Source organism: Siphateles boraxobius, unplaced genomic scaffold, assembly GCF_051911475.1.
Source record: "Siphateles boraxobius isolate OS27281-9 unplaced genomic scaffold, OSU_SipBor_1 1, whole genome shotgun sequence".
NCBI classification, from domain to species: Eukaryota; Metazoa; Chordata; class Actinopteri; order Cypriniformes; family Leuciscidae; genus Siphateles; species Siphateles boraxobius.
In genome coordinates, this window is record NW_027508699.1 from 13,315,777 (window position 1) to 13,604,134 (window position 288,358).

Here is a 288,358-nt window from a genome sequence, read left to right on the forward strand (position 1 = left end):
CTAGCTAAAGCTCCGGTGGAAAATTATTAGCTAACGCTACGGAGGCCATAATATTTTTGACTCATGGCTGAAGTTAAGTTTCTCCAGCTCTCCGCAGGTAGGCAAAAATGCATCTCAAAATGCATCAGATTGATGCTTTAAAATATGGAATTTTTAAAATTTTCTTCCGGGGGAGCATGCCCCCGAACCCCCCTAGAGGTGTAATATCCTTCTCACCTTTTAAAGCCCTGACCCGTTTTAATGCCTGCTATAGTTCCTTTTCCAGACTTATACAAGCAGACTGTTGGAGTGATTTATGTGTGTGTGTGTGTGTGTGTGTGTGTGTGTGTGTCTATAAATAGATAAATAGATATAGATAAATATAGATTGATAAATATCTATATACACAGTATATATATATATATAATTTTATATTCATTTTTTTAAATATTATTCAATATTCATGTATTATTTATTTGTGTTTCTGTGAATACCTGTTACAGTTCTACAAATAAAGCATTGTATCTCTTTACCTATAATTTAGAATGCTACAAAAAATGCACCTGAATGCAGGAAATGAAGTGTTTAATGCCCAACGTTCCCGGGGGGAGGTCCAGACCCCCCATTTATATTATTATTGCTTATTATTATATGCCTCTGAGTAGAAGTAGTAGTTACCAAAAGCGGGGGTGGGTGGTGGGTACTGGGCTAAGCCCCCAATGTATGAAGACCCTAGCAACGCCCCTGGTCCACGAGACCGAAAGTCCGCATGACGTGCGCCACACACACACACACACACACACACAATTATTACTAAAATATAATATATTTCTAAAATATGTGTCGATTACGTTACATTGCATTTATCTATGTAGTACTCTACTGTTATGTTAAATAAAAATTACAAATAAATAAAAACAAAAAATGTATTTAAATAAATAAATGTTTTATTTTTGTTTTTTATTTTTAAATAAATTTATATTTATAAATGCCATTTATTTTAAACAAATGCTTTTGTTTAGGCCTTGCTATTTATTTATTTAAATCAAAATGTATTAATTTTAATCAAATTATTATTGTAATCAAATTATTTGTTTATTTGTCTTTTTAATTTTTTAAATTTCAGATTTTTTAAACTGTTTTTCTCTAAGTTTTCCACGCACCCTTGTGGCTCCCTGTGATATTATCAGTTCAGGAACAGTGTTGAATATTTAGGCTAACTCCAGGGTCCGATATGCCAAAATGTTAAATTTTAAGCCGTCACTCAGTATGGCTATCTAGTTAGTTTGTATCTATTACTTAAATTGAATGTCCCATAAACTAAAGAAAAATATTTGTTTTATATTTTTTTAATAACAGGGTTGAATGGTTGAGTACATGACACGTGCTTTGGCCAAGAGCTCGCTTCCCACGTAGTTCTAGTGTTTTCGTTCGTTGGAACTGTTTTAATTGTAAACATGCGCAAAGATCTCTGGCCGATGCATTAATGTTTATAAGCGCTGAATTTTCGGATGTAGGCTAGTGACAACGAAATCGCACATGAGAAGAAGCTGATGCTGAGGGGAAGCCGCTGACAGATAATGACATCAATTTGTAGTCATTGGGTCTGTCTATCAGTCACACCAGATGTGAGCGTTTACCCTCGTGAGGGAACTCAGGGAAGAGAGACAAAGGCAGCGAAACAAGAATCGCACTTTGACATTATTTTGCAGCTGGACAATTAGAAAAAGTCAAAGACAAAAAAAAAAAAAAAAACCTGTGGGCTTGTATGACGTTGTCGTGATCTTGTAAGGATTTTTTTTTAGATTTTGGAGAAACATGGCTGATGATGACAACGAAGTGGCATCCCTTCCCCTTAAACACAGATTCAGGGATTTATTACTTCGAGAGCAGACACGGCAAAACGATGCCAAGTAAGTGAATAAACTGTCCTTATATGTTTTAAGACCATTTGAACCAACATCCAAAACAAGCATTAGTGTTGGCTAATTTAGTTTGGACCTTACGGTAGGCTACTGCCTTGTAACAGTTGTGGTATATGACAATTACTCTAACTTATATTTAAATTAGTTATTGATGGTGTGCATAAACAGTATACTAACAATTAGTAACAACTCCAGTGTGGTAGAGTGCAACCATTGCTGGAAATGTGTGAAATTCATTGGGGGTAACGTTACTCAAGTTGGGGTCTTGTAATTTTTAAACCAAAGATGGCGAAAATCCCACTATGTGTATGATATTTGCATTACGTTTGGACTGGATTTCCTCCTGGACGGATCTTATTTCTAAAATAATTTTATAGATGAAAAACATTCATTTCTTTTGTTAAATCAGTCTTTCTCGTCCATGTGTTTTGCCGCATAGGATGCAGGTTGACGTATCCAGTAAGGATAGTTTCAAAGAACGCCTCCAGTTTTACTTCATCAAAAACCAACGGTCAAGTATGTCTGTTTTTTATTTTCCTGTTACAATTACAAATGCTAAAATGAATTATTTCTGGTTTACATGCTCATATAAATTCAACACATTATGAAAAAAATAGATACTTTGAAAATGAATATATTTTTAAGAACATTTATTAGTCCAGAAAAATGCGTTCGAATTTCATACTGGTTTAAAAGTAAAATTAGTTCTACTTGTTAGTTTTAAATGTGTGGTATGTTCCATATTTATGTGACAAAACTTTGTCTCACTTGTTGAGTGCATTAAACCTCATTTGTACTACTATGTCTAAACTGTTTTATAAAAACTATTTTATTCCTCAGGTCTCAGGATGCGAGTGTTTTATCTTTCGCTAAATGTGTTAAGCTGCATTTTGTATATATCCAGAGTGCTGACTGACTCAAAAGAACAACACACATGGTACTGTAGATATTTTTCATTGTTTGGTGGACAGAAACTTTGGCAGGAAGCCTCATCCTTTGCCAAATGAGATGGTTCCCTTAAGATAATTACTATATTTATCATTTACAGTGTCCTTGTTACATGTTACAGGTACTTAACAATAACATAGTAGTAACAGTAAATTATGCATAATTACACGTAACTAACCCTCAACCAAACCCTAATCTTACCCTAACCCTATAGTACATGTAGTTACTTAATATTACTCAGTTCTTAAACACACAATTACACTGTAACAATGACACCTTAAAATAAAGTGTAACCCAAAATAATGTAATTCTATTCACAGCTTGGGCTGCACATACAAAAATTATACCCAGTTTCAAATCAACTGGTATGTATTTCCAAACAAACCAAAAACAAGACAGAAATTCAATATAAAATTGCTCTGATTTATTAATTTGCACCATGTTAATAATCCTTTATTGTTACCAGGGCCTCAATTATTTGGGTTGAACGAAATCACACGCTTTGGGCTGTACAGGTAGTTCTGCAGATAAATCTCATAATATCCACAATTTTGAGAATTTATTTTATTTATTTTGTGAAAGGTTTGTGTTATGGAACCAATATAACGTTATTGATGTATTTTAACAAATAACTATTTTCTTTAGGTGTCTGTTGCAGTCATATGTTTATTCATAAGAATCCTGCTGACATATCTACGATACAAGGTAAACATTTTTAGTATTATCCATACCAGTTTACAAGAACATCGAGCATCAACATCAAAACAATGGCCCTAAAGAAACAATCTACCGATATATTTTTCATGCAGCTATTGATACCATCCGTGTTAATTCTGTTTGTTTATCCCAATCTAGGGTAACATATGGCAGCAGGTGCTTAAAATAGCGTTTATCTTGGAAATGATTGACACAGTGCCCTTTGTGATTGGAGTAAGTATATAATTGAAAAACTGTTGACATACAACTGAAAATAATAGTCCTGTGATGTCGGGTCTGCCACACCTGAACACAATTGTTTTCCTATCTAAAAAAGATGTAGGCCTATTCGATTTAATGCACAATCCATTGATATGTTTATCTGGTCTTTTATTATTAGTGTTGTTTACAAGCATCTCTTGTACTATAGCTTTTTTTGAAGTATTAATATTTGGTTCATAACTCATAACCTACCAGACTACACAATCACCCTCAACACCATAGCATAACACCCTAAAAACCAAATACCATTTTAGAGCACATATAGCAACTTATTTACAACTTTTTTGTAAACACAGTGAAATTTCATTTACGATATTTATGTTGTAGAAACAATTGCATAAAACATTAAATTTGAAAGATTTGACCTTCTGTCTTCCCTTTTGGCTGATATGTGTTTAGAGCTTACTTTGGCATTTTAAAAACCAGTTGAGCATTCTTATAAGATTATTTATTATTATGTATTAAATGTCTGTTTTGGTGAAAAGCTTCAGTTTTCTGTGAAAGTTTAATGGGTGGTCTTTTTGTAACAGATTTTTTATCCTCCTCTACGCAACCTCTTCATCCCTGTGTTTCTGAACTGCTGGCTGGCAAAACGTGCCTTGGAAAACATGGTTGTGAGTATATGTTTTGAAGAAAGTATAGACATGCATTTGTTATACTGTAGGCATACTGTAGGAAATTGATCAGACTATTTATCTGCCTACTGTAGACGGCATTTAAAGGAAAGTTCATAATTGTGTAATTCCATCATTGTTTTCTCTCTGGCTCTCAGTATGATCTTCATCGTGCTATTCACTGGACACAGTCAGCCATGTCCAATCAGGTCCTCATCCTCATCTCCACCATTGTCTGCTTCATTTTCACTTTGTGAGTCAGCTCATGTACACACTCACATACAAGGCACACGCACATAAACAGTCTAGATTTAGCCTAATTCGACCACAAACTGCTTGTCAAACAGGATTTCTCAACAACTCTGCTGAAAAATCCAGCATTGCTGTTCACCAGCATAAGGTATGTTTTGCAATCTGGGAACAGCATGGGATGCTGGTTGCTGGTTTGCTGGATCCCATTATGGGATGCTGGTGTGCTGGTGGTATGTTGTCTTTTGGGTACTGGAATGATCCCAGCAATATCACTACAAATGTGTTACATATCACTTTTCTTAGTGTGTTTGTAGTTAGAACACGACCAAGACAATTTTCCAAATTAATTTGAATGAATTATTTGATAAGGAAAGGAAAAAAATGCGTTTTGCTGGTATTATATTTACTTGTACACAGTAAAATCCTCAGTGTTATACAAACACTTCAGTTTTCATATGGTCCCAATCTATAGCGAGTAAAAGTAATACTTAAGCAATGTAACAGTTAGTCAAATAAAGTAGATTTTCTCAACAAGTTATGATTGAGCATTAGTGATGAACACCTTCTGTTAACAAGCAGAATCACTGAAGATAAGAGGAACAACAAGAACATAAAAAAGAGAAGAGATAAGCAGAAACACAACAACTACAACTGACTCTGTTTTTGTTTTGCAGTGTACACAAGCTATTTTTACCTGATTAATGTACAGATCTTTTGAAACAGGAGACAGCACTATACTGGGCCAGCACTATACCAACACTAACCAGCATAAACCAGCCTGGGGTGCGTTTCCCGTACAATGACATAACTCGCTGGTTCACTACCATAGTATGATGCATCGCTGAAAAAATCAACTAGCCAGTCACGACTGTTTCCCGAAACCATACTGTCGCAAATTGGTCGTTCAACCACGTTGGTTAATGATTTCACGCAGGTGGTGGAGTAATAACTTTCTTTAATGAATTTGTTTGAGATCGAATTAATGCTGGATCTTTTGCTATAAATTACAAACATGGCATCTGAGGACTATTTCTCATTTCTCTCAGTTATTTTGCTTTATTTCCAGATTCAATCATTGGCTCGTTCTTACGTACTAGAGCACGTTCGCACATGCGCACTCTTCAAAAACGGTGCTTTAAAATCTCTTGACAAACTAAAAGCCTTAAATGACATTTGTATGTATTCTAAATAAAAGATACAGATTGCACTTAATGTCAGCTTCCTTTTTTGCTAAAGACAAAGATTAATTAAGTCCACATGTCATGCAAATAAGAAACTCTGCTTTTAACCACAGGTCAAGAGCTGTCGTTCAAACCACACAACTTTGCGATGCTGTTTGCAAATGTTCGTTAGAGCGATGGTTTCGGGGAACAATGCTAATAACTAACGACGGAACTTGCGACCATAGTTGGCTAACGATGCTTTTGTGAAACGCACCCCTGGTTTATGCTGGATTTTTCAGCAGGGAACTGTGTCTCCTGGTCTTAATCAGTGTTTGCCTGTTTGCTCTCATTTGACTGAGACTGAAGCATTAGATGTGCAGCTCTGTTCAGGGTAAGAAACAGATTGAATTGCAGCTCATTTTTGCATTTTCTGCTTTTAGAGGCAGGAGCACTTACTCACCACAAATGTGCTTGTCCATCTGTGTTCACATCCTTATTAATCCCTGGTGTGTTGCCAGACTAATTGTAAAATACCCTTGTACATAGAGGGGCCTAAAATGTGATGGGAAAGGCATTACAAGTTAAAACATACAGTCATGTGCGTTACATAATCAGATTGCTTTAAAGTAACACCAGGTAACTTTTGCTCTCGGGGTCCCCATACAGTTGGGTAACAGTATTGTCCTCTACTACTGTCGTAAACTCTGTCATCGTGCATTTGTTGACAACCATGATAGCCCTGAACACTGTAGGAGGAGGTCACATGCAGGTGTTCTGCTTGCGTCCCGTGTGAAATGTCTTCATCCCAGGTACAGTGGCATATATTTCAGCATGTCATATGAATATAATTCATATGAATTTCATGGGTTTTATTTTTTTTCTAACGACAAATGATCGCGATGATCACGTTTACAAGCCAGTGTCATTATAGTAGCCTAGTCTATTGGTTACCTTTTTAGTGAATCTATATGATACTTCAATGCAATGTTTGAGTGGTAGATAATAACCATATATCGTCAATATTATAATATCAAGCTACCATAAATAAATCTGCAAATTTTACAAAAGGATTTGCATTATAGCTTGAGGCAAGACAAATAATCATTACCTGATTCATGAAGATAAACGGAGGATAAGATAGCTTCCGTAACATAGTCAGGCAGACAAAAAAACACCCCAGACTACGGGGTGTCATTGGTTGTTGCGTTAAATGTTACCCAGATACAATAGTGCTATTTTATGATTGGCTAACAACACCAGACGAAAAACACCAGGGGAGACGCGCTTGAATTCATGCCTGTTCCACAGTGAGAGCGGCGCGGCCAGAGTTTTGGGCACTGCGGCATATTAAATATATTACAAATAGTTTATCAGCGTGAGAAATACAATGTGTGGCGGGAGAGCGTGACAAAAGACCGAAATGAGTGACTGTCACGCTCTTTGTTTAAAAGTTTAAAAGTACGATTAAAAACGCTACAGACCCCGTCAGGCTATGGCAGACGTGTTATTCAACCTATTGTAAGTCAATGTACCATCACAAGAGACTTGGAAATATATTATGAAGGTTGAAAAGTTACCTGGTGTTACTTTAAGTAACGCATTTAAATTTACAACAGTTGTTTTTTCAAACAAGTAATGCATGTTACTTTGTTTTCCCATTTATTTACTGATACCTCTCCTGTCCCCATGTTGAGAGAAATCGTGTGTAAGTGCAGAGGTGTTGTGTTGTGTGCGCTGTGTAAAATGATGGCTATTGTACTTCTAGACTTAATGTCAGAAAGCATTTACTCATCTCACTTGCACAAAAAACAGATTCAGAATTCCTCAAAATGAATAAAAAACAGTTAAATAACACAAATATATTTTATGTATTTAATCTCACTTTATTATTGACCAATTGTCACAACCTGCTCTGAGACACAAAGGTTGAGGATCCAAATGCAGTTTATTAGAGTAATCCAGAATCTTAATCAAACACAGGCAAAGGGTCAAGCACAGGAAGGCAGTCCAAACAAACAAACAAGCAGGAGTCAGAGGTAAAAAGGGAATCCAAGAAAAAATGCAGTATAAACACTACACAAGACTTCTCAGGGAGTGACAAAAAGAACCAGGCTTGTATTGGGTGAGCAAACAAGATGATAAGAGACAGGTGAAAACAATGAGTGCTAATGAGTCCAGGCATAGAATTATTGGAGATGTAGTTTGTGAGGGAATGACAATAGTCGGTTGTAGAGTGCCCTCTGGTGGCTCTCAAGGGCACTCGGTCTGGTGACCATAACATAGCCTGCCCTCAAAGGAGTGGCTTCCAGACGCTCCTAAAATTGTCTCTCAAGGGCACTCCAGCTGGTGACTGTTACACCAATGTCTTTTCTGTGAAATCTGTCAATTCCGACTGCCCAAAATCTGCAGTTTGATCTACAAATCTCTGACTTTCGGCAAGTAGCACTGACACATCAAGACAAAAAATTGGGGCAAATATCAGGGTAAAAGTCATGTAGTGTATTTATTTCAGAGAGAAGCTCTAGCATCCTTTGTTTTTCAGATAACGTAGCTGCAGATTATCTCCTGTAGACCTCAGCTACATTACGTTTTTTCTTTTATCTCAGAACTAAATCAATATACTAATTGCTCTGTGGTCAAGTGTTCATCGTTAGAAAAACCACATAAAGCATTACATGATCACCATTACACTGCCAGTAAGTGCAGCGCAACGCTTTTAGAGGAGATTTTCACAAGCTGTTTGCTCATAGACTTGGTGTCATTTAAAGAGCTAATGCAGACAGAGAGTCAGAGCAAAATATGAGTTCTCTGGCATTTCCTGATCCCATCACTTCATGACCATTTGCCACAATAGTCAATGTGTGGTGGTTTTACCCAGAAAATGAGCTTGCATATCTCACATCCTTCTATAAAGCATTTGCTCAAAAATATTTTTTCTGTGTATCATGCATGTAAAATGCAACATGCTCATGCTGTTCAAAAAAGAATCAACTTTGGCTGATTTTGTCTCTTTTTTAATGCTCATAAATAACCGTGAAACATCAAATTGTGTGATTCATTCACACAAAAGCAAAACCATGAATGCAATGCAAAAAGTTGCATCATTCAGTTTGAACTTCAGCAGATCGTCTGTACTGATAAAACGTTGTCGGGATAATTCCGATTCACGTGGCTACGCGGAAGCGATAAAAAATTCTCAGAGCCACCAGGCACTGTTTTATGCAAATGAGCACCCGGATCGCATTAAAGAATTTTCTGTTAGAACGGTGTCGTGTTAGAGGCCCCTAAGTTAATAACTAATGATCGTTGCGACGCAAGTGAATCAATCAAAACTAACTTTAGCTGGACAACAACTTTATTCTAGAGCTGCTGGAAAGCCAAACAATCTCTGCTACTTTAATTTCCTATTATCACTGTAAAGCTGCTTTGAAACAGTCCATATTGTTAAAAGCACTATATAAATGAAGGTGACTTGACTTGACTTGACCATGGCTGTGTCTGCAATCGCCCACTATACCCTTAGGACACTATTTGAGGGAGCAGCCATTTGTAGTGGTTTGTGAAACCATAGTGGGCGTTATCGAGTGCACTCATTCAATCTCACAATGCACCTCAACAACATGTGTACTACTGATGTCAATGGCTAGAGAATATCCATAATGCACTGTGAGGGTCGCTTCAACTAAATTCCCATGTCTCGCCAGAAAATGGCACCCGCAGGTGAATTATCCATACATCCATTTTCCAAACCGTGGGTACAGCGTAATATCATACATGCATAAATTGCTTTTTAATTGATAATTAAATCATTTAATTAAGGTTTATACATGCTAGTTTCCATGACAGGGTTCAAGATAAATCTTCTTTTTTATTACTACTGGAACTGCTGGTTTGCTAAGATTCAGATGGTCATTAAAAGGCAAGGACAAACTATGCAAAAGCTGAAGCCCTTCCGAGGCACTCAGTGTCTGAATTCACTCATTCATTTTCATTTACTCCTTCAAGTGGATTATATAAGTGGAGAAAGGTGTGGAATAGTGAATAAGGGGAAAAGGGGCGATTTTGAACCCAGCTAACGCGTCTACATGCCTAAATGCATTGATTTCCTGTTATGTGATTGGTTGATTAGATATTTATGTTAACAAGCAGTTGAACAGGTGTACCTAATAATGTGGCGAGTGAGTATATATTAATAGTTTGACAATAATTGATATATTAATACATATATTACTGTAGTATATAGTCCCCCATTTTCTGCAAACTTAACACGGACTCCTTTGTTTTGTTTACTTTTGTTGGATTTGTTTCAAAACTTTTCCACTTCTCCAGCATTTGGGGAGTTGAGCATTTGCAGCGTGCTGGAACCAAACTCACAGTTTTTGACTCATTCTACTTCTGCATCGTGACCTTCTCTACAGTGGGGTTTGGAGATGTTGTTCCTAATATCTGGCCCACCAAGTTGCTGGTGGTTATTATGATAATTTTCGCTTTAATGGTCCTACCTATACAGGTAAGCTTGTCTTTTATACTAAACTTTAAGATTTTTATTAACAAAGATCGGGAGGAACATTTTCAAAATGGAGCCCTCCCCTCGGACAGCATGCCAAATATGCATGCTCTTTTACTCTACCTGATTATTTGTAAGTGTAAACAAACATTTGATGCCATTATGGAGATCCCCTTGCTTTGCATGGTAATTAAAATAGAACTATAAAATATAATGGCAGAAACTGTATATACTTTTACTGGATAAAAACTAATTTATCTTATTTTGAAACATAAAAGCTGGTGCGTCCATTTATAAAAGTTATTTTATTAGTACAAAAACAGCAGATTTTTTTTGCAAACTTATATTTGTTATCATATTATCTTAATTGATTACCGTTATTACAAACACACTGGTTGTTGCTCAAAAAATAAAGTGGATACTGGTGATATTTTAAAAGTATGATTTTATAAAAACTAGACAATTATTAAAAAAGTTACTATTTCCATTCTTTAATAATTGGCATTTATCTTGTCATTGTACTAAAGCAAGTTGTAAAAATATTATAAAACAAAAAATTGTAATTAAATATACATATATATATATATATATATATATTTTATATATTTTTTAATATATACATATATATAACTATGCACATTTTCTTACTGTTAAAATCTAATGCTCCTAATATTATAAAATAATCACAATGAATCTCATGATTTTTTTGAAATTGGCATGAAATAGGGCAGTCCTCACAAAAGGCTTCACAATATTAATGCACTCAACAATTCCTAGATCCCATGAGGGACATATCAGAGCAATAATCTACAGGCAATGTCATTCAAAAATTAGAGATAATAATATGCATTATGGTTTTCTTTGTGGTGTGATGACATTAGATTGAGGATCTAGTCTACTTGTGGATGGAGCGGCAGAAATCAGGAGGAGATTACAGCAGACAGAGAGCAGAAACCGAGAGACATGTGGTGCTGTGCGTCAGTTCAATCAAAATCGACCTGCTGATGGATTTCCTAAATGAATTTTATGCCCACCCCAGACTTCAGGTACAACAAAAGCAAATGATTAAACAGAATTATCTTTACAGTTCAAAGGTAACACTCAGTTGCAATGGATGGTCTTTTGCCAGCTATTCAAATACTTAAAGGCCCCCAGAAATCAAAATGTAAGTTTTTTAGCTTTTAGTATGAATATATTAGCCTTAAGGTTATGAATAAGCTGGTGTGTTCCAAAACAATAACAAAATCACTAATTCAAAACTTAGTCTCTCACTTCTGCTAAAATGGATCACAGATTTTTATGACATCACTCTGCACTTCTCATCACATCTTCTGTCCAATCAATTGCTCTCTAGAATCTAAAGCGTCCCGCCCCCTATGCTATAAATTAATATAAAGCATTGCTGGCCCAATATGGGTTGGAGATGTGTGTTCGGTTGCTCAAACGCTTGAGTTTTATTCCGTTTTCCAACTGTATGTTAGTTAAGAATGAAATGGCTAGAATTTATTCATACCTCTACCATTGAATCCAACGTATCATCAGTGCTCAGTTTCGGATTAGGACTTGCAGTCTGTGAGTTAAACTAAATGCTATTGGCTATTTGAAAAGGGGGAGGGGCCACCCAATATGTCCCGCCTTAGCTTCTAGTGGAAATTACGTCAAAGCATCAAAGCTGCGCGTTCCAAGGCACCTCAGTGGGGCTTTAATTGCTATTGTCACTATTCTTACTGATATCATGGACCTGAAATATAGTCGGCTTTATATGCGTATATATAGTTTCAGTTTGCTTCATTTAATCAATTCAGCAACAGTTCAAAGGGTCACTTTATCACTTACATTATAACTTTATGATTTTGCGGGTATTGTAGTAATTGGACAGCTTACATTTAAGTTTAAATAATAAGTAAAGTATTCAATTTAGGGACTTACTTTAGCCTGCAATCTGTTCGTTCACTTTATAAATTAAAGCATGTGTATGTTTTTATTTTGGAATACATTCTCCTAACCCAGTTTATTGTTTATTGACTACTATTTGTATGCCATTAATGGGGTTAACTCCCCAAAAAGTGTAAACTTTGAGTCCCCCTGGCACCATCCAAACAAATTTTTTCAGTCTCTTTCTAGCTCAAACGATAGACAGAATTTAAGTCGTGCCTACTGTATCAGGAGGAGCCAGAGGGTGTTTAGTTGGTGTGGGACCATGACTGACGTGTTACATGCGAAAAGACATTCAGCTTCGGTTACAGAAGAGCAAGCTAAAATTCACAGTTAGACCTTCAAAGATTCAACAGGTCATACGGTACAATGGACACTTCAATATAACATCATCAGGTCCGCATTAGGACAATTAGAGGCCCTTGGGCTTTACACCTCTTGTCTTCAATCTTCTTAACCAGCCTTTTATTTTGCAGGAATAAATGCCATTAACAAAACATCCAAACCTAGGTCTGTCATATAAAATATACACAAATATCACTGCATGAACTGAACTACATATTGAACATACAGTACATACCTTTGTCTTTCAGGGACTAAAGATTGTAGCCTATGCTTTGTATAGAGAGCTATAATAATAAATAATAATTTGATGTCTTCCAGGAGTACTATGTCATCATCCTTTGCCCAACAGAACTGGATGCGTCCGTGAGACGGGTACTGCGGATCCCAATGTGGTCACATAGAGTCATATATCTGCAGGGCTCTGCTCTCAAAGAACAAGATTTGGACAGAGCAAAGTGAGTTTAAAGAGACTTATATTTATCTGTTGCAATATCTTCGGCCTGTTTCACACATCCCACATCTACATTGGGTTTCAGCTGGAAAACTGCTGCCATAATAATAGAAAAAATATCATGATTTCTGGCTTATCACACTGAGTATTTCTATTAAAAAGGGCCATAAATTATATCTTAAAAGATTTTTTTGAGTTAGCAAACTGCAAGCTAGCAAACCTGATCGAGGTGAAATCTAATTTTCACTGGGAATCACATATACATGGAACAGAATCCAAATGCCACAGTTTTGCTATAAAGTGCTTAATCGTCATTAAAAAAAAAAAGAAGCAAATTTGTGTAAGATATGAAGACATAAATCAGTAACACTTTACAATGAGGTTTCATTTGTTACCGAACTAACAATGAGCAATACTTCTAAAGCATGTAATAATCTCAGTTAAAGGACAATTTCGGCCAAAAATGAACCTAGGGCTAAATAACACATGGGTACCGAGTCGACCGTTCTCTGGGATGCGTTTTCATGATAATCGAATGTACCCAGTTTTAACGTTAGTTTTAGTTAAAATCGCTAGTTAATACCACTAACAAGGCTCAAAATAGCCCCACACTAACATGGTAGCATAATGAGGGTTTCTACCTGCAAACCGAAGCATTGAGAACTTTATAAAGTATCTTCTTATTAAACTGTCTGTACACTTTCAAAGACAGTACACTTCGCGTATAAAGAGCATTTTGCAAGATGTAAACAACTCTGGTCCAGAAACACTTCCTGTTTCAATTTGTAACTGGTTTCTTTATTTCACATGTAAAGAAAACATCTTAAAGATGTTTGTTTAACTTTTTGATTCAGTTGTATTTGTTCTGTTGGTTGTATTTTATCCCAACGTTTATGTAGTGTTAAAAAACTGAAACAGGAAGTGCTTCTGGACCAGTGTTGTTTACATCTTGCAAAATGGTCTATACCCTCCCTCTGTCCGCTTCACCTTGGTGTCGCTCTCCTTCCACAGTTAGACTAGTTCTGGCACGGGAGGGGAGAGTACTGTAATGATTATGTTCTGCTTGTGGACTCTTATGTTGTGTTTCCTTTGGTTCCTGTGTTTCCTTCCTGTTTTTAGTTCCTGTATGCTTGATTTCCTTGGTTTCTGATTATCTCCTTTGTTACTATGCTTAATCATTGGTTAATTGATTATATTCACCTGTGTCTTGTTTGGTTCCTCCTTTAGCCTGTGTATTTAACTCAGTTAAGTCCTCAATTTCAGTTCTTTGTCCCGTATTGTCTGTGTTGTTTGCTTAGCTGTTACATTTGGAATACCGTGTTTGTATTGTTTAGTTTGTGGAATAGAAGTTTAAAAGTGCTGCAGTTGGATCCACCTCTCTCTCCTTTATCTTCCTAGCATAATGCATGTACAGTACTTAATATAAAGCTTAAATATAACTACATTTAGAGAGGATTACACTTAAAACATTTTTAAAAAATGGCAATGGTGTATGAAACCCCCCCAAGAATTCAAGATACATTCTCTTTCTATACAGGCTGGATAATGCTGAGGCTTGTTTCATTCTGACCTGTCGCTGTGAGGCTGATCGCAATGCAGCAGTATGTATTCTTGAGCTTCAAAAAGTGAAGAATTAGTATAAAAAATGTTAAAGCTTTGTCTTTAATTATCTGTGAAGGAATGGGACATATATAATATATTTTGCAGAGCTTTATTTATGTCATTACTATGAAATTCCAGCTTTAAATTATTATTATTTTTTTTTCAGGATTACCAGACCATCCTGAGGGCTTGGGCAGTAAAAGACTTTGCTCCAAGCTGTACTCTTTTTGTTCAGATTCTCAAACCAGAAAACAAATTTCATGTAAAATTTGCAGGTATTGTTAAATCTGTCTCAATTAATTTATTACAGAACATTTCAATTTAAACAATGACTAAATGCAGAGAAATAGCCAGGAAACTTTAATGCATAACTTTCCAACACAATTGTGCTGTGATGTTCCCTTTCAGATCATATTGTTTGTGAGGAAGAGTTTAAATATGCCATGCTGGCCCTGAACTGCATCTGTCCTGCCACGTCCACCTTCATCACCCTGCTGGTGCACACCTCACAAGGCCTGTGGGTACACCAGCCTGATGTCATATCAAAAACCCTTAAAGTCAGCATGAAACGAAAGTTTCTATATTAGTTCCTTCCATATTGTGAAGTATATCCGAGTCAAAGGGAATTGTATAAATTGTTGGATGGTTGTGGTTTGCTATTGCTGTGATGTTATGTGAGTGACAGGTTGTCCCACCCTTGCGCCAGTAAACGCACCATCAGAGAAGAGATGAGGTGCAAGAGAGAGGGGAAATTATTGTGATTAAAGATTCCGATGGCACATTAATATTTTAGAAATAAAGAAGGTGCATTTACAAATCCTTTATAGTAATTACCGCAATATTCCATTAAAAAAACAAACAAGAAAAGTCCATTTTGATTTCATGGTGACTTTAAAGGGATAATTAATCCAAAAATGCATTTTGTTATTTACTCACCCCCATGTTTTCGATCACAAAATCATAATTATATATGATATTATATGATATGATATGATGTTATGTATGTAACTCTGCAGAGAAGGTCAACACTCTCCTCAGGACTGGCACAGAGTTTATGGAAAATGCTCAGGAAATGAAGTGTACAGCATTGTTCTGAAAGAAAGCGTCTTCTTTTCTGAGTATGATGGAAAGAGCTTCCCTTATGCCTCCTTAAATGCATATCATAAGTGAGTATGTGAAATAAGCATGCAGTATTTGAGAAATGCAATAAATGTCAATACAGAGAAAATGACACTTGATTCCACAATTTCTCTCCTCTGGACCTTCAATTCATGTCATATATATTTTTTTAGAAATATAATTTGTGTAACTATCACTCTCATGTCTAGGTATGGCATCTGTCTTATTGGAGTGTGCCCTGAGTACACTAAGAGTATCCTGCTGAACCCTGGTCCTCAGCACACCATGAAACCCTTGGACGTGTGCTTCTATATCAGTCTCACCAAAGAGGAGGAATCCTGCTTTAAGACCCAGGCAGCGTGTAAAAACAGCCCCAAGACTCAACCCCCAACAAACAGTGCCATGACTAGCATGGGTCAGACAAATGCATTTGATAATAATTCAAACAAAGATACTGTTCATATCACAGCAGTGCCATACACTACTGTTTAAAAGTTTGGAGTCTGTAAGATAGTTTTATGTTTATGAAAGAAGTCTGTCATGCTCATCAAGACTGCGTTTCTTTGGTCAAAAGTAGTGAGAATAGTAATATTGTCAAATATTATTTTAATGAATATTCATTTTTTGATGATAGAAAGTTAACATTTATTTGAAACAATTCTTTTAACAATATAAAAGTTTTTACTTTTAATCAATTTAAAGGGTTAGTTCATCCAAAAATTCTGTCATTAATTACTCACCTTGATGTCGTTCCAAACTCGTACGACTTTTGTTCATCTTTGGAACAAAAAATATTTTTAATGAAATCTGAGAGGATTCTGTCCGTCCATTGACAGCCTATGCAACTACTACTTTCAAGCCACAGAAAGGTAAAAACATCATTAAAGTAATCCATGTGACCCAAGAAGTTAAACCGCAATTTTATGGAGCAACGCGAGTGCTTTGTTTGAGGAAAAAAACAACAACACAATTTACCACTTTATTGACAAAATATCTCCAACAAGCGTTCACGAGAGCACCACAACACATGCATTTTGTGTTGACGCGAGAGCAGATGTTGCGTGATCGCTCATTGGAGATTAATATTTTGTCAGTAAAGTGGTAAATTAAGTTGTTGTTGTTTTTTTGCGCAAACAAAGTACTCGCATCGTTTCATTAAATTGAGGTTAAACCACTTTGGTCACATTATTTTAATCTCTTTAGTAAATTTCTGTGGCTTGAAAATGGTTGTTGCGTAACTGACAGAAAGCTCTCAGATTTTATTAAAAAGATCTTCTTTTGTGTTCTGAAGATGAATGAAATCTTACGGGTTTTGAACGACATGAGGGTGAGTAATTAATAACAGAATTTTCTGAATAAAATAAAAAAATCGTTTGACACCAAAAGAATTTTGGCAGGACTTTACAATAAGGTTCCATTTGTTAACATTAGTTAACATGAATTAACAATGAAAAATACTTTTAATGTATTTATTAATCTTAGTTGATGTTAATTTGGACATTTACTTGTACATTGCTACAAACAAAAGTTGTGTCAGTTAATAGTATTTGATAGACCTGAGCTAAATTGAACTAACAATTGTATTTTTATTAAATAACATTAGTAAATACTAATAAATAGTAATACTGTAACAAATGTATTGCTCATTGTTACTTAATGTTAGTTAATGCATTAACCCAATGGAACCTTATTGTAAAGTTACCAGAATTCTACTATAACTTTTGAACAGATGCGTATGTACTGTGTGTTAAGTTTTAAAAAAGTTCACCATAAAATTACAGTTTTTCTATAAAATACAATGTAATGTCAATCCCGATTTTTGCCTAAAGGTTTTTGTTTGTATTTCCTAAAGGCACCATGGCCATAGATGTGCAGGAAATAAGCATTCCATCCAGTTTAGGTCCATCTCTTTCAACTGAAACAAATATATCTGAGACCAGAGGAGCAAACATGGTTCCTGTTCTAGAAGTGCCTGATTCACCTTCCTTTCAGACTGGCAATCTGCTCAGAGATCAGTCAAAGAGTCCATATCAGCCCTTCAGTGGAGATGAATGTAACGATGGGTAATTTGTTCTTTTTCTGAGAGAGAAAATCCTCTGTTTACGAAAGTTGTTTTGGTAACACTTTATGTTAAGTTGATAGCATAACAGTAAGTTGTGCATACTTTAAAGTAACTAACCCTAAACCAAGGCCTTAACCCTTACCGTAACCCTATAGTAAGTGCATGTGGATCAATCAATATTACAATATTACTTTTTTGAAATAAGTACAATGTAACTACGTCACCTTTAAATAAAGTGTAACCGTTGGTTTTAGTTTGATTAAATGTCATGACAGAAACATTGAATAATGTCAAGACAGCTGCTATTGGAACGAAATTTCCTGAACTTAATTTGTTTTATCTTTAGTTACATTAAGGGATATCCCCCAAATTTACCCTACATCGGAAGCTCACTGATACTTTGCCATTTACGGAAAGAGAAAACGCCCAAATGTTGTATGCGGCTGGAAAAGGTAATAAATGTCTTTATTACATTTTGGTGGACAATAATATGAACAACAGTTTACATATATATATGCATTAACATACTGTATGTATGTGTTCCCTCAGGTATTTGAGTTTGAAGTGGATTGAGTTTAAATATTGCAAGTCAAAAAATTGTCTAAAATTATGTTGCAGAATATACTACGGTTCAAAAGTTTGGGGGCAGTACGATTTTCTGTTGTTGTTGAAAGAACTGAATACTTTTGTTCAGCAAGGATTCATTAAATTGATCAAAAGTTACAGTAAATACTTTTATAATGTTCAAAAGAATTCTATTTCAAATAAATGCTGTTCTTTTGAACTTTCTTTTAATAAAAAAATCTAGAAAAAACATTACAGCATTGAGCAAAAATGAAAAAAAAACTTTTTAACATTGATAATAATTAGAAATGTTTCTTGAGCAGGAAAACTTTATATTAGAATGATTTCTGAAAGATCATGTGACACTAACGATTAATGATGCTGAAAATTCAGCTTTGCATCACAGAAATAAATTACATTTTTAAATATATTCAAATAGAAAACAATTATGAAGAGTTATGTTTTTACTGTATTAAAATAAATGATTAAATAAATGCATCCTTGGTGAGCATACGAGACTTCCTTCAATAACATAAAAAAAATTGATCGGTAGTGTATGTTTTATGAATATGCTTTAAGTAGTCAGTGTATGTACCTTGGGATGATTGGTTTCATGTTGAATTGTAATTTTACATTGCTTAATTATCTTATTGTGATGTCAGTTTTTTTCTAAGACCTGCAACCACAAAGACTATGATGATGTCAGAGCGTATGGTTTAAAGAATAAGCTCATCATTGTGTCCGCTGAGACAGCAGGAAATAGTCTGTACAACTTCATCCTCCCGTTACGAGCCTCATACAGACCACAGAATGAACTATGGCCCATCGTGCTGCTCTTGGAAAAAGAGTAAAAATCCTTATTTTACCCATCACTCTCTTTTACCTTGTTCATTGAGCTTTACTAACTTTTTAGTTGCCAATGTCTTATAGTTATGTCTGCATTATGTTGTTTCTGTGTGGACTGTCTGTCTTTTAGGCCAGATGCAGAACTTCTTGAGACTGTCTGTTGGTTCCCAATGATCTATTACTTGCTTGGATCAATCGACAGGCAAGAGACATTATTATGAAACATTATAACGTTTGTTTGTAACCTGCCCTCAAATAATACATTTATTTTTTTAGGACAGGAAGGAGATAAGCCCGCTGCTGTACATTGAGAGTCACCTTCTTGAGATAACATAAAAACATTCAATTAGCTCAAGACTTTTTGAGAATAGATTGAGAATATGTGCTGTCTAAAAACCTGGAAACAAATTAATATTTTGAGCTAATGAATCTTACTGAAGGCAATGTTTTTTTGAATGGGTTTTTGGTTAAATGCCTGAAGTAAGGTCTGTGGTGCACACAAACTCAAGATTTTTTCATGTTTTATTCTACGACACAGAATACATCAGTAATAACCCCCTTGTAATTTAATAGCTTTTACTTAACTTGTTGTTAACAAATGGCTAAATGCGACTACAGAGGTTGTTGGGGACAGTCATTATACCCACCAGATATACTTTTCTACTTTGTAGTCTGCTTTTACAGCCTTGTTTTGTTTAAATACGCACGCTTTTGCAAATTATCCTAACTCAATTTTAAATAAAGTGTGAAAGAATTGACGGAAGTTAAATTAGCTAAATACAAAACTCAAATAAGTCTATGACAGCATGATTATTTGAAGTTGCATCAAACATTGCTGCTAAAATCGATCTGTCTGTCTGTCTGTGTGTGTATCTTCTTACAGCCTGGATGACCTGTTGCGTTGTGGTGTCTCATTTGCTGCCAATATGGTGGTTGTTGACAGGGAGAGCACCATGAGCGCTAAGGAAGACTATATGGCTGATGCAAAAACCATTGTCAATGTCCAAACACTGTTCAGGTCAGAGACTGTTTGAGATTTTCTTTACTTTCTCAAGAGAGTAATCACTTATGTGCATTTAAAATGAAAAAACATCCCACTATTGAATATCAACTAGAATACAGCCATGTGCAGTAATAAATGCATATTTGTTGAACAAACCCTTGTGATAAAGAAGTCCAATTTAGCATACTTTTAAAAAGAGCTCTTATAAAAATAATTTAAGTAAGTCCAAACTGAATGCAGTGTTTTCAGTATGGAATTTGCGATATTATTGGCAATTAAATGAAAATGTATTATTGTTTAAATTTATATTAAATGTAATTAGTTGAACTTAAAGAGCGCTTTTTGACATACTTTCATAAGTAGGACTTAAGTACATCTTTATGTCAGCTTCGGTTTAAAAATGTCAAGGTAATCGATGTAAATGCAGCAGTTATATTTAACAAAAAACTCAGAACACGCGGAAACTATAAGGAACAGAACAACCGATTAGGGATGCACCGATCCGATACTCAGTATCGTTATCGGCTCCGATACTGCCATTTTTGCCGGATCGGGTATCGGTCAGACGAGGCCGATCCAAATCCGATATTGTGCGTCTACTATTCTGTGTTATAGGTAACCCACAAAAGGCACAAAAACATTATAAAGCACCATAAAGTTTTCGTGCACTATCTTATAAGTGTTCTGAAGCCATTATATAGTATAATGTGAGATATAAATTAATATTTAAGTCATTAAATTCGAGATCACGTAAACTTTTTCCCTCTGCTGCGGCTGTCAGTCATTCTCCATTCAGCATCAAACAGCGCGTCACGTTCGGGTACGACAGTCAACATGATGAAACTCTCTCCAAGATGATTCAATGTTAATATTATTATACTTGATCTGTAGATAAAGGTCTATGGTTTCGCATAAAACAACTTTATATTGCTGGACTTTATTGCTGTAACTAAATCATGTTACTTTCTACCGTGTGTCTGTTAGATCACAACACTGGAGTCAGAGCACTATAATTGTTCTTCACGCGCACAGTAACTGATATTTAAAACTGTTAAAAGAAAAGGCTCAATAAACTATTGCATGGAGATAGATACTGTATAATACACTACGCATCAATATGTATTTCCTTTGTGCTTTGAACTTTTCAATGCGGACTCGACGTGCTGCGCGCTGTGACTCCGTGTTGCTTCAAGCGCATCATTCTGCGCTTGGGATGTGCATAAGCGCTTTGTGCCGTACTGTATTGGAGCCTTTTGCGCAATGAAGGATTATTAATAGCCTTTCTTGTTCTGTCCTATATATCATATGTTGCTGCCTCATTAAACAGCTGTGCTATACATTTAAAACATGTCTCAAATTACATAGCCTAGGCTACTATAAAAAATTATCTTTTTGTTTTTTGTTATCTTGTTTTTCATGAATGTATTTTACAACAATATAAAGAGCAATGTGTAACGTTTTACCAGAGGTGGAAAGTAACGAATTACATTTACTCGCGTTACGTAATTGAGTAATTTTTTTGTGTACTTCTACTTTTTAAAGTAGTTTTTAAAATCTGTACCTTTACTTTTACTTAAGTACGTTTTCTTTGAAGTATTGTACTTCGCTACATTTGAAATCATATCCGTTACTGAGTAAAAAATAATAATACAAGGGGGGGGGGAAATCACACACTCCGGAAACTACTGAATTGATTGAAGGGCGGGAGAACAAACGCGCAAAAAAGGTGACGCCCAGCTGAAGCTGAAAGCTAAGCGCCAAGCGAATTATGGCCAGTATGAAAAGTAGAAAAAAAGCGTGGTTGTCCTCGAGGATAGATATCCAATTTGCAAAAAATGTGGACACAAAGTGGCTGCAAAAAGAGGATACAGGACACCATCCCTCCTGCAGATAAAGGTATGTCCCGATTTACGTGATGCAAAGGGAATCCCGGAATCCAGTCATGAAAATGGAATTCACTTAATGCAGATGTCACGTAAAACATGCAAAATAATGGATGGATGAATACATGGAAAGTAGAACTGTGCAATAAATCCAATCGCGACATGGTCTGTGGATATTTAAGCTAAGCACAAAAATACTGCAAGTAAATATATAACCCTATTTGTTCTGCTGAGCTGCGTTTGTCTACTACATATGTATGAAATACATATGTACATTGTACATTACATTGTATGAAAACATGTAAACTGAACATAAGGCAGTTTTTGCATTAACTTTACTCTAATTTGTTATTGAAATATAATAATTTACACAGTTGCTGTCATATTCATTAAAGATATTTTAAACGTACTTTAAATAATCAAGATATAATTATCAGGTTAAGTAAAATATAATATGTAGGATAATATTGTGCATTTATTTAGTGCAAGAGTTAATTTCTCTAGGAACCAACAAGTTGTGGACACTTAATCACTAGCCTGCTGAGGTAAATATAATGCTAGTGACAAGCTATGCAGTTTTATTGACGTCTTTGCGCTGATGAAACACTGATTGAGCGATTACACGAGTTATGATGCCTTTTAGTAAGTATACTGTATTTTTCAACATACCTTCAGGTGTCCATTCATGTTTATTCTGTAACTGAGGAAGAGATGATCGCGTTTACTCGCGTTTACTCCGCGCTGCCGCTACTGTTACAATCCGTGGTGACAGATAGTTTTAAACTGTGGGTACAGATTGTCAATTTACATCCATGTGGACAGATTGGTAAACTGTGCCTAGTTTTGTAAAACTGTGCACACGGTAGTTTATTTTTCTTCTGTAATGAAGCTTGGCTGTCCATCTAGTGAAAAATGTTGGTACTGCGGCCAAATAAAATCTTACTGAAAGCTCATTTTTTGAGATATCAACCTAAAATTTGGAACACAACTTCTTCAGATTTTTGGCTTACATTTTCTGGCAGTTTTAGAGTAAAATATATTTTGTAATATATATATTTTATATAAAATATTAATAATTATATTTTTACATTGTTCATTTTCATAAACTCAAACTTGTATAACTTTTTTTCTGTTTCACTTTCATAACTTCATAATACTTCACTTCAACATTAATCTGGCAAATGTCTTCTTTAAAACAAGACCAACCATAGGTCTATATTCCAAAGCATTCTTGAATTACAACCATTTAAGTTTGAATAGTGATTTTCATGTCTATGCGAAAAAAGGGGGAGTGACAGTTAAAGGGTTAAACAATATTAAACTATAATATCTATATCTATAATATCTAAAATATAATTTATATATAAAAACTCTCTTACAGTCCAGTCACCATCAGTCGCGATGGTCGCGACTCGCACGTATTTTCATTTAAACGTCACTCACTGACGTTTTCCTAACCAGAAAAAAAACCGATTGCCCTGCTCTGCCTCTGATTGGCTGGTACTCATTGCCATCTGGGTCAGAGCCAATTAGAAGCAGGATGTGGGTGGGAAAAAACTCTGTGTATAGGGAAAGGGGAGAGACAGAGGGAACAGGCAAGACAAACTCCTACGTTTAAATAACATATAGAAAATATCTGCTTGACAACGAGCTGAGAACAAGCCCAAATAAGCAAGTACACTTTAGAAACAAGCCCAAAAAAAGCCGCGACTACCAATATTTGTAAGCGACTTTACAGAAAAACAAGCCCAAAGTCGCTTATAATAAGCGGACTTGGCAACACTGATTCCAGGTCCAATCAATGAGCCGGGCTGGGCGGGGCCGGGGTAGCTTGCAGGGCGGAGCGTGTTCGTTACGCCATGAGAGTATCGCGATTCGAATCGTGGGTTCTGTATCGCGGTTCTTCGGTTTGGTTCGAATATCGTTACACCCCTAATAAAAAGAAACATCAATTTTCTGAATAAAATACATTTCATAGGACAATATTATACTTAAACATTTTAATAAATTATTAATGTTAAAAATAAGTTGTTAATCTAATTCATTATTAATTATCAAATTTAATTGATTAGACATGTTTTATTGAAATTTTAATAAACAAACAAATTATTTCAAGTTTGTTATAATAAAAGCATTTGTTCAACCAAAAAAAAATCCTGTTTTCATTAATTTATCTGTCATTTTAACTGATGATAATAATAATAATACCCATAATTTAATAATACAATTGATTAATACTGTAAACCGTGATATTTTCTGAGACGTTACCATACTGTGAAAATCTTATACCATTACAACCCTACACGGTGGGGTCCCCACCCCACCCCCGCTGTTAAAAAAGTAACTCAGTAACTTTTACTCTGAGTCAGTTTTAAATTAGCTACTTTTTACTTTTACTTGAGTAGATTTTTAGACCGGTACTTTTACTTGTACTTAAGTAAAATTTCATTGAAGTAGTAGTACTTTTACTTGAGTAGAATATTTTATTACTCTTTCCACCTCTGCGTTTTACAAGATTTAGTGTTACACTTATTGTCTCTTATTTGTTCCCCACTAAATGTTTTTTTTTTCACTAAATGTTCAGATTTTATACAATTATTGTGCACTCGTGATATTTCTAGACTAGATTTTACTGCTGAACTATCCACTAATCTAGTTTATAATAGCATTTTTGACATATATTATGATCATATATTTTTTGGATTTGTTGTTTTTCTTTATAATGAAGTTGTCTGTATTAAGTAGATTGTGTTTAACACACAAAAGAGTGATTATCAGTTCAACACACAGAGTTATAGAAATTCTACTTGATTTAAAAAAAAAAAAACTGCGCTGGTATCGGATTGGTATCGGTATCGGCCGATACTCAGAATTTTGGTATCGGATCGGATCGGTTTTGAAAAAGCGGTATCGTTGCATCCCTACAACCGATTATAACGTGACAAGAACAGACCATGAACTGAAAGAAACAGACAAACTATTCAACAAAGTAAATGACAGGTGTAACTGATAATCCAACAATGAAAAACAATGGAAACAAACTGAGAAACAGGAACCTGAACTAAAACAAGTGCAAACCCCACCCAAACAGACATAAGACACAGATAAGGCTACATACCCCTCCATCCAGAATGCGTGCTTATGGGTCTTATAACAACAATAAAAAAAAGTCCAACAGGAGGGCTGGACGGGGTTTGGGTCCCAGGCACAACACATGATCCAAGTAACTAGGACCGAGCAAACAACAGGAAAAGCCAGGGAGGAGACGACGGCGGTAGAAGCCAGGAGGAGTTGGCAGTAGGAGGAGCCAGGGTGGAATCCCATGATGAATGCCCACGGTGGAGTCGAGGGAGGGAGGACCCATGGCTGAGACTAGGCAGACGGAACTAGGGGGACGACCAACTGAGGCAGAGGTGTGGGTGGTGGAGACCCAGGCAGAGCCGAAGATCCAACGAGACTGGGCGACACTGAAGGTCCTGGAGACCAAGGGGGAGCTGTGGGGATGAGCGGCCGAGGTGAAGCCAAGGTCCGGGGGACTGAGGCAAAGCCGGTATGCCTGAGGACTGATGTGGAGCTGGAGGGAAGATGGAGACAAATGGGTGCAGGGACGAGTTATAAACAAAGGCCCGCAAGTCCATGGTGATGACAGAGTGACGCCTGACCAAGGCAGAACCAGAAGGACTAGGAAACCCAGGTGGTGCCGAGGTGGAAGGACGGGCACGGAGGTCCTAAGGTGAGCAAACAGGTCGACAGTCCAGGGAAGTCCAGTATTGCCTCTAGGACAAATGATATTAACCGCCCACGCACCTGGTCAAACTTGTACGGCTTGGAATCCAGTGTGATAAATGGTTCTGGCGTTGACTCTGGAATCGCGGCAGGCTTGGGCTCTTTGTCTGCTGTGGGCTCTGGCTTGTCTGTTGGGACAATGGCGGCAGGTGGCACAAAGTGCGCGGTGTGGACTGTGATGTGGTGATCCTCCTCCATCTCACTGATGGTAAAGAGGGTTCTGCAGTGATATAGTGATTTAGTCCATGTACTCCTGGAAGCTCCCTCAAGGGACAAAAACACATGGAAAAACACACAAGTGCAAAAAGACATAAAGCAGACATTCAAAGTATTCATTCATATTGATAGCGGCTGCCTGATGCCCGCAAATTAGTTCAAATCTCCCGGAATCTAGAGCTTGCAAGCTCCACACCGTGTAGCGCGCTCGAGAGAGAGGGAGAGAACGAGAGACCTTGCGTGTGTGTGCAAATGTGCGTGTGTGCCTCATGAAGCGCATGAAACCACCCCCTCCCCCCAACAAAACTGAACAAATACACCCCCCCCCCTCTTCAACAAAACTGAACAACCTCCACACAACGGAGGAATTACACAATTATAATGATGAAGTGGCAATTTAGTACATTTAACATATTAACTTTAAATGTTATCAAATAACAAACTACAGTTAAAATTATAATCTAGGTTTTTACATGTGATTTAAAAATGTATGTTGATGTGTTGAATAACACATAAGAATGACAAAAGAAATTGAACATGATTTAATACTTTAAATTTGACTATTAGAAAATGTATTTTTAAGTGTGTTAACTCTCTTTAAGTACACTTGTGACCTTTTATATCGCTAATATTACATCTCCTTTTTTTAAATACTTTTAAGATTTAAGTACACTATAAGTGCATATTCAATACATTTAAGCACACTTCTTTTTCACAAGGACACTGAAGATCTTGTGAAGTCATTGAAATAGTCTCCTGTGAATGACTCGTTTGTAGGCTGTTCTCTGGTCTCAACATCATTACAGAGTTAACTCATCCCGCTAACATGAGATTCATGCAGTTCTGCGCAAAGGACTGTCACTCACTGGAATTCTCCAAACTGGAGAAGGTCAGCAGAGCAGAAATTCATAACATGCTTTTGTCACTCTTATTACATTAAATCATAAAAATATTGATTTTGGCTTGATTATTCTGTTTGGTCCTAACCCTTCTTTTCCATATTTATCTGCATGGATTTATGGAGCAGAAAGAAAAAGAGAAAGGCTCAAACTTATCCTTCATATTTCGCCTGCCTTTTGCAGCTGGTAAGGTGTTCAGCATTAGCATGCTGGACACACTCCTCTACCAGGTAACTAACACCCCTCTGCTAAAAGAAATGTGCTGCCTGTTGGCCAGAAATCATAATGCCTGCTAATACCCACTAGATGGCAACCTGACGATAAAAAAATCTGGATTAGCTGAACAGCAATACATACTATATCTGTACTACTGTTCAAAATTTTGGGGTCATTATATTTTTTTAAAGAATAAATACTTTTATTAAGCAAGGATTTACCTTTCAATAGAAATGTCTATTTCTGTTTTATTTTCAACTTTCCCTTATCATGGTTTCCACATAAATATTAAAGGAATAGTTCACTTCAGAATAAAATCCTGTCATAATTTAGCCTACTCTCCCTCAAGTTTTTCCAAACCTGTATGAATTTCTTTCTTCTGCTGAACACAATAGAAGATATTTTGAAGAATGTCGGTAACCAAACTGTTGATGGACCCCATTGACTTCCATAGTATTTTATTTCCCTATAAGCAGCACAGATGATAATAATATGTTTCTTGAGAAGCAAATCGTCTTATCAGAATGATTTCTGAAGGATAATGTGACACTGAAGGCTGGAGTACCCCAGACTTTTGAACAGTACTGTGTGCTCTTGCTGCTGGAAATTGTAAATGTTCAGACCTTCAAAATTGTCCATAATTGTGTTATAAGTGCTTCTGTTGTTTCAGAGTTTTGTTAAGGATTATATTATAACCATCACCAGACTACTGCTTGGACTGGAAACTACACCTGAATCTGGTTTCCTGTGCGCTGTAAGTGTGACTTTTACAACATTAGCCAGTCCACATATCCTAATTCTGTTCAATGCTTTTATTTTATGTTGTTTCAGCAGTGTTAAAATGTGGTACGTTACATTTCAGTTGAAAATCAAAGAGGAGGACTTGTGCATCCAGACGTACGGCACACTGTACCAAGTGCTGTCCTCCACTGTAGGAGACATTCCCATCGGCATCTACAGGACAGACTCTCAGAAAGTTCAACATCCCGAGGTTTCATTATGTTCAGTGCAAAACATACTTACACACTTTTAGGTCAGGAGAAACAGTTCAATTAGAACAGAAGGGAAGGAGCCAGCTTTACTTGTTACTTAATTATCAGTTCAATCAGGACCACTTTCGTCAAATGTATATTTTATTATAATAATAATAATGCATACAGTTAGTGTTGGCGGTATGGTTCTGTTCGGGGAAAACTCCAGCTGGGGATGGAGGGGGGAGTTAGATAGAAGAGAGGCTGAATGAATGTGCATTTAAATGAAACGCTGTGATAAGTGTCAAAACTGGATTAGTACACATCAGAAACCGCTGTCAGCTGATGCAAGCTTGACTGATGTGGCCTGCCTGAACTAACATGATGCTTGGTTTCTTTTCACCAATTAATATAATTTAGGCTATACCATGGTCTGTCTGAATAAGCGATTCTGATTAGCTGGAAGGTGTGCACTATTTAAAACCATTTAATTTACAGGTAGTTCCAGTCAGTTCAATCACCGTTCTATATTAATGCGCTGCTTTTATTAAAGCACACACTCACACCGAGATGGGAGATCACGCTGCTCATTCATCGCTGCCCAGCGACATATATTAATGAATTAGTGTAACGCAGCTCAGACGTTATGGGAAGAAGGAGGCGGGAACCGGCGAACATTCAATAAACTTCAATTCTCAAATAAAACAAATACAAAAACGAAAGTAAAGACGGCATTCCCTCATGATCGACTGCCGCCACACATAATAAAACAAAACATCAAATAATGTCTCCACTGTCGTCGCTCCACCCTTTATGCTTCCGCTCCTCCGTGAGAGATACGAGACCGGTGCGTTGCACAGGTGTCGCTCATCATCAATCACGCCACCGGCCTCGTGCCGCTCTCTCACGGCCCTCTGCCTTGTCGTGCTCGCCACAATTAGCTTTGCTACTTAATTTCTACATTACAGACGAGGGGGTAACATCGCTGTTTTGGAAGTAATTAAACTCACAGCTTCATTGTTTTTAGAAAGAGATGCTGCACAGACGCAGGTAATTCCCACACTCATCTCTCTCTCGCTCTCTCTTGATATTTAGTTAAAATAAACGCTATAAGGGGCGGAAATTACCGAAATTTACTTGGGGGACCCAAGTTGGGATCATACTTTATATTTTTAAACCTTAGATGCAGAAAATCCCACTGTATTTCTGAATGTAATTTGAGCATTTGAAGGCTATTATGTGGATAAAAGATGGGAATCCTCTACATTTTAAACTGGAACTCCATCCCCCCTTGAAATTGACTTCCTGGACTTAGTGGCTAAAATTCATTCATTCAAATAAATGTAATCTTACACAATACTTTATCTTTGTGTCTGATTTAAAGCGGCCAGAATAGTAGATCTACCGAGCAACTAACAAAGTTAACCCTCATTTTTACCCTTCCGCTCAAATATTGCACGCTTTAACTTGTCAATGCAGGTAAATGACCATGATATAAGCGGGATAATCCAAGGCTTCGCGTCGGGGTGTTCTTTGCCTCCACATTGTGCATTTAAAATCATTTAATGCACAGATAGCCCTGGATTATCATTAAGTGATAATTATCATGCAAACAACTGAATATGCAATAACACAATTAGATCAATTCAGTCAACATCCTTTTTATCAATGGATTTACCCTAGACTGTTAAAATTTAACAGGTAACTAGTGAAATGTTTTTATACTGAGTAGTTCTAGCACTTTACTCATGTACACTATAGAGTGGAACAACTTTTTGAGCGGCGCTGGTTCCGGAAGTATTTTTTCCATTCATTTCTCCCATAGGGATTTAAAAAAAGTTTCATTAAAGAGTTATAAGCCATGAAACAAGCCAACCAGCTATGAGGTGAATCATAACATTACAAACTCTGATTTGAAGTAAAAAGTATTTGAAAACCAGACAAAAATAATAGGGTACAAGACTGTAGTCTTAACGGCTTTAGTGATAGAAAGAACTACAATCCCATGAAACAACTCATATTAAAATGTTGATTATATATATATACAGGTCCTTCTCAAAAAAATAGCATATTGTGATAAAGTTCATTATTTTCCAAAATGTAATGATAAAAATTAAACTTTCATATATTTTAGATTCATTGCACACCAACTGAAATATTTCAGGTCTTTTTTTGTTGTAATACTGATGATTTTGGCATACAGCTCATGAAAACCCCAAATTCCTATCTCAAAAAATTAGCATATTTCATCCGACCAATAAAATAAGTGTTTTTAATACAAAAAAAGTCAACCTTCAAATATTTATGTTCAGTTATGCACTCAATACTTGGTCGGGAATCCTTTTGCAGAAATGACTGCTTCAATGCGGCGTGGCATGAGCAATCAGCCTGTGGCACTGCTGAGGTGTTATGGAGGCCCAGGATGCTTCGATAGCGGCCTTAAGCTCATCCAGAGTGTTGGGTCTTGCGTCTCTCAACTTTCTCTTCTCAATATCCCACAGATTCTCTATGGGGTTCAGGTCAGGAGAGTTGGCAGGCCAATTGAGCACAGTAATACCATTGTCAGTAAACCATTTACCAGTGGTTTTGGCACTGTGAGCAGGTGCCAGGTCGTGCTGAAAAATGAAATCTTCATCTCCATAAAGCTTTTCAGCAGATGGAAGCATGAAGTGCTCCAAAATCTCCTGATAGCTAGCTGCATTGACCCTGCCCTTGATAAAACACAGTGGACCAACACCAGCAGCTGACATGGCACCCCAGACCATCACTGACTGTGGGTACTTGACACTGGACTTCAGGCATTTTGGCATTTCCTTCTCCCCAGTCTTCCTCCAGACTCTGGCACCTTGATTTCCGAATGACATGCAAAATTTGCTTTCGTCCGAAAAAAGTACTTTGGAGCACTGAGCAACAGTCCAGTGCTGCTTCTCTGTAGCCCAGGTCAGGCGCTTCTGCCGCTGTTTCTGGTTCAAAAGTGGCTTGACCTGGGGAATGCGGCACCTGTAGCCCATTTCCTGCACACGCCTGTGCACGGTGGCTCTGGATGTTTCTACGCCAGACTCAGTCCACTGCTTCCGCAGGTCCCCCAAGGTCTGGAATCGGTCCTTCTCCACAATCTTCCTCAGGGTCCGGTCACCTCTTCTCGTTGTGCAGCGTTTTTTGCCACACTTTTTCCTTCCCACAGACTTCCCACTGAGGTGCCTTGATACAGCACTCTGGGAACAGCCTATTTGTTCAGAAATGTCTTTCTGTGTCTTACCCTCTTGCTTGAGGGTGTCAATGATGGCCTTCTGGACAGCAGTCAGGTCGGCAGTCTTACCCATGATTGCGGTTTTGAGTAATGAAACAGGCTGGGAGTTTTTAAAAGCCTCAGGAATCTTTTGCAGGTGTTTAGAGTTAATTAGTTGATTCAGATGATTAGGTTAATAAACCCTTTTCATGATATGCTAATTCTTTGAGATAGGAATTTGGGGTTTTCATGAGCTGTATGCCAAAATCATCAGTATTAAAACAATAAAAGACCTGAAATATTTCAGTTGGTGTGCAATGATTCTAAAATATATGAAAGTTTAATTTTTATCATTACATTATGGAAAATAATTAACTTTATCACAATATGCTAATTTTTTAGAAGGACCTGTGTATATATATATATTAGGTTTATTGCAAAATATGTATGTATATTCAAATTATTTTGTATTTTGAGAGCATAGGGAGGCCGAGTCTTTTTCCAAGCTTCATGGGAGCTGGCAGAGCTAATGAAATCTTTTGCCATTGTTTTGAACATCTGATTGGTGTAATTTACTGTACAGCATCATGGCTAATGTCAGTTTTAGTTATTAATGTAATAATGCGCGCTGGCGGCCTAAATAACAGCAAATACTATCAATTAACAAAGTAGCTCACAGGGCTGTCTTTAAAGGTTTATAGGTTATTGTTTATAATCAATTTTTACTTCCAGAACCCGACTGTTGCACTGTATTGTTTAAAAGTTTGGGGTCTGTAAGGTTTTAAAAAATGTTTTTGAAAGAAATTAATAGGCTACTTCTATTCAGAAATGGTGTCTTAAATTGATCTAAAGTGACAGTTAAGGCATCTAAAGATTTATATTTCAAATAAAGGCAAATTTCAAATTCTTTTGAACTAATTATTCATCAAAGAAAAATAATGTATTACGGTTTCCAAAAAAATATTAAGCAGCATGGAAATTTAATATTCAGAAAATTAGGGGCTCGGGACCAAATGTTGGTATTTTCTAAACTTTTTTTCTCATAATTCAAAATTCAAATTGTAACTCTAATAGCAAGAGAGATTGGAAAACAATTTATGTAAAAGTTTGTTAAAAAGACGATTTTTTTTTGGAATATTCCTTTTGAAAAGCGAAAAACATGCAATAACAGGGCTTTTTTTACTTCCCGTTTTAAAGGAATCAGTCTTTCTTTCTTCTAGTCTCCTAAATCCCAAACGTCAGACAAAGTGTCAGTCTTCGAAGAGGAGGAACAACCTCAGGTTCTTCAGCCTGAATTCCCAGACAGCAACGTACACTCTCATTCTCTGCGCCGAAAGAGCCTGCAGTGGGCTTCGAATCTTCTGGGGCCGTGGCACGCGGAGCGTGATGCAGGCAGATCGAGCCAGCAGCGGGACGTCCTGCCCTCATGCTCAGAAAGACGTGAGCTTACTGAGCTGGTCAAGATGCGCATGAAAAACCTGGGGCTCTCCACCAGGGGATTCAGTGAGACACCAGACACCAACTTCGGTGAGACACCATCTTAGGAGTCCAATTTTACAATGAAATCGTGTGCAGAATGAATTAGTAAGTTTCTATGCATTATTTGAAATACATTTTTTTTAAATTTGATTTTGAGAACTGTGTAACCAGATTTGAGAAATGTGTAACCACTTGTCCACACACTAATAATAATTGTGCCAAGCAGTATGAAAAGAACAAATGTGAAACTTGACAAATTGTATTATGCAAAATTTCATTTCAAAATATAGAACTAAGTAACATACTGTGGTGACAAATCAGCTTTTTATTTTCAGTTGAGTGGCTCATTACTACTAGGGCATGATTGTGGAGAATAACTCATTTTTGTGACTGACATGACTTTTTATTCTGTTAACATTTGTGTCTCAATCCAGATGAGCTGAATATTAACCAGAGTAGCCAGTCTTATGCCTTAATCAACCCGTCACCAGATACACAGCTGGAGCTAAATGACATTGTGTAAGTGAAGCTAAATCTTTTGTACTTCATAGGGAAGAAAAATGTAAGAACTTATGATTTGCTAAAAGAAACGGTTTTATTTTTTATAGACCTGTATATTTTAGGAATTGTTTTGGATTGTAATTTTTTATATATATATATATTTTATATAATGATTTAAAATCATACTAAAATTAAATCCAGTAAAGCCAATACTACATACACTGCCTGGCCAAAAAAAGGTGACCACCTGGATTTAACTAAGTAACTAGGTAAGAGTCTTCATTGGATAATTGCTGCAATTATTAATGTTACAGCTGGCAATGAGTAATTTAACCCTGATGCAGTGCGTAGCTTCTCATTTTTAAACAACCATGTCGGAAAACGTATCCTGTGGTCATGGAAAAGATGTTACTCTGTTTGAGAAGGGGCAAATTATCGTCTTTCATCAAGCAAAGAAAACAAATATTGCTGAAACTACTAAAAGTGGTTTAAGAACTGTCCAACGCATTGTTTAAACCTGGAAGGATAGTGGTGAAACGTCATCTCTGAGGAAGAAATGTGATCAAAAAGAAAAATCGGAGTTCATTTAAACGTTTGGTGAAATCAAATCAACAGTTGAACTCACGGCTATGTTTAATAGTGAAAGTAAGAGCATTTCCACACGCACAATTTGAAGATAACACAGGGGATTGGGATAAACAGCTGTGTAGCCTTAAGAAGAACACTTATCCAAGACAGCAACATAGTGTCCATTCTATGCGTACCAGATGTGGGCCGGATCTAGGTTGACATGATGTTGCTGTCCGGGATCAGTGGGCTATTTGGGAAAAAATTGCTTCAATTTGCTTGGGAGCATAAAGATAAGACTCTGGAGTAATGGAAAAAGGTCATGTGGTTTGATGAGTCCAGATTTACCCTGTTTCAGAGTGAGGGGCGGATGAAGTGATGCAGACATCATGCCAAGTGCTTACCGTACAAGTTATGATCCGGGGTTGTTTCGGTTGGTCAGGTCTAGGGTCAGCAGTTATGTACCCAAAAAATTTGGTCAGCTGACTACCTGAATATACTGATTGACCAGGTATATGCTGAATGACAACAGTGTAGTCTTTCTTTACAAATTGACCTGCGTATCCATGTGAACTGGAATCATTTTGACAACGTTTTATCTGTACAGAGGTAAAAGGAAGGAGGCCTTCACAGGGGAGAGACTAGTTGACACTTCAGGACTGACTGCATTGTCGTCATGTCCAGGCACAGGTCCTTCATCAGATCTAGATATTTAGATATATTTTTAAGGTGGAAGAATGCGGTTTTATAGATAATAGAAACGTGACTTTCAAATGAAAGATTGGTATCAAAGAGCACACCCAGGTTCCTAACCGACGACGAGGACTTGACAGAGCAGCCATCAAGTGTCAGACAGTATTCTAGGTTATTACGTGTGGAAGTTTTTTGTCCAATAATTAGAATCGCTGTTTTTTTCAGAATTAAGTAGTAGGAAATTACTAGTCATCCAGTTTTTTTTATATCAGCTATGCATTCCGTTAATTTTGTGAATTACTAAGCTCTATATTTGCTGACGCCCTGACGAAACTGATTATCATCAGCGTAAAAGTGAAAACTAATTGTTGACCAAGCTTATCGAAACGATGCCATGGCATTTGGTCAGGCATTGTAAATACTATGCATACATTATTCAAAATATATATTTTTAATTTCCTTTTGCATTACAGTAGTCTTTGAATTTGGCTGGGGGAATTTGCCTTATTGTCATGAAAACAAGATCTCTTTGAAAAAATCTTGAAAAAAAGGTCTGAATTGCATTGTAGTTAATTTAATTGTATTTTTTTTAATTTCTTGTATAAATAAAAGTTTTTCTATAATTTCCTTCTGTTGGTTTTAGGTTGCAATATGAGCAGAATTTATCTTTAATTCTGCTATCTTTTTCTTGAGATTTACCCTAATTGAAGTACATTTTACATGAATCTGTGTTTTTGTGTGTTTTTTTCAGGTACATAATCCGTAAAGATCCCATCTCGATAGAGCTCAATGGTACTGACAACCGTAAAAACAGCATGAGGAGCGGTACACAAATAATAGAGAGGAATCAGCTCTGAATAAAGACCACACTTTTACAACCGCTGTTTATTTACACTGTGATACGAGTAATACTTGTTCTTTAACATCAGTTAAGATCTGAAAGCCTTTTCTGACTAACTGCAAACCTTTAATATATTATTTATGGCTCAGAATAATGCATGTCTCATTCACGTTTTTGCATAATCATATTTATTCCTGCCAGCATGTGCCCACCTCATGTTCATATTTACACATGGAGGTCAAACATCACAAATTGATCTTTCCATGTCTGGCTGGAAGACACATTAGGCATCTGCTGTCTTCTTGCCAAACTCGTGTTAACACTTGGCAGTGATCCTTCTCCTGAAGAATGCAGTAATGCATGATCTGCATTCTCACTTCTCATTTAAAAGACAGGACTTAATGACAACGCATGTAATCAACGCATAAAGACTACAAAAAATATCTACCAACAAAAACTGGATGTAACAATCATATCATTAAAGGAATATTTCACCCAAAAATGCTAATTCTTGCTGTCATTATTTATTTGCTCATATGCTGTTGATCTCTGGAACAAAACCCCCCAAAAAAACAACAAAAAAAACCCCAGAAAGGAACCAAAAATCACTACAACTCAGGCTGTTGTTCAAGCCTATCTTTATGTGCATTTTGGGATATCGCTTAAAGAAATGCTGGATGGAAAAGCCAAGTTGTGCATGGATTCTAAAAATGTGTATTAAAAAAAAGTTAACTAATAAGATAAGCGCATAAACTACTATGGAAACACATTTACTGAATAAATCCCTCGATGAACCAGTGGATCAGTTTCATTGCACAGCATCTCACATGTTGGTTTGAACATTATGTAATGCCTGAGCCAAAGTCTGTCATCAGAATGAATTTGGTTGAATTCCCTCCTAGAAGAATTTCACATGATTATGTTCCCAAACACCAGGCAAGATAACATGACAGCTTCTCCACGCTCTGAGACGGAAGTCATTCTTTACTTTCAAAAATTTCATTTTGATTAATTTTGTGTCAATTTCCCAGGAAGTAAATATTTCGTTCACTTGAACACACGGGATGAAAACAGTGCTTCATTCGCAAATTTTCCAACTTTTCAACTATGGAAACACAGCTACTGACAGCCTCAGTAAAAATCATGTTGAACATTCAATACACAAAAAGGCAGCAATCATGACAACTACAGCATATTTAGGCTCAGGCCTTTTAAATGAGCATGTCTGATCAAGGTCAAGGTTAGGTTCAGTGTGACTGTGTGGATCAGTCTTTCATTTTGCTGGCATGCATCATTTCCTCTTTGAAGCTACACAGACTAAATAAAAGACTAGTAGGAGGATGCAACATGAGGCTGATTCTTTAAAAAGCACAGACAGTAGGGAAGATTTGGGTTCTGCCACACTGCTCATCAGGGGTTAAATATCAACTCTGAGGCTACATCCGAAATCGCATCGTCTTAATAGGTAATTTTTTTGAAAAAGTATGTTAATCTATAGTATGAATGTAATCTGGATGTACTACAATCATTATCATGCGACCTACCAACGACCATTCGCAAATCCTCTCCCATGGCCTCATGCGATAATAAAGTGTCAATCATATGTAATCTGTAGTAATCAAACCTTTGGAACACAGTGAAAATGAGCTTGCATTTCCTGTTCCCGCATTCGCATGCGTATGAATGGAATTCAGAGGAACAAAAAGTGAAGCGTGACCGGGCCTTTAGACCAAGGCTCATTAGCATATTTTTTCTGAAATGTGAATGATGAAATACAGGTCCTTCTCAAAAAATTAGCATATTGTGATAAAGTTCATTATTTTCCATAATGTAATGATAAAAATTAAACTTTCATATATTTTAGATTCATTGCACACCAACTGAAATATTTCAGGTCTTTTATTGTTTTAATACTGATGATTTTGGCATACAGCTCATGAAAACCCAAAATTCCTATCTCAAAAAATTAGCATATCATGAAAAGGTTCCCTAAACGAGCTATTAACCTAATCATCTGAATCAACCAATTAACTCTAAACACTTGGAAAAGATTCCTGAGGCTTTTAAAAACTCCCAGCCTGTTTTATTACTCAAAACCACAATCATGGGTAAGACTGGCGACCTGACTGCTGTCCAGAAGGCCATCATTGACACCCTCAAGCAAGAGGGTAAGACAGAAAGAAATTTCTGAACAAATAGGCTGTTCCCAGAGTGCTGTATCAAGGCACCTCAGTGGGAAGTCTGTGGGAAGGAAAAAGTGTGGCAAAAACGCTGCACAACGAGAAGAGGTGACCGGACCCTGAGGAAGATTGTGGAGAAGGACCGATTCCAGACCTTGGGGGACCTGCGGAAGCAGTTGACTGAGTCTGGAGTAGAAACATCCAGAGCCACCGTGCACAGGCGTGTGCAGGAAATGGGCTACAGGTGCCGCATTCCCCAGGTCAAGCCACTTTTGAACCAGAAACAGCGGCAGAAGCGCCTGACCTGGGCTACAGAGAAGCAGCACTGGACTGTTGCTCAGTGCTCCAAAGTACTTTTTTCGGATGAAAGCTAATTTAGCATGTCATTCGGAAATCAAGGTGCCAGAGTCTGGAGGAAGACTGGGGAGAAGGAAGTGCCAAAATGCCTGAAGTCCAGTGTCAAGTACCCACAGTCAGTGATGGTCTGGGGTGCCATGTCAGCTGCTGGTGTTGGTCCACTGTGTTTTATCAAGGGCAGATCAATGCAGCTAGCTATCAGGAGATTTTGGAGCACTTCATGCTTCCATCTGCTGAAAATCTTTATGGAGATGAAGATTTCATTTTTCAGCACGACCTGGCACCTGCTCACAGTGCCAAAACCACTGGTAAATGGTTTACTGACCATGGTATTACTGTGCTCAAATGGCCTGCCAACTCTCCTGACCTGAACCCCATAGAGAATCTGTGTGATATTGTGAAGAGAAAGTTGAGAGACGCAAGACCCAACACTCTGGATGAGCTTAAGGCCACTATCGAAGCATCCTGGGCCTCCCTAACACCTCAGCAGTGCCACAGGCTGATTGCCTCCATGCTACGCCGCAATTTCTTTCTGTGTCTTACCCTCTTGCTTGAGGGTGTCAATGATGGCCTTCTGGACAGCAGTCAGGTCGGCAGTCTTACCCATGATTGCGGTTTTGAGTAATGAAACAGGCTGGGAGTTTTTAAAAGCCTCAGGAATCTTTTGCAGGTGTTTAGAGTTAATTAGTTGATTCAGATGATAAGGTTAATAGCTCGTTTAGAGAACCTTTTCATGATATGCTAATTTTTTGAGACAGGAATTTTGGGTTTTCATGAGCTGTATGCCAAAATCATCAGTATTAAAACAATAAAAGACCTGAAATATTTTAGTTGGTGTGCAATGGATCTAAAATATATGAAAGTTTAATTTGTATCATTACATTATGGAAAATAATGAACTTTATCACAATATGCTAATTTTTTGAGAAGGACCTGTACTGTGGAAACTCATTTCTGCCATAAAAGAATTTTGTTTTTTAGATACCAATTCAAAATAATCATTGAAACGTCGACTTAAGTTCTATAATTTCCCTAAGTCTAAATTGACATGTCAATTTCAACATGTCAAAATATTGACCATCAAGTGACATCTAAATTGATCTCGTAATTGTGAAAATCCAGTCGTGACCAAGTAATTTTTGTTATAACCATGACTGAAATAATTTCTTATAAATTATAAAATATATAAAAATTATAAAATAATTTATCTTGTAATGACTTTGTATTATTTTTCTTGTTATAATTGTTTTACCAAAGCATTTTTTTTAATCATAATTGTTTTAACCAAAGCATTTTTTGTGGCAGAAATGGGTTCCCATAGACTATTGTTGCAATACGACTAACTACATGTCAAAATGTGCAATATTCTCAACTTGAAAGACCAGACTTTGATAATAGTCTCTCTTCCTTATATCAGTGTTAGATCCAATTTTGTTGTTGTTTTTTTTACAGCTTTAGTCTGGCTTTGCCAGGGCCAATTTAATCCATGCATACGTTGCTCTTCACTACACAAGCATAATATTTCTTCTTCTGATGACGACCACTGTAATGCCAACAAACAGACAAAAATAAACCCTGTCAGTGGACCAGCAAACACAAAATGGCTGTACGCTTGATTTAATCCAACTGCCAGCAGCTGAACTAACTAAACTGGTTAATAAGAGGAGGAAGCTCACATCTTACCACGTAATACCACGTTTGCAAAACTTGATCCATGCAAATAGCATCATTATTGGACTTCTGTTGTGCAAACACCATTCTAGTCAGATGATTAGATGCAAAAAGCTATATTAAAATGAGAAACTACAAAAATATCAATTAAATGTCTTTCATTATGTTAGTGCCGTATGGCAAATCACCATGGGGCAGTTTGAGATGTAGGTATGAAAGCGTGTTTCCACCACGGAATGAAAAGGGTCATTTTTATATCACTATTTGATTTTTTTTCTTGCAATTGAGATTTTATATCTCACAATTCTGACTTCATTTCTTCCAATTGAGAGTTTAAAAGCCAGTTCTGACTTTACTGGTTACTAATAATTTTCATAATCAACAGTAAATGTGACCTCATACTGAGAACAATCTACCTTTTGTACTTCTAAAATGAAAGTCGTATGCATGACTAGTAATAAGTATTGTTTGTAAGTATATTGTAACACCACATCTACAGGCATGAACGTTGTCGAGCTGGAGGCCGTTTACACTTCAATGCAAAAAGTTCCAAATCCATTTCTACTGTTGTCAAAAGTAGCACTGTGCGCAAGTGCATAGAATATGGCAGAAATTGTTTAATGTTGGTGATTTGTCACATCCAGTGTAGAGACAGTGTAAGCCTTGCAAACTTATTACAGGCTCTAATGAAACAGAGGAAAGACATGCATCACCACTTGTTAATACTTTTTAATTTTATTCAATAATAATCCACATTCAACAGAAATGTTTAAAAACAAACATTACTTTTAAATGCATTTATACAAAACAAACCATCAAAAAAAAAAAAAAAAAACCGTGTACCCTTGTAGATAACTGACTTTGCCTTGTGGAAGCAACTGAATTTTCCATTTCAAAAATAGCAATTAAACGCAAGCAGTACTTGGGTTTCAGGGTAAAACTTTCCCAAATTTTCCAACATACTGCAGAATTACAGAGCATATTGACCATGAACAATCTGAAGTACAGATTTTATATAACCGTAGCATCCTAGATATTTATTTTTTGATAATTATTTGTGGTCTTGTTGGTTTTGAACAAGGGTATCTCAACCCTAAACCACAAGGCCTTCTTCTAGTCTGACTTAAATTTACCATTTGCTTTTGTGCAGTAAACTTCAATGCACTACTCTACGCTTCATAGAACAGAAGGCAGAAAAAAGGACAAAAAAAGGGAACAAATTGAGTTGATTATTACAAGAGCTTTTAGACATAGCATTCATTTTATTCATATCAGCGAGTCACCATTTTTAATGGGTCTCCATTATCCAGTTTTAACAAAAAAAAAGAGAGAGAAAAAAAGCATCAATATCTCCTTTTGAATCTGCCTTGATTACCAACTGCTTTACAATTGAAAAATACAAATCTACTGAGAAAACATGACAAGGACCAACCCAAACATCCAAATTTCCTCTTGCTCACCCTGACCTGTTCATCTCCAGGTGGAGGAAGAGACTACAACTCATACTGGTGTCAGCAGAAGGGGAAGCAGATGGAAATCCAAAGTCCAAAGTGCTTACAGGGGGGCTGAGAGGAACGGGGGTCTAGTGGTCCATCTTGAAGATCTCCATGGCCTCGATGAGCTGACAGCTGTCTCAGAACCTCAGATGGGCCTTGTGTTTGACCATGTATCTGGAGCGAAAATAGAGGGATAATTAGCTATAGAATTCTACTGAAATTATTATTTGAGCTGGACAATATGAAGTTTCATTTCTCAAGCATTAAATTAGCCAATTATTTCAAACTGAAATCAAACAATTCTCATTTTCACAACAAGAAACTTCAAAAGACACTATGCAACATTCAAAAACGCCATGTAACATGTTTACATGCACCAAAAACTCAATTATTTGATGTGGACTGTAGGTCAAGAGAAACAGAAATATGATCAGTAAGATGGAAATAAAAACAACTTAACTTCTAAAGTAATGCAATGATTTACAGTACTGTTCAAAAGTTTGTGATCAGTAAGATTAAGACTTATTCTGCAAAGACACTAAAGATAATGTAACAATGTTTTAATGTTACAATGTTATGTTTTGAACTTTCGATTAAAAAAATTATTGGAAAAGCATCACGGTTTACACAAAATGGTAAGCAGCACAACAGTTTCAATATTGATATAATAAATGTTTCTTGATCAGGAAATCATCATATGATTTCTGAAGGATCATGTGACACTGAAGACTGGAGTAATGATGCTGAAAATTCAGCTTGCTGTAGGAATAAATTACATTTTTAAAGAGGTTATGAATTCCATTTGATATGAAATCAAATTTCCCTTGTTCTTTTGGTATATAGCAGGATATTTCTATAGTACAATAACCTCTAAGTTTCAGAAGTCAAAAGTCTTAGAACGTAAAATTAACAGATTGACATGAAAATGTAGTAATCTCATCAAACGCATTTAATTAAATTATACTTAAATTATAAATAAAATTATACTTTTAGCAAAGAACAGCAAAATACCAAAAGCAAAAATAACTGATGCGATCAAAATTAAAATATTTATTTTTTGATACTGTACAGTTTGATATATTAGCCTGTGTGTGCAAGGCCTGTGTGTGCATCTCCACAGAAAGTGTTCATCACGTGACAGGCTGTTGGTCTGAGAACTACAGGGAACAAGGCGGCTGCACAATGATGAAACTCGTTGCTGAAGTGGAGAAACAAAGTTCTGTACGACCTGCGGGACTTTTTATATAAAGATTTAAATGCTAAAGAAAAAAATCAGTCAGCTGTTTTTGCCAAATATAAGTTTTAATGGTAACACTACCTAATGCTAACTAATGAACCTTATTGTAATATTACTCATTGTTCTTTCATGTTAGTTAATACGCGTGTTACAGTATTTATTAATCTTTGTTAACATTAGTTGAACAATAAATGAACAGCTGTATTTATATTATGTTAGTTCACAGTGGGTTAACTAATGTTGACAAATACAACCTTCGATTTTAATAATGTATTAGTAAATGTTGAAACTAATATTAATAAATGCTGTAGAAGTATTGCTCATTCTTAGTTCATGTTAACTAATGAACCTTACTGTAAAGTAAGCCGTTATAATGCCGTTATATGTTACCGTTTTAATTTAATGTTTGTGATTTTAGCATAAGAAAAGTAAATGTTTTTGCCACTTGCTTGAGCAAATTAATATATACATTTATATAGAAGTAATGGATTGAATTATATAGAAGTAATGGATTGAATAATATGTTGTTTAAATTCAGTGTTTAAACGTGAATAAATCTATGAAAGACCGTACAAGTTTACTGTGTACAAAGAGAATTGCAATAATAAATTCTGCAATAAAAAAGAATGAATAAATGTTGTTTGTGGTATGCAAAGGATCAGTTCCGCACTGCAAACACTGCATATATGTGAAAGCACATGAGTGCACTGCAACACACACCACAGGCGCCAGACAGACTCCAGCAACAAAACAATAGAGATGCCTCCGATTACATTTTGAAGTGCAGACTTGTCGAAAAACATTTTCAGGCTTTTCAGAGAGACTGAAAATAAAATACGATGCAGTGCTGACTACATTGGAAAAATGCCGTTCAAGACCCTTTTAATATACACTCACCTAAAGGATTATTAGGAACACCATACTAATACTGTGTTTGACCCCCTTTCGCCTTCAGAACTGCCTTAATTCTACGTGGCATTGATTCAACAAGGTGCTGAAAGCATTCTTTAGAAATGTTCGCCCATATTGATAGGATAGCATCTTGCAGTTGATGGAGATTTGTGGGATGCACATCAAGGGCACGGAGCTCCCGTTCGCAAAGATCCCACCACATCCCAAAGTTGCTCTATTGGGTTGAGATCTGGCGACTGTGGGGGCCATTTTAGTAAAGTGAACTCATTGTCATGTTCAAGAAACCAATTTGAAATGATTCGAGCTTTGTGACATGGTGCATTATCCTGCTGGAAGAAGCCATCAGAGGGGTACATGGTGGCCATAAAGGGATGGACATGGTCAGAAACAATGCTCAGGTAGGCCGTGGCATTTAAACGATGCCCAATTGGCACTAAGGGGCCTAAAGTGTTCCAAGAAAACATCCCCTACACCATTACACCATCACCACCAGCCTGCACAGTGGTAACAAGGGTTACTCATTCTGTTTACACCAAATTTTGACTCTACCTTCTGAATGTCTCAACAGAAATCGAGACTCCTCAGACCAGGCAACATTTTTCCAGTCTTCAACTGTCCAATTTTGGTGAGCTCTTGCAAATTGTAGCCTCTTTTTCCTATTTGTAGTGGAGATGAGTGGTACCCGGTGGGGTCTTCTGCTGTTGTAGCCCATCCACCTCAAGGTTGTGCGTGTTGTAGCTTCACAAATGCTTTGCTGCATACCTCGGTTGTAACGAGTGGTTATTTCAGTCAAAGTTGCTCTTCTATCAGCTAGAATCAGTCGGCCCATTCTCCTCTGACCTCTAGCATCAACAAGGCATTTTCGCCCACAAGACTGCCGCATACTGGATGTTTTTCCCTTTTCACACCATTCTTTGTAAACCCTAGAAATGGTTGTGCGTGAAAATCCCAGTAACTGAGCAGATTGTGAAATACTCAGAGCGGCCCGTCTGGCACCAACAACCATGCCACGCTCAAAATTGCTTAAATCACCTTTCTTTCCCATTCTGACATTCAGTTTGGAGTTCAGGAGATTGTCTTGACCAGGACCACACCCCTAAATGCATTGAAGCAACTGTTATGTGATTGGTTGATTAGATAATTGCATTAATGAGAAATTGAACAGGTGTTCCTAATAATCCTTTAGGTAAGTGTATATTCAAACTGAAAATAGTTATTTTAAATTGAAATACAGGTTTTATACTATTGTTTTTACTGTATTTTGATCAAATAAATTCAGTCTTGAATAAAATAATCATACCAACCCTCAACATCTGAACAGTGGTATATACATCAAAACAAGTCTTTGAATTAATAAATCTTTTAAATCACTCATAGAAATACAATTTTGTCAGAATTCATTTCTGTCCTCACTGCACCTCATACATGTTTTTGGCAGACACGTGAAGGCCTTAGACATCGTTCATGACTCCACACTAGGGATGCACGAAATATCGGTCACCATACCGGTATTGAACGATATATGTTCATTTTTAATGTTATTGTCATCAGCCTGATAAAAAAAAATTTGCCTGATATATTAAAGCCGATAAATGGATTATTTCCTTCATCTGAGACACTTCAGAGCACGGAGGAAGAGACTGTGTCATTGTGTGAGGAGCTGCTTCACTGTGAAAAGTGCTTTGGAGTACAGGAGAATATTGCAGAATGGCTCGCTTCCCACAAGATCTTTTCTAAAGAGGAATGATCAGATGATATTTTTTAACAAGACAATGCTCCTGCCCAAATTGCAAAGACAACCAAGTGGCAGTTTGAGCACAAGTCCATCAAGCTCATGTTTTGGCCAGGTAAGAGTCCAGATTTAAACCCTATAGTGAGTATTTGGTCTGACATTAAACTTAAACTGGGAGACATTTTTAACAACTCATTAACTGTTTGAAGCCATCAACATTGAGTGGAACAACTCACTCTTCGTTCTGTAAAAGCCTTCTGCAAGTTTACCCACACAGTTTAAACATTAAAAAAAAACAAAGGGGAAGGCTATTCCATGCTCAGCTAATTTATCTTCAGTATTTTTGCAATTTTTGCCAATTTCCCAACCAGAGTTTTGGGATTAAAATGGTCAAAATTATTAAAAGACCACTAAATATTTTGCAATTTATGTCTTGGACCATTTTTTTGCCCAGGAGCGTGTGTACCAAAAAGATTGCCACGTTGGTAGTGCATGTGTGACAACAGTACACTGTCAGAAGCCATTCCTCTCCAGTGTGTGCTATGCTAAATGTAGGTGAAAGGACATCAATTGATGGACACGGAGTTGCAATCCTGACCTGTCCAGTGTTTCCCAAAAGCGGAGGAAGACGGGCCGGTCCAAGTGTCGCTTGTGGTGGCTCAGCTCCAGCACGGTCACGTCCCACTTCTGTACGTTTGGGTCCGTCCGTGCCTCATCGTACTTCAGGTGAAAGGCTCGGACTAAAACAATAGCATTACATAAAACACTTTACCATTACCAATGTGGTGTATTGTGCAGGTTTTGCTCTGTCATGAACACCTGTTTAAAGGACTTTCTAAAGCACCTTTTATTTTATTTCAAAATACTGTTACTGTTAATTTGGACAGTGTCAATATCACTGCAATAATGATCGACACGTACAGTAGCTCTTTAAGTAATACACTGTCTACTAAAATTAAATGTAAGGGGTTTAAAAACCAATGGGGGGAGAGGGAGGGAGGGAGAGAGAGAGAGAGAGAGAGAGAGAGAGAGAGAGAGAGAGAGAGAGAGAACACTTATGGATCCAGTGGATTTTAGGGGTGAACCAGTTTTTTTTTTTTTTGCATATCATCTATGTGTCAGTTAAGTCAGTTGGATATATCAGTTTAGATTATCTCTCCGTCATTCTGGCTTTGGCAGCACATAAAGGCCCATGTTACTCTAACAAAATTTAGTTCTTGTTTAATTCAAGTACTTTCAAAGACCTGTTTGTCTTCAGACTTTCCAATCCTTGTGTGTGAAATTTAAGTAACCCTCGTAAATAATGTGTTGCGTTTCCCCAGAGCAATCTCACTTTTGGCAAATATATCCACAGGAGATCCATCAGGCAGCAGCCATGGCCAGCCCTTAAACTGCCAGGCAGGACCCTGTACGAAGACGGCCACTACACGATCCCTGTGAACAAACAACAGTCTCAAATCAATTCTTAAATCCCAAGATCAATCTTTCAGTTGATGCATGAAAAAAAATTGTAGCACGCCTCCCATCCAATAAATCACAATAAGCTCTATATTTTGATACTTTTTATATTAATAGGAATTTTGATAATTTTACCATGAAATTCAAATTCAAACAATAAATGTTGTTTGAAGCCGTTTACTGTGCCGTGGAAATCAAAAGGTATTTTGAAAGAAACTGTACAATTTACTGAAATGTATCATGTCTCATGTAATCTCTCAGTGTGTCTCATGTAATCTCTCAAAGTGTCTCAACCGTAGTAAGACGTCAACACAACAACTTGTAAACTTTGTCATGTAATGACACATTAACCTCAGGAGAGCCATTCAATGGCCATAGCTTAATAGTTAGCTAGAAAAATAACTAGATAGGAGCATTTTGCTAAATGTATGCACTATTACAGTCATTTTTTACTTAACCTGTTAGTGACATCTGAATTAATTTGTTTGAATAAATCTGTCATAAAAACGAGTTAATGTTTAGATATACATAATTGTTTGTACTCTAATTTATTTAAGTGTGTATATGTATGTATGTATGTATGTATGTGTGTATGTATGTATGTATGTATGTATGTATGTATGCATGCATGCATATATATATATATACACATTTTTTTTTACATTTATTTTGTTTTTATACAACTATTAAGTAGTATTAATAGAGTATTACATTTGATTATTAAATTGTAAAATAGATATAAAGTTTATTTAGCGAAAAAAAAGGCTGTTTGTCTATGAAAAAATAATTTAGTGCATCAGTACTCGAGAAAAGTATAGGCTCTGCTTCTAGATATTGTGAAAGGCCGGCTCACCAGTCCTGTGGGGCCAGTTTGAGCGGCTGGTCGATCACTCTGTAGGGCACAGTGACGCTGAGCGTGGCACCGCCCGGCTGAACCTGATCTTTACGTCTCTGCAGAAGAACCTCGTTGTCCCTCTGGATGCCCTGCTTCTTCTTATCCTCTGATGTGAGAAATCTGTAAAGTAAAACAATTCCAACAGTGATATAAAATACATTTGACCAATTTACAATTTGCAACGGTTCATTCAATTGACATTTGTTCAGAACTCCAGTGCGGACATTGTCTAAAACACAATTGCATCAGGTGCTCAAGACTAACATTAGAGAGCAGTAGCACCAGTGCCACTTAGTTTTACAGATGGTCGGAGGAATTTTAAATCATAAAAATGCAAACCAATAGTTATTTTATGATTAAATTAGTTTTAAGTGCAATACCTAATAATATTGCATATTTATTGGGAAAGCACTGAGCTTAAGTTAAGATTCAGATAAAAGGAACTTTAAAAAGTAAATAAAATTAACAACAGTAACAAATCACAATGCAAAAACATTGAACTTTGTCACAATAGCATGGTTCCGGTTAAGGTCGGGACCAATGTTCCCTCTAATTTTTTTTCTTGCTGAGCAAAACTTTTTTCTATTGGGCGGACATATTTCGCCACCTGAGCAAAAATACAAAACGGAATTACTTTTAATCAAATGAATTAATGATACTGAGTTATAATATCAGCACCACAATGAGAAATCACATGAAATCCAAACAGCAGTCGAATGAGGAAAGACAGCTGTCCATAACTGCATAGACGACTGCAGTAGCACAGCTGAATCCGAGTGAGCGAGATGATTAGGCTTACTTAACTGATAGCAAAATGATTTTGACACATATGCTTCCTTTAAGTTTCATTAAAGAAGCAGTCCTCAACCAAGTTTCTAACAGCACTTCGCGTTTTCTGTTATCGGTCACTGTGTCGCTGCAACGTCTGTCAGCGGCAGCGCGTTTTCTACTAGAGCATGTGAAGATAATTGTTTTTCCTCAACATGAAATTGAAACAATATAAACAAGATAGATATTATGTTGACTCAAGTGTATACCTTCGTTCTGTATGATAAGTGGAACGGTCTGTTTTATTAGCGTTTTTCCCCTTTCGTACTGATTGATCTTAAATGCTTCTTTACATTTTTTTGTTTACACATAGGCCTATTGTTTAATGTTTTCAACTGAAAGAAAACCTTAAGATGCAACTTAAGCTTTTTGCGTATATTTAATTTCCCTACTAGTCAACGAAGTTGTTTAACAACAGTGCGGGACATATGCGCTATCCCGCAGCAGTAAGTCATGAAGCGCAGTTACAGATGACGTCATATCTAGCAGGATTCCATAAACTACACAGAACCCCACTATTCGCCAACGCAATGTTTAAATTCAGGCAAACTTTATACTTTATGGACAAATATACATAACGAAAGATGACACAAAATTTAATACCTTGGAAAATGGCATTTAACACTTAATACTTTTTAAAGGCCTTAATTTTCTCTAAATTGATTTATCAACTTTTAATACTTTTTAAGACCCCGCGGAGACCCTGTGACAACATTCGCGCTTAAAAAAAGCCACAGTTTGCAGACATCCCACGTAAGTCTCGCGTAAGTTCTGGGAGTCTCCTGCATATTGATAGCGGCTCCATGCCCGCAAAATAGTTAAAATCTCCCGGAATCTATTGTGGGCGAGCAAGAGCGCGCATGCGAGACAGAAAAAACTGTGCTCTAAACCATATAGCGTGTGCACGGCAGAGAGGGAGAGAGCGAGAGACCTTGCGTGTGTGCCTCATGAAGCGCATGTAAGACAGAGAGCATCCTGATTGGCCGGTTTCGGCTTTAAAAAAATAAATGTAAAATCGAGAATCGAACCGTTGCAACTCCAAGCAACTTTTCTCAACTATAAATCATCTCCTCAAACCTCAGATCCCCCTACACTCAGAGAACTTGCAGGAGCATTGCAATACCTTCATCTCCTTCAAATCAAAAGTTGAAAAGATTTGTTCCCTTTTCTCCAGCTCCCCTGCCCTCCAGCCCCCCGCTGTATCTGCTCCCTCGCACCTGCCCCCTCTTTTCCCTAGCCCCTCTGTTCCCCCAGTTACATCCACTGACCCTCAATCTGGGACTACACAGCTCCTTTGCTGTTTTACAGATATCACTCAGCATGACATCGAAGACCTTCTAAGGAAGATGAAGCCTTCCACCTGTGATCTGGATCCTTTTCCCTGAGCCTTGATAAAAAGTCATTCCGCTGGAATAAGTCCCTTGATCACCAAAATCATCAATCAGTCTCTCCGATCTGGCCAAGTCCCTAAGTCTCTGAAAACTGCGGTCATTAAGCCAATACTCAAAAAGCCCTGCCTTGTACCCCGAAGTACCAGCCAACTACCGGCCCATCTCCAACCTCCGTTTCCTGTCAAAGGTGCTGGAAAAGGTAGTTTCTGCTCAGCTTCACAATCAGCTCATAACAAACAGTCTTTACGAGAAGCTCCAGTCTGGTTTTCGCTCGGGCCACAGTACGGAAACTGCCTTGGTCAGGGTCACCAATGACCTGCTGATGACGGCTGATGCTGGCTCTCCATCACTTCTCATCCTTCTCGATCTCACCGCAGCATTTGACACCGTGGACCACCATAATCTTCTACACCGCCTTCACTCCTCCATTGGACTCTCTGATACTGCTCTGGCCTGGTTTACATATCTCACGGACAGAACTGAGTAGGTATCCCTGGGTGCTGCTAAATTGGACACACACTCTGTCACTTGTGGTGTCCCTCAAGGATCTGTCCTTGGCCCCACCCTCTTCACGCTGTACATGCTCCCCCTTGGTCATGTCATCAGCCAGCATGGAATATCTTTCAATTGCACCGCTGATGACACCCAAATTTACATCAAAACAAATCCAAACCCCTCTGCAGCACCTTCCACACTTTCCACCTGCCTGGAGGAGATGAAGACGTGGATGGCGGCTAACTTTCTGCAACTCAACAGCTTAAAAACGGAAGCCATTCTTGTTGGCACTCCGCACCAGACCCGGTCATCCACCATAGTGTTGGGGGATATGCTCCATTTTCCTATCGTCAGCCTGTGAGATCGGCGATACACGATAGTATAGTGAGGGGGCGGGGCTCACTTTACACTTTGATTATTAACTTGATTATTTACTCATTAATTTGCTTGTTTTATTACTTCGTTTTATATGAGAATCTTTTTCTATTTTGCTAGCAAAGGTGGAGTGTTTATTAATAGTCTAAATCAGGTTATTTCCCGCTATGGTGAGGTACAAAAAAAGATCCTAATCATTCTTGTATCTTACTCAGAGTATTTCAACATGTTAGCGCGAAATGAAGAATGAGAGGACACACATATCCTCTCATGCGTTACAGATGAAGCATTTTGACGCTATTTTTGCACGAGTAAACGCATGTAAACGCGCTCGTTCCCTGAAAGTGAAAGTAAAAATGGAGTGAGCTTTCGGCATCTCTCAGTGACGACGATGGATATAACGGTAGGCTATAGCAACTATCTTAATTTACTGGCTCAATATTTCTCTTGTTGACTGACTTTAATGACTGAAAAACTAGCCTATATCATTTTAGTGATTTATTATTATTTAGTAATTGTATTGTTTTTAGTGTTATTAGTGCCATTAAACGTTTTGTTAATGTGCTATAGAAACAAAATACTGATGAACAACGACGCCGTTTTCATCTTGGATCTGTATAAGAATGATGCGTCTGTTAAAACAGCTCTTGACAAATTGTGAATGGATCACCTTTAAATTCAGTTTTGATGTGGGATGTAGTTTTTTTAGTCTGTTTTAAAAACATTTTCTTAGAGGAGTCCTCATACGCGCGTGTCGGTGATGTCGCAAGTGTTAGTCTATGGTGATGTCGTTATGAATTTAGGCAAGGCAAATTAATTGTAGGCTAGTTCCCATTATTTATTTTATAATAATATTAGATTTATAATAATAATAATAATTTATTACATTAACGGTAAACTAACCAATTATCGTGTTGATATCGTCAAAGGCATTTGCCATCGGCAAGATCTCGGACCATCGTCGATACACGATACTATCGTCTATCGGCACAACCCTAATCCACCATCACCAGCATCACCTTCTCTGGTCATGACATCCACCTCTCTTCCTCAGTCACAAACCTTGGTGTTAGAATGGACCCTCACTTGACCTTTGAGGCCCACATGAAACATCTTTGTAAAACCTCTTTCTTTCATCTTAGGAACATTGCAAAACTTCGCCCAATGCTCACTTTCCCTGATGCCGAGAAACTTGTCTAGGGCTGCAGCTATCGATTCTTTTTGTAATCGATTAATCTAGCACTTAATCGATCGATTAATCGGATAATTTTTTGTGTGTTTTTAAACAACTGAAACAAATAATGCATAATGAAAATGATGTGGCTGTAAAATGATCAAGCATTTGGCTTTTATTTCTCAAAAAACAAACAAAAAAAACTTATTCCAACTCCAACATTTGGCTCCAAAACTAGGCCTATTTATTGCAATTTTTACCCATTTAGTATAAGTGCCAACAATGTTCTATGCTCAATTACTTTGGTAGCCAATTAAAAAGTCTTCCCCAAAAGTACGAGTGGATTTGGAGAAGCAGGCTGGGGAATTTCATTTTTTGTTGTTGTCTGTAACTATTTGGAAGAGGTGACATACAAACAAGGTCTCGCAAAGACTGCAATACAATATTTGTTCCTCCATCATGTCGCGGTGTATACAGTGAATGCATGCTGAAATTATTGTTGCGTGGCTACATGAAAGTTTAAGCATATGTGATGCATTGCCGCAATTGATCTGACTGGCGCGTGAGAGAGACGAGGGTGCATGTGTTTGTGTGTATGCGTGTGTGTCTGTGTAAGTGAAGGGGTTCACACACCTACTCGCGCAAATAATTAAAGTTGCGTTCGATTACATACAAAGTCAGTGCAAAGACGCTAATGACGCGAACGTGTTCCGCGCACGTTGAAAAATTTCAACTCGAGCGAATGTTTAAGCGTCTAACTAGACGCGATAGACGAGTATTTGACGCTCTATTCGCGTTCGGTGTGAACACACCATTAGGTTATGTTTCAGTGACGCTTGGTGAGAGCATGGAGTGGATGTTTTCGGTTCAGATTCTGAATCATTGAAGTCGTACTGTAGTGGTATGCCAGGTCTACTTCGCAGTAGACACATTGTACCTTGTTCTCTTCCTTTTTAAGTATGTAATGATCCCAAACTTTAGACATTCTCTGCCGTTTATGGACATCTTTACTCTTCGCCATCGTGCCAAATAAATGCAAAATGTATCACGCGCTATAGTATAGATCCGCGTATAGTGAATTACATTTTACATAGGAATTTAACGAGGCTTCGAGGCAGAGTTTTTGCCTCGAGGAATTTTTGTAATCGAGTAACTCGAGGAATCGTTTCAGCCCTAAACTTGTCCATGCCTTTGTTTCCGCCAGGCTGGACTATTGCAATGCCCACCTTATCAGGATCCCAAGCAAGAACATCAAGCAGCCGCAGTACATCCAGAACTGTGCGGCTAGGATCCTGATGGGCGTGCGGAAGTCCCACCACATTACACCCATCCTCAAATCACTCGATTGGCTTCCTGTCCAGTACAGGATTGAATTCAAAATTTCCCTTTTGTCCCATCAGTGCCTCCATGGCACTGCCCCCCTATATCTCAAACAACTCATCACTCCCCTTTCCTAATCACGCCATCTTCGCTCTGGACAGGCCAACCTCCTCCAGCCTTTGAGGACAAGGCTTCGTACTATGGGTGACCGTGCCTTCTGTTCATTTGCACTGTGGACTCTGTTAAAAAAGGTCTTAAACCCCATCTTTTTAGAAAAGCCTTTTAGGGCTAAAAGTGTTATTTTAATGTTTCTGTTTTTATTTATTTTGTATGTGTAGCACTTTGAGGTCATTGAATTGATGTAAAGTGCGTTATAAATAAAATGTATTATTATTATTACCTTAGAATTGAAAATTTAATCGAATCGAGGATTTGGAGAATCGTGACACCCTTAAGTTCTTTGACCTTGTTGTACCAGTTGAGGGAAGCGTCTGCAAGTCTATACACACATTTCTTTAGTTTCCACAACGCATTGTCTACGCCTGCTTCTGGTGGAGCACGAATGTAAATGTCTCTTGAGAGTTCCATTCCCTGCAAAAAGGCAGACCTAATATCCACAGAATTTACTTTCCATTTGTTTTGACAAATAACAGCTAACAGCAGACTCTGAGTGACTCTGATTGCACATGTGGGAGAATCTTTTTGTAATTCATGAATATTGACTTCAAAACCTCTCGCCACAAGGCGAGCTTTGGGAACAATACCATTAGAGGTTTCCTTCAACGTACAGACCCATCTAGTAGAAATACATCTTTGACCCTTGTCTATGACCTCTTCATAAACATAATTATTTTTCCAGTTTTCAATCTCTTGCTGTTTAGCAGCATCAAAAGAGATGTCTTTGGTAATGAGTACATCAGCATTAGTGTTATCACATTCAGTGAGAAGATCAACAACATGTGACATGTCTAAAGCTTCCTTCTGACCCTCGCTGCCATTTGGTTCAAGATACTGCACGTTGTACCAGTTTTTATATTGCCCTTTTGCTTTTCCTGCTCTGCCTAAAACTCTGGCAGTGTGCTTAGTGACATTTACAAACAGAGATGATGGTAATATCTGACCTGTTCTCAGTTTGACACCAGTTACGAGATGGCAACCTGTGACATTCTACCCATTGTTGTTCACGTCCTCAGACTCAGATTTATGCATTTTTTTATATCAACATGATCAATGCTAAAATGAAGCTGCAGCAGACAGATGGTACAAGAGTGAGGTCTGTAAGTTGTTCATGTTCACTATTATTGTAATGTTATGTGATTTGAGACATGGTAATTTAAAGTCTCGCTTTGCAAACTCTACGGTTCATGTTTTGAAGGAGGCGTGTCTTTGGAGACACTCTGAAGGGAGGGTGGGATCTCATGCTTTCAAAGCTAGCTTGCTACTGTTAGTCGCTCTGAAAATTGCCCACCCTATCCTTTTAATTTAACAGCCTTATTTTAGCCTTAATGTAGATTAACTTAACTTTTCTATGAATCAAACATCTAATCAGCACTCACTTGAGGTCCTGCAAGAGATCCTTGGCATTGAGCATTGTGATTAAAGATGTTGTAGCAGCAGGGATGATGATAATGGGAGTTCTAGAACCTGGGAAAAACAAACAGAATCCACCAACTGAATTTTTTTGTAAAACAAACTAGCTCTCTGCAAAGATCCTATGAGAAATCAATTAAATATTTTAGAGCAAAGATAGAAAGAAAGATGTATAGACTATAAAAATGTCCATAAGCTTTCCATGTCTGAAAAAAACATTTTTAATCTTGAGACCTGTAACCATGTCTTGATTTTTTTGTGACTACATAAAGGTGTAAAACCCCATAATTTGATAGACTTAATTATAAAAACATTCTTTGTTCAAAATAGCATGTCCTTTCCTCATCCACATTGTTAAAGACGTACCTTTCTTTTGGTTGGGAGGGGGTCTTGCTTGAGAGACTAAAGTAATGAAAGAAAAAAAAAACAGATTTTTTTTTTATTCTAGACAGAAAATGTGATATCATTCATGCGCATGCTACAACTACGCATTTGTAACATGAGATTAACCGTAACAGGTTCAACATTTCAATTGTGTATCTAAAATGATTTGTGTGAAAATTGTGAAATTTTGTGGCGCGTTGGCATCAAGTTCAAAAGAGAATCAATCCTTTAATCTTTATCCTTGTGCAACAGAACACTCCTCTATATTTAAAGATTTAAATATAGATATTTTTCAAACAAAAACCCAAAACCTCCCTTCACAATGCATTTATTAAACCACTCACTGGAGTCATATGGATTATTTGTATGATAGATGGGTGAGCTTTTAGGATCCTCAAAAAGTCGGGCACTCTTCAATGGCATTACAAAGCTGGGATGAGCCAGGATATTATTTAAATACAAGAAAGTCATATTGACCTAGGATGGCTTTAGGGAGGGTTGGGTTTGGGTTTTAAAAAGTAACAGACAAGTTAAAATAACCGCCTCAGATAATATGCTACATATGCAATAATATAGCTATAAAATTACACAAATTATTCCTTAAATCTTAAAGGGGTTCTTCCATACCTGGTCTGGGAACAGGCTGCATGGCTGGTGTTTGGGCCTTTCTAGCAGATGCTCCTTCCTACACACACAAAGAGAGAAAGAAAATGGACATGAATGTAAAGGTGAGTCAGGTTAATTTAAATTAGCCTGAAGGCCAATCAAGTAACAAAAAAAAAATCCTTGAGAATCCGTTTTCATTAGTTTGACCCAAAAGATGCACACTTAATGTATCTCTTCTTGTCATGGTGCTGAATACTTAAAAAAAAAAAAAAAGAAGCAAAGTCAAAGGGGGTAATTTGGGCTTTCTGTCTTGTACTGAATACCAGTTCAGTCTGTCTTAATTTAATTTCCTGAAGAGAATTTGGTTGAAGCATTTAGACGAGGGGTGTCAAATTCAGCTCCTGACTTAAACGGCCACAATCCTACAAACCTAGTGTTAGGTTTTTCAAATCAGACTGAAGAACTTGATTAGCTGGATACTCCCTGGGCCAATTACATAAACCGCTAAGTCCAGTCTTCAAAGTTAAACGTACCTTTTTCTTCTTTAAACTTTATGTAACTGATTTTAAAAAGATATGATTGACCCAATCTGATACTGAAAACCAAGTCTGATTACCCCTTGACAAACTGTTCGGGGGTCCTACTAGATTTTAAGACTTCATCTTAAATCAGCATAATGGCTATGTTTATGCAACTGGCACCTCAGGTTCATATTCATAAATATTATACATTAAAAAGGTTAAATAAAATAAATATTCTACCCTATTCAACCAGTTGATAAATCTTTCTCTCCAACAACTTAAATTTTAATTAGCCTGTTACATTCAACATTGTTAAATACATTCTAAACAGATTGTCTCAGTTCTCTAATAAATAAACTATATATAAACAACAACGGTTTGTTTTATATTTTTATTTCCAGCACGTTATATTCTGATCATTTTGATTCCAACCCTAAACATTGCAGGTAAACCACTTACATATGCTACAAAATGTTGCACTAGGCAACTAAATGTCTGTCATTAACCACTGGCTAGTACATTTTTAGATTACACTAGCCAGTGATTGAGTTCAAGGTTAATAATAAGTTAAGAACAGATTTTCACCATGTGTCCCATGACGCTTGAGGCATCTACAAACTAGAACACCGAGCATTAGAAGTGGAAATATTTTACAGGAGTATTTGAAGTGGAATTTTCATAATAGATTCTAATACAATGCTAATCGACATAGCCTTTATAATTGTGCAGAATATTATAAAATATATTTTGTGTCCGAATTTTTGATCCGAAGCCACATCAGATTACAGAAGGTTATTTAAAGATGAACTGAAATTTGAGAAAAGGTGATATAACAAATGTATTTTATTTATTCTCATTGGTACAATTATTAAAATGGCAAAAAAAATTAAAAGGGATAAAATGGTACGTTGAAAATGTTTTTGCTACGCGGGCGCAGCCATGTTGGATTTCAACATTCGGTTACGTCACTGGCATGGTAAGGGGGGGGGGGGGGGGGGGGGGGGGTCATACTGTATTGCCCCTGGCTGTAGTAATGAAGTGTATAGGGCTAAGGCAGCTGGGGTTACGATACATTTTCACAGGTGTAAGACTGGAAAAACTTGAAGGACTTTAAGAGAGGGCCACTCTCTGAGAAAACAAAGGAAATTAACATTTGAACTCCCCCTCATGCACTATTGAGACGAAGGTCTCACCTCCCTCATCCTAATCTACATTTCTCTCCCCCATTCTTCATCCTGGCAGAGGTCTCCCAAATTCACACAAGAATCTAAATGGTTTCATGTGAATGATTATCATCTAGTTTTTTTATACATATTTGGTATTATTTGAAATGTCTCGGTACGACTGGTACAAATGTCTCATTCCCAAAGAAGTAAACCCAAAAGGTAATAAAGTTCTTAGGAAGTTTAGAAATATCTTCCACACTGGAGGGTGTGTCTTTGAGATAACACCTTCGACCATTTGACTGAATGCTAATTTTCCACTGCTAGCAAATGGTGACTTACAGGTAAATTTCCACTGTGAATGATGTTTAGATTTGAAATGAGGTCTGGGTATATAATGAAACGCAGCGAGAGCTCAGGGCCTTTTTCTATATCTGAGATTGGCCCGTGAGGCTGAGAGTTGCGAGACTCTCAGCCTCACGCATTTCTTGTCGGGTAAACTTTTTCCTCTTTGTTCTAGAGCATTTGATGTTTTGCACTGATTATCCTTGAATTGATTATGAAATTATAATGCTACATTTACCTGATATATTAAATTGTGACATTTGATTATTCTAATTGACTTTGACATTATTTTCATTCAAGAGTTTAAAAGAATAGTAAAACATTCGCTCACATTTAATGATGCACAGATATAATTGAAAAACCTTTTCATTTTATGGAGTCAGATGAAACGAGTTAATACATAAGATAAAATGTATTGCATTTAACCAAAAATACTTTGCCACGTGAAAAGACAGTAACACGCAAAGACCTTCACCGCTAATTCGAATACCGCCATTGGATCGAGTTAGACGGCCTTACACAGGCTACCTTTGACAAGGAAACCAGCCCTCAAGTCATGGCTAGCTGCCTTAAAACTGTCTAGCCCTCCGACAACCCCTGGATTTCGAGTCTGTAGTGAGCATTTTTTTAGCGACAGACTATTTAGAGATATACTTTCGTCACTGAGTACATGAAGCGTCTGACAATGTCTGCATCAAATCTTGTTAAACATGCCTAGTTTACTTTTTTCAGCTGTAAATGTGTGATTAAATAATGAAGTATCTATGCACTGTGTACACAGAGGCGAACCAACACTGAGTGGGGGCCCCAGGCAAAATTAATCAATGAGGGCCTTTTTTATTTTATATATAAAGTTGCAAGTGCGGTTTTTCCACTCACAGGCACCAGAGGGGGGCGAGACGACCACCATTCAACCCGAAAAGAGTCATAACCATCCCAATAACTCTGAAGCTGTTCAGTTAAGCTAAAAAACTGCATAGTGCTGCTTTAATTTTATTTCAGTTTACAAAATTGTTTTTTGACCAGTAGTTTTAGTCTTAGTTTCAGTTTTCGTTTACGAAAATAACCTTGGTGAGGTGAAAATGACAAAGTTTGGTGTCAAATACAAAGTTTGGTGTCAAAATGTCAAGGCATTGCAGAGATAAAGCCTGAATAGTCATTTTGGCAGCATGCATCAACTTTGATGCTGCAGTATACAGTAAACTAACGCTGCATGTAGGCTCAAGTCGTGCTTGTGATGACATACAATATGATGACATTAAATACAATAAAGCGTTGGGGAGATACAGCCTCACGTTTGTTTTTGCAAGCGCTACATAAAATTAGTTTGTGCGGTTCTATGGGCTGCCATAGACTTCCAGAGAAGAATAATAAGAACTAGGGTTGGGCGGTATTTCGGTAATATCGTATACCGCGGGGTCTTAAAATAGCAACGGTATCAGTTTCAATACCGTCATTACCGGCACTTATATATAATAAATAAATATAATTTATTTAATGCCTAAAAATGCTTATGTAGTTGTCATCAAGTGACAGTGTGGAGGAGAAAGAGAGAGAGAGAGGGGAGAGGCGGTAAATACTGACGAGGCAATTTGTAAATGTTGCAATAAAAAAGGTGAGAGATGGAAACACCTCTAACCTAATGTCGCATCTCCGAAACAACCACCCACTCTGTGCTGCGAGGATGCATTTTGCCCCGAGTTCATTAAATAAGCGCATTCGTTTATATTTGTTAAAATATTATAATGTTATTTTTTTTTACGTTGATAATGAAAACTGAAGAGCACTAGTAAGATGGGATGCATCGGGAGTCAGACATTGACCACTTAATTAAGTTTCATTTTGTAAAAGGCCTTTCTTTAAAGTGAATTTCGTTTTGTATAAATTGTATCCTAATTTTAATTATTTTTTTTTATCAACCAATAATAAATAAGAATCAAATATAGCAGACAACATAATCATGACATGATCGTGCGCTGGCGCGCCACGGTCACTTGCATTGAAATCTCATCATAGATTAACCGAAACTCAGTGTATGTCTCACAGACATGACAGATATCTAAATAAAGCTTGAAATTTCATTAAACGAAACAATTCAAAACGAAAAGAAATAGGCCCCTCGCTGATTATTTAATCCATGATGTGCATTTCTCTCTATGCGCGTTCTATACGGAAATGGCGATCATCAAATTAAACGAAACTATTCCAAACGAAAAGAAATAGGCTAGCCTACTCTCTGATTATGTAATCCATGATGTGCATTTCTCTCTATCGTTCACTATGGAGATGGCGATTCGTCAATTTCTTTAAACGAAACAATTCAAAAGGAAAAGAAATATAGGCAGCATACTCTCTGATTAATCCAGGATGTGCATTTCTCTCTATAGGCGCGTTCACTACAGAGATATCAATCGTCAATTGCTTTAAACTAAACAATTCAAAACGAAAAGAAAAAGGCTAGCCTATACCTTCTGATTATGTAATCCATGATTTGCATTTCTCTCTATATATGCGCGTTCACTAGGAGATGGCGATCGTCAACTTAATCTTTGCAGCACTGACAGAAAAGTTGTATTAATAAAAATCAATGGACGCGTGTCACCGGATTTACAAATGCACTTCTTGCTTGTTGCTTGTTAATTTAATGTAAATGAATTAATAAAATGAATACAATTGTCATAATTAAAATAATTAAATATTATTAATTGTCCCATTTTTGCTCATTTATAAATAGTATTTATATCTACCACCCCTTCAGCACCTGGGTTAAACAATTATTTGGCGCCACTATATTATAACGGCCCACGTATTAAAAATAGTCGAGTCTAAATAGGGCTACGGCTCATATTACATTTAATGCCGTCAGCCGGGATCAGACACAACGTGCACGGGTTGGCCTTGATTTTTTTTGTGTGTTTTTTATGCCCGATCTGGTATTCAGTTTCTGAACGGTGTAGACACAAGCCAAAAGTTTGGTGACGCTGTCTGAGCCTTATGTCATAATTTTTAATTAGTCACGGTAATACCGTATACCCCGGTAAAATAGGGAGGAGGTTTGACGGTATCAAAATTTGGATACCGCCCAAGCCTAATAAGAACGCCAATGATTTCAATGGGTGCCTTCGCACCTTCAGTGCTTGCCAACTAATAATCAGAAGGGACATGCTCACGCATGTCAAAGAAAGCTGGGTGTGGGTGTGATGTCGGCAGAGCCATGCGTTTGCACATTTTCACCTCGCTTCCCCCAGCTTTTCTCCTAATGATCAGAATAGCAGAGCAGCACAGCACAAAAGAGAGCCGCACACAGCATCATCGCTGTACAGGCAAGAGGTATCAGTCTGAGGAATAGGGGGTGGATGCCTGAGCAACATGAGAAAATTCTAAAGTAGCTTCATCCGCGCTGCATTCCATCATGTCTCAGTCAGCATTCGACAAGAGAGAGGCAGTTAATGGTCTTGGGAATTAAACTTATGAATGGGAGAACACCTAAAGCCCCGGCCAATCGCTGACCTCCAAAAATCACACATCATCTGTGAAATCTACAGGAAGACAAGCAGCAAATTGAAGAGATGAGAAGCAAAGGAGTGGCAAATGACAGGAGGAGGAAGAGATTGGAATGGCAGAAGCTTATAAAACGTTCGGGACTGCTGACGCAGACAAAGGACATTTCTCTCAACTATCAAACCAGTTATAAAACATTTCTCTTTACTGTCAAACCAGTTATCTTCTGATGCTGGCCTATCAGACGCTGTGCTCATTGGATTCATTCTTTCAAGCAATCCTGCCTCAACAGAAGTAAGTCAAACTAAGATACCACATTGACATCTGTGTGTGTGATTTTTTTTAAAAATCTGGATGTAAACAATTATTTACTCTCATTTCTGGCTAAACATGAAACATTCAGTCTCTGACTCACAATTAGCTAGTGACAACAGAAAGGCTGTATTGTACACTAAATCTAGAAGTAGGAGAAGGGAAAAGAGATGAAACAACTCAGCCACCTGTGGTCGTATTTACAGCTGGTATTAAACTGACAATTGCACTAAAACACTTGTTTTGTATGTGAATGCTCTTTTGTGAATATTGACACGAGTGAAGCACAAAACGTTAACAAAAAAAACAAAAAAATATGTAAGCAATTAGAGATGCACCGATGTATCGGGCGATTTGAGATCAATTTACAGCCGTCTGCATATAGCATGAATAAGACAGATAACAAATTGATGTTTATTAGTTAACTGCGAAGCCAATGAACGGTTTAATGTCCGTTGCATAATCCAAGATTATAATCTAATATTCCTGCTGCACTGCTGTGTGTGTTTTAATGTTTATAAAAGGAGAAAACTCACTCACTACTTTTGACTAAATAACTTCTGTAACTTCCATAAGGATTACTATGTATTAGGGGTGCGCCGATCCGATACTCAGTATCGGTATTGCTCCGATACTAGCAATATTTGCCGATACTAGCAATACTTCACCCAAGTGCTTCCCTCCGCTGCGGCTGTCAGTCATTCTCAGCACTCAAACAGCGCGTCGCACTCGGGTAAAACAGTCAACACGATGAAACTCTCTCCAAGATGAGTCAATGTTCCTATTATTATACTGTAGATATGTAGATAAAGGTCTATGGTTTGCATAAAAGGACTTTAACGTGCTGGAGTTTCACATGTTACTTTCAACCGGGTGTCTGTTAGATCACAACACAACTCCTCAGTGATCACAACACTGGAGTAGAGAGCGATATAATTGCTCTTCACACGCACATTAACTGAAATTTAAAACTGTTAAAAGGCTCAAACTAATGAATAAATAAAGAAATATATGTATATCTTTTGTGCTTTGAACTTTTCAATGCGAGGCGCTGCGTGCCGTGACTCCTTGTTGCTTCGAGCGCATCGTTCGGCGCACGGGATGCGCATAAGGTTTCGTGCCGCTCTGAAATGGAGCCTTTCATATTACAATACTTTTGCGCAATGGCAGTTTATTGATAGCCTGTTGTTCTGTCCAATCTATGTATCATATGTTGCTGATTCATTAAAAAGTTGCGCTTAAAATTTTAAAATAAATGTATTTTAATTATATAGTATATATTTTGTGTGTATTGTTTTACAAAGTAAGGAAAATAATGTTTAAGTCAAGCTTTGATGCCTTTAACAAAAGAATGATCCCAGTCTCTTCCCCACAGTGAGGCATACAGATACAGTTTATTAGTTAATTTGGCACTGTTTTTCTAATTATTATTTTAGTATTGGATCGGATCGGTATCGGCCAATACTGAGTCCCAGGTATCGGAATCGGTATCGGAGGCAAAAAAAGCGGATCGTGCCACCCCTACTATGTATAGGGCCCTATGATTTCCACGATGTGAAAAACGCAGACAGAATTCAGTCATATAAACGGAATTTACTGTATAAATGCGGAATGTCACAGAATTTGTCAAAGTTTTGATGAATAAATAAAAATGACAAAATAAAAACTGTTAAACCTGCCTAAAAAGCACAGTTTATTCATATGCAGGTGTTTAAAGCAAAACAAAATCTTTTGACAGAATTTCTCGTTCCACAGCCTGTCACACATCCAGATTAACCCTATGAGGTCTAAAGGGTTTTTGGGGTCCTGGAGGTGTTCTGACATGCTCTGACATTTGTGCTTTTTTCAGTTATTTATAAACATGTTAATGGCAAAGGTGTAAATTCACTCTATATAGCACAAACGGGGCTACCGTAATATGTGAGCAACATGTATGTACATGTTTGTATTTTTTAGAGAATAATGTATGTGTCCACAAGACTTTTGAGTAATGAGTGTTGTTGCCTAGAATTTTTGCTTCAAAATGATCTGAAAATCATCCTGCCTAAAGATTTAAATAAAACAATACATTGATTTAAATTTTGTAAGACACCTTTTGTTTACAAAGGCAATATGCGTGGAGGCGTGTTCACACCTGAGAAGACAAAGGCCGGATAATGTGCCACATACATAATGAGCTGCATATTAATTAGCCTTTCAGGTGTGTCACAGGATCCCAAAGAATGCAAGGACAAAATAAATTATCTATATATACATATTTTACAATTAGAAATTGTAACCAATTACAAATAGGTTACAATTACAACAACAATTACAATTTTAACAATATTTCAAGTGTATTTCTTTGTAAAAAGTATACATTTTATCATACGTATTAAAAAAGGTAAGGATTCATTAGTTTGAATATTGGAACAAACACTATAATAACATCTTAGTTGATAATTCAATATACCTACTTTATTTTGACAAAACATCATACTATAGTATATTTAACTATGAGCAGAAATTGGTGAACAAAAGTTACCTATTTAATGTGACAGTAGTCTTTTTACAGACAAAACTTTATAATCTATCCAAAACTAATCACAAAATCTTGTCTAAACATTCATATTTAGTCTGTAACATTATGTATGATATATTAGCGTATACATGTGAATTTGCAGTTTATTGCTTATACAGACATTTTATTTCAACATATTTCAGTCTATTTTTACTCATCTTAGTAGGCTATAGCAATATAGTTTGGATGTGTTCATGTAAAAATAACGTTTACTAATGTAGATGCGAGAGTGAATGAACGGCACAGACACGCGCTCTATAACTGTAGTAAACAAAGCGCGCGCCTGTGCCGTTCATTTATCATTTAGCCTACACACAGACACGCAATTCATATTTAAACAGTCTTTTTGCGGTTTACAGTCAGACACTATTCAATATCGCGATTAGAACAAAGCACTTAAGAATAAATGACTTACTACATCAGCTGGATCCGTTGCTCCTTGAAATAAAACTACCAGCACTTCTGGGACATTTTCCAGGGTTATTAGATAGTATTATTGCTCACAGCGTATGGATATGCTGTGTACACAGCTGTAGTAAGATACTAACTAAACACGATGTGTTTTATAATCCAGCTGGTGGGCGTTGGCATGTTTGAATGGCTTGCCTTAGATCATTTGCGTTTGAATACCGCGCGCTCTCCGTGGGCGTGGCACATTAACGCGTAATGAGGTATAATGAGCTGGAAAGAAAAAGACTGACATCTCTCTTTTCATACAGATTACATAAACTGAGAATATTTGTTCTTTTATATAAATTCATTTAAAAGAAGAGAGTTCAAGCTTCATTATGGAAAAACACTCGTGCCTGTATGACAAGTATTCGCGGAATTAGTTCATTTTCAGAAGGGTTTCAGAATGGACTTAACTGACAGAGAAGGCAGAACGCGCATCATGTTTGTTTTTCTTTATCTGGTGAAAAGCACAAAACTTTGTTTTTATTGTGAGTAACCACAACAAAATAGACACTTATCAGGATCTAATGATGTACAACACTTAATATGTAAGATCAAAATCAGTATTTTGAGTTTCTTTTGCACTGATAAGAAAAAAAGCGAGACTATCGCACGGGCCTCAGAGGGTTTACCCTCTGGGGTCTAAGGGGTTTTTGGGGTTCTTGAGGTGTTCTGACATGCTCTGACATTTGTGCTTTTTTCAGTTGATTATAAACCTATTAATGGCAAAGGTGTAATTACACTATTTAGCACAAACAGGGCTACCATAATATGTGACATTTGTGCTTTTTTCAGTTGATTATAAACATATTAATGGCAAAGGTTTAATTACACTATTTAGCACAAACAGGGCTACCATAATATGTGAGCAACATGTATGTACATGTTTGTATTTTTGAGGGAATATTGTTTATGCATGGTTATTGAATTTTTTTTAAAAAAAATAAAGTTTCTGAAATAAGGCCACAAAACACATATGTGTTTTGTCTAAATATGTGTCAATAAGACTTTTGACTAATGGATGTCGTTGCCTAGAATTTTTTCTTCAAAATGATGTGAAAATTATCCTGCGTAATCATTCACATAAAACAATACATTGATTTCAATTTTGTAAGACACTTTTTCTTTGGAAGTCAATATGCGTCAACGATTTCAACACCATCATGCCTGTTTAGTGTTCACACCTGAGGAGACAATGGGGCCCGCATACTTCATGAGCCATTCATTCTGGTGTGTCACTGAGCCACAAGAAAGAATGCAAGAGCAATATATATATGTCTGTGTGTCTGTCTATATCTCTATCTATATCTCTATATCTAGCTTACATTGGAACAAACACTATAATAACATCTTAGTTGATAGTTTATTTTAGTTTAGCTTAGTTTATTTTTGACAGAACATAGCCTACTATATATTTAACATGAGCAGAAACTGGATTATAAAGTTTTTATTCTAAAATATCAAATAAGCTTTTTTATCTATCCAAAACTACGAAATGTTGTCTTTCATATTTCATCTGTAACATAAACAGCACCCATCTGTCCCGTTAATTCATTCACACACAGAAACTTGATTCAAATTTAAACAGTCTTTTTGAGACTACTATCAGACACTATTCCATATCGCGATTAGAACAACGCACAAGAATAAAAAACTTCCGTCGATAAAAAGAATAAAAAGATCCGTCGCTCTTCGAAATGAAAATAAACCAGCACATGTTCTGAGGTAAATGTCCCAGGATTATTCCTCACAGTCACAGCCTCACAAGAGAAATAGTATATTAATCTGATGATTACATTTGTTGTGTTATCGCGTTTATGAGGGGCGTTGACACGTTTGCATGTGTTCCTAAAGATCATTTGCGTCTGAACAGCGCGCGCTGTCCGTGGGCGTGTCACATTAGCAGAAAAATGAGCTGAGAGAACGATAACGTGATCGGCTGACACCTCTCTCTTTTTTTTTAATTACATAAACAGAGAATATTTATTTTAGTTTTGAATTAGATATTTTAAAAGTACAAACTTAAACGATAATAAAGATATATTGCTCATGCTTGGGTGAATAGTATTCGCTGAGTTTTGTTTAAGTTTAGAGACGTGCTCCAGAAAAAAGGTTAACGGAGACAGAGAGACAAAGCACACCCTGTTTATTTTCTTTATTTTACAAAAGCACAATGTTTCATTTCGATTGTAAGTGGACACAAAAAAAATAGTTATTGAAGAGATTATTTATTTATATTTCTTAAGTCTCTATGACCAAAAATATTTTTGTCCAGTATTTTAAGTCCATCTTCCTGCTATGTGAAAAAAAAAAATCGAACAAAACGCACCGGCGCGCTTGTCGACCACAGAGGGTTAAGAGCAGTTTTCCTTGTAATTAGGAGTGAGTACATGCTTAACCATCACAAATGAAATAGTCAAGAGAACATTTGCATTTAAAGAGAGGCCATTTTGAACTGCATTTCTATTATTTACACACTTTATGAAATTTCAATGTTTTCAATCTAATGCTTTTACAAGACTCGACTCTTTGTTATGTAGTCATACAAAATAACTAACCATTTGCATAACTTTAGAATTATATAAATAGATAAAATAAAAAAATAACATTATATTATTTATGTTGATTATATGAAAAGTGAACAGCATGAACAGGGCCGCAGGATTTAATAAATACCGATGTCTTTGCTATGGGGGTTCGTGGACATTTATGTGTATATTATAATACAGAACCAGTCAAAAGTTTGAACAGACTTTCCCATTCGTGTACAAACTTTTGACTAGTACTGTATATAATACAGTATACATAAACAGAATATATACATATTTTTTTTCCTGTTTATGTCATACACATATATATATACACACATATGCATATATATATATATATATATATATATATACACATGCATATATATACACGCATACATACACATTTTTGCAATGATTACTCAAATGTTGTGATCAAACACTTTTATGACATAGATGTGTAATGGAGGCAGGGTGAATGATACATTTGAGCTGTGACCAAACTAGTTTGCATTGCATGATCCATTCTAAATACGGTTGCATAATCTTCACAAATGACTTTTCATTTAGTCACTCACTTTATATATAAAAAATTGCTTTCATCAATAAATATATCAAAAGTGTCACTGGCAAAACCTTGTTATCTTTTATTACAAGTGAAGGAAGTTTACTGAAGATCTTTTACTGAAGTAAAAGTAACAATACCATAATGAAAACATGTTTAATTACATAAGTACAGTACTTTTACTTAATATTTTAAATAAGTAGTCAGCAAAATGTACTAAACGTGAAACTACTCATTATGCAAAATGGCCCTATATAAAGTTTTATAATTATATAAATTATTGGAATATTACTTGATGTTGTAACGTATAGCGTTATAGGCAGAATGGGCTTTAAAGGGACAGCGTGTAGTTTTTTTTTAGGTATTTTATTATCTAAAATCAATATTTTTATTCATAAATACGTCCTCAATGGTGTACAAATACCTCTGCCAATGATCGGACTTATCCTCATAAACGAAGAATTTATTATCTTTATATACATGTGACGGGTATGTCTACGGAGGCTTCCATGTCGTTCCGCCATCTTGAAAAACTATAATAGCAGAGAGGGTCAAAAAGTACTAGGCCAACGCGTTTCCACAACACATTTTCGTTCAGAGCCAGCGTCACATAACTGAAAGAAGCTGAACCTGGAGGAGCAGAGCAGTGAGAGGCGCTTGTCACTTCCCCGGCAAGTTTAAAAAGCTGCATTGCACTGTTATTATTCGTACTGTAATATTCGCTTGTTCGATGTGTCAAGTTGCAGTTTGTTTGAAATAACAAACCTGTTCACCCGAAGGAAAACTCGACAAAGTGCTATTAGAAGACATCCTGTCATAGCTTTTTGGTACATAACAGCTACCGTAGATGCAACACGCATTGAAAAAGCGAGGCGCTGGAGAGCACAATTCGTTTGAATGCAAAATACAATCATTTGAAAGCTTAAAATCTGAATATGAATATATGAAAATATGAATATTTCATATTCATTAGGTGTTTAGGCCTTTATTTTGAAATGGCAATAAACATGAAAAATCATGAAAGATTGGTAGAAACCTCAGTTTGTTTTCATGCCAAGGTTACAAAAGATAACACCAATTCCATTTTATGAGAAAAAAGGTCTGAAAATGTTTTAAATATAAAGAAAAATATTATGGATTTTCGATTTGTGACGCGGCTGCGAGCTATAATGCACATCTGGTCTTTTTATTCATTTATTTGAGGTTGAATTCAAATCAAACACTGCCAAACCACCCATACTACTTATGAATAGGATGTCTACTTCATAAATCGTATGAAAATTATGAAAATACATGGTTCAGATCACTCAAAACATATATGAAATGAAGGCGCCCTTATATGGGCAGTAATCGAGTCTGGTGTTCACCTAGTGAAAAAGTTTGGAACTGCGCCCAAATAAACTCTTACAGAAAGCTCATTTTTTGAGATATCAACCTAACATTTGGAACAACTTGTTCAGATTTTTGCCTTTAATTGTGTTCAGATTTTTGCCTTTAATTGTCTTGCAGTTTTAGAGTAAAATATATTTTATAATATATATAATTAATTATATTTTTACATTGTACATTTTCATAAACTCAAACTTATATAACTTTTTCTGTTTCACTTTCATAATTTCTACACTTCTACAATAATCTGCCAAATGTTTTCTTTAAAACAAGACCAACCATAGGTCTATATTTCCAAAGCATTCTTGAATTACAACCATTTTTGAATTACAACCATTTAAGTTTGGATAGTGATTTTTATGTCTATGCTAAAAAGGGGGGGGGGGGGGGGGTAACAGTTAAAGGGTTAAAATCTAAGTTACCATTCACTTCCATAATAAATCTTGGAAGAGCCAGAATATTTTCTAAAAGAACTCGAATTGTGTTTGGTGGAAAGAAGAAAATCCTATACACCTAGGATGGCTTGAAGACAAGTAAATTATCTGAATATTTTCATTTAGGTTAAAAGAGAATGTTACAAATTACAAATATGCATTCACACAGACTTAATATTTAAATAGTCTATTTGTGGTTTAATATGCATAGTCACTAGCCCAGTGATTTATCCAAATTCCATAACATTCCAGGGAATACAGCAAACTCCATTTGTATGACTGGACTCCATGATTCTGAGAATATAGTGCACTGAGCTCAGTTTAAAAATTTTCAAATAAACCCATAATATACATATGTAAAATATATTGCAAATTTTGTATAGTAATTAAGCAAATAAAAATCATTTCCCTTTCTTATTTGCAGGTTTCCACATATTTGGACTCGTATGTTATTCGGAGAGGCTTGACAAATCCACAGAACCCAAAGAGATCATGCGATTGAAGCGGATGAAGAGATACTGCAAGGTTTCTCTTTTTCTCATTCTGCTCGTGGGTTTGGGAGGCCTCATTACTCTGGGCCCTTACAATATTCCTTACATTTGGCCCTGTCAAATCCCCCAGGAGATGTTTGCTACTCAATGGCAACAAACCATGAAAACCTTCTACAACTTCACCATGATGAATCCAAACGGGTTGAGAGAGCTAGAAGCGACCCCTACACCACTAATATCACATGAAAATGTAATCTCAGCTTTAGATGTTTTGAACATCAGTTCAAGTGAAGAGATGATAGCGGCAAGGACACTTAAAATTGAGCCTTACGAGTACATCCTTAATGAGCCGAACGCATGTCTCCTGAGAGCACCTTTCTTAGTGTTTTTGATTTCAGTTGAGCCCAAGAAAACAGACGCCAGGGACGCCATCAGAAAAACGTGGGGCAATGAAATTATGGAAGGGGACTTGGGTTTCATCCGGTTGTTCTTCATTGGTGTAAATAATGACACCCAAAGAAATGGCAGCAAACTACAGCACACAATAGAGGATGAAAGTCGACAACATCATGACATCATCCAGCAAGATTACAGGGATACTTACAACAACCTTACCCTCAAAACACTGATGGGGATGTACTGGATCACAAAGTATTGCCCCGAGGCCACATATGTCATGAAGACAGATAGTGACATGTTCGTCAACACCGAATACCTCGTACAGAAATTCCTCAAGCCCATGGGGCACCTAACACAAAAATATTTCACAGGACATCTCATGACGGGCTTCTCTCCAATACGAAACAAAGAGAGTAAATGGTATATGCCCCCGGAAATGTACCATGGTAGGCGATACCCCACCTTTTGTTCAGGAACTGGATATGTCTTCTCAGGTGACGTGGCTCAGAGGATATATGTGGTATCTCTGAGCATACCCAGGCTACATTTAGAAGATGTTTATGTGGGTTTTTGTCTAGCTAAACTGAGGATAGAGCCAGTGCCACCACCAAACAATGAGCTGTTTAATCACTGGCGAGTGCCGTACTCCAGCTGCAAGTACAGCAACCTGATCACTTCCCATGGGTTTCACCCAGATGAGCTGATCCAGAACTGGCAGCACCTGCAGAGCAACAAACACAACCCCTGCTAGACGACAGGGTTAAAGGACAGATTTCGCCATGCTTTTTGTTGTGTTTTTTGGCGGGAAGTTCTTACCAAATATAACATTAGATCGAGTCAGGGTTCTGTACAACTTTACCGGTTTTATTGATTATCAGTTTTTCATTATGTACTATTAATGATGTGTTACCTTCATATATCTGACTGATTAAATGGGTATCAAAATATGCAGTTGTGGGTTTTGAGCATTACTTTTTATATAGGATTGTAAATAAGCAGGAAAAAGATAGTCCTGTAAGATATTTATTTTTATTTTACCTTTATTTAACCAGTTGATCTCATTGAGATTTAAAACCTCTTTTTCAAGAGAGACCTGGTGATATTACAGCTATAAGAAAGAAAATCAGGTCACCTTTTGGTCCACTTGTGGTCTGCAAGTGCTGCATTTATCCCTCAACAGAGCGCAAAATCTTGACATTCATGTTATGGTCAGTACAGTAAAGAGAGACCTCTTCCATCACCTGAAACATCTACCTCTACACATACTTCCAGAGTCCTAAGGTCAAATTCAACAATAAGTTTCAATTAAATATAACTCTCAAACTAATCTAAAATCTAACTTGGTAAATGCAGAGGAAGGGACTAAACTAAAGGTTTTAAAAAACCTTAAAAAGTAAAATCAACATTTCATTTTGAAAATGGGCGGTATTTCAAATTTACAATATACGTCCAGTGAAATTGAGCAAACAATTGACAATTTCAAACTAAAGCGGACCGTAAAGAAGTTTGTATGTTGTTCGTTTCAGAGGTATAAAAGAGCTCATAAGCACAAACTTTCGCCGGCTGTTAAACGCCTTCAAGCTACCATCGGTCCATGATGATTACGTAAGATAGGTGTGCTCTGGGGTTTCACCTTTGCTATGGAAATCTTTTTAGATTTATTTCTTCACTGACCCGTTGAGGTCAGAATGTGAACACACTGCTGCTTTATAGTAGAAATTCTGAGTTCTGAAATTAAAGAACTGACACTTGTTTTATTTAGTGTTTAATACTTAAAGGTGCAGTTTGTAATACTGGCTGCAAGCGTTTAAAATGGGTACTGCAGGCAATATCAATAAAATAGGAAATTCTACAAGAAAGTGGATCTTAAGGGCCAGAGTTGCTCTAAGCTCACACAGGCTGCCAGATGCAGAGACGCAACATAAATGAGCGCAAGTCTCCAAACGAATCTTATTTATTCATGCTTTAGGTAGGGCTGTGTTGAAAAAAATCGATTCACCAATTCTGAATCGATTTTCATATTAATTTCTAAAGATCGATCCGTAACTCAGAGGATGGATTTAATAATAGGCCTACATTTTCCCCGTGAACCTTAACTTGCCACGTCATTGAATTCACGCATGCGCGCGAGGTGGAAGGACATTAAAACAACGAACATGGCGGTCCGTAACGTTAATCAAGCGGTTGCTTTGAAAACTCCAGAAATGCTCAAAGCTGCGATCTGGCACCATTTCGGGTTCAGAACAAGCAATGCAGAGAACGAGCTTGACAAAAGCAAAGCAATTTGCAAAGCCTGCCAAATGGACGTGAAGTATTGTGGAAATACTACTAATCTCAGGAACCACATGATGCGATATCAAGACATCATATCCAAGCCGCCACCGGACCGCAACAGATGACACTGAAACAAACTCTACAACTGCCAACTAATTCTGCACGCTCTGTCAAAATAACTGAGGCGATTGCGGGCTTCATTTGCAAAGATATGCGCCCGTATTCTGTTGTTGAGAACGTGGGATTCAGGCGGCTATGAAGGTAATGGAACCAAATTATGTCATTGTGTCTCACAAACGTCTGTCTGAAGAAGTGATCCCCAACATGTACCAGACAGTAAAAGATGGTGTAATGTGTAAGCTTAAGACCGCAGAGAGGGTGAGCATTACGAGTGACACCTGAACATCCGTAGCTACGGAATCTTACATCACAAGCATCAATACTCCATTCATTTGCAGTTGAATGTCTATAATAATAGTATCAATATGTTGCATAACTACAGTCCTGTAATTCAGGTAACAGCTGGAAAAAATGCTTTTTTCAAAAATACTTATCTAAATCTCAAAGATCGGATCAGATCGAATCGAATAATGATAATTGATTCAAGATCTTGAGAATCGGAAACCAGCCCTAGTTTTAGGTCAAGCAGAATCTGCAGTCTGTGACCCAGTACTTTTGCTGGCTTTAATGGTAGGAGCACAACATTTTCCGCCCACTGGCAACCTAGTATACCAACTTAGAATGTTTCTTAAATCTCTGTAAACATTTTGGTATTTTTAGGCTTAAATAAAGTAAATAAATTACATATTTCACCTAAACTGCTTTGGAGCAATCTGTATTCTATGAAGTGGCATATACAATTTTTTACTTGAATGAATGGAGTGCCAAATTGGAGAGCTGGAGCAAACCCATCCACATCCCTATGATCAGATGCTTTAACTTCACTTCTCTTATCACTTATTTTTGTGGTTGTGTGTTGCGCTATTAGAGGACAATGTCCAGAACATTAGAAATTATTTACATATTCTTACTGCTCCTGGCACTGCAGTGTGGGGGACGTTGGAGCATTTGAAAGCAGTACATTGATCAGGTCTTTAACACTTCTGTTTACCCCGAAGCAAAGGACAAAGAAAAATAAAACTTTGCTGAGAGTACATCTAAGCCTTAAGACCAATTTCAAAACAGTTAAAAACAAACTTTATCTTTGACTACTTTTTTGATTAAATTGACCAACAGTGAATTATAACACGTGCAAATGTACAGTACTGACTGAGCAACCAACTAATTTTTATTTATTTATTCATGTTTGTTTAAGTGCTATGCACCAAGTATCAGTTTCAGCTGAAACAAAACACCTTCCTTTAAATACAGTGTTGCCATACAATGGGGCCATGGTTTAATAACCCCATGCTATTATAGTTAATCCATTCTTACAAGGAAAAACTTACTTGAAATAATGCCAGAAATGTAAAAGATACCTCCACAAAATTAGTCATTCATAGTGTGTAAAGCAAATAGGATGCATAACACATGAACTTACCGTCACTGACTTCAGCGTCATACCGTGATAGGTTCCCATAGTATCAATTTTAAACCCCTCCGTTTCTGAAAAAATAAATTTCATAATTTTCAGTAAGCCTCAATTCCATTTGAGGGCTTCATCATAAATGGATGATACACTTAAGTACCTCTTCGTAAATTTCAGATCAGAGTTTCCTTAACTGTGGGTTATAAAGCTAAAGAGTTCGCTAACAGGTCACCCAGGCAATGATTTAAAAGGTTATTAAAAAAAATGTCAGTGCAGATATTCTATTAAAAATGTTTGCTGCAGCATTACCATTTAGTCAACATATTTGATGCTTCAATGGTCAAAAATAAAGCCGGTGAAAATCAACTTGCCTTCTTTTCCTTTGAATCGCTCCTGATCGTATCTGTTGTACGCAGCTGGGACTGGCTGTTTATTTCTTGTTGCTGGATCCTATAGGATGAAAAAACAAATTAAGAGTGCATACATAAACATACATTGATTAGGTTAGCTACTTCATTAGAGTGCCACTAGACATTTTTTAAATTCAGGTACACTAAGGCTGCATGATAAATAAATAAATATTGCAATATGGCTTTGTCCAAATGAGAATTGCGCAGGCAGTGCTCTGATCGGTTTCAACTGTGTTAATTTACCATAGACTGTAAAGAAATATGAGCGTTGTGTTCACAGAGCACAGCAAAAATGTTGACAGAGGAAAACAACTGAAAAACAACGCTGGTTGTTCTCTCGATCCTCCACAACGACGGAATCCAAAGGCGTGGGCGAAGGTATAATGCGTGTACTAAATTGTATGAAATAATCCCAGAAAAAGCACAAACACGGCAGAGATGGCAAGTTCAGTTGCTGGAATTAGCTGAGGTGACATGACGGCTAACAACAGACAATCCACCCGTCACTCAAATGGCCACCCGCTTATTATGCAGAACTTTAAGGCGTAATATAATTTATAAAAAAAAAAGACACCCCCCTCACAGTTGTCATGAAGGGCAAAATTAGCTATATAATGGGGCCAAAAAAAGTTTTTGCAACAGGCTGTAAAAAAATAAAATAAAATAAAACTGTAAATTTGGGCATTTTAACATAGGGGAGATACAGATTTGATTCCCTTTGGCATGTAGTCTCTAGCGACCAGTCGATGAATTGCAGATTAAGTCACTTCCGTGTTGGTTTCAAGAGAAAGACGGGGAGGTTGCCGCTCATCATTTACATGCATGAGCTTATGATACAATAGGGCTGGGCGATATTATCGTATATCGACAATGTCCCGTAAGTATCAAGATGTCGATTATAACAGACGTTAATCGTCAATATCAAAAAATGACATTTCACATAGCCCTATAGTTATACACATTTATTCACATGAATGAAATATTGTTTATAGGCTAGTAAGTAGATTAGAACACTTCTGCATGCGTGCTGTTTTCTGAGCTGCGCACTCATACAAAGAGCCGCCGCTCATTTATTATATCTCACAATTATCCTTCGTTCATTTATAGCATCAAATAAACATGAATAAACATCAGAAGAATTGTTGTCTCAACCACGGAAGGACGTCAGTACACCTTTTTTCAAGTTCAAATATCAAATAAACAGTCGGTTTTGTCTTAGACATAGGCCTGTTTTAGTTTCTCAACCGTTTATTGAATCAGTGCATTGACAGCCTATGCTCGCTGCCACCATTAATGTTGATCAAAGAACAAAAGAAAAACGAACATGTCTCCTCGCGAATCGAAATTAGTTTCAAACACAGATGCGATAAGAACAGTGAGGAAATTATTAGCAACACTAACATAACAGCAAAGCTAATGTTTTATGCTCGTTTAAGCTCAAACCAACCAAGGTAAAACCTTTAACGTTTCAATCATTAAATTAAACGAACTAAATCGCAGGCTATCATTAGATAAAGTGCAGCCAAACTCAACACGACTTGTGTTAACGGTGTATGTCCGTAGTGTTGTCACCGGCGGGGCGTGTTGGACTTCGCTAGACGATATAATCGGATTTCGCAATATTTTTTTAAGGCGCTTATTGATCAAATATTTTTTACATGTAGCCCACTCCTATGATACAATACTGTGTTTCAGAGCAGCTTGTTTCATGTACTGTGAAGCGATTGGTTCTGAGATGCTGAAAAACTGAACATGGTGACGCACTTCAAATTTGCCGGAAACCCGCGCTGCCAAAATAAGACTGGGTTTAACATTTGAAAATGAAGAAATTAGTATTGTAATTTTACAGTTGTTATATAAATTATTTTAAAATAATAAAATAAAGATAATAATAATTATTATTATAGTAGTCATTTTGAATTGGACAGTTGGAATGAGGCCTATGAAAAGACAATTAGAAAGAGATGGGACCCTTTTCACAGACTGTGATGAAGCGTTTTGACGGTCATCAGCATCGTAAATCTTAAGTTTAATACATTTTTTTAAGTATGTACATTTATAATACTATACTTTGTATTATATTAACTTTGCATTAAATAAAAATAAAAAGCTAGTTAATGCTGCTGTAAGAGTGTTTCTAATACAGCGACTGTGGGATTGAGGGTAAAGTTGACATCTTTCTCTCTTCTGAGATACTTTGGAACGGTTGAACAGTTATTATACTTAGCCATTTTGGACAAATATATTATACATATGTAAAACTTGTGGCCTTCATCAGCTCACGTTCTGCTGTTAAAACAAACAGGGCCAATTTACCAAACACTAAGAAAGCTGTGCTTTTGTAGTGCTATCAAAAGAACATCTTTTGTAAATAAAAGTGAAAAGGAAGCTGTGTGGCCTTTTGTAGTGCTATCAAAAGAACATCTTTTGTAAATAAAGGTGAAAAGGAAGTAGAAACCACAGACAAACATTCTCACGCTATTGAAGGAGCTTGGTTGTGTACTCACCACCTGAGTTTGGTTCTGAGTCTGTCTCTGTTCAGGGGCTCGACCTTCTTCCCGCGCTTTCACTGATTGTAGGATGGCAAATATATTTTTGGAGAAGTTCTACAAAATCAAAAGTTCAACATGTTTAGGAGATTATATTCTTAACTTACACTTGTCTTTCTCTTTTGTGCACAACTCATCGTCAATCACAATGTAACCCCACAAACAACAAACATGACTTTAACCAAGTTATGAGATTGTGACATTAAATTTTTTGACCATACTGTTTTTTTTTAACCCTCTGGGCTTCTTCGTAAATGGGTTACACTTAGCTTCCTCCCGGTCAAAAACGGACGAAGCCTTAAAATTTAACTTTATTTTTTCCCAGGATAACCAATCAAATATATTTTTGTTCTATAATATTTTCTGATTATTATTTAGAATTTTTAAGAGTTTTTTTTATGATACTTTGCATTAATTATATAATTTTTATGAGCCATCTTTCCATTAGAAGTAATATAATAATAATAAAAAAAAGAAATTTCAGTAAAAGAGCGCCATCTAGTGGCTTTAAAAATATATAATTGTGTGAAATGTCCTGTAAGCGCCTGTAGGCTCCCATAGCTTCCTATATAAATACATAAAAGCTTTTTGATTCCTATTGTTGTTTTAGACAGGATTTCTCTCTTATTTGTTTTTTTAAATATATATATATATATATATATATATTCTAAAAGACTACTTTAAAAAATATATATATTTTATATATATATATATATATATATATATATAATATATTTAGATATTCTAAAAGACTACTTTAAAAAAATATATTATATATATAGATGACCAATCAGAATATAGTTTCTACAGAGCCGTGTAATAATCCTTATTTAAAGTTACAATTTAATGTGTACATTTTTTCTATAATATTTGTCCTATTGTTTGTACTCTAATGATTGCAGTGAGCTCAATAGAAATGTTTAAGGCTGTCACCAATGATTATTTCGGTAATCGATCGATTATTTTGACGATTAATCAGGTTTATTTTTATTACCACAAACAAAATACCGAAGCAAACAATAGCATTTAAAATGTTTTTATAATAATACATATAATAACAATGAGAAAACTATATTTGGTTCAATAGTATCAAAATCAAGTAATCATATGGTTTTATTGAACAACAACGTGTTAAAATATTAAAATACAGTAGTCAACATTTGAAGTGGATCAAAAAAGTTCAAAGTTGTTCAACTTTCAAAGTTCAAAGACAAGAACGGGTATTGTTCAAAATTAATGTATAACTTTGATGAAAGGTTTTGATCCACTTCAAATTTTGACTACTGTATATAATATTATATAAAATTATGTAACATTAACATTATGTATTATAACAAATGCCTGCAGAGGGCACCAACGGCCTGGTGTTACGCTTTACAGCAGCTAAAAAAATTTTTTAAAGGGGACATACGAAAATCTGACTTTTTGCATGTTTAATTGCTATAATCAGGTCCCCAGTGCATCTACTAACCCAGAAAACGTGAAAAGTGACACCCCGGTAACGGTTTTGGTAAGCCTTTCCCTGCACGCATGTCAAAAAATAGGGTTAGGATCAGATTTTGCTCCCCTTCTGACGTAGGAAGGAGATCTTTTTATAATATTTCCACCCCTTAATCTGCACGTTTCCACCCACGGTGCCGACATTTGGTTTTCGCAAGCGACAAGTGTAACCAGTTGTAACGCAAAGCAAAATCTCTCGCTCAGGCTTCATCTTTGTGGTATTTTGACCAAAAAAAATTCAGTCTTTTATGGGCTGTTATTTACACCTAGTCACTTCATGCGTTTTTACTGCTCAGATAGCTATCTGATTTATCAAAACGATTCCATTTACACCTGGTCACATAAATGTGTTTACGTAAAACGGATATAAATCCGATCTTCAATTCCCGCACTTTATGCAGATTTAATGGAGTACCACAGATTTAATTTTCGTCACCGAAAGCAACAGATATGAGCTCATCAGCTAATTTTATAAAGTCAAAGAGCAATAGGAGACAACGGCAACAGCACCTGTAAGATCATTTAGTTTCTTTACTTTTAATGAAGCTGATTGTGTGTCAAGCAGCAAGATTCACATTTAATCAGTGGGATTTTTTTCTTTAAGACCCATTAAAATGTCTACCGCAGTCAAATAAAAAAAGTAACAAAACAGTAAACTAGAAGCAAATCTATGCATACGTCGAATCAATTTGATTTAAAATCGAGAATCGCGCGTTTCGTTTATCAGCTCACTCACATCAACTATATTGGCGTAAACATATCATTTGTTTAACATGCTAAACATTTTCTTCATAGACATTTCTCTGATATATTTATTGTGCTCAATGTTTGCTCTGTTGTCGGTATTTGTTTGTCTCAAGCACTGTACACACGCTGCGCTGTATCGGAGCATTTTAATGGGTACACGAGCTAAGTATCGGTGCATCCCTAATTTTCATACACAATGACCAATTTGTTTACATAGATTAACACCTTGGAATATATTTTCCCTATTTTTTGTTGCAACTCAGTTGAATTAATTTGAAATATTACTGTGGCAAAAAGGATAATTATTGAATAGAGATTACAAAATTGAATTGTTCTCACGGAAGGAAAGATGAGGGACGATGATGGCATCTATTTTTTTTAAAAGCTGTTGAAGAGCCCTTGTTTTTTCCCGCTTGTACTCGCTTACCTTGCCGCTGCTCTGTAAAATCGTCGTTCTCGTCCGCCACACTCTTTCTCTGCTCACAATGTCTCTGGTCACGTCTACTTCTGCATCCACAAAGCTTCTCTGTTTCTGGGTGATGTCATCATCCAGGTCAGGCTTGATAGTAGAGCGCTTCTTGGCCATGATTTTAGCCTTGATGGCAGCAATCTTCTCCACAGACATGGCTTCTGACAGAGACCTAAGATCAGCAGAAATAGGATTAGCTAAACTGAGGGACTCGCAGCCTTAATTTAGGAAAACTAAGCAGTTATGGGTCACAAGTAAAGACTAACTTTTTTCATCTTTTACTATATTCAATATACAGCACAGCTTTATTGAGTTTATAAAACCAGAATTACATTTTAAAATATTAACAACAAATGATAAAAAGCTCTTTAGAGAATCCATTAATCACTTGCATTGCATTTTTTACAAACTTGTCTGAAAGATCTACTGTATGTATTAGGAACTCCCATAGTCAGTGATAAACCAACAGGGTTCCCACACCTTGGTTAACTTCAAATTCAAGGACCTTTCAAGGACTTTCCAGGTCCAATATCCTCAAATTCAAGGACTTAATGTAGGGACACATTTCAAGTGAGAGCAAGGTTACATCGTGTAACCTAGTAAGATACATTGTTACAGTTACAGTTAGTTGTGTCAAACGACTATGCAAAAAAGCTTTTTTGGCAATATGACCGAGATCTGATATCCTATTTGTCGTATTTCTGTTGAGCATAAAACTGAGGAATATTCGGTATATTAACTTTTGCATGGATTTTATTGAAAATAGCTTAGGCTCATGCAACCAGAAGTTTTAAAGGTGCACTGTGTAATTTTTAGCGGCATCTAGTGGTGAGGCTGCGAATTGCAACCAACAGAAGTTATGGTCTGAGACAAAGATAAATGAAGAGATTGTTTAATTAATTATTCAGTAAAATAGGTTATTGCAAATATTATTGTTACTTGTTCATCATTGTGTCAGTGTTTTATTCGCTGACTTTAGCTTGCTTCTTTGCACGAAAAACAACAGTGACGAATCAAACGCGTTTGTCCGTTTAGGGCTCCTGTAGAAACATGGTGGCGCAAAATGGGTATTTCAATGTAAGGGGACCCACGATGTATGTAGATAGAAACGGCTCAGTCTATGGTAATAAAAACATAACAGTTCATTGTGTAAGTTCTTTATACACCTCTGAAAATATAGTTATGTATATGATTGCATTTCTGTGCATTTCTGTCACAGATCCTCCTAAATATTACACAAAGCACTTTTAAGATATATGAATATGCTTTTAAGTTTTTCTTGCCTCATGGGTTTACATTATCTTAACAAGCAAAGCAATTCAACATTACATAAAATATTTGGGCAACAGATTATTACAAATGTTTTATGTTTATTGAAAACAATGTACAAGCCCTATTCAGACATTAATTGTTTCTCATGTGTTGTGGAGGTCTGTAAAAATAAATTTGGATCATGCATGGCACCTCAGTGATAAAACTCATGCATTCGGATGGCGATTTATAGACGGTGGTAGAGCGGGTTCTGTAAGTCCACGAACACACGAACGCGCTGCTCACGTGGTCAATCACATGACTGTCTGCTGTACATAAAATGTCATATGCTTGGAATAATACGAATAAATTTGTATTTTATTTAATAAAATAACGTATAATTTTATTATTTAATTCTCATTTATAAAAATAGGAAGCTAGACGCGCGTATGCCATATTCGAATCGAAATGGTTCTTATATTCTTGCATTTTCTCAAAAGGATGTAATTTTTTAAAAAAAAGTGAATGCAGCCTCTTGAGGTTAAAATAAAGATGCATGGTTTGTATTTTTTATGTTGTGCATAATAGCCTACATATTTTAAAATTGGAACATATATTGCTGTCACAATAACAGCGCGTTTCAAATGTTTACATGCTTTTTTCTCTTTCTCCTTTTGGTTCACTGAGGTGGAGCGGGTAATTAAATCTACAACCCCAAATCAAAAAAAGTTAGGAAATTTTGTAAAATGCATTAGAATCAAGAATCTGTGATTTGTTTATTCTATTTAAACTTTTTTTAACTGAAAAAAGTACAAAGAAAAGTTTTCCAATGTTTTCACTGACCAACATAATTGTATTTTGTAAATATGAACAAATTTTGATGGCTGCAACACACCCCAAAAAAGTTGGGACAGAGACATGTTTACCACTGTGTCACTTCACCTTTCCTTTTAATTACACTTTAATCATTTGGGAGTTGAGGTTACTAATTGTTGGGAGTTTTGCTAGTGGAATATTTGCCCAATCTTGTCTGATACAAGACAGCCGCTCAACAGTCTGTGGTCATCGTTGCCTGATTCCCCTTTTCATGATGGGTCATACATTTTCCATAAGAGACATATCTGGACTGCAGTAAACAGGCAGGCACATTCCTTCTATGGTGCAGAGTGTCTAGAAACCACTCAGTTTTAGCATGTGCAGAATGAGGCCTGGCATTGTCTTGCTTCCCAGGAAAGATGTCATCTTGATGGCAGTTTATGTCTCTGTACAATCCAAATACATGCCTCCCCATGTCAATGGTACCTTGACAATAATGCAAGTTACCCATACCGTTTGCAATGATGCACCTCAATACCAGCACAGATGTTTGCTTTTGCACCTGTCGCTGGTGAAAGTCTGGTTGGTCCCTTTCGTCTTTGGGACGGAGAACTCGTGTCCATTTTCTCCCAAAAACAAGCTGAAACATTGACTCATCTGACCACAGCACACATTCCCACTGTCTTCTAGACCATCTGAGATGAGCTCAGGCTCAGAGAACTCGCCGGCATCTCCACATAGAACAGATGTAAAGCTTTCTCCTTGCGTAACAGAGATTCAAGTGGCATTTCTTGATGCAGCTTCAGACTGTGTTCAGTGAAAACGGTTTTCCAAATTACTCCTGAGCACATGTGGCTTTATTTAACGGATTAGCATGATGGTATCTTGTGCAATGCCATCTGAGGGCTCAAAGGTCACGCACATTCAACAGAGCTCTACTGCCTTACCCAACACAGACTGAGATTTCTCTGGATTCCCTGAATCTTGTGACAATATTATGTATGGAAGATGATAAAAGACTTAAATTCTTTGCAATCTTGCATTGAGAAATGTGATTTTTTTTAATTGTTTGACAATTCTCTCATGATATTTGGCACAAAGTGATGAGCCATGACCCATCTTTGCTTAAAAAGACTGAGAAGCACTTTTACACCCAAACACGATACCCTCAACTATTATCAATTCACCTGCTCATTGCGGACTGTTTCAAAAGAGTTGAACAATCTAATTTGGATAATCTTTTCACTTTTATTTTGTCTCTGTCCCAACTTTTTTGGGGTGTGTTGCAGCCATCAAAATCAAAATTTGTTCAAATTTACAAAAAACAATTATGTTGGTCAGTGAAAACATTGGAGAACTTTTCTTTGTACTTTTGTCAGTTAATAAAGTTTTAAATAGAATTAACAAAATCACAGATTCTTGATTTTAATGCATTTTACAAAATGTCACAACTTTTTCTGATTTGGGGTTGTATTTCTTGTAAATACCTTCCAGCATTTCAGTAATAAAGTACATCTTTAAAATTACAGTTTAGCTCAACAGTTATCGTACGTATGGTGATCGGCAGAGATCAAAAAGGATTTAAACAGTTTTTTTTTTTTTTAAGTGATCTCTTCTTGTAAACTCGAGATGTGGATTCGGATGGCAATTAAACCATCACACGAACTTGGTGTTTATCAAAACAAAAAAATGACGCGGGTGATGGGAGACAAACACTGACATTCTGGATTCGGACGGCAATAAAATCACAGACCAACTCCTGTAAGTTAAATTATGAAAATACCTTACGACCCCATGAGAAACCATAACCGTCCGAATAGGGCTATTGACTGAACATATTTGGGTTCGGTGTAAGCACTGCAAACATATCACAACATGATATGCAGATCATTATAAAACATTCCAAATATCTTGAAACTTGCATTTTCCAGGCATCACGTTTCAGCGGTTTCAGCTTATTTTTGCAATGTTTCACGGTGTGTCTATGAAACGCTGAGGTACCATCGTAGAAGTTTCGTGCGAGCGTGAAGTCATGGCACAAAGCACCTCACGCGGGAAACACTTGACGTAATCAATCAATCAATCGTAATGCACAAATGTGCGTAACTAAGGTAAATCAAGCACAAGCCAAGAAGTGTAGGTGAAATAACACATTAGCGGACCGGAAGGAATAAAATGGCATTTTTTTGTCCAGGAGCTCAGGGGCTCCAGTGCGTCATCGAGCCTTGTTTTAGACCCGCCCAAAAATCCGGAAAATAGTGGTGAAAAACTGTTTAACGGTCTAACTCCACAATTCAGTACTTCACAGTTCACAGTCTTTGTAATATGTTTTAGCAATACATTTCTAACATTTATAATGCGTTTAGATAGGGCTGGGCGATAAATCGATTTTATCGATTAAATCGAATGTGTAGATTACGCCGTTTTTTTAAAAATGAAAATCGGTTTTCTCTTTAACAACCACCGACGCTCCCATCTGGGCTCCCGTAGTTCCGACCGGGCTCAGCGCTTGCCATGATAGAGATGCACAAACAACATGGCAAATGAGCAAGACTGCGGCAGCAGAAGCACACCCGCCGAAAACATTTACAAACTGAATCTGCAGGGCCGCCAACTCTCACGAGTTCACTGTGAGACGCAATTTTGTCACTTTTTAAACGCTCTCACGACACGCATCCGTTTTCTCACGCAGAGAAAAATCGCGAGAAAAAAAGAGGACACTGACACCAACAGACAAGACAGAGCAGGTTACTATCGATATGAAACAGATTCTCAGCTCTCAGATTCTGTCAATTTTATTACGAAATTCAAACAAACACCGTTTTGGCGCTTGTAAATGTGACGTGAAAGAACGCTGACAGATCTCAGTTCAAGCGGCACGTGAACCGATCATCTGTTACTCTTTACTACCAACTTACCGAGATGTAATAAAATCGATCGATCAGTGTTTTTCAACCGCAGAAAGATGTCCATAAAACAGCTGGAGAACAACATATGTCACGTAACGTTACATTTACCTCAGGATGCCTTTTAAATGACCCATAGCACGCATGTGGACTTAAAATAATTGCTATAGAGAGGAGTATATATACAATATGATAACTATATTACACATTTATTATAATTTTACCTATATCATTAAAATAGTATAACGTTGTTATTATAAAAAACGCATTATATTTAATTTGAGTTAGTTTTAACCTTTAATAATACCAGCTGACAGGGCTCTCCGTATGTTTACAGCAGGTGATTTTTTTTTTTAGAACAATTAACACATTAACGTATCTACTGTACCTAATATTTATCCAAAGAAATTTATATTGAATAAAGATCAGAATCAAATCACAAGAATTTAAGTGAAATTGTGAATTTTGTGTTAAGCAATAATAAAAACAGTAGCATACCAGTAAACTTAATAAAATTATGTTTAGTTACCAAATAATTTGACAATCACAATACACTTATTGTGATGCAAGTTTTTTGTTTTTTTACACATCCCCCCAATCCCAATCCACCCATTTTATTTTATGTTACATTTTCATTGTTTTCAAAGACAGGGCCTGTCCTCTTGTCTTTTTCGCTTCTTGTTTCTGATTGCACTTTAATCGAGATCAAATCCCAGAAGGGAATATTAAAACAAAATAAAGTTAAAACTTGTTTTGAACAATTTCTTTGTCATCTGCAGATTGATTTTAAGTAGGGAGAGAAAAAAATCGATTTAAATCGTAAATCGTATTTTTTGTGAAAAAAAATGGGATTTTTTTTTAGGCCATATCGCCCAGCCCTATGTTTAGACTTTATTTTTGAATAATATTTTTTTCAAGGATTTCAAGGACCCGTGGGGACCCTGAACCAATTATGCCATTTTAAAGGCTCCTAATTTTGTTTTGGATGTCTCCTACAACAGGTTTACAAAATGGCCAAAATAATTATCAAGATAAACTTTTTCATATCAGTCGATATGGATAACTATCTTAATAAATGTCAAATCTTTTTAAGGCGGATCTTTGCTCCCAAGTGAAAGTTGTAGAAATTAGATCATTAATTGTGGTAATAAACTACTCTTTATTGTCAGAACATGACAAACACTTCAGGAGTTCGGGTTTTCTAATTCTTTACACTTTTTCAGTCATTTTTCCTTAATATAAAATTTTTTTGGGATCAATATTAATTGATTTTTCATAGATTAAGCAAATGTATGTGATCTTAAGGTTTCTTCACAATAAAAAGAACAAAAGAAAATTGACCCTTTGAACCCCCCAACCCTCAAGGCCACTAATCCTTTTTACAAAACTGCAATCAAAACAAATAACCTTTTTTTTATAAACAATAAATACAAAATACAGATACAGACTCCAATATGAAACAAAAACTATAGAAACAATTTCTTAATTTCTGCATGTCCTAACGGGTGATATTGCTTCAAGTTATAAAAAAGGTTTATGTTGCATAACTTTGATGACGCATATCTTTGGTACAGTTTACAGTGCAGGCTGCAATAATAATATTACATGTTTTGTCTCAAATAAATGTACATTTGTCAGTAGCTTGAGTTAGGATGCCGATATAAATTTACTGTATGTTCACTAACAAAAACATTTGTAAAAAATGGTAACAACCACATTTGTTATACATTAAAACTTAAATATTCTGACTAAGTTTTATTAAAATTAACCATTGGTCTTCCATATTGTTCACTGGGCACACATACATTAAGAACAAGATAACCCCCAGTTAAAACCATGGCGATTTGTAGATTTAAAGTCTTCTGAGTGATTGCATTGTTGTGCACTGTGTTTCTCCTTAGGGATGCACGATATATCGGCCACCATATCGGTACTGGCAGATATATGTTCGTTTTTAATATTATTTTTGGCCCGATAAGAAAACATGGGGATATATGTGATAATGAACTGATGAGTTCAATCAGGTGCGTTTGATTAGGGAGACAAAGAAAACGTGCAGTGTTGAGGGTCCTTCAGGAGCAGGGTTGAGAAACACTGATTTAAGCCATTAGTCGACTAATCGCACGTTTATATTAATAAGCCATTAATCATAATAATGTACCTTTAATTGCCTATATAAAATACATAGGCTAAGCAGCACTCAAATGCACACATAAAGCTTGCCTCAGCACACCGGCAAATGTTATGAATGTGTCGTGAAAAAAAAGGACGATGCTGACTCGTCAACTCCTCAGTAGTGGACGTGCCTATATTCACGTTTCATACGGATTATTTAATCTGAGAATATTTATTTTTCATTTGAACCTGTTCATTTAAATGTAGATGTTTCAAGCTTTATATAGATATATTTCTCATGTCTGTGAGGCAAGTATACAATTCAAGAGTTTCGGTTCATTTAAGTGATGCGCTCAAGTTCACTGTGAGTGAATCAAAAGAAAGCCCCATTATTTTACTAAAGCACAACGTTTTGTTATTGTGTGTAAAAAAAAGAAAGAAAAAAAGTAGACCCTTTATAGTTTGCATTACTCTTGTCTGTATGACCAAAAATGACGGAGTATTTTAAGTTAATTGCAAGTAATGGCGCCTGTAGACATGAGCATGACAAACATGAATTTGATTCACATGTCGACAACAGGAACCAAACTCTTCCAGGCATCAGCTACAACTACAACTACAGTGTTTGAGGGTCAAAGTAGACGTTATTCGTGAGCAGCCAATAAAGACCATAGACTGGCAATTTGCGAATTGTTAAAATCCATGCAGGTTCGTGCAGAAAGTAAGACTGGAATTACTGACGACTCGTTTCAGGAATTTCAGAATCATTTTTCTTCTTTTAGGAGACAATAACTCCATTTATCTGCACTTTGATCTTTGAAAGAACTTTTACATTCACAAACAGCTATATTACACACAGCACGGTAATAGGTAATATCCGAAAAAGCATAAAAGGGGCACTTTAAAACACTTGACAGTTTGATCATACCTGATCTGATCCGTCTGCACAATGCTTTCCTTGTGACCCTCGAGACGAGCCGCCAAACGCTCCTTATCCAGACGCACACGCTCTTCATCCTTAAAATCATAAATTAGAATCCTTTATCTTAGCGCTGCTTTTCAGCAATATAAATGCAAGTAACGATTTTAGATGGAAAGCCAAGAAATCCTTGTTTAAATGTTTCTCACCTCTACCCGAGGTTTTTTAGCCTCTGACGACGCTTCATCCGCTGCTCTTTTAACTGTTAAAACAAAACAATTGTAAATTAATGCCAGTAAATGGGTGATTCTTCACTTTTAACTACTTCAAATCTTTAAAGACAAAACTTTTTCAAACTATGTTTCAGACTTTTATCACGTGCCCTGTAATAAACATCCTGATTATGGCCACACACAAAAATCCACACACCTTGTGTCGGCCTTTGAAGACCAATCTCAATGGGCGCACTTCTGTCGATACTCGTTGATGACGCTGTAAAATTAAATTAAATGCCACTTTAATTACAAACAGATAAATAATTATGTTGCTTTACTAATGAGTTGAATACGGTAACGTCTGTGATTTCTCATCACACTTACAGCTTTCTCCATTGAGATAGGATAGCAAGTCTTTTCTGTCGGGTCGTCTTACAACAGGGATGTTCTCTGTCTGCAATCAGAGGAACAGCGTTAACTTTTACTTTCCAATCAACTATGCAAAATGTGAACACATTATACATTATATAAGAAAACCATGGAGACAATTTCTAACAGTGAATGAACTTTAATTAAAACCTGCATTTAAGGATATGGGATCCCTTCCATGAAAATAATCAAATGAAAGTCTGTGGCCTCTAAAAGATTAAAAAACTGTGGTATAAATCATACAGTACATATAATCATTTTACTTACTGCAGCTCTCCGCACATATGACGGATGAGGAAGATGCACATTGTTGAGCAGGAAAAGAATGGAATCAAGAGTGTAGTACTCTTTAGGCTGTCCCTCTTTTCCAGTTCTGTAATGACATTAAATTGCATGTCATATATACATATTTATTTATACATACATGAAACGAGGTTAAAGTCTATTTAGCATTTTTTATTTTATAACATCAGTGAGACTGTAAGGTTATGAATTTTTTTTTTTTAATTGTGGATCAATTTTTCTACCTCTACTGTACATGACAAGTAACACATATTTGACAAGTAGTCTCTCTGGTGACAGCTAAATTTACCAGACACAAAAAAGGAAGAATTAACTGAACCTGCAAGCCAATCATTTTTACCCTTTTTTATTAAGATATACTTTCCACCTAAATACGTTACAAAACGCAATCTTGTATGAACCCTAGATAGGACACAACACATCACATGAGATCAGGAGGCTTTACAAACATAACATGGTCAGCTGTTTTGAAGAACAATAACAACAATAACAGAAGAACCTTACAAAAAAGGATTGTGGTTATTCCATGGTAACTTACAGTGATAGTATTAACATTCTAGTAACGTTGCTTTGAGACATTACATAACGTTACGTCTCAAAAAATATCCATGCTCCATGTTATTTACATGTTACTTCAGGGTATAGCATGCACAAAAAAACATTCTTGGCAATTTTTAGATCCTATTTCGTGATACCAAGTTAGTGATTAGCAATTGATTACAAAGTTTTAAACTCTCACTCAGACTAATGGCAATGGTTCAACAGTAACAAATGAGAAGTTGTCGCGCAGCATCAGTGAAGCCTACGATGTTTTCTAGGATAACAACTCAGTGGGTTTTAAGCAACAGCCAAAATATTAGTTATAATCTATCGGGGTCTATATATGCATTTACACTAGCTTGCAGATACTGTACGGCTTCTCCTTTCCATGAGCATTTCAACACAACAGGAGTTTCTCCACACGAGTCCATCAGTAGCGCATTAGCAGCTAAAGCAGCTCAGCTCAAAACAACACGAACAACTGAGCAGAGCAAGCGCATACATACCCCCAAATGACATAGTTAGTCTTGACATTTTTTGGCCAGGAGAATTCTCCGAAAATAACTTCATCTCCTTTCGCAACGATCTCCTTTTTCTGGATATTGTACTGGCGAAGAACACTCAACACGTCCGCCATGATCGCGCCTCCTCATTACGAGTGTTTTATTTAAGACCCCGCAACTTCTCAGCACATGACTGCTACGAATAGTGCCTATGTAAAATTAATGTATTTATAAGCTTTATAATCTTATTTGTTGAACTTCAACCGCAATAGGGACAATAGAAGCTGATACAGTAAATGGATTATTCACAAGCGAATAGGAGTAATGTATTAAAAAGTAGTTAAGAATCGCATGCACAGGTCAGGCAAATCCGGGGCATCTAAATCGAACAGCCTCTGTCAAGAATTAACTGAAAGCTATTAATTCACTGTCATAAACGTAAAAAAAATACTTTTTAGGTTTTATTGTATTAATACAAACACAAACTCATTTTCACATAACTTCAGAAAGACCTTAATAACTTTGAGTCTATAAAATGTATATTGTGGAAACCAGGAACACTCTGCTATATTCATTGAGTCGTTTGTAATGTCGTTGGGACAAACACTGTCAAGTCTTTCTTTAGTAGGTCATATCCTAATTGTCTTCTATTCTATATTTTTAGCCTATCATGTTTTCTAAAAAATACTATTGACACTAGTACAGTATCTGCTACTAATAATATATTCGGTTTGCTAGACTCGATTAACATGATTGATTGATGTTAAATTATAGATATAGTCTGAATAGTAAAATTTCAGATATAATTAAGGAGCCTCACAAACATATTACTCTCAAAAGGATCTTTATTAATTCAATTAATGTGTTATTAAAAGAAAAAAAATCTCTTTTTTATAGACAGAATCTAATTGGCAAGAGGAGACGTGTGATATCAACTTAAACAGCAATTTTGGCTTTAAAGACTAAAATACTTTCAGTTTTCTATTATTTTATAGTGTTGTGCTAATAAACACTTTAAGGTCACCTTTTGAAATACATGTATTGAACAATACAAACCAAAAAAAATTATAAATAAACTTTGGTAACTTGCTATCATTAACTACATCAACAAATTCAATAAAACCATAGCAAATTAATTTAAATTTGTATCCTCAATTTTTAACATCCAAAGTCTTTCATTATTTGTCATACTTATTTATCCCACACTTCAAGATGTCTTCATCTAAATTAACTTCATAGTATTACACAAATAGAACAAAAGGTACATTCAGTTTTGCATCTCAAAAGTAACAGGTAGTAATTGTCTACAGACCTTGTAGTGTTTGTTAGTTTGTGCCTACATTTCCTTCACATAATTATTACAGCAGCGTTAGCAAACTTAAAACCTTTGTTTGACCTTAAGAGGAACAAAGAGCAACAGAAAATGCAAAAAGGCAACTTTCTACACATAAATGAATTTAGAAGCAAGATCCATTTACAAGCTCTACCATTCAATGCATATACCTCTTTTTCTCTCAAATTTGGAATATCTATATACACTGTATATATGTGTGAGTGTGCATGTGTGTGTATATTAAGTTTAAAAGTGCACCACAGAGTAAACTGCAAAATATTAAGTTAAGTCTTAAGTAGACTGAAGTGTCAAGCCTCTCTTCAATCATAATTAGTTATTTGCGTTCATATATCAAATATCAAGTTAATGGACCACGACCACAAAACAAGAGGTATTTTAACATTAAACATTACCAACAAGTCTAGTAATTAAGGGCTGTTAACACAACACTGTTTTCAACTAAAAAAGGAAACTTTTTATGCGTTTTGGTCATTCATTTACACAATGTCAGGGGCCTGAAAACGCAAACTTTCGAAAACAGGTTTCAAAGTGTAAGTTTTTGAAAACTATACCATTATCATCTCTGCATAAACAAACAAAACAAAAAAAAACGCGAATTTGTGAAAACAGTGATGTCATGCACATGCGTATTATGTGTTAATACAGTAGGTGCATAGTATTTCTTTACGAAGTGACATCGCCAACTACTGGCCTTGCAGCACAATAAAACGTTTCTAATCGTTTTCAAGGATCCGTATGAACGGGGACCATTTTGACAATGTTGTGGTCTGTACAGAAAAAACGCAAAGGAAAAACATTCCCATTTTTAGTACATCATTGTCGTGTAAACATAGGCTACATGGTTTCTGAGAACATCAAATTGCTCGATTCCCAATTCAAAGAACTTGCAAATGTATGTTTGCTTCATATTTCTCAAAGATTTTAGTAGAAAAGCTATCTGTGCACTTTCAGCTCAAAGTGTAATATTATATTATATATAATATTATTATTATATAACAACTCATTCCACAAAACAAATCATGAATGAAGACTACACAAAGAGCAAGGCCTCTAAAAAATAGAACATTACTTCCGATTAAGGTCAGTGACGTACATGAACTTATAACTTAAAAAAAGAAAACTGTGTAAAAGACTTAATGCTTAGTACTTCAATTATGCTCTTCTTGGGAAGAAGCAAACATTTCATTAGACCGGGTTTAGAAAACTAGTTATACTGAATAAAGATCAGTTACTTCATTAATTTGCTCCCCTTGATTTTCCCTTCAACTAATCCAGCCTGCTGGATATTGAATTACACTTGGACTTGATTGCAGACTGTAAAGACAAACTACGTGACTAATTAATGCAAAAACTGTCTTCTTTTTTTTGCATGTTGATGTGGGGTGCATCAATGTCTTGTTGCCGTTCAGAAAACTGGCTGCATGCTACAAAACCAAAAGATTTTAAATGACATCAAGTGCGAAGTTACGGATGACATCGACTGCTTGCGAGTCAAAGCCGCAGATGTCCAGCATGCCACGGTCTTCGGGGTCAGCGATGGACAGCGAGTTGGCAATCATTCCACACACAATCAGTTTGGAAAATAAACCCCTTTTCTAAAAAAAAGAAAAAAAAAAGAAAAAGAAAACACAAACATGACATTTTCACTTTAAAATGAAGAACATCCTATCACTATTACCAAATCAAAGAAAACCATACTAAAAGAAGGACTGTCAATTGATTTAAAAATGTAATTATCACCTGACAAGCCAATTACTCTAATTGTAGATTAATTGTATACAGTTTGTGTCACATGTATGTCCTGTGTTTCCCCCCCTCATTGTTCAATTGGTTTAGTCCTGTGTCCTAGTTTTCCCACTCATCGTTAGTGTTTAGTTCTATCACCTGTCTACCTGTCATTATCAGTTCATTTGCCCCAGCTGTGTCTTGTTTCCCTAATCTGTTCCCTGTGTATTTAAGGCTATGTTTACACATAGCCGGGTGTAACGGCTCAACTGGGGATCATGTAAACTGGGGAAGTGCGCGTGCACGCAGACAGTTTACCTGGATTTCAGGCAGATTTTAAACGGTGACAGATTCGTCACAGCTAATTTTTCACTGAGCAGATTTAAAAGCTTTCCATGTTATTGTTAAATTTTTGTATCACATTAGGACTCTGTTGTTTACTCTGCGCTGCTCCGCTCTATGTTTCAGGCGCCTTTAAGGGAAGTTTTAATGTGCTTTAATTTCGTGACACACAGACCACGCCCACATTATTTTGTTACATTCGTTTCAATAAAATTTGTATCTGATGACAACTGTAAATATATTAAATAAATTATACTATTGTGTTATATTAGAAAATAAATGTCACAGTTGAATTACCTTTTTATCGTAAGAGCAATTTAACACACAATCGCCCTTCATTGTGAAATTTTCACATCTCTTAATATAATGGTGATCCTTTATTGAGCAGCTGGCAGGATATTGGTTATCCTATATAATTTTGATTTGTCTAACTTTAATTGCATCAATTTGCTGTGGTAGTCTATGGCCTAACAATATTTATATTTATATTTCATAGACTTTTTTTAATCTGTTCCTAACAGATAGCACATGACAACAATGAATGCACCTGATGTGATGAATAACAAGTAAAGAGAATATGTTCAAGGATTAGTTCACTTTCAAAAAATTTTTTTGCTGATAATTTACTCACCCCCATGTCATCCAAGATATCCATGTCTTTCTTTCTTCAGTCGAAAAGAAATTAAGGTTTTTGAGGAAAACATTCCTGAGTGAGTAAATTATTAGCAAAAAATTGTTTGAAAGTGAACTGATCCTTTAATGAGTTCCATGGTACCAGTCAAATGAAGAGAACTGGCATAATTTATACTACATAAAAAGAGGCCCAAACACATATTTTATTTATAAAACTCATAGACCATTGTGTAATATTTCTTTTGCTAAAGAGGTCAGCACAAAAGTAAACAATAATGCATTTCCTATTGTTTTAGAGAGGGTCATGCTATTCATGTGAGGTGACAAATGATTAAGAGGTTAGTGATGTAGGTGAAAATTAGACAGAGAATATCAGTAGGCCTATATATTTTTAATAATTCATCATCACTATATCATATGTTCTGCTTATTTCAGTAATACAATTTGTGGTTGCACTTTCCACTCTGTGTTTTTCACAGGACTTTAATCACTAAAGACAAAGTGTTCTCTAAATGTCCAATACAAGACATTAGATACACAACATTCAAGTTCATGCTACTGAGCATAATGTACAATGTTTGAGCGACTTACATTCCATTTCAAGGTACACATTTGAAAGTCTTATCAGTTCTTATCAAATCGAACCCATGACTTTGGCGTCGCAAGCACAACACTCTACTGTTTGAGCTACAGGAATGCTTGATACAATGATTTGATCACTTGGTTGATCAAATGATTATATGCTTCTAAGAAGATGCAGTAGTAAATACAGAATTGTTCTGATAGAAACAAAGAAATTATTTTTTATTTTATAAATTTTTGAAAATGTTACAAGTTCAAGAGATAATTAACTTCATGACCCTATAAGCATTGCTGCTTTATATCCAGGGAAAATGATACGGACACGTCACAGCTGGTTGTTCAAAAAAGAGATCTAAAATATCATAGCAGAGTAAAATAAGCTGATAAGTATTTTTATATAAAAAATAATTTATCCATTATAAAATTAGGCTATATGCAGGTCGATAAATGCAACTTGTTAAAAAAAATCTAAATGACTTTGCAATTTATGTTTCTTTTAGGTAGCCTACTTTAACTTAATCTACATCTGTTGTTATTTGTGATTAGAACCCATAACAACACAAGTGCGCTGACAAGTCTGTTCATCCAATGAAACCGAATGACCCTTGTCATGGGCGTGGTTTCTGAGCTTAACACTAAAGTATGTTAAACTTCTTTGAAAATAGGTCAAATACGAAGGAATATCATACACTGCAAAAACAAAATGCTTTATTCGCATACCATGTATACAACTGGTGAAATATTCGTTTTTAATTGGTGATCCGTAAAATAGGGCATGAATCTGTCGCTGTTAAAGGTGCAATGTGTAAAAATTTTGAGTATCTATTAACAGAAATGCAATATGACATCCATAACTATGTTTTCAGTGGTGTATAAAGAACTTACTTGATAAACCGTAATGTTTTTATTACCTTAGAATGAAACATTTATATCTACATAACCGCGGGAATCCCCTTCTATGAAGGTCGACATATTGTGACGTCATGTTTCTACCGTAGCCGACAGCGAACAAACAGCGCTACAGAGCGCGTTTCATCACTACCTTGAAAGAGAAGCCGCAGAAAGTTAGAAGCTAGCCATAAACACCCTGAGTAGTGACTTGTCCCTTGTCAGTGGTGTAAAATATGTAGTTGGATTGTTTCATGTAACTTAGTTCTCCTCCCTCGCTGTGTTATGGCTTTGCTATGTGGGGATAAATGTGCTGGTTACGTTCGTGAGACAGCTGATTAGTACTCTTGTCATTGACCGTAAAACAGTAACGTTATAGGAGTCACCAACCCGTCGGTCGCGATCGACAAGTCGATCTTGGAAGCATTTTAAGTCGATCGTGAAGAGTTTTCAAAATCAGAGAAAAAAAGCCTATTGTGTGTAGTAAATGGTGACTAGGGGATTCGGAGGCGCGCGCGCTGTTACAATCATGCCATTTTTGCCACACGCACCTTTGGGCTCATGCGGAGGCGTCCAGTATAAACAAGGCTTTACTCTTTAACCAGCTCAGCCACAGTAGCAGCTCATATTAGCCAGCTAAACTTTTACTACCCTGTTAGAAAAAATATGTAGTAGGATAGTTTCATGTGGTTCTTCTCCCTCGCTGTATTATGGGTTTTCTATGTGGGGGGAAATGTGCTGGTTACGTTTGTGAGACAATCAGCTGATTACTATTATTATATTATATATTAAGACCCTTGATCCTCACCTGACTATGGCTTTGTAAACTTTATCCATGTGGTTTATAATGGACTGTGGTACAGAAACAGTGACAATGTTACACACTCTTGGCTTACTCTGGCTATTCTCTGCTGTCTCAGATGACGATATGTTTGTCCCGTTTTAGCCACCGTAGCTTCTTCGAAATGGAGGGGTGAGCAGTGGGCTGAGCCATTAGTGCAACTCGCAGCCGAACCGCTAGATGTCACTAAAAATCACACACTGCACCTTTAACATCTGCTGGAAATCCAGGTGAAACTATCTGTGTGCACGCGCGCATCCCCAGTTGATCAGTAACACTGGGTATTTAGAGAAACAAATATTTCCCCCCTCCGTTTTCAATAATAACATCGTGCAAACAACCCGCATAAATACGCCGCGAGCGCCATCATGACTATGCCAAACCTATGGGTGGCAGTGTAGGGAGAAGGATAAAGCCATGCAAGCCAATCAGAATCCTCAGAATCGTCAAAAGAGAACCTAAAACCCCGTTTCTCCCAGTTGACACGGCAACACATAACCGGTGTTTTCAGAAATCTCCACTTTGGCCGGAGTTTTTAGAAATAATCGTTTTCTGTGATAAAAACTGGGTTTTCGTGTAAATGAGAGGCCAAACCGCAGGGAAATATCTGCGTTTTAAGTCCTGTGTTTCAGTCTGTTCCTGGTCTGTCGTTGTTACTATATGCGTGGTTGTTCTGTTCCCGTTCTACCTGTTTATCCAGATGGTGAAAATTAAAGTCTGCTTCTATTGTGATCCTGACTCCTTGCCTGCTTCAACCAGTCCATGCCGTGACAGTTTGGGGGTCAGAAATAGTTTTTTTTATTATTTAAAAGAAATGAACACTTATTTAGCAAGTATTTAGCATTGAATTTATCAAAAGTGACAGTAAAGCCATTTATAATGTTACAAAATATTTCTATTTCAGATAAATGCGGTTCTTATAAACTTTCTATTCATCAAAGAATCCTGAATAAAATGTATCATGGTTTCCACAAACATATTAAGCAGCACAACTGTTTCCAACACTGATCCGATGTTTCTTGAGCAGCAAATCATTATATTAGAATGATTTCTGAAGGATCATGTGATACTGGAGTAATGATGCTGAGAATTCAGTTTTGACCACATAAATATATTACATTTTAAATTATATTAAAATACAAAACAAACATAATACTTTTTTTTATTAATTGCACTAACTTTGTGTTAAATCGACAGCCTTATTAAAACATATTACAGACCGCAAAGAATATAACAGTGTAATAAGGTAAAACCAAATTGCTTATACATTCCCTTTCAATTTGCACTCACTTGTCTATACGTCTTCAGTGTGTCTGCTGGATTTTCCCTCCCAAGGGTTTGATTATTGGTGAAAATGATGAAGACATCCACAGTTTTCTCATTCTCTGAGGCCCAAGTGATGGGTAAAGCACAGTCTGTACTGCCACCAGGAGTCTAGAGAGAAATCACATGTAGATTATGATTACAGATGTAATCATTTTTTTTATAGCATGAAATGTTTTCTCAAGATGTTCTTACCTGGATGAGCTGTGCTGCTACTTGCATAAGCGTCATATCAGAAGAGACAGTACAGGGAAGAACACTTCCTTCAGAGTAAACCACAATCTGTGCGTTAAGCTCCGTTTGTGCAATTACCTGCACATTAAAAGAGAACCATTAAATATATTCGGTACAGTGTAAAAAAAAACATTTTCATGATACAACATTTAATATTTTGTCAAATTAATGTAGATAATGTGGTTCAGATAACATTATATTTTGAATTTGTATTTATTAAAACAATCTCCTTCATTGTATTAACTCAATTTTTCAATTTCAATGGACTCAATGGCAATGGCAATTCAATTCAATGTAGTGTTTCACGATACACCGGTACTAGAAAGGTATCGCGATACCCAGCTATTAAAATTGGTACGATACTAAATTTTATTAGTAGGCTACCGGTACTTTAAGAGTGACAGCACTCTAAATAATAAGAGCAGTATTTCTTTAATTTGCGTCGATGTGTGACAGCCGGAGTCAGGATGTGTGTGCAGAGCTCTGCTTCCACTGTTTTCATTTACTAAACAACAGAAAGCAGAACAGTAAAATATACACGCACAGCGAAACATGCATGCATGAGAAAATAAAGCGCGGGACGTGCTCGCGCTGCCGGCTCAGACCTGAAGCGCACATACACACACGCCTTTCACACAGCATGCGCTCGCGACTTCAGTTCTCTTTCGTGGATTATTTGGATTGAATAATCAAAATTCTAGGTAAAAAATGTACGTACTGGCAAGTATTCACGTAAACAGAGTCGGGGTATGTCTTTAGTAAACGTAAACCGTTTGTAAAAATAAATCATATGTGTTCCATTGGGTAGACTACGGGCAGGTCTTAAAGGGCCAGCAGCCTAATATTCTGTGTAAGTAATGTTAATGAAACAACAGAAAATAGACAATCACCAATGCTTGGCTGAATAAATGTATCTATTTATTAAGAATCAGTCTATAGTTCATTTATAGAGTGAAGATTTTATTTTTTCAGCTACAGCACTAGATCTATTTGACAGTAGCATTCAAAAAAGAAATGTAGCACTGTTTATTTTATTTGTCTCTTATAGTATTTGTCATATTGTTTGTAATTTGATGTTTGCTTATTTTTAATAACAAAGATACAATTAAAGTAAATATCTATATTGTAATTATAAAATTACATTTAAAAAATATTAAATAACTCGTTTCATGAAATAAGATTTTGGTCATCCCAACCTGTTCAGAATTGTGAAATGTTAGCAAATGTTAACATGATTGATAATAATGTCAATGTTGCAAACATCTTTGTAAGGACGTACACACTGGCACTTGCTAATTATTATTATTTTATGTAATAAAGGGGAGGGAATGGTCAAAAAGCAGGGAAGGAAGTTTTTTTAAATTAATTTATAAAACAATGAATCTGGTATCGTATCGAAGTCATAATTTTGGTATCGTGGCAACACTAGTGTGTTATATGATTAGAATGTTGTGCTGGTTTTAAAATAAAGCTCAGCAATGATATTTGAGAGTGTTTCTCCCTTTTCAGGAAAAGTATCAAAGTATCGAAATCACAATTCTTGACTTGGTATCGGTATCGAAACAATAATTTTGGTATCGTGACAACACTAATTCAACCAGGCTAAAATTTTTATTTTAAGCTCATATTTTATACTTTTTTTTATTAAATAAAAAATATTTTAATGAACACCTTCAGGTGGTGCTTCACGTTTCTCTCCTTACTGATTTTTATAAAGTAAACGTAAGAATAACTTTTATATTGTTAGCAATTTTTCAAGATGAACATTTCCTGGACTGAAGCAACTTCAGGTTTACTTGATTATCCATACACCATTCAAAGAAAAATCATGTTAAAATATGAGTATTAAATATGATACGTCAGAAACGTTTAACTGTCAATCATAATTGTAAATGTATTACAATATATGTTTCGCCCCCCACAATTGAAACTAAAGAGCTTTGATCATAAAACTAAACTAATTTAAATATCGTCTTACTAAGACATAAGCGTGTTATAAAAGGTGTTTTGTTTTATGGAAGTAAAATAATTCCAAATGTTTTTGAAACAAAAAGCATGTTGAATAGTACTACTTGAAAAATAATATGCATTGCATTAACCCTGCTTGTATTTTAATGCATTGTATTTTTAGGGCTTGCATTTTTATGGGCTGAAATTTAGCATGGTTGAATATTTAAGCTGTGAATATTTAAATTCAAAATATTTCAAACAGATTTTCATTAGTAAAATTTCAATAATCCATATTCACCTTTCATATTTCACGTCCAAAATATTCAAACTGATTAAAAATACAACCTATAATATTCAACAGGCGGTTTTCGGTCCATTTTATTTCGCTTTGCAAATTCGCTTCCACAAATTCAGTGGTTCAAATTCGGCAGTAAATTCAACGTTGACGTCCAGGAACTGCAGGAAAAGCAGTAGATTACCGACCATAATCTCCATCTGCTGTTAGTCTTCCTCACCAGCAGGGGGTGCAAGCACGTGTTGTTGACGAAGACCCGAGCAACAGTTTGAGCAAGCCATTCATTCATAAAAACCCATTTACAACAATGTAAGTGTATCTGTGATTATTATGACGTCTGTTTTATGTGAAATTTAGTGTCTTCACGATTACATTTCCTGTGTAGCCTACATGCATCTTTCTCTACCGTGAACGAGATTATAATTTTAACCTTATATACAGTATGTGCTGCATGCAGTACTAGGGTTTCCCTCAATACGTCAGGATTCCCCTGCTGGACATATAAAACGCTTAACGTAGCTTAATGGACTAATACAGTGATATAAAAGACCAAACTCGCAGGCAAGCAGAAGGACTCAGAATATGAACTTAACGCGCAAAGTTTAAAGCTGGGCGTTTCCCTGTGATTCTGGCATTGGCTTGACATTGGACATTCGCACATTAGGGACCGTCTCTGAGGTTATGATGAGGTATTGAGGGAAACCGATTATAATCCCGTTCATGGTAGAAAAAGTTGATAAAATGTAACCTAACACAGGGAAAGTAACAATGAAGTTAATGAATGAAACATAAACAGCTTTTGTGCCTTTATCATCTTTTCTGCATATATACTGACCCAGATAATCACCACAAAAAAACTTAATGCATGCTCAATTGTTGTAAATGAGTTTTGAATGAATGGCTTGCTCAAACTGTTGCTCGGTCTTCATCAACAACACGTGCTTGCACCCCCTGCTGGTGAGGAAGACTAACAGCAGATGGAGATTATGGTCGGTAATCTACTGCTTTTCCTGCAGTTCCTGGACGTCAACGTTGAATTTACTGTCGAATTTGAACCACTGAATTTGTGGAAGTGAATTTGCAAAGCGAAATAAAATGGACCGAAAACCGCCTGTTGAATATTATAGGTTGTACTTTTAATCAGTTTGAATATTTTGGAAGTGAAATATGAAAGGTGAATATGGATTATTGAAATTTTACCAATGAAAATGTGTTTGAAATGTTTTGAATTTAAATATTCACAGCTTAAATATTCAACCATGCTAAATTTTAGCCCATAAAAATGCAAGCCCTAAAAATACAATGCATTAAAATACAAGCAGGGTTAATGCAATGCATATTATTTTTCAAGTAGTACTATTCAACATGCTTTTTGTTTCAAAAACATTTGGCATTATTTTACTTCCATATTGTTTTATCCTCGAGTGAGTATGAGCTTCATATTGTCCTATCCACCTTATTCCTGACGACCTTACTGCGTTTTGAATTATGGGTGGCACTTCCGGTTTGGGGAACTTCCATACAAAAAGGCTGAAACTAATCATTTCAAATCATAAGGTTGCCCTTCAAATAAAGCTGATCCGTCAGTTTGACTGGATGAGCTGTCAATTTTCCTTCAAGATTTATTTTCAGACATCATGAGAATAACGTTATACTTGGTATTTTAACGTGACATGTTATAACAAGAATATCTATGGCAAGAGCTCTTTTCAGTCGCTGCTTTCTTTACCTCATGATGATTTTTATTTTTTCCTTTGCAATCCGCTGTAAAAGTATGAAAAAGTACAACATATACGGCACATTTGTGCTCTGTTCTCCCGAATTTAATTTACGTTAATAATTCACTGGAATGCACGAAGAATCTCTCGTTATTTTCCTCAAATCCTCACGTTTCTTTCCAGGTTTGTTTTCACAGGTAAATGCAATTTATAATCTGTCAAAATGACGGAAATCACTTTGATATAGTGTCACGTAATGCTGAAGTTAATGTACATTTTTGATTAAGGCCTGTTATACTGATCGATATTTGCCTACTACAGTGATATTTACCAAAGACTCGCGCTCTTGGGGCTATTTTTGGTCTGTTGACCTTGTTGATTCTTTTAAACTTTTAAATTTCATTTAATGTTCGATGGTTGAAGGGCGAGTCGATTAATGTCATCTCATTGTGACACTTTTTTAACGTATTGCGTTCATAGAGCGAGCCTTTCACTGATTGTTTACAGCTTAACGGAAGTTACACCCATAATTCGCGCAAAGCGTCATGGGGCATAGGAATAAGGTGGATATAATACAATATGAGCCATAAAAGCCTGATGTATCAAATTTAGAAATTTTGCACATGTGCAAAATTAATTTTTAGAATTCGTTTTATAATTTGTCTTAAACGTTTAATAATTATGTTACATTTAAAAAAAAAAAATCTGATTATTATTTCATTTGTCATCCTTCTTTAAAGGGTTAAAGGTGCATCTGCTAAATGTTCATTTTGTCCACTTTTCGAAGTGAACTAGCATACAGACCACCTCAAAGTGTCTAAAATTTCTTTACATGATTCGCATATGAGATCAGTGCACTGGAGAGGCAATTCATTGATGTTTAGAAGACTAGAGTGTCCCGTCAGAAAAGGAATATGCAAGGAATGTGAAATATGTGCGGGGCGGACCTCAGCAGCCACACACACTTTTTCCAAGGACAAAACATTGGCTTAAAATATGACTGAATGCTCTTCAGTGACGTCACTGTGTTTCTAGAACACAGTTTGCAGAAGTGTAGTCTTACCATGCACATTGCCGCTGCTACTGCCACAGTGCTGATGGAGCTGCCGTGAGTCACGCTGCTCAGAGAAGAACTTACATCAACAGCCACTAAAAAACGCTTGCCTGTGGGCTCCACGGTCTGGAGACATAAAGAGTCACAGGTTAAAGGGATAGTTCACCCAAGAATGAAAATTCTGTCATCATTTACTCACCCTCAAGTTGTTCCAAACCCGTATGAGTTTCGTTCTTCTGCTGAACACTTAAGAAGATATTTTGAAGAATATGGGTAGCCAACTTCCATAGTATATTATTTTCATACTATGGAAGTCAATGGCATTAATTAACTGTTTGGTTACCAACATTCTTCAAAATATCTTCTTTTGTGTTCAGCTGAAGAAAGAAACTTATACAGGTTTGATAAAACTTGAGGGTGAATAAATGATTACAGAATTTTCATTTTTGGGTGAACTATTCCTTCAACGTCATCATTTGATTTCTACAGTATCTCGAAAACAAATGTGTTACACAGCTTACGTCAAGGTGTCACTCACTGAAATAGTTTTGCAGAAGGCGCAGTCCAGGGCTTGAACAATGTCTCCCTCCGGCTCCCATGTCAGTTTGCTACGCTTCCCATGACCTCTCTTATAGTTTTCAGATGCCACAAGAATGTTGAACGGCTGTGTTTTTGCCTGAAATAGCACACAAGTTGAAAATTAACATGTAAAAATTTATATTTTATTATACTCATGTATTTGGACTTTTTATATTTAATTTCAAATGTATGAATTAGAGCTGCACGATTAATCATTTAAAAGATCGCAATCTCTATTCAAACACCCACCCGATCTCATTCATAAATGACAACGATTCTATGAAACCTTTGATAAGATCACACCTGAACAATCAAATCTGCGTTTGAGTTGCCGCTGATCCAGAGAGAGCAGTCATCATATTTAGGTACGAAACAGCTTCACAAACAGTCTTTTCAACCACACATTATTTTTATTTCTATCTTACAATAATTAAGATTATCACATAAGTACTGCGATAAAATGGAGTGGAGTTAAATGCAGCTGAATCATTGATAAATGAATCATTCATTCAAGAGATCCGTTCAAATACACTCATTTATCCAGTAATTAAACAAATTAAGTATTTATGAGTGAGTCATTGAATCATTCATTTAAACCAAATGTATATATATATATATATATATATATATATATAAAAGTTTTGTCAGAACCCCTAGTAAATGTAATAATAATAATATTTATATAATAATATATCTAATAATATTTTATTAGTTTAGTCCATTCAGAATCGTGATCTTGTTTAACACAAAAAACGTGATCCTCAATTAATCCAAAATCGTGCAGCTCTAGTATGAATGTCACTAAATTAGACGTTAAACATATTATTTAATATTATTATTTGTATTACAACAAAATAACAGAGCAAAGCATAATTTATTTTAAAGAAAGATAACACTTTCCCAGCAAACCATTTCACAATTTTAAGTTTGTTGGGTTTGTGATAATAAAACAATAGAAATATTATTACAATAATGATCATAGTTAATGTGATGAACTACACCTGTGGTTACTCTGTTAGGACACCTGTGAGAACTTGCTGACTTCATACATCCACTAAAAATCACCAAAACACCAGTTAATTCAAAGTCATTGGAAAATGGCTCCGGAAACTTAGTTCAAATTTGTTTACAGGTGCCAAATAGTTTGACATTTTTGCTACATAATGCAAAGACATTCATGATTTTTAAGGGTCCCAATGCTATACATAGAATAAATGATAAGATTTCAAAATAACTGAACAAAGGAGCATTACTGGATGCTGCGATTGTATTAAAATGATGATGTTGTTGGTGTAACCTGACCTTTTTCAGTGCAGTCTCATCCTGAATCCTTTCACAGACAGCTGCAACCTCCGGACTTCCTGGTGCCAGAACCTTGTCTGCTGTCAACTTACCCAAATGCTTCAATAAAACAACCACTGGCATCTCTTTTAGCAATGCTTTCCATACCTGAGAGGGACCAATAACAACATTGTCATCAAAAATGAGGAAGACCTTTCAGCCTCATGAGTGCTCGTCATGTGCATTCAGTGCCAAGAAAACTGCATTTACAGAAAAAATTTTTTTATCTTTATTATTACTTTATGCTTTGAATTTCTATGCTCAAACTAGGGCTGTCACAACCAATGTTGGGGATAACTTAATCAGATTCCTTGTTCAAGTAACTATAGTAAAGTAATCCATTACTTTCAATGTATAACAAAATAATTGAGTTACTTTTCAAGGAAGTAACACAAGTTACTTTGCTTTCCCATCTATTGACTGACAGATCTCCTGTCTCCATGTTGAGAGAAATCAGGTGCACTGCGAACACATGATGGATGTTGTAGTTCTAGACTAAATGTGAGCATGCATTTAAACACATTCCGTATTGCTCAAAATGAATAAAAACAGTGAAATATTACGCAAACCTGCAATAAATAAATATGTTAAATAAGGCTGATATACTTTATGCATTTAATCTCACTTTATTAACCAATGTCTTTGCTGCTGACCTTATATGATCCAATTCAACCAAACTAATAAGAGAAAATTACTTTAGTTAAACATTACATTTTATTTGATTGTTTTATTGCTGTAAGTAACTTTCCCCAACACTGGTCTCAACACCACAATTTCAGTAGTTGATACCAATAAAATGTCACAATGCTTGATAGCCATTTAATATTTAATAGCAACTAACATAGTTATTAAAAAATATATAAGAAATTATCAAAATGAAATTTGGTTCAGACCTCTTTGGACTTCAGGTGGTTGGTCGGAACCTGCTCTTTTTCCAGCCTCTGCTCCTCAATAAGACGAATGAGCTCCTGTTCATCAGTCGAGTGTTTGGCTTTCTCCACAGCTTCCAGATATCCAAAAACCTTTTGCAGATCCTCAGAGATCTCTTTATCGCCATACGCTTCCTGAACCCCTTTCCATCCTTTTGTGATGTATTTGCAAACAAGAGCAACAGCTGTAAAGAACAAGAACACGTACTTATCTTTCATCATGTGACTTTTGACACAAGAAGCATTTTTTGCAGTTTACTATAAAACATCTAGTTCTGACTATAAATCCTTTTTTCACAGCTGAAGTAAAAAAAAAAAGCTGATAAATGCAACAACAAAAAAAGATCTGTGATCAGTTAATATTACCACCTACCGTTACTACTAATAAACAATATTACTTGAGCTCATTTTGATCATTTTAATAATAGGACTCAGAATAAATTAAAACTATTTAATCTAATTACATTAAATTATATGAAAAATACATAATTGCATTTGGATTACTTACTTTTTTATCATTTATAATTTCTAAATAACATGATTTATTTATAAAATAATAACCTTTTAAATTATTATGTATTTTGATACTCTATAATTTACACATTTATTTGATCTATATTACGGCAGTTGAAATTATTGAACGGACATTACAAAAATTGCCTTTAGACGTCAATATATGGTTTATTTCCATAGGATTAAACATAAACCCATCGCTGTCCACATTAAACCATTTTGCAAGCACTCACCGTCATTGGTTGGCTTCATGTGGGACAGCCTGAGGAGGTCCTGGTGGGACCAGCCTGCCCTGTGCTTGCACTTGGTCACGGCCCGCGCCAGGCTCACACCGTCCTGGCTGTTGTACCAATCAGTCACGGCCCTCCGCAGAGCCCGTCCCCACATCCCAGAGCCCGCTTTCAGCTCCTTCTTATACTGCACAAATGTGAAGAGCTGCACGGGCGCGCGACACAGTTCCTTCAGCGCCCGTAAGGCGGCCTGCCTGGTCTTGCAGTCTGCATGCTGTGAGCAGACAGCCAGGGCAAAGAGGCTGGGGTTGGGACGGACAGCGCGGCCCTCCACATTCAGGCGTCTGATCTCCTCCACCACCTCACAGCCTCGTCCCCCCTCGATGAACTGCATCAGGGACAGGGCGTTCTCCATACCCAGAGGACACTCTTTAGTGCTGTATGTGGCGCTCTCAGAGCCGTAACAGAGGAAGCGGCGCAGACACACAGCTGCGGTCACTGCTCCGCCCGATGAGTTCAGCACCTGTTCATTAACAACGGACAGTTGTTCTGGAAGAGATGCTGGATCCATAATTAACCGTCCTTCAGTCCTAAAGGCAGATCACAGAGAATAACATTACACTATGAGCACAGAACATCAACACTCACTAGTCTGTTAGAAGACACATGGTTTGCTTTGTGGAAACATAATACCAAGGTTATTTTTAAGAGTACCATGTAAATACCACGGCAAAATGAATATGGTGTGTGTGTTCTGATAAACACTACATTATGGGGACAAGATAACCAAACGTTCCATGAGAGGTGGTGATGGCGCGGTGGATAAGACACACGGCTTTAGTGTGAGAGACCCGGGTTCGAATCCACTGTGAGACACCAATGTGTCCCTGAGCAAGACACTTAACCCCTAGTTGCTCCAGAGGCGTGCGACCTCTGAAATATAGCAATTGTAAGTCGCTTTGGATAAAAGCGTCAGCTAAATGAATAAATGTAAAATGAATAAATGTCCCCACAAAGATGGCAATATCCTAAATCCTTGTGAGGACATTATTGGTCCCCATGAGGAAAACGTAAAAATGCAGAAAGTTGTTAAATTAAAGTACGATAATCCCAATGTAGGACAACAAATTACCAAGTAATGCTGAATTTTGTTCAGTCTGTTGTGTAAAAAGTTTGCATTAGCAATTAAAGAAAAACACTTAAGCAAAACATGATCAGATCAAAGTGTTGGTCCCAAATGTTTATAGATTATACTGGTAGTCCACTGTATGAAGCATTTTGGGGTATAATATGTCACAGTTTACTTTATTTTTCTATCATCACTTACATAAATGAACTTTAGTGTCCTGCACCCATTACTAAAGAAAATCTAAATTGATATCTGGTGTCTCAATAACATAATGAATAATGTTTGGTTTGACTGTATAACAAGTCTGTACTTGTTTTGTACCAAGTGCAAAGTAAAAATAAAGAGTAACGTTAGTGATGAAATTACTTTTTAGTGATGAAAGGACTTTTGAAGTCCAACTTGAGGTAATGTACATCTAAGTAGACTTCACTGTAGCTCTTAACATTTAAATTAAACACTGTATATTTTAAAGGCTCGGTTCTTCAACCCGTTGAGATTGTGCGCGTTATTTCGTTATGTCAGCTTTATGAGGATCAGTTCACTACCGTTAGCGGCTTTAATCCTGTTAGCCAGTTAGCCAGGGCAAGGAAAACCTGCTCAAAATACACTCACCCAGACAATAAAGTTCAGATTGAACAGCTCCATCACACCCATACTACATCACTGATAAACAACATGACGACCACAACCTTTACACCACACACATGATGAAGAAGGGAGGGGTAGACAAAGATCAGTTAGCCCGATGCTACATACATCACTCTACACACAAACTCTTTCTCTGCATAAACAAATACCTCAAAATCCTGCTGGAAAACTTTTTAATAAGCCCAAAAGCTCTCTAACCTGCTGTTATCCTCAGCCAAAGTACCTAACGTTAGATATTCCCGAGAGTTAACCTTACAGCTCCTCCCTTAAAATCAGACTCAATGAAGAAGAGAAGAGCGAAGATTCCTGACTGACTGAGCGCAACACAATGGCCGTGTCTCAAAACCTAGTGACCTTCCTAGATAGACATCATTGGCGCATTTTAATGCCCTAAAAATGTTGTCTATGTTGGCACTTAACTAGGTTTTAACTGTAAAAATAAAGAAAAGTAAAATAAATTTGCTTTCTATTCAATGGCCTAATTTTAATTTATGAATGTGAAATAAAAACGTAAAGAATTGAATCTGATCTCATCGAATCCGATCATTTTAGAGACTTGAAATTCTTGTAAAAAGATGTACAATACTTATAATATACTTGTAATAATAATATAATATCTTTGTATGTAATTTATTTATTTAAAAAAGTGTAATTTTAAATAATTTCATACTGTATACTTTTTAATTTAAATAAATGAATTAAAAAAGCAACATTCATGCACTATCTCGCATGAAACGCGTCATCACAGCTCGGGCTGCGGAGCCTCTATATCCTATTTATTTATTTCTATGATGTAAAGACAGTAAAATAAATTCTTATATACGAACAGTGCAGAGTGATGGAGATATTTCAGTTAGCAGAAAAAAATTAACTGATAAAAGATAACTGACAAGATAGGCAACACAGATCGTTTTGCCTTGACTGAACGCTGTCGTCACTAGAGGGCGCAGCTTTTATGTAGATTTTTATTAAAAACTGGGTTTCGCAAGGTCATCGTTTGCGAGCACTCTAACTCTTTGAAATATGCCTTATTGTTTCACTATAATTAATAAAGTAACAAAAAATCACATTTTATATTACTGCTTTCCAATGTTCTAAACCAGATGTGAAGTCTTATATAGATAGCAGAAACTTAAATGTATTAAAAGTCCTTTACTGGTTTAAGGTCAACAACTAGAAGACACACAAGGGACGACACTCGTGAATATTAATTAGGTTAGACCATGGACTGTAAACGTTGCTTAGTAACCTTCCTTAAGCGTCCACTCACGAGCCATAATTAATATTCATGAGCAAGACGGCAGCATAGTAGGATTCGTACATTCACCACTGAGCCGCATTCAAAAGGCGGGGCATTTTAGCTTTTTTGATTAAATGAATTGTGTTCATTTCAGAACTCCACGGTTCATATCCTGATGTATCAGAGCCTGCTCCTGGCACGCCAATAGAAATTCGCTCAAGCAAGCAGTGCCAGCAAAATGAGCATAGAAAATCTCCAATCAACCAACCCCAAACAATTCTGATTGGTTAGTTTTCTTCTACGTTGCGTAAAGTAACACGTATCACGTTATACTGTAGCTCGCATCACTGCTAGTCAGTCACCAGACATTAAATATACAGGCTTGTTACTCTGAAACTGCTTTACATTTGTTTTGGCTTATTGTTGGTAAATACATATATTTCTTAATGTGGTGTGAAAATGTACCTTTTGGTTTCACAAATTATCCTTAGAAAAACTGTTTTTTTCTTGTTTTGTTTTATCAAATATTGGACACATTGTTCACATGAATTAACCCACTAGTATGGTTTTACAGTGAGACCAGGCAGCATTAGACTATTAGAGACTGTTTAAATGAATAAATAAATCACCAAAGACTTTAAAAATTGTGTGAGTTATATTGAGTTTATGTACTTTATTCGTAACTTTGTTTTCACCCCTGCCTTTCTGTATTTTTATTCTCCCTGCCGTATTTTTTTTTAATAATGTTGTATGATAATTGGCACACAAGAAAACATAGTTGATGTACTTTATTCGGAACTTTGTTTTCACCCCTGCTTTTCTGTATTTTTATTCTCCTTGCCTTATTTTTTTTTTTAATTTTAATTTTTATTGTTGTATGATAATTGGCACACAAAAAAACATAGTTATATAGATGCATGTCGTTTTCAGGCACTGTAGCCTACATCTACTGTGTTACTTTAAATTGACATTGACGCAGTCCAATCATAACAAGAACAAGAAATGGCGAGTCGTAAGCTCCGCCCCCTTGGACTTCCTTCTGTTTCCCATCATGTTCTAGCGCTCATTTCTCTGGGTAGCAGCACTGACTCGCTTCACGGAGCGCCAACCATCTCCCAATTTAAAGTCCTGTCTCCGTTCACCTTTGTATTTGGACGTGCATCCTCATTCAGCAGCAGTCCAAGCGTCTCAATAACATTAGCCGGAACCGTGGGGTTTATAGGGCAATGATCTCACCGGAGCTTAATTTTAATTTATTTTCGAGTGACCTTTCACTTTACCTTAAAAACCAAGTTAAAGTCGAGCTATTCGGCTCTGGGGTTGGACTATCATTAGTGCTCGGATTCAGCGCCGCTTATGCCTGCTACTACCTGATCTCTGTGGCCAAGGTAAGGTGACTGTACATCGGAGCCGGTACCGTTTACATTCATTTATAAATGAATGGCGTGGTCCGGATGCTCATGCACGTGATTGGGTCATATTTGCAGCGGTGTATATTTGCAGCGGTTGACAGGGTCAGTCAGAACACGAGAACTGCCGGCTAATGATGTCATAATGCAATGTGCTGTTACGTCATTTTAGTCCTGTCACTGTCAGAATTCTCTGCACTCAATCCGCATGGTGTAATCCTATACGTGTGCATAGCGTATATTAATGTCATAATGCGCTTTGCAATATGTATTAAAGCTTTAATCTGTCAGGAGAACTCATGTTCACTCTCTCGCATTTTGAAACATGTGTACAGGGGTGAAAATTGCCACAAGAACATCCTTCCCCCTTTTTGCAACAGCAAAATATAGGGAAATAAGTTTTGAGGCAGTCACGTTGCATATTATGTTATGTTACAATAATGCAATCCACTCGTGTTGCAATTTTCAAAACACTGATAAACTATACATATTAAATAATGATGGACGATCAAATGTTTAGAAGGACAAAAATGTCAATTGTTCAGCGAGTTCAGTTCTCTAATAATCAAAGCCCTTAGTAGGCTAAATAAACTGAATAAACTTTTCAATCAAATGTATCTGAATTGTACACATACAAAAATATATAACGTCAAATTATTTTGCAAACTTTTCAAAAACTATGTCGCTTGGGGCTTAAAGGGATAGTTCACCCAGAAATGAAAATTCTGTCATTATTTACTCACCCTCATGTTGTTCCAAACCTGTATGAATTTCCTTTGTTCAGCTGAACACAAAAGAAGATATTTTGAAGAACGTTGGTAACCAAACAGTTAATGGGTCCCATTGACATCCATAGTAGGGAAGAAAAAATACTATGGAAGTCAATGGCTTGATTGATTTAACATTACCAACATTCTTCAAAATATCTTCTTTTGTGTTTAGCTGAAGAAAGAAATTCATGCAGGTTTGGAACAACTTAGGGGGAGTAAATGATGACAGAATTTTTTGGTATTATTTGTATATGTCACAACTTCATTATATTTATTTTATAATAAAACAATACAAAACATTTATAATACTTAATAAAAAAATACTATTATTATTATATTGTTATATTTATCTTATAATATAAAACTGTAATATAAATATGTATTGTATAATATGATTATAACCATAATTGTTATTATACATATCCTAAAAAGTAGTTTAAATTCTCCAAAGGCATCATGTATCAGGATAAAAAATTGGATTAAAAAAAGTAATTATTAGTTATATATTTTAAATGTATAGTATTTTTAATTCCGAGATTAAAAAAAATCAATCCCTTTGCTCTTTGCTTTGCAGAAACCCATACTGATAGCTGGAGGGAAGAAGTTCCATCAGTTTCTGCGAGACCAATGCCCCGTGGTCTCTGAGACGTACTACCCCACGTTCTGGTGCTGGGAGAGTCGAGTTCAAACACTGCTCAGACCCTTTGTGACTGCGAAGCCCTGGGTCAGCTACAGAAAGTGAGCACAGTTCCCTCACGGTCAAAATGTACTTCATGCTGTGAATGTGGCAGGAGGACTGTTTAACTCTACAAAGTCAATAGACGTGTTCTAAGAAATGGACAATTATTGGTAATGGGTGGACTTGATATCAGTGGAAGTGGTTCTTAAGTGTTTCAGTGCCAGGTCCTGGTTTAGGCAGGAAATAAAGATTTGCACTGAACTTTGGTGATTCAAAATCAGTGCAGATTTCACATTTATGCTGAAGTTGCCACTGTTACTCCGCTTGAAGATATGTTTTGCCTTCTTTTACATATACAAGTGCCCTTGGTAGATGATCAGAGAGCTTCTTTCTGCATTCATTTCCTTGATTGTCTGATGCAGTCAGAGAGTAGCTCTTATGTTCAGAGGACGCAGCAATATAAAAAGGGACAAAGAGAGTGTAGCAGCTTATATCAACCTTCCTGTTCTGATGATTGCATGTAATAAACATGCTTTTGTTGCACTTTATTGAAATAAAATGACTGTAGAGGGTCATATATCACCCCATTATCAAAAGATAAAAGAAATTCTATTTGATATAAAGAAAAAAAAATGTTTATAACCATTACTGTGCATTCAGTAAGTAAATTAATAGTACTTAAACATATTTGAATATCATGCAAACTTACATGCCATACTAGGAGCCTAATACAACTTGTATAGTTTATAAAACATTTAGATCACATGACAACTGATTACTATTAGCTTTATCCCTGTGACCATCCTATCATATGCATCTATCAGTTGTAAAATAATAGTATCATGTCTCACTACAAATAATGTCCACGATGGCTGCCATGTCTACCAACACAACATAAAAAATTACAAGGTGCACCCTTTTAAGATTTTTTTTTGCATGTGGACATTATTTTCACAACAATCAAGACATTCTGCCCAATATAAATATATAATAACTACATAAGTTTCTCATAACTCACATTAAATGTCTTTCTAATAACAAAAAATAATTCTCAGTTCTGTGATAATCCATGTCCTTATTACACATTACATATTAACAGTAAATGATGCATAATTACATGCAACTAATCTTTAACCAAACCCTATTCCTAACCTTTATAAGTACATGTTGTTAATTGATATTACTCAGTACTTAAACTTATAATAAAATGTATAAACATTTCTTACTTTTATGTTTTGATTTTTGGAGTGAAATGTAATCCAAATATTTCTTAACAGTTTTTTTTTTGTGAGATTCTTTATTTTATATTTACAGAGACATTTTTTGATCGAAGCATCTGAGATTTGTTGACCATTGATTTCAACATAAACTACTCAACGCTTAAACTCAGTTTGTTGGTGAAGTCTGTTGGTGAAACAGTGTTTTGATGGCGGCATGTTTAAAGTATGGTAGAATCGATACTCGGTTACTAACGTAACCTCGGTTCTCTCTAGAGATGGAACGAGTATTGCGTAAGTTTAGCTTACGCTACGGGAAAGATTCATCTTCTCGAGATATTGAAGCCAAAAAATTATCCTTAATTTTGTATTCATTGTCAACGCAGTGCAGCAGCTAGCAGACCTAGAGCAGGCCATCTTGCGTGCTCATTGGCTGCCCTGCGGGCAACTGCTGCAGCCTACCAGTGAGCCCTACGTGACGTCACGCCCAATGAAGGGCGCCCGCGCCTTCATAGCGTCACAGCCCGCCAGAATGGGATTTGCTTAGCGTATAAAAGTGGGGGCTGTAGGCTGACTTCCCTGATTTTTCGTCGACTGAAGCGAAGTCGCTCGTGGCGCGAGCACGGCCGGTTACGCAATACTCGTTCCCTCTCTAGAGAGAACCGAGGTTACGTTAGTAACCGAGATAGGGACACATAGGGAATACAGAGCTGCGCGCCGGTCTGTATAGGCACATGGCACATACCCTACTAGTGAAGCTCAACCAGGAGAGCTGAGTCACGTGAGAGTGATCTGAGCAGGAAGATCTGGGCAGAATACACCTCTTCTTCAAACTGACAAAAGTTTAGCCTGCAAGGCAGGAACTTCTAGGTTATAAAACCTGACAAAGGTAGACGGAGAGCTCCAGCCCGCAGCTACACATATGTCATGGATAGAAATCCCACTGGACCACGCCCACGACGAGGCCACGCCTCTCGTGGAATGAGCCCTGATGCCCAGAGGGCATTGCAGACCTTTTGACGTAAGCAGCTGCTATAGCGTCCACTATCCATCTGGACAGGCTCTGTTTCGAGGAGGCGAGACCCTTGGTGTGCCCACCAAACGAAACAAAAAGCTGTTCTAAACGCCTGAAGGAGGCGGAGCGCGTAATGTAAAATCTCAGCGCCCTGACAGGGCAGAGGAGATTCACCTCACTTTCGCTGTCAGATGCTGGCAGAGCTGACAGCGAAATAACTTGCGCTCTGAATGGAGTGCCCATCACTTTAGGAACAAAGCCATGTCTAGGTCTGAGGATGACTTAGAGTCATTCGGCCCGAACTCAAGACACGACACGCTGACAGACAGCGCATGCAGGTCCCCCACACGTTTTACTGATTACAGTGCAGTCAGAAAGACGGTTTCCAGTGATAGATATTTCAACCACACGGAGTCTAGTGGTTCAAATGGAAAGGGTTTCAGGGCCTCGAGGACCAATGAAAGATCCCACATAGGAACCGACGGGGAGCGCGGCGGGTTCATCCTTCTACAAGTGACTGAGAAGCACTGTTCTGTGAGATAGCAGTTCTGTCTCTGACTGTGCCAATATCAGCCAATCGTCCAGATAGTTCATTATTCGCAGCCCCTGACTTCTCAGGGGGGCGAGCGCCGCGTCCATGCACTTCGTAAATGTGCGGGGTGCTAGGGACAGAACGAACTGCAGGGCGGTGTATTTATATACCTGACCGTCGAAGACGAATCTCAAAAACTGCCTGTGACGGGGTATTACCTGAATCTGAAAATAGGCATCCATCAGATCTAGAGAAATAAACCAGTCCCTCGGGCAAACGTGCGCGAGTATTTTCCTGGTCGTAAGCATTTTGAACGGTCTTTTCGCAAGCACTTTGTTAAAATGTCTCAGATCTAGGATAGGTCTGAAGGCTCCGTCCTTCTTGGGTACGAGAAAATATCGGCTGTAAAAACCTGACTCGCTCAGAGAAGGCGGTACCTTTTCTATAGCCCCTTTGCACAGCAGCTTTGCTATTTCTGCGTGAAGTAGGTGTGCTACTTCCGCATTCACTATCGTCGCGGTCCGGGCATGAAAGCGCAGGGGACGGCGAATGAATTGAATAGTTTCCCACGCAGCTATGTGAGCCGCTAGGGTTCAGTGGCCTCCGGGTTCAGATCGCCGGCATTTGCGGGCTTGTGAAATTGAACCGGAGCCGAAAGCGCGGTGCGCGCGCTCTCGGTTCTGGGCAATGGCTGCTCACTGAAAGCCGAAACCGGCTGATTTATTGTGAGATGTCCCAATAATAAGGGATGGGGAATATTCTTTTTTCACTTTTTGACACGCGAGCAGCGCTCCGGGCGGAAAAGCTTCCTGTAAGCGTGAACGCGAGGGCACGAGACTTACAAGTGTATTTGACGCCCCGATCATAATGGATGGGGAGCGTCTTATTAATGCCCTACGTTTTGAGATAACACTTAAACGCGCGGGCGTAGCCCGGGGGGAGAATTGTGTTAGCAAGCGTGAACATCTCTGGCTTTTTTGATCGTGTAACAGAGCGGGCAGATAGTGGGCACAGACCTGTGGACACATTTCTTACATTCAACACTCGAGCGGCTTTTCTGCGCTTTATGAGAGTGTGCTCTGTGAGTGACACGAGATTCGACGTGCTTGTGTGTAGGGGTGAACACTGGGGCGTGGGCACTTTCACTACACTTAAAACACAGACGGCGTGAGCCGGACCAGACATTATACTCTTTTTGAGATTTCTCTGGGTCGCAGTGAAAACGGCGTTTGTGTGCAGGCGAGAGGGTGAACAAACCGGCTCGTTGGCTGCTAAATGAACCACTGCAGTAGCCTGTTTGAAGGGGACTGACAGTGAAATAAACTTTGACGGCGGTCCGGCCGCAGCGGGACACGCGCGTCTTTTCGGAGGCGATGTGTCTGTTAGTAAGCGTGAGCGGGCACGTAACTTACATTCTTAACCTGACATGTATGAGGCTGTTCTGGCCATGTGACAGAGCGGGCAGAAAACAGGCGTGAGCACAGAGTTGTGGGCACGTTTCCTACATCTAGCACTCGAGCGGCATTTGCCAGCTTTATGAGAGTGGGGTCTAGGGGAGACACGGGGGGTATCGTGTTTGTGTGTAAGGGTGAACACCGAGATGTGGGCACCTTTTCTACACTCAAGACACCAACGGCGTGAGCCGGATAACCAGACATTATACTCACTTGAGATTTCTCTGGGTCGCAGCGAGAACGGCGGATGTTTGCAGGCGAGCGGGTTGCGTTACCGGCTCGTTGGCTGTCAAATACACCGCTGCAGTATCCTTATCTAAGGGGACTGACAGGGCGAGAAATTTCGACGGCGGCGTGCGTGACGCGTCAACGGGGACGCGAGGGCGGGGTAGCTCTCTTGTAACGTAAAGAAAAAACGTAAAACCGCATGGTCGTTGGTCGAGCAGAACTGTATACAAATATCTGCTCTTACCACGCATCCAGTACGTTGCGTATGTTGATGCCCGTCCGGGTCATGCAGAGAGTTCGAGAGGGCTCTGCATGTCGCGCGAACGGGGACACGAGGGCGGGGTAGCTCTCTTGTAACGTAAAGAGAGCTAGCCGCGTGCTCGTTGGTCGAGCAGAACTGTATAAACATTTCTGCTCTTACCACGCATCCAGTACGTCGCGTATGTTGATGCCCGTCCGGGTCATGCAGAGAGCTCGAGAGGGCTCAGCATTACGCACGAATGGCGACGCGAGGGCGGGGTAGCTCTCTTGTAACGTAAAGAGAGCTAGCCGCGTACTCGTTGGTCGAGCAGAACTGGGAACAGTGTTTGTATGAGGGCGCGCGCACTAGTAGTGGGCACGGGACCTACATGTGACACAGATGATGCCCGTCCGGGTCATGCAGAGAGATCGAGAGGGCTCAGCATGATGCGCGAAACGGGGGCGCGAGGGCGGGGAAACTCTCTTGTAACGTAAAGAGAGCTAGCCGTGCGGCGCTGTGGTTAAAGATTTCGATTCGAGCCCGCAGGGTCGACATCGGAAGTTCCTCGCAGTGTTCGCATCCTCCATCGAGAGGGCGAGGCTGCGTGTTCCTGGCCCAGGCAGAGAGAGCAGATGGGCGGATCTCCAATGCTGAGCGGCTCTGCACGAGCCATAGGAAGTGCGAGACATCTTGAAAAAGACGTCTCGCTGCTCTTTTAGGAAGTGTAGAACACAGAATACAGAGATAAAAGGATATGTCGCCGGATAGCGTAGCTCGCACGAATGGCTGAAGGTGGCGAAGACGGCCGGCTTCCTCAGCGCTGTCCTAAGCTGGCTTTTTTGCTTGTTCGACGGCGGCGGTGGCTGCTCTCAGATATAGCGATGCGAAGAGCTCGCTGAAGAGACGAAAAATCAGGGAAGTCAGCCTACAGCCCCTACTTTTATACGCTAAGCCACGCCCATTCTGGCGGGCTGTGACGCTATGAAGGCGCGGGCGCCCTTCATTGGGCGTGACGTCACGCCGGGCTCACTGGTAGGCTGCAGCAGTTGCCCACAGGGCAGCCAATGAGCACGCGAGATGGCCTGCTCTAGGTCTGCTAGCTGCTGCACTGCGTTGACAATGATACAAAATTAAGGATAATTTTTTGTCTTCAATATCTCGAGAAGATGAATCTTTCCCGTAGCGTAAGCTAAACTTACGCAATACGAGAGAACCTCTGTAAGAGAACTATCAGTTACTGACTCGGTTAAAACCGATTCAGTGCTGCAGTATTTTGCTCAATGAACCAATTTAGAGGATGAATCAGCCGCTGTGCATTTCTGCTCAGTGCTCAGAGAAGATGCATGCTTGCACAAACAATAGCATCCAGTGTTCTGTTCCAGTCACCTGAAAGGCTTTTAACGGGATTTGAATCAATAGCTTATCCGTTTCCTCGGTCTCAATATGAGGCTGGCGTGAGAGACGCACATGTGTTAGAGCGAGCAAATCTGCTTACGGATCCTGCTGTTTTATAAAATGATCAAGGACAGGGTGTTTTAAGTCAAGGGCGTCTGAGTTTGACCGTCCCAGCAGCTGCGCATTCCCATTAGCAAGGAGTGTGTGATGTGTGCTGGGACAAACTGAATGCTCTTGTGTGTGATGTCATCTGCTGAAGCCTGCTGACACCACTGCCATGCTTCAATGCCATGTAGTCAGGTGTGAAATTGGAGCTTCTGTTTTGGAAACAGAATGTCCTGGGAATATAGATCTAAATGGGATATCACCATCAGATACCTGCGATATTTGAGGATTCTATTCAGATTCATTATCTAAATAAAGGAAACTGGGCTTAAAGAAGCCATATTATGCCCTTTTACAAAGTCTTGATTTAGTTTTTAGGGTCTACTAGAATAGGTTTTCATGCTTGAATGTTCAAAAAACACATTATTGTTCACTTATTTTACATTGTTCTAGCACCTCTCTTTCCACTCTGTCAGTAATACTCTGTTTAGTTCCTGTCTCAATGAAGCCCCTCCTTCCGAAAAGCTTAATGTGCTCTGATTGGTCGGCTGGATCAATGTGTTGTGATTGGTCAACCACTTCGAGCGTGTTTGCGGAGATGACACGCCCCTTACCATAACCGTGAGTTTCAGCTTCTCAGGTGGAAACACTAACAATGGCGTCAGTTTTGCCATATCAATTCGATTGATTCGGAGTGGAAAAAACAGCATTTCTAGGACATGGTGACAACACATTACTAACGCAACTCAAACAGGCCCCACCTCTTCTTTTTGCATATATGCCTTCGGCGGGAATTATTTAAATGAGGAGTATTGTGTAAATTCCTGAATGTCTACAATCAAGACGTTTCAGCGAAACAGTGCGCACTGATAAAGCAGCTCTACACAAGACAATAGTGTAATTTAGGGCTGAACAATTAATGAAAATAAAATCAAAATCATGATATGGCTTGGTGTATGGCTTACTGCAATTATCAAATTGCAAAGGCTGCAATTTGATTAAATAAATATACGCACTGTGTTTCAGAATGAAGCGCAGCACTGTGTTCATTTACATGCTTAGATAATTGTTATTTTTCTTCATTTTAAATTTATAACAATAGTAATATTTCCTAACGTTTTTATTTAATAATAAGCATCATTATAAATATAATATAATACTAATCCTTTTTATTATTAATATTCTTATTATTTTATAATTATCTTGACATATAATCACAAAATATTTGGCCAAATTGTGCAATTTACATCAGGTAAATTCCTATTTTATTTTCCACATAAATCATGCAGCTCTAGTGCCTAATTCAGCTCAATTTAGTTCAATGTTGGATTCAATTTAATTAGAAAGTAAGATATTTCGAAAGTACAATATGAAAGATGTAAGCACTATATTTGTTTTTCTCCAGACATATTACTGAAAGCCAATAGGTTGTCATTGGGAAGCGCTTTGGCAGATTGGTCTCTCACTGTCTGACATTTTGAAAGATGGGATTTACATGTCTATAAACAACTTTCCCACATTTGAGAGCGGGCCTTTCTTGAAGGCACTTGACTGTGGACAGACTTAGTGCATTTTTAATGATCACTCTGAAATTACATACCAGCTTTACGTGCTTGTCTCGTCTCCGAGAAAGCAGGTTTGAGCATAGAGTTGGCTCATCTCGGCTGTAAGACAACACGAGAGCCCTTTGACATAGATTCTCTCCGCAGTGTCTCTGAGGAATCTGTCTCTTTAAGCAGAGTCATGATGAGGCCATATAAAGCAGCGGATAAGGCAATATAAGATGAGTCCATGCACTGTAAATACATTATTCATGAACAATTTGACAATTTTATACCTACTGTATATGAAGGCTGACCTTCATGGAGCACACTTATTTTTTAAATACTTTAGAGTAAATATTTTGTCAAATAAGTATTTGTTTAAAATCAGTACATTTGTGTATCTCATGCTGTCCTTATATTAAAATGTAATATAGACTACCGTTCAAAAGTTTGGGGTCGGTAGGATTTTTAAAAATGTTTTTTTGAAATAATCTAGGCTAATATAATATAACCAAGGCTGCATTTATATAATCAAAAATACAGTAAAACGTTAATATTGTTAAATATTATTAACATTTAAAACTGTTTTCTATTGTAATATATTTTAAAAATGTCATTTATTCCTGTGATGGCAAAGCTGAATTTTCTGTCAGGTGCGGGTCAAGAATTGTGAGGACTCAGAGAGCTTTGAAGGGCTTTATTTAATCCAAAAATAAATAAAACACAAATTAAACCTCCCCAATATGGGTGAAACACAGTCCTGGGCTGCTGGCAGCAGGACTGGAGCAAGGCTTCTACATGAGGAACATGGATAGGACCGAAAAGGAGAATAAGGGCGATATGCTTAAAACGGAGAAGTTTATCTTTTGAGTTTTCCGCATACAGACGACATCATTGTCAAAGCGATCCCCATTCACATGGATCCGCGAAAATTACTAAAATCTCTGTTTTCTGCTGCCAGGCCATTAGATGGCGATGAAACACTATAGACTGAACACGTAATATGCATGTGCGTGATATCATGGTTTTCAGAGATTCTTGTTTTTTGTTGATTTGTTCTGTTTGACTGAGACTGTTTTCAAAAGTTCGCGTTTTCAGGCACCCAAAACGCCGTTGCCCTGTAAATGAATGGCCAAAACGCATAAAAAGTTTTACGTTTTTGATTGAAAAATCGTTGCAACAAGGCAGTACAGGTGGCGCAAATGAACCTATAATCCGGTAACAAGAGGGCGCGGGGCCAAGACTAAAGTCTGACAGAAGACATGGCACACAGAAACAAACAAAAAGCTGTGTGCAAAATGCAAATGGCAAAAATAAACATGACAGAAGCCACACACACACACACAAGGCAAGACTGACACACATGGCAAACAAACACGACAAAAGCCACGTGTTCACACAGACCCACAGGACAGAAGAGCACATGGCAGACAAACACGCTCATCCGCCATGTGCCCAAACAAAAAACAAGACTCAAGACAAACAGAAGTGCACGGAGCATGGATGTCAGGACCCCGACACCGAAACTGAACCAAGCCTAAGTGTCAGGATCCATACACCATGCCCCGAACATGCAAGGCACAGACATAAATGCGCACGGACCAGAGAACAACCCCAAAGCCGTACGTTCACACAAACACGAGACAAACCGATGAGTGTCAGGATCCTGTCACCAAACTAAGAACAAGACCAATCAAGGTGACAGGACCCAGATATTTTCAGCATCATTACTCCAGTCTTCAGTGTCACATGATCCTTCAGAAATCATTCTAATATTCTGACTTGCTGCTCAAGAAGCATTTATTATTAACATTTGTACAGCCTAATATTTGCTTTGTGTTCAAATGCACTTTATTTAAAATAGAAATATTTTGTGACATTACAAATGCTGAAAAAAATGTGTTTATCCAAAGCCACTTACAAATGCTGCAACACGTAAGCAATGTATCATAAAGGTTCCAGCAATAGACCCATTATACTGTATATGGAACATATATATTAGGAATTGACCAATGTGGGTTTTTCAATAACTGATGCTCATGCCGACAACAACATGAGCCATTGAATATTAGCCAAGCGCTAATGTAGAGGTTGGAGGCAAACTAGCGACCAGTATGGAAAGTGATGTCAGCTCATAGCACAGTTGGGATGTGCCTAGTGCCAGACTGAAGACTGACTTTGGCTTTAGACCTGATAAATACAGTGACCATATCAAACTCTGGTCACCAATTCAATTCCAAATATCTAACAATTATGCAGTACATATTCATAATTGTGTAAAATATGATCTTTTATGTTTTACGTTTAACCGCTTCAGAAATTCACATTGCTCAAATTGTACCACCGTACTTAATATATTGCAAATGGATGATTTACAAAAATGCAAACATTAGTATTTCTCTTGATTATTTTTCTTTAATCAATTTTTTTATTATTATTTATGAATATATATTTACTGATATACTTTACTATACAAAAAACAAATACATTATGCACTCAAACAGCAGTGAACAGATTAGTTTGATAGTTTTTTTATAGAATCTCGAAATCAGGATCTCTATCAAACTTAAAGTAGAGGTATAAAACCCAGATACATTTTACATGTTTCAGCAATTAAAATTGGTTTGCATTATGAAAGCACAAACTGTTTTAAAGGCATTTGACAAGAACAATAGCACATTATTATGTATCCAATCCAGTTTCATTCATGCTGCACATTTTTAAGAGTGGCTTAAGGGGCCGCTGTGGTGTGATATGTAGGCCTATTGCCATACTACCACTGTACAGCCGTGGTACTTTATTATGGTACTTTTGTTAGTTGCGTCACAGTTTCTTTCTTTGTACTTTTTATGAGGACTTAAGCTAGTATTAACACACAGTTCCACAGTTTCACTGAATGTTCTTCTGGCAAAATTAAGCTGCTTCTTTCTGTTCTATGTCCGGCAGTGAGCTCATTAGAGCACCAGATGGAGGCCAGATCTCTCTGGATTGGTTTGACAATGATGACAGCACGTGCCACCCGGACCAGTCCACACGACCCACTGTGCTGCTGCTCCCGGGACTGACGGGCACAAGCCGCGAATCCTACATTCTACATATGGTACAGCAGAGCCGGGATATGGGATACAGGTGAGCAACCTAGTTCACAGACTTTCATTTAAGGCCCGTTCACTCCAAGGACGATTACTATAACGAGTTCACGGCAATCACTTTCAGAGCAATTTTTCCATTTGATGTACAAGGGAAACAATGACAGCCAATCAGAATCCATCCTGGTAAACACCTTCGAACTACCATTGGTCCATGGTGATTATGTAATTGGTAGGTGTGGCTCTGAGGCTCCGCCTTCTTTGACATGCAAATCTTCTCTGATTCATTTCTTCTGTTCAGTCCTCGAGCTCTGACGTACGCGTTCAAAAAAACATGAACACACTAGAGGCCGGTTTATTGTAGAAAATTAAGTTGTAATTGCATAAGATGATCAGATGCTTTCTTAACTACTGTTGTCTTAGCTCTGTCATTTTGTTGTGTTTATTTTGCTATTGAAAGAAAAGCACATCTAAACTACTGTCAGCAGCATGGGTGTTGTCGGCGTCAGGATGTTCACTAACAACAGAGGTGTCAAAAGTATTCACATTCATTCCTCAAGTAGAAGTATAGATACTAGGGTTTAAAAAGACTTCTGTAGAAGTTGAAGTATCAACTCAAGCTTTTTACTCAAGTAAAAGTGTAAAAGTAATGGTTTCAAAACTACTTAAAGTATAAAAGTAAAAGTAATGTAAGGAAAAAAATGCCATTAAGGACAAAAGCTTAGGCCGTGCCACAGGGGCCTATAGTGCACTGCCCCACCTCTTCAAAAAAACATTTTTCTAAAGGCCATAATGATTATAATGTTATATTAAAATGTTAATGTTGAAAAAGATTCAATTTGATGCTTTTGTAAGCTTTACGGCACACCTGTTTTAGAACATGTGTAGCTGCGATGTAGATCAATGCATTGTGCATGCTTTACAATACCCCTGTAACATCTTTGTCAGACTCCTACTTCTAAAGTTGCCACTCTATTTAGACAGAGAGAGAGTGTGTCGACAAAGAGCTGAGCTCCGTATTAAACCATTCAGGCATGCAGAGACGGGCACTTTCTCTCTTTTTGGGCATCTGTCTGGAGAGGCATGAGGTCGTGGGGGCACAGCAGCTCACTCAGCATCTTTCTTTGGTCTGTGTTCTCTGCTTAATGAACTGCAGCTTTGTCCATTTTTACAGCTTAGCTCAGACCAACTTTCCATGCCGCAGCGAAAAAAGGCCCACCCTCCGCTAAAGGTACTCTAAGATATTAGCAGTGACGTATGAAAGTAGATGTAAACTAGTTTTGCCGCAGAACATCTAAGCTTTCCATGTTAACCTCTTGAAATGTCAAGAAGTTATTTGTGCGCTGACTGATGGATGTTGGGTTTTCTGCTATTTAGACATTTAAAGCAAGACACCATAATTCCTCAGTTGATTGATTACAAGAATTCCAACTATTTTTGGATTACAAGTTTTTTTTCTGAAATTTTATATTTAAATATGCAATTTAGGCATTATCTAATTACAGTTCCCTTTCGTAGTCACTCCGAGTTACGTCGGATGACGACGAATGGGGGTTTCGCTTAGAACACCTATCGACTTCGAGTATTACAAAACGAGCCAATGGCGATGAAATGCCATGGGTCTGCGGAATTTGCATAGCGTATCTCCGCCCCACCGCGTGGGTATAAAGGAGGACGCCGGCAACATGCAGGTATGTTTTCGCTTCGGAGCCAAGAATATTTCTTCACTCCACAATCATCTCTGACTTCGCTCTATGAGACGAGCTTCTCTCTCCGGTGTTGGTGTGACGGCGATCTGCAGCGAGCTCACAGTGCCTGCTGATCTGTGCAGTGATCTGCCAGTGTGTGTGTGTCTCCCTGTGCGCTTCAACATCGCGGAGTTTTTTTCTCCTCTCATAAAAGAGATCGCACGCGGCACGTCTTTTTAAAGACGGCTCGCCCGTGCATTTCTGGTTGCAGCGGACTGGTATCGGACTCTGATGGGCACGAGCGCTGTCTAGTGTGTTTGGGCTTTGATCATGCTTGAACAGCGCTCGTGGATGACTCATGTTCTCTCTGGGAACGTGATCATCGCGTCATATATAGGTCGAGACTCGGTGAACTCGCAAGAGTGAGAGTCCCCTCATCCACTACCCGATCTTCGGCTGGTGGACAGGGTGACCTGAGGGTGTTGGTCTGGAACAAGGCGCCGACTCTGTGTCCACGCCCCAGCCCCCCCTCTTTAATGACGGTGCCCGCTAGCGAACTGATGATTCCACGAGTCTACCCTCGGGTGGCCCGTGTGTTTTCATTTGAAGCTACAGAGGATGATGCTGTGTCTGTAGCAGCATCACTAGGTGGGCTTGATTCTTCTGGAAATGACGACTCTTCACAGCTGCCACCCTTTGGTGTTTATACGGCTGTGCCTGAGTCTGATCCGGAGATGATGGCCATGCTTTCCCGGGACGATTGGTTTTTGGGTGAGGCCGCCGACGCGTCCACGGCAAACCCCAATATCTTTCCTCCCGGACGTGCATGATGAGTTCACGGGTCCTCTCGTTGGTCTCATCCGCCTTTCCTCCCCTCAGGGGCCGCTGCCCATGGGTACACTGGGGTTCCCCCGGTTGAACGCTCTGTTGCCATGCTACTGTGTCCTCAGAGTGCTTCCCGGCGCAATCCTAAGCACCCGTCCAAGCCTGTAGTTCTTTTCGTCACAGTAATCTGTGGCGAAATCCTATAGTGCCACAGGACAGGCAGCTGCCTCACTGCATCCCATGACCGTTCTGCTGGTCTACCTGACCCAGACGCTCATGGACATGCAGGAGGGCGGGACTGACCCGAGGCTCTTCAGTGAGCTGCGCGCCGCCACTGACCTTGCTCTCCGAGCGACGAAAGTGGCCGTACGCTCTCGGAGTCAGGTGATGTTCACCAGTTTGGGGCGGACCGGTCTGATGTGCAAGATGTCGGGCGGACCCGTCTGCTCGACACCCCCATCTCCCAGGTCGGCCTCTTCGGCGGTGCGGTTGAGTGCTTCTGCCCACAGTTCTCAACCGCCCGTGAGCAGATTGAGGTTATTCTGCCCGACGGCCCCGCCGTCCGCTCAGATCCCTCAGTCTGCCCACCGCCGAAGGCTCCCTCCCACGGTTCCAACCCCGCCCGTTCACCCGGGCCTGGCTCTGGAAGACCGTAGGGGGATGCCACAGCCCTCTCCAGCCCCGCACCCCGCTAAACGCCGGGTTAAGCGGCACTTTTGAGATGGGCTGCTCAGAGATGAGACTCAGTTCTTTCCAGGAGTTGGTAGCAGGGCCACTCCTTTCCCCGGTGGAGGGCTGGGGAAGAATCCTTATTCAGGAAGAACTGACTCTCTCCTCTCTGAGCATACAGAGTTCTCGGACGACACAGAGCGCCGCCCACAAGCCGTGCTCTCCTCTTCCCCCTCTGCCCCAGAGGTGGTTGACACGGCGTGCCGTCCACGGACCGTTTCGCCCCTGTCCCCCTCTGTCGCCAGACCCCTGACAGAGCAGGCCCCCGTGGAACGCTGGTCCTTCCCTGGCCTCCTCTGTCAGGGTGCGGTTATGACCTTGCCCCCACACCGGGCCGCTATGCCGCCCTCGTCTGGGCTGGTCATTTCCGCTTCGCTGCACCACCGGGGGGACGTCTGTGGTTCTTCACTCCGCTGGCACAGTTGGGAGCCTGCACTAGAGCTCCCTCTGTTCCGCTGGGTCGTGCGAACCATCGGCTCGGCTATGCGATTCAGTTCGCACGGTCTCCTCCCGGCTTCACGGGAGTCCGCTCCACTTTCGTCGGTGGCTATGCCCCAATCATGAGAGCGGAGGTTGCTCCCTACTGGCGAAGGGTGCGATTGAGACTGTCCCTCCAGCCGAGATGAGGTCCGGGTTAACAGTCCCTACCTCATTGTCCCGGAGAAGTCTGGTGGGTTACGGCCAATCCTGGACCTATGCATCTGAACCGCTCCCTTCTCAGGCTGCCGTTCAAGATGCTCCTGGCCAAACGCATTTCTGGATGTGTGCGGCCACAGGATTGGTTTGCAGCGATCGACCTGAAGGACGCCTACTCTTATGTCTCCGTTCTCCTTCGACTCAGACCGTACCTACGTTCTGCTGTCAGGGCGCGCGCATGTCAGTACGCTGTTCTCCCATTCGGGCTAGCCCTGTCTCCTCGCGCCTTCACAAGGTTGTTGAGGCAGCCCTTGTTCCTCCATGGGAACACGGGGTTCGCATCCTGAACTATCTTGGTGACTGGCTGTCTTAAGCTCACTCCTGAGACCAGGTTTGTGAATACAGGGACCCAGTGCTCCGGCACCTAGCTCGTCTGGGCCTTCGGGTCAACTGGGAAAGGAGTAAACTTTGCCCCGTGCAGGGGAGCTCTTTTCTCGGCATGGACTTGGTCGCCTTCTCCACTCAGCCATTAAACAAGAGTGCGGTCCCACTGAAATTGTTTCAGAGGCTCCTGGGGCATATGGCATCTGCAGCTGCGGCAACGCCGCTCGGATTGCTTCATATGAGACCGCTTCAGCTGTGGCTTCGCGATTGAGTCCCGAGGTGGGCATGGCATCATGGCACGCTCCGAGTTACAGTAACTCCGACCTGTCGTCAGACCTTCACCCCGTGGTGGAACCTCAGTTTCTACGGGCCGGTGTTCCCCTAGAACGAGTTTCCAGGCATGTTGTGGTCTCCACAGATGCCTCTTCCACGGGCTGAGGCGCCATGTGCAACGGACATGCTGCCGCGGGCTCCTGGACAGGACCCCAGCGCCTTCTGCTTGTCAATTGCCTCGAGTTGCTGGCAGTACGCCTTGCCCTGCACCGTTTCCTCACGTTGCTCAGGGGTCAACACGTACTAGTCCGTTCAGACAATACCGCGACTGTAGCGTACATCAACCGTCAGGGTGGTCTACGCTCCCGCCGTATGTCGCAACTCGCACGCCACCTCCTCTTATGGAGTCAGAAGCACCTGAGGTCCCTTCGTGCTATCTAGATTCCGGGAGATCGGAACTTTGCAGCCCACGAGCTGTCACGGTTTCGGCCCATCTCCGGTGAATGGAGACTCCATCCCCAGTCGGTTCAGCTGATTTGGGACCAGTTCGGGGACGCACAGTTAGATCTGTTTGCCTCTCACGACTCGACCCATTGCGCCCTGTTCTATTCCCTGACTGAGGGCTCTCTCGGCACGGATGCACTGGCGCACAGCTGGCCGCGGGGCCTACGCAAATATGCGTTTCCCCCAGTGAGCCTTCTCGCACAGACCTTGTGCAAGATCAAGGAGGACGAGGAGCAGCTCATTCTGGTTGCGCCGTATTGGCCCACCCGGACCTGGTTCTCCGAACTGGTACTCCTCGCGACAGCACCTCCTTGGCCAATTCCTCTGAGGAAGGATCTCCTTTCTCAGAGACGGGGCCTTTGGCACCCTCGACCCGATCTCTGGAGGCTCCACGTGTGGCTCCTGGACGGGACGAGGCAGGTTTGAGTACCCTGCCACCAGCGGTGGCGGCTACCATCACTTCCGCTAGAGCATCGTCCACGAGACATGTCTATGCGTTGAAGTGGAACCTCTTCGTCAACTGGTGCTCTTCTCGTCGAGAAGACCCCAGGAGATGCTCGATCTCTGTCGTGCTTTCCTTCCTGCAAGATGGGTTGGAGCGAAGGCTGTCTCCCTCCACCCTGAAGGTGTATGTGGCCGCTATCGCCGCATATCACGAAGCAGTTCAAGGTCTCTGGGGAAGCACGACCTGATCGTCAGGTTCCTGAGAGGAGCGAGGAGACTGAATCCTCCTCGCCCTCCTCTCGTTCCCTCTTGGGACCTCTCAGTGGTCTTAAATGCCCTGCAGAGGGCTCCCTTTGAGCCTCTGCAACCAGTTGAGCTTAAGTTCCTGTCTATGAAGACAGCGCTCCTGGTTGCATTGGCCTCCATCAAGAGGGTAGGGGACCTGCACGCATTCTCCGTTGACGAAGCGTGCCTGGAATTCGGGCCCGGTCACTCTCACGTGATCCTGAGACCCCGGCCTGGATATGTGCCCAAGGTTCCCACCACTCCCTTCCGGGACCAGGTGGTGGACCTGCAAGCGCTGCCCCGGGAGGAGGCAGACCCAGCCTTGGCACTGCTCTGTCCAGTACGCGCTCTCCGCGCTTACGTAGACAGAACGCAGTGTTTCAGGACCTCAGACCAGCTCTTTGTCTGTTATGGTGGGAGACTGAAGGGAAAGGCTCTCTCAAAGCAGAGGTTGTCTCACTGGATAGTGGACGCCATTGCTTTGGCTTACCAACAGCAAGGCCGACCGTGCCCCCTTGGTGTGACAGCCCACTCCACTCGGAGTGTGGCTTCCTCTTGGGCTCTAGCACATGGCGCCTCGCTGGCAGACATTTGTAGAGCTGCAGGCTGGGCGACACCCAACACATTCGCCAGATTCTATAATCTCCGAGTGGAGCCTGTGTCCTCTCGTACTGGACCCGCTCAGGTGTCTTCGCTTGCTCGCCATTCCACTCCACGGACTGGATACGTGCGATTATTCCTCAGGTGAGCCTTCCTCTTTGAAGCCCTGAGTTCCTCCTGCACTGTTGACGCTGGCGCCAGTGTCTATTGCCTGGGCGTCGGCTAGGTGCCTCCGTGTGCATGGTTCCTCCCTGAGTAACCCCCACATGTGTATTTCCACTGTAAGCCTCCTTGAGCATGTGTCTTTCCCTTGGCAAGCCATCTTGCCCTCCTGGAGTTGAAAGTTGCCACCCCTCGGGCTGGTCACTTCAGTGTTCCTCCATATGTAGCCCTCCGGCCATATGTGTATCTTAAGTCCTCCCTACGGGTAGGCATGCTGCGGCATATCTCCTCTGAGATATGCTTCCCAGTGTACCTTGGTATTCCTGTGTTAAGTAGGACTCCTTCGTCTGTGCCAGTATCACGACAGGGGGATCAGACTTTCGCAGGGCACTGGAAGACAGCTGTGAAGGTGGCGTGATTTCACGGGGACCCCCATTCGTCGTCATCCGACGTAACTCGGAGTGACTACGAAAGGGAACGTCTCGGTTACGTATGTAACCCTCGTTCCCTGAGTAGGGAACGGAGACGTTACGTCTCCCTGCCACTTCCGCTGTACCGCTGGGCAGACGCCTGAGTTCAGTCTCGGCTCCTCAGCGAAGACATACCTGCATGTTGCCGGCGTCCTCCTTTATACCCACGCGGTGGGGCGGAGATACGCTATGCAAATTACGCAGACCCATGGCATTTCATCGCCATTGGCTCGTTTTGTAATACTCGAAGTCGATAGGTGTTCTAAGCGAAACCCCCATTCGTCGTCATCCGACGTAACGTCTCCGTTCCCTACTCAGGGAACGAGGGTTACATACGTAACCGAGACGTTTTTCCTCAATCGATTTGATCCATTTCTCCAAACTCAGGTCACTGTGCTCAAAACAGTTGAGTGATCTGAACACTTTTTAATTGTCCTAAACAGGTTGTCCATTTTCCTTCATTTCATGGAAATTACAAATCATCATTTTCACAAAACACTGGGCACAAAATTCTCAAATGTTTTCACTGTAGTTCATACAGCCAACTAAAACTTTAAGGAAAAAACAATTGCAGCTCTTTTTATTGGTTTTACAAAAGTCACATTAATTGGGGTCCTATAATGCCCTTTTATGAAGTCTTGATTTTGTTTTTGGGGTGTACTAGAATATTCTTTCATGCTTGAATGTTCAAAAAACATATTCTTTTTCACATATTTTACATTATTACTGCTCCTCTCTCCCAGTCTGTCCCGAATGCGTTGTTTAGTTCCGGTTTTGATGAAGCCCCTCCTTCCGAAATACAAAATGTGCTGTGACTGGTTAGCTGGACCAGTGTGTTGTGATTGGCAGCGTTTAGAATGTGTTCGGGAAATATCCCGCCCCTCAATAACTGCGAGTTCTGCTCTAGTGTAAATATAAAGGATGGTGGCGATTTCAAACCTGTTTCAGACCCTCACAATATTAACAAACTAGAAGAGCATCCAGAACGTATTTCATGCACAGACTTTGTAAGCACTGATTTCACAGGACGTTTCAGAGTGGAATGTTTTTCTTAAACTGAACATGAAACTGAAAATACTGTCAACAGCCAGACACCGGCCTTTAAAGATAATTTGGAATTGAAGTCAACATACACAAATAATAAAATGCAATAAAAGCAACACTTAAAAGTTTATTTTGGATGTTTTCTTTCCATTAGTTTGAAACTACAGCCAAATAACAACAAAAGCCAAATAGCACAAAATCTCAAAGATCTCAAAGATGACTGTGGTGTCTCACCTTAAATAGGTGTCTTTTCGCTGTTATTTTAGTATAATTAATATAGTATATCGTATTTATCAGTTTTAACATTTTCCTTTTAATTAATTAGTTTAAAATTTACTAAGTTTGTTATGTTTTTTTTTTCATTTTTCCCCCCTAATGTTTCTATTTAGCTTTTATTTTTATTTCAGTTTAGTACTGTAATGTTCAAGTTCTGTTCTGTTTCGTTGTCCTGTGTTTCCGACTCTTTTCATGAATCGTTACTTGTATATTTCAGATGTGTGGTGTTCAATAACAGAGGTGTATCAGGTGAAAAGTTATTGGTAAGAATGATATTTTTATCTCCTCTACGTTCTGTTTCGTCTTACCTTGTTCAATATATCCCAAAATGTATGTAATGTTAAGCTTTGGCACAGGTTACACACATTGCTGTCACCATGAATATTTGCAAATATATGAAGTATGAGTTATTTAAATTAAAGTTACGTAATATTTGTTGTGCAAACACATCCCGTAAACTAGACCCCTGATAAAAATCTTTCCTTTCCTTTGACTCATGTACCTCGTTGGAATTCAGATGATAATGTTATTCCGTGTGTGTTTGCAATTAAATGAGGCTTAAAAGCCTTGAAACGTGTTGGGAATGTGTTCATAAAAACCTTTGCGGAAAACCTACGGAAATAATCTTGAAGGACAACCTACAAATATGTTTTTATTTTATTTAGAAAAAATAGTGGTTAAAGAAATACACAATTTTAAGTAATATTTTCCATGAGTAGCACTTAAGGTGCAATAAAAGTCAAAAGTTTAGTCAGAGACTACCAACACATCACAATACACAATCAGTAAATCTCATTAATATGCTTTAATAATACTTCAAATTTCACCATACCTTATATTATCTTAATGAAAATTGATTTGTCATTGAGTGCACTCAGTACAAAATTAGTTCTTTGGCATAAAATAAACCAAACATAGTATGTATTTTATGCTATAGTATAGCATATTCTGTTTTTAATTAGTTTAAATAAAATATCAAACTGTTATCTGAAATTTCAGCAGATGCTTTTCAATTTCAATAATATGTTATTAAAATTGGAAAAATTAATTATGATTTTTTTTCTTTATATTACCCACATTAATACATTCAGGTTGTAAGATTCCATAAGCATAAATGGATCATGTAAGCTTTGGTGTTTGTGTGTCTATGGTTAAAGATATATACGCTCTCTATTATGGGTCTTATAACCATTGTCCATTGTACTCTAGACGCCTAGGACTTATTGTGCAGCCAACACAGAGGATCTGGAGATGGTCATTGAGCATGTCCAGCAGACCATTGACAATGCTCCACTCATGGCGGCTGGGGTTTCTATGGGCGGGTGAGTTTAACACACACACACACACACACACACACACACACACACACACACACACACACACACACACACACACACACACACACACACACACACACACGCGCGCACACACACACGCGCGCACACACACACACACACACACACACATATTCTCTCTCTCTGGGGTTTATCCTGCCCTTATAAGGGAATTAATCACAGCTACTATGATCACTCATACTAGGCCACTCTAGCTCTATTTTTCCACTGATCCAAACTGTATAGCACCTTTAATTAAATAGAAAGTTAGCATGCAGTTGCCTGTGTGAAATACAGTACCGTTTACAAGTTTGGGGTCTCTTATGCTGATCACGACTGCATTTATTTGATCAAACATACAGTAAAAACAGTAATATTTTGAAACATTATTATTATTTAAAATAACTGTATTTATTCCTGTATTTATAACTGTAAAATGTTCCTTTTTGATATATTTTAAAATGTAATTTATTCCTATGATGGCAAAGCTGTATTTTCAGCATCATTACTCCAGTCTTCAGTGTCACATGATCCCTCAGAAATCATTCTAATTGTCACGTTCTCTTTGGTTTGTTCCAGTTACTCTTAGTTTATAGTTTCCCTTCCATGTCAATCACTCCAACGTTCGTCGGAGGGATCAGAGAGACCAATCTACTTCGGGAGAAACTAAATGAGCCAATTTACATTGGCATGCGATAATTGTGCCAGCTGCTTCTATCACGCAGTGCGGGTTTATAATGAGCAGCAGGTGCAACGCATCTTTGCATTTTGCTTCTGAGCCATGCTGATTCATGTTCTGTTCCAGCAGTCTTACTTCTAAAGAACAGACAACCTTTCGAGTGTTCTTTTTGGAAGAAGCCCTCACCTTTGTGTTGGTGTCACTGCGCGCTACAGCAGGATCACCTCAGAAAACTAAACAAAAAAAAAACAGCTGTTTTCACAGCTCTGAGCATGGCGGTTCGGTTGAGTGCCTCAGCAGATTGCACTATTTCCCGCTGTTGGCCGCGGACTGTGCGCTTCAGCACTAGGGAGAGCAAATTTTCCTAAAAGAGCTTACACGAGTGTAACATTCCACATGTGCTTCTGGATGCGGTCGTTCCCTGTCCTCATGTGACGGCCACAATCACTGTCTCACATGCCTGGGCTTAAGCATGCTGATACTGCGTTCTTGGGTGGTTCATGTTCATGTTCTCTCAGCAGAACTGCCCCTCAGTCTGCTTGTCGCCAAGGGCGTCATTTCCCTGCAAAAAAAAAGGGGGACCCCGCCACAGCCAGCCTCCCTGTGACGTTAAGTCTCGCAGGGAAACGACTCCGTCTCAGCCGCCGAGTTGGCAGTGAAAAATCACCTCTGAGACGGGCGACCCGGACCGGGATGAAGCTGCTCTTTACCCGGAGGAGGGCCGGGTGTAGAATTTAACAATTTTTTTCCTCCTCTGGCAGCTCAGCCAGCTGTAGCCACATCAGACTCGGCTATGCGATTTAGTTCACCCGGAACCCTCCCAAGTTCAGGGGCATCCGGTTCACCACAGTGATGGCTACTGGTGCTCCTGTCTTACGGGCAGAGATCGAAGTCCGACTTGCGAAGGACGAGATCGAGCCGGTCCCTCCCAGCCAATATGAAGTCAGGGTTCTACAGCCCCTACATCCCGGGCAAGCTCAATCGTGCAGCCGACGAGCTCTCACAACAGCTTACGCTTCCAGGAGTGTGGCGACTCCATCCCCAGGTGGTCCATCTGATTTGGAGGCGTTTCGGGCCTGAACAGGTACATCTGTTTGCCTCCCCGGACACGTCACATTGCCAGTTGTTCTTTTCCCTGACCGACGAAACCCTCGGCACAGGTGCACTGGCACACAGCTGGCCCCGGGGCCTATGCAAGTATGTGTTTCCCCCAGTGAGCCTTCTTGCACAGACCTTGTGGAAAGTCAGGGAGGATGAGGAGCAGGTCCTGTTAGTGGCCCCCTATTGGCCCAACTGGACCTGGTTCCCAGAACTAGTACTCTGAGGAAGGACCTGCTTTATCAGAGACGGGGCACCCTATGGCACCCGCGTCCAGACTTCTGGAAGCTACATGTCTGGTCCCTGGACGGGACGCAAAGGTTCTAGGCTACCAACCCAGGCGGTGGTAGACTCCATCTCTTCTGCTAGAGCCCTCTCTACGAGGTGCCTCTATAGATTAATGTGTGGGTAGGTCGTGCAGGTCGTGGCTTCCGCAGCGTTCTCCTTCCCCTAAGAAGTACACGCTTTCCCAGTGTTATCCAATGTTCTCACTGAGTGGATCTTGTGGAACATCAGTGGCCAGGACCAAGGAAGCTTCTGCACCTAATAAAGGGAGAGAAGTGAGGCTTATGCAGGGCACTGGAATGGCCAACAACATAGCGTAATGGTAGAGATCCCTTTTCTGTCGGATCCCTCCGATGAACGTTGGAGTTACAGACATGAAAGGGAACGTCTCGGATATGTATGGCAACCCACGTTCCCTGAAAGAGGGAACGGAAACGTTCGTCCCGTCGCCATGTTGTTCTACCATCGCTGCAGACGGCCGGGTCCCTGGCTCGGCTCCTCAGCGAAAACCAAAGATGCGTTGCACCTGCTGCTAATTATATACCCGCACTGTGTGATAGAAGCAGCTAGCGCAATTATAGCATGCCAATGTGCATTGGCTCGTTTAGTTTTTCTCTAAATAGATTGGTCTCTCTGCGAAGATCCCATATCTGTCGGATCCCTCTGATGAACGTCTCCGTTCCCTCTTTCAGGGAACGTCGGTTACCATACGTAACCGAGATAATCAGTGTCAAGTATTGTCTTTGTGTTGGAATGCAAAACGATTGCGTTTATACTCCCATGTTGTATCTTCTTTGTCGACTTTTCGTTTTTGTTTTGTTAAAGTAAAACTGCTGCAATTAAGGTAAGTTACACGACAACAATGTACTAAAAATGGTTTTCCTTTGCTATTTTTGCTTACAGATGACAACATTGTCAAAATGATCCCAAAAACGACTAAAAACGCTGTATTATTAATGCCAGGCCAGTAGTTGGCGATGTCACTTTCTAAAGAAAAACTATTCGCTTTATTGACTGAACACAGAATACACATGTACATAAAGTCATTGTTTTCACAAATTTGTGTTTTTGTTGTAAAAATGAATGGCCAAAAAAAATGCATTAAAAGTTTTCCGTTTTGAGCTGAAGATGGTGTTGTGAAAACGGTGCCTTAGATTTGCATGTCCTCTTCCTCGGTTGCCTCACAGTGATACTAAGTATGCATTTACACGACTACAATGTATTACAAATGGAAAAGTTTTTCCTTTGTGTTTTAAGCGTACAGACGCCAACATTAGACGGCAAACTAGCATTTTGAAACCCTTTTTCAATAGTTTGCGTTTTTAGGCCCCGAAATAAAGTTGTCCTGTAAATGAACGATCAAAACGCATAAAATGTTTTCTGTTTTTAATTGAAAGCGGTGTTGTGTAAACGGCCCTTATTATGCAGATTTGGTTTTCAAGAAACATTTCTTATTATTATCAATCTCAAAAGCAGCTGTGCTGGTTAATCTTTTTGTGAAAAATATGGTACACTCATAATAAATGACATTTTCCCTATTTTTCTTATGTAATGTTTTTTGTGTATTTTTTTTTAATTTGAGCATTATTTCTATATCCCTGAACTATTAAACTTTTTTTCTTTAGATGGACAGAACTAATGTTGTTCAATATGTCATGCAAATATGCAAAGAGGAAAATAACAACATACACAACTGAAGTTTTGCTGTTTCGATAATAAGCATTATATAATAATAATTCCTAACTTATATTATAAAGTGTTCCCGCTTCATGATTTGCTCATGTATTTATTTCCCTCGTCATGTGATGCAGATGAAATTTCAGCTCTCAGACTCCTCCACAGCTTCATTTCACCCTAGGCTTCTAAGTAAAAGTTGAGTCAGCAGTATACTGCTCTAATCCTCTCCGTCTTACAGAAAGAAAAAGGTCAGCTTCACACAGCTTATGCCTCAAAAATGTAGCAGCTGTATATATAAATACATATATATATGGGGGGGGGGGGGGTAATTTTGCCAAGTAAGATAATTTGTTGAACCTGGAACAACATTCCTGTCCTTAGATTTAGTCATAACCATTTCCCTATCTTTAAACCTATCCCTACCCATATCTTATCCATAAAATCAGAAGGAAATGATATGTGAATAACACTGATGTAGAAGCACCTAACCCTGGTTGTAAGACTAAACTACACATAAACTGAAAACTTTCCTCTCAAATCTGATTGGTTGATTGGAATGTTGTTTCAGGATCAACAAAGATGTTGATCCAGGAACATGTTGTACTTGGTGAAATCACATTCACCGTGCGGGTGTGTGTGTGGGTGTGTGTGTGTGGGGAGGGGGGAAGTGTTTAGTGCTGGTGCTGGTAAACCCTACGCTGTGGGGGAAAAAAAATTTTGGACCCCATGAGGAAACAGCTTATAAATTATGTTTTTTGATAATGCAAAAATACATAAAGTTTTCTTTCGTTTAGGGGATGGAATTTGGTTTGTACAGAATAAAAATCATTATGTGAATGGAATGACCCCATAAAACATGAAAACACAACATGTCTGTGTGTGTGTGTCTGCGCGCATTCCTGGATACATTACGACTCATGATTGCATGAGCATGTTTTCGCTGCTGTGCTGTTATCGTGTCACTAAAATCTCTTATCTTGACACCTGACAGGATGATGCTGGCGAACTACGTGGGTCGAAAAGGCTCTGATGTGCGTCTGAAGGGTGTGGTGGTTTTTTCGGCAGGCTGGGATGTGTTCGAGTGTACGGCTTCACTGGAGAAGCCCTTGGACCGCTTCCTCTTCAACTCCTACCTTACCAGCTGCCTGCAGGCATCCGTGGACCGGTCAGTGGGGTCAGAGGAGGATAAGTCCGGCTTAATTTACCGTAGTCTAGTGTGTGTGTGTGTGTGTGTGTGTGGTGCCGTCACAGAGGACGTTGTCCCCGACTGCCCCCCTTTTTGGTTCTGATCTCTTTTTGAATGCTACCAAATGTGCCAAATGAGATTAAAACTGAATTTGTTACGTATTTTGCTGAAGTACAAAGAGTTTCAGAACAGGACTTAGAAATTAAATGAACACTTTGCACATATATGGCTTATTCTACGTCATTTAACTCTTAATCAGCTTGTCAGCAATACAAAAAAGTTTTTCACACTTTGAAACAGTGACATTAAAGGGATAGTTCACCCAAAAATTCTGTCATCATTTACTCACCCTCAAGTTGTTCCAAACCTGTATGAGTTTCTTTCTTCTGTTGAACACAAAAGAAGATATTTTGAAGAATGTTGGTAACCAGACAGTTGATCGGCGCCATTGACTTCTATAGTAGGGGAAAAAAAAAATGTTTTTGTGTACTATCCATTTAATTGGTTTTCACTACAAGTAAGTGACAATACATCTATAGATAAAGAACCTTTTCTTTTGCTGCCGTCTTGATTGGTGGACCAGGGATGTTATGATTATGGAGGCTCCGCCTCCAAGCCCAAGGCATTTGGTAACTGACAATTGTCTACTCTGCCTATAGGTCGCTCCAGCCCTGGCTATGACTGAAATAGAATATCATACTACTCATACTATTTCTGTAGTATTCAGTATACTCTGCATAATATGCAAATTTTCCATATATAACCAAATTACCCTCTACATTTGCAACAAAGCACACTGCGCTGGGTACAATATCCCACAATGCAATGCGCTCGTCTCGACCTGCCAATTGCAGTATTACGGATCAACCAGAATTAATATCAACCACAAATTTGACATCTATCTTCCTTTATTTTTTATTTAATCAGCCACACATTTCTACATAAATTCAATTAAAATGCAAAATACGGTTTGACACGGTTTTGGTATTTTTAAGAATTCGTATGCAGTACACCGTGTTTTTTTCCATGATTTATGTGAATAATATCTTTAAGTTTTGATGAAATGTAAGTAGCAGCAGATGTTTTTTGTGTGTGTTATGATGTACATCTGAGTGAAACATTGAGATTGGATTTTGAGATGTGGGAGTCCGGTGTAAGAAAAGTGAGGCATATAAGCAGACTAAACGTTTAGAGAAGTAGAAGTCTAGCTTAGGTCACCAGAGAGAAATCGTCTGTTTCACCTTAAGATCCAGTTATGACTTTAGTGATTAAACATTATGAGGTAAAAATGGATGGATAAAGCAGAGCTTTAATTATAAAATGAGAGTTATGAATACTTCTTGTTATATGGAGATTATCCTAAAACTAATTGTGACATTTTCCTCTCTTCTTTTTTCCTCTCTTTTTTTGCAGTCACAGAACCATTCTTGAAAAAAAATATGATATAGACCATGTGATGAAGGCGAGTCATTCATTCTAAACTTACACACAATATTGTTTCACGTTTTTGTTATATAATGTTAAAGTAATAGTATTAATCCTTGCTCGATCTGTTGTTCACTTCAATCATGCATTTCACAGGCTAAAACAATCCGAGAGTTCGATGAACGTTTCACATCCATCATGTTCGGTTATCCATCCAATGAAGACTACTATCGAGACGCTAGTCCTATTCACAACATCAAGTCTGTGCAGGTGCCAATGCTGTGCCTCAACGCAGCTGACGACGTCTTTTCCCCCAATCATGGTGAGTCCACCAGATTTATTAGGGTTGCTTGAGAGATTTTAGCCGTTATAAAGTGTGTGTATTTTTCAGAAAATCTGCACGGTTGTGACATTGAAGTTTAGGGCTGAAGTGAACAAATCAGCCAGTTGAAAAGCTCATAACTTTATCCCATCCATGTTTTTCTTCAGCCATTCCAGTAGATGCCGTGAAGCAGAACCCCAATGTGGCCCTCCTCATCACATGTCACGGCGGCCATATTGGCTTCCTTGAGGGTCTGTGGCCACGGCAGAGCACTTACATGGACCGAGTTTTTCAGCAGTTCACCAAGGCTGTGTTTGAGAACGGCAGCGGTCTTAATGATCTCCACTGACCCTCCCTTTCCATTATTTCAGTCTACAGCCATTAGCAAAAAAACAACAACAACCAGTATACATTTCCAAAGTGAAGGGCACAGGTTCACTTGAAGGCCAGAGTTGTTTTTTCAGTCAGTTCATTTATTTATTTTGTTATTGTAGTAGTTTTAAGCACATCTCTTTTATTTGTGTTCATGGAACAGACCTTGCACATGTTCCATCCGTTCATCCGTCCATCCATTGGTGCACTTATTCATATGTGACTTGCATGTCTGTGTATGACTCTTGATTATGTATTTTTAAATATCCGAATCACTCATTAGGGGATATTACTCTGTATTAATCCACATGAGGGATGATAGTGTCCAAAAAACATGATTAATAGCCTATTGAAACTTACTGAGACAATGTCACAGAAATATCCAGGTCAAATTTCACCGCTAAATCAGAATAAGAAAAATAATTTTTTTTTTAAATATATTATGTTTGCATATAGAAGATGAAGCCTAATTTACTAAGATTATTTACTAACACACACACACACACACACATACATATTTTCATGCAAAATAAATCACATTCTCATTACTGTAATCCAGTAAAAAAACAAATGATTATTTTTGAACATAATGTCTTATAAAATCACAATTAATTACCTTAAAACAGGTAAAAAATTACTTTGCAAATGCACATTACAATTTAAATGTAATATCATTTTTGCTTTTACAAAAAAAGAAGATCTTTGTCACATTACGGTAGCATTAGGCGTTTGTAAGATTATGATAGAAATGCTAATGCAGAATTAAACAGAAATTGTATTTATTTTATAGGCATGAATTGCTTGCTTATTTTTAGATAAAAAAAAGATATGATAATATTTAAAATATCAAAATTAAAAAAAGTAAGAATCTTGATTTGTTTATTTATTTATTTTTTATTGAAAGATTAGCATCACCTCATCTCTGGGTACTTCAAGCGGTAGAAATATTTGAAATATTTTAGGCCATTTTGGTTTTAAGACTGATGGCCACTCAGAATGAATTTGATTAATTGCCATATTTAAATTAATCCAGACAAGTTCATGTTCTTTATGCAAAATTCCCAGACATGTTTGTTTTTGATGAGAAACTGCACTACAGTAGAAATGGTTGTAGCCATGAATGTTGGTGGGCATATGTGCAGTTGTTATGCTAAGTATAAGATTTTTTTTTCAGAGATTTTACCTAAACTATTCAAAATCTAGGACCTAAGTGAAGAAAAACAGTCACTTAATAGCTGCACATTTACCTTAGTCAACGCCTTATCAGTTCTTCCCAAGTGTTAAGAAAGGAAGATTTAGCTATTATTGTCTGTATAGTATCAATAAATTGAAGTGTGTAAGGCCAGTTGAAGTAGAGACTTGTCTCCATGTATTTATAAAGTATATATTTCCAATTCTTCACTAACTTGATGTTTCTTTAATGTATCTTAAATAGCTTTGTAGCCCTCAGGGACAAACCCCACTTCTGATATTTTTTGTTTGTGTTTCCTGCTAGTTTGTGTTTTTTAAGGCAAGAAAAGATTGTATCATATCAAAGTTTTTATTTTTCACAAGAATGTACCGCATGCACTTTTTTTCTCATTCATTACTGTTTTATTTGACACTGACTAGCTCAACATTGTAAATGAATCATATTTTTTTGACTAGGAATGTACAAATAGCACTATTTATAGTTGAAGGCACCAAACCTGTGCCCCATGATTAGTTAAAGTGTGTTTTCTTGGACCAGACAGACGTGGCTTCGAGGATTCTGTGAAAGTGAAAATGACTTAAGCTACTGTTTGTCGAAACTAAAATATGCTTGCTTGGACTATACTTCAGGCTCAAATGGCTCTTTACATGATGGTGCATTGAAATCCTATCAACAGCTCCTTAAATTATATAGAAAATGGGAGCGAGAAAAAACAGGAGCAGTTATTATTTGTGTGTAAATGACAGGAATAGTTCGACCCAGGATGGATATATGTATGCCATTGCGATGGCAGCAATTTTTTGATTTTATAAACGGTACCCAAATATAATTGTACATAAGGATTTTCAATGAGGAATGTTACTAGACGTTAGTTATTGAAATATCGTTCCTATGAAAACGCCCAGCCATGTGTTTTACATTGACCAGTCTGTTTTTATTACGGTGCTGCTTCATATTGCGCATCTTATCTGTCAGTGCTTTGGGGCCGCAACTGCTCCTGCGGACTGTAAAAATGCTTTCCGTCCATCCTGTTACTAAATAGCATGTGTCACTGTTTTAAGTGTCTTGAGTAACTGTACCAACATGCATCACATAAAATGTAGCAGAACATAAATATTTTTCCATGAAGATGTCTATCCTTATAAATATTTATACAAGGATTGTGTATTTAACATGTGCAGCAATAAGATTTTAATATAAGACATATGTCAATGTAGAATAAATATATGAACATGTACTTGTATGGATTCCAAGTGCATTTGTGGTCTTAAATAAATTATGGAATTTAGTCATATTTAAAGCAATATGTTAGTAATATGGCAGTTATTTAATTATAGCCTTTTGTACTGATATTGTAATACCAATAATAATTATTAATATAATTTATATTATTATATAAATTATATAATAATTATAATAAATATATAACTATACATTATATAAAAATAATAATGAATGGCACTGCCATGAGTATAAAGCAGACATTGCAGGTCCATTTTTATTAATTTTTTTCCAACAATGTGTCGGCTATTTACCCACTTCAGGAAGTCAAAGTATTATATTGTTTCATTTAAATTATTTAAGTTAAGTTTTTAACTTGAATAGAGTTTAGGTGAAAGGAGCATATAAAGGGGAAAAAACACTGGCCTGAGGATTGATCCCTGTGGGACTCCACAATTAAGAAAATATACTAGAGGACGAGTGATGACCAGTACAAACAGTGAACCACCTGTTAGTCCAATTGGATAGGAACCACTGTTGTACCGTGCCAAGAAGTCCCACTGATATCTCCAAATGTGTCAACAGGACCTCATGGTTGACCAAATCAAATGCAGAACTCAGATATAATAGGATGGCTTTAGATTTTTTTTTTTTTTAGATATGGTGACACCACAGCATATTTCAGGCAGTTAGGGGTGGAGCCAGTAAGCTGTAGTTGATGACCAATAACAGGACCAACGTGTCAATGATTTGTCTAAGGAAAAAAGGCGGGATAACATCCTGGGGACATATAGTTGACTTTAGGTGACCAGTAATCTCCTTACATAAAACAAATCAATAGGCTCGAACTCTGACCAAATGGAAGAACATAGTGGAACGTCGAGCAAAGTGCAAGATCTCAGATGTCTAGTCTACTTAGTCTAGTCTTAAAGTTAAAATTAAAATTTCCACTGTGGGGCTGATAACAGAGCTCTTTCAAATGTAATACAAATGTGTCCCTCGTTACCTTAGACTGTACAGACGTTATGAGAGTTGTGAGACGTTAGTGACCGCGTTATGGCGAATGGTCAGTTATTTTAATCATTTATTTTATCAAGCACAATTGGACACTTGTAATCGTGCCATGCCTCAAGTGGAAATATAACTGGAACCATTCCTTGCCGTTCTTAGAACCATTAGACCCAACGGTGGAAAATCAGCTTGATGCAGTCAACACAGTTTGAGAAAATGAAATGAATATGCCGTAGTTTCTTTTTTTTAAATCATCACAAATGTGCCGCCTGAACAGATGTGAGCTTGACATAATCTAAATCCCTGCTGATAAACTTCAGATGAGTCTGTTTCATACAGACATTGTTTGGAAGAACTTTGGCCCACATTCCTTACCAAGTCCTTTTCTGTTTGAAATCTCATCCAGACTAGAAAGTAAACTGCTAAAATAATGACTGTATATCATATCTAGCAGTCTGTTAAATTATAATCTCATTATAAACAGCCAGATGGAGTAGTTACCAAGAAGATGAGTAGGCGATAACATTAATAGCAAACCATTATTTGGTTAACATGTTCACCTGAGACTGTCTATGTAGGCTACAACATAATAATTCACTAAAATTAAAGTACCAGAAATGTACAATAAGAAAAATATGTTCTAAGAATGTTTTGCTAATGTTCCCATTAAGTTATATTTAAGCATTCCAAAACTAGATGTTAAACTCAAACTAAAATGTGAAAAATGTTAGACAATCATCCAACTAAAATGTTTCAGAAAAAAACGTTCCCTTTTAGCTGGAATTGTACCATATTTTGTGGACTTGTACTCTGGCAATACTATGCTTTCTGGACAATGGTATTCTTTGAAATACTTAAACACTATGGTACATGGTCATGTAAACCATTAAGTTAAAGTACCGTGGTTTTATCATCTGATACCATTACTATTTTTTTTAGTAATGAACAGTTACTGTATCTCCAAATCATTTAGGCTTATATTACTTTTACTGCATAATATTCAACCTTTTATTATTAGCCAGGATGTCTGTCTCTAACAGAGCATATGTCTGCATCACAGATGTACCAAAGTGAGGAAACTGTGTGTTTGGGCATGCAAGTAGGGCATCTATAGGCTCTTCAAACTGTACCAAAGCATCAAAACAAAGACTGCCAGATTTATTTATAAATGACTTTATGGTTTACACTTCACTTGAACACTCACTCTAAAACCACCCACATGCTTTCACCCACAGCAGTCATCGGAGTGGACTGATAATGTGTCATGCTGCTTTGATATGGTAAAGTTCATTGCATCTTGGGTTGAACCGTGGACTGATTTTATATGGAGTCCCACAATATTTAGGGCAGAGGTGACTGTATACAAGGTTCATTATTGGTTGATGATTTGACACAGCATATGTTGAACTTTGTTATGTAAGCTGCCAGCTGGGCATTATAAACGTGTCAAACCAGTTAAAATCAATAGAAAAACACAGTCAGGTATTACTGCATTGCATTATTATGATTAGGCTATATAAGAAATATATCACATGTTGTTCATCTGTTCCATTTATACAACAAAAAAGTTAATGAGTGACATTTTGACATTTAGGATGCAGTCACACTGCAGGTGAAATACATTGTGCAGGTGAAATGCAGTCATCTCGACAGCAATGATATCCGGAAATCCACGTGAGGGATGCAAAGGTGAACGGCTCACAGGGAACGTTTTCAGACCTAGCTAAAGTTCTGGCAAGGCTCTCCCAAAGTTATGAGCTAACATTCTTCCAGTGATGTTTATAGTATGTTCATTCAGAGTTATTTTGTCTTTAATAATGTTCTCAAAATGTTTGCACAAAAATGTTTTACACATATTTTAGTTGCACGTGTTTTTTAGAATGTTCAAACCTAATATTCCCATAATGTCGGCAAAATGATCTAATGGAACGACCCCTTAAAGGGTTAGTTTGACCAAAAATGTAATTGAAAAACACTTTAAAAAAATGTAATTAAAAAACACCCTCATGTCGTTTCAAACCCGTAAGACCTTCATTCATCTTCGGAACACAAATGAAGATATTTTTGATGAAATCTGAGAGCTCTCTGAACCAGCCATAGACTGCAATGTAATCACCAGTTTCAAGACACAGCAAGATAGTAACGACATCGTTAAAATAGTCCATGTGACTACAGTGGTTAAATCTGAGTGCACTTTTCTTGTTTCTTGTTGAAATTTTTTAGTATGAACACACTAATCATTATTTATACAACAAAATGGCTTTGAATAGCGTGCGTAAATTGGGACGCTCCTTATATAACCTGCAGAAATAGAAACTGAAAAATTCCCACTACGGATACACAAAATGACAGCCTGTCTGGAACGCACAATCAATCACAGAGTGAAACAGTGAAAAGTCCCAGTACTGCGGTTAGTGATCGCTCAGCCAATCAAATTTGAGGATCGGATCTCTAGATTATTTAGAAATTCTATGTTGTCATTTGATTTAACTGTCTCACATCAGTCCACAAGAAGAACATCATATAAGGTTGAAAAGGTCACATTATTAGTTGAGCTTTCTAAATTTTTGTCTGAAAGACTTACACAAATAGAATAAGATTGAGGATAACAGTTTATTACATTATTATATCTCAACAGCAACAAGAACATGTTTCTGAAATCAAATGCTTACTAAACCAAAGCCGGCCAGTAGATCATGAGGTAGAAGATTTCAAATGGTTTGGTGCTACATATGTTCAGAATATTCACAGCTGACAGGAAAGATGCAAAGATTGTGAGAAGCAAATTGCATAATTTATGTGCACATCAAATTATCTACAAATGAGACGCATTCTAAAGGTTGTCCAGTGGGTATTTGGCTTTTTTCATCGTTACAATCAGTATCATTATTGGACCTGATGCATTTTTTTAACTAAACACAAATAATGTAAACCATATACTTAATTTTCCAGTTAGGTTACATCAGTTAATTTCTAATACATCATCTATACATAGTTTCAATGGAAGTGTGCAAAGCTTTTGATGACTAATTCAAGGACTTGACCTAGCAAGACATTCCTGATATTTCAATGATTATCAGTCCAAGAAGCTTGTTCAATAAATAAAACCATCCCTTGAAAAAGGAATCCATTTTTCTAATTTTAAATAAATCACCCGAATCAGAAACTAATGGGTCCTAGGTAGATTCTTTGTGCCATGGAAAAATAAAAGAATGCATTTGATCTGTGACACATGAGGCTCAAAGTGACTCTTCAGTAAAACTAGCCAGAACCCAAAGTGACAAAAGAGTCTGTCATATATATTAATATTGGCATTTCTTAAAATGTAAACAAAGCTTTTCTTTTAACATCCAAACAGTCATAAACACCTTACGGAACATTCATATTCTCAGACATACCATATAAGCTAGCTAGCTAGTCAGCCATCCTTATAAAATTGGCATTGTCTTTCCTGTTTCACTGATTGTAATTGTCACTTTTTGGAGTGGAGTTTGGGATTGTGTCGTCATCTTAAGGCATTTACAGTGTGCAACTCCAAAACATTCCCATCTACTTCAAAATAAGGAATGTTTCGATGAAATATGATGATTAATAATGACCTTTTAACGCATAATGGTCATAATGAGGTGGTTAATACGTCAGGCATGATGTACCAACCAGCATTTACAATCATGAACACCGGCACACATCGGCTGTTGCAGGCTGGAATCGAGAAGATCATAAATAGATTTCTTTAGATATAGCGAATGTTGATATCTGTAAGTGAACTTTGTGGGTTCATTGAAACATCCGAACTTTTAATGACTGACAACTCTGAGGAGCAAGGAATGGGTTATTTGGATTACGTCAGGTAATATCTTTGGCAAGATAAAAGATTTTTAGTCTTTTCACATGGGTTGGGATTACCCAATGAAATTCTCCCAAGACTACACACCTAAAAGCATCATGTGTTGTCGTGTGAGCTTCCATCTTGAGGATGGTAGATGGCGTTGATGATGAGAACTACATCAAGCAGGCAAAAAGAAAGAAGAGCAGTAGTAAGTCCTTTTGTCTTGAGACAAAAAACCCTGAGATTATATATATATATATATATATAGAAGGACATATCTAATGATGTCCTTCGCATTGTCCTTGCGTGTTAGGACATGCAAAATCACCAACCAACAATGTTCTGAAAGCTTCTTCAAAATGTAAAAAGAAGGAAAACACACGAGGCAAACGCACAACATCTGTATCCAGCACAGTATCTGTCACGTGGACATTTCTTCAGAGTATCTATCCCCAAACGTCGTCCGAGGTAGTGCCGACTGGAGAGTCTTATTTATTCTCTTTATAAGCAGTTCGAGAGTTATGATGCTGAAAAACATCTTCTCTGTGGCTAACAGTTGAAGGGAAATGGAGATTAGATATGGCGGCCTGTGAGGAAGTAGAGGGGACGGTCCTCGCTGCAGTTGGCCGTCTGAAACTCATCTCGCAAACGAAACTGCCACTCATCCTCCAGCTCCAAACGCACAATAGTCTGACGCAAGGAGCTCCGGTCCTGACAGATCACACACAGCGTGGCGCCTGCAAGATGAGTGAAACAAATAATGATGTAAAGCTTCTTATAGGACCTCATCATGCTTAGAGAGGTGTGCTATTATTATTATAACAGCTCTGAATTTTTAATTGTAAAAACAAGGTTTTGTTGTTTGAAATTTGAGAAATTAATACTTTAGCTAAGATGCATTAAAGTGATCAAAAGTTACGGTAAAGACATTTATAATGTTACAAAAGATTAAAAAAAAATGCTGTTCTTTTGAACGTTTTGTATTCATCAAAGAATCCTGGACAAAAAGGTATCATGGTTTCCACAATATTATTAAGCAGCAAACATTTATAGTAATAATAAGAATTGAGCAGCAAAACATCATATTGGAATGATTTCTGAAGTATCATGTGACACTGAAGAGTTGAGTAATGATACTAAAATTCAGCTTCGCCATCACAGGAAAAAGTACATTTTAAAATATATTCAAATAGAAGTTTTAAGTTGTAATAGTATTTCACAATACTCACAATACAATAACATTTAAAAATGTTATCGACATCAAACTTTTGAATGTTAGTGTATGTTGGTGCTTTTGTTCTTTTTTTTTTAAATACTTAAAGGTATAGCGGAGGATTTTCTTTTTCCGGGTGGGTAGCCTATACTATTGGTCCACCTAAGTGTCAATCATTCTGGTGATATGTTTACATAAGGCCATTGTAGGTGCTCGTCCCTATGTAGTTTTCGCTTTTTGCGGATGCGCACTTTCAAGTGTATTATGTGTGATGAGTTACAGTTTCAGCCATTCCTTTGAAAATGGCTGAGGGTCGAAAGAGAAAAAATGTAAACGAAGTGTATGATAAGAAGAGAAAGGCCGCAGAATATAGAAACAAGACCAGAGTGATTTTGGGTGAATATTTCACACGCTGGCGTGCGCTAAAAGCACAGGTTGGGCTTCCCACTGATCCCGCAGTCGCGAAGATTCTAACGTTACTAGACAGGTAACGTTTGTCATGCTATTTGGAGAAATCCATTTAAAATCACTGCTAGTAAAAGTTATAAGCTATGAGCGATGTTAGCTATGATTAGCGATGCTAGCCCTGGCACAAGTCATGTACCGCGTAGACACTGTAAACATCTCAATTTGTCTAAAGTAGCCTTATGACCAAATGGTAAATGGTATCACGCTGAAATATTCTAAAACCTTGTGTGTTCATTTTCGATAATTACAATGTGTTCACCTAGTATTTATTACACAAATGCAACAAGCTACTTCTCCATTGCATATCATGTCTTGAGTCCTCGGTCACTCAATCTATCAGTATAATAAGTAAATAAAACACGGAAGGGCATTTGACATTTTGTCTTGCATGAATGTTTTTGAGTTAGTTTATAATTTAATAGGCGTTCCCTCTCGGGAGCAAATAGAGTGTTGCACAACCTGTAAGTATGAATAATTATTGATGTAAATATTTTGTACCGGGTGTTAAAAATACGAAGTTTTGTGTTTTATATTGTGTAAGTTTCCGGCTAACCTGCTAACTCACGTTATTGCTCTCTTACTGAAATACTTCTGAAAATCAGCTGAAATTTCAGAGCTATGGGCCACTATTACCTAAAATTGTCTATTAATGCAGATTGTCTGTCGTTCTAACTACTTTGAGTAAAAATAAAGGATGGAGCAAGATTTGTTTTACAAGCATATTTGTTACATCAGCGCAGTGCTCGGCTAACGTATGCACTGATATTGATACAGTTTAAACAGTTCTCACGTGTGCACTAGAATAAATTAGAAATATACACAACAGTTTGTTGATGGACATACACTTAAAGATGTAAAGATATGAGATGTTTATAACAATATTTTGAGATGCTGTTAATGCTGAGGAATTACAGTTGCAACATCTCATAATGTACATCAAACTAAGTAGCGCATCACTGAGAAACGTCCTGCTCAAGTCCTCCTTGTAATGGAGGTTTGGGTTGATAACTAGTTCTTCCAGTGTTTCATCATCGGACTCGCGCTCGGATTGATATGGTAAAATCGACGCCATTGTTACTATCTTTACAGTGTGTACAATTGCTGAGCTTTAGAAAGAAGCCCCCGGAGTTATGATAATGGGTGTTGTTTCCAACATGCGCTGTAAGCAGTAGATCAATCACAACAGACTGGGCCATCGGACCAATCACAGCAGAGTAGCTTATGGAAAGGAGGGATTTAGAGAGACTGAATCTCCGGACGAGTCGTTTGAGAATCATTGAAAATGTGGTGATGTGCAATGTATATTATGAGAAAACTCACCTTTGGGAGACATTCAAAGCAAAATTAGCAACCTTTAAAATAGCATAATAGGGGCACTTTAATCTTTAGAATATTTAGTATATTTCAGCTGTAAGGAACCCAGCCTCACCTTTGAGGAAGTTGAATTTCTTCAGGAGGCTTGAAACGACAAAGGAGTCACACAAGTAGAGTAGCAGCCCACTGAAGACCACGCATTGATGATCCACATTCACAGAGTGAGGCCGCGAGCTCACGTAACACACCTGAATCTGTAAACACAAAGAAAACATGACAACTGAACTAATATGCACAACAGAATCTGCTTTCAGTCAATAGTGCATCTCCAATTCATGCTTTTCATTTCCTGACCAGTCAATGCTTATTCAATGATAGTTAACTGTTGTTTTATGAAAAAGAGCAGCATGAAGTTTCTTCAGTTTTATGAAAAAATAACAATAACAGCACACAGGTTTGGAGAGATATTTAGGCAAGTAATTAATCAAAACATGTTCATTTTTGGGCGAACAAGCCCTTGAAGTGCGATATTCCGTGTGATATTTTTACCTTGGGGCCGAGGTTGAGGTAGCCATCTATGGACAGCACGGGGTTAGCGCTGTTACAGAGGGCCAGAGGAAAGAGACGGGGGCTGCAGGACTGCAGAAACTTCTCCAGCAGGAACTGAGCCGGCGCAGATAGAAGTGTGTGTTCACTGTCCGGAGCGCACACATACTGAGATGCACACACATGGACCGGGGTCTCAATCCTCTGCAGGGAAAGAGACGAGGAGGAAGAGGTTGTTTTAGAGCTGTTAGTCTCTTACAATGGTACTGTTCTGCACAAACAACTGTTTTTAAACCCCACAAAATGTGACAAATAAAAAATGATAATATAATATAATATAATATAATATACACACTAACATCCAGTTGTTTGGGGTTGGTAAAATATTTAAAATATTTTTGAAAGAATCTCTTCTGTAACCAAGGCTGGATTTATTTGATCAACGTTCAGTAAATACAGTAATACTGTGAAATATTATTGCAATTTAAAATAAGGGTTTTCTATCAGAATATATTTTAAAATGTAATTTATTCCTGTGATGCAAAGCTGATTTTTCAGCATTGTTACTCGTCATTGTCCCATTTCCTTTAAAATCATTCTGATATGATGATTTACTGCATATTTCTGCACATTTCTTATTATTATCAATGTTGTAAACAGTTGTTCTGCTTAATATTTCTGAGGAAATGGTGATGCATTTTTCCCAGGATACTTTACTGTCTTTACTGTCACTTTTGATCAATTTAAATCTAAACTGTTGAATGGTGGTGTAATATAATAAATTACACATACCTATATTTAATTATAGAAATTGCACAAATGCAGGAAAACTTTGTGAATGTAAATTTTAGGGAGATATAAAGGTAAATTGTTTAAGTTGGCATGTTCAAAATGGCAGCAACAAAATGACAAATGGTTTTGTAGCGTCCACTAGTGAACGTATAATGTAACTGCAGTTACCATTAACTCTACGCTAACAAGCTAATATTAGTGTTTTGTAGGCAATATAAGTTTAAAGTGGCCTTTCTGTTCTGAAGGGATATTATGAAGCTCACCATAAGTTTGGGCTTGATGAGGAAGTCTTTATGTCCTCCGATGGGGATGTGTTTCTTCATGATGCTGAACTGATTGAACCGACAGAGCAGAAGACCACTGCTGTTTGCCCTTAGGTTGAAATCCACCTCTTCACATGTGAACCTACATACACAAACACACACGTTCAGTTCAGACTGTCAGACTCTACTTGTTGTTATAATTCACAAGAAGAAACACGCAAAAATTCTGTGTCCGTACTCAAGAACTACATGCTCTTCCCCCTCAGATTGCAAACACTCACCGGTTGAGGTCATACTGGACGTTCTGAGTGAGGTCAACGTTCAGCATGATGAGGTCATGCAGGTGACAGCGAGAGAAAGGGATTGTGGGAGCTTGAGAAGACAAACTACTGCTCCATTTCCGCAGGCCACACATGGCATACAGAGAGATCTTAGGAGTGTCCTCCATGTGCTGTAGGACGCTCTTCAGTGACACGTTCATCACCTCACTGAGGGAGAGACATGGATGTTAGACAATGAAGACATTCTAATTAACCAATCCGTACATGCATCCATCCATCCATCATTCTATACCTGTTGCCCTCAGGTCCAGGCTGATGGGCGTTCCACAGGACGCAGGAGTCATCCATCATAACTATGAAGGGCCACACGTCCTGTCGTTTGACGCCCTGCTCCTCTTGCCTGTTCCTCTCCAGCTCCAGGTTGTGGTAGGACAGTTCCTTGATCATGAATCGAGCCGCTCCTGAAACATCACATAAACACCATCAATCACAAAAGGAAGGAACTGTGTGTGTTATAGACAAGCTGAATTTTCCAATACAAAGAAGAAACGCAGCTGTGACCAATACTCACCCACTCCTGAGTTGTTGAACATGGCGGGCAGCACTAGAAGGATATGGTTGGGCCAGTATTTCCTGTAGAGGGGCATTTCATATTGCTTGACCACCAAAATGTGCAGGTGCTCGGCTCCCTCCATGGCATGGTAGATGTTGAGAAGCCCGTGCTCCTGGCGGCCCGTTGTGGGTGTGAAGATTGGACTTTTCACCAAGCCAGACTCCTGAGTCGGCAAACAGAGTAGCATAGTCACTTTAAGACTCGTGCAATATGTTCAGAAAACAATGGAGAAAAAAAACGGGAGTGATGACTCAGCAACCCCAGAATTTTGTGCATTGCTCAGGTATCCAGGTGTTCCTTACATCAGGATGTATTTCTAAATTTATTTTGTACTGACCATACACTTGTCTTTATAATAATATATATACTGTATAGACATATACACACACACACACACAGTACTTTATATATACATATATATACTATATGGACTGTATATACACATAGACACACTCATATATATATATATATATACACACATATATATGCTAAAAATTCAACTTTGCCATCACCGGAATATATTAAAAATATATATATTAGCTTGCACCCCTTAAAGGGACAATAAACAACAAAAATGAGAATTATGTCATCATTTACTTAGCCATATATTATTACAAAACTTGTATGCTCATTTGATTTTACAAGACAGAACAAGTCATATGCAATACTTTTACGGAGTTTTTCTTTTTTGTCGTTTTTTTGTGTGTCCTTTTTGGAGCTTGACAGATTTCTCCTCACCGAAAACACAGCACACAGGTTTTTAACAACAACATGAGGGTGAGTAAATGACAGAACTTTCATTTTTGATTTAAGCGACTAACCAAATGGCAAAAAAGCTATTGATTTGTTCTGTGTTATTTGTCCCGCTCCTCTTTAACAAGTACACTAAGCGTGTGTCTCTCACCTTCTCTGAGAGCAGTGGGAGCCGCATGCTCTCTAAGTGACTGCCCTGCTGGCTGAAGACAAAATGAGGCTCTTTGGCTTTAGGAATGATAAAGTGCAGCTGGACTTCCTCTCCCAGCATAGATGAGCAGAATGTGAAGGCGTGGAAGGTGCATTCGGACAGCTAGAATCAGACACGCAGAACATCAGCCATATATCTTTATAGACATGCTATTACTTTATGATCCATCATTTTATGTAAAAACATGTAAATACATGTTGATGCGTCACACGATCGATCGGATATGTCCTCACCTGAGCGGCAGGAGCAGGCTCGCTGTAATGGTGGCACTGCTCACAGTGGTGAAATGCATTGTGGGCCGCAAACAGGCTGAGTCTTACAGACACTGTGTTTCTCTTCGGTGGCTCATCTTCTGCCTCTACTCTTTCTATTTTAACGCCTGTGTTTCATGTGCAGATGCAAAACAGCACATGATCATACTTGTACAATATTTTCAAGCTGCTTTGAAACAAGGCACACCATAATAAAAGAGAAGTTCAATACCGTTCAGGGTCTTTGGCATCCTGTCTGCATACACTGGACTGGCATAACTGAACTTGTGGTCACGGGGGTAGAGGTCAAATGGCAGTTTGTGGATGTCCTCCACGTCAGGCCACTGCAGTCCACTAGCAGGGGGGAACTTTGATTTGTCTTGCACGTCTAGAGAAATAGATTCAAGGTCATTAATGAAAAGATCAAGAGAGGGATGATTGGGTGAAGTATTTCAATAAAGTGTTTTATTCTCTGTGTCGATAAAAATAGAGCTGTATTTAGAAGCATGGAGAATGCCTTTTGTATGGCTGGGGAAATAAAGGAAAAGGAAGCTCACCCTCCTCCAGCTCTTCTTCATCATACACGTCCACCTCCAGAAGGCGAATCAGCATACGGAACAGAATTCGTAGAAACTGCAGATACGCACCCGTTTTTCCAACCTAAAACAGAGCCAAAATGGAGAATGAGAAACTGGATGCTCGGCAAAGAGGACAATTAGCATGAAACAGAGGTCATTGTAAATGGGCGTGGCTTAACAACAGGCTTTGTCTCTAATTGGTCAGGCAAGGTAAATAATAATTCTCCTATTTTGTAAATTTTTGCATATTTGAAAAGGTTCACAATTTGAACCCTTTCTTAATATGTTAATACTTAATGTTTAAAATACTTTGAAAATGCTTATATACTTTGTGGATTCTAATATAAATATCACTTTTGACCACTACAAAGAATAAGAATACTGTAGGATAATTTTGAATATTTTCTGTGTATTTTGTTTATTTGAACAATTTTTTAAAAAATATTTAATTTGTCATTTTCTTGTATATATTTTAAGTTTTTATTTTAACTATTTTTTAAACACTTAATCTTTTACGTTTCTAAAATGAAAAATAATTTTGTATATTTTAGCTATATTTTAATAGATTAATAGATTTTTATAGATAAATATTTAGCTTTTTAAAAATAAAATTAATTTTGTGTACTTTGTGTATTCTGTATATTTTAACTATTTGTAAAAATATTTAATTTGTAACTATTTTTGTGTTTAAATTGTGTATTCTGAATATTATAAATTTTTTAATGAAACTACTTTGTATATTTTCAGCAATTTAACTGTATTTTAACTGCTTTTTATTATTTAGCTTTTTTACTATGTTGGCACATTTTGTTTGCACATGTGTATTTCGTATATTTTAACACTTTTTTAATATTTAACCTTATATATCTTTATAAATTAGTAATATTTTGTGTATTCTACATGTATTTTTGATCACTTTATTGTTATTAAACACCATAGTACCAGTAATAGTGATGACTACCTTAACAAAATCCACCAATTAAACATTATCAAAATACATTTGATTCCCTTTTAACCCTTTTAAGCTATTTCTCACCTGTGGTGGCCCACTCAGCAGCAGTCTTCTGGGATGGGGCGCAGCCGGCACTTCGTAATCCGCGTGGTGCTGCCTGGCTGTGGTCCACTGGCGATAGTAGAGGGACTGCTCTGCTCCGCCGAGACCGTGAGGAACAGGCGGTCTGAGCGGACTGCTCCACGCCACATCACCGTGAGGCAGCAGAGATGCTGAACTGGGCTGACCCAGCGTCTCAGGGGCCAGCAGGGCGTACGCCGCCCGAGAGAGAACCGCCGTCCGGGGGAAGACTTGCGCCCTGTTACACTCACGCGGAGCCTGCGTGGACTGACTCGGTCTCTGAGCTGCTGGAGAGGAGGAGGACGAGGAAGAGGACGAGGAGGCAGAGGAGAACGAGGACGTGGCGGAAGTGGAGGCTGCCTGGGAGTCACACTCCTGTTTGAAGCGAATGGGAGAGGTGCAAGAGTCCATTACATTTCTGCTACCGGACGGGTCGCTGTGCGAGGTGGATTTGTCGAGTACACTCGAAGAACTGACGCCATTTTCTGTGGTAGAGCCTGAAGATTAGATAAGAGAAGATTTTATGAGTTATATGAGGACCACACAGGACAAGAATCAGGCTCAGCTTGTTTCCAGTGTCACTCACCAGAGGCCCTGGTTGCAGCACTGGCATTGCTGGGTGGTCTTTCCAGCTCCATATGGAGATCGTCATGTTCTGCCGTTTCTCCTGAGCTCCTCTCATCATCTCTCGGTCTCTCTTCTCTACTCGCTGCAGTTTTCGTCTCAGGTATTACTCTGCGTGTCACATACGAGCAGGCCAAACCCACTTCCTGTTCCAGTGCTGTGCGTGTCAGGTAGCTGGAGTCAATCAGCCGCAAGTCACAGTACTTCAGTGACCTGAACAAAATCACAAACAAACACGCTCAGTCTGCATGCGACCCTTCAGAAGTCAAAAATACTGCAGTTGTAATCTTATTTGATCTTTTGGATAGTGCAGGATCTTGAATAAAGCCAAACATGTATTGGAATAATGCTACTGGACCGTTAAATGAAATAACAGGGAAAGAGGTTCGAGAATATCCTGAAAGATTTTCTTTATATTTCAATCCAACATCAACATTTTAGAGATGTAGCTGTAACAACTGTAGTAACCACAAGGTGGTGCTCTTTTTAACAGAATAAAAAGGGAGCCAAAAGACTGGAATGCACTGTGCATCATTTCATTTATCCAGGTCATGGTGTAATGTCAGATAATATTTATATCTCTCTCATATTTGAACTAGATATCTGCCACCTGAATCAGGAGACTGCCAGGTTTTAAGGTTGCAATTTTCATGTATAACTTCAGGTTTGCTTTCAAGTAGAGCCATGTAATTAATGAAAAATCCATTATTATTATAAATTTGAAAATAAATAATATTTTTACAATAATTAAAATAATTTTTTGTTTCAAAAATGTAAATATTTTTTAGATAATTGTTATTTGTGTTCACTTTATTTAAGACCAATTAACCAAGTAAAGAAATAATTAAAAAAATAATAATTTTTTTAAAAAAAGGTAAAAAAAAATTTACCAGAAAGAAGTTTTAATGTTTTTGAACATCTTATGCTCACCAATGCTGCATTTATTTGATCAAAAATCCAATAAAAACAGTAACAGTGAAATATTATGACAATTTAAAATAACTGTTTTCTTTTTTAATATATATTAAAATGTAATTTATTTCTGTAATGCAAAGCTGAATTTTCAGCATCATTACTCCCGTCTTCAGTGTCACATGATAATTCAGAAATCATTCTAATATGCTGATTTGGTCCTCAAAAAATGTTTCTTACATTATTAACATTGAAAACAGTTGTGCTGCTTAATATTTTTGTTAAAACTGTGATTTTTTTTCAGGATTTATATGTATGCGTGTGTATAAAAATATAACATCACAGAGTTGGCATGTAATACCTTGGGAAGGTCTCTCCAAGAGGATCTTTTCCTGTGAGGATGACAATGCATGGAAGTCCTTCCAGATCTTCATATGTTTGCGGGACCCACTCTTCATTTTTACAGCCCCTCCAAGCCTGAAATGCATATATTACTTATTCCATATTACTTTTGGAGCTTCCTAGAGCAGATTTTGAAGGAGCACATCCTCAACAGGGGATCTGGTTCTTACCCGCAGACGGGCACTGAAGTGGACGGGCAGGCTGATCTCCGCAGCAGGGCTTCCCAGCAGCACTGCAAAGCGGTACTGTAGCCCCAGCTTGTCCCGGGCCTCTTCCAGCCGCTCCTGCGCCAGTCGCGCCAGCTGAAGTGAGGGCACACGCACCAGCAGCATGTGCCCGCACCCGTGCCTGCTGCGGCCCGGCACGCTCAGCAGATCCTCCACCATGGCGAGCGTCTGAGGGGTCACGTGATCCCGCAGTGAGGGGGACGCTGTGAGGGCCATCAGAGCCTCTGTGTACTGCTGTATCAACAGGTAGCTGCGGATCACCATACTGTGCAAATGCGGGTGCCTGAAAACAATGAGGAGGGATAAACTTGAACCTGGTTTTGAGATGAACTTAAAGCTACAATGACATGTTTACAATGTAACAAGCAGGTAAAAGGGAAGGTGATTCACTTTAAATTCCCATTTTGTTCTTGTATATTTATTTGACTTCGGCCATGTGAATATGAAAAACGGACTGACCTCTGCAGCAGGGTTTTGACCATCCGCTCAAAGGCGTCGTCACATCGAAGGATTGGACTTGCCACTCCCCACTGTAGGGACTTGCTGTAGTCCTTCAGCCCAAAGTAAACAAGATCCTTAGGAGAAGCCTCACCCTGCTGTTACATGCAAACAGAAAAGTGTATATTTTAGTTTACTGAGCACAATCACAAACATTGGTGTTCTCTGTTTAGTTAGCTCTTGCTTGAAGATGCTGTTAGTGCATCTATGAATAACAATGATCCTGGTTCATTTTAATGTGTTTGATCAATGGGAATTAATATCATTCCGCAATGTGTTAAAAATGTGATAGCTATGCGAGTTGCTTAACCGATTATGTGAATTTTGATAAAAGCGTTTTTTTAAGAGTGTTGTAATTGGCTTCTAAAAGTCCTGGGATGTAATCTGCACCACAGAGCACAGAATGTGCTGGAAAGGCATCAAGAGTGGAGAAATGTAAACGTTAATGGCCACTTTTTACTCCTTATGAAAATACCCAAAATTAAAAATTTAAATTAAAAATTCAACAAATATGATTGTAACCACATACAGAATTTAAGATTGGGGCATGAAATATAAAAGATTCAATATCAGTTATTGAGAAAAAAAACACTGATTGACCACTATTAATTTTAAAATAACTGTTTTCTATTGTAATATATTTTAGAATGTAATGTTATTCCTGTGACATGGTGTTATTTTGGTTTGATTTGCATTGAGAGATGATCTTATGGAAAGTACCCCATGCCAATCTCTAGGTATGGTGAAGGATGTGTGATTATGTGGGGCTTTTTTAATTCCAAAGGTCAAGGGAACTTTATCAGGATGCATAGTATCCTGGATCCATGAAACAACTGGCCTTTAAAAATAAAAATCTGCCTGCCTCTATGGGAATTTAACATAGGGGTGTCCTGACTTATGCAACCTGTATTTTAAGAAAGAACATATATTTATTTACGATACATTATTCATTCACAAAGAAAATTGGTGTCCTTAAAGGTTGGATTTTTCCTCATTTTTTAAACTAAGGCATTAAGATCAATTTCCAAAAGATGATTTTTTATTCCTCTTTTCAGTCAACTTTAGCATGGGTGTGTTCACTTATGCTAGGCACTGTACACTTAAGGCCCGTACACACCCGGACGAATATAGGCGCGCGTTATTCGCACGCGTTTTTCAACGCGTTTTTTGTGTTCACACCCAAGCGATTTTCGCTGACGATGAGCTGAGTGAACATGCAAATTCATTCCCTGACATTAGATGGCGCTTAATGTAAAACAGAAATACCCCAGAAATAACAGAAAATGTTGGAAAAAGTTACAAGCCTATGTACATGAAAGACAATTAAACTCACCATCAAGGCCCATTTGCTCTGTAATACCACTCCATAACAGTTCTCTTTTATCAATATTTTTGTAGTCGCTGACGCGTTTGTCATACAGTTCCATATGTTCCGACACCAACGAGACCAGCAGCTCTACATTTATCTTGGCTTGCATCATCCTTGTCTTCTGACAGGCCGTGTGTAGACGCCATAGATGTCTATGGTTGACGCTACTTGGCGTATATCATCTTCGCCGTTATGTATGTGTGCTCGGCAAGACCGTTTAGTGTTTGAGCGCCCCCAAGTTGTGTTTACTGTAACTTCAGAAGCTCCAGACACGTGAGCAAAAGCGCCAATCTCATTGCTCGGGTAGTTTTTGACGCGGCGCGTCAAACCAAAAAAACGAACCCGAGGCGTTTTTTTAAAAATGACGCTTTTACACGTGGCGTTTGTCGCGCCGGTGTGCACACTCACATTGGTGCCCTTTGTTTAATCACGAGGCGTTAAATGTCGGCGAATATCGTGCGCGAAATTCGTCCCGGTGTGAACAGGCCTTTACTGCTTACAACGCTCATCAAACATCTGAAATTTTATCTGTCCTCCATAAATTCCTTAACAGATCTTCTTGGAGTCAGTAAAACTCACCAGGTTCTCAGTATTGGGCCAGTGGACTTCATTCTGGGTACTGATGCGTGACTGACGGCTCTGCAGGGTGAACGGGAAGCAGCTGACCTGCAGCACCAGCAAGTTTATTGCATCCAGAACCTCTGGACAGTTCACCACGCGGTCGGCCAATCCCTGCAGCTCCCCGTGACAAACCGACCCTGACAGAGCGCTGGCGAAGAGAGAGAATAAAGACAAGAGGTCTTAAGATGTTGTCAGTGACGTTTCTGACAGATCTTATTACAAACCACGTAGTTGTGTTTCTCACCTGGTCAGGTCGACGTGCGAGTTGTCGTGAATAAGGACGAAGAGCGTATAAGGGTTCTGCTTGACCTTCCTCATGAAGGCCTCCATTTTTGTGTGGACCTCCGAGTCCAGACGCACCACATACTTGTCAGACTTCTGTAGGGCAAATGAAGCGTCCTCTATACCGAGATCTATCAGGACGCCTAGCAAAGACACAAGGACAACAACAATGTACAATATTACTGCAATGACTCTTTCATCACATTACCTTTCCTGGCAAGGTTTTTGAAAATGTTCTTATAATGTTTTTTTTTTAAAGTGCTCTTGACATTGAAAACAAGTTGAGTATTCACTGCCATCGGCGAGTTTTTCAAGCAATCCATGTTTTCACTGTTATTCGGTAAGGGGCGAGATATAAGCTAATGCGATTATCAAACATTCAACAACATATAAATCAAAAATGCCTAACGTTACCGACTGAAATGTCGACCCAGGAAGAGGTACATGACTGTGAAGCTTTGGGGGTGATGATGGACTCGACCTATTTGATTATGTTTTGATCATCGTTCTGAATCCGATCCAGACGAAGTCTTTGCCAAAAACTCGAAATTTTGCTTTTTTATTAAACTTACCCACATTCAAATGTTGATAAAAAAGAATGCATGAATCTTGTTTGAAAGCAGATTCTCTGTTCTTTCTGTTAACATATTTAATGTTCAGATATTCATAACACTAAAAATATTCTGGGGCCCCAAGAAATCTTTGTGAAAAAGATCAAAAATTCTGACCTTGACTGGCAAGTTTAAAAAAAAATGTTGGCGGGGAAAGAGCTCAAATCGGCAATATGGTCTATTCTGCTGTGACGTACCTGAAAGTCGTATTCGCTGGACTGTTTGGTGAACCAGGACGTGGGAGGGCGGCACCAGAATCAGGAAGTCTACCTTGCAGAAGCGGCCCAGATCTAAGCTCTGGCTCCCTGAGTCAGCGATAGCACACACCTGTGACAAAAGGCTGCGTGCAACGCTCAGCTGAGGAGGGTGTATCTGAAAGCCATCGCTCAGAAGATCTGTAACACACATCAAAAGTCAAGCAGCATTTCCAAGATTTCAGTGTCCAGATGAAAGCGCGAATGAGTCAAACATTCATTTGGTTCATTTTAAATCTGGGCGACCAAATGAATGGTCTGAGACATACGGAGAGAGCAAAAGCTCACCTGGCCCTGATTCTGGTACCATGGCGGCAGCCTCTTGGGAGTGGATGTATTCGGTGAGATGTCCCTGAAAGGGCTGAACCACACGGTCTTTGCGTTTACGCTGGTACCGAACCAGCTGTTTGTCCATGTTGTCGCCTGTAACAACACAATCAATTTGAAATTAATAAAGAAGACACATACACATCCTACCTTTCAACAGTTTGAGGTCAAAACTAACAAAACATTTTTTTTTCTATTTTTAAATAAATGCTGCTCTTTTGAACTTTCAATTAATCAAAGAATCCTGAATCAACGTATAGTGGTTTTCAAAAAAATTTCAAGTAGCACAACTAGTTGATAATAATAAAGAGATGATGGGGGTGGGGTGGGTGGGGGGGTTAGCACCAAATCAGCATTTTAGAATGATTTCACTGTAATGACTGTTCAAAATGCACATGAATAAATTACATTTTAAAATATTTCAAATAAAAAACTGTTATTTTAAATTGCAATAATATTCCACAATATTAATCTATTTTTTATCATATAAATGCAGCCTTGGTGGACATAAGAGAATTCTTTCAAAAACATGAATAAATCTTACCGAACTCAAACTTTTGAACGGCAGTGTACAGCTGATAAGAGTCCATTTCACTGTGCAATACCTGGACTAACATCAACAATCCAAAATTTGACTTACCTTTCAGTTTATACATTTTGAACAGTGTGGTCTAGAAACATATTTTTTTCCTTGATTCATTGGGTCGTGCTACGTTTGGTCAAAAACATGAAACCCAAGTTATGGTAAAATTATAGCCTTTCAAATACTTTCTAAAATCCCCAGAGAGGGCGCAATGACCACACAAATCTACTCCAGCTAAAAATATCTGACCACTTGCGTGCTTCACCCCGAAATTGCTGCTTGCATCTAGATTTTTTAATTAACTTCTAAATAGAGGACACTGATAAGTTGATGAAAACTGTGATTGATTCCACTAAATTTGTGGGCTGAGACTCACCTAATGAGGTGCTTTGGAAGTGTGAGGCAAGCACACTAACTTTCCCTGTGATGAGCTCGTAGCTGATCTCCTTCAGAAACTCATTCGTAGTGAGCATGCTCTCAGCCAAGGCCCGAGACTGATATTTACCTAAGAAAAACAACAGCACATGTTCACATTTAAGCCAACAACAACAACAACAACAACAACAAGAACAACAAAACTTACATCTTATGGAATGTGTTTTCATGCACAACCTGACATTGTGTAAACTCCTTAAAGGGACAGTTCACCCAAACATAAAAATGATGTCATGATTTACTCAAATATTCAAACCCATAGGACTTTCATTCATCTTCGGAACACAAATTAAGATATTTTTAATGAAATCTGAGAGATTTATTTGTTCCTTCATTGAAAGTCTATTCACCCAAAACTCTGATGCTTCACAAAGAGATCTCTCGGATTTCATTAAAAATATCTTAATTTTGTGTTTCGAAGGTGAACGGAACATGGGTTTGGACCGACATGAGGGTGAGTAAATGATGACAGAATTGTTATTTTTGGGTGAACTATCCCTTTAAATGGCATTTTTATATGGTGCAAAGTTCATAAATGGACAAAAATGAAACTATGAACTAAGAATGAAGTCTCTGAGAGAAGCAGAACTTACCCAACACGAGCACACAGAACTCATTTACTCCACTTTTGGTGGTGCAGATAATGAGCACATAGTTGGGCAGACACTGCTGCTGCTGCGGGGGCGTTTCACTCAGAGAGCGCAGCGACTCAGAGATGCCCTCCCCTAGGGAGCCGTGGGTGGCCAGCACCTGAACGCTGCCTCCTGACACACTGGCCTCCATTCGAGCTAACCAGGGCAGCTGGGAGGGTGACATGGGAGGGCCGGTCGGGCCGCACAGCATGGCCTTCAGCACAATCTGCTCAAACTCTTCTCGTAACGGGATCTGCTCCGTACCTGCATTAAAGACAGAAAAATAAATTATATTCATTATAAAGCAAGAACTCATTGCTCTTCTATAATACTTGATCTTGATGCATTTGAAATAAGGTATTTAACAAGCTGTGCACTCCTAGCTATGCATCATAAATATACAAAAGATAGACTGATCATTTCATGTTACCAATGCATTAAAGGGTCATGACATGTATTATATTTTTTTTATATATATTCCTTGAGGTTCACTTATAATGTTAATAAAGTTTTTTGCACACACACACAAAAAAAAAATAATAATATACAGGTCCTTCTCAAAAAATGAGCATATTGTGTTAAAGTACATTATTTTCCATAATGTAATGATAAAAATTAAACTTTCATATATTTTAGATTCATTGCACACCAACTGAAATATTTCAGGTCTTTTTTTGTTGTAATACTGATGATTTTGGCATACAGCTCATGAAAACCCCAAATTCCTATCTCAAAAAATTAGCATATTTCATCCGACGAATAAAAGCAGTGTTTTTAATACAAAAAAAGTCAACCTTCAAATAATTATGTTCAGTTATGCACTCAATACTTGGTCGGGAATCCTTTTGCAGAAATGACTGCTTCAATGCGGCGTGGTGTGGAGGCAATCAGCCTGTGGCACTGCTGAGGTGTTATGGAGGCCCAGGATGCTTCGATAGCGGCCTTAAGCTCATCCAGAGTGTTGGGTCTTGCGTCTCTCAACTTTCTCTTCACAATATCCCACAGATTCTCTATGGGGTTCAGGTCAGGAGAGTTGGCAGGCCAATTGAGCACAGTAATACCATGGTCAGTAAACCATTTACCAGTGGTTTTGGCACTGTGAGCAGGTGCCAGGTCGTGCTGAAAAATGAAATCAGATGGAAGCATGAAGTGCTCCAAAATCTCCTGATAGCTAGCTGCATTGACCCTGCCCTTGATAAAACACAGTGGACCAACACCAGCAGCTGACATGGCACCCCAGACCATCACTGACTGTGGGTACTTGACACTGGACTTCAGGCATTTTGGCATTTCCTTCTCCCCAGTCTTCCTCCAGACTCTGGCACCTTGAGGTCCCCCAAGGTCTGGAATCGGTCCTTCTCCACAATCTTCCTCAGGGTCCGGTCACCTCTTCTCGTTGTGCAGCGTTTTTTGCCACACTTTTTCCTTCCCACAGACTTCCCATTGAGGTGCCTTGATACAGCACTCTGGGAACAGCCTATTTGTTGAGAAATGTTTTTCTGTGTCTTACCCTCTCGCTTGAGGGTGTCAATGATGGCCTTCTGGACAGCAGTCAGGTCGGCAGTCTTACCCATGATTGCGGTTTTGAGTAATAAAACAGGCTGGGAGTTTTTAAAAGCCTCGGGAATCTTTTGCAGGTGTTTAGAGTTAATTAGTTGATTCAGATGATTAGGTTAATACCTCGAATAGAGAACCTTTTCATGATATGCTAATTTTTTGAGATAGGAATTTGGGTTTTCATGAGCTGTATGCCAAAATCATCAGTATTAAAACAATAAAAGACCAGAAATATTTCAGTTGGTGTGCAATGAATCTAAAATATATGAAAGTTTAATTTTTATCATTACATTATGGAAAATAATGAACTTTATCACAATATGCTAATTTTTTGAGAAGGACCTGTATATATATATATATATATATATATATATATATAAGCGGAAGAACTTTCATTCTGACCCTCTGAAATTATTAGTTTTTAAGTGACGGCTCCTTGTCAGTAAACAGACACGGTTATAATTGGCTAACGTTATTGCATAGGAAACAGTATCAATGCCCACTCGCTATGTGAATAAGTGTTTTGAAAACATTATCCATATAAAACCGTCATTTTACAGACAAAGCATTAAGAAATCATTGAACTTATGGTTTGTGATGCAGCTGCTGTCAGATCCAATACAGCTGACTTTTTTATCTGTCAACAAAAGTTTCTTTGCGAACTCTCCATTACGCTATGCCTCATTTAAAAAACAAAATGCTCCGAACAAACATAAATTCTACCGACACGATCCGGGATGGCATTAAAATAAACCATGCACTTGGTTCCGACGCACATGTTTCAGACGCTGGGATCCTTCTGAAGTCTGTACAGAGACGGAAAAACTAGCTGTTTAAACTGGACGCGTCAAAGTTCTTACACTCTCTTCAATTTGTCCTGTTGTCGACAGACTCAAGCGTGTGGAGTATGTCAGAAACTGAATGCACATCTGTATAATGTATCCAGTGTAGACAGCGTTAGTGCTTATAATGGGTTCTATTTGCTTTTGATGTGACAACGCTCCCATCCAGTTTAGGCAAATGAATGCCAGTGGGCGGGGCCTAAGGTGTGATGATGTATAACTAACTATTCATCAATGTCCTGTTCTAGAGGCAGTCAAATCCAAATGTATTTGCCCGTGTGATGTCACAGAACCCGCAATATCAAAAATGACAAAAAAGGCAAATTTGATTTCTTATGTCATGACCCCTTTAAAACTTTTTTTCAAAAATGATTATCTGTGTTCTGATAGGTATGTCAGTATTATTTACCAAGTCGAGCAAGATATTGAAGTGTGAGCAGTATCATGGTCTCTGTGGTGAGTAACTGGTTTGCTGACATGCCCAGACTGGCGAGGGTCTTCTCATTGAGCTCTCTGCCCTTATAGCAGCTCACCAGCAGAGGGCTCACCACCAGATCACCCACATTGCCAAAGAAGTACGGTAAAGTGCCTTGACCTGGAGAAGATATTCAAACAAACCATGTGGTCACACACACATCCAAACAGTTATTAGGGACAAAGAAGAACTCGATGGATCTGGTTATATTGTGTGCTGCTGTGATGAACCCATTTCTGTAAAACTGGCCTGGATGTGAAGATATCATGCATTATTATTTCTTATTTCAGATCATGCTAGATCAACAGAAATAAGAAATAGTAATCAAGAATCCCCATGCCCATTTAAGATGGGAAAAAAATGTATTAAGAATTATGCCTACTTAAGATATTTACTACTTTACAAAGTGTTTTTTATTAAAAAATATACTATACTACTTCTACTACTACTAATAATAATAAAGCATCAATCCTACTTATAATGTTGATTAATTACTATACAAAGCAGTATTATTAAAAATATATTATAAAAAATAAATAATAATAATATTAATAGACCATCATGCCTTCTTAAGATTAACTACTTTAAAAGAAAAAAGAAAATGAAGAAGAAATACTAAGAAATAACAATAAAGGATGATGCCTACTTAATAAGATATAGATTTCCTGCTTTATAAGATTTTCCTTTCAATAATTTCATTCTTTTAAAAATGATATTAGGACAGTTGCATCACTCTGACATTTTTACTTTATGCCCACTAAAAATATCAACATATTAATTCATAAATTAAAAACATTTTATAAGAATGTTTTGAAGACAGAGCACTAACCAATGAGAAGGACTGGCCGGACCCCGGAGGAGTTCAGAAGGTTGTCAGGAATGATGACAGTTTCTCCCGCTGTGATTGGTTGGGGTTGTATGACCACTGAAACTGATGGAGGCTGTTGATTGGACAGGGTCAGTAAAGAACCTGGAACGAAGGACCAAAACATTAAATGTATGTATTTGTTTTAATGGAACATATAGCATGTGCTGTCAAGCCATTGTGGAAACCAAATACTATTTTGGATGGATCTCTTAAGCCTCTCAAGCTTTGTTAACGGAGACACTCCAATCAATGCTGGACAAGGTAACTAAGCTACAGGATCTCCAAGCTCCACTCCTTCAGCTGTTTCAAGGCATAAACCCTTCAAGCTGCTGCTAAACAGTTCAGGGACTAATTAAGCGTGACCTTTCATCCCTAATTTTATGGAAACAATGAATAAATCAACCTTGTGGATGGAATATGTCATGTCCCTTGGTACTTGTTCAAATAAAAAGCGAAGTTAATCAAATTCAAGGCTGTTTCCTGCTCTGGGACACACATAAACAGATAGGATGAACTGACTGCAGACAACCAGCATAAAAAAAAATTAACAACAAATAAACAAGGATAAGTATGATTAGGTCGGACCCACCAGAGCTGCACGTCAGCGGTCGGATAGCAGGCACAGGGACAGCCGTGGCTGGGACGGGCACTAGAGAGGCGGGGTGCCAGCTACGGTGGCGCTTTTTGGGCGGACCTGATGCCATAGCAGAGGATACTGCAAAAAAGAGCAGATATAGAACCGAAAATGTTGGTTATCATCAAGATAATCATTTAACTTTATTTTTTGACCGAATGCAAATTACATAGCGTAAAAACATTTGAAGATGCCTTCTAAAAACATCTGATGAGTTAAAATAGACTATTGCTGTTGTATATCAGCCAGATGATTTGACCACTAATGACATGCATGAGGCAGCATTGTGATTGGCTGCTTTAATGCTTACCTGGACTGTCTCCAGGTTCTGTGGCCCTATAGCCATGATTAGGTATGGCGAGTGGGCTTGTATGAGGGGGGCTCAGTAGACTGGACCGCCCGTCCATACTCAGACCGTTAGTTAGACTGTTTACTCGGAGGGCAGTGGGAACTGAACAACACATACATGTTGGGAATTAAAGAAACAGTGGGAAGAAAATGTAAACACTCTACCATTCAAAATTTTATCCTCATCAAGACTGCATCTACTTGAACCAAAAATACAGTAAAAACAGCAATATTGTGAAATATTATTACAATTGAATTAACGGATTTATATCTGTTAAAAAATATATATAAAAAATATATGTTATATATACAGACACACAAATTGTACCTACTTAGGATATAGATTAAACATATTTAAAAGTGTTTTGTTAAAATCTTGAAAAACAATTCAGACTAAAATGCATTGAAGAATTTCCCAAGTGACCTGAGGGGTGTGATGTTTTACACATCATTGGCTAATGTCCACTTTTCTGGTGAAACACTATGCAAACTCCCCAACCTACACACAAGCATACAATCTCAATAGGGAGAGGAAAGCATTCTCGCTCATTTCTAAAGGAGAATGGGTCCTGGAGAGCACAGTTCATTGATTTCCTTTAACTGATGGCATATTGATAATGAACTGCTGGGCTACTTTTACATCTAATATACCTGACACATACACAAATAGAACACATATGTGTTAAACGTCAGTCACAGGGAATTTGAAGCATGGGGTGACATTAAAACCCTTAATACAGAATTCTGGTCTTATATTGATTATTTTTGAGTGTGTGTGTGTGTGTGTGTGTGTGTATGTGTTTGCAAATGCAGTCAATACAAATGACCTTCATTAATTCTGTCCTTTTGTAGAGAAAAACAAACAATGAAGCAGTATAAACATTTGAGCCACGAAGTTGACCATAATTAGGCGGCTGCTTAATGCTAAGGCTGAATGTACAGTATGGTTTGTTCTCTAATGAGAAATCGTTGCATAGTGATGTTTTCTTTAGCAAACGCCACCTATTAACAAGCACACTGAATTACCAAATTCTACTGACTAAATTACAAACCCCTCAAAATCATAGTAACAACTGCTTGCGTTGAACGATTCAAATAGTACTTGCATTTATGGCTTTTTAGCTTTGTATTATGAGCAATCAATGCTACTTTAAATTCCAAATGTGGACAAATATCTGGTACCGATCGGTAATGTCTTGGTTCCGTGAGTCGGCGTGTTCAGCGGTTTGAGGAAGCCCAGCTCTGGGGGTCCAAAAATCCCCGAGGATGAGCCAGATTGCAAGCGGGCTGGAGGCGAGTCTGTGGATCAAAGAACAACTTATTATGAATGCAGCTTTACTTGTTTACTGCAAATGGGAAATTAAGAAGATATTGCGCATAACTTAGATGAAAGACCAAAATTCGTTACATTTGGTTTCAATAATAAGCCCTTCTCCTATATTTTGTATTGTAAAAGACTGTTATCGTCACTAATGGACGCACTCTGTGGCCAGCTGCCCAGCCCTCTGAATGGTGTTGTGAGAAAGAATGAGACAATGACTTGCTTTCTTTCACCAAACACTGTTGGGTAAACACTGTGTGGCCTACAGCCAGATGTCACCAAATGCTGAGTAGCCCCCCCCCAGGTTTAACCCCCCACCCCCGTACGTACCCTCCCCCAAAACAGAACATGACCTCTGTGCATGCAGGACTAAGCAGAAACCAACAGAAGATGGACATCCTCCCTTGGACAGATGCAGCATGTGTTGTCTTACACTGGACCTCATATGAGAGTGTTTTCAATCCTTTTTTTAAATACTAGAAGACTGTGGCACACAATATTTGATGGTCCACACCTACACTCACCTGAGAGGGGGAAGGGAGATGGACTGTGGCCGTTTGTGTCTCCATTTTCTTTGCTGCTTAGTGAGGATGAAGAACTAGGCTTGGATGAAGAAGCACTGCCTGAGAATGGCCGTGTCTTACAATCTGTGAAATACAACATCTATTTTTAAATTCTCAGTTAATGTCGAGTGAACCATCCTTCTCTGTCGAATCAAAGAGGTTCAGTAACAACTTTATGTATTTTTTTCCTTGTTACAGGTCTGGTATAAGCTGCAGATCATTTCAGGCCCTATTTTCCCAATTCAAACAGTATATTTTTCTGTAATTTCTATGGAAGAAATCATTAATTATCAAAGTATCAATTTGAAATAAAATACGAATGCAAATAAGTTTGAATTGGCAATTAAATAGATATTTAAATTAATTTTGTAATAATTTTAATGAACTTTACTTTTTAACAGAGAGGTGCAGGTATGACGTCAGAACCCGGAAGTCAAATTCGTCGCTGGTTCCTTCGAGATTTTCCAATGGGGTTTTATAATAGGGGTTTTCGATTTATGTGATTTATGTGTAAAATAAGGTCATAACTTGACTTTATTTTGACGTTTTGTTCTACGATGTAAATTACACACACCCACAGTGAAAACGCAAATTTTTGAAACAGTTATGTTCATTTTTGAAAATGTACCTTTTTAAATAAGTATTTAGATAAGACAGCTTGGTGTGTGACTGTGTGCAGTGTACGTTGTAGAACAAAGCGTCAAAGTATCATCAAGTTATGTTTACCACAGGCTTTATTTTACTCGTAAATAGTAAAACCCCATAGGAAAATCTCAAAGAAATCAGTGGCGAATTAAACTTCTGGGTTTTGACAAACAACAATGTTTTTGTAATTAAGAAAGATTATAACAAATATAGAAAATTTGGAAATTATCCTTAAATACAACATCTTAGTATCTTCAGAAATAATCCATTATCGGTTTATTAATTTGGGAATTAAAAACACAAATGCAAAAAAATTTCTAATTGGCAATTAAACAAGACATTTAAATTAAACAACAAATGTAATACATTTTTAACTTCAATATTTGAGCTTATTTAACATTTAAAAATGCAAATAATTTGGAAATTATCTTTAAATACAACCTCTTAACTTAATCCATTTGCAAAGTAAGTTATCCTCGGACACAGTTAATCATGTGAATTTAAAACTACGTTTAAATGACGCATCACACATTATCTGTGCCATGCAACGTTTTGCAAACGCCTGCGGTACCTTTCCAGCAGATGAGGGCTCCCTTGCACAGAGCACCCTGAGAGTTCTTCACCAGGTAGTACTTTAAGTGCTTCTGCTTCTTCGGCTGAGTGGATAACTTCAGGTTAATGTGGTTGGAAAACTCGGTGAAGTAGCGGAAACCTTTCTCACCACAGCCTACACAGTTCCCTGAAAACCCTGCATAAATACACAAACATACATCACTATGTGCCGTGTAAGACTGAAAGACTACACAACAAACTTTGAAAAGTTTTTGATCAACAACTCCACTGTATCCTGTACTCTAACACTGTAACAGGCAATCAAATGATAAATCACCTCTCTTTAGTCCAAAATCCAACTATATACTAAATCATAGAGTTCTGAATGGCCTAGTTTCATAACATTTCACAGGCACAATGAGATTTGTAGAATAAATTACTTATTTAACTTCATCTTACTGAAGTAGGTCATGAAATTGTATAGGATCACCAACCTAAAAGTGCATTTTTCCCATTCTCATCTGGCAGGAAGCGCTTGTCCACTGCACAGACAAGGATGTGCTCTGGGATGCTGGGTGATTTGGCACCAACCAGCTCAAACCCTGCGGGAACCTCGACAGACTCTGTTGCCATGGAAACCAGGCGTAGATCCTTTCCTGCTTGACAGAAACCTGGACACAGATGACTTGAGTCAGCGATATAAAGAAGACCGGCCATGTTGATGTAGCTAAATGCACTATGATTCACGGTTTCGCACAATGTTTCAATGCCACTGTCACAAGTCTTGCAATGTCATTACCATACATTTCACCTTGACACTGACTGACTCTTTGGCAGTTTGCTCTGTTCATAACACCCCGCTTTCATAGGGCTTCAGAAAAACTGGACTATATGGCCTACGGTTATGGTACTTCTTATTCAGTGTTGCCCAGTCAACGGTTTTCCCGCAAAATTGGGCTACTTTTACACGGTTGCTGTGGGGTTGTTTTTTTTAAGGCTGGGACACACCAAGCCGTCAGGCCGTTTTTGAGCGTCTGTCAACTTAGTTTTCCGGTGTGTTCTGCGCTGTTGGCTCTAGTCAGCTACCGTCTTGTTTTTTGGGCCGATTCAGCATGTAGAATCATTGTCGGGCCGTCGGTGAGAGAGAGATCTCTGTTTGGCTGTTAGCGAATGAGTCAGTGCACAAGAATAAAAGTGAAAGGGATGAAAGCGAGCACAGAAGTCAAGACCGTACAGACAGAAGGCTGTTATTATTTTACATCAACTGAGCATTCAAATTCAGGAATATTTTTATAATAACATGAGCCGACTGGAATGAAGAAAGTGATCAGCATGATTGATATTCAAAATGGTAAGCAAGCGCTGCTTTGTTAACGGTTTGTATATCTGCGGTCCTAGTTTCCCGGTTTACCTTTTTGAATGATGGAAATAGACTACTGATACCTGCTGATATAGACAGATATTTACGTACGCAGCCGCAGAACACACATGCTTGTTGACAGTCGCATTTAGTCATTTTGGTGTGTTCAAGCGCAGCTTTTTGGCCGAGACGAAGCCAACGAGAGGCGACAACACATTCGGCTTTCATCACCGCTAGTTCTTTGACATCGGGCTTTAGTCCAATATCACCAGTTTGCAATATCAAGCAGCATAACGGACTGATTTTGTGCAGCTAACATAACTGGAAGTGGCACCGATGACACACTAACCCTTGCACATTCAATTAAAAAATGGCCACACCTACTCTTACATTAAAAAATAAGGTTGATAAAGAAGGTCATATGGGTTTGGAACAACATATGGGTGGTGAGTAAATTATGACAACTGTTTTTACCATCAACAGTGCAGCAGCCATCAGGAGGAGGTCCCTGCAGGTAAGGCAACGGTGGACTGCTGGTGTCCGAATCTTCCTCCTCATCCATATCATCAACGGAATTTGAGGACTGGCAATTCACCAGCACATGGCTGGGTGGGTCGGACCTCAGACTCAGGTTCATTTTGGGCTTAATATCTGGAGGGCAGAACCAGGAATAGGTGTGCTATTGCTTTATATATACACACACACGTACATACATATGAGCTTTTTAATGAATGTAATAGTATTTTTTAAGGAGAGGGTTTTCTAAAAATTGGTCAAATCAGCTCTAGTACCAAATCATGATCAATTCATGCGAAGGCAAACTATTTGATGGCCTTGCTTACCTTCCAGGTTGCCAGAATACTGATCAGGTTCGAGATACAGCTGTGTGAATACAGGCTGTGGATCACCACTGCTCGATCTCAATGAAGCCTCTATAGAGTTGTGTAGAGCTTCTTCAAAGCGGGCAGATTTTAGTTGCCCTGCGTATGAATTCCCCATGATCTGAAATGAAACATACTCATTTTGTTTAAATCTGTCTTATATAAACACCACATACAAACACATCACGATTGGTTCAGTTGTTGGTTTTAACTTATAAAGAAGAACATTTTTAAATCTTCAAGGGATTTCATTTATAAGGAAGATGAGAGGGAAGGAGACATTAATGTAATGTTCTGATGGACTGCGTGGAGGAGATTTCAATTCCACCCTGAACAAGGCTATTTTAGTCTTTCGTAGAATAGCCCTTGAAACCGTTCCTAAAACAACCATCTTTAGGACTTTTCGGCAGACTCTGAATTGTTTTTTGTTCAGACATACTTAACTATAAAAGGATGAATAAACTAAAGAAAAGTCAGGAATATTGTACTGTCAGTAAGTCATTAACACAAAATAAACTCTGATGGGATCAAGTCCTTAATGCTAATCTGAAGGGTCTTACATCGCCATTAAAGAGTTTATTTATAACTAATTAAGCTAACTGTACATTATCACAGAGATATGTCCCTGCAGACCGGCACAGTTGACCAATAACAATTAGGGAACACAAGAGAAACGTGAAATAAATATTTTAATAAAAATAATTACTGTTTGTACCCATTTATTAAAAGTAGTCCCTGACAATCTGTCATGTATTACAGCTGTTAGCATGTAACTAGCAACTTTTACCCTTGAGCTACACATCAGGTATAACCATGACATCTGTTAGACCATCTGCTCAGCATTGACGCTTTCATTTGCACTTCTGATTGCATTTCATTTACCACAAAAGCTCTGTTTCTGTTTGTGATCTGGACGACAATCAAGCAAAATTATGACAAATGAGTTTGTCGCCAGAGTCAGTGACTCAGCAGGGCCAAAGAGTTCACATAAAAATCCTCAAAGACAGACAGCTCTTATATTTGATAATTAACCACTTGTATAGAACTGCAACAACATATAAAACATCACATTTGGAAAGCTTTAGCAATATTCATAGGTTTCATTTGCTGTTATCATAGTGAAGGAAACCACTGTACCTTTGATTATATTTCTTTAGCAGTAGGACCGGATCACCTCTTCTCCATGGTATATCAAAGTTGAACCACAGTACTCCTGCACCTACAGACATAAGGCAAGTTTCATTTACAGTATAAATACCATATAAATTAACATATGGTACAAAACTTGTTGTTTATTTATTGGGAAAATAAAGCCAAAATGCACAAGAGATTTGATACTTGACTGCACATTGCAACTATCGCAGCATTAGAGATTGGGATTATTTTTGATTTAAATGCACTGATTGAAGAATTTATTATGGTATAAATCAACAAGAATAATTTGTAGTGAGTATTAATCCATGCATCATCTCCGATCAGATAGTTGTTTGTAAAGTAGAACAGATTGCAGTAATCTTCAACATATGTAGCTGTTAACTGATAACACTGAGGGATGAGTTATATGACACAATGACCTCAAGGGAATGTTTGTGGAACGCATAGGGGAAAGGAACTCCACGTCTCTTACTTCCAGGCTTACACAAAGACTGATGGGACATGTTTTGTTCTTTTGGCCTGGTTAAAACAAGAGTGAAATGCAGTAAAGCCATCAATCAATCAGGTATACTTCTATCAAGAGTATCCTGAATTTGCAAGGAATATATGACCTGCACACTTTTGAAAATCAGAAAATAAACTATGTATGGGGGATTTCTAATATTAGTTTTTAAAATCTAGGTTACAAAATTGATTTGTTTGTAAATATACCTCTACCAAGTGACACCAGGATTTGTCTCAAAATAAATACCATTACAATTAATATATTTTATGTCTGTACTTATTTGAAAAATGAGTGCTTTGTGAATGATTACCAAGAAAATCTGATCTAATTGAGATTGCAGTACTAAGAGGCACGTTACCATCAGATCCACTTGAAAAACCCTCCTCCATAAGAATCCACAATGGATTTGGGTCAGTTTTTTAGATTAAAGCAAAGAAAACAATAATTATCATGGCAAACTGTTGGTGGGATAATGCATGGTTTATGTGGACAACAAATTGCACAACCTGTTTTACAAACAGCTCACTTGAGGCCTGTTGGGCCAAGTTTCAGCTAATCACTCATTTGGTACTGTTATAAACAGAGGCAAATTGAAGTACCTGAGCATAGTTCTGTCCTGCCTTCGGGGCTCTCAGGGTCCAGTTTGACTGCTAATGACATTTAGGGGTGTTAAATGCTAATGTGGACAAGCCTACAGAGAGCCCTGCCTTTAGGCCAAGAGCTGTTTCAGCTCAAGTCACCTCTTACTGCTTTCATATATGTTCTGATTATCCCTACAATGCAAAATGCAAAACTGTCAAGACACAGATTTACATTTAAAAATAGAACTAAGCCCCCGCCCCCCCCCCCTTTTTTTTTTTACAAGAAACTGAGGAAGAGAATTTATGTAATGTTAAATTCTGCTAAAAACAAATATGACACTTAAAGTGTACAAGCAATGAACGTATAGGTTTCGTTCTTTCTCTCAGCAAAACGAGTTTACCGAAAACCAAAGACTTAATGTGACTCAAATAGTGTGTTGCAAGATGGTCCAATACCAAATAAAGACTTCAAAAGCTCTATAAATACAAACAAGGGGATCTTGAAATAGCCAAGAAGGGAAACACATTTTAGGTAGCCAAAACAAACCAAACCGCAGACATAATTATGCAAAGCAACAAAAGTTAGTATACTTTGCTGGTAAAGTTTGTTTTGTCACAGATTGAAATTTTTAAAACAATGTACTCCAATAGACGCAACAAGTGTAGATTTCAGACCACTATTTGGGTGCCACATGAAGATTGATGCATTTGTTTTTTTTACCTAACTTTGTGAAGTAGATTTTAATATGTTCATTTAAAAGGTCCTTTTATTAATAACAACAGAAGAATAAATACATTTACATGGACGTGATTAGTTGGTGGAGCAATTTGTCTAGTCCATTCCAATAATGAACAACAAGCTAAATATATTATGTCTCTGCAATTTTACGGACTTTTTCAGAGTGCGGGCCTTTCAGATTTCTTTTTCTTGTAAAAGCTTTTGGCATCAGTACCTGAACATGATGGGAGAGTGCTGTTTTATTTTTAATATATTTCAAAAGTAGGTGGAGGTCAAATAAAAGGTTTAAATGAAATGTGCCACATATGGCAGTAAATGTGGTTATAGTCCCACACTGCACTGTACCTCAAAAGGCCTTTCTCTCAATCCACTCCCTCTTTTGTTTCCTCCCTTATCTGCATAATTACATTAAACTGTTGACAATGGGAGAGGAGAGCTTGCTTTCAATGAACTTTCAATGAACAAATTCTACTTTTTGTTTCACCAAAAAAATCCTGATGAATATGTAAAAAGTACAAACATAGATTAAAAACAAGACATCCAAGCAACACATTATTGCATGATTTCAACTATTCATGTCTTTATGTACATCTAAACATAAAAGTAACACTCTAGTTCTTAAAATTTGTCTTAGCCCTCATGACTGTCCAATTCACACTTAGTTTATTTTGCATTACCTAAAGAGATATTCACTAAAGGGAAGACAGTATAAAAGGCAACACTTCAAGCAGGGGGGATGGGACAGATTAGCCAATGCAAAAATGCAAATATCTTTAAATAAATTGGGCGCTAAAAGCCATGGCCATTGACACCATGTTAGCAGGAGCCGGCGAGTGTCAAAGAATCTAACATGACGCTTCTGTACCTTTCATAAGCAGCCGGGGTGTGGAGTGTGCCTCAATGAGTCCCACTGAAGACCTTAAAGCAGACCATTAAAACACAGCCTATTTCCATAGCAAAAGTCCTTTGGATATCCAAAAGCAGCGTCAAAGCTTAGCACGACGTGACAGTATTCCTTGTCCTTGTTGCGAGTTAGAGGCTCCCTGGGCATTATAGTCCTGAGTTGGGGCAGCAAAGAAGGATTCCAGGAACTCTAGGAGCCAACCTCTCTGTCCTGCACTCAGTGGCTCTGGATACACAAACCCTCCAACTCTCACATACACAATCAGCAGGCCCTCCCCCCGTTCCCCTTGCCCCCTCCCTCTTCTTGGCCATTTGCTCTGTGGGGCGAGAGGGGCATTCTCTCAGGACTCATTCATCTTGGCCCTTGCTGACCCCCTAAGGTGACAGATGCTGTTGTGGAGATGACCATACCGCCGAGCGTGGCACAATAGAGGTGAGACGCCTCCGCACGCCACACGCGTGCGTGCTCACCACGCACGATGCGCAGATGCCCCTCTCTCAACATGACACCGGAGACTGCTAAGTGCCATGCTCGCAGATGGGGGTACGACGTAAAGCAAAGGATCGTTTTCTTCCCCTTCTGCCACTCCCTGTTTTATTGGGGTTATTTTACTGATAGGGCACACCAATGGCAAACTAGGGACACTTGCTAAAGAATGTGGGGTCAATCCGCAGTTTGTCCGTCAGCCTTGCCTGAACTCACGGCCCTCCCCTCACTGGAGGTTGACGATTAACTGAGAATTTAGGCCCATTGTAAATAGCCGAATGGAGAGGACTCATCTGGGCAAAATAACTTGATAGGAGATTGATGTTTTGCACTTTACTGGATTGATCATTTCCTACCGCGTGCCACAGAGAAGAGGCTCAGAGGAAGTGGAGGAGATTTGAATGCAAATACAGGAGGATCGGGTTCCCCTGGTGCTTTAGGCTCTCTCTAACAATGACTCCATCTCTCTTCTTATCTCGCAAGATAATAGCATAATATTGTGACTCAGATGACCCTCTCTTTTTGGACCTCTGAAAACAGGAACTGTAATTGGTGGTATTTAAATAAAACAGTACTGCTCCATTTGTGAGGTGGTTTATTACTACTCATTAGGGATCTTAACAATAATCTCGCCCTATTCTGACAGTGTTACATCAAGTTTCATCAGTCCGACCCTATCAGATGACTTTAAAGGGTAAATATACACAGTAGATTTAATCAACAGAACCGAGATCCTATTTTGTCTGCAGCATGTAGTAGGATTTGTTAATAATTAATAACAGCCTTGTCCATGGAACAAAAAGGTGACTTGACGCAATGGTTCAAAGAGTGTGCTGAGAACCGCACCAGTGTAATGCATTTGTCAAAGTAATAGTCACAAAGAATTTGTCAGGCAAACAACTAAACAGCCATGTCAACAAACCAATGCATTAGCGGCAAGCACTTGGTACAAAAAAACTGAAAAACATTTAAATAACCTTGCAGGAAATGTATACAACGTGATAAAAAAGGTATTATTCAGTATTTTTTGTAGACTGAATTGTAGATCATTTTTGATCAGACTGTACAGTAAATTAGTATTTATTCTGTTTTCACAATTCTTGTTTTAGCAAAGACACAACAGTTGGTCTAAATCAAGCCATATACTTCTCACCCTAATAAGAATTAGTAGATAGGGTCTAAAGCAGTATGGGAGTCAGCTTTAAACAATGACAACCCACCCTCAGAGGGCTTTATTAGCCCCCCAGAGTCATTAATGCTGTCATTCCAGCTAATCTGGAGGCTTTGTCTAAACATTGTATCTTTTAATTGCAAGGTTTCTCCTTCAGATACCATTTGGACCACACAATGTCCCAAAATGTATAAGGATTTGTGCTCAACAAATGCTTGATATTCGAGTTCTGAAACTTTCCCTTTTTTATGACAGGCTCTTTGCCAGACTGTTTGTCAAGATTGCAAAATAAAAAAATAAAAGAATTTAGTATATGAAGATGCAGCACAAGTTCAATTTTCTAGGAAACCGAAGAGATGATTCAAGTTTCTGGCTTTAACACTATCAGACCTTAATAGGTCACTGGAAAAGGAGAAAGAGAGCAAAGCAGAGGTTTCCTTTGCTCAATTGAGCTTGTGGGTTGAACAAAAGAGTCAGTGAGTGAGTTGGCCCTCCTCTCGCCCATCCTTCAGCACTGCTTTGAGTCTCCAGCCCTGGGCACTGACAATGGGAAGTATCTTTTCCAATGCCACCTGAGAAGAGATGAGTCATGTGGTAGCAGCTCTTTCAACATATTCTGGAGTTCTGCTTTGTCTTGTTTTCTACTTCCTTTTGAGAAGCCCTCTATTCTCCTGAGGTACAGCAAAACTGCCTCAGTCATTCCAGACAGACAGCATCATTGTTCAGATCCGTTGAGACAAATACAACTTGGTGAATCTTTGGACCAACAAAAGCCCAGTTTGAGGTGAACCACAGCAGAACTAATGAGTACAGAATTCAAGTCTTTAGAAATCTAACTTATTCTTGGCTTCTTTCTGGAGAAACACCCAACCCAGATCAAATAGGAAAACATAATCCAAGAGGGGTTACTTAATCTAAATTGGTTTGAGGCCAACCAGAGCCGAAATTCTGCAGAAAAGTTTTAGTGGTATGACTTTTGTTCCTGGCTTTCATTCAGAGAACTGCTCAATCCAAATCCACCTGGATAAATGTAATCCAAATATAGGAAACTTAATCTGAATCTGGACAACAAATGCTCAGATAATCCAAAGCAGAATGAATGAATGCAGAATGACTCTTGTTCTCTGGCTTCTTTCTCACAATCCAAATCCAATGCCACAAATGTAATTAGAATGAAGCAAATTAATCTAAATTTGGGCCAACAAAAGCATAGATTGGGGTAAACCAGAGCAGAATTTTGTGAGTGCTGTATCTAAGGAATGAAAAAAGAGAACTGCTTGATTGTCTTATCGAGTGAGGGTTTTTAGAAGTGTGATGAAATCCTCGTCCTCACATGGTTGTAAAAAAACAACTGAACATCACATACACGAGGTGAGAGCAGAACGTGATTTTAACGTAGTGACAAATGAGCATCAGCTGGGTAGGAGGGAGAGATTGAGGTGGCAAATGCCACAGCTCATCGTGGTCTTCAGGAGCTATCTACTCAGTGTCAGAAAAAACAAATCCACTCTAACACAGGCCAATTACAACAGCCTGACAATGTCGCTGTCACGTGAAAGCCAATGCTACCCTGGCATGTTCAGCCTTTTTTACCACATAAGGTCTATCCCGGGCGTGAGGCGTGGGGTCTCACGCCACTTGTCACACCACTGGCAGGTTTGTTGTTCCCTCAGCCCTGCGCTCATTTGCCTATTAAAGCCCTCTCAGACTTCCTGCTGGGGTCCTGAAGTGCAAATCGAGGTTTTTCCAGCGAGGCCAACATAACCAGGGCTGTGGAGATGATAACCTCCACCACTAAAGGGGGAAAGGGGAGGCTTGGGGGGAGGCAACACAACAAGCTGAAAGCCAAAGCTGAAATCGGCAGAGGAGAGAAAACCCTGACTGGTCAGCGAGGGATTGGCTCAAGGGGGGTGGAGATAACAGCCTGGGGAGAGGATTAGTCCAGCAGTGAACGGGGGTAGTGGTGGGCCAAGGTTAGCCAGGGTTTAAGGGGGTGGAGGCCTGGGAGGATCAACAAAAGGAGTATTTGGGCAGATGAAGAAGTCATCATCATTAAGCCACTGGAAGTTTACTGTCCAGTTATAAAAGTGACTGGAAAATGAGAGGGGCAAGAGGGCAACCCCGAGATACGGTCAGCAGACTACAGCGGGGTGGGATCGTGGGAGTGCCGGGCTCATTTATTAGAGTCAAAAACGGTCTTTGTGTGAACGAGGCACTGATTTGAGTGTTGACCTTGCCGTACATTCAGCCAGAGTGAGGGCTTTAATTTAACCTTCAGCTAAATCCTGCATTTAGACAAATGCTTTATGTCAGTAATTAACAAAATTCCCTCTGAAAACCTCCTATTAGTGCAATTCAAGAATACAGGCAAGAAAACTTCGGAAGAATATGAACTTACAGCACCATATCATTTAATAGGCATATTAGAGATTTTTTAATTTATCGGTTTTCATCAACATTGAATATTTTATTGTGTATGCTTATTTTTCCTATTTTCACATTTAGGTTACCTTTGCCGTCATATAACGCTCACGTATAGTCAATCTTTAAAAACATGAATAATTGAATAACACTGTTAAAACAATCTTTAGCAAATGGTGCATGTGAATGAATGAATATCCATTATCCATCAGTACATTATTTTTGTTATGCTTAAATTAAATCATATAATTTAAGACTACTGATTGTAGTTTTTAAAGAATTTTAACATCAGCCATTTAACAGTTATTGGCCAAAACATGAAACTAATTATCATCCAGAACTGGAGTCACACTGGAACATTGGAAAAGCATTGGAGTCAAAATGTTTGAGTCGGCTTCGTTTAGAAGTATAAATTCTCAAAGACGGGTGTGTGGATCTTTGAGCAATCGTGCACATGTGGTTAACTGGAAAAGGTCAACTAGCCTACATTTTTACACCTCAAAACCAAAGTGTTGGTGCCACATGCTCAAACACACCAATATCGGGAGTTATGTGCATGGACATGACTAGTTTTTTTACATAAGGAGTGGATTCTCAACAATAAAACATTGAGCCCCAAGCTTTATTCCAAAATCTATGGTGTCCATGGGAAAATCAAGTGTGCTGATACCATGACAACAAACAAAGAGCTCAATCTGGGTGAAGAACAGCAAGGCTGCTCTGGCCAATAAACCAGAGACCTGCCGATGAACCCAACCCTGCGTTTTACAACACAGACCACAGCTGTTATTCACTAGGGACAATAATAGTTCAACTAACGGATTACATTTTTTTATTTTTTTTATTTTTTTAATGTGCTGATGACTGGTGGACATTTGGAAATAGACAATTTTAAGTCTTTATGTTCCAATATAAACATTTGGTAAGATCACACATTCACCTCATGGTTCCCAATAGTTTGCTTGCCCTGCTCTTGTTCTCTGTTTTGTTACAGTGTAAAAAAGGGGTCTTGTTTAATGGCTTTATGTCACATGAAGCACATATTATCAAAACAGACAAGCCTTATCAGGTGACAAGGGCCAAAGAGAGGTCAGATGTGTTTCCTGACACAATTCCTCCTGCTTTGACACTTCATCCATCATTATTCAGGCGAGGAATGGCAGTGCTGGTCAAGACAGCACTTCAACCAGATGTAACTGAGAGACAAAGTTTAGAGAACTATCATATATATTATTTGACAATACAAGGCAATTCCAACTGTTTTAGGATAAATTTTAAAATGGAAAAGTGGGTAAACCAATTTCCAGTGCTGTTTGGTTGAATCTTTGTTTGATCTCGCACATCTGATTAAAGGTCGATCACAGTTTTACAACCTTTCCTCAAAGCCAAACCACGTTAATTCTGAATTCTCGCCAAGTTGGTGTAAAGCAATTAAATGTACTTTCCAACAGAGATGCACCAAAATTTTAATTCTGTCCGAAACTGATAAGCTCGACCCTCCCTCCTCCTCATTCCGTCCCCTCCCTTCCGTGCTTCCTGAAATAGGCTTTTCCCATGTAAATTCATAAAGATTCTCTTCTTTGCTATCTGTTCATCGGAACGTCGTCTCTTTGGTCGTGTGTCGGCCAAATCAAAATTCAAGAGAATATAATTCTATTGTTAGTCGTTGTCGTTGTCTATGACATCTCTCCTCTAGCTAACTTCCCTCTTCATGCTTCTCTCTCCTCTAGTCCCCACACCCCCCTTCATGTGCACGCGCACTAACCCCCCAACCCCAAATCATTCCTATCGGTTATTGGCTGGAACACTGTTTGTTATGTTTCGTGGTCCAGGTCGGACCCGTTTGTTTTTGTTGCCGTTTGTGGAGCCTGGGGTGTCTACAGAGACCGCGTTTTTTCACAGTGTGTTCAGGGGACAGGCAGCTAGCGGATAGTGAGGAGATGTTTGCTGTATGTGACAAAAATGTTTCTGCCTAAAAAACGTGTGACATCGCTTTAGAGCACCTTTAGTGGCCGTTAGATGTTGGCAATAGTAAATGTAAAAATAGGGGAAATGAGCATGAATGGTTAAATATACATACAACCATTAAATATAACAATATGGTTCTAATATATTATAGAAATGCATCTAATTAAAACAATATCTCTAGTTTAGTAAAAACTGTTCACATTTGTCAAATTTGTAATTTCAATATTCTTTGACTCTTTGAAACTTTCTATAAAAATTATAAATTTTATGAAAGTTCTTACGTCTCTCACTAGACCGTTGTGATGACAAGCAAAATGACAGTAGCCTCAAAGGTACATTTCTGCTTGATTCCATTTTATTATTTTTAGTGTCACCTGGTGCAGATGATTTGCTTTTAAATATGAATATATGACCGAAAAGAAGTATTTTGCTGTCATCAACAACAGAACTAAGTAATTTCCAAGGAAATTAACAGCTCAGAGTAGAATCTCAGAGTAGTCACAATATTTATAACATGAAGTGAACACAGCAGAACACAACTGATAATGACGTCAATACTACAGTACTAAATGTATGGTGGATTCAAAATGACAACTAGAGTAAGACAAATATCCTAGCAAAAAAAGACTAAGCCACCTTTAATGAGTAAGTGACAAATGAACAATGAGTGTCTTTAATGTTCTCAGGAAAGACCCCTGTCCTTGCCCCCCCCCCTCCACCTCCCCCCTCCCCCCCTCCTACTTCCTCGCTGAGCGCTCAACTGTATCCATCATGCTCCTCTTCCTGACCCCAGTCAGCCTCTGCCACATCAGGACTGATGTGTGTGTGTGTGTGTGTGTGTGTGTGTGTGTGTGTGTGTGTGTGTGTGTGTGTGTGTGTGTGTGTGTGTGGGGGGGGTTCAGTAACAGTAGTGTCATGCTGATAAAGCCAAATGAGTTGCCCACGGTGATAGGGTCGACAATTTAAATCCTTTTGCTTCTTTTTTGTTGTTGCGATGTAACAAAGGCAGGTTCAATCTATTGTCCAGTGCTGACAGACACAAACCCTTTCCTTACAAATCAACTGTGCCTGGAACAGTCAGACTGCTCTCAGATCAGCTCTAATCTATCAGACCTGAAATTACTAATCTAGATGTGTTTTGTGATGCGATTCGAGTTACTCTAATCAATCATAAAGACATGATACACCAGTTAAACAGTTCAGTCGTCCCTTGGTATGCAGGGATAACTGTTTTAATCGTCACAGTTTTGGGTGAATGGACTTTCAATGGTGAGAAATCGACTAAAATAACTAGTTTACAGCAGACGGCTGTACACAAGTCGACCTAAAAGAGTCAAACTGTAAAAAGAGTAACACTTGACGATGTATGACGTAGGAGTAGCGTAAGCTTTGATGCCTCTCGCGGTTCAAACAGGGCTGGGTAACCGCGTTTGTCATTGCGTTTTGAATAAAGTTCAAGCGTTACTCTTTTGGCGTAAATGGACTTGCGTACGGCCATCTGCTGGAAGCTAGTTATTTTAGTTGATAAAGTTTTAAATATGGATTTTTTTTACACTAACGCATCGCTTCACTACAGAAGGCCTTTATAACCCCCCTCCCCCACCCCAAAAATCCTCTTCAGAAACCAACGGTTGACGTCACGGACACTACGTCCATATTTTTTTACAGTCTATGGGTACCACTAGTGGCGCAGAAACTACATACTTCACCTTTAAAGATCATTGACCGAGCCATAGACTTTAGACATGCGAGAAAGCGATTAAATAAATCAAACACTTGCCCAACTGCATGGGCTGCACACCACTTCAAATATCTTACAGCAGAAGGTCTAAAAGACAGTAGTAGGCTATATGTTCCTCACGGGTAAATATTTGCCCTCTGTCTTATCATGAGCAGCAAGGCCACAAGTCTGGACGTTTCCTGAGGTCAGATGAGGTCCAGCCAAAACAAAAGTACATTGAATTGCTAATTACTGTATTCAAACTGAGAGATAAAACCCGTAAGACTTTCGTTCATCTTCACAACACAAATAAAGATTTTTTTGCAATTTTTGTCCCTCCATTGACAGTTTACCCTTACGCAAAGAAAATATATTTTCTTCATGGTCAATGGTCAATATATGGTCAATATAATGATTTAATGGTATATTGAAAATATATAGAATAATATATTGTGTTAATATATTAAAAGGAATTGACGCTTTTCATATTGAATATATATTTACTCGTGCAGTATACATACACATAAATATTTAATAAGACATATTTTATATATTTGATATTTATTTACATACATATATATATATAGCTAGTTACCAATAGCACAAGTCAAAAACACCTGCATTGAAGTATTTAGACACGACAATGAACCTCAAACGTGCTGTGTTACAAGAGAATGAACCTCATTGGTTCTTTCAAAAGCTCAAACGTGCTGTGTTACAAGAGAATGAACCTCATTGGTTCTTGCAAAAGCTCAAACGTGCTGTGTAACACGTGAATTAACCTCATTGGTTCTTGCAAAAGCTCAAACGTGCTGTGTAACACAAGAATTCACCTCATTGGTTCTTGCACGTCAAGTGAACATGCTTGAGCTTCCATTTACCAAAAGTGATGTGTGCGTTGATGAATATTTATATGTGAATAAAAGCCTAAATGAAATCTGTTCATCATATAAAGTGATCCGAGTCTCTTCAGAAAATTTTGGATTAAATCACTCAATTCGTATGGATTAGTTTTACGATCCCTTTATGAACTTTTTGAAGCGTCAAAGTGTCAGTTGTGTAGCTGTCAATGGAGGGGCAGAAAGCTCTCAGATTGCATCAAAAAGATTAATTTGTGTTCCGAAGATTAACCAAAGTCACAAAGGTTTATGTTGAAATGGGGGTGAGTAAATGATGACAGAATTTTCATTTTAGTCTATTCTGGTCTCTTGTTATGCAGGTACTGTATATGAGCCTGTAGGATTTATTTTCTTCTGTTTTAACTTCTGCCAGGTGAATATTGTAAATCTGATTACGCAAGTAATCAGATTTACAGATATAAAGTCGAAGAGATCCAGAACAAGGCCAGGACAAGCGGTCAGTCCGTGAACAAGACAAGAGCGCGCAAGTCGTTTTTCTGAATATCCAGTTCTCCTGTTGTTTCAGTGTAGTATCTACCAGAAGGTAAGGTTGTTTTCGATTCTCTGGTTATTTTCTTGTTTTGCCTTCTCACAAATTTGTATTTTAATTAGACGCGTTCCCACTTTATATAACAGCCGCTCTGAATAGTATTGCAGTTTAAATTATATAGCACTTAAGTGAGCGCTGTCCAACAGCTAGTTTCGATTCCTCCCATTATTCGGGTGATTTGCGTTTGCTGTGTTAATTGCTGGGCAGAAACAGCTGTCCTCACTCAGGCGTTAGTACGCATTATATCTATGTAGTGCGTGCGCTGTCGCGGAAGCGCCAGCGGAAGCGTTCAGCCTCCTCGTGTGAAGACCGACTCGGGTAAAGACCATCGACTCTACCTGTGCGACTCCACCGAGCAACTACACCAGCTACGCACTTAAATATCTTCTTCTCCCTTTCCTTTCCTACTTGTACTCTATTTCCCTTAATCAACATGTGCTTTCAATACATTCCTGTTGTCTCTCGACAACGCACTCTCATCACGCACAGAAGGCAGCGCAATACTGCTAATCTGCGTCCCGTTCTCTCATCCACACACACACCTCTCTCTCTTTCTATGGGTCTATGGAATTGTCAGTCAGCAGTCAATAAAGCTGACTTCATTCCTGCCTTTTCATCTCTTTCAACTCTTAATATCTTGGGCTTGACTGAGACCTGGATCCGTCCAGAAGACTCAGCAACCCCTGCTGCTCTCTCTAACAACTTCTCTTTCTCTCACACCCCTCGCCAGTCTGGTAGGGGTGGGGGGACTGGTATTCTCATTTCTAACAATTGGAAATACTCAACTCTCTCCTCTCTATGCAATAACAACTCATTTGAATATCACGCTATTACACTTACAACTCCCTTTAAGATCGAGATTGTAGTCATTTATCGCCCCCCAGGTCAACTGGGAAGCTTTGTTGAGGAGCTGGATGTGCTGCTGTCCACTTGTAGTCTTTGGCGATTACAACATTCATCTAGAGAAGCCGTATGCTACAGATTTCATCTCTCTCCTAGCCTCATTCGATCTCAATCGGCTCATCACCACAGGTACTCACAATTCAGGCAACCAACTGGACCTGGTCTACACACGCAACTGCATCACAGACAACATTTTGGTGAAACCTCTCCATGTTTCAGATCATTTCCTCATTACTTTCAATCTACAACTCACTATCCACACTCCACCAACTCCCCTACCAGTTACCTTCAGACGAAACCTGCGCTCACTTTCTCCCTCCCGTCTTTCCTCTGCTGTGCCATCTTCTCTTCCCTCACCCTCACAATTCTCATCTCTAGATGTGAATACCGCAACGGATACTTTATGCTCCACATTAACTTCTTCTTTAGAAACTATCTGGCCTCTCTCCTCCAGGCCAGCACGCGCTACCCCCTCTAACCCCTGGTTATCTGAGGTTCTTCGGGAACACTGGACTAAACTCAGGGCAACGGAGAGGAAATGGCGCAAATCAAAAGATACATCTGACCTGAGTATGTACCAATCTCTGCTCTCTTCCTTTTCTGCTGATGTTCACGCCACAAAATCTTCATATTTCCATAACAAGATCAACTCCGCCTCTAACACACGAACACTTTTCAAGACATTCAACTCTCTCCTCTGTCCACCTCCACCACCACCCACCTCCTGGCTAACTGCTGATGATTTTGCTAAGTTCTTCACTAACAAAACAACAACCATTAGCAGTCAGTTCTCTCCTCCACACACACAGGAACCTAGTCCAACCTCTCCCACAGCCAATAACCTTCTCTCCTCCTTCTCTCCTCTAACCGAGGAAGAAGTATCTAAACTTCTCCTCTCCAGTCATCCTACCACCTGCCCTCTAGACCCCATCCCCTCACACCTTCTTCAAGCCATCTCTCCCACACTTCTACCAGCACTCACACACATCATCAACTCATCCCTCCATACTGGCATTTTTCCTACAGCATTTAAGCAGGCTCGGGTAACCCCACTGCTTAAAAAACCAACTTTAAACACATCACTTCTAGAGAATTACAGACCTGTCTCTCTCCTACCTTTCATTGCAAAAACACTTGAACGAGTTGCTTTCAACCAAGTATCATCTTTCCTGTCTCTGAATAACCAGCTGGATGTTAACCAATCTGGCTTCAAGAAAGGGCATTCGACCGAGACCGCATTACTTTCAGTCACAGAAGCCCTGCGGATCGCCAAAGCTGCTTCCAAATCATCAGTTCTCATTCTCCTAGACCTGTCTGCTGCCTTCGACACTGTGAATCATCAGATCCTTCTGTCCACCCTCTCATCACTGGGCATCACTGGATCTTCCCTCCACTGGTTTGAGTCCTATCTCACAGGTAGGTCATTCAGGGTCGCATGGAGAGGCGAGGTATCCAAAGCACATCGACTGACCACAGGGGTTCCCCAGGGGTCAGTCCTTGGACCCCTCCTCTTCTCTATTTACACCACATCACTGGGACCCATCATACAGGCACATGGTTTCTCTTACCATTGCTATGCTGATGACACCCAGCTCTACCTCTAATTTCAACCAGACGATCCCACAGTAGCTGCACGTATCTCTAGCTGTCTGGCGGACATCTCGGCATGGATGAAGGAACATCACCTGCAGCTCAATCTGGCAAAGACTGAGCTTCTCGTTCACCCTGCCAATCCGTCTCTACAGCACGACTTCACTATCCAGTTAGACTCATCCTCAATCACCCCATCAAGGTCAGTCAGAAATCTTGGAGTAATCTTTGATGACCAGCTAACCTTCACAGACCACATTTCAAAGACAGCTCGATCATGCAGGTTTGCAATGCACAACATCAGGAAGATCAGGCCTTTCCTAACTGAGCATGCAACACAACTTCTTGTCCAGGCCCTGGTTATTTCTAGGCTTGATTACTGCAATGCTCTTCTAGCTGGTCTTCCATCATGTGCAACTAAACCCTTACAATTGATCCAGAATGCTGCTGCTTGTCTTGTCTTCAACGAGCCCAAAAGGGCCCACGTCACTCCGCTGTTCATCTCCCTGCATTGGCTACCACTCGCTGCTCGAATCAAGTTCAAGGCGCTGACACTTGCTTAAAGATTGTCCACCGGCTCAGCTCCCTCCTACTTTCACTCGCTCCTACGGGTCTACATCCCTACCAGAAGCCTACGATCGGCCAAGGAGCGACGGCTCGTGGTGCCTTCACAGCGAGGCACAAAATCACTGTCCAGAACATTCTCATTCACGGTTCCATGCTGGTGGAATGACCTACCCACCCTCGTTCGTAATGCAGAATCCCTGACAGCATTCAAAAGACAACTGATAACTCATCTCTTCCGTGAGCACTTAACATAGAAGAAAAAAAAAAAAAAAAAAAAAAAGAAAAAAACTTTTTCTTGAAATCTTCGCTTGTCTGGTTTATGCTACTCTGAGCAATGTTTGAACTTTGTATTCTGAGCACTTCTTGCATTGTTTTTGCCTCTCCACGATGACTCGCTTGGTTTAATCCTCAAATGTAAGTCGCTTTGGATGAAAGCGTCTGCTAAATGACTAAATGTAAAAAAAATGTAAATGTAAGTAAAAGCACAACAGTCTTTAAACAGAGCAGGATGCGTTATGTGCCAAAATAATAATTATAAAAGCCTTAGAAAGCACCATTAATAAGACTAGTCTATGTAAAACACAGACACACAATATTCAACAGTATCATATAATTTCTTTAAAATCAATGGCTTTCAGTAGCTATGATCCTTTAATAAAAGAGTATCTGTAAGAGGAAGATCCTCTGTGTTTACTATTAGTGGGAGTCTAACGAAAGCTATGGGACTGAATTTATAAGCAAAACATCTCTGTTTTGGCCAGGATACATTTATTCATGCAGTGTCTTTCTGAGATCAGGCGAGAATTCAGAGCTAACTGTCTTTTCTCTCTGTCTCAGCTAGAATGTGGAGTCCAACATTGGTCGTGGTCACCGTGACTTTGGCCAGCCCGCCCCTGTTAGCTTTCACTCCCCACCCCTCACCCCATCTCCCCATAGCCAGTATTGGTGACCTTGGGCTTAGCCGAGTGTGTGAGAGGCTTCAGAGCACAGAAGAGGTCGAAGAATGCTAAAAGATTTGGCTAGAGCTCAAGTTTAATCAAAACAGAGTGTGGAAAAAGAAACAGAGCGTGATTTTTATGAGGTTCATCGTCTTCTCATAGTGAAGGAATCTCTGAAGCATTGCCAAGTGAAAACGCCAAGTTTGACAGGTTCATTCAGTACCTCCAAAGAAAGTAAAAAAAAAGACATGTTGTGGAATATTTGTGCATGTGTTGGATAATGGCAGGTATAAAAATGCAGAGATCAGGGTGGTGGATGCAGCTCTATTTACGACTATAGTAAATTTGACCTTTCGAGTCGTTGAAAACAAGTTGAAAACCTTCATGGTTTTAGTGATCTGTGTGAATAATGAATACTCAAGAGATTTGTGCCCTGCAAAATAATTTTTTCAAAAGTGGCATCTAACAAATCATGTTAGCAGCAGGTTTCCAGAAAAGGCACAGCTCATGAAAAAGACACTCTGTACTCTGTTAAGGCAAGAAAATCAAGTTACTATTGCTTGCAATTTTTCAGTTTATGTGAACAGCATGTACTTGAACAGACAAGCCAAAATAAAAGGCAAGTCAGGTTACAGGTAATGAGAGAGAGAAGAATTACATACTGTAATAAACCACATGACAACCTCATATCCATTTATGTTGGTTCCGTTTACCCTTAGGCGTTTATCGCTGCTCTCCCTGCTCTTATTCACGTTAGGCTGCATGGATTGGATGGGCGGGAAGTTCTTGCCCAGAAGAAAACCAGACCGCCAATCCAAACTCTATGCTAATTGTCCGTCATCTTTGAGAGTAGTGGTCCGGAAAGAACTTATTTTGATTCACCCCTCAACAACAGTTTTTTGTCTCTGAAGAACCAGCGTTGCCTTTTGATTTGAAAAACCTGGACACATGAGGTAGCCTAAAAGTTAATCGTGATATAAGCCTATAAAAAGCGTGATTTCTAGACCAGGAAAAGTTATGTAAATTAATAAAAGCCTTATAACTCCATGGGCATTTTTATAAAAGAATTTACATTTTGCTAGTTATGCCAAGCTCTGAAACATGTTATCTGGTATATCATCATCTATTAAACCACAAACAAATGGAAAAGTCATGGGCTATTGAATAATGCTGTGGACAATGGGGCTCCGGAAGTCAAAACGTTTGAGAACCACTAGTACCCCTTTTCCACCAAAAAAGAACTGGTTCGGAACTGGTGCTGGTTCAAGTTGGTTCAAAGTTGGTTCAACTTGCGAACCTTCTCAGAACCTGTTTGTATTTCCACTGACTAGAGAGCCCAGCGAACGACGTTGTTACGTCACTGTGTACGTTGCCATATGTCTTAGCTTTCCCTGAAACGCTTGTGACAACTTTAAGCATACCAATTACAATGGCGGACTACATCGTCTTTCTGCAAATGTTTCTCCAGGCTTTGCGATCCTATATTGTGTCAGACTATCTTTTTACTAGCACTGTGTTTTTAGCAATGGCGGTCACAACCTTTCCATTCGTGTTGATGGTCACCCGCCCCCAGCCCCTGACGAAAGCATGACGTGGTAAAAGAACCGTTCTCTGGTTCTAGTCCAGCAAAGAGTTGGTGCCGCTTTGGAACCAATTTGCCTGGCCGAGGACCGGTTCTTTGGCTGTCGAAACACAAACTGGATCTGGTTCACGAGTAGGCACCGGCTCCGAAACGGCTCTCAAAATGCTTTGGTGGAAAAGGGGTATAGGTGGAATGAACAGTGCGTTTACACTGGCACAAAAAAAAACACAACAATCGGAATTTTTTGCACACATGTAAACACAACAATCCGCACAGGATTTGATTCTTCCGCATCCGTTCTGAGCCACTTCCAAATGTGTTTTCAAATCAGATACATATCCAATATCTGGACCTATCTAAATATGTCTTTAGACCTACAGGTATGTCTATGCATCTGATTCCCAATGTGATTCTATGTGAGGTCAAGGGTAACACATTTGCCCACAAAGATCGCTTTTTAAAGGGGTGGTTGATTATGATTTCACTTTTCTAACTTTAGTTAGTGTGTAATGTTGCTGTTAGAGCATAAACAACATCTGCAAAGTTACAATGCTCAAAGTTCAAAACAAAGAAAGACATTTGCTTTTAAAAAAATCGTTTAAGTACTACAACAAAGGAAGAGTTGTTGTAGTAGAGCAAATTTGTTAGTCTGCTCAAGCAGTCGCATCCGTCTTTTCACATGCAATACAGTACGTAACACAAATGCAATTGCATGTCACTCTGTAGGCATCTTACAACAGTTCCCACACGAGCGATTTTATAGATTATCATGACAGAATATGCTAATAGAAGATAGTTAACTCCACATCAGCTACATAAATTCATCAACTAACTATTCAGAAACGTCCTGTTGCATTCTACATGTTGTCACTTCTTCTTAAGTCTCTCCATCATTGTCCGACTCCAGTTTAAACATAAACTGCTCTGTGCCGGGAGCAGCAGCTCATTTTTTTATTTAAAGGGACACACACGAAACGACAAGTTTTTACTGACCCTCAAAAAGGGACAATTTCAACATGCTGTAAAAAATTATTACTTGTTATATTATTATGTGTAAATTATGTTTTTTTTTAGCTAAAACTTCACATACACACTCTGGGGACAACAGAGACTTATTTTATATATTGAAAAAAGGGGCACTATACCACCCCTTTAATGTCCTATTATGAAACAGACATGGAAACTTTATATATTAGCAAGAGCTGTTATCCCTTTAATAGCACGGCCATTCAAAACCCGAGGGTCAACCATGGCGCATAGTAAAACGATCACCAACAGAATCTTTTTGGGCTGGGATTAATGTAAACACAGATATCGGATACCAGTCGTGTCTAAAGTGAATGTAAACAGGTAGGACAAACATTGCATAAAGCCTTGCAGGGTAAACGTAGCCAATAGAACCCAGTAAAAATAAGTGATTTTTTAAAATTATTGTAGATTATTAAATTATGTTTATAAGAAAATACTATAACAGTCTTTCTAATTCAAAATTTCACATTTATTTCAATGTGTTACTCGCCATGTAATTACTTGTGAATTTTATAAGCAATTTCTAAGTACAAAAATTGTTTATTCACCAATTTTTTTCAATACAATAGACATTCTATTAATATATGATATAATAGAAAGAAGTGCATATTTTATGATTAATCTAAAAGTTCCTGGCTCAAATGCAGAGATCAGCACTTCAAATCTAGTGTTGAACTACTGTTATGTAGGACAGCGGTCACACTCAGCCTCCTCGTCCTTCATCGTGACATGTCTTCCTTCAAGCCGAGCTGCTGGCAACCTCTTAGATTTGTTTCCAGACATGTTTCCTAACAAATGACTGGAGGCCGGTGCAGATAAGCTGTGCGTGCTGAAAACATTAGCCTTTTGAAGGAGAGGAGGAGGACCCATCTGCTCCAGATAAGGGCCGTCCTGTTCGTCAGCACCCAGGATAACCATGACAGGACAAGGAGATGCTCATCCATCTGTGCCACATCCCAGAACACAAACACATCAACACAATCCTCTGTGCTCTTCCTTCCTTTTAAACTGTACAAACACAGTTCACTTACTAAAACAACTGGGGCTTTCACACATTCACAGCCTTGTACTTAAAGTCAGGGCCATAACCACTACAGACACTAAGGGTACATGTCCGTCCAAAACTAGGTTCTTAAACATTTACATTGCCTCCACCTCCAACTTCGAATATTTGGTGAGGTTCTTGCTCAAAATCATGGTCAGATATACCAGTGTATAGTGTTATTAAACACAAAACACTAATATAGAATATTAATATTAGGGTCTGGCTGTCTAAATATTAGTTATTGTTAGTTTAAACATTCATAATAAAATGTTCAATTATGCAAATCATCCTTTTTTAATTTTTTACTGCAGTTTTAGTATAAGGGTAGTTGATGAAATTTCAAACCAGATTCTTGTGTACTGACAAGTAACAATGCAAGTAAAACTATTTTAAAAGAAACTCTGTCCAATTCTAAGCTGAGAGAAATATTTGTTATTAAACATTAAAAAAAACATTTGTCACATCTGTAGGGAAAAAAGTGATTAAAAGGTGAAAAACTAGAAATATACTAGAAAACCTTTTCCTTAAACATATATTTTAGCCTAAAACCTAAAAAATGTCTACTACCAATATAAGGTTGTGTATTTATTATTTTAAAACTTTAATAAATCGAGACCATTTAATAAAATCGTTTCTTTCCAAGGCTGCACATGATTTATTTTGCTGTTGGTTCTGCTTTATCTTGTACAGTAAAACTTGCCATGCGGGGGGAAAAAAACCCCAGGAAGACAAAATGTAAGAAAACAGCTTTCAGGTCCAAACAAAGATATATTGGCTAATGTGAAGGGCTTCGGAGGGGAGGCAGCCCACCTCCCGAGAAACGATCAATGCACATGAAAGCAAGAGGTCACCAACCTTTGACATCTCCATTGAGAGGGGGGAGGGGATGTGATCTTTTGTAAAATTAGCTACATTGATCCAATTGTGAGATATTGTCGAATCCAACCCCAGACTGTGCAGCAGACACTTCTTTGAAATGTGTCTTTCCACAGATAAATAATGACACCCAAACTCTTTCGGACACACACACACTCATATACATATATATATATATATAAAGAGTAATAATAACAAATAAATTAAATTAAATAATAGACTAATTGAAAAGCTTGTATTTTGTCACATGAAAGTGAATATTGTAAAATAATTTAAAAGAATTCATCACATTTTCAACTAATCTCTAACGTATCTTTACAATTAGTGTGATAATCAGTAATTAGAGAATAATTAGATGCTTTGGGTCATATTAAATCAGTCAATATCCAAGCTCCCTCTGTCATTTTTACGCACAGAAGGGAAAGACAATGCAAATAATTGTTTCGTGCATTCTTGCCCTGTCGTTAAAGAAGGGGACAGGTTAAAAGTTTACAAGGGGCCAGGCAGAAGACAGCCAGGTCTCTGCTGCAACAGGACAGGGGTCACTGCTGACTCCCAGAGCCATCAGGTGTGTGTTGGGGGGGGGGGGGGGGGGGGGGGGGGGGGGGGGGGTGGGTTAGTTAATATTAAGCTAACATTAAATTTCAAGGCGGAGGTAAACTTAATTTCAAATCGAGCATGCAGTTTTGAGCAAAGAATGCTTTTTAATGTCAGATTGAATTTATGACAGATAAAAAAAGAAGGTTGAGTGAAAAAAAGAGTGTCATGGACAGATGGTCAGATGCACCAAGAACACTTTATGACAGATACTACAGGGCAAGGAATGGTCAGTTTGTACAGTGTCATTACCACCTTGGACTGTTTCACATAATATTGTGTTGAAAACAAAATATCTGTATCATATCAGAAAAGTTGTGAGATTCATTGTGACAAAGCACTTTCAAAGCAATTATAATGAGACCTCCACTTCATGTGTCTTTATGCTTTAAATTTAAATCAAAACTCTGTTTTAGTAGGTCTTTGCTGACTTAGCTATATTAATCATATCCAGTGGCAGTTACTGTATAAACTAACATGAACTGACCATGAGCAATACATTTTCTACTGTATTTGTCAATCTTTGTAAATATTAGTTAAAGGGACACTTCACCTCTGGGAAGATGAATGTGTATTTAAAATGGGTCATTTATGTAGAAGAAATGTGAAATTATTTTTGAATTTGGAGCTTTCTAGATTGAGAAAATCCAGAAAATGTATTTTTGGCTTATGTGGATGAAAGACAACAATTCCCAGAATGCAATTGCTTCGCTGCCCACGCCTACCGGTAACAGAGCGCAGATGTTAAACAACAAAGCTAGGCTACTAGTGAGTCTCTGTGATGAGTGTGATGAGTCTGCCCGGGTTTTCGAGATCGCCCATAATGTCTGGGATTCGGCTTTTGCGTTCTACAGTCACCATTCATCATGTTTACTGTGGCGTGCAGGACGAGACTGAGGGCCGCGGGAGAATGGCGTGAGGCCGGTGGCGTGATTACTGATGAGCGACACCTGTGAGACGCACCGGCCTCGTATCTCTCACGGAGGAGCGGGGATTTTCTCAGCAATGTTAAAACGTACATCAACCGATCACTTGTTTAGCGTTCATGTAAACACTACATTCAGATTCACCAATCGGAATGAATTCAGTTAGATTGAAACAAAAGGTGTGCATGTAAACAATGAATGGCGACTGCAGAAAGCAAAAGCAGAATCCCGGACATTTTGGACGATCTCGACGTCCGGGGAAAAAGAGGATGGTAACCCCTACTACTCAGCTTTCTCCTACTACTCAGCTTTCTTCACAGAACAAGAGCCTGCTAGCTTAGCTTCCAAAAAAAGATGGCTGACACTATGTGTACATTCTGTGACTGATCCCACCCTCTATGGGCGGGTTGAGAACATGCGGGACAGCCCCTACTACTGACTGTAGTCTTTAGCCTCTGGCCAAAAAAAGGGGATAATACTTCATATGAAAATACTACTGGTTTTCTACTGATACAAAGCTTAATGCTAAATCCTGAAGTGACCCTTTAATAAAAATGCAACTGTTCATTGTTTGTTCATGTTACGTCAAAGTGTATTAACTAATGTTAACAAATACACATTTTAATTTTAATATTAGTTAATTAGTTAATTAGTTTAGTATTAGTTAATGTTGAAATTAACATGAAGAAATATTAATAAATGCTGTAGAAGTGCAGGCCATTATCAGTTTATATTAACTAATGTAGTCAAACTAATGTTAACTAATGAAACCTTACTGTAAAGTGTTACCAAAATTTCTAGAGTAAAAAAGATGACTCTTTTATATAAGATGTATATGTAGCCCAATACAGTCATAAAGGACTGTGGAAAATTAAAAATCTTTTCAATGATGGCAAGCAGCCAAAAGTTATATTGCTAGAAAACACAGTTTAAATATTTGTAACGTAGGAGTTCCCTTACAAGGGAACTCGAGCTGCACCGGGACGCTGTGGAAATGCCCCTGCCTGATAGCGTCATGAAGCACATGTATAATCAGTCCAATGTTGTGACGAAACATCATAGGCTGGTGACGTCATAGACCAGTAAACTATAAAGCACACCTGAAAACAGACCACGCTAGTTTCTGTGCTTTCAACAAGCGCTCTCTGTATACTGTCTCTGTCTATTTGGTGTTGTCTGTCATTGCAAGCACAATATTCACACAGTTATATATATATATATATATATAAATGGCAAGCAAGCAAGATTTTAAGCGGTGTGTTGTTCCCCGCCCTCATCTCATCACAGGTGGGATCAGCTTTCACACATCAGCTTTCTGTTGCTTGTTTGGGAATGGGGCATACCCAGTCAGTTCTCAAGGGGGCTGACTGGGAGCAGTGCGAGAAGCTGTCCATGAGGACGCTCCGCTCCTGCCGGGCGTTCTTTGAGGAGGATGGTTCGGTGCGCGCTCCCTAGGGTGCGGGTCCCACTGCTGCCGAGGCACAGCGGCGACGCTAATCTTTGGGTTCGCAAATGGATCTGACAGTGGGGTTTGGGACGGGCCCAGCCCCATCTCAGCCTTCACCTGCCTGATCCAGTGCCTTATCTCAGGGAGAAGCACGCGCTGCGGTTTCTTTTCCCCGGGCTGAGGCACCAATGCTGCGATTATCCAGTTCTGAGAAACTGGATGTCGTCAGCATTGATGCAGGGTATTTTGAGGATTCACCATCTCATACCCTGCTGATGAGGAGATTTTGGAGGTTGTGACCTCCATCGCACTGTTGCCAAATTAAATATAGATTGGCCAGCCGAGGAACAAGATGAATATAAAAAGAAAAGTTTACTAGATGAAAGATATAGCATCTAGGTCACAGCCTCCTTGACAGGGTTTACCGTTTTTTCCTGACCTCCTCACTGAAGTATCACGGTCGTTGAAGAAACCGGTTTAATTTCGTGTTTTTAATCCACAAACATCTATTTATAGTAATGTTATGGGTATTAAATATGATGTGACGATGCCTCGGCCTGAAGCGACGCTCGCGAGCTATCTCTCTCATCATTAAAAACCCCGGCGTTACCCACCAATTAAAAGAGCTGGTGGGTAAAGCGTATTCGGAAGCGGGTCAGGCTGCGGTATGCTTGTATACAATGTCGATTTTGCAAGCATACCAAGCTGATCTGCTTAGGGACATGGATGATTGTGAGGAAGTCAGCGCTGACAGATCGGTCTCTCCGGGAAAACAAGGAGACGGCCAAAACAGTAGTCCGGTCTATGGCAGCCCTGGTGGCCACGGAATGACTTTTATGGCTGTTTTTTTCTGATATGAAAGATAGAGACAGATCTGTTATTTCTGGACGCTCCGCTTTCGCCTCGGCAAATTCTATTCGGCAAAAGCAAAAAAGCAAAAGCAAAAGCAAATCGTCGCCACTCGGGCTACTCCACAGTTGGGGGGATCTGGGTGGTGGTCGCAGTCAGCTGTCAACGTCTCTAAGAAGGCTTTGACAAATAAGTATGATAGCCTCGGCGTCAGGGCTTCTTCTAAGGGTGGTCCCCTCGGGGGAGAGATGGGTTCTCCTCTGTGCCCTCTGGGGGGCGACTCTCTGAGGAGAGTCACTGCGTTGTCAGTTCAGTTTTTCCCTGTCGGTTCGCCACTTCAGGGCACCGAGGTGTCAGCGTCCCCAAACGATCCTCCAAAGAGGTTCGTAAAGCAGTCAGTTTGGTTGTTCCTTGCCGGTTCACCGGTACAGGGCACCGAAGTGGCTGTTCGACCAACATCAGAGGCCAGTCTCGAAAGATTGGTTCCCTTAGTAGATATATCTCATTGGGTCCTGCATACAATAGAAGAGGGTTAAAGAATTCAGTTCGGTTCTCGTCCACCCAGTTTTCCAGGGGTCCTCCCTACGGTGGTGACCCCGAACAGGCTCTGGTTTATGGAGCAGGAAGTACAGACTCTTCTAAGAAAGAGGGCTATAGAAAGGATTCCTCCTCCCAGCAGGGAGTCAGGGTTTTACAACCGTTACTTCATTGTTTTAAAGAAGGATGGGGGGCTGCGTCCTATTCTAGATCTGCGCCAATTAAACCGCAGGGTTTAGAAACTCAAGTTCAAGATGCTTACACTCAAACAGATAGTGTCACAGATTCAGTCCGATGACTGGTTTGTCAAGATAGACTTGAAGGACGCTTACTTGCATGTATCCTTCCATCCTCATCACATGAAATTCCTAGGGTTGGCTTTCGGGGGCGAAGCGTACCAATATCGGATTCTTCCGTTCGGCAAGCAGGGGGCATGATTTATCACCCTCGCCCGGAGTTATAAAAACTGTGGGCTTGGCACCTGAGGGGGCCCAGGACATAGAATCAGGTCTCTCGACCGAGTTCTTGGAGACCATACTCCAATCCAGCGCTCCCTCCACAAGAAAACAGAATGCACTGAAATGGAAACTGTTCTCTGCTTGGTGCGGAGAACGACAACTGAATCCTGTTAACTGCCCTGTTTGTACAGTACTCGATTATCTCCAAGAACGTTTCTCTGCAGGGTTATCTCCTTCCACTTTGAAAGTGTATGTGGCGGCTATGTCTGCTTACCACACTCCTCTGGGTGGTGCATCATTGGGGAGAGATCCTCTCATTACTCGTTTTCTTCGTGGCATGTGGAACGAGACGCTGCGTCCCCCTGCTATACTCCCTGCATGCATGTGATCGACTTGCTTCGGCCATATTAGAAGCTAGCGTGGTCTGTTTTCAGGTGCGCTTTATAGTTTCCTGGTCTATGACGTCAACCGCCTGTGAATTGGCCGTAATATTAGAAATTCCGTAGAAAGGAGAGGTTCGACCATGGAGTGAAGGTCTGATGGCAGGCCCGAGTAACTGGTACTCGGAGCGTGCCTGGTTGCCATGCCCATCTTGGGACTCGATCGCGAAACCAGTGCTGAAGTGGTCTCATATGAAACAGTCTAAGCGGGGCTGCCGCTGCCAACGTCATTTGCCCCAGGAGCCTCTGAAAAAACTTCAGTGGAACTGCACTCTTGCTCTGGAATTGGCAAGTCAGCAGTGACTCGTAAGCTGCACGCATATGGCGGCCGAGTCGACCTTACCGAGAAAAGAGATCCTCTGCACGGGGGAGAGTTTGCTCTTTTCCCAGTTGAACCGAAGGCCCAAATGGGCGAGGTGCCAAAGCACAGATCCCTGTGTTCGCAAACCTGGCTTCGAGAGTGAGCTAGGAGCAGCCAGTCGTCGAGATGCGTTCAGGATGCGAACCCCATGTTGCCGGAGTGGCACAAGGGCTGCCTCTACGACATTCGTGAAGACGCAAGGGGATAGGGCTAACCCGAATGGGAGAACCGTGTACTGGTATGCCTGCGCCTCAGAGGCAAACCGAAGAAACGGTCTGTGTCAAGGAAGAATGGAGACATGAGAGTACGCGTCCTTCTGGTCGATCGCTGTAAACCAATACAAAGGACGAACACATTTGAAAATGTGTTAGGCTGTCAACATCTTGAATGGAAGCCTGTGAAGGGTTCGGAACAAGATGCACAGGTCCAGGATTGGCCGTAACCCACCGCTCTTCCAGGGTACAATGAAGTAGGGGCTGTGGAATCCGGACCTCATTTCGGGGCGGCCTCGACCGTACCCTTCGCCAGTAGGGTGACGACCTCCACACGCATGACAGGGGCATAGCCACCAAACACGGTATTTTTAAGGCGCAATACGTGAACGGCCCCTTACAGAGTAGGCAAATTACGATATTTTTGTCATCCTTGATGAAAAACTTCCTTACATCTGATGTGTGGTGTCTGTTGGTGACGTTCGCCATTTTGAATTAATTTATTTAGTCGATTGTTTCCAACAGCGCCGACTAGTGGTTGAAGTAGTCAATCTCTCGACTAGTCTGTGCAAGCCCTAGTGGGGAACCCTAGTGTACCCCTTGGCCGCGGCCTCATCGAGGGCAAAGAAGGGCGGAAGAGGCCACTGAGTATTTGCAAGAAGTCAAAGGAGACTTCCACGTAACATTTATAGCCTCTTACTTTTCACCAGAAATCTGTTAAAAAACATAATTTCTTTGTTTACAATAACCACTCAGAAATGCTGCGACAGCTAACAGATTGATGAGCAGCATTTAATAAAAGCAGTTCAACTAAAACAATGGAGTTTCTCAAATAACTTTTAACTAACAACATAATAGCAGTGATCAATTGGCTTCTCCTGCTCACTTTCTGACAGCTGAACCTCCTCCTCTGACCTTCACCTGGTAACCATGGCCACAAGACGAGGAAGCGACATTTATCTGTGCTCCTTGAGATCTGCTATCTTTCACTATCATGATCTTGAGGCAACATGTTTTTGAGCCACATTTATATTTTTAAGTCAGATTCGGCTTTTTGAAACAAAATAACTGGTCCCAAAATAACAGCCCTATACAAACTTTAAGAAGCAGTAAAGCTCAATGTGGCTATTATCACATTGACTGATGCACTGTTGATTTAAATCCACTGGAACAGGCTGCTTAAGAAAGACCAAGATGCTTGTCTAGAGAAAGAAGCACCTGCTGCTTGTGCAGACTTTGCTGAATCTATTCCAAGAGTTTCAAACAATAGGAGGGATTTTAGCAGCAAGATGGGGGCATCTTTATCTTTCCATCTGCACACGTCAGCTTTCTGCTTTTCTACAGCACAGACATGACCAATACAATAAAATAAGGCCTTACAATGATTGCCACCACTTTTGAATGAGCATTAGTTGCCTAAATACATTCAAAATGTATAAAGTCTCATGCTCACCAAGGCTGCATTTATTTGATCAAAATACAGTAAAAGTAATATTGTGAAATATTATTGCAATTGAAAATAACTATTTTATGTTTTAATATATTTTGAAATGTAATTTATTTATGTGATGGTAAAGCATAATTTTCAGCATCATTACTCCAGTATTCAGTGCCACATGATCCTTCAGAAATCCAACTAATATGCTGATTTGATGCTCAAGAAGCATTTCTTATAAATATTGAAAACAGTTGTGCTGCTTAATATTTTTGAGGAAACATCATACATTTTTTACGATTGTTTGATAAATAAAAAGTTTAAAAGAACAGCATTTATTTGAAATATAATTTTTTTGCGTATGTGCCGACACTTTTGATAAATTTTTGTCCGTACTGAATAAACGTATTAGTTTGGCATACTGTAAAAAAAAAAAAAAGTAAAGTATTGATAGACCTAGCCAATTAATAGAAGTGTTACCTTTGTGTCAATGCAAAAATTTAAAGGCAGACTTGCCAAATAACAGATTTTTAAGTAAGCTTAATCAATTGAAAATTAAGATATTTTAATATTTTAAGATGATTTTTAAGACAGTTCTACCCAAATTCTCATTAAAATAAAACATCTGGCAAGTTTTTATTTTATTTTAATTATACTTAATGGTGATTATCATACAGTAATTTAAACACAAATAAAAGGCTGTACAACAAATGATACCAGGATGTGTAAATAATATATTAAATAATTTATAATAACTCATACTACAGAAACCATTAAAATTAGTATTTTTGCCATTTCAATATGGACAATTGAGAGGAAAATGTGCTTAATTTTCATGAATATAATGTCACAATAGGCTTCAATTTCTTTAGACAAATGATTTTCTTTTTATTATTTTTCCTTTTGATTTTAGGGTCAATTATAACCTGGGCATGTTCTTGACAGGTTTTGTGAGATTCACCTGACTATATTTAAATAACAGCAATCTACAAAAAATAAACAACTGTATAAACACCAAGCATTCGCCATCAACTGTTTGAGAGAAACAGCATCTATAATTTTAATGGTCATTTAAGAAACTTAATTGTGTGCTGATTTTGCTCTTCTTTGTTCAGTGATTGATCATCCTGTTACACAGATCAATACTGGATACTGAATGCCGGCCCCTCTTGACATTATTGATATCCAATGTAGTTTATATTAGATTTTCTTCCAACCCCCTTCTGTTATGACAGAGAGAAGACCAGCACACACATGGTCATGTCAAAACATATTAAAAGAAAGAAAGAGTAGATTTAATATCACTAAGGGGAAGGGCCTTGTAAAACGGTTACCGTGGTAACAGGAAAACTAAAAATAAGAAGTCAATCAACAATGAAGGGTCTAAGTCACATTAATCTCAGCTGTGTTATCTATCTAGGAGATGTCAAGCAGCTTTCAGCAGAACCTTTGTGTGCTCCCTGCAGGTTACTGGCCCACAGAGACAATGGGTTTCATGTATAACCATGGACAAGAGCTTTAGAGTAAAGGACTGCATAATTATTGGCAACCAACAAACAGCAAACAATCCTTGGCTCTCTTTTCAATCAGTCCTTTGGAACATGTTGAATTTAAACTCAGGATGAATAGGCTTCAGGAAGAGGAGTGACGGTTGCCGTCTTAAAACCTGACGAGCCAAAATGCAACCAAGGAAGCTGGTTAGCTGAACCCATTTTATTTGATAAGCATGTCTATGAAGTTATGAGAGCACTGTGTAGAGTTTTGAACTGATGAAATACTAAGCAATTACTTAACATGACATTTTGAATAACAGAAGCTTTTCAAAAACCTAGACAGTGTGTGAAAATAGTTGATGGGTCTGGATTATGTTTTAAATATCTGCAACATATTCACAATGATTTACGATGATTTGGGCAACATTGTGAATAATAATATCACAATTTCAATGATTTAATGAAATAAGCCCTTGTTCGTCAATTTTAACAGAGTTAAACTTACTCTGAGGTCCTTAGTCAAAATGTCATAAATGTGAAGCTTGGGAGCACAGACTTAAGTTTTGTCTTATTTCAAAGAAGGCCTTGCAGATTGTTGTTAAAGCAAAAAAAAAGTTTACAAATTGAAACAGAAGAAAGCTATAGAGGTTTTAATTCATGAAAATGATCTATAAGCAATATTTTATATAAAATGTATAATTAATAAAGCATGTTGAACTCAAAAACTGCTAGAAAATCAAAGCCATTAATCTAAACAAGTTGTATTCAAAATTTGAGGTTGACATCTCAAAAAAATAGCTTTCAGTAAGATTTTGTTTAGGTGCAGTACAAAACTTTTTCTACTAGATACCAGCAAAGCTCCACGGGTATAGGATTTCTGATTTGCATTACAGTGTAATTTCTCTGTCTCTCTCAAACAATAGATGCACAAACACACACACACACAACTTTTTTAGTACACACATACAAACACTCTGACATCCATACCAACACACCCACACAACTTTAGCGGCATAATTTATCCAATTGGCTCTATAATACACCGAAGCGAAAAGTAGGAAAAAAGCGAGTATTTGCTTTATAGGAAAACCATGAGAGAAAGGCGCCATCTGGTAAAATTGTTTTTCATTTTGAAGCCTTGCCAACAGAATGAAAGTCTATGAAGGTGTTAGTTTGCCCATAAAATGGAAATTCTTTCATCAATTACTCACCCTCCTGTCGTTCCAAACCCGTAAGAGTTTCATTCATCTTTGGAACACAAATGAAGATCTTTTTGATGACATCTGAGCGATTTCTGTCTCTCCATTGAGAGTATACGCAACTACCACTTTGACGCTTCAAAAAGTTCATTAAGAGATCGTAAAGGATGACAGAATTTGAATTTTTGGGCGAACTAACAAAGACTGCATCATTTTACAGTTAAATGGCCCGGGGATAAAGAAAAACATAGTCACTACTTCTGTTTCATCATGACATTAAATAGTTTGAATTTATTTGGCTACAGTGGCATTTAGTGTAAATTTTCCTTCCTTTGTGAAAAAAAAAACACCATTTAAAGTAATTTTAGAATGAATACATAAACTGACACGGAGTATCATCAAAGTGTCTAAAAATATATCAAGACTTGTTAATCAGTAATTTTCTAGTTAAATCTCCCAGCAATAGTTGGTAGTTCAACCCACCAAAAGGGCAGCACCAGATCAGAACCTTGACTCCTGGAAAGTAACACTATTCCTCCTCCACCCCTCCAAAAAAAAGGGAAGCCAGTCAGTCAAAACCTCTTTTAAGTGAGAGAAAGAGATGTCTCCTTACATGCTACGTGAAGACTGGCTGATGGCAGCAATGTAACAGAGGCTATTCTTATCTCCTCCAGATTAACTTCCAATTGTTTTGGGCAAACAAAGGCTGCATCTTAGGAAACCACCCCCTAAAGGTCCAGATGGTCACCGTCCAAGACCCCTGACCTAAAGGCTCCGCCAGGGGACACAACTGCACATGCCTCCAGCACCACAAGGCCACCCAGCAAACCTTGCCTTTTCAGCCAATCAAACAAGGACTCACACTTTCATAAGCTCTAAGCTCGTGCTGATAAAGTGGCAGCTTAGCCAGTTGGTCTGGCTCCCTAATCACCCTAGAGTGGTAAATTAGAAGCAGGAGGAACCAGATTGAATTTCCACTAAAGACTGATTGCACAGAGAGTGTATAACTTAATACCTGACCAATGCCATGTTGATTAAAACCTGACCTCACTTGAGCCTCGGTTTCTCCCAAGGGTTCTTCTTCAACTTATCTAAACACCTTTTTAACACAACTTTTTTAAAGCTGCTTGTTTCAGACGCTGGGATCCTTCTGAAGTCTGTACAGAGACGCAAACTAGCTGTTTAAACGGGATGCGTCAAAGTGAAAGTTCTTACATTCTCTTCAATTTGTCCTGTTGTTGACAGACTCATGACTGCCTCCAGAGCAAGAAATTGGCTGCATCCGAAATTGAAATCGCATACTTCCCTACTAGTAGGCGAAAAACAGTACGTGACAAAGAAGTTGTGTCCGAATTCCCAGTACTCAAATAATCAAAAATAACTGGATGACGTACTTCTTCCGGCGAGATTCTGAAGTGTGCATAAGATGACCAAGAGGATTCGTGAATGGCAGTGAAGTAACGTAACTGACGCTGTTAAGTCACATGACAGTGACAACATGGCGAATGTAGTAAGTCCAGATTACATTTATACTACACATACTCATACTATATAGAACATACTTTTTTAACAGTCGTGACGTAATTACTTATTAAAAATAAGTACCTCTTCAAGAGATTATGTGATTTCAGATGCAGCCATAGAGACAGAGCGGGTTGCGTCATGATCTGAAAACCACGCCCACCGCGGGGGGAAACAAACCAACCGTCTCCATTGACTTTGCATTGCGAGAAGCTGCCTCCTTGTCATTTCTGACTTATAACAAAAACAAAACAATGTCTAAAAGCTGCTATGTGACAAGGTGTGCAGCAAACAAGCTAAAAAACCCAGGAATAAGTTTTTATAATCTGTCGACCCCAAAAAACGAGCGTTTAAGGACACAAAAGTGGAAACAGGCAATTGAAACAGAGCGCAAGGTGTCATATTACTCTGAGAACTACGTCCACTGGAGCGGGGAACGTAATCAGCGACAGGATAGCATAGCTTACAGAAATATATATAAAACTGACATTTGGATATTTGACTTACCAGTGACAAAATGTTTACTGCACACGTAGTTTATTATTTAGTGCATACTGAGTGTCAGGATCCCACAATTTACCCATTCGTTTCAGCCTGTTTCCACTTTTGCGTCCTTAAACGCTCGTTTTTTGGGGTCGACAGATTATAAAAACTTATTCCTGGGTTTTTTAGCTTGTATGCTGCACACCTTGTCACATAGCAGCTTTTAGACATTGTTTTGTTTTTGTTATAAGTCAGAAATGACAAGGAGGCAGCTTCTCGCAATGCAAAGTCAATGGAGACGGTTGGTTTGTTTCCCCCCGCGGTGGGCGTGGTTTTCAGATCATGACGCAACCCGCTCTGTCTCTATGGCTGCATCTGAAATCACATAATGTCTTGAGGAGGTACTTATTTTTAATAAGTAATTACGTCACGACTGTTAAAAAAGTATGTTCTATATAGTATGAGTATGTGTAGTATAAATGTAATCTGGACTTACTACATTCGCCATGTTGTCACTGTCATGTGACTTAACAGTTAACAGTTAACAGTTAACAGTTTACAGTTAACAGTTACGTTACTTCACTGCCATTCACGAATCCTCTTGGTCATCTTATGCACACTTCAGAATCTCGCCGGAAGAAGTACGTCATCCAGTTATTTTTTGATTATTTGAGTACTGGGAATTCGGACACAACTTCTTTGTCACGTACTGTTTTTCGCCTACTAATAGGGAAGTATGCGATTTCAATTTCGGATGCAGCCAATGTCTTGCTCTGGAGGCAGTCATATACAAATATATTTGCCCGTGTGATGTCACAGAACCCGCAATATCAAAACAAGCTGTTTTTGGAGCTTGATTAAATAAATGCTTTGTTTATAATGAGACACGTTTTAAGCTATGAAACTTGCAGAATGTTTTAATGGTTCAAAGACCTTTAATAAATCAAAACATGGAGGCAAATTTGATTTCTCGTCATGACCCCTTTAAATCGAACAAAATGTTTTTTTAACACTGATAATAATATGAAATGTTTCTTGAGCATCAAATCAGCATATTAGAATGATTTCTGAAGGATCATGTGACACTGAAGACTGGGGTAATGATGCTGAAAATTCTCCTTTCACAGGAATAAATTACATTTTATAAATTAAGTAGGCCTACATATATCAATAAGGTCAGTTTTAGAGAAACAACACTGGTTGAAAATGTTGTTTTATGCGGATTTTTTTGTATTTTGTATCCATTCAAGCTAGGACATCAAAAAAGTGGAATTTGCTTAATGAAAAATAAGTCAGTTGTATGATAGCAATGACAGCTTTCTGATTTTGACTTTCAGTTTCATTACCAAATGCATGTTAAGCAGTCCAGCTTTCTCATAGCTGGCTTTTGACTTAGGCTCCGAAGTGTCTGTGACCTCTAAGGCCACTGAGCAGAAATGTTCAGGGGGTGGGAAAGAATGAGGCCGTGAGGACAGAGGAATGTGACCAAAACATTGCCTTTAAACCTTCAGGTCATGGGACCTTGAAGGACATCAGATGAATGTCCAGTTTAGATGGGAATGTGGTCAAGATAGACTGGTTTATAGACACTGCACCAGGAATGCAACCTAGGATTCCGTGAGGATCACTGACTGAATATGACACTTTAACACCTATATGTATAAGACATCATTCAGTTCATGACTTTATAACAGCTAACAAAAGACTGAAATAAAAAGACGCACTGATTAGAACTCACGTCTAACTTAAATCCAAGATCTTAAATCCAGTGATAACGGCTTTAATAGCTTTCTATTATCATCAGTGTTATTTGTTACAAAAACTCAAATGTACCTTGCAATGTGACATGCTACAATATTTTCTAATTCTTTTATAATTATCACTGTACTTGTGATCAGTTTTGTGGCCTCGTATTAATTAGGTCAATATATAGAGTATTTGGTTAAAAGAAAGTCAGATAAAGTTTATTTTATTTTATAAAATGATGACCAGCCACAAAACCTAAAATAAACTCTTAAAAATAAAGGTTCCAAAAGTTTTTTTTTTTTTTGGTAGCAATGCAGTTTAAGACCCATTTTGAGTTCACCAAAGAACCCTTCTTTGAAAATTTCTTAAAAGAATAATATATTTTCTTTGTGTTAAATATTTTAATAGTCTGAAGAACATTTTTCCAGTATAAATAACTAATTCTGTTTTACGGCTCTCAACAGGCTTAAAAACATAATACAATTAATTACAGGTAATATACAATAAACAACTTTAAACCTATTTTTTTTGAAAGCTCACCCGTATAATAATGACAGCAGCGAACCAAACAAACAGAGCCAGAGATAAACAAACAACAACTGTCCATCGAGCTCTCAGTTTTGACGAAAGTGTCAAGCACACCCATGATGGTTTACGCTTTTAACAGTTTATCTTTGATTTTTGGTTTTCTACAGCAACAACTTTATGACCCCTAGTGTGATTTCATTTGACGTATGTATGAGCCCTAAACACAAGGTCGTTTAATTAACTGTACGCTATTTCATTCACGTGTTGATTATTTCATTGACAGACATAAAAGTTTAGCAACATATTGGAGTAAAGTTTGCGTTAGCCTAACTTAATCTTTATGTTTTCGGTCTTGTAAGCATCTGTAAATAAGTGTTTTGAGCCAAATGATATGCTATCAAGCTTCATTGCTGGTTAGTAAATATATTGCGTAAATGTTGGCAAACACAGAAAGAAGAGTCAAGCCTTTTAGTTCAGTCAGTAAGAATGCACATTTTGACCAAACTCTGTTTGTTTGGCAATAATCCTGACTCAACCTTGAACGTATCACGCATGGGAAATTTAAATACCACAGTTTCTGAATAGACTATCCGATGAGCGGGTATGTGGTAACTTACCGAATTGATCAGATGAGAGGTTTCGTCCAGATGTAAGAGCTCGGATTTCTCTTCGCTTCTCTTCATCAGATTTCACTTCTTCATCTTGGCTCTCGCGCACTGACTGTCTGACTGACTGCCGCTGGGGAGCTCGACATGACGTCAGGAGGACTGACTGTACGTTCTGTCACGTCACGTACATCTACCCAAAACATCCAGCTCCGGGAAACAAACAGGGACAAACTGAGGTTTTAGAAGTGTTATTACAAAGATTATTCGTAATAATCTAACTTTTTACATTTACAATACTCGGAATACGTCCAATGCTTAATTATGCAATAAAGTAAAATAAATAATCGTGCCTCTTTCATAATTTAGCTAATATCAACAAATTATTCGATTCCCGTCTTGCTTTATTAATAAAGAACGTTTTAGTTGACTCTGCACTTACTAGACCAGCAAGACAAACTATTCATTTAGGCTTTATTTGGTAATGTAATAATGTAAATAATAATAATAATAATAATAATGTGTACACATTCTGGTGGCTTTGTATTTTGTTTTATTTGTCAACTAGCAAACAATAAAAATCTTTTAATTATGGATGATACTTATTTTATAGCATATAAGCAATCAGAATAAATCAAATAAGTCATTAACTGCTGTTCCAGGCAAACTCTGGAATACAGAGATTTTGAAAACTTTATAAAATGACAGAATCTTGAATCAAGATGTACACAAAATTCTTATCATGGTATACAGTGCTGGTCAAAAGGTTGGAAAGATTACTATTATTACTATATTATATATATTTTATAATCTATTATAAAAATTTAAATAAGTCTCTTATGCTCATCAAGCCTGCATGTAGCCTATTTGATCAATAATAGGCCCACAGAAACAAAACTGTAATATTAAATATTATTACAACTGAAAACAATTTTCTATTTGACTATACTTTAAAACATAATTTATTTATTATGCAAAGCTGAATTTTCAGCAACATTAAGCCAGTCTTTAGTGTCGCATGATCCTTAAGAAATCATTATAATATGCTGATTCATTATCTATCTTGGAAACAGTTGTGCTGCATAATATTTTTTGGAACCTGTGATACTTTATTCAGGATTCATTGATGTATGATACTGTATGTGGTAGGTATGTCAACTGAATATCATTCATACTGATGTAAAATCAAACCATAACAGCTTAATCAAATACAAGGGCCACTTGATAAATTAGAATCTTTCATACAGACGTGAATATAGCGCCCACTGCTGGAGCTCTATACATTAAAGTTGATCGTTTCTTTCAAGTAACCGCAGACACGCATGAACTACTAAAATGTATTAGCTTTTATTTTATATTTAGTAAGGTTTTAGTAACTGCCCGATTTTCGTTTGTCTGTTTCATCCAACAAAACGTGAAAGTAGCCTACATCTTCACTGCTTCTATACCAATAATAAGAAAACACAATTTTAGGCTACCCTGTGTTTAAAAACTTTTATTTAAAATTTTTCATTTTTTAACTTACTGTATAGTATACACTGTAAAACATTATATGCTCAATAAGTTATGACAACATATGTTTTAACATTTCAACTTTTTTTATAAGGTATAAAAGAAAAAGAATTTTTTTTTTTTTTTTTTTTACCATGAATTTTAAATAATATCAGGCATCGCGTTAGTTCAGGCAGGCCACGTCAGCCAAGTTCGCATCAGCTGATAGCCAGCTGTTCATGACGGGTTCCAATTAGTGTCGACATCACAGCGGCACATAAACTCCCATTCCTTCAGCATTTCATCCATAGCATGGCTGCTCGCAACTCCCTCCTCCAATCCCAACTCCACCCAACGAACATTTAATAGTTCTGATTTTTTGTTTTTCCTGTACAGTCATACATTGCAAGCTTTTATCATGTATTTGTATTTTTAAAATTCATGTAATTGAGTATTGTAATATGCATGCATTTACTGGATCTCTTCTGTGGGGTTGGACTTGCTGCTCTCCCCGCTATGTCCAGACGTAGCAGCATGGACAGGCGTAGGAGTTTTTGCCCAGAACAGAACCATACCGCCAACACTAACTGTATGCTATAATTGTAATAAATGTATATACTTGGCAAAGTGGTCCTGACTGAACTATATGAGACTTTTCTGTGCAGAATCTCTCATCTACACTGTAAGATGACACAATTTCACTGTTGACCCTAAATCAAACCCAAACCCAGGATAGAGAGGCTGAGTGAATGAGGTCTGAACTGTATGGATGAGGGTCATTGTGTCAGAGACGCTGTAGAAGGAAAGAGTTCCTGCACTGTGATCCACATACACTCCGATTTTAGAAGATCTGGAAGACACAGGGAGCTCAGTCTCTATGTTATTGTGCCTGAACAAGTAACTGGAGGGAGAGCAGAACAAACCCCAGGACTGATTATTAAATCCAAATACATACTCACTGTTCCCTCCCTTCCTGCCAATGCTCTTATATGACACTGCTATAAACACACCTTTACTTCCACTCCACTCAACCTCCCAGTAACCACGTCCACACACATTCTCTTTACACAACACCTGCAAACAACAATCAAATCTGTCTAAATGTGCAGGATAGCGCTGAGGAGTGTTAATGTAAGTAGCCGCACTGTTGTCTTTAAAGAGAAGGAGGAAATGATTCGCTGTGTTTGAATCCAGATTGAGCTGATGAGAATCTGATGAAGATAAAACACAATCAGTTCATTCAATGTTTGTTAGATTGTGAAAGCATGCATATTTCTAAGTGTGTGGGTCTATTTCATGTATCTACAATACAATGTGATTTGCATAATTACAGTACTCTTTTAATTTAATAATTTATTTAAATCCCCTTATGGCAACAGACTATGCAGTTTATTAGTTTGTGTGTGTGTGTGTGTGTGTGTACACACTTTAAAATGCCTTACACTGAAGAAACTGTTCCCTGGTCTTGGGTTCATTAGTGGGAGTTTCAATGCATGTTACTATGGAAATAAACAGACATAATTGCATTTTCCATAAATATATATATTTAGTCCTTTTTGATTCTTCTACATGTTTCATGATGGCAGACTTATTTTTGAGAGTAAATGAATGGCTACAGGTACTTTACCTCCATTAAAGATCTTTTCTACCTCTTCTGTACAGAAACCCTCTAGTTTGTCCTTTAGGTGAGAGATTGACTTTGCCACATCTTGGAAAGAGAGGAGAGAACTCGCAGTGATGCTGTGCAAGTCTGCAGATTCAGGAGGTGCAGCGATGTACTGAAACCTCTACAGAAAAAGAAAAAAATATGTACAATAAATATGCAAAATAATAACACGACAAGAGACTCCTAGAGAAAACTTGATAGATTCCAATCAGCAGCGGATTATACCATCAAATCAAGGATTTCCTGACTGGGCTATGCCCTTGTCCATTCATCTGTATACTATTACAGACTGGACAATCGACACAGGAGAGTTGCCCAGACATTCAGGCCAAACTTGAATATGTGTCAAGTAGCTTAAGATAAATCTTCTTGCTGAACCTGTTTGTGATTATTTTTATATAGGCTAATGAGAACACAGTACTAAGCATCAACTGATAGAATTCATGACAACATTGGACCTTGAAGCTCTTCTTAAAAACATACCTTCGGCAGCGGGAACTGATGGCCCATTATTACTTTGAATTATACGCTCTGAAAGATGGACAGAATTCTAGGGTACCTCTGGTCCACAGAAAACCGAGGTTACACTGGCTAACTGGATGTTACACTGGCTAACTGGATGTTCTTTCTTTTCCTCAGAAAACCAAGGTTACACTGGCTAACTGGATGTTACACTGGCTAACTGGATGTTCTTTCTTTTCCTCAGAAAACCAAGGTTACACTGGCTAACTGGATGTACTTTTTCAGACAACTCTAAGGGAAAAGGACTTAAACATGCTCTGCAATGCCCCCGCAACTCTTGAATATTCCAACCCAAGTGTTTCCGATTACACAGCCCCTGCTTGTCTAGCCATATAAGCTATATTTGGTGTAGTGATATCGTGGTAGTACTTCCCAAAAGTATGTGTTAAAACTTCAATGATGAAGTGTGACAAAAGAGAAGTCACGTGAGGGTGGAATTGCCCATAGAGTAGTCTGTTTTGGGTGACTTGACTGAATGAGAACCTAGTTCAACTCAGACTTTGGCACAAAGTAAAGAGGGTCTGCAGTGAAGAGGTGTATTGAAGTAATTGTATGAGTGAATTGCCTTTTTATGTATTTTGAACAAATAAAGGACACATTATAGCGGTTACTTCATTGGGTCACCTGCAGGAAATAGACGTGATCATCTGTGTGTGAAAGCTGCTCCAGCTCAGCATCTCTCCTCTTCAGATCATCAATCTCCTGCTCTATTTGCTGCAAGATTCCTTCAGCTCGACTCACTGCAGCCTTTTCCTGAACTCTGATCAGCCTTGTCACCTCAGAACGGCTTCTCTCAATAGAGCGTATGAGCTCGGTAAAGATCCTCTCACTCTCATCCACTGCTCCCTGTACAGAGTGCTGTCAGGACACAGATCACAATAAACTCTTACAACTACCCACAAGTAGCTTTAGTGCAGCTGAAAGTGTCCTTAAACTGCTCAAAACTTACCTTGTGAGACTTCACAGCATCCCTCAGTTCTCGGAGCTGCTTCTGTCTCTCCTGGATTCCCTGCTCGAACTTTCTCTGTGTTTCTCCCAAAAGCCTCTATGGGTAAACAAAAAGGCTGTAAAAGCTCAGAAATATTACATAAAACTGCGGGAATCACAACACCGTGGCATTAGCATTTATTATTGTTGTTAGCATTAGCATTGGCACACTGGTTTCCATTCATACCTGTTTCTCTGTCCTCTCAGTTTCAGCTGTTACAGTGTCGTGGATTTTATGTTCATCCATCAAACATGGATAACAAATGCACTGCTGGTCAGTACGACAGTAGATTTCCAGCTGTTTGTTGTGTTTTGGGCAGATCATCTCTTGTAGTCGTCTAGTGGGATCCATCAGATTGTGTCTCCTGTCTTTAAAGAAACTCTCATGTTGTTCAAGATGACTTTGACAGTAAGAGTTCAGACACTCGAAACAGGATTTGACGGCTTTGTATTTTCTTCCAGTACAGACATCACACCCCACATCTCCAGGTCCAGCGTAACTTTGAGGACAGGCTTTTTGAAAATTTGTCTTCTTTAGTTTCTCGACCATCTCAGCAATCATAACATTCTTACATAAAGCAGGTCTAGGAGTGAAGGTTTGTCTGCACTGAGGACAGCTATAGATTAGCTTCTGATCCTCCTGATCCCAGCAGTCTGTAATACAGCTCATACAGTAACTGTGTCCACAAGGAATGGTCACTGGATCCTTCAGTACATCCAGACAAACTGGACAGCTAAACTGGTCCTGAGAAAAACTGGCTTCTGCCATTTCGCTGTATACAGTACACCCAAATAGAGACACACATGCAACAGCTTTATAACAGTATTTCCTGGTTATGTGTTTCAGTGACGTGTGCAAAACAGATGTGTCTGTGACTGTGAGGTTTGGCTCACGTACAGTAGTTCCCACTTTAATATTTACATATTTGTCCATGCTAACGTTACTTAATTGAAAGGATGGTATACGATAAATGTAACAGTAAATGGAAAAACCTATAATGTGATATTATATATCGTAAATTAATAATATAAAAAAGCTTCCTCAAACAGCCACCCCAGAATAATGACATTAGACTGTTAAATTCCTCAATCTAAATTGCGTAACGTGAACTAAAATCAACTCGAACGCGTGTTTTTCCCACTATGACATCCAATCATGGCAAAGGCATTATGAATATTAATTAGGATCTGCCTACGTTGCTTGGTAACCTTGCTCACGCTTTCAGGTACGTCGCCTTATTTATATTCATAAGCCAAGCTTTCCCCATAGTAGGATTCGTAAATTCGTGACGCATTACATGTCTATGATTACATGGCAAAAAGGTCGTAGTGGGTGAAAATGCTAACCGGAAATGAGTGAATCCAGCTATGTCTAGCCGATAAACGTTGTTAAAATAAAGATATCGCAGGGTCTTCCGACGGTGTGTGTGTGTACAACATTAAACAAATAAATGCAGTTAAATATGATCACTCGCAACAATGAAATTCTTTAAAAACGAGTGAGCGCGTTAATTAGCCACTAGACAGTTAGCAGAAGAGAGCACACATTGTACAGCTGTACATTTTATGTTGCTTACCAACACGACTTCCAGTGGTTAAATGGAAATATTTATAGCCTGATGAGGTTGTAACGTTAATTTGAATCCGACACGTTTGTTGCAATCGAGGTGCAGACAGTTATTGAGTAAACGGGTAAATATCCAAGTTTTTTGCACTGCAGTAGGTAACGTTATTTCTGTTTCGACAAACGTAACGTTACTGATTTCTTTCTGAAATGTAAACAACAGCAAGCGTGGTTTCACTAAGGTCCATGATACTGTTGCTATTGATCTTAACATGTATAACGTCGGAGATATCAATTCCTACCAATTTGTATGTAAAACGTGGAAGAGCTTTCATTACTGGTGTCTAAATATGGTTCTCAATGTACATAGCTGCTACACGTATTCGTTTATTTCCATTAGTGGCGATTTATCTGAAACCCCATTCGATATAATGATTTTTAGTTTGATATTATCATTGAGGTTATTCGAGATTTTGTTACCAATCTAATCTCTCCCATCCCTTAAATTTGCCGTATAGATGTTCTATCCTGATCAAAACATTTTGTTAGTAAAACAAATCTTGAGAATGGTAGATAATTTATTGTGTGGTTCTCTGTGCTTGTCTATAGGTGAATGAGTAAGACTGACTTCATCTCTGCTGATATGGCAGAGATAAACCGCATCCATTATGAGCTAGAATATACAGAGGGCATCAGTCAACAGATGCGGATCCCAGAGAGGCTAAAGATTTCCTCCAGCTCATCAGAGGAACCGCCTGGTCCCCTTCTCGACGCATCCCACAGTACTATGATGCATGTACCAGAAAGGATTGTAATTGCAGGTATTAGCAAAGTCATGGTGTAGGTGTAAGTAAATGAAATGTTAAAGAAAGCAACAGCCAACTAATGCCCATTTTTAACTTATCAAGGAGGTAGCAATGACGCCCGCTTCGGGAGACCCAGAGATCTGGATTTGATCCAGTCTACGCCACTAGAGACTGTTGAACTGAAGACACCACCACGGGTTCTTACCCTCAATGATCAACCTCTGGACTTCCTCGAGCCAGAGCCAGATTCAGAGCCAGCAGGCAACTCCACTGCCCAGCCAAGAGACGAGGTAACAAATAAATCAGGAAAATGAAAAACTTTGAATATCGTTTTGACTTCTGAAATTGCGAGCTGTTGGCCCTCTCTTCACAGATGCGATCTCACTTTAGATCAAGAAGGGAGCGCTGTAGGAGTGAGAACTCAACAATGCATCGCAATGGACAGATAAACAAACATGATTTGTGAGTAAAAATACACCAACCCTCTCACTAGCATTGGTACTGTGTATGTGCATAATTATTAGGCAAGTTGAAATCTGATGATCATTTATTTTTCCAACACATTTTAATTCTTAATCCTGTAAATATGAAATGATATATATATATATATATATATATATACACACACAACAATGTATTGAATATATATATACACACACACACAAAACACATGCAGTGCAATACAATGATGATTGAGAAATGTACTAATAAACATTCCTAAAAAGCCTGATGTATCATATTTGATGCTCACATTTTAACATTATTAAAAAAAAAAATTAAATACATTTTCTTACTGGGCAGTTGAGAAACAATATATGCATTGTGTCAAAATTTTACGTTCAATGAAGTATCAAAGTGTCAAAAAGGCAAACTTCAAGTTTAACAAAAAATGGTTTTGTGGATAAAAAAATATATAAAAAAAATTATATATATATATATATTTTTTTATCCACAAAATCATTTTTTTAAAACTTAAAGTTTGCCTTTTTGATACTATATATATATATATACACACACACACATACACATTTCAATTAATATGAGGGCATAATAATTATTAAATAAATGTGGCAATAATATAGTAGGATTTGTTTTTCCACTATATAGTTTTATAATTGCGACTATTTTAATAATGTTTTCAAATCAAGCTGCACATACTGTTACTTTTACTTTGTTGATTTCTGTTTGGAAATGTTATGTAGACCCATTTAGACATTTTGTGTTTTTATATCAGATAGTGAGTCTTATCGCTCTTGTGTTGTCTGCAAACAGATAAATAAACATTACATGTCCATGTGTGATTCATGCGTCACAATCACATCTCTCTTTGTTAGTGCAAGCCCGTCTCCATCCCGTGTTCCTGTCCGTACTTGTCTCCCTCTCATCAGCCCTGAGGACGGTCAGAGCTTAAATAGTGCCACTGGTGTCCTTGCCTACATCAAGAGCACGACTCGCAGGGCTTACCAACAGGTCCTGGAGGTGTTGGACGACAGCCACCGCAGGTGGGCTCTTCCCAAATGATGCATCTCTTTTAATAATGCATATGTAAATTATAAATGTGTGTGTGAATAGTAGAACTAAGTCAAATGCATGCTTATTAAGTAGGGCTGGGTATTGTTCAAAATCTTTCGATCCGTTGCCAATTTCAATACCTCAGTTTCGATACCGGTTCCTAACGATACTTTTTTCAATACCAATTTTATGAAATCCATTTGAACAAGATTACATAACACATTACCTCACAAAAACTTTGGTTTTATTTTTTCAGTTTGACTCATGCTCCTAGCCAGTGCAAAAAGGAACAAAAAAAGCACAAAGGAACAAAAAATGTTTTATAAAGAGCTCATGCTCACCAAAGCTGAATATTTTTAATAAAAAATACAATAAAACTTGTAATATTGTAAAATAGTGTTACAATTTAAAATCTTATTTGAATATTTCAAAATGTAATTTATTGAAATTAATTGAATTCAAAGCTAATTTTTCAAAATCATTACTTCAGTGTCACATGACCCTTCAGAAATATGAAAACCGTTTGCTGCTTAATATTTTGGAAACTATGATAAATTTTTTCATGATTCTTTGATGAATAAAAAATTCAAAAGAACAGCATTTATTTAAAAACGAAATATTTTGTAACATTACACGTTTTAATGTCACCTTTGATAACTTTAATGCATCCCATCCTATTCCTTACTGAAAAAAAATTCTGACTAACCAACCCCTTTTTTGAACGGCAGTGTAGCCTACATTCAGTAGGTTATTATTTATTGCAATATAAACACTGTCAGAGTGATCAACAAGGTATCTCTTTATTTACCAGTCAAAGGTCTGTCAAGCACTATCAAGGTCTTCATCATATTTGTCTTGGTATACCGGTCTTTGCAGCAATTATTTTACCGCAAATACTGCATCACGCGCTGTTGGCATCGAGCCTGGAGAAATGTACCCACACTCTTGATCGACTTTTCCACATCTTTAAGGTATTATGTGTGTGTGCTCGCGTGTCATTGAATATGTGCGCGAGTTTGTGTGTGCTCGTGTCTCATAAGTATGCGCGTGGAGGGTATGCGCATGGAGAGTTTGTGCGTGCACACGCGCGTCTCATATGAGTATGTGCGCGGAGAGTTCGGCGCGTCTTGTGTGTGTAGAGTTTTTACGTGTATGTGCATTTCATATGTATTTGTTTGAGCACTGAAGTTGATGAGTTAACTCCTTGGGTATTGAAATCTGGATTCGAACATGTCATTTTTCGATACTCGATAGTATCGAGGCAATTCGGTCGGTACCTAAAAAGTATCGAACTTGGTACCCAGCCCTAGTATTAAGCGATTTCTGAGAAAGGCTGTTGAAAGTGGATCAAACAGAGCACCACAATACACTTGTAGCCAATCAGCAGTGCGGGGCGTGATTTCAAATATCAACAGTGTTTCTCAGAAATCACTTACTGCACCTTTAAGTACTGCACTTATTTAAATGAATCCTTATTTGATTAATTTTTAAGGGAATAATAAAAAAATTCTAATCGTGTGTGTGTGTGTGTGTGTGTAGTCGGACAGCTCTTGTGACTTTTGATCTAGGTCTGGAGAACACTGCTGATGATGCGGTCTTAACAGACGCTGCCTCACTGCGACGACAGGTAATGTTTAACTCCTCTGCCTTTAACTCTTGTGTCCATAACAAAATGTCCATAAGTCAGGGTTGTGAATTTTCCTTATTTTGTATTTTCCTACTTAAAAAGTATGGCCCACGTGGTTTCTGAGAAAAAAAAAGCTGCATTTTCAAATACATTCAAAGATGGCATGAAACAGAAGTTGCAATTGTCTTTTCTTCCCTATTGTGATGTATATCTATGGAAGCTTGTTCCCGCGCTTGAATGAAAAATAAAAACCTTTTTACACGGAATTGACAGTTTATATCTTGCAATTCTGAGGGAAACAAATCTGTCTTTTTTTCCTCTGAATTGGACTTTATATAAGTAAATTTTTCATAAATAAAAACTGTAATCTCTATATCCTTCTAAAACATTCCTATAATCTGCTGCAATCAAAATTGCCCTTACCCGTTATGAAGATGCAAGGAGATGTGCCGACAGTGCACAACGAACAAAAGGTTTATTGGAACAAAAACAGGAAAACAAAACCCACGAGGGGGCAAAACAGACTAGGAGAGACTAAACTTAGACTTGACGAAAAACAAACAGTAGAACTTTCTCTAGACAATACACTCGACAGGATACTCACAAGGAATGATACAGGTAAGGTAACACGCAGGTAAGAATCACAATGAACCAACAAAGGACAGCAAACACAAGGGGATGATATAGGGAGACACTAATGACAAGAACAGGTGAAGCTGACTAGACAAAAATGACAAGACGAGGATAACAAGGGAGCGGGGAATGTAACAAGACAACACAAGCACATGGCCCAAACAAAAGGCCATGTGCTTGCACACAAAACATGGGTCTGTCATGATCCTGCCTCAAGACTAGAGAAAATCAAGGACACGAGGGCAGAATCATGACAGAACCCCCACCTTAAGGAGAGCTTCCAGACGCTCCTCAAGGGGACATCAAACACAGGACATGACAGACACAAACCAACAAAACATGACAAATAATAACAAAGGCATACACGAAAACACGACAACAGGGTTGGGATGCAACAATAAAAATAACAAACACGGGAGGGGGGGGGCGGAGGAACAAGAGAGTTCATGGGGGATAATCCAGGGTGGATGGGTGGACTGGGGGTCCTGGGTTTTCGGGACGAGGGCGAGGAATCCGGGCAGACTTGGATGGGGACACATGAGTAAAGTCTTGGGGGTAACACTCCAAGGCTGAGAAGTGGCGGGGGGTGACCGGGGGAACAGCAGGTAACGGAATAGGATACAGGGGGTGTAGTAGGCGGCCGAGGAGTGGAGAGAGGAAATGAGCTCTCAGAATCAGACCCGGAATCAACGCTTCCCCAAGCGGAATCGACTCTCCTCATCTCTGATTCTGTAGTGGCGTTGAAAGTAGCTGACTCGGGATCAGTGCTCTCGGCGGCAGGCGTGGGTGCTGGGGACGAGACAGGACAGACAGGGACTTCAAGGATCTTGACAAGACGGGACAAGTACTCTGACAGGGTTCTTGCAGCAATGACGACCGGCATCTCTTGATTAGCTGAAACGGAGCGCAAAGCAGCCTCTCAGCAGCCGAAATCGGCCGCTTCCCTCTCTGCAGCACTCACGACTGCAAGCTCGGGAACAGCCCTTACTGCTGCAGACACTGGAGCACCGCCCTCAGCAGCCAATTCAGGAACACTACCGTCGGTTGCAACGGGCCCTGAGACAGCGCTTTCAGTTGTAGCGGGCTCAGGGACAGCGCCATCCGTAGTAGGCTCTGGGACAGCGCTTGCAGACACAGGGGATGACAAAGGACAAGAGACCCTCATCCTCCTCCTCCTCATCCGTTGCGGAGCAGAAGCCTCTGCCAGGTTCGCAGCCGGCCGGGGAAGTTCAACAGAATCCAATCCAGGTAGCGAAAGAGCAGCCTCTGGAAGGATTGACTCCGTAGCGGAGGACTCCGAAGCGGACTCCCACGAGGGACGTCTTCCCAGTCTACCGCAGAGACTAATGGACGGAGGTGACGCCTCAGGAGTCGAAGCGGCGTGAGCCTGGTCCCCAGGCGTGACCACAGCTAATATATGACCCTCTGGGATCACGGGCAACTTGGCAGATGATGAGCTCGTGGGTGCCTGTGACTCTCCCCGAGATAAGCAATCCACCATCTCAGTGAACGAACGCAAAACCAGCTTCTCCCGTTCAGCCTGGGGTGGATGAGGGTTGAGACCCGCGATGAGGTAGCAGTTAAGGAGGACATCAGGCAGGAAAAACCTCCTCTCGTTCGCGACCCGGGCATATTCCCTCATTGATTGCTCTCCCTGGGAGGGAATCGGGAGTGTGCCCCTCTTCGAGTCAGCGATGGTCCTGTGCCACCAATCTATAAGGTCATCTGGGTTTTGCTTGACATAAGAGGACATTCTGTCTGCTGGGTTCGACTCTGGTTGGTTCATTCTGTTATGAAGATGCAAGGAGATGAAGCCAAATGCAGACAGTGTACAATGAACACAAGGTTTATTGGAACAAAAACAGGAAAACAAAACCCACGAGGGGGCAAAACAGACAAGACTAGGAGTGACTAAATTTAGACTTGACTGATAACTTGACAAAAAACAAACAGTAGAACTTTCTCTAGACAATACACTCGACAGGATACTCACAAGGAATGATGCAGGTAAGAATCACAATGAACCGACAAAGGACAGCAAACACAGGGGGATAATATAGGGAGACACTAATGACAAGAACAGGTGAAGCTGACTAGACAATAATGACAAGACGAGGATAACAAGGGGGCGGGGTATGTAACGAGACAACACAAGCACATGGCCATAATACCTTAAAGCACAAAAGGCCATGTGCTTGCACACAAAACATGGGTCTGTCATGATCCTGCCTCAAGACTAGAGAAAATCAAGGACACGAGGGCAGAATCATGACATTACCTTTAGATTAAAGATGTAAGATGTCGATTCAGGGTCCTCGGCGGTGCCTCTAACCAGTTCAATCTTGGATTCGAATGCACTGGGCGTTTGGCAATATTAATATTTCATTACAAAAATCATGAAATATTGATAGGGAAAAATTACTCTTAGACTTGTTTAAAAGGTTTTATGAATCACCACAACATGATTTCGTTTTATTTTAAAAAGATTCAGAATAATACAAAGACAAAAAGTCCAAAGGCAAAAATAACATAAACACGTGTAAGTCTTTGTCCGAATTGCGGCCCTGAAAAAAACACCTAAGGCTTTTTATACTAACCCTGCTATAGGCCGCCTTCTAACTATGGGCTGTCATTATAGTTCGGCCAATTCCCTTATAAGGTCAAACTTTGGACTTATTCTAGTCCTTTATTAACATACACTTGCAGTAGCACATATTTAACATATCTATTTCATTTTCACACCTATTTTGTGCAGCTGATACACAAAAGCTTTATTTGGTAAGTTTTTATATTGCAGCCCTTTTGACCTTTCTCTAGTTCACACATTTTCTATGTCTGAGGCAAACGATGTTCACAGTTCCCCTTTAAAAATACATGTGCCCAGAAAAAAAAGTCAAAATTGCCGGATGTAAACTCGCAATTGTGAGGAAAAAAGTCACAATTATCTTTTAAACTCTTTTATTCCCTGGCGGAAACAAGCTTCCATGTATATCTGAGTGAAACTGCTTCGGAAACAAGAAAAAAATGTAGGACTGGGCATTGATTTTCTCCATCAGGAATTGATTGGATGGTTGTGGTTTGCCATTGCTGTGATGTCATGTGAGTGACAGGTTGTCCCGCCCTCGCGCCAGTAAACGCATCATCAGAGATGTCGCTTATTGTGTGCATTTGAAAATCTTCCCAAATGTATAATTATAATCATTTATAAATCTTTTATCAACAAAAGAAAAGCTTTAAGGTCTCCCTGCATTTTATCTGCCAAAATAGAAGCTATATGTTTTAATGTAAAGCAAACCATGAAGACAGCCAAATTAATTAGTTTTATAGTTTTATTGTTGATCTGCCAAATAAAAATATTATTATTAGTAGTAAAATAAAATGTAATTTTTTATTTTACGGCACAATAGTGTTATTGTAATTTTCCTTCTCAGTTTTCATCCTTAGCCGATCACATGCATGATTAATCATGTGTTTTGATTTACTGAACAGATCATCAAGCTGAATCGAAGACTGCAGTTACTGGAGCACGAGAATAAAGAGCGAGCCAAGCGGGAAATGGTCATGTACTCCCTCACTGTTGCGTTCTGGCTTGTCAACTCCTGGATCTGGCTCCGTCGCTAAACACCCCTCTTCTCCACTCATCCTTAGATGGTCTAACAAAAATAAAAGACAGTTCAGTCACATTGTATATTAGGTATTTTCTCATTCACAGACTTTTCTGTTAGTTAAGGGTCAAAATAATAATATAACCGTTGCACTACTTTCAATAACAGGTCTAATTATGCTCTAAGAAATGTGGTTATTTTTAAGTTTTTGCATTTCCGTTTGTATACTGTTTTTGTAATTGTTCTGTATGAATAGTTTGATGGTCCACTGCAACGTGATGTAAAGATGTAAATGTTCGTAATATTTCATTAGACATTCCATTTTTGTGGATGCATGAAACTCATTTTTCAGTTCAAATATTTTGAGTCATTATTTATGCTAGAACATATTTAAAGTTGTGGGATCACCAAAGAATTAAAGTGTAAAATGCATAAACTGTATTGCTCGTCACTGAATTTCAGACTCTTGATCATAAGAAGTCTATCCTCCTGATTTTTATTCATTTTAAATATTTTATTAATATCTGAGCATACATGCCACTGCGTTAAATCCTACAATAGTGTATCTTCCTTCAAAGATCGATGGGAGCAAAAGTGCAACACTTCTTTTAAAGCATATAAATAATAGGTCTACCTTTTCTTAAACAAAATATCTATAACAGTTGCTGATACTCAGTCTAAAAAAACGTACAGTATATTAAATATCACAGAAAAGTCACAGAACTGTGCTAAGTGACAATTTTTAACACTTCTGCAACAAATAGTCACTTTCAGAACACATCAGTTCATCTGCATGATTTGCCCTTGAGCCACTGGGTTCCTGTCACATGGTTTATCCTCCAGCTATGCAGTGTCTGTCCAGCTGTTTGCTGTTCAGTGGAACGGACAGGGTTAGGAGCCGAGGATATTAGTTTCAATACCATTTACACGTAACTACTAACTGTGTCTATCAATATTTGCTGGGGAAACCCCCAAATAAAGATTACACACATCTCAAAAAGTTGCTTTAGATATCAATATAATTGTTTGATTTTATTTTGTGTTAGATATTATTTGTTGGTTTATGTAAACATGCAGAGTGAAGACTTTGAATGTTTCATCACATTTTACTGTTTATTAGCATCTCACGTCATGAGTTTAAATCGAGGCAACAACACAAGGATGGAAAAACCTTGTAATTGAATATAATTTAAAGTATTTTGTAAATTATTTAATTAACAGTTGACACTTGGTGGGGGAAATATATATTAAATGTCACAGCTTGCTGAGGTCATTAAGGACATTCTAGGCCTTTCTAGAATTATATTTTTGTTGAATCAGAGATATATTGAGCTGTAGTGTGGATTAATCCACTGGATGACACTCAGGATGCAAATCAGATGCCTTTGAACTTCAAGAATTTCAGGAAAGAATACTGACTTGTACATAATTTACAGTATGTATGCTATCTATATATGAGATGTAGTTGTAAGAGCTTAAAGTAAAATTATAAAGGTAAAGATAAATAATTTAAAAGATCGTGCTTATTCATCAGACTTTATACCGATTTGCAAATAAATACAAGATACTTTTATTTCAGCAAAGGTTTGTTTTTCACTCCTGTTTATTCATATTATCCATATTGTAAATATGTTCGTCATGTGTGAATGTATATCTTTCTGACTTTAACTGTATCTTTAAACTTTTTCACATTTTTATTCTTGAATTAGGCTATAGTATTTTGTCTTGTATCTTATGTGTGCAGTGGAAGCTTCATTACATTACCAAGAACATTCCTGCAATAACTCTCTTTATGATCCTATGAAAGGTTGTTTCCGCCACAGAATAAAATAAACTTTTTTTCTGACAATTATGACTCAGTTTCTCGCAATTGCGAGTTTACATCTCGCAATTCTGAGTTTTTTCTTAGAATCGCATGATATAAAAACTCGCAATTGCGCGTTATAAAGTCAGAATTGCGAGTTTAGGGTAGGCTATCTATGACCATAACTCACAATTTTGAATTTAGGCTAGCCTATATCTTATTCTGGCTTTATATCGCGCAATTTTGAGTTTATCTCGCCATTCTTATATTTTAAGACGAGGCTGAATCCAGCTTCTTATTCGCAGCTGCTTATTGACGCTATCCGTTCCACCTTAAATGACGCGAACTGCCGCGTTTGCTGGCTTCTTATTGACGCTCAACTTAGGGACCGTGCGGTTTTTCTCTTTTTCGCGTTTTTTTAAGGGATCGTGTTACTTTTGTGTCTATATTCAGACTAAAATAATAATAAAAAATGTTTAAATGCAAATAACACTGATATATCAGCGAAAATGGTCTGTAAAAATATAAAGGTACATAAATATAATTAGGCTACATTATTCTTTAATTATTGTACATGTCATCAGCTCAATTTAGGGATCATGTGGTTTTTCACTTATTCACACTTATTAGAGATCCTGTTTGTATTTTTTATGTTTTCATAAAAGAATAATAAACTATTTTGAAAGGTAAATAACAAATAATGATAACACATAAATTACTGTAAAACTATAATTAGGCCAACATTATTCTTTAATGATTGTAATTAACATCATTTGGATGTATTCAATGCATGTATTTAAAAATAAATAAATATTATTACAAATTATAATTTCACAAGGTAACCAGAGATTATGCACCAGCTTGGATCCAGCCTCTTATAAAGACCCAGGTGACCCAGCAACTTTGAATAGATGACACCTAACCCTGCAAGGACTCCAGAACATCAAACATGAATGATTATACAAAATTATCATTTTATAATTGCTTTAACATACACATTCATTTTGCTTGTATATATATATGGTATTTTTTAAATATACTCTAAAAAATGCTGGGTTGTTTTAACCCTATTTTGGGTCAAATATGGACAAACTCAAACATTGGGTTAAAAATGTCATTTAAAAATGTAACCCAATGGCTGCATGGGTTTGTCCATATTTGACCCAAAAATGGGTTAAAACCACCCAGCATTTTTTGAGTGTACTATAATTTGTGGTAGCTATCTTATAACTGTACTTTACATTTTACATCTCATTAAATCCTATTGTGGTTTTGTAATACAGAAACCTGCATTTTCTGTAAATTTGCCTTGATATGATATGTATTGTGAAAAGGGTTTTACAAATGACTGTATGAATTAAATTGCATTGACTTGAAAGTGCCATTGCATGGTTACTGTATAAAGATATGGACCTAATTTGACAATACAGAAGAGTTATCACATTGTTGGCCTATTTGGTTTCACTGATGCTTTATACCCTGTATCTGCTTGAATATAATCATGCACAATTTCACGTTTTACTGTATAATAAGCCATTGCATTGTTGGCTCAATTGGGGGCTCTATATCTTAGGTGTATTGTGATGGTGCGTAAAAAGTTGCACTGGGGCCTTATACACATTGTTCTTGACTGTCACCATGCACAAAATGAGACATTTTTACTGTCGCATCTTGAAGTTATGCTCCCATGAATTTGACAGATGTGACTAGTTATGGGGAAGTTGCAGTTTTGGTTTCAATTTCATTTTCTGCCCATTTCGCAGCGTTGTTTCTGGTAGCCTCAGAGGGTGCGTTAAATTGGACATTTTCCCATTAGAGTAGAGCTACTACTCTGACGAAATCCTCAATTTGAGCAGTTTTTACTGTAGAATTTTTTTAAATTAATATTTTTAAATTTGCACTTTAGACAGTGCACAATAATCCGCCTAATGCATTTTCTGCCCATTTCGTGGCGCTGTTTCTCGGCCACCTCAGAGGGTGCGTTAAATTTGACAGTGTCCCATTAGACTAGAGCTACTACTCTGATGAAATCCTCAATTTGAGCAGTTTTTACTGTAGAGTTTTTTTTTATTAATTTTTTAATTTAGTACTTTAGACAGTGCACAATAAGCCGCCTAATGCATTTTCTGCCCATTTCGTAGCGCTGTTTCTCGGCCGCCTCAGAGGGTGCGTTAAATTTGACATAGTCCCATTAGAGTAGAGCGACTACTCTAACGAAATCCAAATTTTGAGCAGTTTTTACTGTAGAGTTTTTTTTAAATTAATTTTTAAATTTTGCTTTTTACATTGCACAGTAAGCCATGCATTTTCTGCCCATTTCGTGGCTGGCGCTGTTTCTCGGCCGCCTCAGAGGGTGCGTTAAATTTGACATTGTCCCATTAGACTAGAGCTCCTACTCTGACGAAATCCACAATTTGAGCAGTTTTTACTGTAGAATCTTTTTTTTTATGAATGTTTTAATTTTGCACTTTAGACAGTGCACAATAAGCCGCCTAATGCATTTTCTGCCCATTTCGTGGCGCTTTTTCTCGGCCGCCTCAGAGGGTGCGTTAAATTTGACATAGTCCCATTAGAGTAGAGCTACTACTCTAAGGAAATCCAAATTTTGAGCAGTTTTTACTGTAGAGATTTTTTTTAAATTAATTTTTAAATTTTGCTTTTTACATTGCACAGTAAGCCATACATTTTCTGCCCAGTTTGCGGCGCTGTTTCTCAGCCGCCTCAGAGGGTGCGTTAAATTTGACATTGTCCCATTAGACTAGAGCTCCTACTCTGACGAAATCCACAACTTGAGCAGTTTTTACTGTAGAATTTTTTTTTTATGAATGTTTTAATTTTGCACTTTAGACAGTGCACAATAAGCCGCCTAATGCATTTTCTGCCCATTTCGTGGCGCTGTTTCTCGGCCATCTCAGAGGGTGCGTTAAATTTGACATAGTCCCATTAGAGTAGAGCTACTACTCTAACGAAATCCAAAATTTGAGCAGTTTTTACTGTGGAGTTTTTTTTAAATTAATTTTTAAATTTTGCTTTTTACATTGCACAGTAAGCCATACATTTTCTGCCCAGTTTGCGGCGCTGTTTCTCGGCCGCCTCAGAGGGTGCGTTAAATTTGACATTGTCCCATTAGACTAGAGCTGCTACTCTGACGAAATCCACAATTTGAGCAGTTTTTACTGTAGAATCTTTTTTTTTATGAATGTTTTAATTTTGCACTTTAGACAGTGCACAATAAGCCGCCTAATGCATTTTCTGCCGATTTCGTGGCGCTGTTTCTCGGCCGCCTCAGAAGGTGCGTTAAATTCGTCATTGTCCCATTAGACTACAGCTCCTACTCTAACGAAATCCACAATTTGAGCAGTTTTTACTGTAGAAATTTGTTTTTATGAAGTTTTGAATTTTGTACTTTAGACAGTGCACAATAAGCCGCCTAATGCATTTCTGCCCATTTCGTGGCGCTGTTTCTCGGCCGCCTTAGAGGGTGCGTTAAATTTGACATTGTTCCATTAGACTAGAGCTCCTACTCTGACGAAATCCTCAATTTGAGCAGTTTTTACTGTAGAAATTTGTTTTTATTAGGTTTTGAATTTTGCACTTTAGACAGTGCACAATAAGCCGCCTAATGCATTTTCTGCCCATTTCGTTGTGCTGTTTCTCGGCCGCCTCAGAGGGTGCGTTAAATTTGACAGTGTCCCATTAGACTAGAACTACTACTCTGATGAAATCCACAATTTGAGCAGTTTTTACTGTAGAGTTTTTTTTTATGAATTTTTGAATTTTGCACTTTAGACAGTGCACAATAGGCCGCCTAATGCATTTTCTGCCCATTTCGTGGCGCTGTTTCTCGGCCGCCTCAGAGGGTGCGTTAAATTTGACATAGTCCCATTAGAGTAGAGCTGCTACTCTGACGAAATCCACAATTTGAGCAGTTTTTACTGTAGAATCTTTTTTTTATGAATGTTTTAATTTTGCACTTTAGACAGTGCACAATAAGCCGCCTAATGCATTTTCTGCCGATTTCGTGGCGCTGTTTCTCGGCCGCCTCAGAGGGTGCGTTAAATTCGTCATTGTCCCATTAGACTACAGCTCCTACTCTAACGAAATCCACAATTTGAGCAGTTTTTACTGTAGAAATTTGTTTTTATGAAGTTTTGAATTTTGTACTTTAGACAGTGCACAATAAGCCGCCTAATGCATTTCAGCCCATTTCGTGGCGCTGTTTCTCGGCCGCCTTAGAGGGTGCGTTAAATTTGACATTGTTCCATTAGACTAGAGCTCCTACTCTGACGAAATCCTCAATTTGAGCAGTTTTTACTGTAGAAATTTGTTTTTATGAAGTTTTGAATTTTGCACTTTAGACAGTGCACAATAAGCCGCCTAATGCATTTTCTGCCCATTTCGTTGTGCTGTTTCTCGGCCGCCTCAGAGGGTGCGTTAAATTTGACAGTGTCCCATTAGACTAGAACTACTACTCTGATGAAATCCACAATTTGAGCAGTTTGTACTGTAGAGTTTTTTTTTATGAATTTTTGAATTTTGCACTTTAGACAGTGCACAATAGGCCGCCTAATGCATTTTCTGCCCATTTCGTGGCGCTGTTTCTCGGCCGCCTCAGAGGGTGCGTTAAATTTGACATAGTCCCATTAGAGTAGAGCGACTACTCTAACGAAATCCAAATTTTGAGCAGTTTTTACTGTAGAAGGTTTTTTTTAATGAATTTTAGAATTTTGTACTTTAGACAGTGCACAATAAGCCGCCTAATGCATTTCTGCCCATTTCGTGGCGCTGTTTCTCGGCCGCCTCAGAGGGTGCGTTAAATTTGACAGTGTCCCATTAGACTAGAACTACTACTCTGATGAAATCCACAATTTGAGCAGTTTTTACTGTAGAGTTTTTTTTTTTTTATGAATTTTTTAATATTGTACTTTAGACAGTGCACAATAAGCCGCCTAATGCATTTTCTGCCCATTTCGTGGCGCTGTTTCTCGGCTGCCTCAGAGGGTGCGTTAAATTTGACATTGTCCTATTAGAGTAGAGCTCCTACTCTAACGAAATCCACATTTTGAGCAGTTTTTACTGTAGAAGTTTTTTTTAATTAATTTTTGAATTTTGCACTTTAGACAGTGCACAATAAGCCGCCTAATGCATTTTCTGCCAATTTCGTGGCGCTGTTTCTCGGCCACCTCAGAGGGTGCGTTAAATTTGACATTGTCCTATTAGAGTAGAGCTCCTACTCTAACGAAATCCACATTTTGAGCAGTTTTTACTGTAGAAGTTTTTTTTAATTAATTTTTGAATTTTGCACTTTAGACAGTGCACAATAAGCCGCCTAATGCATTTTCTGCCCATTTCGTGGCGCTGTTTCTCGGCCACCTCAGAGGGTGCGTTAAATTTGACATTGTGCTATTAGAGTAGAGCTCCTACTCTGATGAAATCCACAATTTGAGCAGTTTTTACTGTAGAAATTTGTTTTTATGAAGTTTTGAATTTTGCACTTTAGACAGTGCACAATAGGCCGCCTAATGCATTTTCTGCCCATTTCATGGCGCTGTTTCTCGGCCGCCTCAGAGGGTGCGTTAAATTTGACATTGTCCCATTAGACTAGAGCTCCTACTCTGACGAAATGCACATTTTGAGAAGTTTTCACTGTAGAAATTTGTTTTTATGAAGTTTTGAATTTTGCACTTTAGACAGTGCACAATAAGCCGCCTAATGCATTTTCTGCCCATTTTACGGCGCTGTTTCTCAGCCGCCTCAGAGGGTGCGTTGAAAGTCCCATGGCCCCTCATACCAGCCTAAACCTACCCATGCGTATCATATGCAAGTAAAAACTCATTTTGGCGTATACATTGCACGATAAACACAATGCGTATAGAGACGCATTTCGTGTGAATTGGTTGCATACTCAGTGTGTTTGATTATTATCATGCACAATTTCAGACATTTTTACTGTAGCATTTTGAAATTATGGACCTATGAATTTGTCAGATCAGATAGTACACTTAAAATATAGCCATTGAATTGTTGGCCCATTTGGAGGCGCTTTATCCCAGCTGCTTTTGAGTGTGTGTTAATGGTTGCACTGGAGCCTTATACCCAATGTCTAAAGTGCAAAATTAAAACATTCATAAAAAAAAAATTCTACAGTAAAAACTGCTCAAATTGTGGATTTCGTCAGAGTAGGAGCTCTACTCTAATAGGACAATGTCAAATTTAACGCACCCTCTGAGGTGGCCGAGAAACAGCGCCACGAAATGGGCAGAAAATGCATTAGGCGGCTTATTGTGCACTGTCTAAAGTGCAAAATTCAAAAACTAATTAAAAAAAACTTCTAAAGTAAAAACTGCTCAAAATGTGGATTTCGTTAGAGTAGTAGCTCTAGTCTAATGGGACAATGTCAAATTTAACGCACCCTCTGAGGCGGCCGAGAAACAGCGCCGCAAACTGGGCAGAAAATGTATGGCTTACTGTGCAATGTAAAAAGCAAAATTTAAAAATTAATTTAAAAAAAACTCTACAGTAAAAACTGCTCAAAATTTGGATTTCGTTAGAGTAGTAGCTCTACTCTAATGGGACTATGTCAAATTTAACGCACCCTCTGAGGCGGCCGAGAAACAGCGCCACGAAATGGGCAGAAAATGCATTAGGCGGCTTATTGTGCACTGTCTAAAGTGCAAAATTAAAACATTCATAAAAAAAAATTCTACAGTAAAAACTGCTCAAATTGTGGATTTCGTCAGAGTAGGAGCTCTAGTCTAATGGGACAATGTCAAATTTAACGCACCCTCTGAGGCGGCTGAGAAACAGCGCCGCAAACTGGGCAGAAAATGTATGGCTTACTGTGCAATGTAAAAAGCAAAATTTAAAAATTAATTTAAAAAAAACTCTACAGTAAAAACTGCTCAAAATTTGGTTTTCGTTAGAGTAGTAGCTCTACTCTAATGGGACTATGTCAAATTTAACGCACCCTCTGAGGCGGCCGAGAAACAGCGCCACGAAGTGGGCAGAAAATGCATTAGGTGGCTTATTGTGCACTGTCTAAAGTACAAAATTAAAAAATTAATAAAAAAAAAACTCTACAGTAAAAACTGCTCAAATTGTGGATTTCATCAGAGTAGGAGCTCTAGTCTATTGGGACACTGTAAAATTTAACGCACCCTCTGAGGTGGCCGAGAAACAGCGCCACGAAATGGGCAGAAAATGCATTAGGCGGATTATTGTGCACTGTCTAAAGTGCAAAATTAAAAAAATTCATTACAAAAAATTCTACAGTAAAAACTGCTCAAATTGAGGATTTCGTCAGAGTAGTAGCTCTACTCTAATGGGACAATGTCCAATTTAACGCACCCTCTGAGGCGGCCAAGAAACAACGCTGCGAAATGGGCAGAAAATGAAATTGAAACCAAAACTGCAACTTCCCCATAACTAGTCACATCTGTCAACTTCATGGGAGCATAACTTCAAGATGCGACAGTAAAAATGTCTCATTTTGTGCATGGTGACAGTCAAGGACAATGTGTATAAGGCCCCAGTGCAACTTTTTACGCACCATCACAATACACCTAAGATATAGAGCCCCCAATTGAGCCAACAATGCAATGGCTTTTTATACAGTAAAAACATCTGAAATTGTGCATGCATATATTCAAGCACAGATACAGGGTATAAAGCATCAGTGAAACCCAGTAGGTCAACAATGTGATAACTCTTATGTATTGTCAGATTGGGTCCATATCTTTCTATTGTACAGTAACCATGCAATGGCACTTTCAATTTAATGCAATTCAATTTAATTCATACATTCATTTGTATAACCCTTTTCACAATCATTTAAGGTAGCTTTACATAAAATGCAGGTTTCTGTGTTACAAAACAATAGGATTTAATGAGATGTAAAATGTAAAGTACAGTTAAAAAATACCACAAATTGTAGTATTTAAAAAATATCATATATATATATACAAGCAAAATGAATGTGTATGTTAAAGCATTTATAAAATGATAATTTTGTATAATCATTCATGTTTGATGTTCTGGAGTCCTTGCAGGGGTAGGTGTCATCTATTCAAAGTTGCTGGGTCACCTGGGTCTTTATAAGAGGCTGGATCCAAGCTGGTGCATAATCTCTGGTTACCCTGTGTAATTATAATTTGTAATAATATTTATTTATTTTTAAATACATGCATTGAATACATCCAAATGATGTTAATTGCAAACATTAAAGAATAATGTTGGCCTAATTATAGTTTTACAGTAATTTATGTGTTATTATTATTTGTTATTTACCTTTCAAAATAGTTTATTATTCTTTTATGAAAACATAAAAAATACAAACAGGATCTCTAATAAGTGTGAATAAGTGAAAAACCACATGATCCCTAAATTGAGCTGATGACATGTACAATAATTAAAGAATAATGTAGCCTAATTATATTTATGTGCCTTTATATTTTTACATCCATTTTCGCTGATATATCAGTGTTATTTGCATTTAAACATTGTATTATTATTTTATTCTGAATATAGACACAACACGATCCCTTTAAAAACGCGAAAAAGAGAAAAACCGCACGGTCCCTAAGTTGAGCGTCAATAAGAAGCCAGCAAACGCGGCAGTTCGCGTCATTTAAGGTGGAACGGATAGCGTCAATAAGAAGCTGCGAATAAGAAGCTGGATTCAGCCTCGTTATTTTAGGCTATAACTCGCAATTTGCCAGCTTATTTATCACTATTCTGAATATAACTAGTATAGTATAATATAACAGTAGGCCTATAACTCACTGGGAATTTATCACGCGATTTTGAGGGAGAAAACAAGTAAGAATTTTCCATCACAAGCTTCCATTGTGATTCTGAAGCCATAGAGGGCGCTCTCTCGTTCGGTACATGTTTCTGACTGTTTTCTTCCTGACCTGGAAGCAAAACGGAGTGCCAGTGAGTTCGGCCCTGCTTGGCACAGCAGTGGACGTGGAACAGTCAGTGTATTAAGTTACTCACTGTCAGTCAGTGATGGATCCGTTATTGTGAGAACGCAGACAATTGTACTAAGACTGCGGCGGGTGGTTACTACAAACAAATGAAGGACGCTTTCGCTCGACCCTGGACTTCGCCGGTGAAGGAAATAAGTAACTTTTGATTAGCATTTTGATCGCTTGTATTTAAATTAGGGTGCAAATGCTCACCTTGGAGGACCACGTCTAGTATAGCTGTTGTCCTGTTATCATATTTTCACATTTTCGTGATGGCTCCGATGGGCATCCGACTGTCGCCGCTCGGCATAGCCGTGTTCTGCCTACTGGGAGTCGGTGTGATCTATCACCTATACGCGGGAGTTTTGTCCAGCAGATTCGCCTCGTTCAGACAGAAGACGACCGTGGATCTGCGAGACCTGCTCGCGCTGTCCATGGATGCCGCGGTGCAGGGCGGACGGGAGGTGAAGAGGATCAGGGAGGACAACACGCTGGAGGAGAAGTCAAAGGGCGAAACTAAAGAAGGTGCCAGTGAAAAGCTCACGCTGGGTGATCTGAACTCCCACCGAAAGATGTTTTACCTGATCAAGAATACCTACCCTAATATACAGGTACAGCTGATCTGTGCTTGAGGATGGACTATACTTTACAAAAAAATACCATGCATGGTAACCATAATCCGCTCAGGTACACAGTTAATAAAGTCATCGTATTTATTATAAATGATTTATGTGTGCACGTCAGTATTTTTTTTATTATTGTTTATTTAATGTGCCCTCGTAATCGTTCATCAAAATAACTTCCCCTCCGTCTGTTAATGGACTTTAAGCAACAGCTGCTGATGGAACGGCAACGGCAGCCGGAAGTAAACGGTTAACTCCCGTAGTTAAAGACCGCAACAATCACTAAGCAACAGTGAAGAGTACGGCGTAGGTGATAATTTAATCATTTGACAAAATACATGTAAAGAAAGTGATTTTAAAAAGCAGGAGAGGGTTGCTTTGGCCATTTAATGATATACATAAACAAGTACAATGCCACATACCATAAAACATAACATTAACTTTCTTAATCTTTGACGTAGTAGCGACTACGGCAAATCAGCTGTTCTCCCGTAGTAGACGGTTACAGTAGAACGTCGTGAAGTAGCAGTTAAGTCGCGCATGCGCAATAGATCGCCAGAACGCCGTTGCTTAAAGTCCACTGGCGCGAGGGCGGACAACCGGTCACTCGCATCTAACCAGCCAATCAATTGACGATTTACAGAAGGAAGTTCCGCCCTACATTTCTTCTTGTTTGAAAAGACGCTTCACTCATATATGCCAGAATAGGGAAGAAAAAGACAACTTCTGTTTAAAGTCGAGAAACAAAGCACTCAGCCATCTTTAGAATTTTGTCTTTTAACTTGTTTTAGCGGTAGCTCTGTGGTATATTTCAGTGGCGTCACTTAGCTGTTGAAATTAATTTACTTATTGTAGAGTTAAAGAAAGTTGTCATGAGCATTTGTATGCTTAAAGCAAATGTCTTAATAAATGTCAGTAGACCGGGAAGATTTGATAAAAGAGTGGGTCATTCATAAATCCGTAAGATCTGTCCTTCATGTTGTGGAAATACAAACCGGAAGACAGACAGAACACAACAAGCAGCGCTCAAAGGGACGGGGTTACGTAAGGTTTATAGTCCCTGACAAAAAATAACATTGCTATCCAACAAATATATAAATGATGCTATGGGAGCTCTGCAGTGATACGTAGCATGTAACTAATCAGCATCCAGAACCGGAACTTTCATTTTTATTGTGTGCAAGTGTCTGCCTGCTTTTTCAGTGGCATTAGTTCTCTAACGCTGTGTCGAAATATGCCTACTTCTATATTATATATTAGGCGAAAAAAAATAATGTGAGCCAAGAAGTATGCATGTCCGAATTCATATTATTCATTAGAGTAGGAAATAGTACTCAGATGACCTACTACTTCCGGCGAGATTCTAATGTGCTGAACACTTTACAATCCCATAATGCAACGGGAGATTTATGAATGGAGGTGAAGCAACGCAACTGATGCCGTAGGTCACGTGACTGACAACATGGCGTATGTAGTATATCTGAAATTTCATTCATACTACACGCATTCATACAATACAGAAAGTACTTTTTTAATGGTTGCAAAGTAAGTTTCAATCCAAATATATTACCTGCTATTCAGTATGTGATTTCGGACGCAGCATAGGTGTTTTTCCCATGCACTTTTCCCATAGGGATTTTTCTAAAGTATTTGTTAAAGAGTTATAAGTAAGCCATGAAGCAAACCAATCATCTTTGAGGTGAATCACAAAAAGTATTTGTATATCAGATAAAAAGACAAAGGTACAAGAGGAAAGAGACTGCAATCTCAAAAGCATTGCGAATGACAACAACGGCTGATAAATATAAAACCATTGACTGCATATACAGTATAGATCAGTAAGCACGGCCCTGACAATGGAACATTTTTGTTAAAGGTAAAAGATCTGTCAGAATATTTTAAATGCGACTGAAATTGGCGCACTGTAGAGCCCTGGACTATTACTTTTTCAGGTTTTAACCTCTAACAGAAACAGCTGCGTAAATGTTCTTCAAAGTGTGGTTTTCTTTTCTATGTTTGCAGGTGAACTCAGAAGAACATGCGAACGCAGAGGGTGAGGCCACTTTGTGGACGCGCATCATCCCTGAAGAAATTCTGGCCAAGATCCCTGGGGAGAAGGAGGTTCTTGCAGAGAAGATCACAGTGTGGATTGATCCACTGGACGCCACTCAGGAATACACAGGTCTGGTGAAACTCTTTATTTATAAATCATATCACCATAAATCCGTCACCTTTGAACTGCCGGAATTTTAGGAGGAATAATATTATATCTTCATTCGCCACATTATTTGTGTAAGTTATCTATATAGGAGTTGTAGTTTATTATGCAAGTTCTGCTGTTGTAGTGGGAGGAACAGTTTTATGTTCCTGCGGTGCACAAGTGCTGTACCAGGATGTAAATCCTGTTTGTGCTTTCAACAGAAAATCTCCGGAAGTATGTCACCACCATGGTGTGTGTGGCTGTGGATGGGAGTCCTGTAATAGGTGTGATCCACAAACCCTTCACTGGGTACACAGGTATGTTTATTTGAGCTTTACAGACATAACCACAAAACCAGATTACCTGGTGGCGTTGGATACAGGATCTAGGAGCCATTTTGGGAATGCTGAGGAATAAAGGATTTGTAGATTTCATAGGTCATTTTCTGCACTTTTATGGTAACATCAAAAATATGGTTCTTTGACAAGATCTGCACAATGTGTAATGATTAATAAACAAGAAAACGCATAAGTAAATTAACATTATATTAATGTGAGATTACAAGATAATTTTTTTGTGTCTTTAATGACAATTACAGTAGTTTATTATTGTGTATAAGGGCAGTAATGATCATTATACCTAAACCGTCCTGTTCTGACTGTTCTGTATTCAATGGATTCATACTGTGGTACTCACACATGCTCTCTCATCATCAGCATGGGGTTTTGTTGGAGAGGGATCTAATGTGGCACCTCGTTCTTCCTACAACACAAACTCTCCTACGGTGATCGTCTCACGGTCTCACTCGGGCAAGGTGAAGAGCTTCGTTCAGGCTGCCTTTGGAAACAATACGGAAATATTACCAGCAGGGGGCGCAGGTACTGCATTCTGGGAGATCAGCTCCTGTTGAGAAATAAATGTTTTGAAAAAATATTTACAATAAATATGTTCACTACCATTCAAAGGTTTGGGGTCAGTAAGATTGTTTAACGGAAGATTTCTATTTCAAATGCATGCTGTTGTTTTAACATTTTTTCAGGCAATAGTACCAAATTCAGCTTCATGAGGCACACACGCACATTTGCACACACACGCAAGGTCTCTTGCTCTCTCCCTCTCTGCCGACTGCGCTACACGGTTTGGAGCTCGCAAGCTTTAGATTCCGGGAGATTTTAACTAATTTGCGGGCATCAGGGAGCCGCTATCAATATGCGGGAGACTCCCGGAACGTCTGTATATATATATATATATATATATATATATATATATATAATTTCTTTAATATATATATTCAAATAGAAAACGGTTATTTTAAATTGTTATAAAATGTTCACAATGTTACTGTTTTTACTGTATTTCTGATTAAATAAATGCAGCCGCTGCCTCGGTGACCATAAGAGACTTCTTTCAAAGACATTAAAAACATCAAACTTTTGAACAGAAGTGTCTTAAAATATTATGTTTTTGTACAAATATTAATATAAACAATTAAGTACTGTATTTAATTGTTGATATTAATATTTATAAAAAAAAACGACCTTAATATATATTTTAATATAATTGTTTTTAAATTACGATATTTAAATTAAAGTAGTTCACCCAAAAATAAAAATTGCACGAAACCTTATGCGCATCCAGTGGGCAGAATGATGCGCTCGAAGCAACATGGAGTCACGGCGTCGCATTGAAAAGTTCAAAATTAGTTTGAGCCTTTTAACAGTTTTAAATTTCAGTTAATGTGCGTGATTAGACCAATTATATCGCTCTCTACTCCAGTGTTGTGATCACTTATCACTTGTGTTGTGATCTAACAGACACCCGGTAGAAAGTAACATGTGATACTCCAGCACGCTAAAGTCCTTTTATGCAAACCATAGGCCTTTATCTATTTGCCGGATCGGGTAAAACAGTCAACACGATGAAACTCTCTCCAAGATGAGTCAATGTTCTTATTATACTGAAGATAAAGTATGGTCAACACTGGAGTAGAGAGCGATATAATTGTTCTTCACGTGCACATTAACTGAAATTTAAAACTGTTAAAAGGCTCAAACTAATGAATAAATAAAGACATATATCTTACTTTTGTGCTTTGAACTTTTCAATGCGACGCGCTGCGCGCCGTGACTCCATGTTGCTTCGAGCGCATCATTCTGCCCACGGAATGTGCATAAGGTTTCCTGCCGCGCATTACAATACTTTTGCGCAATGGCAGTTTATTGATAGCCTTAGTTGTTCTGTCCAATCTATCATATGTTGCTGCTTAATTAAAAAGTTGCGCTTAAAATTTTAAAGTTACATAATAGCCTATGTCCTGCCAAATATAGCAAAAACACATTAAAAATCACATATAACTCTACATAATAACTCTAATAAAATCTAATTTCGTGTGATGTTAAAAATAAGTATTTATTTCTATGAGTACACTTACATGCCATCTAGGTGGATAAAATATTGAATATTTCTCATTATTTGGCAGTTACACCATTTGTCACATTCCAGTACATTCAGTCTTAACTTTTGTAAAAAAATGGTGCAAATGTCATTTTTAATTACATAAAATCACTATACATAAATACACTATGTACATTTTAACATACCTGGTGCATGCTTTTAAAACAAGTTTTTACAAGATTTTCGAATTTCTCATCTTGACAACCCTTATTTGTCACTGACCCATTTATTAAATAATAAAGTATTTATTTGTTAATAAACATTGAAAGATTTAATACAAGTTAGAACTGTCTGATTCAAATACCATTCTTATATGTCAACCCCTACTGGTCACCCCAAATTTTTTCACAATCCAATTAATTCCAATTGGATAAAATTTCAAATCCCATTCTACTTTTTTTCTTACTAAATACAAAATAGTTGTCAATGACTGTGGCAGGAGAAAATGCAGCTGTACTTTGCTTCAGTAACCTTTGTGTTTTCCCCTCCACAGGATACAAGGTATTGGCTCTTCTAGACTCCACTGATAAGGAACAAGAGATGGCCGATATGTACATCCACGTGACGTTCATCAAAAAGTGGGATATCTGTGCGGGCGATGCCATCTTGAGGTCTCTTGGTGGTCAAATGACAACCCTGAAAGGAGAGCAGATTGATTACTCGGGGTCAGAAGGAAACTCGGGCGGCTTGCTGGCGAGCATCAAAACTGACCACAAGGGATTGGTTAAAAGACTCCCTCCTTGGGAATAGAACAAACAATAATAAATCACCGTCCGGTCCTGTCCCTAACAATCCCATTTTCTTCAGTTCCACACAGGTGTGTAGAAATACAAGGAAATGTGATAAGCGTGCGACACGAGTAGGTCAATTAAATGTGTAAAGAATGCCCAAATGGGTTTGAGAAGTGTTACAGGTTTTGTACAAAGGAAGCGTGCCTTTGGCTTGTATGAATCATTAGTGTGACAAATTTAAGTCGAATCATGAGGTCACCTATATTTTTAAAAATGTATCTCCAAGGTGAACCTGTAGCTCTATTTCTTGTTTGATTTTTGAGGATGTCGTTTCTAAACGTGCTGGTAAAACCAGGTTTAAAATGGTTTTGGGTGGAGATTTAACTGTGAATCCAGAGATAACTTGAATATGACGTCCTTGTGCGTAGCGTTACTTTGCATAATTGACTACATCGCTCCCCTTGATGCTGTTTTTCGGTTTCTCTGTCAGATATCAATTTGTTAAGTTTATACACTGATACCCTGTGTGATTAGACTACAGAGGTTTAAGCACCATTTGTAAATAAAATATATAATATAGTATGTTAAGATTGAAGTCTTTTGTTTCGAAGGAAAATTGGAAGATAAAATGGATTTAATGAAGTAGTAACTCAGCAGTCACCATTCAGATATTGATCTTTCGTAGGGGTTTTCACTGTGATTGCCAATTTAAAAAAAAACATATTTTTGTATGAGTATTCATACTCTTTCCATGATTGTTTGTTGAGTTCCCTGGATAGTCATGTACTGTTTACGTTCTGACAACATTGTGTGCATGAAAAAAAGAGAATGGGGAGAAAATTAAATTCTGCATGTGCCCTTTTACATAGATTTGAGGCATGTTATTTGGCATTACATTGATTGACGTCATCATTCTGCCTTTAATAAATACATGTATATGGGTTTTATAAGGAGTGAAACTTAATTTTTTATGTGTTGAAATACAGTTGTGCATTATGTCAAACAATGCTGTGGTGAAGGGAATGTACACTCTTAGGACAAAAGGTTATGTGGGGTATATAGAACCCTAGGGTTCTTTTCTTAACTTAAATTTAAAGAACACTTAAAGGTTGTATCAGTGATTTCTGGCCCAAAAATAAATGTCTAATCTTTCCTAACGATCCGCTAGCTGCCCGCCCCATAAGCATGCCGTCCAAGAAACGCGTCTCTCTAGGCAGCCTAGGAGACGAGTTTTTTTGACGGCATGCTTATGGGGCGGGCAGCTAGCGGATCGTTAGGAAAGATTAGACATTTATTTTTGGGCCTGAAATCACTGATACAACCTTTAATGGCAAAATGCTATACAAGGAGAAAAGTCTTGCATGATTGGATAATAGTTTGTGTTAATTTCACCCCCCAAAAATGTTTTCTGTCATTAATTACTCACCCTCATGTTTTTCCAAACCCATAAGCTCTTTGTTCATCTTCAGAACACAAATTAAGACATGTTTGATGAAATCCGAGAGCTTTCTGACCCCCGTAATGTGTCGTGGACGAGGTGCTCACGTGAACAGCGTCAGAGAATGACACAAAAGAGAAGAACTTGTTGAATAAAGTCGTTATTTTTGTTTGTTTTCTGTGCACAAAAAGTATTCTCGTCGCTTCATAACATTAAGGTTGAACCACTGTGGTCTATTTATAACAATACCTTTACCTTTCTGGGCCTTGAAATTGGTTATTACGTTGCAGTCAGAAAGCTCTCGGATTTCATCAAAAATATCTTTCTTTGTGTTCCGAAGGTGAATGAAGGTCTTACGGGTTTGGAACGACATGAGGGTGAGCCCAGTAGGCCTACTGACATACTTTCTGTTTTAGGTGAACTATACCTTTAAGGTTCTACAGAACCTTTTATTCTAAGACTGTGTTTTTATTGATTTTAAATATTCTCTAAACATCTGTTAACAGATTCTAAAATGGTTCTTGTCAGTATTTATCTACACATCATGAAGATGTTTATAAATGTGAACTAAAGAGAGCATCTGATTTTCCCACCACAAGGTGGCGGGTTAGTCTTATCTCATGTTTTTTAAAATTATTATTATATAGCCTACACGCAGTAGAGCAACAAAAAGTATGTTTTTGTGATTGTGGATGCATTTGACCAGCATAAACTGAGTCGTTGATACAGGAATTCTGTGAGATGTTAAAACATGAATCGGAGTGTGTGGTGGACACGGCAGTGAAACTGAGCTGCTCGATTCTTGTTTTTCCACAGCATCACACTCAATTCAGCTTTAAATGAGTTTGCCAGCACTTCACAGCTAGCTATGCCACATCGTCTTTCTCCAACGCTCACGTTTTACATTTCTGCAGATGTCTTCAATTATCACAGCATGCCATTCTAACCCTCTGTGACAGATCCTCCACTCCAGTGTGTCGATGAACCCCCCGTGAGGACGCGGAATTAGACAAAAGTCATGTCAATCTCCCGAGAAGGCTTTTATGGAAGAAAGAACAAATCCATATTTACAGTAGATCAATCTGCGGGACAGATTCAAATGTTCGAAATGATTACAAAGAGTAGGCCTATTGTTTTGTTATGTGACAGATGTGTACGCTTCCTTCTGATCAAAAATTATAGACATGACTGCCTGGTTGCTGATTCCTGCCATGATGAGCATATTTATGGATTACTGCATTATTCATAGTTACTATTTATTATCTCACTGGTCATATTGATGTGTGGCTAAAAGGCTTGCTGCCATTTCTTTGATGTGCTAAAGGGAGTTGCTCTTCGGTCCGGCAGCGCGGCTTTGAATTTTAGTAGATTGTTCATTTACTCGACAGTCAATACACCCCATGTTTTTAAATTTATCTTCCAATTGTTTTTTGTTAAAACATTAATTAAATGATTTTATTAAAATAAACTGATTTTTTTTTACATTAAATCAATTTAACAGATCCCCCATCGATGAACTCTCCGTGATAATATATAATGTAAAATATTTAATACCATGACGATTTAATATTTAATGAAGGATTTAATATAAATCCTTAATAAAAAAAAGGTTAGCAAAATATCTCATTTTATATGTTTAACTAATGATAATCGAAATAAAAATAAAATACACCAATTCATTATTTATTTTGTAAAAACGATAGAAAGACAGACAGATAGATAGATGGATAGACAAACTTACACCAATTACAACTGTCCCTCTGTTGTGTCATATCCACCAAAACATAAAATTTGCGAAACATAAAAATTGTTTTCTTTCTAAAAACTATGCTGTATGAAATGTCATATTTGTCATATTTGGTTACCTAGGAGACACAAGTGTCAGTGAAGAGCCTGAGATAAAAGCCATGCACATGATGTGTGAAGACAAAGAAAATTGTAAATATCCCTTGAATAGTTTTTTGTTTTAATATATTCAAATGAAATCATTTCCAGTCATGCTGTAATTTTGTACAAAGTGTGAAATTTTTTATCGTATGTATTTTAGGATACACAAATTGAAATTAGACTTCCACAGTTTTTTCTTATTATTATTATTTCGTTTTAATTGCAGAATGCTAAACAACATATAATTTAACGTGGTGGGGAAAAAAATGTTGGTTGAGAGAGAAAAATGACAAATAATGACAAACATTTCCTGTGATTCATGTAAATCCACTGGATGTTGTGTAATAAGTGATCCACAAACTGGACGAGTTACCCAAAAAAGCCTTTATCCTATACCATTACCTTCTAGCAACCACAGCTGTCATCCAATTAATGTACTGTAAGGCACATCGAAAGGTAACAAACATCTGCTACATGACAAGTGAGCACATTGTTATGAACCTCAAATAAATCTGATTTAATATCCACTTACAAAATGGAAGCACTGCGTTATTTAACATTTAGAAGCGAGTAAGATTTAAGCACTATAGCTCTATATATCCGGGCCGCTGTCAATTCGAATCCCTTGTCTCAGCTGATGTTGTGTCTTCAGGCAAAGTGTTTAACCTGTTTATACTCCATGGCTGCCACAGAATTCGACGTTTATTTGTAACTTGTGGCAAATTTGACTAGACATATGCAAAGTAAAGCACTCGTACCAGTGCAAGCTGCATACAGCCAGATACAAAAGATATTTGATGAGATGAGAAAGACAAATAAAGGGGGGAAATAATCTTTCGCTGGGTGGGAAAACTGTTCACAGGGGATACGTCTCTTGACAAGGAGGAAGAATTGGCTCAGAGCACACAACTGAAATGAAGTGTGGATGAACATTCCCATGGGTAAATTATCCTGACACAGTCAGAACACTTGATAGGCAGTTGAAGAGCATGATAATCCATGTGTGCTGAGAAATTAGCTCTTACTGTCATGTGAGGACTATTGAAGACCATCTACTGATTGTACACACATATATATATATATATATATATATATATATATATATATATATATATATATATATTTGTCAGTGAGATGTAACCTAAATCAAATTAAGGACAACATTGAAATTTTCAATCATTACTAAAGTAACTATGACTTTGGGTGAAATCATGTAAATTGTCATATAAATGCTCTGCGATTGATGCAATATTGGAATCCACAAATTATCTACACGTATCTACACTCGCCTACAAGTGGCTAGGCTATATACATTATATGATTCTTGTGAGTTGAAATCATTTGGCTCTCTGGAATACTTCATACTGATTTGTCAGTCGCTGCATAATAGGCAACTTTTTTTCAAACGTTCCATGTCCACGCTAATATTTATATGGTGATTAGCCATTTTTTAGGTGCATTACTGCATTTTTGTTTTTGTTTTCACAAGCTGAGGGATGAGACAAGATGTCTGGTAAATCAGCAGCATGTCACAGATGCTGTCGACAGAAATTAACTTGTATGACTCTTGGATTCCAGCTCGAACTTTATTATAGCTTCGCCAAGAGGTGTTGCAGGCTACAAAGCTTGATATCAGTATGTATTCCTCTGCTGCTGTATCACCTGCACATATGTTTGGGCTTGGGGAAAACACAGAGTTTGGCGATTCAGAGCGTGTGACGGAACATACACCTCTCTCTAGGCCATTTCTTGCTTGGTTATTTATGCATAGAGGATAATGGATTAACGGAGCCCAGGCTTTTGGCATCAGCAGTATGGCACATTGTGGGGGGGCACAATGAGCCATAGCACATTGCTCACGAACAGAAAACTTTGTGAGATATACAGTTGTGAGAAACTCAGAGCAGTCTGTCGTGATCATCGAAATCCCCTTAAAGCCATAATAAAAACAGTTTAGCCAGCAACTATCAATTAGAGTTATGAGCGTCAATATGCTGGACTAGTGATTTTCCACAGGGCCAAGTCTGCAACAGCTGTTTAAGTGGATGGCTTTATACATAGCAGAAATAACCACTTGATTTGTTGTGATGTGTCACTTCTGTAACATGTTGTTGTGCAATAAACTGAATTAATGGAGCATTTTCAACCTATCCAGTATGCACTACACTCCAACAAAACTAATGAGACTAATGCTTCCAAAGCAAGTCAAGTCGAAGCTTTATTGTCATATGTGCAAAAGCACAGTCAAGTAAAATGAAATAATGATTTCTTTACAGAGCTGACAACATTTGGCATTAACAACAACTGACTCAACACATTAGAACTCAGAACAATAAAAATAGATTAGACAGCAGTTAGTTATATGGTCCTCGAATTTGATTGACCAAGCACTGTTGCTAGAAAGACGATATTTATGATGTCTCTTTTTTTTTGGTCATTCCCCATATTTATGACCATAGGCAAGTCAAAGTAACCTCCCTCCCCCCTAATCACTGAATTTGTTCCATATTGTTCCCAAAAACATTTTTACAGATCTCAAGTTAGCACAGACCCAACCAAATCTAACATTGGTGGACATTTATACATATCATATCCACAATCCATCTGTGTATACCAGTGAGGGTCTTTTGGAAAGTCATGGAAATGCTATTGTGGATTTTATTTGGCTACTGGAGCAAATGGAAGTTTACCCAACTGGGACAACTTCCCCTTCTGAAAACCCGGGAAATGAGAAAAGGCTCCATAAGCGGTGGGTTATTTTTCAGTGAAGAAGAGAAAGATCTGTCCTTATTAATAATTTGAATTATCCACTAAACCAATTCCTTCAAAAACACTGATACATTCAAGAACGAAACAATAAACCCATGCAGTGTCGTATGGTAATAAAATTGCTGTTCCGAATTCAGATCGATGTTTCCAAGAAGGGATTTATCCAAAAGTCGTTTTGTAATGAATTTTAAAAATAGACTTTTATTCCTGCAATGCTGGAAATGGGCCATTATAATGGCAGCAACAGATATGCAATACAATTTTAAAATAACTATTTTATACATTTATAAATAAAGATTTGCATGACTAATAATTTTACTAGTTGATCAAATAGTCAGGTCAATTGTTTACCTAGTCTAAATGAGACGCTGTGTTAACTCATTTCTGCTAATTTTCACATATGAAAAATAACATACATGATTTGGAGAGATAAAATGCGAGACAGAAAACCATTTAAACCATAGCATGTGAAATTTACTATTATTAAATAGAATATTTAGTAAATTTTGTAATAATAAGTAGTATAAGTAATAATAAGTAAATGTTGAACTTCCTCCTCAACAAAATGATCATCTAAAAGGTTTAATCACAATTCATTTCATCACTGAATCATTTCTACTGTGTGCAAACTATTTTTGTTGGCAGAACAAGAATAGACAAAGTAACTGGCAATGTGTCTGAAATCCAAGGTACACAATAACTTCTTGTTAACTGAACTATTGTATAGTCTTGGTCTCAATGTCAGTTGTGATTAGCTACGGTATGTGTTATACACATCATTTGGAGTTGATAAGCGAATGGGATGCGAGTAAGCCTTTATCTTGATGAAAGAAGGATAAGCAAAGAACATGATTTTACTCCTTTTTTACAGCCTGCTGTAAAAACAGTTTAAACCGTTCGGAAGAAATTGTTGCCAACAAATTGGGGGCAATAAAAGACAGACTCTTTAATTTAACACCTGTGGGTAATTATCCTCAAATGACTAAGGTGGTAAATTAATGTATGTTTTGTCACCTTTGTTGAGCTTTCCAGCCGGTCTATTACTCCGAGATTACAGTGGTGCTAATTAAAAGAGTGGACACGTGTATATGAATCACCACAGGTCCAGAGAATTTAATTAAGTTTCCCTTATTTATCATCTACAGGGCTGTCACTCAGGTGTATTTAATAAATGTGTCAGGATAATTGCAGGTCTGTGCTCTGGCTCAAAATAAGCCACTCATATAGTCTCAAAATATAATCACTCTTAAGCCTCTGCAATTAATTTTCTCAAAGTTATCTGACTAAGATTAGAGCTGACACCTTCCTGCAATATTTCATGCTAGTTGAACGTCATCTAAACATCTACTGTTATTTCTTTTACATATCGATCTTTGTCCTTTTCAGACATTGTTTTACCTCAAGAAACCTCTAAAAGAGTGTTGTAAAACTCTGTTGATGGAGTAGTTTGAAGTAGTTGAATGTTCAATGACTCATCAGGTCCCATTGAGGAAGGACCAGAGTTCTCAAAGCAAATAGGAGGAGCTCAATAATGTGCGTATGGCCTCTCACCTCTATTCCCTTCAGCAAGATGAGACTTCATGCCATAAGCGCAGCTCCGGTGAGGAGCCCCTCCATGCTGGCTCTTGATTCTCTTTAAGAACTTTGAAGGAATTGCATTAATTCCTCGGCATACCCTTGGTGTAATTTGCTGGTTGATAATATTCATAAAGCATGTCAGTTAGGCTGATGAAAAAGGAAGATAATTTGACAACATTTGGTGATGAGAGTCATTAAATGTGTTATTTTTTTTTAACCTCAGTCCATTTGCATTAAAGTGTAACTTTGCTGATTTTCAACCTGCTTTGTATTACAATGTCGGTAATATATGTAAATGAGTGTTTACCCTTTCTCTGTACTACATGGGCCGAGACATTCCCGTTTATTTGTTCTTTTACATCATCCTGCAGACTTTTGATAGCTCTAGGGATTTACAGATTATACTTCTGCATTTTTTCCCCCGTCCACGGAGAGTCGGGTCAACAGAGGGTTATGTTAACAAAACAGTTATTGTAAGAGAAGGTTTATCATTGGAAGTTATATTGTACTTTGTGTCCTCTTTAAACAGCATTATGGTCTAAATGGAACACTTTGGCAACAGCTTTCTTACGAGTACGCAACAGCGTTTTGTTTCGGGGTGGGCGGAATGGCAGTTTCTTTTAAGTTTTCCCCTCCATTTGCCCTAAAACACCATGTGTTCATACAGTCATCCAGTTTTAAACATTGACTACAGGTTTACTTGATTTTCCGTTGCAGTGTTCTCTCGATATTTATGATTCTTTTGCAGCCTTTAGACACTGCCTACAAAAAAAAGCGAAAATAACCTACTCCCGAAGTACCGAGATGATTTTTTTCTTTGTACAGGCCTTGATCCGTTTAATTACACCACTCTGGCAGCAAAGGTGCCATGATTTGGCCATCTGAGACAAATTTTGTGAATCCTAAAAGATTCCTCTTACCCTGGCTAAAATCCTTTGTCTATTGTCACCGACAGCTGTTTAATGACCATTGCAAATCAAATTTTACCTCTGATAAAATTCTGCTAGTGTCAGAAGATTTGACACACAGTCCTGCAGTGTTGCTTCTCTTACGACAACCTTCAAATCAAAAAACCATAGGAGCGCAGAACCTGATGACGCAATTAGTGCGACAACAACGAACCACTACTTGCTCCACACATATTGTCTTTGTTATTTTTTCAGTTTTTCTTTTCAGGACAAGCCATGATCAAAATGTACGCAATTCCATGATGTAAAACTTGGGTGGACTTGCGTGTGTGTTGACTGTCTGCCGTACAGTTTGATATTAATAACAACAACAGAGTTTCCACAGTGTGACATGGCGACATGGCTTACAGCTGGGATTGTGTTATACAGTCTACAAGCAAAATTCGTAAAGGCCTATTATAAATCGTACAATGTGCACCCAGCTTTAAATTTTGCTTCTAAAGCAAGGCGGTATTTGACTCTAGTCAAGCGTACCCATAGCTGATTGGTGGCAGTGACCTCAGACGGCAACACGCCCAGTGCATTATGGCTGTTTTTCCTACCTTTTTGGCAACCTATGTGGCTACAGCCTTTTCTCTCTTTTTTCTCTAGTCAATCAGCACAGTTTCCAAATGTTTTTACCTTTCTACAACATAGCCAGCCAAGTTGTATTGAAATCCCATTTTGCCAGAGGTTAAGTACTCTTTAAATGTTCACCAATGTCAAAGAAGGACTTTGTCCTTTCTGCTTTGACAGTCATACTCTTCTTTTGTGCATTTCCTGTTCGTGTGTCGCCCCTGTGGCCCGCCTGAAGACATTTTCAATCTATTATAATGTTTCTTCACGCGGCGGACTGCGTGACTGTCTTCCTCAGGCTTTAAGTAATTATCCCAACCATCTGCCTGCATCTCTGCCACAGATAGGGGGGACCTTGACACCCCTGTGTTCTGCCGTAGAGACTGCCTTCAAACCCCGGGGACACAATACTTTGCATGTCGCTTTGAAGACATCAGCGGAGCTACTCACAAGGTCATCAGCAAGAAGAAAGCATTATGCTGGATGACAGTGTGAAGCAGGTGAGTAGTTGTTTTTCGAGAGATGTGGGAAGCTTTGCTGGCTAATTAATTACATTGCAGTGTTAATTAATATTCTTGCTATATTTGAACTTTGTTTGAACAGAATATTTTCCATTATTTATGCAGATTTGTGCAGATTAGACGAGACCATACAGACAAGATATGGACCAAGAAGATTTTGTAGTATCTAGATCTTAAGTCAATTAAATAAACACATTAATACATTGTGTTAAAAAAAATATTAATTTGAATTCTATAAATTGATTTGAATGAATACAATTTGTGACACATACAGCCAAATCATCCCATCTAATTGCCCAATTTCCTTCAATATGTCATAACTATATAATGTAATATTAGTTAGTTATTTTTTATCAGATTATGTATTGTTTTATTTTAACGTTTAAGAAAGTCAATGCACTTAGGTAAGAGTAAGATTTCCTGAAAATGTTTATTTTGCAGTAATGCATATTCTGCGAATGAATCCTCTTTTGAACAATCCTGATATTGATTCTGTCTGAAACAATATCAAGATTATTATGGTAACTAAAAATACAAAATAAATGTATGTAAAAAAAAAAACTAATAAAAATGACAAAAGCTAACTTGCTAAAACTAAAATGAGTGAAAATATAAAAATAAAATCTAAATCAAAATATTAACAAAAACTATAATTTTATATTAATAAAACTAAAATAACACATAGTCTGAGTGTTTTTGTAAAGCCATCCACTTCTCATCGCCTCCTCTCTACACCTTGGCCCATTCCATAAATGGACCCTAAAACACAAACTTGAATGTATGACTAATTAATTTGTATTGTGTTATGTTGAGCATTTAGCTATATGAGTGGTTTACATAATGTAAAAGGAAGCACTGGGGGATAAAAAAGCCTTTATGAGAGCAAGTGGGAGTACTCTAGGCATTGTTGGACTACAATAGACATATGTTGTTCAGAAATGTTCCAGTGGTGTCCTAAATTGATATATGGGGTATATTAACAAAATAAACCATTGTAATTTAAAGACTGATTTCTTGTGGTTCACATTTGCTTCTGATGCATAGTTATGTCATTTTTACCTTGAATAATGATTATATCACATTACTGTGATTCATTATTTAAACTTCTGAATAATTTCTTTCTGACAGATATTTCATGGAAATATTACAATTTAATAAAACCAATAAAAACAATAATTATTCACATTAGTGTGTGCCAGGCATGAGGTTTGTCGAAAATATGTTGAAAATACTCCAAACACCATTGTATTCTTGTGCAGAATCCACTTGGCCTATAAAATATAAGTACTGTGAACCCAACAGAATGGTCTCTGAGCTGTGGGCTATTATGTGGTTCTCTATTATGATTGAAGTGTTTGCACTCAATAAAGAGCTTTATAAATGTTTACCCGTTCCCTTGGAAAAGCATGGTCTTCCGAAGAAAACACAGGTGTCAGTCTACCTTTCCTCGGGCTATGTCTACAACAGGAAACCAGTGCAGCACAGATAACCGGGTGAGTGACTTCTGAACCGAAACTGACTAGTAATGGAAACTAAGCCATGATCAAAAACCCCCTCTCAACATTCAGTGTTTATGCAAGGCATCCTAGAGCAATTTAAAATTGCTAATGAGCAAAATGGCCTCACTGGAATTGTGACAAGCCTAGTATGCAAGTATAGAGATGGATTTTTAAATTGGCATCAATGCTTATGTGAAATCCATGTTTATTCCAGCACCACAAAAGAAAAGGCACGAATAAGAAGTATATATCTGGCTTATTGCAAGCATGCTTTCTTTGTCATACCTTGACGTTCAAAGTTTTATAGGGTAAAAAAGTGTGGGCTTTTTTGCATGTATCTTTTTAACACATGTCGACTGATTCCTCCCTCCAGCCTGAATAGCTGTAACTTTCACGTCTCCTGCATTGACGCCTGAAGCAGAGAGGAGCAGAGAAGGTGAGTCATGTCTCATTATTCTCAAGAATGCAACTTCAAAGCTGCCATGGCAGACAAAGCATTATAACCTCCATTCAACAGCCATTCAGCAGAGCCGGCTCACATCTCAAGTCGTTATTCATCAAGTGCAATCTAAAAATTGATAATAATCTTAAGTGTATATAATCAGAGGTAGGTAGAGAGTTTTTTCAAAATGTCCTTGTCTGTCTGTTAGTCAGGAATATGTACAGAGTACCACTGCTAACCTGTCAACAAACACTTGGGTTCCTGTTCTAATTGTGATACTGCATCTTTTTAAACTTCTAAGGGGGTAATGTGATTTCATGAGATTAATTCAGTGTTATTTTTTTGTTGTTTTGACTTCCCAGTTGCCATGTATGCTCTCTCATTTCACACTCAGGGGCTATGGGTAATACTTTGAGTAGTTCGTACCATCATCAAACAAATTATCTACATTTTACATAGAAATCACTTTGCAAATGTCAAATTTGCCAACTTTAAGGAATAGTTAAGACAATTCTGCCATTATCTACTCATTTCAAACCCATATGACTTTTAAAAGTAGAATAATAACATTTCATCGTGACCATGTATGTTTAGGTCCTAAAATGACAAACACACACCCCACACACACACCAAATAAAATCACCATAAAACTATCATAAAAGGATGAGGGAATAGTTTTGTGGTCCAACATGTTGAGCTGTGGTGCTTTTGAAAAACTTGGGCTTTCAAAAAATAACAAAAAGTCCGTCGCAGGTCATGTTCCCATTGTATTCCCCTTTCTTTATTTCCGGGCAAAAAGTCCATACAAAATAGCATACAACACTTGCTGGCACAAAATGTCCATACTGTTAATAGTACAAGTGTATGTAAAAGATGAGATTTTTAAGAGATTTACAATGTCAATAACTTTGGAAATGTGGCATCTTAGTCTGTAAGACTCCATACACAAATACTGAGTAACTAGTGGATTACTTATTCCAGACACAATATTGGCAGTTTCTTTATATACTTTTGCTCCACTAACAAAAATAGTTCCAAACGAAGCCAAAGCCAAATTAACTGTTGGCAACAACACACTGTAGTGGTATTTAATTTCTAAATGAATCTGATTTTTGAACAAATCAGTTCAGTGAATGATTCAATGACTCATAAATACAGTCACTTGTTTTGTTCCTGAATGAATCAATGTTTTAAATAGACTTGAGAGACTTGGGTTGGATTCCATTCCAGGTCATGTTCCCATCGCATTTCCCTTCCTTTCTTCCCTCTCTCTCGCTCTATTACTGTCTACCAGGGGCGTCGCTAGGATTTTTATTTTAGGGGGGCTAAGCCCCCAATGAGGGTATGATTTTTTTTAATTTAAATAATAAAAAAAAGTTAACACTTTAGTTTAGGATCTAATGCTCACTATCAATTTCATTACCATGCAAAGGCAGGGTTTTATAATCACTGTGGTCTCAAATGTGAAGTAGGGTAGATAGGGGGGTTCTGGGTTTCCCCGAGAAAATTTTGATTTCTCTGATCTACATATGTGCATTTTAAGATGTTTTGAAGGCCAAAAAAATTTGCATACACCTTTAAAACCATGTCAGTGGGCAGCTGATTATTTTTCTCTCCTCATCAGCATCACACTCTTTTTCTCTTTGTTTTTATCTTGCCCTGTCTCTTCCCCTCCTAAATAGTAGGGAGGTTAAGCCCAAAAAATAGGCCTTTGACTTAAAGTCATGATGCAAAGGTCTCCTTTGGTATGGAAGAACCTTAGGGTCATACAAATCAATTTATCCTAAGACACAAGTGAGATCACACTTTGTATCAGAAATAAACATGTTTTTTCAAAAATGGCCGCCAATGCGCCGGAAATACTCTAGAGCCCATATCTTTGCTTCTGTTATCGCTATAATGACAAATTTGGTGTCAAAGTGTACATTTTTGGGGTCAAGGAATCCAATAAAATTGGTTTCAAGTTTTAAAAAATAATAATTTTCCCCATACCATGACAATTGGGGGTAAATATGCACATTTCACATAAAAATTGTCATCAGAGTGACTTTACTTATCTTTTCGTTCAAAAACTTTAATTTTGTATTTAAGCAGTGCAGCTACTTGTACATTACATTTGTCTTAAGTAGCATGAGATTTCGACCAGTCAGGAGTAGCCTATAGCATATCAGTTCCTGCAACAACACATCTCTCCTCAACGGGACAGGCCACGGAGGCAAGCTCTGAAGCTGCATCAGCTCCGGAAACCAAACTTGGTTCGGCCAGAACGGAGCTACTAAAAGGACACAGGAACCGTTCTCCCTTATACGCTTGATTACCTGTGGTAACAGCATGATCGGAGGGAAAGCATAGAGAGGGCGGCTGGGCCAGTGATGGGCCAGCGTGTCCTTGTTCTTTGTGAAGCATATTGGACACTGAGCGTTGTCTTGAGACGCAAAGAGGTCGACTTCTGCCTTGCCAAAGGTGTCCCACAACAGCTGAACTGTCTGAGGGTGGAGGGACCATTCCCCTGGGGGAACGTTGTCCCTGGACAGCCTGTCTGGACGCACATTAAGATGGCCTGGCATGCGGACAAGGACATGGTGGCCCTTTAGAAGGGCAAGGAAGAACCGCAAGGCGTTCTCGACCGCCTTCATCTCTAGACAGTTTATGTGCAAGCTCTTTTCTTGGCTTGACCACAGGCCAAAAGTCGGTCTGCCCTCATAGAGGGCGCCCCAGCCCGAATTGGAGGCGTCTGTCGAAACCACTATCAGTTTAGAGATTACTCCCAGGTTTACACCTGTCTGATACCAGTCGACCGCCTTCCAGGGCTCCAGAGCTGTGACACAGATCTGAGTTACCTTGAGACGTAAACGACCAGATGCCCATGCTCGACGCAGGACCCGCGTCTTCAGCCAGTGCTGTAAAGGGTGCATGCGAAGCAGACCTAAACGAAGAAATTATTAAGTTGTGAATGGACTGTGTGTTTGGCATGCGTTTTTTAATAAAAAAATTGCATACTTCACCTCCAATTGTCATGTTAATTTCAACATTATTGTTTTTTAGTCTTGGAACCAATTTTTTTGGACTCCTTGACCACAAAAATGTACCCGTTGATACCAAATTTGTCATTTAGCTATAACAGAAGCAAAGATATGGGCCTCTCAAGTATGGTCGGCGGCCATTTTTAAAAAATGTGCGTATATAAGATACAAAATGTGATCTCACTTGTGTCTTAGGATAAATTTATTGTCAATGGCCCTAAGGAACTTCCATCCCAGTGGGCAATTGATGTTGAAAAGACATCAAATTGATGTCAAAATCAACGTCAAGGAACAGGTCAAATATGCAAATCAAATTGACGTCAAAACCAATCCTTGACATTGATTTGATGTAAACTGAATGTCAAACATATTGACCTGCATATACATAAACCAATTTCAGTCAGGGTATTAACTTTCTGTTTTCATCTAATTACCACTGGAAGACATTTTCTTTTCAAACTGACCTTAAAATGATATACAATATCTTGATCAAGTCTTGACCAACTTTTGACGTCAAATTGATATCATGGTGCCCGCTGGGATACCAAAGGGGACCTTTGCATCATGACTTGAAGTCAAAAGTCACTTAACCTCCCTACTAAAAGCTGAGCTTTGACTGATATAGGCTTTTCATTTTTGTCTGTCAGTGAAGAAAGTAAACATAGGGTCAACTGATAGGTTGCATTCACAATATGTAGGCTACACCTTCATTATTGATCTTATGCCTAATACAGGGCTGTAGACAGGGCTTTATAATCATTTCTCTGATATGTGCATTTCAAGACGTTTTTAAGACCAAAAAAAAAGCATAAGAAATAGCTTTAAAACCATGTCAGTGGGCAGTATTTGTCAATACCTGCTCTCTCCTCATCTCCGTCACTCTTTCTTTTTTTCTCAGTCTCTTCATCCCTTTCTCTTCCCCTCCTAAAGCTGAGCTTTTTTAATTTACTAAAGGCTACAATTTGTATTATATTCTCAATATGTACACATTCATTATTAATCTTGTGCCTAACATGATGAAAACGTCTTTGTTAATGTTTCTTGTCCCCTCACAATGACAGCAGGCCAAAACTAATTATTACATTACACATTACAAAACCCTATTTTCAGTTCAAAATGGCGAAAATAGACAAAACTATATTAGTTTGTCTGATTATTTTTTGTCATTCGTTTAACATTTATGACCTAAAAAAAGTTCAACTATAAAATGTTAAGTTTAGCTACTTCTTATCTCGCACTTGACCGTACGCGTCGAGTCACAGTGTTAAAATTCGCGCTCAGCAGCGTCTGGGAACATAAAGCCCGCCTACTTTGATTTGATTGGTCATCTCAAATATTCTGACATTGACGAGCAGTGACAGACCAATGAGGCTCAGATGAACACACACAGGCTGCGTTCGGAATCGCATACTCAATGAGTAGGTACTTAATTTCAATGAGTACTTATTTAACGAGCGCTAAAAGAGTAGGTACTTTATAGCCAAATCTCGTTGAGTATGTATGAAGGCGATCCGGACATCATACGCCATGTGTGGCCATGTTGACGTTATCATGTGACCTACGACGCGTTATCACACTTAAAAGATATGAACAACACATTTAATTCATCTATCTGTAAATATCTTGATATTGATGAAACTTGCTCATTTTGTGGTAGCCTATTGTTGAAGAAACAGCTGTCCACTATTTTGTGAATACATTTAGGGTTGACTTAAGTTGTTATAGGCTATTTTAAACCCTACTGTGACCCACAGTTTTATCCTTATAGGGCCTAACGATATAACTTTTTATTAAGAAACCCCAACATCGTCATCTCTTGAATATTTTGTTAATTTCTTTATTTTATACCCAAAAAGTTTCTCCTTTATTTTTTCCTCTTTTTCTTGAGGAATTTACCTCTTGTTTGATCCCTCAGAATTTTTTATGTATTATGAAAAACTATTTAAAGATATTTAGCCTTGTTATTGTTCTTTTTTCCTGTGTAGCCTATAAATATCATATTATGATGTACACAAACCAATGCTCTTTATGTTTTCTGTTTTTTCATTATGATTGTTCATTGTTAGATACAAATATGGTATCTTTCCATGATCTTGTATGTAATAAGTTTAAATGATATGAGCGACAGGTGCACTAACACTTCATAACATCAGTAACTCGACAGCACAACCTAGAACCGTTTTCCTCTGCGTTTGTAATGTCTGCACAAAGGAGACTGGCAGCTGCCCGAAGATCTCTCCTTTGCAGAAAACTGTTAATTTTATACTCGAAAAATTTAAGTATCGCTCCTTAAAAATTAATATTACCTCAAAATGAATTGTATTTTTTAGCCCACCCCAAAACTTAAACAGAATGATAATATTAAATGCTGACTAATACTTAAAGGTGCTCAAAGCAATGTCATCTCCTCACTATCCGCTAGCTGCCTGTCCCCTGAACACACTGTAAAAAAACACGGTCTCTGCAGACACCCCAGGCTCCACAAACGACAACAAAAACAAACTGGGCTTACCCGCACCACGAAACATAACAAACTGTTCCAGCCAATAACCGACAAGAAGGATTTGGGGGTGGGGTTTGGGGGGTTAGTGCGCGGATGAGGAGGAGGGAGGGTCTAGCTAGCCTTCGTTTTGTTTGACAATACTTAAAACGTCAACAAGAAGTGATGTCACCCGACATCGCTTAGAGCACCTTTAATTATATTACTTTTTTATATACTAAGAATGATATAATGTAATAAAACATACAAAATATAATTTGTTTTGTCATATGACATAGTTATGCATGAATACACACTAGATAAATGCAGTGAAACATCTCAATTGTCAGTCAAGCAATGAATTAATCAATGCGTACATTAATTAAATATTTATATTTTATATACTGACAACAATAAGAAACATGAATAAATGAGTAAAAGAACAAATAAAAGTAACCATCACAATAAACAAATGCATATACAAGTCAACAACACATGAAACAAAGCTTTATTCAAACTACAAGCATGTATTTACAGGCGCTGAACCCCACATACTGCCATCTCAACACAGAGGTTCTCATTCTGCGGCTTTATTCTGTTGAATTCACCAGAGGCGACCGTGCCTTCGTGGCGGAGCTTGTTGCTGTGCTGCGCTTTACAATCTGAGGCAATAAGGGCCGGTGGAGTGATGGAGCGTCTCATCCATGGCACCGTTTCCAGGATTCAGCTCCGCGCTCCTCATCCTCAGTGCTCCACCAGTCTGCAGACATTTCAGATCCTACAAAAATACACAAACATTATACAAAAGCAGTCATCAACAGTAATAAGGAACAAGTAAAATACATAACATGTTTAGTTACTTTATAGATTTGTTTATTTACCTTATTTACAGCACATTTGTCTAATGTAAACAGTGTTGACAGTGAATTATCCTACATAATAGCACACATACATCACTCAGATGTCTTTTCCATGTTGTGATGTGCTCATCTGCAAAACTTATACAATATTTTCCTTTCAGATGTAAATAGACATTTTAAATAAGCGTGTTTAAAGCTCCAGTAGGTACACTGTAAAGAGATTGCTGTAAATTTTACAGTAACTTACTGCCAGCTGGATGCCAGTAATTTACTGTAAAATGTTTTACAGTATTATTACTGTATTTTCACTTACAGTATACTGTACCTTTACTGTATTTTCACTTACAGTACTGTACCTTTACTGTATTTCCACTTACAGTATACTGTACCTTTACTGTATTCGGATTTACAGTAATATTACCGTATTGTCATTTACAGTATTAGTATTGAGGTTTTTTTTGTTTTTTTTTTACATGTTTACCCCACCCCCAAAAATTACAACAACTCATGAACATTTGTCCTTATAATATTCTTTTTAATCGTTGAACATTTTGTTTTTAGAAGTACAAATTACAAATCTTGACCTCAATAGCTGAAGAAAAAAAAAGGCACAATCACCAAAGTCCATAGAACTTATCTCCTGGGGACCATTTATATCTGTAGCATGGCAATAAGGTACACACACTGAAAACCAAAACAGGCCTTAAAATAATAAAATACAATAAAAGTCAGTTTGTGTTGTTACATTTCAGTAAGTTTGCCTGTCAAAGTTGACAAGCCCTCTGATGAGAAACACTGAGGGGTTCAGGCTGATGCTTTTTTGGATCTTTCCAGATTTCCATCTGCTCTGTGCCTTTAGTGTTTGCTGCCATCAGGGTTAATTCTCAGAATAAACCTGCAAGCACAAAGGGGGAAAAAATACATTAATTTTGAGATGGGTATTGTCAGAATTTGCCCTAACTCTCAAACTTGATGCTGCATGTACTTTTATGTTGATAAAAGCAAAACATCTGATTCTGAATGCACCTAGAGGGATGGTACATAATTAACTCATAATCCATTACATTCAAATAATTTAAGCTTCATTCCTTTACAATACATTCCTGTGTAGCTTAAACAGCAGAGAAAGATGCAAGAATGCTGAAACAATGAGTTTGACTTCCAGGGAATGGATAACTTAATATTAGGAACACACCACCTATTTTTTGAAACAGGAGGTTTTCACCGTCTCCCCTATATTTAGATAGATGGGCAAACGCATTTTTGTCTCATTGTCTTAGTCTGGAAGTGCCACCGCTAGCTTAGCTAAGCATAATAAATTGGAACCCTTTGTTGCCGGATAGCATGTTGTGAGTAAAAGCGATTAAAAAAAACTCAATTACTTCTTGTGGCCTGCGTATTCACAACAAGTACAAATAGCAATGCAGATTAAGACTAGGCGATCTCCTAGGCAGAGATTGACTTGGGACGAAGCACAGGTGAAGCACTGCTACTTGGGCACAGATATCACGCAACACCTGAAACCACCCAACTTCCGTCAACATACCGGCGTGAATATTAGCTGGCTATTTTTCCTACAGTAGACACAGTGAATGGCGATAAACATGGCGGTTTTTGTGAGAGACGAAGAGGGTGACTTCTCAGACAGTCAAGATCCAGAACCATACCTCTACGAACCAGAGTTTTCAGAAGAGGAGCTGCATGCTTTGGAAATAGAACGACAGGAGGAGGAGGTTGCGATCGCTCAACAGCCTGAGGACGTGAGGATGAGAGCTGACACGAACTGGTGGTGTGAGTGTGGGGAAATATGCCAGCCTATGCCGACTGAAATAGAGTATCTGTGCTGTGGCGAGTGGGACAAGGTACTGCCATCGTGGACCAGGCTCAACGTGTCAGATCAAGATGAGGTACCCGCAGTTGTGTCTCAGCTACCGAGGATTTCTCTGCGTTGATCCATTCTGCAGTCCTCAACTTTTTTGAGAAGTCATCCTCTTCGTCTCTCACAAATCCGCCATATTCATCGCCATTCACTATGTCTACTGTAGGAAAAATAGCTAACTAATATTCACGCCGGTATGTTGACGGAAGTTGGGGGATTTCAGGTGTTGCGTGATATCTCTGCGCCCAAGTAGCAGTGCTTCGCCTGTGCTTCACCGCAATATAGTCCCAAGTCAATATCTGCCTAGGAAATCGCCTAGTCTTAAAGGAACACGCATTTTTGGGACTTTAGCTTATTCACCGTATCCCCCAGAGTTAGATAAGTCCATACATACCTTTTTCATCTCCGTAACTCTGTCTGACGAACCCACCGCTAGCCTAGCTAAGCACAAATACTGGAGGTAAACGGCTCCAGCTAGCATACTGCTCCCAATAAGTGACAAAATAACGCAGCATTTTCCTATTTACATATTGTGATTTGTATAGTCACAGTGTGTGCAAATAACAAGGTCACATGAGACACAGCCATCTTTTAACCATAAAAATACTGGGAACTATATTCTCAGAAGGCGAAGCACTGCTACTTCTGTAGAGTGATTTGCTTGCAGCACCTGAGAAGCCCCGTGGTGAGGAGCTCAGAGTTGCGGTAATCATTCAGCCCAAGTAGCAGTGCTTTGCCTTCTGAGAATATATTTCCCAGTATTTATATGGTTAAAAGATGGCTGTGTCTCATATGACCTTTTTATTTGTACACGCTGTGACTATACAAATCACAACATGTAAAAAGGAAAATGTTGGTGTTATTTTATTACTTATTGGGATTAGTATGCTAGCTGAAGCTATTTACATCCAGTCTCTGGGCTAAGCTACTGTAGGCTAGTGGTGGGTGCGTCAGACAGAGTTACAGCACACACGGAGATGAAAAATGTATGTATGGACTTATCTCACTCTGGGGGATACGGTGAATAAGCTAAAGGGGGGGGTCCCTTTTACTCAGGACATGCTATCCGGACATGCTATCCGGCGGCGCTGCCAAGCGCGAATAGAGCATAAAATTCTCATCTACCTCATCTAATTGGACGCTTGAACATTTTGAATCCAAAGCCAAATTGACAAGCGTAAAAAGCAAGCGTTTGAAGCGAAATTGACGCGCGTCCGAGGCGAAATCCGCTTTTTGTGGGAGGGGCAAGTGCTAGACGGTTGTCTGTTTGCAAGATGGCTGATGTTGATTGACTTCTAGACGTGCGTAATTGCGTCTTTACATTGACTTAAAGGGGTGGTTCGGAATTTTGGACATCGGGGCTCATTTCCAAGTGAGCCTTAGTGTTATTTATCAGTGAAGACAGTTTTCAAAAAATTTCATCCAGTCGTTCAAGTTGCATAGTTTGCCAGTGGTAGGCTAGCGCGAGTCAAAGGTATCTGCTAGCCTGCCATTAAAAACAGTTTTACCCACTCCACAGTTCACTAAAAGCAAATAAATTATAACGCCAGACTGTCGATGTAAATGTCTGTTGAGAGAATAATGTTAGAAATCAAACTACTCTTGCATCTCAATGATCTCATTACATTTACAGGAACTAGTTTCTCAGCAGCGGCGGAATTTTACTTTGCTCCGGTTAGTAGCACTGCGCCGAAAAGTAAACACAGAACAGCTTCTGTAGTGATGAGTGTCAGCGGCAGGTAAATAGTGGACCGGCGTGCTCGGTTGCCTAGGTAACTTAATATCACTCCGCCGCTGCTGTAGACTGTGCTAATAAATACAGGGAACAAAGTATAACTATTGCAATGCGATGAAAGGGTAATTTGATTTCTAACATTATTCTCTCAACAGACATTTACATCGACAGTCTGGCGTTATAATTTATTTGCTTTTGGTGTACTGTGGAGTGGGTAAAACTGTTTTTAATGGCAGGCTGGCAGATACCGTTGACTCGCGCTAGCCTAGCACCGGCGAACTATGCAACTTGAACGACTAGATGACATTTTTTGAAAACTGTCTCCACTGATAAATAACACTAAGGCTCACTTGGATGTTCTATTCACGTTTGGTGTGAACGCACCATAAGACAATGCATGCACTGAGACAAAAATGCGTTTGCCCACTTATCTAAATATAGGGGAGACAGTGAAAAACCCCTATTTCAAAAAACGGTAGCGTGTTCCTTTAAACTTAAATACAATGTAAGTTGCTTTGGATAAAAGTGTCTGCCAAATGCATGAATGTAAATGTAATGTAAAAAATATATATATTTTGGGTTACCTAATTCTGCATTCGACAAAATGGACAGCTAATGCTGAACCAGAGTCTGTTAGCTGGATGATGATTCTGCCCTTCATAGTCAGCATCCATGTTTTTGCTTAGAGAACAGACTCTCCTGAAACAGACAAAGTCACAGCAGCCTTTTAGTGATATTATAGTTCACAGAAATAAAATACAATAACAGAACTTGTTACTAACAACAACGACATGAGGGGTAAAGATGATGTAAGATATGATATTGTATGGTGTTTATAGTTTTTAATAAATGAAACAACATTTAAAATATTAGTTAGCAAAATTTTGCTATATTGATAATGGTATATTGCTAACCCTTTCCTCCTCCTCCTCAAATGTCAACCTCTGTGTTTTAGTGGAGAGCGTCAGCAGTAATGTACAGTCCGGAGGGAATGGCTTCTGCAAATTGAAAATAAAGAACAGAAACTGATGGACGATTATTTAAAAGCACTTTAACTCTGCTGCCTGGTAAACCCGTTTTCTCCCCTTCCGTTGGTTTCATCGGCAGTTACATTATATTATGTTTGCCTGCTTAACTAACGCATACTTCAGCTAATTTAGTTGATGTCATCTTACTCACCTGTAGATGTCATCACCATTACGACGGCAATCACAAGACTCCAAAACACACCTCCGACATTGCAGACATGATTCAGACCACAAACTTGAAAATAAAACAAAAGATGTAATTAACAATGGTGTCGCTGAAAGGGTTAGTTTACTTAAAAAATGAAAATTATGTATTCTCAGCCTCAACTTGTTCACAACCTGTATTAATTTATTTCTTGTGCTGTATACAAAAGAAGATATTAAAAAAAAACATGAGTAACCAAACAGTTTCTGGTCCCCATTGACATCCATAGTATTTTTTTATTATTATAGAAGTCAAACTGTTCCATTACCAACATTCTTCAAAATATCTTCTTTTTATGTTCAGAAGAAAACTTCATGCAGGTTTAGAACAACTTGTCGGCAAGTAATTATGACAGAATTTATTTTTGAGGTGCACTATTCCTTTAACTTATTTTTTCACGTTAGCTCACTGTGCACGTTGTTACATCTGCCTAACTAGCTAAATTGTGATAAATAGGGGACGGAACATACAAAAGTTATTATTTTTCTCTGTTTAATAAATTTACTTCGGCTTATTTAGGTGAAGTTAACCTACCTGTTGATGTTATCACCGTTAAGACGGCAATGAAAAGGCTCCAACACACCTCCATCGTTGCAGACTGCAGACATTATACAGATCACAAACCTGAAAATAAATCAAAGCATATACTTGAAAATATTGTTTAAAAAAAACTCACTTAAACAAGGGGTTCGTCTATCTCACTTTACCTCAGTATTCCTCTGACTCTTTAACGTAAGCTCGCCAGGCGAAGTCGTCTGTTAGTAATGTTAACCGCAACGAACTAACGTTGACGTGTCGTGAAATACTGAGGTAAAGTGAGATAGACGAAACCCTTGTTTAAGTGAGTTTTTTTAAACAATATTTTCAAGTATATGCTTCGGCTTATTTAGGTGAAGTTAACCTACCTGTTGATGTTATCACCGTTAAGACGAAAAGGCTCCAACACACCTCCATCGTTGCAGACTGCAGACATTATACAGATCACAAACCCGAAAATAAATCAAAGCATATACTTGAAAATATTGTTTAAAAAACCTCACTTAAACAAGGGTTTCTATCTCACTTTACCTCAGTATTTCATGACACGTTAACGTTAGTTCGTTGCGGTTAACATTACTAACCGACGACTTCGCCTGGCGAGCTTACGTTAAAGAGGCAGAGGAATACACAAACGTTATTGTTATCGTTTTACTAAAAGAATATTTCGGATAACTTAGCTTAACGTTACTTACCAGTTAATATTATCACCGTGACGGATATCCGGCCGACAGTCAGGAAAAAAAGGCACCAAAAACCATTCCGACGAAAACAAAAAGTCAAATCATTAGTTTGCTGTTAACATAAATGACAACATTTGCAAATGTTTGTTTTACATACAATAGAAATAATATACTAACCTTTTTGGAGTTACCGGTACATCTTTTGTCCACATTAACTGCCACTTCAACCATACAGTCAAAAAATTTCAAAAGAAATCTCTCTTGCCATTGGTCAGTTTTTCGCGGGCAAGTTTACTACTGTAAATTGATTTACAGTAGAGAAGAATTACAGTAGTGACCATATATTTTCCCATAATCCTTTGCTGTTTACAGTAATATACTGTATAAACATTTTACAGTATCTTACAGTACATATTACAGTAAAATACTGTTCAAATTACGGAAACCAGTTACAGTGTAACTTTTGTAAACAAATATAAATAATTAAAACCGTCATTATGTCCTGACAGTAGAATATGAGACAGATAATCTGTGAAAAAATCAAGCTCCTCTGGCTCCTCCCTGTGGTCCTATTGCCATTTGCAGAAATACACCGCTCCCGGTCAGAAACAACCAATCAGAGCCAGGAGGAATGTCTTAGCAGTGTCAATCACGCTCGTGTACGCGCTGATCACCCCTCTCTTGCACAGCGCGAGAGCGTACCGTCGTTCGTGACTCTACTGTTATTCAACGAACGAAATGACTCGAAAAAAGATTTGTTCATTATGAACGAGTCTTTTTTGGAGTCATTTCGTTCATTCAACGAACGAAATGACTCGAAAAAAGATTTGTTCATTTTGATGAACGAGTTCGAACAGGATCACGAACGTGCATCACAGAACAGAGCAAGGCGAGCATTTGTGCTTATAAAACGTAAAGTTTTTTATTTATTTTTGAAATGACCGATCGTTTCGCAAGATAAGACCCTTATTCATCGTCTGGTATCGTTTAAAGCCCTTTGAAGCTGCACTGAAACTGTCATTTGGTCCTTGAAACGTTTGTGTGCTATTGAAGTCCATTATATGTTTTCATCAAAAACCTTAATTTCTTTTCGACTGAAGAAAGAAAGACATGGACATCTTGGACGACATGGGGGTGAGTAAATTATCAGCAAAAGTTTTTTTTAAAAGTGAAGTAATCCTTTAACGTTATCTTACTAGCTATTTATAACTTATAGAAAGAGTGCAATTTTATAAAGTTACATGTATTGCAAAATACATAATGATTTGAGGACCAAGTTTGTAGTCAAAGTATGGGCAGGCCATAGTCAATGTAAAGCATATTGTTGATGTTTCGTCCCTATTAGTGAATGTTCCATAACTGTTTATAATCCGCCGTCATCGGTGGTCCTGCTTACTAGCCTGCGCGTTCACGGCAGGCTCCGCTGTGGGGGAGGAGCTGTGGAGGGAGGGCTGTAGCGCAGCAGAGAGCAAGGGGGACCTGTAAGTTGTGCTTGTTCAAATTTTCAGGCTAAGTCAACATTTTCTCAAAACTCCCTACTGCAGCTTTCAGATGTAACTGTTATATGGTTATGTTAATCCACTTTAGAGACGTAAGTTAACGTTACGTGCGCTTACTGGAGCTCCCCTGTTAGCTAACTATACATAATAAAACATGTTTTTACACCAAAATCACAACTATACTATACTGTCTAACTCCTTTACACCTTCAACAGTTAAAACGTTTACTCTATAGTAGTTTAACACATAAGTTACTATTTAAACACAAGGAACCGTGTTTACTCACATTTGAAAACCCCCGCGTCGCTTATCTCCTTGATGTTTGATGACGTATCCTCTCGCGTGATCTCCTAGAAGAGTATCCATCGGTTGAGCACTCAAAAATCTGGGCGAAAGCAGTAAGCCATCCGGGAACTTCTCGCCTACTCTTTTATGAATACTGATGTTTCGAACGTACTGCTTCTTTCACGTACTGTTTTCGCCTACTATATAGTAGGAAAGTAGGCATATTCGAACGCACTATCGTCCGAATCTCGCGATAATTAGTATGTCACCCAGGTAATTCTCGCCTACTCTTTTATGATTCGAACATACTTTTCGCTCGCCTACTCTTTTTCCCCTACTATATAGTAGAGAAGTATGCGATTCCGAACGCAGCCACACACACACACCCTGTCCTCTGTTTCTGACGTGCTCTGCTCGGCGCCGCTGCGGATTGAAGATGAAGAAGCCCCCCTAAAAAGGGCCTAGCGACGCCCCTGCTGTCTACCAATAAAATGGAGCAAAAAGCTCATATAAAATAGCATACAACTCTTGCGCTATATTCCAGTAAAAGCGCAGTCCCACACAAAATTTCACTGGTAAAAAGATCCATTGTCCACTGTCAGTAGTAATGCAGAAACCAGCATATTGCTGGTCAACGTGGTGAATTCACATGAAAAACTTGAACCCTATGCATGTGAAAATGTTTTGCCCTTCTAGATTACGCATATTCTTAGCTCTTCCTTCCATTGACAGATATTTTTTTTTATCATTTATGAGACAATGCTTCCCAGCCATCGATGGAATTTTCTGGCTTTCCATGTTTTCACTGTTATATGGTAAGGGACACTATTATGCATCTTCTGAAAGAGTACTGAATCTCCGGATAAAAACACAGACAAAAAAGAAGCAGAAACAAGCATAAAAACATTGCTTATACACAATGTAGTCTTTGTTTTTGTTTTTTAGATTGCACTTACCCACTTTCAAGTGTTGATAAAAAAAAAAGAATGTGTGAAGCTAGAATATTTTTTTTGTTTGTTTTATATTTAGGCTCTGGGTATTCCAGAAAGTAAGGTTATCTTACCATCAAACATACCCTTAACTCTTGGTGGTGCATGGTGCTTTAAAGTCCTGTTGGGAAGTTCGAACTTAGGAGGTGGCAAGTCGTGTTTACGATGGCAGGTGCGTTCAAGTCACTTTCGTCGAGTAAGATGGCGAAATACAGCAAGGTTCTTAAACTCAGAACAAAGTTTTTTTATGTTTTTAGTTAATTTATGGAGCCACTGCAAACTTTATTGTTACATATTACATTGTTATTTTCTGGTTAGGCAATTAGCTTACTGTGCTGTAAATAGAAAAGCCTGACAATATCACAGCTAAATACCTATATTGTGGTATTCCACGATGTTTCTCACTTGACACGCCTCCAACTCGTAAAAATGCGGGATTTAAAGAAAATCCCAAGCTCCCCAACCCTGACTTGAACACCAACAGAGTCAGCCATACCGTCACAGCCCCAATCATCACCCAATCACCAGGACCCGCCCACTCGTTCACAATCACCAGATTACTGACTAGCTGCACCTGCACTCCCTTATCTACACAGCCTATATATTCCCAGTTCACCATCCACTCATTGTCTGGTCACGTCGCAGTATACACTGCTTTCTGTCAGACTCCTTACCATTCACCTGAGATCGTCTAGTCCTGTATCCAGTCTTCCGCCTGTCATCCTGATCACCTGTCTTCATGTTCACTCATCACCTGCACAGTAGGGATGGGCAAATGAAGCCTCATGAAGAACTGAGGCTTTCCCCTGATTGTTTCGGGAAAAGATTCAAAGCATCAGGAGTGTCGAAAACAGCGCCATCTTGTGGCAGGTCAAATTTATAGCAGCCATAAACCTGCCGTTATTTATCTATTAAGCGCAAATAAAAGCCTGACACTAACATTTAAACACTAAATGTTCAGTTTTCTGATAATATAATTCACATATTAAAGTGTGGCAATTGCTTTATGCAAGTAAGTGGTGGTATAATTATTTGATGGTCTTTATATGGCAGAATACATTAGGCTCACTATAGGCATATTTATATAAAATAAAAATTATAGTAAATGGACTTTAACTTCCAAAAACCAGTAGAGTTCAAACCTGTAGAGTCTGGGTTCAAACATTCCGACACGCAAAGTGAAGCATTCACGTGACTGGAAAGAAAGTGAGGCTTAATTTTTTCGTTGATCACGTCTATCTCTGAAAACAATACGCATCCCACCATGGAGCTTCATGAGAAATTGCGCTGCGTACTCGATACGCGCTTTGAATCTTTAGTGTAATATGTAACATCACTACTGCACAGAGAATCCACTTCAATCATCGCCAGCAAGTCACCATCCTCTCACCATCGTCTGGTTCCCGCTGTTCCCTTTCAAAAGCTACAATCAATGCTGCGCTGATCAGCGCATTGGGAACGTCTTTAATAGCGCTCCGGCGCTTCTTCGGGTCATGTGGGGGATGATGAATCTCTTGGGTCTGCCGACTTCGGGTGGCCTACCCCTGAGCGTTCCTCACATGATGATAAATCTGTCGAGGAATTACTCGAGGTGGTAACTCGCGCACTGGCCAGATTACAACTGGGGGGGTTCCCCCCCAGGGGGAGGGACGACAAAATCAGTCTCTCCCCTTCTTCAAAGACCTCAATAACGAATTAACCTGTTCATGGAGGAAACCTTATACTTCTCGTGTCTTTGTGCCTTCAACGTCGACATATGCGACTATAGTGGCTGCGAAGGCATGGGGGTATACGGCGATGCCGCAGGTCGAAGAGACGCTCGCGGGTTATCTCTCACCTGGTTCGGCATCATCGTAGAAGAATCCGACACTCCCCTCAAAGCCTTGTAAAACCACCTCCACGCTTTTGGGGAAAGCCTATAAAACAGCAGGTCAGACTGGTGCTGCACTGCACACCATGGCGGTGTTACAGGTGTACCAGGCTAACCTGTTGAAAGACCTGAGGGCGGGTGGTAACATCGGCGAGGAGTCATTCACGGATCTTCGTCGGGCCACAGATCTGTCTCTCTGTGCGACCAAGCAAACGGCCCGTGCCATCGGCCGTTCTATGTCTGCTTTGGGTAGCACGGAGAGGCACCTGTGGCTAATCCTCACGGGCATCAAGGAAAAGGATTGTGTATTCCTACTTGATGCCCCGGTCTCACTCGATTTGGGAGGTGAAAAAACACAAGGAAGCTTTCATACAATTTCTTCCTTACCGCATTCAGGGAGAGGGGGCGTTGACCACCCAGTCCCTCCCTGGTTCTTCAAAAAGACAGGCACAAAAGCAGAGTGTGGCGAGCCGCGCTCCCCCTCATAAAGATTGGGGTCCGGCTCGTCGCACTCAGCAGCCTCCTAGGCAAGACCTCAAGACCATCATCTCTAAAAAGAAGTCTTAATGGTCTTGCGGCCAGCCCTTTGGGGATAGCCCCCCTAGAGACGGGGAGAAACATCTTCTTGTCCCTTCCCGATATCCCCACGAAACCTCTGTACCATCCCCACCGCCTCTGGTGTTTAGGGGGGCAGCAGTTTCCAGCTAAATGTTGGGTGTTCTGTCGCTTCCTGCTATCATCCAGGACACGGGTGTGGTTCAACACGGCGTGGTCCCCACTTCCGTGAAACCGGAGCTGGTGCATGTACTGTCACAAGAGCTACAATCTCTTCTGGACAAGGAGGCCATAGAACATTTTCCTCTTCCAGAGAGAAAGTAAGGCTATTACAGCAGATACTTCCTGGTTCCCAAAAAGGAAGGGGGGTTGCGTCCAATCTTAGATCTTCAAGGCTTAAACCGTACAGTAAAAGCGCTCAAGTTCAAGATGTTAACTGTCAAGATGATCGTATCGCAAATTCAACATCACAAGGACGCATACTTTCATATAGAAATGTTGCTACAGCACAGGAAATTTCTGAGGTTCGCTTTCGGGGGCAAAGCGTACCAATTTCGAGTTCTTCCGTTCAGCCTAGCCTTGTCACCCCGCACATACACAAAATGCATGGATGCAGCAATGGCTTCATTGTGACTCCAAGGCATTTGCATTTTGAATTACATAGACGACTGGCTAATACTAGCACAATCGCACTTCAACACAGAAATGTCGTGTTATCTCATCTAGTTTCTCTGGGGTTGAGACTCAACGCCAAGAAAAGCGTTCTCTCTCCTGTCCAGAGAACGGCTTACTTGGGGATCGTATGGGATTCAATCACGATGCGGGCACATCTGTCTCCTGCTCGAATCGAGACCATTCAGCATACCCTGAGCAAAAGTCAGACTAGGCCAAGATTGCGCTGTTAGTCAGTATCAGAGAATGTTAGGTCTCATGGCTTCAGCGTCCACAGTGATTCATTTGGGCCTGTTGCACATGAGACCATTCCAGTTGTGGCTCAAAGCAAGGGGATTTCATCCAAGGGCCAATCCCCGAAGGCAAATAAGGGTTACGCGGCGCGGGCTTCATCAGGGGCGTGTCTAGAAGGGGGGCACGGGGTGGCACTGGCCCCCCCTGGAATATGATTGGCCCCCCCTGGTGCCCCCCCAACATCATTGGGCTAGATTTACTGTCAACCTGATAATGCCCAACGCTATTGGATCAGAGCGCTGTCAATCACTGCTTGATTTGCGTTTCGCAAAGCGCAATCACAGGTCTGCGTTTTTCAAACAGTAGGAGAGAGAGAGACACCTCGACACGTCACTGTTTATGGTATACACTCTCAATTACAGTATATATTTTGAAATATCGCACCATATGTTAGTCTGATTACTTTCATGTGTGACTGATCAAGCCAGTAAAGTTAGATTAGCTAACGTAACTTCGGCAGATGACTTTTCAGTGTTATTCCGCGGCAGCGCGTCTATATAAATATAAAATAGATACATGGGTCATTCCTGGTATGCGGTGACTTTCCTGTCCCAATGATTTATATACTCATATTTTCTCTAGTCACATATAATTAGTCACATATTTATAATAAATGGCTTAAATTATAGATTTAAGTATTCTTTACGAATTAAACAGAGATAATAGACATTAAAAATACTATTTTGTATTTGACACAATTTTAATTGATGTATGCATTCAATTATATCATGTCCTCAGTGCACAGTAATCAACTTCTGCAAGAAATAGAAACCATGATATGACAAAAACCTCAAAATATTTTTAAATTATGTTATAGACTAGGCTAAATTGCCTCTAATCATACATATAAATCATGTGGAAATATAGGTCTTTTTCTTAAAATTTTCTTCAATTACTGCATACCTGAAGTCATCTTCCACCCTGTTAGTATGTACTTTTTTGCCTTCCAAATCCAACTGCAATTTCATTGAGACCGTTTTCAAGAAGTGACTTCATTCCTTTTACCTGCTAGAATTCAACTGTACAAACTGAGGTAAGCTTCGACTCTCACTCCTAACTTTGTTTTTAGTTTTTGAAATGTTATCCTGCTTGTCCCACCCTTAAAGTTCCACCCTGTTAGGCTATGTTATGGTGAATGTTTGTCCAATCAAAAAAATGTAAAAACAAATCTGACATAGTTATAAAAGTTCTGTTCATCTGTAGAAGGTTAGCTCCAAATGTTGATCACTCAAAGAGCTATGGCTAACTTAACTCAGAATTTTCCACCCTGTTAAATCTATAAACCTAACAGGGTGGAATGTGAAACACATTCTATTCATCAAAAATTGTTTTGCTTGTTTCAAGAAGAAAAAAAATATCTAAGATGGCATAAGGGACATATACTATCCAAGAAAAGCTTATTATTTAAGCTTTAAGCCAAGTTATTGTTTAACATTTACATTATTAACATGTTGTGATAACTATGTATATGTCCCTAACAGGGTGTAATATTTGGACAGTGTCTGAACAATCTACCAATAATTATTATTATAGAGTCCCTGAGCTTGACCTATATGTATTCCTTATAGTTAAACATGTCAACATTTTGATAGAATGCTAAAAACATGAAAATCATGTCCTTTTTCCCAACACTTATAAAGCCAAAATGTCACCGCATACCAGGAATGACCCACATATTACTTTATCCTTTGTTTTAAAGACTAAAGGCACTATGATCTTTTTCCAAAAAAAGCAGAGCAGTGGTAAACATTAAAATGTGAGAACTTTACATGCAACTCTGTGTAATTTATACTGAATGGGTTTTTGCTTATTTTTACACCGCAACAGGACATCCAAGGTTTCTTTAAGACAGATTTCATGCAGATAACGTTCGCCGACACACAAACACACACACATTCAATGTTTGTGTTGAGAATAAACCATGTTAAATGACTAATTAATGCCTAGGCAATGTTTTTTTATTTATTAGAACAAAACTGTGTGGTCCAATCAATGTAAAATACAAAATGATTTTCAGGCTTTTGTTCGGTGCCACATTTAATACCATCTATATTAGGTCACTGAGCGTTGCAAAGATTTTTTTAAATCGTGCTTAATATTTTCTAAACAAGTATTTATTTCCATTTGAATTTTCTGATTTCCCATGGGCCCCCCCTTACTGGATCTTGGTCCCCCCTGTGCACCCCCATTTATAAAATCCTGGAATCGCCCCTGGGCTTCATACCCTCTCTATGTGGCTCAGACCCTGGTTCCTCGCCTTGGGTTCCACTTTAGGGGTGCCTTGTCGTCACAGACTGCTAACAACAGACGCCTCCCTAATGGGCTAGGGGAGAGGTCTTAAGTGGTCATCCAGCCCAAGGGGAATGGGAGGGTCATCAGCTCGATTGGCACATCAACTGCCTTGAGTTGATGGCTGTATTTCTGCCTCTGAAATACTTCCTCCATCAGTTAAGAGGCTGTCATGTCCTAGTGTGGGTGGACAACACAGCAGCAGTCTCTTACATAAATTATCAGGAAGGTCTGCGTTCAAGATAGCGAGGCAGATCTTTCTCTGGGCTCAGGACAAGTTCCTGTCACTCAGAGCAGTATACATTCCTTGACACCTGAATGTGGGAGCATTTACTCCACCCCGAGGTAGTGAAACAGATCTGGTCAAGATTTTACGAAGCAGAGGTGGACCTCTTCGCCTCCCAACAGACAGCGCAATGTCCCTGTGGCGAACAGGACAGCCGAGGGACGCGAGAGAATGGCGCGAGGCCGGTGGTGCGATTGATAATGAGCAACACCTGTGAGCACACCGGTCTGGCATCTCTCACGGAGGAGCGGAAGCATAAAGGAGGAGCGACGACGTTGATGATCGAGAGAGGAACAGGCCTGTATTTTATTTTAGTTGAGTTTTGGTTTTTGTATTTGTGTTTTATTTTAGCCAGCAGTCGTCCGCGAGGGGCTGCTGGCCGTTATGTTTATTTTGGGTAAGCCAGCAGTTGTCCGCGAGGGGCTGCTGGCGGTATTTTAGTTTGTTTGGTTTTATTTTAATAAAGTATGTTTAAATGTTCGCCGGTTCCCGCCTCCTTCTTCCCTGAACATTGCTACACTGGTGCCGAAAGAGGGAGGAACGCGCTGTCAGAGAGTCCTCGCCGCTGTGGGAATCCACGGTGCCATCGAGCATGGTGCGCGAGTGGCCGCCGCTCGCCGTGGGCCGGAGCCTGCTGCCATCCGCCGAACGAGGGGAGGAGCAGGGAGCGGGGTACTCGCGGCCATGGATGCTCGAGGCGGTGCGCTGGAGTGAGTTGCCGGTGGGACGGTCGAGCTCGCTGCCGGCCGCCTGGGTATTGGCGGGGCGGCTGCCATCCGGGAGGGAGAGGAGGAGTCGCCGCCGCTCGCCATGGGCCGGAGCCTGCTGCCGTCCACCAGAGAAGGGGAGGAGCAGGGAGCGGGGGACTCCTACCGTCTGCCCAAGGCACCCGAGGAGCCGTCGCCGTCGCCGTCCACCGGGCGGCGGAGGAGCGTCGAGCCGTCCACCGAGGGCTACCCAGCGTCACCACCAGGCACTGCAGAGGAGATCGCCCAGCTGGTGGGGGACCAGATGGCAGCGCGTTGTGGGAACCGGACCAATTTTTTTTTTTTTCCTCTCTCCCCTCTCTCAATCTGTCACTCCTCATGCTTCCGTCTCTGTTTCCCTCGGCTTGTCGGTCCATACCCCCCAGGGATCGCCGCCGCCGGGGGGGAGTAGGCACAGGCTCGTGGGTACCCCCTGGCCTGTGAGGGGCGATGGGGGTATGTGGCGAACAGGACGGCCGAGGGACGTGAGAGAACGGCGCAATGCCGGTGGTGCGATTGACAATGAGCAACACCTGTGAGCACACCGGTCTGGCATCTCTCACGGAGGAGCGGAAGCATAAAGGAGGAGCGACGACGTTGATGATCGAGAGAGGAACAGGCCTGTATTTTGGTTGAGTTTTGGTTTTTGTATTTGTGTTTTATTTTAGCCAGCAGTCGTCCGCGAGGGGCTGTTGACCGTTATGTTTATTTTGGGTAAGCCAGCAGTCGTCCGCGAGGGGCTGCTGGCGGTATTTTAGTTTGTTTGGTTTTATTTTTATAAAGTATGTTTAAATGTTCGCCGGTTCCCGCCTCCTTCTTCCCTGAACATTGCTACAGTCCCCTCTACTTCTCTTTGAGTCACCCAGCCCCCCTGGGTCTGGACGCGATGGCGCACACATGGTCCAAAATGCGTCCTCCGGTTTCTCTGCTCCAGGTAGTTCTAACCAAAGTTCGCCAACAAGGGTTTTGCCTCTTACTGATAGCGCCGTGTTGGCCGAACAGAGTATGGTTCTCGGAGATAATATCTCACCTAGCCGGCTCGCCCTGGACGATATCGGAGAGGAGGGACCTTCTGTCTCAAGCGCAGGGGACGATATTTCATCCCCGGCCCGACCTGTGGAACCTTCATCTTTCCCCCCTGATGGGTATCAACTGAGGGACACTGGGCTTTCACCTGAAGTTATTGAGCCCATTCTAAGTGCTCGGGCTCCCTCCACTAGAAAAAATTATGCCAACAAATGGGGTGTTTTTGCAAGCCAGAGGCTATTAAAGTTCCGGGGTCAATTTCATTGACGTGTTGCACACATATTCACAGCTGGTCATGTTAAAGACGTTCATAATGCGCTGATCAGCGCAGCATCTCGTTTCGCTTTTTCAGGGAACAGGGTTACAGTCAAGTATTTTTTCACCACCATTCTGCTTCAATAAACACTGTTTGCACCTGTCTGTCGCCTTCTGTGTCGTGACACTTGGTTGATTAACCCAAACCTTGCTTACTCGAGGTATGCTGGTTCCAAAAATGCGTCCATGAATAAATTCTGCCAACTTAGAGTATGTTCACGGTTAACCATAGACTGAAAAGAAATAGCGGTTAACACAACAGCGCGACGAATCCACGAGTCTCCATGGAAACAGACGCTAAGAAAAACTTTACTACTTAATACTACTTATTTCTTCTTTTGTTTAATAACTATTTACATACTTTTAATATTGCCACCTATTTGGTGGTTGTGCGTGTGGGTGTGCGTGTGGTATCTTTTTTCAATTTTTTTAAATATCTGTGAATAAGAACTAGCCTGTATTGTTTGTAAGATGCTAATAATAAAAGAAAGACTAATTAAACTGAATAGCCAAACAGTCTGTGCTTGCAAAGATAACATGGCTATAAAAGTTGATTTTTTATGTTTAGTCATATTGCCTCCACATAGCTTATAAGGTATATCATATTCTTATTATTGTAATAGAAATACATTATGACAAAAATAAAAAAAAGTCTGAATGCAGATTGATGATGTGTGAGATGAGAATTTTATATAATAATAATAATAATAATAATAATAATAATAATATAGCAAATATATATATTAGGCCCATATATACTCAATTACTATTTTTGATATTCATACAACAAAATATTCTGGGGGCCATGAAAGTTTTGTGAAAACTATCAAAAATCCTGGCAGTGGCTGGCACCTTCTATAAAAAATGCTGGAGGGGAAAAAGTTAACGGAATGATTGGATTTCAATGAACAGGTCAGAGAGTTGAATGAGCTGTCAACAGAAAACAGGATAACAGTCATTTTCAAATCAGTTTGAGCATGAGCTGTAAGCTAGCTGAGACTGCCCAAAGTTGAATAATATCGTTATATGATCAATCAAGCCTGGTTGTCTACGCCTTAAATTACTAAAATCACCATTACATGAATGCTGAACAGTTCCAAGAATTTCTGTAATTTTTTATCAATTAAATGCCATATTAGATAGCAAAAATTAAAAATGTTATTAGAAAATATAATTGCTTTTTGATACAAAAGAAGTTGAAGCAATGAGTTTGACTGTAAAGTTTTGTCTCCTGTTGAAACTGATAGGCAATTTAAAGGCTGTCATTTGTCTATCCTTCATCATCTGAAGCTCTGCAATGGCACCTCTTTAGTGAGGGAGCCATGAACAGATTTTACAGCCCTTCTCATACATATTAATTTAGAAAGGAGAAAAAAACAGGAGAAAAAGGGTTTAGTCATCTAGCAAGCCTTGCAATTACACATTTTACATGAATAGAGCAATATTCAGAGCAATCATTCCTAATAAGCGAATATGCAAATTATTATATTTGACATTTTCCTTTATCATGCATTTCTCAAAGATGTTCATTCAAACTCTTTTCTCTTGGAGCAGAGACAGTCAAATCATTATATTTTTGGTACAAAAAACAAACAAACAAAATGTTTAACCTTGTGTTATGACCCGGTAGTTCTAAAATAATAATGATATTACATAGACATTGTTAATGTCAGTTTAATTAATTTCACATTTAATTTGCCTTTACTTGAGTTTAAAAAGGTGTAATTAATAATCATTTGGTCGTTCTACCTTCTAAAATGTCAGTGTTGATTAAGGTGTCTTGCAGGCATTTAAAGGTTTTATGATTTAATTCAATTTATATCTGAAAGTTCATGCAAGTTTTGTTTTAGTATTACAGAAATTTGAAGATCACTAAGTGTAATTTTTATATCAGAATTAAGAACAAAGTTTGCTTAGGTATGCACATTTTTTTTAACACACTGGCTCAACATATTGTCATATTCAACATTTTCAATGAAAAACGTTTGTCAACATTAAGCAATATCATCTGAGCAGCAAATATATGAAATGTCTTACAACAGTTCAGTTGACCCATTTTCAGTGTTGTCAGATGTAGAAGGTGTCTGTATAGCATTTCCACGACTTTACAAAAGAGGAATCAAATGTAGAGATTGATTGTGGCAGTCAAAAGAAAGAACCATTACAACACTCTCTCAGCCAGCGGTATAATTATTATAATTTTGTAATTTAAAGCCAAAGTAATACAACACAAATTATAGTTTTATACATTTACATGATTTAATTTAAATTAAAATGTAAAAAACTGCAAGATTTATGAGATGCAATGATACAATGCCAATAACTGTGGAAATGTGTCATAGCCTGTGAATAGACTCCATTTTTGCTTCATTAAAAATAGTTCCACACAAAGCCAAAGCCACATAAATTTGCCTGTTGCTAAGAAACAGCCCAACAAAGTGGTATTTCCTTTTTTAATGAATCAGTGTTTTAGAACAAATCGGTTGAGTGAATGATTCAATGACTTACTCATAAATATAGTCACTTGTTCTGTTCCTGAATGAATCAGTATTTTAAGGTTACACTAATCATAAATGATTTGTCACCACCAACTGTCATTGAAAAATCTCCTTCTCTAACGCACAGACTGACAGTCTGTCTGGAACAAACACAGACAAGAGGATCTGTGAGAAACAGCACTTGGCTTGACCAACCAGATTCAAGAATCACAACTAACTATTTATTAGTCAATATATGGCTTTCATCATTTACTCAATTTAAAGGGGTAAGTAGCTCCTGTATTTTTCAGCATCCATTATATAGGGCAGAGATATATAGATAAAGTGAAAGAAATGATAGAGTGAAAAGTAGGGCAGCAGTTATCCCTCTCCAATGTCTAAGTGCGTCCCCTGTAATTTTACAGCATTACACTAACACCGCATCAGCTTTCACTGGCTTTGATGAAAATGACAATAATTATAGCAATTGTGTTCTCTACCAGGGTAAACAAGGCTGGTAATGTATTTTGTGACACCTAGGGTCCCTGCTGGAATAGTCACAGCATGGAGTCGCACCATGGGCCACACCACCAGCGGTCGGGAGACCACATGAAAATTGGACGAGCGCTTTCAAATTATCATTCAGTGTTTCATCAAAGCCATGCTGTCAGCAAATGTTTTCACAGAAAGGGAAAAGGTCATGGAGGTGTGTTTAAGATTAAGGTGAAGAAATTGTTGTCACTGAAGAAAATGGGAAAATGGAGTCATGTATCAGTATGTTATTTACAACATGGGCACTGAAAATAAGCCTAAGACAAACATATATGGCTTTCTCTTGACATCTAAGAAAACAAGCCATGTGGTCAGGCTTTCTTGGATTTTATTATTCTCTTTTTTCGTCCTGCATGTGAATAACACATTATCCATGATTCTGGGGTTGTGACCTTCATTGGAGGCAGAACTCACCATGAAGAAGCCTCAGTTTTCATTGTCAGAAAGCTGTTTATCTTATGGAGTCAGACATATAGTAACGGATTCACCAGACATCACACTTATCTGAATACTAATCACCTGCTTCTCATCAGCATGCCACTGAACTCCTGCATATAAGCACACACCTTAGTCAGCATTTGGTTTCATTGTTAGACTACTTGATTAATTTACCTCTTAGTCAGAGGTGTAAAGTCCAGGGGTCAGAAAGTAAAAGTCCTGCCATATGTTTATTCCATATATTTATTATATGTGCTTCACTCCGGTCCCCGATCCATCTTCACCCTGGTTACACAGCAAAGACTCAGTTCTTCTTCTCATCCATTATCCAAAACCCCCCAATAACTCTAATTAACAAATCTTTGTGTGTTTACCAACATTTGTGTAATAAAGCTCTGCTGTGTTTACCGCTAACTAACATCTCTGAGTATGGTGTTCCCTGACAGCAAATTGTCAGTCATGGTTTAAAATATGAACAGTTACTCCTCCTCTAATAAACTCCCAAGTAATTTATTTATTGCATGTCATATTTTGTGATTTTGAATACTTTTAGAAAGATTACTTAAACATACTTTAAAAAAAAAAGAATACTGAAGTGCAAAATAAATTATTCTTGGACATCTTGGTTATTGACAATCAAAAGAAAATCTATTGTAGTTAAAATTCATATTTGCTTTTAGTTTAACTTAATGGCTACATCTTTTAATAATTTTAGTTACATTTTGTCTTAGTGAAATAACGTTAAAGTGTTCACTTTAATGTAATTTCTATTGAAACTTGCATGTCATGTATATAAATATTTATAATTGCACACAATTATGAAGTTGCAATTTATTACAGTTAAAATACATTAACTTTAAACGTTATTTCAAATAACACTGCAGTTAAAAGTACATGCATCCTAGAATCTATAAAAAGGCTCTTTAAGCCAGCAGTGTCACAAACTATCAAGGATCTGAAAGAGGACCCAGGCATAGAAAAGCTCTGCATGTTTTTTTTAAAGACTGTAGACAGGGCACAACAAGGAGAGTGAGGTGTGAAACAGTTCAAACAATAGGGCTGATGTCACGATGACAGCCAAGGAGGATAACCACTGAAACCAGTCCTGGTTGACAATGTGCTTGAGGACTGCAGAAGAAGAGGCAGCACCAGGTGGAATGATGTTGAGAAAGACCAGGCAGGAACACAAGGAACCAGAGACTTGATGATCTCTTAGCTGTAGCACCAGTCTAGCAGCCAGGCAGTGAATGTAAGTGGTCAGAAAATCTCAGGATGCAGGGCAAGGACAAACAAGACTCACAATGAACAAGACAAGACACATTAAAATAACAGAGCAAGACAAGAGAAGACAATAAATGAAACAAGAGGCAAACTAAAACCTGATGTAAATACCTACGGCTAGATAAATAAAAAGAATAAAGAGGCAAACTAAAACCTGATGTAAATAACTACGGCTAGATAAATAAAAAGAATAAAAGAGAAAACTAAAAACAATTGGAACTTACAAACAAATAAAATTAAACAAAAGAACAAACTTGCAGGCAACTAGATACTGGAGGAAAAAGTCTTAAGTCAAATGAAATCAAAAGATAAAAAAAACAAGACTAGAAGAAAAAATAAGGATACACTAGAACTACACGTTAAATCAAATTAGATCAAACACGTTACTGGAACAAGAGCAGAGATAAACTGCAGACAAATGCAAGCAAACAAGAACACACCATAAGACACAAAACAAACCAACAAAGACATGAGGGAAAAAGGCACAATATAAAGGGAGCAGAACACATGAGGTTCAGGTGAACACAATTAGTGAAACGAGGACTAGACGTGGACTAAACAAGGAGGCGTGGTAAATGGAAATGAGGAGGTGGGACAAGAGGAGCAAATGGCCAATACAAACAAAGACAGAGCCATGTGCTCAGGCAGAAAACAAACAAGGAAACATTAAACCGTGACAAGACGGACAAGACTGTCAGGACAGGAACCTGACAGCCAGGTTCAACAAACAAACAAACAAACTCATAGAAAATGACATACAAAACAATCCAAGAGATAAATAAACTTATTGCATCTAAACCCACAACATGTTTATTAGATCCAATACCTACCAAACTGCTAAAAAGAGTTGTTACCTGTAGCAGCAGAGCCCCTTCACAACATTACCTTGTCTCTAAATCTTGAGTCATGTGCCAAGAAATTTATTTTCTTGAACATTTTCAGTCTGGATTCAGGTCCCATCACAGCACAGAAACTGCACTAGTTAAAAGTACAAATTACTTTTTAGCTTCTGACCAAGGCTGCATCTTTAAAAAATGTTTTCTTTATCTAAGTGCTGTGTTTGACACATCATTACATATTCTTAGAGATCGATTACAAAATTACACTGGTATTCAGGGACAGGCACTAAGGTGGGAATTTTCTGACAGTAAATTAAAGTAAATGATGGAGTGCCGCAAGGGTTTGTTCTAGGCCCTCTGCTATTTCCAATAGAAGACATAGAATTAGTCTCAACTGCTATGCTGATGATACTCAGGTATTTCATCACATCCAGATGAAATCTCTAAATGATCCAATTTGACAGAGCGTGTTAAAGATATAAAATATTGGATAGCCAGTCATTTTCTTCTATTAAATAAGACTGAGGTATTACTTATTAGACCAAAAACCTGTACAAAGAATCTCTTACAATTTGCATCTAGATGGGATGTTCTGTTACTTTATCCTCTACAGTTAAAGACCTGCTGTTATATTAGACAGCAACTTGTCTTTTGAAAATCATATTTCATATGTTACAAAAACACTTTTCTTCCACCTCAGAAACATAGCTAAACTACGGAACATGTTATCTTTTTCTAATGCTGAAAAGCTAGTTCATGCATTAATGACCTCTGGATTATTGTAGTTGCATTACATGGTTGTCCTGCAAGCTAGTTAGTCCAAAATGCAGCTGACTGTCATAGATTGTACCTCTGTGACTCTCTCCGATCGCCATAGGACACCGTCACCAGAGTACTGAACTTCATTTCCCATCAGCCCCGTACCTAGGTCTAATCACCGGCACAGGTGTACCCACTTTCCCCCTCCATATAAACTGTCTCCTAACTTCTACACAGAGCTAAGAATTGCTTCTGACGGGCCCTAAATGGTAGCCTGGCAAGCCAGACCCACATCAAAATGTTAGGTCTGGGAACTCACCATTGGCATGCCTCAATCTGAGGGGTGGGATAAACGGTTGTCTTTCAAATTCCCTCTGCACGCATATAGGATAGCGTTACAACCAACCAGAGTAACAAACGTTGCGGCTGAGTGAGTCCCATGCGTTTTCCCACCAGCGGAGCTTGTTGATATACTAAACTATTGCCGTATCCGATCGGCAAAACTCCGAACACACCTTCCTTTTTTAAGAATGACTTAAGTGACGTTCTTTGTTCTTTTCTCAAAGAAAAGCTTAACTCCAAGTCCTCCAGAGTCACGACCAAAGCCGATTCGAAAGATCGCTGTTTGCCAGCAGCAGCGGTCGTCATCTTCGTTTTCTAGTAGCAGGGAATTCACATGGAACCGTCAGAACTCTGCCGTCATTATGTTAAGCTCGCCCACCAACTCTATACACGATGTGATTGGCCTGACCAGAGTTTGGTTTTTCCGTCTCGAAAGCCAACGGAGAGTTGCTAGACTACACTGGCTGAAAAATTAATTTTGCTGCCGCTAGGGTGCGTCTAGATTTCTAGGCTACCTAAATGGTTTAGCTCCTTAACTGATCTTCTACCGTGTTACAATCCATCACGCTCTTTAAGGTCTCAAAACTATGGATTTTTGGTAGTACCTAGGATATCTAAGTCCACTAAAGGAGGGAGAGCGTTTTCATATTTGTTTCCTAAACTCTGGAATAGCCTTACTGTTAATATTTATGGCTCAGACACACACTCGCAGATAAATTAAGATTAAAGACCCATCTCTTTAGCCAAGCATTCACATAATGCATCTCATCACCTTGCACTCCAGCTATATCAGATCAAATGTGCATGACTATCTATTGCTTGAAATGTTATGAACCGCAGCTATGCTAAGTATTTTCCATTTGCTTTCTGATTCTACCTCGGGATACCTAGAGAATCAGTTTGACAGCAAATTTTGCCAAATTTTCTATATATTGTAATAATTACGATCACAACCTGTAATAATTGCTTTATTTAGCTCATTGTTTCTGCATAAATGTAAATCATGAAGTATATGACTTGTATTATCTTAGAACTGTAGATTTTTGACATATAGACATTACTTGGACACGGATAAATGATTACTCTAAATTGTAATGTAAAAACATGCAATGTTTAATGTGGATTGAAATAAATGTGCTGCAAAGTAGAACTTTAATTTTTTGACATAATTATAAGTGCATTTTAAAAAAAGTGTAATTATGTGTAAATTTAGAAACAGTAATAATAGTGTACTCTCTTTAAGCACACTCAAGTGGCCTTTTATTTAATCAATATTATATTATATATATATACAGTATATATATACAGTATATATATATATATATATATATATATATATATATATATACATACATGCCCTAAATTACTACATGATTAACTAACTGTATTTTTTCTAAGAACATTTCTGAAATGCACTTTCTGTAAAGCTGCTTTGAAACAATATGTATTGTGAAAAGCGCTATACAAATAAATTTGAATTTAATTTAATTGAATACACACACACTTTTAAGATTCGAAGTTCACTACAACTACGTAGAGTAACTATATTAACATTTTGAACATTTTTTAAATCTTTCTAATTCAGTTGTTGTTTGTGAGCTCACAAATGGTGTGCAATTGACCCAGCAAAGATCTGTTAGTGCCACTGCATGTTTTATGTAAATATTGATCTTTGAATTAATGGAGAAAGAGGACGTTTTTAATGTTAATTTCAATTAGGCATTTAATTGATGTTGCGTTCCGTTGAACACAAAATGTACCTGAAGCAAATGTGAATGACAAACAGTGAAATGTTCCTTTGAGATGTTTGTACGTGTTTAAAAACACAGCTAGACATTGAATCATTTCCTTCGACGAGTTTATCTTACATTAGAATAGAATAGCGAATAATGGTGTAAATATAGTAATTATAATTAAAGCGAAAAATACTGTAATTTATATTGGCCAAATATAAACTACGAGTTGCAATAAGGAGAGCAAAGCACAGTTATGGAACGAAACTGGAACAACAATTCTCATCAAGCAGCTCAAGATCAATGTGGAAAAATCTTAAGGACATGACAGACTACAAAAAACGCCCCATTCTCCCTTCTTAACAATGATCCAAGGCTCACCAGTCATCCCCCCGACCCCATTCCAACATCACCCTTCTGCACCCAGGAGGATGAGGTGAGAACTACATTTAAGAGGCTTAAGATAAGGAAAGCAGCAGGGCCGGATGGGATCAGTCCTGCTTTGCTTAGCCATTGTGCAGCTCAATTGGCACCAGTATTTTCCACCATTTTTAACATCTCATTAAGCCAATGTACAGTCCCACAATGCCTTAGGCTGTAAATTGGTGTTCCAACAATGACCTCCAGCTCAACACAGCCAAAACCCAGGAACTCATTATTGACTTTAGACGTAGGCCATTTCCCAAAACACCCATACAAATAAATGGCAACCCAATCACCATCACTGCTCTTTCACTGCACTCACATTAGCAATAACCTGAAGTGGACAACTAACACTAAACACTTCATTGCAAAAGCTCAACAAAGACTTTACTTCCTCAGGCAGCTTAAAAAAACACCGGATCAAACATCAAAACCTTTTTATACACTATGCATGGTCATTTACCCACTGTATCTTGTATTGTATGTTGTGAAGTTTATTGTCTATTTGTTGTTTGTAATTTATACACATGATGTAGTGGTTAAACATACTGTACCGTAAACAAATTCCACCGGCATTGTTGTGTGGCTAAATAAACAATCTAATCTAATCTAATGTCATGTCTGACTACAGATCTGTCGTTACGAGTTTCCAGTATTTAGATTGTATTTAAAGGATTTTATCACCCAAAAATGAAAATTCTGTCATTAAATACATGTCGTTCCAAACCTATAAGACTTTCGTTCATCTTCAGAATGCAAATGAAGATCTTTTTGATGAAATCTGAGATCTTTCTGTCCCTCCATAGACAGTCCTTGCAACTGACAACTTGACGCTTCAAAAAAGTTCATACATAAAGTGATCGTAAAACTAATCCATACGAATTGAGAGGTTTAGTCCAAATATGCTGAAGACTCGATCGCTTTATATGATGAACAGATTCAATTAGATTTAATTTTGATTCACATTTAAATATTGATCAGCGAACATAAACTACATAAACTAACATTAACCGAACAAACCTGGTTCTTGCAGAAGCTCAAACGTGCTGCGTAACAGACGAGAATGAACCTCATTGGTTCTTGCGTGTCAAGCCAGCATGCTTGAGCTTGTTTATCACAACTGTGAGTTGATGAATGTTTATGAGAATAAAAACCTACATTTAATCTGTTCATATATAATGCAATCGAGTCTGTTCAGAAAATGTGGACTAAACCACTCAATTCGTATAGGATTAGTTTTACGATCTCTTTATTAACTTTTTAAAATAAAAAGTAATGAATGAGACATTGCTGTTCTACAATCAAACCCCTCTGTTGAATTAATATAACTGCAGTGACTAATAATGTAATAATTGCAGGAAAACTAAATTACTTATCTTCTCCGCTATTATCACACTCAAAAGTAGCCCTAAAGAGCAGCTCTTCCTGTTTGCATAACTCACCTTCAATGTTCAGTATCTTATCCACTCAAGAAGGTGTAAATATAAAAGTTATTGCTGATGGCAAATCAGTGATAACACAATAGCCTAGTGCTCTCATATGTGTGGCAGAATTTAATTAACTGTTCCTATCATTGGTGCTGTTTGGCCATAGCCTGAGTGACACTGTAATTATGGTGCTGATATCCCTTCTTCACCCTGCAGGAAATTGAATATGAGAGCTGATTAAAAAAAAGTTGTCTTATACCCAAACTACACAGCTCTTAAAAATAAAAGTTCCAAAAGGGGGTTTTCGCAGTGATGCCATAGAAGAACCATTTTGGGTTCCTCAAAGACCCATTCAGTGAACAGTTCTTAAAATAACTTTTTTTTCTTTCTTTTGTGCAATGGAAAGGTTCCATGAATGTTAAAGGTTCTTTATGCAATCCAATTAAGAACCTTTATCTAACCAAACAGTTTTGCACTGACTTCCAAAAAAACACTGAGATGTTTCTCAAATTATATCATTCTATGAATCACAGAGAAAAGAAAGTCATACAGGTTTGGAAAGACATGAGGATGAATAAATGAATTTTCATGTTTGGGTGAACGAGTCTCTTTTGTGGACTTCCATTCTATTGGAAATCCAGCAGGTCATGGAATGCAAGTGCTTTAAACAGTCAAGGTCCTAAAATAAGTGTTCGTTTTAAGCTTTTAAAGGGCAGAGTACTCAGATGCTTTGTTGTTCCCTCAGGATTAATTTACGCTTATATCTCATGTGTGCTTGTCGTTTAGCAAAAGCTTTTCGTCAAAAGTGACTTAAAGAGTATGCAAAGATAATTCCGCTGGTCCAACCTAGGGTTAAAAGGATCATTCACCCAAAAAAGAGAAAAAAGAAACAATGTACTGAGAATATATTTGACCATTCACAGAAGAAAGAAGACTTTCCTACATGAGGATTTCCTAATGATGAGAGAATTTTCATTTTTGGTTGAACTAACCCTTTAACATTAGGTCAGCGCCAATTTAAACTTTTAATACCGTGATTAAATATGCAAAAACCTGTCAACATAAAATACAGATTTACATAAATTCATAGCTCATTAATATGAAACTACCACGTTGTTGTAGAGTTTATGAAGATAACATGCCAGTGGGAGTGCATGGTGTGCTTCACAAACATATTTCCAGCTATGACCCCCCTCGGCAAGCAAAACCATCATCACCTTGTAATTCCCCTGAGTTTTATGGATCAATATGAGGCTTTCAAAATCCCCAGCAGCACATTAAAGCTATAGTGGCATTTATTCGAATTGCCACTTAAAACAGGTCCACACTGAAATGTTACTAGTTGCAATCTCCATGGCTTCACATTTTAGTTTATTTTATTCATTTACAGATTATATTCATTGTCAGTCTAGAAGAAATTTGGATTCATTTTCATCACTTTATGAGGAAAACCAACATTAGCGTTGAGAGGGTTGTTACACTGATCCATTATCAAAAGATGTTTGATTCAGAATTCATAAAAAGCATAGAGCATTTTTAAAAGTGGAATGACTGATTACTTAATGTAAGACAGTAACTAAGTGCTTGATTATGTGCAGAGGTCTGTCAAATCGGTCGTCATAGAGTCTGCTGAATTAATAAGAACAGCATTACTTCTACTTCTACTTCAAACTGATTAAAATTAATGACCATTTCCAAGAACAGAGTTTCTTAATTGGATTCAAGAAACGAGTTTAGTAGCCCTGATGTTGTCTTTTAAATGTTATTGCCACCATATTTCTACCTGAATTTTTTTGTTGTGCTGGTTGAAAGTGTCTTCACATCCTGATTGCAGTCACTAAGTCAAGTGATCTACATTTATTTATATGTATGGTCTGTGGACCACAAAATGTTCGTCCAATCATTGTATCCGGTCCAAATGCAATCTGCCTGTCAGCGTATGTATTTTTATACCTCCGCACACCCTGCTCGCGAGGCATCACACGTCATCAGTGCGTTTCATGCTATGCAGAGTTATGACAGACGTCAGTCACTGAGCACCGCAACAGAAACAGCAGAAACATATCTCTGTTACAGTTCCTCCTGAACCAAAAACACCAGCTTATGCTGTGTTCACACCATAACTACTGTAATTTATAAGAGATGGAATCCCATGACGTTACACTCGGAGCGGTTCGTGACTCGAATTGGTGGTACAGGTCAGTGCTCTTTATGTTGTTTATGTTCATTATTATTATAATGTTATGTGCTTTGAGACATGAGGTAGTTTAACGGTGTCTCTCGTGACGCTTTTGTTTTAAAGGAGGCGTGGCTTTGAAGACGCACTGAAGGGAGGGTGGGATCTTATGCT

The 288,358-nt window shown here is 38.5% G+C and overlaps 9 protein-coding genes across 14 annotated transcripts; 5 read left to right on the plus strand and 4 right to left on the minus strand.

Moving 5' to 3' along the window:
* The first annotated feature begins 1,412 nt into the window (after nt 1–1,412).
* kcnt2a (potassium channel, subfamily T, member 2a) lies at nt 1,413–36,076 on the plus strand. The gene is made up of 29 exons (XM_077215522.1): nt 1,413–1,892; nt 2,344–2,420; nt 2,745–2,841; nt 3,173–3,217; nt 3,319–3,367; nt 3,498–3,557; nt 3,708–3,782; nt 4,361–4,444; nt 4,603–4,697; nt 10,189–10,369; nt 11,248–11,412; nt 12,965–13,101; nt 14,635–14,698; nt 14,866–14,974; nt 15,108–15,216; nt 15,716–15,865; nt 16,028–16,233; nt 17,671–17,881; nt 18,227–18,332; nt 19,107–19,291; nt 19,421–19,492; nt 20,174–20,308; nt 26,956–27,067; nt 27,206–27,307; nt 27,964–28,047; nt 28,156–28,284; nt 32,714–33,020; nt 33,407–33,491; nt 35,485–36,076. The coding sequence occupies exons 1-29, from the start codon at nt 1,798–1,800 to the stop codon at nt 35,588–35,590; spliced, it is 3,432 nt and encodes a 1,143-aa protein (XP_077071637.1). The 5' UTR covers nt 1,413–1,797; the 3' UTR covers nt 35,591–36,076.
* A 4,422-nt stretch (nt 36,077–40,498) lies between these two features.
* cdc73 (cell division cycle 73, Paf1/RNA polymerase II complex component, homolog (S. cerevisiae)) lies at nt 40,499–89,977 on the minus strand. The gene is made up of 17 exons (XM_077215665.1): nt 89,814–89,977; nt 88,732–88,837; nt 88,420–88,489; nt 88,250–88,312; nt 88,030–88,082; nt 87,830–87,918; nt 79,772–79,985; nt 77,056–77,154; nt 74,510–74,588; nt 74,151–74,215; nt 55,697–55,754; nt 55,052–55,087; nt 54,652–54,739; nt 47,471–47,632; nt 46,493–46,593; nt 45,758–45,899; nt 40,499–41,452 (listed from the first exon to the last, which is right to left on the minus strand). Exons 1-17 carry the CDS (start codon nt 89,942–89,944, stop codon nt 41,416–41,418), a joined length of 1,593 nt encoding a protein of 530 aa, XP_077071780.1. The 5' UTR covers nt 89,945–89,977; the 3' UTR covers nt 40,499–41,415.
* On the plus strand, nt 60,896–71,281 carry LOC143723389 (beta-1,3-galactosyltransferase 2). The gene is made up of 2 exons (XM_077215799.1): nt 60,896–61,499; nt 69,871–71,281. Exon 2 carries the CDS (start codon nt 69,939–69,941, stop codon nt 71,085–71,087), a length of 1,149 nt encoding a protein of 382 aa, XP_077071914.1. The 5' UTR covers nt 60,896–61,499; nt 69,871–69,938; the 3' UTR covers nt 71,088–71,281.
* Nucleotides 89,978–90,637: 660 nt separating the features above from the next.
* On the minus strand, nt 90,638–108,459 carry ro60 (Ro60, Y RNA binding protein). 2 transcript variants are annotated; one of them, XM_077215914.1, is made up of 9 exons: nt 108,317–108,459; nt 106,345–106,931; nt 105,563–105,783; nt 104,631–104,777; nt 103,288–103,425; nt 102,759–102,875; nt 97,694–97,810; nt 97,466–97,609; nt 90,638–92,759 (listed from the first exon to the last, which is right to left on the minus strand). In XM_077215914.1, exons 2-9 carry the CDS (start codon nt 106,910–106,912, stop codon nt 92,607–92,609), a joined length of 1,605 nt encoding a protein of 534 aa, XP_077072029.1. In that variant the 5' UTR covers nt 106,913–106,931; nt 108,317–108,459; the 3' UTR covers nt 90,638–92,606. The 2 variants fall into 2 exon arrangements, with proteins under 2 accessions (XP_077072029.1, XP_077072128.1); XM_077216013.1 differs by having other exon boundaries at nt 108,268–108,390.
* A 1,935-nt stretch (nt 108,460–110,394) lies between these two features.
* Nucleotides 110,395–142,163, plus strand: abhd3 (abhydrolase domain containing 3, phospholipase). Its single transcript, XM_077216276.1, has 9 exons — nt 110,395–110,746; nt 112,112–112,275; nt 122,894–123,076; nt 131,574–131,619; nt 132,566–132,678; nt 137,421–137,594; nt 139,029–139,077; nt 139,197–139,362; nt 139,530–142,163. The coding sequence occupies exons 1-9, from the start codon at nt 110,585–110,587 to the stop codon at nt 139,709–139,711; spliced, it is 1,239 nt and encodes a 412-aa protein (XP_077072391.1). The 5' UTR covers nt 110,395–110,584; the 3' UTR covers nt 139,712–142,163.
* A 3,594-nt stretch (nt 142,164–145,757) lies between these two features.
* Nucleotides 145,758–209,756, minus strand: greb1l (GREB1 like retinoic acid receptor coactivator). 2 transcript variants are annotated; one of them, XM_077216392.1, is made up of 34 exons: nt 209,640–209,756; nt 174,303–174,384; nt 173,127–173,286; nt 172,759–172,935; nt 171,419–171,595; nt 170,944–171,120; nt 169,689–169,811; nt 169,026–169,142; nt 167,806–167,946; nt 167,451–167,576; nt 166,823–166,963; nt 165,928–166,113; nt 163,081–163,383; nt 162,429–162,557; nt 161,431–161,565; nt 161,086–161,283; nt 160,240–160,420; nt 159,954–160,143; nt 157,967–158,103; nt 157,451–157,790; nt 157,240–157,355; nt 155,929–156,179; nt 155,307–155,839; nt 154,250–154,352; nt 153,925–154,080; nt 153,675–153,820; nt 153,382–153,543; nt 152,436–152,640; nt 152,157–152,325; nt 151,865–152,071; nt 151,584–151,725; nt 150,532–150,732; nt 150,098–150,236; nt 145,758–147,724 (listed from the first exon to the last, which is right to left on the minus strand). In XM_077216392.1, exons 3-34 carry the CDS (start codon nt 173,281–173,283, stop codon nt 147,561–147,563), a joined length of 5,829 nt encoding a protein of 1,942 aa, XP_077072507.1. In that variant the 5' UTR covers nt 173,284–173,286; nt 174,303–174,384; nt 209,640–209,756; the 3' UTR covers nt 145,758–147,560. The 2 variants fall into 2 exon arrangements, with proteins under 2 accessions (XP_077072507.1, XP_077072586.1); XM_077216471.1 differs by lacking the exon at nt 209,640–209,756 and adding an exon at nt 177,011–177,270.
* Nucleotides 209,757–211,111: 1,355 nt separating this feature from the next.
* Nucleotides 211,112–215,129, minus strand: ftr01 (finTRIM family, member 1). Of its 2 annotated transcripts, none has more exons than XM_077216684.1 (6): nt 214,485–215,114; nt 214,260–214,355; nt 213,935–214,168; nt 212,750–212,909; nt 212,565–212,621; nt 211,112–212,333 (listed from the first exon to the last, which is right to left on the minus strand). In XM_077216684.1, exons 1-6 carry the CDS (start codon nt 215,064–215,066, stop codon nt 211,798–211,800), a joined length of 1,665 nt encoding a protein of 554 aa, XP_077072799.1. In that variant the 5' UTR covers nt 215,067–215,114; the 3' UTR covers nt 211,112–211,797. The 2 variants fall into 2 exon arrangements, with proteins under 2 accessions (XP_077072799.1, XP_077072716.1); XM_077216601.1 differs by having other exon boundaries at nt 211,255–212,333; nt 212,550–212,621; nt 214,485–215,129.
* Nucleotides 215,130–215,604: 475 nt separating this feature from the next.
* Nucleotides 215,605–224,480, plus strand: mffb (mitochondrial fission factor b). 3 transcript variants are annotated; one of them, XM_077217088.1, is made up of 7 exons: nt 215,605–215,718; nt 216,471–216,682; nt 216,770–216,957; nt 217,041–217,129; nt 218,002–218,169; nt 219,719–219,806; nt 223,929–224,480. In XM_077217088.1, exons 2-7 carry the CDS (start codon nt 216,475–216,477, stop codon nt 224,058–224,060), a joined length of 873 nt encoding a protein of 290 aa, XP_077073203.1. In that variant the 5' UTR covers nt 215,605–215,718; nt 216,471–216,474; the 3' UTR covers nt 224,061–224,480. The 3 variants fall into 3 exon arrangements, with proteins under 3 accessions (XP_077073203.1, XP_077073143.1, XP_077073053.1); XM_077217028.1 differs by having other exon boundaries at nt 215,611–215,989; XM_077216938.1 differs by lacking the exon at nt 215,605–215,718 and adding an exon at nt 215,725–215,981.
* Nucleotides 224,481–234,757: 10,277 nt separating this feature from the next.
* On the plus strand, nt 234,758–241,772 carry bpnt2 (3'(2'), 5'-bisphosphate nucleotidase 2). The gene is made up of 5 exons (XM_077216812.1): nt 234,758–235,428; nt 237,463–237,622; nt 237,862–237,957; nt 238,357–238,518; nt 240,588–241,772. The coding sequence occupies exons 1-5, from the start codon at nt 235,090–235,092 to the stop codon at nt 240,842–240,844; spliced, it is 1,014 nt and encodes a 337-aa protein (XP_077072927.1). The 5' UTR covers nt 234,758–235,089; the 3' UTR covers nt 240,845–241,772.
* The last annotated feature ends 46,586 nt before the right edge of the window (nt 241,773–288,358 follow it).

Excerpts from the sequence above, each read along its gene's own strand:
- kcnt2a (XM_077215522.1), top strand. The coding sequence starts at position 1,798 with ATGGCTGATGATGACAACGAAGTGGCATCCCTTCCCCTTAAACACAGA. Across the intron at positions 4,445-4,602 it reads GTGCCTTGGAAAACATGGTT|TATGATCTTCATCGTGCTAT; the intron begins GTGAGTATATGT and ends TCTGGCTCTCAG. Across the intron at positions 14,699-14,865 it reads AGGCTGATCGCAATGCAGCA|GATTACCAGACCATCCTGAG; the intron begins GTATGTATTCTT and ends TTTTTTTTTCAG.
- LOC143723389 (XM_077215799.1), top strand. The coding sequence starts at position 69,939 with ATGCGATTGAAGCGGATGAAGAGATACTGCAAGGTTTCTCTTTTTCTC.
- cdc73 (XM_077215665.1), bottom strand. The coding sequence starts at position 89,944 with ATGGCGGACGTGTTGAGTGTTCTTCGCCAGTACAATATCCAGAAAAAG. Across the intron at positions 77,155-79,771 it reads TTTTACAGAGCAGCGGCAAG|AACTTCTCCAAAAATATATT; the intron begins GTAAGCGAGTAC and ends TTGATTTTGTAG. Across the intron at positions 41,453-45,757 it reads TTTTGGGAAACACTGGACAG|ATACATGGTCAAACACAAGG; the intron begins GTCAGGATTGCA and ends TTTTCGCTCCAG.
- ro60 (XM_077215914.1), bottom strand. The coding sequence starts at position 106,912 with ATGGATCCAGCATCTCTTCCAGAACAACTGTCCGTTGTTAATGAACAG. Across the intron at positions 102,876-103,287 it reads CCTTCTGCAAAACTATTTCA|ACCGTGGAGCCCACAGGCAA; the intron begins GTGAGTGACACC and ends TTATGTCTCCAG. Across the intron at positions 97,610-97,693 it reads TAGCAGCACAGCTCATCCAG|ACTCCTGGTGGCAGTACAGA; the intron begins GTAAGAACATCT and ends ATTTCTCTCTAG.
- abhd3 (XM_077216276.1), top strand. The coding sequence starts at position 110,585 with ATGATCTCACCGGAGCTTAATTTTAATTTATTTTCGAGTGACCTTTCA. Across the intron at positions 112,276-122,893 it reads CCCTGGGTCAGCTACAGAAA|TGAGCTCATTAGAGCACCAG; the intron begins GTGAGCACAGTT and ends TATGTCCGGCAG. Across the intron at positions 132,679-137,420 it reads GCTGGGGTTTCTATGGGCGG|GATGATGCTGGCGAACTACG; the intron begins GTGAGTTTAACA and ends GACACCTGACAG.
- greb1l (XM_077216392.1), bottom strand. The coding sequence starts at position 173,283 with ATGGGGAATTCATACGCAGGGCAACTAAAATCTGCCCGCTTTGAAGAA. Across the intron at positions 166,964-167,450 it reads ACCGCTGACGTGCAGCTCTG|GTTCTTTACTGACCCTGTCC; the intron begins GTGGGTCCGACC and ends CCTTCGTTCCAG. Across the intron at positions 153,821-153,924 it reads GATGCCAAAGACCCTGAACG|GCGTTAAAATAGAAAGAGTA; the intron begins GTATTGAACTTC and ends CATGAAACACAG.
- ftr01 (XM_077216684.1), bottom strand. The coding sequence starts at position 215,066 with ATGGCAGAAGCCAGTTTTTCTCAGGACCAGTTTAGCTGTCCAGTTTGT. Across the intron at positions 212,910-213,934 it reads ATCACGTCTATTTCCTGCAG|AGGTTTCAGTACATCGCTGC; the intron begins GTGACCCAATGA and ends CTTTTTCTGTAG. Across the intron at positions 212,334-212,564 it reads CAGGGAACAGTTTCTTCAGT|ATTCTCATCAGCTCAATCTG; the intron begins GTAAGGCATTTT and ends TATCTTCATCAG.
- mffb (XM_077217088.1), top strand. The coding sequence starts at position 216,475 with ATGAGTAAGACTGACTTCATCTCTGCTGATATGGCAGAGATAAACCGC. Across the intron at positions 217,130-218,001 it reads CAGATAAACAAACATGATTT|TGCAAGCCCGTCTCCATCCC; the intron begins GTGAGTAAAAAT and ends TCTCTTTGTTAG. Across the intron at positions 219,807-223,928 it reads CTGCCTCACTGCGACGACAG|ATCATCAAGCTGAATCGAAG; the intron begins GTAATGTTTAAC and ends TTTACTGAACAG.
- bpnt2 (XM_077216812.1), top strand. The coding sequence starts at position 235,090 with ATGGCTCCGATGGGCATCCGACTGTCGCCGCTCGGCATAGCCGTGTTC. Across the intron at positions 237,623-237,861 it reads CGCCACTCAGGAATACACAG|AAAATCTCCGGAAGTATGTC; the intron begins GTCTGGTGAAAC and ends TGCTTTCAACAG. Across the intron at positions 238,519-240,587 it reads ATTACCAGCAGGGGGCGCAG|GATACAAGGTATTGGCTCTT; the intron begins GTACTGCATTCT and ends TCCCCTCCACAG.